This window comes from Physella acuta, unplaced genomic scaffold (assembly GCF_028476545.2).
Source record: "Physella acuta isolate Inbredline_101_S28 unplaced genomic scaffold, ASM2847654v3 ptg000085l, whole genome shotgun sequence".
In the NCBI taxonomy this organism is placed as follows: domain Eukaryota; kingdom Metazoa; phylum Mollusca; class Gastropoda; family Physidae; genus Physella; species Physella acuta.
In genome coordinates, this window is record NW_026731605.1 from 19,603 (window position 1) to 289,483 (window position 269,881).

Genomic DNA, 269,881 nt, shown 5'->3' on the forward strand with positions numbered 1-269,881 from the left:
TAATAGATTTCTTTTTTTTTATTTGAATAAACATAACAACAAACTTAGGGGTGGTATTTTGGGGGCTGGAACGGATTTCTATTAATTTCAATGGAGAAACAATGCTTTGAGATACGAACAATTTGACATACGAGCAATGTTACGGAACGAATTCAACTCGTATCTCGAGGTATCACTATCACTGTACTTTTAAAAAATAAACGAATCGACCTATGTAGGCTATATTAATTCTACATTTACCATTAAGCAATAAAGAGAAGATAGGAAGAATTTAATCAGCTCCCGAATACATTTTTATTCAATATCATGTTATCCACGACAGCTTGGAGATTTACCTTTAACAAGTAGATACTTAAGCCCAACCCTTAGATACTTAAACCCAACCCTTTCCCCATATGTAGATGGAGGTGTGTGTTTGACAAAACAATAAGCAGCGATCAGTAACAAAGTCGTCATAGTCCAGCTTTTGAAACTGAGCATGGAGATTCTTAGAGTGACGCATTGCTTATGGTTATAGGTGTGTTCGTGGTGTGTTAGTGGTATTTTATTGGCGTGTTAGTTAAGTTTGGATGGTGTGTTTTTTGCTGTGCAGGTGGTGTGTAAATGGTGTGTTAGTGGTTTGTGGATGTTGTCTTTGTGGTGTGTTAGTGGTGTGTTGGTGGTGTGTTATTTGGTGTGCTGAGTGTGTGGTGATGTTTCGTTGATGTTGTGATTGCGGTGTGTCATTGGTGTATTAATGGTGTATTAATGGTGTGTTGTTGACTTGTTAATGCTGTGTTTGTGTTAAGTTAGTTGTGAGTCATTCAAAGATCACTTACCTAAACACCAAGCATCAAGTTAGAGAATTATCGTCCCCACCCCACCCTCTCTTCCGTCTGATGGCCTAAATCCCAAGCATCAAGTTAGAGAATTATCGTCCCCACCCCACCCCCTCCCCCGTCTGATAGCATCACTCCATACTTAATGATATTTAATTGTGATATCCTCTCCAGTCACGACTAGACGAGGATTGTTTTCTCTGTAAATTTAGTGAGGCTGTAAATTAAGCCAGGCTGTAAATTAAGCGAGGTTAGTAAATTTAGCGAGGCTAGTGTGAGACCTTGACTGCGTCACCGATCAAGGCCCCCCTTTACCCATTTCACGTTATTCAATACACGCAAAACATTTAACCGTGTTTGCAGTATTTATGTGTAATTACACAAGTACACATTCATGAGGATTACGTGAGTGAAATGAAGTAGGTTCTAGTTTAAAGTGCAATAGCTATGTTAGTATAACCCCCTGCCCCCCGCCCCTTTATAGACATGGCTCTAATGTTTAAGCGAAACAACCAAAGTCTATATTCGTCCTTACCTATTGATTATTTATGCTAATAACACATTGGGGATCTCAAAGTACACACTAATAATAGTTATTATTTTTTATTTTAAAGCTTGGGGTGGGGGAGGGAGGGGCAAATGGTTGGGGTGGGGGTAGTGGGAATATCCGGATGTGACGGATGATACTCAGTTCAAACCACGTGGCGTATGGGGAACAAATTCGAATATTCTAAGAGGATAAGCGTGCAGTGTTACATATCATTAGTGTGGCTGGCTGTTCTATTTGCCTCCCACTTGTATCTGGCTGTTCAATTTTCCTCCTACTATATCAATGTTAAAAGACGAATGTAACTGCCTGTTCTTTCTCCGCCCCCCCCCCTCCCCAATAGGTTGATGGTTGTCCCTCGCTTTATTTAAATAGTGGTGAATTATTAACTATTTAAATAACATCATTTATTTTATTCTTTTTGTGCATTCAGGCAAAAAAAAAAAAATACCCACTAAATGTGCTAAGTCTTTAATTAATTTATTTAAAAAATAATTACACATCAAATGATGTCATAATTTAGGTCACATTGAATTGTCATCGGGACTTTACCTACGTCCTAGGTCTGAAAGAAAAAATCAGTTTCGTAGAAGTGGTCGAAATTTCGCTCGCGTTCTGATACATGACGGACAAAGCAATACGACTACGACTCAATTAAAAAAAGCTTGCGTACAGAGTCTTTTCAAAACAATATTATAAGTCAAAATATAATCTGAGTATAGTATGCGATTTTTAATGTCTCCAATAAAAAATTCATTTGTGTGGAAAAGTTTTAATTATAACGAATAAAATGTAATTCAAGAATGGACTTGTAAAGCATTGTATTTTATCTGATGTGGAGTTGTAGAGGATACCGATTATCAAACGTCATCAATGTTTATTATCGGATATCGTTTGAGCTGTGTGTTTCTAGTTGTTGTTTTTTTTTAAATTAAAAAAATTGTTACAAATCTGTTTTCGTGATTCAACTAAAATCACATCAAATTAGCACCAACCAACTCCCCTGGGACCAATCTTGGTTAAAGCACCCCTACCCCAACTCCCCTTCCCCCCCCCCCCCACCCTCAACGTTTTGGGATTGTATTAAATCAGCCATAAGATACCGAGACAGCAGCAATACGAACTGGTGAACGGAGGGCGAGGGGGACGTTACACAGACCAGCATCAAACACAAACGGCATTTTAAACTGCAGGAAACTGGGTGATAACAGGTGGAATTAAGCCAGAAGTGAGACACGTAACTCGTACAAGGGGAGGCGACTTTTAACTCGGTTTTTTTAGAGGTTTTATTTGTAAATGGTGGTGTTATTAAACATTGAGCAACCGCTAAGTTGTCAAAGAAATGTATTAGTAGAATATGTGCTAGGGTATGGTCATGTTTGCAATATGGGCTTAGTGTTGGTAGGGATATGGGCCATGTGGAGGTAGAGATTAGGGCCATGTGAGGGTAGAGATTAGGGCCATGTGAGGGTAGAGATTAGGGCCATGTGAGGGTAGAGATTAGAGTCATGTGAGGGTAGAGATTAGGGCCATGTGAGGGTAGAGATTAGGGCCATGTGAGGGTAGAGATTAGGGCCATGTGAGGGTAGAGATTAGGGTCATGTGAGGGTAGAGATTAGGGCCATGTGAGGGTAGAGATTAGGGCCATGTGAGGGTAGAGATTAGGGCCATGTGAGGGTAGAGATTAGGGCCATGTGAGGGTAGAGATTAGGGCCATGTGAGGGTAGAGATTAGGGCCATGTGAGGGTAGAGATATGGGCCATGTGAGGGTAGAGGGTAGAGATTAGGGCCATGTGAGGGTAGAGATTAGGGCCATGTGAGGGTAGAGATTAGGGCCATGTGAGTGTAGAGATTAGGGCCATGTGAGGGTAGAGATTAGGGCCATGTGAGGGTGGAGATTAGGGCCATGTGAGGGTAGAGATTAGGGCCATGTGAGGGTAGAGATTAGGGTCATGTGAGGGTAGAGATTAGGGCCATGTGAGGGTAGAGATTAGGGCCATGTGAGGGTAGAGATTAGGGCCATGTGAGGGTAGAGATTAGGGCCATGTGAGGGTAGAGATTAGGGTCATGTGAGGGTAGAGATTAGGGCCATGTGAGGGTAGAGATTAGGGCCATGTGAGGGTAGAGATATGGGCCATGTGAGGGTGGAGATTAGGGCCATGTGAGGGTAGAGATTAGGGCCATGTGAGGGTAGAGATTAGGGCCATGTGAGGGTAGAGATATGGGCCATGTGAGGGTGGAGATTAGGGCCATATGAGGGTAGAGATTATGGCCATGTGAGGGTAGAGATTAGGGCCATGTGAGGGTAGAGACACGTGCTGGCTGTAAACACCAACAACTCAGGTTAGCAGTTAAGTAAACATCCAAGATGGCCGATCGGCGCGTGCCACAACTCCGCCAGTAACGGATACGCTCTTATCACTCAATTATTCCAGTTGCTCTTTTAAAATAAACCATTTCAAGCATGTGGGGGTGTGGGTGGTGGTGTGGGTGGCGGGGGTGTGTCGCGTTTGTTTGTTGTTGCGTGATACCCGGCACCCCCATTGGGGCGCGACGTGTGGCACCCCTGTCTGTTATATCAGGCGGTGCCCTCCATGAGATAACCTGAAGGTATTGCATAACCAACTCACCAAGTCTAGAAAATTCTTGGTCTTACTCGCTCCCTGTAGCCCCACATTCTCAAGAGCGCTACTATTTTGTTCATTAATAGCCTTCCTAATTAGGTTAAGTATTAAAACAATTATTATTTTAAGAAAGTATTTTTTTTTCTAGTATATACGAAGTATAGAGAAAGTCTTGTAATCGTGCAAAAGAAAAAAAGTTTTTTTGCAGATCTCGACGTTTTACACCTCCCTGAGTCGGAAAAACATAGTTTTGCAATCTTGTCCATATGTCTCTGTGTGTGTGTGTGTGTGTGTGTGTCTGTGTGTGTGTAAACACGATAACTTGAGTACCGTTACAGCTAGGTTGATGAAATTTCATATATAAGTATAATATCAAAATCGTAGATCCGTATCAATTTTTGAGCGATTTCCAATAACCGAAAGTGGTACTTTTTCTACTTTGAATTTTTCAAAAGCCTATAACTTGAGTATTATTTCAGATAGATAAATGAAATTTTACTATTATGCACATTTTATTTGGCGTTTACTTGGTGTGCAATTCTTTTTTCTACGAGATTTTATTCTATTTTAGAAAGTTTAAGTATTTAAAATGGATTAAAAATCATGTCTACATCCCGAGTTCCCATCCTATGTTGTTTTATATGAGACTATTCGAGAAAGTTTAGGGGAGATCACTCCCGGTTTATTTCTTAATATTTTGCTACAAAACTAAAAATATAAGAAAACGCAATTAACTCTCTGTCACGTTGGGAGCTTTACTTCAAAAATGTGAATAGTGTAATTTACCTTGATTTAAACAGGTGTCTCAATTGAATATAACATAAATAAAGAAGTACTTTATATATATATATATATATATATATATATATATATATATATATATATATATATATATATATATATAATGTGCTCGACTGTTTGATTGAAACAGTATTGCACCAAGTTTTCATTAGTTACGTCACACAACTGAACTAATCAATGCAGTTATTTCTACCCAACTCTTACATCACAGCTGTGTTGTCACTGCGCATCTCACCTGCGATCCCCCCTCTCCCTACCCACCTGACCACGGCGGAGTCGGGTACGAAACTTACCGAAGCGCGCACGCCCCTTACGAGTGAGTACTACCTAGCGCTCACCCCCCGCCGCCGCTGATGCGCGGTCCGACAAGGGGCGAGCACCGTGCCAAAAGGGAAGCAACTGGATGTACAAATCCTCCACCTTCGGATCACCTGTTAGTGCCAGGTTTTCTCCCCCCTTCACGCAGGGCTGAGTTGGTCTGGTCCCAGTACTGTAGTTTTCTGCAGGTCGCACGGAGAGGGCCAGACTTACGGACTATCTCCGCTCAGTTTTTTTCCCCCCTCGTGAGGCGGGTTTAGCGTTGCCGCTTCGTTTTACAACGCTTACCTACGTCAGTTCGTAGTTAGCCGCTCGCACGCGATAATTCCGTGTAAATTATTTTTGTGAGTTATTATTTTATAAAATTCAGCTTGAAGTGTTTTTTTTTTGGATACGAATGACTTTTTGAATCGCTTTTTTTTTCTTTGAAACGGATTTACTTGAAAAAAGTGGATTTACTTAACAAAACATTAGATTTATTGCAATAGAAAATTGGATATATTGAACATAAATATTGGATATACTTTACATAATTAAAAAAAATTTCTCAAGATTTTAAAAAGTTATCTTTTTACAGGTAAGAGGAAATTGTCTGTTTTTGTTCAATCTACCGAAAGGTGTTATCAATTATTTTATATTCCATTTTTCTTTAAACACATAATTAAAATATAGGCCTACTCATTAATGGATTTACTTTTTAAAAAATTCTTTACATGTTTTTTTTTTTGGCGTAAACTTTAGACAGGAAATCTAATTAAACACAAATGATGTGCGTTTATTCATGAGTGATTTAAAAAAAAAAAAATTTTAAATTAAAAAAAATGCTAGATGGCCGCACTATAGAAAATCTTCAGACAATTTTAATTTTAGTTGAAGTTAGGTTGCGCGTCAAAATTTACTAGCATACGACACGTCGCCTTTTGGATTTTCTGTCTCGCCAAAATATGGTCGCTTCTAAGTGCCAAGCAAGGTTACAAAAAAAAATTCAGTCATTATGTTGGACTATGGCCCAGGTTTTTAGAACATTTCTTTGTATTTATGGGGACACTCTATTTTCTCAAATTTTTAACAATTGAAAGTTCGAAAATATTTTCCTGCCGATTTATATCTTTTCATAAAGCTATGAAAATGTTATTTTGTGCAGAACGGGTCGCCAGCAAAAAATTGTTTTTGTAAATTTTATTGACCTGATCTGGCGATAACTACTTGATAGTTGTCTACATAATAATTTGTCTACTTGACAATATGTCTACTTGACAATTCGTGTACTTGAAAATTTGTCTACTTGATAGTTGTCCACTTGACAACTTGTCTACTTGACAACTTGTCTACTTGACAATTTGTCTACTTGACAATTTGTCTACTTGATAGTTGTCTACTTGACAACTTGTCTACTTGACAATTTGTCTACTTGACAATTTGTCTACTTGACAATTTGTCTACTTGACAATTTGTCTACTTGACAACTTGTCTACTTGACAATTTGTCAACGACAATTTGTTTACTTTGAGAAATTATGCTCATTCGACAATTGATCAGGCAACTATCAAACAGAATTTAAAAACTCGGTTCTGTCTGTAATTGATGTACAGCAATAAAACTTGGCATTATCAAACAGTGACCAACCCAGGATAGAACTAGCAACCCGGGATACAACAACCAACCCATGAATTGAGATACAGAGCCAACCCGGGACTGAAACATAGCAAGCAACCCCTGGTTGTGGTGTACTCAATGATTCACTGCTCTTTTATTAAAGGAAAGTTGGAAACTCTTTCTCTTGAATAATTGATAACGGCGTTTATTTCTGTCTTGTTTGAATTTCTACCCAGGGAAAAAAATGGAATTATAATACATGAATAAATTATCGGTCATGTGATGTCACACAGTGCAAATAGAAAAACACAGATATGCTCTAAACAGGTTTTTTTTTTTTCACTATATTTTCTCTCGCATTTTTCGCATTTTAAAAGTTTGAGCACACAACCCACTTCAAAAGCTTCAAACCGTGCCGATAATCTAATCCTAATTAGTTGATGTTTCTAAATACATTCTGGACGGTTGAAAAATTTTATGTGCCCGTAAATATCAGTAACAGGCTACTGAAGTATGGGTTTTATCGTTTTTTGTGTGCCAATAGGTTCTATCGCTCATAGAATCCAGTGGAATGTAAACAAACGCACGTTCAATTACCAAAATTTGCACGTTCATAAGTGGTAATCATTAAAAAAACCGTTCACATATTGAGAGTTGCACATGAAGAAACTGACGGACGCACTTACGGAAACTTACGGTCGCACATTCAGATACCAATCAACGCACTTTTCACTCTTTTTGTCATGCCCTCAACTCCTTGACACTTTTTCTCTAGGTCTTCAGGTCAATACATCTGCTGTGTCCCCCCCCCCCACCACACACACACACACTCTCACTGTCGCGATACTCCCGATTGACTGTTGCAAACATGCATACCTAGATAATTGGCGCTGATCTCCCATGTACAAACAGGCCAGCGTTTATGGGACATCTACTACAGGTTACTGAAACAGGTGAACTCTACATCACCTGAACCATGGACCGTCAGGTTCGCAAGTGTACTTTACTTTTTACTTACCATTTAATGAGTTAAACGAATCAATTTTAGACAAAGACCGTTTTTAGTAAAAACATGTTAAAACAAGACACGACCAAGACAAGACACGACCAAGACATGACACGACCAAGACAAGACAAGACCAAGACAAGACAAGACCACAAGACAAGACCTAGACAAGACACGACCAAGACAAGACAAGACCAAGACAAGACACGACCAAGACAACAAGACACGACCAAGACAAGACACGACCAAGACAAGACAAGACACGACCAAGACAAGACACGACCTAGACAAGACACGACCAAGGCAAGACACGACCACGACAAGACACGACCAAGACAAGACACGACCAAGACAAGATACGACCAAGACAAGACCAAGACAAGATACGACCAAGACAAGACCAAGACAAGACACGACCAAGACAAGACACGACCTAGACAAGACACGACCAAGGCAAGACACGACCACGACAAGACACGACCAAGACAAGACACGACCAAGACAACAAGACACGACCAAGACAAGACACGACCAAGACAAGATACGACCAAGACAAGACCAAGACAAGACACGACCAAGACAAGATACGACCAAGAGAAGACCAAGACAAGACACGACCAAGACAAGACACGACCAAGACAAGACACGACCTAGACAAGACACGACCAAGGCAAGACACGACCACGACAAGACACGACCAAGACAAGACAAGACACGACCAAGACAAGACCAAGACAAGACACGACCAAGACAAGACACGACCAAGACAAGATACGACCAAGACAAGACCAAGACAAGACACGACCAAGACAAGACACGACCAAGACAAGACACGACCAAGACAAGACACGACCAAGACGACAAGACACGACCAAGACAAGACACAAGACGTGTAGACACCACGTCTCCACCAGTTAAAGAACAAAGCACGTACTCTGCCTATGCCCACTTGAACTAACTTGAAACGAACGCTTCAAACCCTCAGTACAGCGTATTGTCTTTTATTTAAATCTTAAAGTTTCGTTTGTCATCGTGACATGGGTCGCTATGACCAGAACGATTTAACTCCCACAAGTTCAATACTAGAACAACAACGATTTAACTCCCACAAGTTCAATACTAGAACAGCAACAATAAAAGACAAATCGTTTTACATAACCAGGACCATGTGTATATCACGGCTATTTATTTAAAAAAAAATCTTATCTAGATAACCATTCTAAATAACGACCGTTTAGTCAACGAGATAACCATTGTTAAACTACGACCGATTAGTTAACCAGATCACCATTCTAAACTACGACCGATTAGTTAACGAGATCACCATTCTAAACTACAACCCCATAATTAACGAAATCACCATTCTAAACTACGACCCCATAATTAACGAGATCACCATTCTAAACTACGAACCCATAGTTAACGAGATCACGATGTTCCATCTATGTTCGACCATGCACCATACCCTGCACCATACCGTTCCACTCTAAGACTTGTGCCAACATACTTAACTCCAATGTTTACATACTTAGCCTGTACTTTTACTTGTTACTTGTTTTGTTTTAATGTTTGATTACATCATGAACACAACATAAACACAAGGCAATTGAGACACACCGTAAACACAAGACAGTTGAGACACAAAATAAACACAAGACAGCTGAGACGCAACATAAACACAAGGCAATTGAGACACAACATAAACACAAGTCTATGTAAACACAATGAAAACACACGTTTTTTGTAAACATAGAATAAACACTATAAAAATACAAAGTAAACAAGCCCAATGAAATACCAAATAAACACAAGTCTTTCGAAACAAGAAACACACAGGTGTATTGAGACATATGGGCGCACACACACTTGACTACCGCTAACGACGGCTGTAATTCGTCGTTATTACATGTAACTATAACATCTGTAATGATGGTTGTAATTTGTTGTTACTCTTAATTATAACAACTTGATGTGTCTTTGACATGTAATTATAACTGCAGCAATAATGGCTGTAATGTTATCCGTAACTATAACGGCTGTAACGACGGTTGTCATTCGGCTGTTGTTACCTATAACTATAACAATCTGAAGTGGATCTAATCCAACAGCCCAGGCTCAGGTATGGCTGTACTAGCTCCACGGAATAAGATCAGATTCTTGTCATTACAGAAAACTTTGAGCATCCATCTCCAAAAGGGGGGGGGGGGGGGGTCTACATCACTGTGGGATTGGTGGGAAATCAGATGAGTTTGGTGGTGGGTGGTGATGGGTGGTGATGGTGGGCAGGGAGCGTTAGTTACAGTGTTGTATATCATCAGATATAGCGCTAATTATTTTGTCTTTTTTCCAAATTGGAGAAAAACAGCAACTTCTGTATGTTCTGTATCTGAGACTTTACTCATTCCTTACTCCTTCCTTCAATTCATTCTTTCATTCTCCATTCACCTCTTCCCTCCCCATCCCTCCCTTGATTCTTCATCCCTCCCTTCAATCTTCATCCCCATTCCCTGCTCCCTCTTTGCCTCCCCCTCTCACCCCTCCCTACCATCCACCCTCCTCTACACATCTTTTGATACACGTCAATACATCCACGTTCGTAACTTTACCAAAACTGTATCAAATCAAATACACAACGAATCCAATAATCTCCACTAACCTTTTAAACGTATTTACTTTTGCATTTAACTATCCATGCAAGTAATTTTCCCTCTAAAAATAGACGTAGCGAGTCTGCCATTGAGTTGCTAAGGTAGGGAATAACTCTATGATTATGTTGGTACCGATTGGTAGTTGGTGCGCATTGCATAATGAACGCATATCGCTCTGCGCTCAGAAGATGTCACATTCCTTCCCTCCCCCTCCCCCATTCCCGTACAAGCTTTGTTTTGTGTGTGTCGTCATATGTGTCGTAATCTCTCACCTGGTCTTACGTCACTAAGGCAGGTATTTCTGGCATCGTGGGGGGGGGGGGGGGAGTGGGGGGGGGGGGGGAGTGGGGGGGGGGGTAGACAGGCGTCGAGGTTAACTATATTCATATTTTAAAATATTAATCGTGATAAATGGTTGACGTGGTGCGGTGTGAAAGATACGATTCTAGAGCAGCGATACCGGGGTGAAATATACGATTCTAGCATTGCGATACCCTAGTGAAAGGTACGATCCTAGAGCAGCGATACCGGGTAAAGTATACAATTCTAGCATTGCGATACCCTAGTGATAGATACGATCCTAGAGCAGCGATACCGGGGTGAAATATACGATTCTAGCATTGCGGTACCCAAGTGAAAGATACGATCCTAGAGCAGCGATACCGGGGTGAAATATATGATTCTAGCATTGCGATACCCAAGTGAAAGATACGATCCTAGAGCGGCGATACCGGGGTGAAATATACGATTCTAGCATTGCGATACCCAAGTGAAAGATACGATCCTAGAGCAGCGATACCGGGGTGAAATATATGATTCTAGCATTGCGATACCCAAGTGAAAGATACGATCCTAGAGCAGCGATACCGTGGTGAAATATACGATTCTAGCATTGCGATACCCAAGTGAAAGATACGATCCTAGAGCAGCGATACCCCAGCGTCTAATGCGATCTTAGCGCCGCGATACCCCGACTGAAATAGTGTGGGTCTAGCCTTCAGTGTGGGCCTATTTATGACGTTAAGCTATAATTAGCCTTACATCGTATGGGATAATCTCATTAATCTCTTCGGTGGGGATGTGCATTGCAACAATGTCGTACCATCCCAAATGCTGAGACTGCAGGTATTCCTTGACGAGTTCAAAATAATCAAGTTTCGTGGTTTCTTTACACCAGTCTATAATGGCACTACACCAGTTTGTAATGCTACTACAACTACTTATAATACTACTACAACTACTTATAATGCTACTACAACTACTTATAATGCTACTACAACTACTTATAATGCTACTACAACTACTTATAATGCTACTACAACTACTTATAATGCTACTACAACTACTTATAATGCTACAACACCTGCATACAATACCACTACACCTGTCTTTACCAGTACCACACTAGTCGAGCCACCATCCGACAAAAAACACCCCCCCCACCCCCACCCCCAAACAAAAACCCACCAGCTGTAATGCAGGTAGCGAAGAAATGTCATCACCATCCCATAATTCCCATCCCAGTTTGATGGGCAACAATACGAAGTTCATTGTTTCAAGCGCTCTACGCTTCAGGCCGACTAATCTTCAGCATGTGTTTACTTTCTTCTCCTAGCAACTAGAAGGGGAGATTATCCCTCTTTCATGTACTTGTGAGGTTTTTTTTGTACTAGTGTTTTCCTTGTGTTTTTTTTTTAATTTGTTGTGTACACATGTTATTCTGTCGTACACATACACATATGATAGATACACACATGCTAAAGCATTTTGGCAATCATATACTTGCTGGCGCGTACGATGGCGCATACACACGCACATACATACATGTGGGTAATTTTGTTATTGTTGGCAAACTTTCGTTAGCTTGCAATCTCACACACACACACCCCAGGACTAACACACACTAGTTACCACGCGATCTCTCATACACAACCTAGCACATACACACACACACTCGTTATTAGGCAATCTCGTATACACACCACAGCACATACACACACACACTCGTTACTACGCGATCTCTCATACACACCACAGCACATACACACATGCGATTTCTCATACACACCCAGCACACACATATATCGATGTCCTAACACCCCCTCTGTCTACATAGACATATAAGTGCTATCACATACTTACACAAACGGGCGCTCACACACTCTCTACACATTCTCTACACACTTACACACACACCAGAACACACGACACATCAAGAACACGACAAAACATTCAAGCACACCACTATATAAAATATTTTAAACAAAACCTTGTATAAAAACTTTGATGATATATTTTAAACCCCTCGGCTAGATCTGTATAGTACGTTTGTTTAGTAACGGTACAGGAATGTATAAGTTCTGGTTCATACCTGAACACAACAGATAGATATTTAATGCGCTGATAAAATGTACTTACATGTACTGCTAAAACACTTCGAAAACGGATTTTCCCCGAATATTTTTTTTTTCGGATTTTTCCATTAACATTTAACATTTTAGATTTTTTCTCTCTAATATGTTGGTCCCATGGTTTCAAAGGGTGTTGAACGGTGTGTATTTGGTGTGTGTGTGTGGAGTGTGGGGGTGGGGGGGGGGGGCTTGTTTAATTTATGGTGAGCACAAGGCACATGGTGTTAAACGGTGGATCGTTAGCTCCAGGGGTGCACGCGTCGCCTCATTAGATATGATTTGACAGCTACGCACGTGAAATATATAATCTAGCACGTGAAGTTACCCAAAAAAAAAACCCAGTGTAAAGCTAAAACTCACACGTTTAGCGATGTATTCACAAAACTTAACTCACGCGAACGCACACAAACACGGGCGGTAACTTGATAATATTTACAACCGACCCTCCCCCACCTTCACCAGTATATACCCATCTATTTCTCCCAAATGTAATATTTTAACCTTAACTCATCGATACTAAAATGATGTATGCCTACACGATGATTGTGTTATTTTGCAGTAATTGGTACGGGTTTATATTGCCGGCATTGTTGTTTCATCGAAGGAATAGAAGAAGCTTTAGCTTTCTTTTCAGTCATTCCTTGCTTTAAAAACCTGTAATTAAGACAAAAATGTTTGTTTTTTATTTTATAAATCTGATAGAGTAGTTTCCCTTGCCCATTGAAAACGTATGGCGCCTTTGTAAAGTTCCCCCTCCATTTGTTCATCTTGTCCTGTAGTAATTGTAATCGTTTATTTATTCGGCACTCTGTCAAACTCACCCTACACGTCAACTACTCGACTATTTCATTTCAGGAGGGGGGTAATCGCCGCACTCAACCGCCAGCCCCCCTAACCCCTCCACACCCCCCTCCACCCCGCGGTATAGCACCACGTAATAATCGCCCCCGTGGACGAAGGCGTGATTGGGGAGCGGGCTGGGGGTGGGCGGGGGGAAGAAGCGATCCCTTTCGTAACGCTCCGGCAGCCAGTAATTTAGAGCACTTGTCGCCAGTTGTTTCCCCTTTAGTAATGACGCTTCAACGCGGGACGCAACTCCGTGAAGAACGGGTAAAAAAAAATAAAAAGATGATTAATCTGGGCTGGAGTTGGAGAAAGTGATGCTCATGGCTGATGCACGTCACTAAAGGCGTTACACGTTACAGGAGGGGGTGGGGTGGTTAAAAAGGGGGGGGGGGGGGCTACCCTATATTACGAGGTTTCACACCTCATTAGGGGTCGTAAACATCACTAGCATAGTTTCTTCCAGTCATCTGCCCCCCCCCCCCCCCCCAGAAGAAATTCACCCCCCCCCCCCTCATGGAACGAAATGGAATTTGTATAGAAAATATATACCTTTAACAGTAACACTGATCACTAAGGGTCCTACTCATCACTAATGAGTTGGTACGTGACTGAACGCCTTTCAGCCCATGCGTGCCCATGCGTACCGAGTTCCAATTTGATTGATTAGAGACCTTCATATCCAAGCCCTAACCCTAAACATTGACCATAACCATGGCCTTAACCCTGGGTTGTATTAGCGGCGTCTGCCTCTGTGTTCATATGGGCACGGCTATTATATAAGGTCTCAACTCAGTTGTCTTCCTAGCTGGCAAGGGACAAAATGTTATAAATATAAAATAACGTTAACATAACTCAAAGAACCATTTTCTAGGTCGCGTCAGTGTGTTTCCTTTATTTCCGTCCAGCAGGGATTCGAACCCGTCTTGGTGAAATACTAGAGCATATAAACAAGACAACATAGCACCAAAGGCTAGCAAGCGGGGTAGGCGGGGCGTGTTTTATTTTATCTCAACAGTGTGGGGTAGGTTCTTTTAGTGCGATCATCTTATATTATAATACACTCGTGGTAGAGTGTGGTTCAGTAGGTAGCCTGCATTTGTTAAGCCATAAAGGTAAAATAGAACTGAATCGGTAGATTTCAAGTGTCGAGCTCAGGTCTTTGGACGAAGTTTATGAAATAGATTTGAGTCCGCTCAGCTCTAATAAGTAATTGGCATAATATTAGGAGGAGAATTTAAAGATGGCCAACCATTTTTTTTCATGTACCTGGCTGGTTCAAGGAAGCTGTTCAACTTTATTTTACCTACTCTAACAATACATGAATTTATTTTACAATAGCTAAACACAACTTTTACAATAGTTAAACACAAATTGTTAAACACCACTTTTACAATAGTTAAACACAACTCAAATAAAGTATGCCTTGTGCTGCTTGTCTTGTAGAACTTTCGCTTATCTACTAGCCACCAATGCAAACATTACATGCATAATTTGATGACATAGACGCCTGCTGGTGCATAAATTAGCCGCAAGTCACGCGTACATATTTTTTCTTCTTATCTCGTCGTCTACACGGCACGTGGCGTTAGAGACTTAGGTAAACAAACAAACAAACAAACAAACAAACAGAATAAAAAACGTGAACAAACACACACATAAACAGAAAAATAAAATGAAACAACTTGCAAACGTGTCCGGGTGTTGGGGGAGGTGGGGGTGGTGTAGATCTGATCAGCAGTAGAGTGCTCATGGCATGCGCTATCTCTTGCTAACACCAGTCAACACTCACACACACACACACACACACGTATATATGTATGTATATATGTATGTATATAGGTTTAAAAAAAAACACACTCACACGGCCACTCACACGCTGACCTATCGCACGTGAAGCGAAACGTGCCGCCCGCACATCTAACACATCCAGGGCTGAAACTCACGTGATGTCCGTGTTTTATCACACCCAGTGTCTCCTCCTACCCAGCGTCACGTGATATCCGTGCCTTATCACGCCCACTATCGCCCCCCTACACAAACCGGACAAATAAACATTTACCTAGATAAACCCACAAAGACCTGGGGCCGACACCCCCCTCAAATAAAAAAAAAACCTCCCCCGTTATAAACGGTCCTGGTTTATCGCTTGACCCGGTCATCGATAGCTTTGATTGTTGATTGCGTGTGCTCCTGTCATGGTGGCTCGCGTCTGCGAGCTAGACCTGGCTTCCGTATGATATTACCTGAGTTATGAAGTACACAATTTTGTTGTGACTATGGTATTTCTTAAAGCGGGGGTAGAGCGCTCGACTGCTAACCCGAAAGTCTCGAGTTCGGATCTCGGTCTGGAATTAAGTCTTCAGGACGTCCCGGAGTCCACCCAGCTCTAATGGGTACCCAACTTCATAAGCCGAGGTCAAGAAACATCTGCCCCGTGGATAGTAAGTTCTGAAAACGGAACTTGAATCAATGACAGACTTTCTATCATCTTGTGCACACGTCAAAGATTTTATTGTCATATTGTAGCTTGTAGCAAACAATTTTTGTCGTACAAGTGTTATTCCACACGTCAGTTTGATCCTTGCCGAGGATTTAGTAAGAGAATAATCTCATTCTGTCTAGTTCATACAACTTACGCTGTGAAGTCAAGTCCACATATGTTAAGCCGTTGTTTCGTGGTAAAATCAAGCAAAAACTTTTTAAAATTGCTTAGGTGTCACCCTTTACGTGGTCTAGCTGGGTAGGTCAGAATCCAAGCACCTCTCATTGCGACGCCCGTCTAACCCCATGAGGTTATCATAACTAACTCCTAAAACGTGACGAAAACAGTAACAGTTTTAAAATAATACATTTGTAGTTCATTAAATAAAACTTACATTGTAGTCAGTTTATAATTTGTTAACTAAAATTTCACAAATGATTAAAAACAAATCTTCAAGGAACATGGAAATTACTCGCAGACGAGAGGCACCATGACGAATCTTTAAAAACAAGTTTCCACTTCATCATTCACTTTCTTGAATGTTTGTTTTGACTTGTACAACTGCTTTTTTTTGGCTAAATAATCAACAATAATTATTTTTTGTGTAAATGATGGTTGTAATTGTAAACACCTTTAATTAATTGATGTAGACTTAATCGTATTTTTTTAATTTTTACCCGTTAAAACGGCGGTTGGAAGGAAAGTTTTAAATATATTGAATTACATAACGCTTGAATAATATAAAAAAAAACTAATTTAGAGTTCAAATAAAAATGGATAGAACCTTTGTAGAATGTTTTTACTTCCGCTATAGAAATGTGTTAGTTTCTTGTACGGGAAAAATTAGAATTGTTTTCCCTCAAACATGATTTAAAAATCAAGTTAAAAAAACATAAATTTATGTCTTGATGAGGCACTTGAGTCTAGCCGACATGTTTATCCAATGTCAAGACACAGGTAGGGCGTTGTCCGATTGTTGTTCTTAATGAATAATCAATGGCCCACGCTAAACGCTCTAATTAAAACGTTTACTGCATAAATGTTTGTAATTCGTGCTTTATTCTATAATCCTAGTTTATGATAGCTGGGGTTGATTTGAGCGTTGGGTGGATTGTAGGGGGATGATTTAATAAGGGGGGGGGGAGTTTGTTGAACTTATGGGGGTGGGCCTTCTTGAGTGGGCTGACTTGAGTGGGCTGATGTGAAGGGGTGGGCTGACTTAAGTGGGCTGATCTGATGGGTCGGGCTGACTTTAGAGCTCACTAGCTGGTATCTAAAAGATTTTCAGCTGAGGTACTTCAGCAGTACCCCCGTGAGTGCCGCCAGACCGCTGGGTACTAGCATGTTGTGCTCTGATTCTGTAACTGAACGACACATCTTACGGTCAATGAAGCGACACACGGACTCTACGGTATGTAAACTACGGACTACGCGTTTCGTTACGGTAACGTCACACCAGCCGTTACAATACGATCCGTTACCAGCAGTGTATGTGTGTGTAGGGGGGGGGGGGTAGTCTGCTGACCGACGTCTCTTATGTTTGGCACGTACCCATGGTAGGACACGGACAATAGCTAATCAAACGCAACACTCCGTCGCTCTAGAAAACTTTTCAGTACATTTTGAGACCAACACTTTTGTTAGCACTATTGTAGCTAGAGAAAATATAAGCTTACTTTATTTAGTTTTTAAATTTAAAATCTTTCTTTTATGTAAGTATTTTTCTTGTTGTTGTTGATGAAGGGTTTTTTAAACTGCGAAAATCAAAGAAAAGAATAGGTAACCATATTAAGTTGTCGCCCAAATTTAATTCCTCATCATTCGTTAACCCGAGCCACTGTTGACTCGAAAGTCTCGAGTTTGGATCCTGGGCTTAAGTCGGTAGGACGTCCCTGAGTCCACCCAGCTCTAATGGGTACCTGACTAACGTAAGGGAAAGTAATGACAGTTGCGCAAACAGCTGACCACATTACCCCTACATAAGATAAAAATCACAGAAACAACTGAACTCTACTTCATCAGCACTATTGACCTTAAGGTCTTAAAGGGTAACTTCCATTAACCTCCCACCTACTGACCTGTGACCACTCCGACCTACCCAATGTGTAACACACAACCCCCCCCCCCCCACCCCCTAAAATACTTACGCATCAATTGTTTATCAAGCTCACTCGCCCATGAGCAAAACTCAGATAAAAAAACAACTTCTCAATTTTAAAGCCCTGCTTCTCATTATATTATTTTATTGTTAATATTTGAAGAAACAATTATTAAATATTTGAACACACAAAAACAAACAAGCGCAGATTTCTTTTGTATTCGACTTTTATTAATTTAATGTTTTTTTCGTTTTAGATACAATAAAGCCTGGTGTTTTATAAAGTCAATTCAACCAATTAGCACTCAGTTGATCAAAACCTACACGCCAACGCTCGTGTTACGGCCGACTACACACCTAGCATCAACAAACTGAACGTGTTCACACATGTAACGCCGTGTGTGTAGGTACACATGCCAGAAAGGGAAAAAAATAAAAACCATGGCGAATTTACCTGTGGTGTTGATAATAATTTCACATGTGTCTTGAAGACCGTGGCTACAACCACTTAACCATGTTTCTCTACAAGAATTAAGGATACACGATACATTCATTCAACTCTTCTGGAACATTCGACAAGATTTAACAGTAAACAGTGATACAATGTTGGAACACGGAGGGTCCAGGTCCTGTCTATATGGGATTGGAACCTGCACCATCCTGCTGGTGATGATGATGGTAGTGGTGACCTCAGGGATGATGAGTGGTGACCATGTCTACCCCTACATCACCGTGGCGAAATGCCGGATCACCTGTGTCAAAAAGGTAAGTCAGTTTTTTCTCTCGTTTTATTTCAGCTGCCGGTGGTCGATTTACAACATTTTGATAAGATGGTGAAATAGTTTTCCGAAAAATGTCAGAAATGGACATCTTGTAAAATTATAACTTTCAGTTTAATAAAACTTTTGAAAGAGCTCGCTGTCGCGGCTTCCTTTGTCTTTGACAAAAAAGAAAAAGATTATGATGATGAAAGTATTTTTTAATAACTTAATACCCCATTGTTTGCGGTAGTCCATATTTGAACACCGGTATTAGTACTATTATTTTGTACTAGATACGACACACCTTTACCAGGTACTAGATATGACACAGCTTTACCAGGTACTAGATATGACACACCTTGACCAGGTACTAGATACGACACACCTTGACCAGGTACTAGATATGACACACCTTGACCAGGTACTAGATATGACACCCCTTGACCAGGTACTAGATATGACACACCTTGACCAGGTACTAGATATGACACACCTTGACCAGGTACTAGATATGACACACCTTGACCAGGTACTAGATATGACACACCTTGACCAGGTACTAGATATGACACACCTTGACCAGGTACTAGATATGACACACCTTGACCAGGTACTAGATACGACACACCTTGACCAGGTACTAGATATGACACACCTTGACCAGGTACTAGATATGACACACCTTGACCAGGTACTAGATATGACACACCTTGACCAGGTACTAGATATGACAAACCTTGACCAGGTACTAGATATGACACACCTTGACCAGGTACTAGATATGACACACCTTGACCAGGTACTAGATATGAAACACCTTGAACAGGTACTAGATATGAAACACCTTGAACAGGTACTAGATATGACACACCTTGACCAGGTACTAGATATGACACACCTTGACCAGGTACTAGATATGACACACCTTGACCAGGTACTAGATATGACACACCTTGACCAGGTACTAGATATGACACACCTTGACCAGGTACTAGATATGACACACCTTGACCAGGTATTAGATATGACACACCTTGACCAGGTATTAGATACGACACACCGTGACCAGGTACTAGATATGACGCATACCATGACTACACGATAACTAATTAGGGTGGAGCTTGTAATGACGGTGGCCACGTGATGCGTCACACCCCACTGACGTTAGTCATGCAGAACAAAAATCTGACACTGCATCACACCTGGTTGTATAGTCTTAGAAACGCCTGCTGCGTGGATGCTAATTTGACTTTTGCAAGCCGTAGCATCGACTCTACACAGACCTATTACCTTAGTATTTTAACAAATTCATTTGAATACAATTAGTCTCGCGTGCACCCGCCCTGCAGTCTCGCGCCGCGAGATGTTGTTGGTAATATAAGAGGTCAGCATGAGGTCAACAGGTTGTAATGTCAAGGTCATAACAAAAGCGATAGCGTAACAAAATTACGTTGCTTAGGTCGAACCTATGACTGGCGTATAAGTCCTGCCCTGGTGTATAGGTCCTGCCCTGGTGTATAGGTCCTGCCCTGGTGTATAGGCCCTGCCCTGGTGTATAGGTCCTGCCCTGGTGTATAGGTCCTGCCCTGGCGTTAATTGTCCTGCCCTGGCGTATATGTCCTGCCCTGGCGTATATGTCCTGCCCTGGTGTATATGTCCTGCCCTGGTGTATATGTCCTGCCCTGGTGTATAGGTCCTGCCCTGGTGTATAGGTCCTGCCCTGATGTATAAGTCCTGCCCTGGCGTATATGTCCTGCCCTGGCGTATAAGTCCTGCCCTGGCGTATAGGTCCTGCCCTGGCGTATAGGTCCTGCCCTGGCGTATAGGTCCTGCCCTGGCGTATAGGTCCTGCCCTGGCGTATAAGTCCTGCCCTGGCGTATAAGTCCTGCCCTGGCGTATAAGTCCTGCCCTGGCGTATAAGTCCTGCCCTGGCGTATAAGTCCTGCCCTGGCGTATAAGTCCTGCCCTGGCGTATAAGTCCTGCCCTGGCGTATAAGTCCTGCCCTGGCGTATAAGTCCTGCCCTGGCGTATAAGTCCTGCCCTGGCGTATAAGTCCTGCCCTGGCGTATAAGTCCTGCCCTGGCGTATAAGTCCTGCCCTGGCGTATATGTCCTGCCCTTGTGTATAAGCCCTGTTTTACCCCATGAAATGCATTAAAACAAAAATATTGAGCTAAACCTTACTGTTGAAGTTTTCCATTAAGCTGAAGCAAGTTTTAAACACTGACGTTCATTCATTGCTGTTCTCTTGAATCATAAGCTAGCTCCAACCTTAACCCTTATCTGAATACTCAGAGTTATAATATCGTTAAACTATTTCTGTTTAACCGATTATATATGTATGCCGACTAAAACTACTTAAGTCAAACCTTAATATTGTGGCTTCCTCGTTTCCTTATTTTTTTCAAATCTCGTCTTAATCTCGCTTATTTTGCCTTCAAAAATGTGTTATAATCTATCAAATTAAATGTGATTTAAAAAATGTAACCACGTGCGTTACTTTGAAAAATATTTACATAACACAGAAATGATCCACATTTTAATTTTGTTGCTACATCTGTTTCCTTCGCATAACCCAGGCCAATCAAATGCTTAGAAAAAAACCCACGTGACTGATATTATATTTCAGCATACAACCTTCACCGTGTCCGAAAAATTAAAGACACCGACTCCTCAAAACAAATCGTTTTACCAAAAGTTATGTTCAGTCACAAGTTAAAAAAAAACATTTGAGCTACTTACAACCCACTTATAACCCTCGCATGTTAAGGAGATTACCACAAGACATCACGAGGCATTTTTTTTCTTCTTTCTTTTACACGCTCAGTTCTTCATTGGGAGTTATTGCCCTTCTTCCGATGTCGGAGGAAGATGATTTCCGCACAGCGGAGTTCCACAGTGCAGTGCTCAGACTAGATATCAACGAACTTATCCTCATTTCTCATTTGATGTTGGGAGATTATAGGGCCTGCCCGATGCTAATGTTATCTTATCATCTTCTTTGTAGTCGGCCTTATCTTATTTTTTAACGTTTTTTTTTTCCGTTTCTGTTCTGAACTTTGGTTAAACAAATTTGTTAAGCCACAGACGTGGGTGTCTATTTTAGAATATTCTAGATGTCCTTCAAATAATAAATAATCATTTTTAAAAAAAATTCCAATTCTCCTTATAGTGCCTAGAGCGTTGCTATTTTGTCGTTTTAATTAAATATCTAATTACTTATAGAGAGTTATAATAAATGGAAATCAAGTGATTTTTTTCTGATACTGCTGCAGATTAGGCATCTAAAGAGTCAAGAGTCTAGAGATCTTAAACCGACTCTCTGAACGTAATATATATATATATATATATATATATATATATATATATATATATATATATATATATATATATATATATATATATATATATATATATATTGATGTCGGTAGATGTATCAACACTACTTACAAACAGTAAATAAAAGATAGCTACCGAGGAACGCCCACTATGAACTACATAAAGTCATGGCATCGGTTACCGTCTCCTGACCTACAAAACATGACCTGACTTTGTTTACACCATTTAAATCTTGCGCATCCTGGCTTGGGGGTTTAAACCCCAGTCGAACCCCAGTTAAACCCCGGTTAGCGACGACTTAATGGTTGGAGGATAAACTCGAGACACGGCTATCTAGAAGGTTCTGTTGGCTGGGGGTGTTGGGAGAGACGCTAGGAAAATGTGGACTGGATGATAAAAATACAATTTTACAATTTGTATACGGTTTAAGATGTAACGTAACACATACATAAACGTTTTCAATTTGGCTTCAGGACTTGAAAATATATATAAAACTGTTTCCTTTATATAGAAATTATCAATGAATGATTGCTCATTCAGTTTTCCAATTTGAAGTGTAGGGTTGAAAAGTTTGATCCAAAATAATCTAGCTTTGTCTGTGTGGTATAATTTCTAGTTGAGTGTGATTCTCAGGCGTACATGGAACATGTATTCCCAAGGTTAATGTATGCGTCTATTTAGTTGGGAGTGTAGATTTTGACGTCCTTCGTTTTGTATGTACATATTCATTCTCTAAAGAGTAGACTTTTACGTCCTTCGTTTTGTATGTACATATTCATTCTCTAAAGAGTAGACTTTTACGTCCTTCGTTTTGTATGTACATATTCATTCTCTAAAACAAATATCACCCCCTCCCCAATAAAACAAAGCAACGAAGACCCCCAGACTTCTAGAATTCACGATCAAACGCTTAGCCTGTTGGGCAACAGGAGCAGTGGTTATCACATGATGTTATCTATACTGTAATGTTATCGTCGGCCGTTATCCTTACACTCATGTTATCCCTTGCCTGTTATCGGTATTGTAATGAAGATACAACAGCCACACAGAGGCCACGGGACGTTAATGAGTCTCGCGTTACCCTACTGCACCTACATTTGATAGGCCAGTCAAGGCGGGACATTTCATGTGGGCGAGATGGTCAGTTTCCGGTGGGTGCTTCAAGACTTGCTGCAGTATCATTGGGGGGGGGGGGGCGGGTACTTTGTAATATTATTGGGAGGTGGGTGGTAATTTGTAATATCGTGGGGGGGGGGGGGGGGTTATTTGTAATATCGTTGGGGGGTGGGGGGTTATTTGTAATATCATTGGGGGGGATTTGTAATATCATTGGGAGGTGAGTGGTTAATAATAGATCTAGATGGTAAAAATAATCGACTTCCGTGGTATTTTTTTAGCTATAACCTGCATTTTGTGTGTTGTTGGAGATAATAAGGTCCAGTTTGTAGGTATTTTAACTGAATGAGACTGATATTTTTTTTAGAGTATTTGAACTGAAATCATAAATTATACTTTTATACTTTAGGAAAAAGGATAATTTGGATGAATCAAAAGGTAGGGAACTTTTTAAGTTTACTTAAAAGTCGGTGTAAAATGGTCGGTGTAAAATGGTCGGTGTAAAACGGTCGGTGTAAAACGGTCGGTGTAAAATGGTCGGTGTAAAATGGTCGGTGTAAAATGGTCGGTGTAAAATGGTCGGTGTAAAATGAGGGCTGTGTTCTCTGTACAACCAAACGTCTGGCTATGGGGAGACAAATCCACATGTGTCACGGCTATGTGGAGACAATCCCTCGTGTGTCCTCATTACAATGGCGTCTTATGTGTCTTCTCAATGCTTAGCGTTATGGACGGTTAAAGAAGGGGGGTGGGGTATTCACATGCTGATAAAATTTATAAATATTTATAGGAGAAATTTAAAAAAATTAAATTTGACATTAAGTATATTTAGCAATTAGCTTACACTATAAAGCATTACAAAATGTTTTTAGAGTATATGCAGTTTTTTAAATTTAATATTCCTACATTAAATGTAGATACGATACTTTAGAAAACGGCAATCACTACATTTAAGAGGGCAGTAGGTAGGCCTATATATTGACAACCTCAACACATAAACATAATCAATTCACTTAAAAAACCTCGCGATCTTCTGATGTAGAAAATTAAAATACTAATTAATTACAATACTTAGGATATAAAGACAAATGGAATTTCTGTTAGCAATTAAAATATTTTTAGAAAGTAATTTATTTTTATTGATATCTTTAACGCTTAAAAACCCGACTTAAAAATCAATAGACGACGTACAAAACCACAGCGAACAGTAGCCTGATAGTGAGTCAAGGAGAGTTTAGTAATACATGGTAGGGAGTCCTTGCTTCTATTGGACCCCTGACCCCACTAGATGTAACAGAACCCCTGACCCCACTAAATGTAACAGAACCCCTGACCCAACTAGATGTAACAGAACCCCTGACCCCACTAGATGTAACAGAACCCCTGACTCCACTAAATGTAACAGAACCCCTGACTCCACTAGATGTAACAGAATCCCTGACCCCACTAGATGTAACAGAACCCCTGATCCCACTAGATGTAACAGAACCCCTGACCCCACTAGATGTAACAGAGGACCCCTGACCCCACTAGATGTAACAGAACCCCTGACCCCACTAGATGTAACAGAACCCATGACCCCACTAGATGTAACAGAACCCATGACCCCACTAGATGTAACAGAACCCCTGACCCCACTAGATGTAACACAATGAGAACCCCTAACCCTACTAGATAACTCACTCCTAATAGGCCTCCGACTTCCTACGCCATCTTTAGCTTCTCTAAAGTTTTTCCCTCCATGCCCGGGGGCTGGAGATTAGGGTGTCAATATTATTGCCTACCCCCAGATGCCAGGCCGAAACTCTAGCCCAACATTTACTAACACTCGCACTCGGGTTAAGCTCGGCCCAAATCGTAAAACTCACTGGCGTTTACAGTCTGCTCCCATGTGGGCTCTTATCACGGGGCCGGGGCCGGGATGCGCGCGCACTGGGGGGAGCCGCGTTATCTCGCATCTCGCGAGATTAGCGCCCCACGTGACTACTGACCCGGAAGTGCTGGAGTTTGGGGGTAGAAAAAAAACGGCCGTCTTGGTCCGCTTATCTTCTTAGCAATTAGGGTTAGGGTTTAAGTCGTCTTTTGGAGAAGTAACTCAGCGTTTAGGTTTGGGGTCAACTGAACACGCTCAATATTTAAACACTGTCTTAGTTAAGTTAGTGTTTCAACTCTACAAATGCAACCTCAATTTACACATTAATTATATAACGTTACTTTTACCAACTGTAGTTTATATGCTACATTTACCATCTGAAATTTGTATATGTATATTACATTTACCACAAAATAAACCCTTGTGTTGTATTCCATATAAAATAAACCACATCCCACCACAAAGTTGTTTTCTTATAAATTTGATTTCTTCTAATTAAAAATAAAAGCCTTGTCTTTCCATTCGCTTGTTTAGAATTTTAAAACCAAATCAAAAGGTAGTGCGACGTACAATTAAGACGATCGGACGAATAGAAAACTTAACCGATATGAGATTATTTTACCAAATGAACTATTCCCTTACAATGTCCAAAGTTGTAGGAACGATAACTCTGCTAGCTAGAGTTGTCTAATGATTGCTCAAATTTAGCTCCCGATGACAATTTGAACTAATGGTGTCCGCGGCATTGACATATGGTCGTCTCAAATTGTTGGTGTCCTGTCATTAGACAGGATCATCAATTTTTGTTTCTGTCATCCAGACTGATATCATTGACACAACGGAAGTAGACACAGTTAACATTATAGACACAGTTAACATTATAGACACAGTTAACATTATAGACACAGTTAACTTAGATAGAGTTAACATAGACACAGTTGACATTATAGACACAGTTAACTTAGATACAGTTGACATTAAAAAACACATCTGAAATAGAGTTGACTTAGGTACAATTAACTTTGATACAGTAAAAATAGATACAGTTAATATTATAAAATAGCAGAAATAGACAGTTAACATGGATATAATTAACATTGACACATTTAACATTATAAAAAACCAGCGGGAAGTCAGATTAAATATAGAACCAGCTAAAACTGTATATATATATATATATATATATATATATATATATATACATATATATATATATATATATATATATATGTATATATATATATATATATATATATATATATATATATATATATATATATATTCATGTGTGTCTGTATTCTGAAGTGTAAATCCATACGTCTACAAAGACGAAGAAATTGCTTTATTATCTTATGTAGACCGAAGCTAGAGTAAAACTTGAAAATGTCTAACGGCGTAAAATCTATTTACATGGCGTGCATGCTCCTCCCCGTAAATATTTATATCAGCCCATGAAAATATGGATGTGATAAACCGTAGTACGATGCACCTCGGCCAGGTAAACTGCTCGTACCTGCTGTTTCACGGGCCAAGTGCATGCCTTGATTAGAAGAATTGAGGGGCGGGGGTGAGGGTGGGGGTGCAGGGGGTGCGCTCATTAAATGCCCCTCGTGTGATACACGCCCGGGCCTTAAGGATCTCTCCGGCTGTGGTCGTGATTTCAAATTTCATTGGCCGTGATAGGGTTTCAAATGTATTAGCTCTAGCGGACCCTCCACGTCGCCAAGATTCTGGACACCAGTGTTTCTTCCAGACTTTTTTCTCCGGGGGGGGGGGGGGGGGGGGGAATTGAAATTTTCGGGGGAGGGGCGGGGGGAGCGGACACTGTCAAAAGTATATATTTTCTATATAAATTCCATTTCGTTCGGGGGAGCGGTAGACTTTCTTCGAGGGGGCTGAGCCCCCACCCTCCCCCGAAGAGATGCCCGGAAGAAACTCTGCTGGACACTAAGGCTAAACTTGGCTGCATAAGTTGTTTAACTTCACTTCTGTGACTTTCATCATAGGTGGGAACTTGCGAGCGAAATTTCACCAAGTTTGACCGAATTGAACTTCGACATAGATGGGTGTTCATTATTCTAAAAATATTAATAGAAAAATTGCTATGAAAACTCGGGCTACTTAAAGTTTCTCTAAATTATAAAAATACATTTATTATACAAAACGTATATTGAATCAAGCTACGAAAAAAAATCTTTAATATTAAAATAATGCACTTCTATGGACAATTATAAACCAAAAACTTTTATAAAAGCCCGTAGTGCAAACTACGTTCTGCCAACCGTTCCGCCAACCGTTCCGCCAACCGTTCCGCCAACCGTTCCGCCAACCGTTCCGCCAACCGTTCCGCCAACCGTTCCGCCAACCTTCCCGCAACCTACATCTAGGCCACTGTTTTGGACTCTTGACAACCTCAAAAATAAATTGTACAAAACGAAAATGCGGTCAGTATTTCAAAACGGCATTTGATCTTCCATAGACGACTCTACAATGCTTATCGGATACCCCTGATATCTGGGGAAACATCTCAAAGTTGTTCTATGGTATACCATCGGGTCAGAACTGATTAAAGCCCGGTCTTCCTCACTGTGCATTCCTCCGTTTCACGCCGTCTCCCGGAGCGTTCGGGAACCCACGGCGCACGGCTCCGCACCGTCGTGCACTATCGTCTTCACGGCATGTCATACATCGCACACTCTCCATCTTACAGATAAGACAGGACGCGCAGAAGTTTGGCACCGTTTTGGAAAAAGAAAAAAGTTAGCTTTGTTAGTCCCCCACCCCCCCTGGTCCATCCCCCCGGGCTTCTATGGACTTCCTGTTAGCAAACAGTCCTTAAAACAGGCTGTTTCACTATCCTGTTTTTCCTGTGCTGTCTCCCTTATGCTGTTTGTATGTAAACTACCGAGACATTACGTACAGCGTATAATTATGTTAATTTCAGCATTTCTACTTTAGTGATGTATAGAAAATGGATAGACATGGCAGCGTCTATTTAGCCACTCACAATCATTGTATACTTAAAGTATCAATAAAGTATTGTCGTGTATAAGCGCTTGGCATATCTCCAACTATGATGATTACATTAGATAAGGGTTGGATTAAAGTTTTGATGTAGCTAGGTAAAGGAGGTGTGGGGAGGGGCGGTGTGTGTGGAGGGGCAGTGTGTGCGGAGGGGGGGGGGGGGCTGTGATAAAACATCAACCATCTTCAAACATAACAGTAATTAAGCTAAAATTACCACCCTGGTGTCACCATCCTAGTGTCACCACGTGTCACCAACACACTGCCCGCAGCAATACCCCAACACCTTCGTCACCATCTCCGTTCTATTAATAGCAATTAAAAAATACCACGTGACTAAATTCAAAGATCTTTTATCCAGCGGGCTGCCGTCTAATTGTTTCGTCAATGCGTTCCGCTCCATGTTTTCACATAAGTGCGGAAGTGTCACGTGGTTCCCCTTGTAATTAGACATCCGTTTCCTGTTAATTAATCGGTCTATAAATGATGAAAGTAAGCGTACTAGATCTAGTAGCATAGCTATCTTTAGAAGGTTTTTTAAATATTAATTTGTAATAATCACACCTTTAGCATAACTCTATTGGCGTAGTAATGTTCTATAGTGGACTTGTCACACGTGTGGTAGACTTGTCAACTACCACTTGCCATTACTGCGGTGGACATGACATAAGAACTTTAGAAGGTTCCAACGAGTGACTCCTAGATCCACAAAACGTGATAAACTTTGTAGGTCCAACTGAGTGCCCCCTGCACTCCTGACTATCCCAAGAAGTGCCTCATTGCTATTGATGCTGCTTCCCCCACCCCCTTCACCCCCCCCCCACCACTAAAAACACAAGAGCCCCTTACGATCCCAAGGAGTCCCCCCACCCTGCACCTTTCCCCCACAAAACTTGAGAACCCATGACGATCCCAAAAGAGTGCCTCCCTTCCTGCTTTTGATACTGCCCTAAAACTTACACACCCCTGACGACCCCAAGGAGTGCCCCCAAACTTGAGAACCCCCCGAAGACCCCAAGGAGTGCCCCTTCCTCTCACTGCACCTCCCCCTCCCCCCCTCCCCCTCCCCCCCTCCCCCTTAAAAAAAACCATTTGAGAACCCCTGACAACCCCAAGAACTGCCCCCCCCCCCTCCGCCCCCCCCCTGCTATTGATGCGGGCTGACATGTGAGCTCCCCGGCTCACGTTTCCTGGCACACGTCGATGCCGAAAGAAGGCGTATGGGAGGTTGCCAGATCAATGCCAAAACGTTTTTCTCAATGCTTGTCGTGGGTACATTTGTCTGTAATGATCATCTTCGTCTAGCTTTTTTATCAATGGCTCTCTAAGCTAGCTGGGTTGTTGCTTCAACACTAGGGAGTGGGGATCTATAATGGAGGTGGATTTATTTTTTTTAAAGTTCGATTTTTGATTGCTACTTTGGTTTAAATATTTGTAATAGCAGGTTTTAGGGTTGGAGATGATCTCTAGAACTTGGGTTGGCGGGATGATGTGAGCACGGTTGGTTTCTGTGGTTAGAAGAACATGCATGTTTTTGTTCTACGCCCACTCGTGGTTCTGGAAGTCTTGGTTGAGGAATGATTGAAAGGAATTCAACTACATGTTGACAAGCGGAATGGCCGAATGGAATGATGCACGAACTCAAATTTTTTTTTGGTTTGGGTTCGAATCTAGTCGACTCCGACAGGAATGGATCAGTTTTACTTTAAAATATTTCACAAGTGGTATCTCAGAACTCGTGAAGATATTGGGTAGAGCTGAGACATCTCGTCCTTACATATTTGTCTTAACTTTTGGTTTCACTATCGCGGTGTCACCTGATGAAACCTTGGTAACTCACAGTCTCACTTTATTGAAATCGCATCGAATCCCTTTTTAAGCTAAAAAAATAATCTAAACTCTATATCTTCCCCATGATACCATTATTCTACTTTACTAAATCCAAAAAAAAAATCAACTTAACGGCCGGTCAGTACGATTTCGCGTCAGCCATCTTGTTTCATCGCTACCATTTTATCACGCAGGTGAGCTCTAGGACTAATTGAAGATTCCATCTAACGAGTCCGCTTCTAATTAAAACGCTCAGCCCCCAAAAAATCGCTGTTGGACCCTCGGTAAAACAAGTTAATTAAAAAAGTCTAGTGACATTTGTGCGCAATTTCCTTATGTTATCTAAAAATAGCTCTGACGTATAATGTTGGGGTGCGTTCAAGCTAGAAGAACGATCGGTTTGTAGGTGTTTATGTAATTTTAAAATTTGTGACCGAACGAGAGGATATTTTTGAAAACTTTCTTCGGCAATATTGTTCTAAATTATGACAGAAATCGATTGGTACATGTTTCAAGTCGCTAAGTGGCCTGGTTGCCGAGATATGGGCCAAAAACTGATTTTTTTCGAGGTTTTTTGGCTTTTCCGGGAAATACATGAAAGAAACCCGGAATTTTTATGGCCTATGCTCATTCTCGTAACTTGCTTAACATAATTGCTTTTGGAACTAGTCATCGATATTGCTTCGTTGAGGAGGAGATACGACTTAAAGCCCGGACACACATTCATCCATACATTCATTCATCCATCCATCCATTCCCAGAAATGACGAGTTAATAAACGCAATTCTCCAGAATGGAAATTGCGCTAAAAAGCGAATACGAAGTGAAACTCGCGTACTGTCTTCTCTTAGTTTTACTGCGTTATCTCAGCCTATTTCTGAGGTACAGTGTGTCCTTGTCTTATAGCCTTATGATCATCTCGACTTAAGAGAGAAATCAATGTTCGACGACATTTGTGATTTCTATTGAAGTGGATGACGCGAGAGTAACTTAACCTTCTCTGGCCAATCGTTGACAATCACAAGAGGTTAATGACGTGTAGTTCACTTCGTTTGAGGTTACTTACATCAAAGGCAGGTCTTTCCACTGTCTGTATGTCTGTCTGTCTGTCGGTCTAGGTATTGGCTGCTATGTCAGGATATTGACACTGGCCACGGCTCCAGTGCGTACACACACACACACACACACACACACACACACACACACACACACACACACACACATATATATATATATATATATATATATATATATATATATATATATATATATATATATATATATATATATATATATATATATATATGGTTCCATGACAAATGATCTCAGGACAAATGATCTCAGACAAAATATCTCAGACAAAATATCTCACGGACAAATGATCTCAGGACAAATGATCTCAAGGACAAATGATCTCACGGACAAAAGATACCAGGACAAAATATATCAGGACAAATGATATCATGGACAAATGATCTCAGACAAAATATCTCAGACAAAATTTCTCACAGCGATATTTTAATAGTATTTCGATGATTTTAGTTGAACTTTTTTTATTGACTGTTAATATGGTTCTGTTTACTTTTTTGCGTATAATAATTGTGAATAAAATGAATTAGTTAACCTAACAAACCATAAAAGGTGTATTAAAAAATTGTAATAGCATTTGATTTGAAAAAGTAAAAATTAAAACAAACTTTGTCTTTTAGCCTGAAAGGTATAAAACAAATAAAGTAACGGTAGCTATACAACATTAATGTTCATATCACGCGAAATATCTTTCAAAAATGTGAATGGGTCTGAAGGTTCGTAACGTTAAACTATTGTTTTTATTACATCATCAACACAAACATAAAGTGTAAGTTTCTTTTCTGGTAGGTACATCGTTATGATCACACCTCTCCAATACTATGTGATCATGTATTGTGTGAACTCTTGCTAGACATGTCCTAATTTCACATTTCCAAATGGCAAACATACATTCACCAGAAACTAATGTCCTAATATTTTTCTGCGAGGTAACGAAAGAGACCATAGCAAAGAAATCACCATTAATACTGCTTTGTTTGATGCACACTTCGACATACTTAGCTTGGCGATGACCGCTGTCTTTTAAAAAAGCATTTGTCACCTGATCACTAAGGTGTGACCGAAGCATAACAATGGACTTGAAAAGCTAGTCGTATTGTCCATGGAGTGCGGATGTCTTTCCCTTAAGGCATATCTCTGCCATCAAAGCGAGCGGCCACCTTGATACGAAGGTGTGTCTTTTTTGTTATTTCATCCTCTTTGATCTAGTTTCGTCCACCTGACGTGGTAGAATTGTCTCATGTTTGACAAGCACACCTACGCTGTCTTTCGAAATTATTTCTTTAATCTTGGTATACTATATTACTAATACTAACCTTAAAATGTTTAGTGCAATATGACAAATTTATACGGCAAACATTTCTTACAATTACTATAGAGGCCTATAAACAATGTTAAACATATTAAACAAAACGATAAGAGAGTCAATAAAAAAAATTTCAGATCAATTAAAATCATCCAATACACTATTAAAATTTAGTTGTGAGATATTTTGTCTGAGATATTTTGTCTGAGATCAATTGTCCGTGGTATCATTTGTCTTGATATATTTTGTCCTGGTATCTTTTGTCCGTGAGATCATTTGTCCTTGAAATCATTTGTCCTGAGATCATTTGTCTTGAGATCATTTGTCCTGAGATCATTTGTCTTGAGATCATTTGTCCGTGAGATATTTTGTCTGAGATATTTTGTCTGAGATCATTTGTCCTGAGATCATTTGTCCTGTCACCATATATATATATATATATATATATATATATATATATATATATATATATATATATATATATATATATATATATATATATATATAATGTCAATCAATAAATACATAATTTGAGCAGCATGTTTAAATGAGCATATTTGACGCAACGTACAACATACCTATCTATCTCAACATCTACAGTATCGCAATTTGGATCTATAAAAAGGATCAAAGTTTCCTATTCTAGTTCCCTCTTCAAGGATTACCATTTCGATATTTCACCCAGCACTCCCAATCAAGAACGATGTTCAGATTTCAGTTCAAATCTCACAGCCTTTCAGTACATACCGTGGTGAAAGGTGATAGATTTGAACGTTATTTTTTTAAACCCAAAATGTAATCTTTGCCATTGTCTGTGATTTTATGCGGATTAAGTTCCTAAATTTCAGATCAAGTTTTAATTTATTTGTTTGTTTTTTAAAGAAATTCAACGCTGTTTTAATCTGTCAAGAATCATTCAGATAATCAGGTTCTTTGAAAAGTTTATAAATGTGGAGTGGAAAGTTCTGTTAGGATTGATTATAGTATAAATTAATATGTCAGTATTGATTACAGTAGAAAGTACTATGTCAGGATTGATTACAGTAGAAAGTACTATGTCAGATGAACATGGGCGTCTACTTGACGTAATGACAGATGTTACACTTACTGCACATTCAGCCCACAATCACCACTAATGACTCACACAATCATCACTAATGACTCACACAATCACCACTAATCACTCACACAATCACCACTAATCACTCACACAATCACCACTAATCACTCACACAATCACCACTAATCACTCACACAAACCCACACAATCACACCTGCAATTACCCGCAATATAAACCATAAAATGATTGCCCCACAATCAACACCCCACAACAATTACCCTCCCAATCACCCATCCACAATCCCCCACACAATGACGAGACCAAACGCCTACCCAATCAGCCCCACAACCCCCCACAATCCCCCACACAATCACGAGACCAAGCACTACCCAATCAGCCCCACAATCCCCCACAATCAGCCCCACAATCACCCACAAACCCCCACAACCCCCCCCCCCCCACACAATCATGAGACAAAACACCTACCCAATCAATCCCACAATCCCCCACAATCGCCCACAATCCCCCACAATCGCCCACAATCCCCCACAATCCCCCACAACTCCCCACAATCCCCCACAATCCCAGTCTAATCTGACACAAGACACCTGGCCTATCGCAGCCATAAAGAAAATTGAAACATGAAATCCATTGATCGCCATCAGTACGGAGCTACCCCCTCCCCCCCCTCCCCCACACCTCATCCTAGGGTGATAACGCCTGCACATGCCGTGCGGATATTACTCGTGCCGGTTTACCGGAAGTTGTAGAACGCATGCGACAAAAAATTAGATCGCACGGATCTTAGTCCGTTACGATCAAGTTTTTTTTTATAATGAATAAAAAATTATAAAAACATTAGGTTAAGCTAATTAATCTTAGTAGGTCGCGGCATATAGGTATAATCTAACGAATTAAGAGACGGGTAGGGAAGGGGTGGGGACTGTAGGGTGTGTGGGCTGAGGGGTGAGTTAATCAATGATTAAAGATGATATGGAGGGAGCAACCATCTTTCATGAAGTCAGACAGAAACACACACACACACACACACACACACATATATATATATATATATATATATATATATATATATATATATATATATATATATATATATATATATATATATATATATATATATATATATATATACATATATATATATATATATTTATATATATATATACATATATATATATATATATATATATATATATATATATATATATATATATATATATATATATATATATATATATATATATATATATACATATATATATATATATATATATATATATATATATATATATATACATATATATATACATATATATGTCTAATGTCCTAATCCAGGTATTCCTTTGATGTAGAACTTAACATATTTCTGTATTAGCCTCCCTCTGTACTGTGCTGTACTGTAATCTTCTATCTTTTTGTCTGTGATTGAAGGACCGTGTATATATCATCCTTTAATCCCATCTACCTGAGGAGAGTGTGTCACGTACCTGTTAGTTTCATTAGTGGAACAGCCTGCTATTACCTCTGTGGATTTCCACTTCATTCTTTGCTGGGACACTGCGGTTTAGCTAGAGTTCATCTGTTATCTAGATGTAGTCTAGCTATTTGAGTAGCTGAAGTCTAGATGTGGTCTAGCTTTGGTCTAGCTGTGTTGTGTTCTAGCGGTTAGCTATTTGTGGGCTAACTGTTAGCTAGTTGTAGTCTAGATGTAAGCTAGCTGTGATTTGTTAGCTAGTTTTGGTCTAGCTGTAGTCTAGTTTTGGGGTCCTAGGACCTTTGACCACAGGTGCTTTGACCATAGGAGGTTTGACCATAGGGGGTTTGACCACAGCGGAGCTTTGACCATAGGGGCTTTGACCATAGGGGGTTTGACCACAGCGGGGCTTTGACCATAGCGGTGCTTTGACCATAGGGGGTTTGATCATAGGGGGTTTGACCATAGGGGGTTTGGCCACAGGTGTTTTCTCAGCAGAGGGTCTTTGATCATAGGTGGTCTATCAACGGGTGTTTGATCACAAGCGCTGTGTCCGGCTTTGATCATAGGTGTTTTGTCCACATAGGGTCTTTGATCTCAGGTGGTTTGTCCAATGCTGTCCATATATGGTAAGGATTTATTTTAAAAGTTGCTAAATTATATTTTAAATTTTGACATGATGTAATAATATGGTCAAACAGATGTACTGACATATTTGCGTGCTATAGCACATCTGTCATTTAGTTAACCATTTTATGTATTACATCTTTGACTATATTTTTGGTAAGTTTTGTTTCATTTTTTATCCTTTATATATGATATGTATTTTCAAGTACTTCTACATTATTTATTTGTGAAACTTGTTATATGTCGCATTATTTGTGTTTCATTTATATTTAAAATAAATCTATGAGGTCTAGCGCCAGCCTTTATGTGGAGACTAAAATATAATTCTTGGCTTTTTTAAATACATGTTAATTTCTATTAACGTACTCTCAGGAAACATGTATAAAATCGTGTTAATTGTATCACACCTATGACCAAAGCTGGATACAGCGCTTGTGATCAAACACCCGTTGATAGACCACCTGTGATCAAAGACCCTCTGCTGAGAAAACACATGTGGTCAAACCCCCTATGGTCAAACACCCTATGATCAAACCCCCTATGGTCAAAGCACCGCTATGGTCAAAGGCCCGCTGTGGTCAAACCACCTATGGTCAAAGCCCCTATGGTCAAAGCTCCGCTGTGGTCAAAGCCCCTATGGTCAAACCCCCTATGGTCAAAGCACCTGTGGTCAAAGGTCCGCGCACCAGTTTTGGTCTAGCTGTTAGCTACCTGTGATCTAACCGTTATCTATATGTGATTTTGTTAACTAGCTGTGGTCTAGCTGTTGACTAAATAGGTCACCGAATTGGCGTGTAATTTGTTTTGTTGTGAGGTGATTTAATTAACCTTTTACCTCTCCCGTCTATTGCCATCCCCTGCGCATGCGCAGGAAGTTGTAATTATAACCTCCCCTTTGTCTTTTTTTATTTGTTCTTGCTCAACAATTTATGAACTGATTGACTGCAGCTATTCAGCAGTAAATCACGTCAGACATTTCATGTGTTACTTTTTAACGTTTGAACATGGAGGTTGTCATGGAAACCTTGACGCCGTTTTATGCATGACACGACTCAGATGGTCACTCGTACTCCGGTCACTTCTCAAATTTCTGCCCACCTCATCTCAAATGTCTGTCCACCTCATCTCAAATTTCTGTCCACCTCATCTCAAATCAGTGGATAGCGAGGTCGGGTGTCACCAGGTGCGGCACTTAATGGTGTCACCCCCTCAGAGGCGTAGCGACTATTCCCAGGGACAAACTTTCAATTTTCGATTTTGCACCCCTCCCCCCTCGAACTTACGATTTGCACCCCCCCCCCCCCTCAAACTTGCGATTTGCACCCCCCCCCTCAAATTTTTATCTATATATTTTACTATTTTTTGCCTTGGTGTCACCCCCCCCCCCTAAATGGTGTCACTCGGTGCGGTCCGCACCCCCCGCCCCCCCCCCCCCTCGCTACGCCTCTGTCTCAAATTACTATCTACCTCACCTCAAAGTTCTGTCTAACTCATCTCAAAATTCTCTCTACCTCATCTCAAATTTCTTCCACCTCATGTTAATTATACTAAACATCATACGAAAGTCTTTGAAAGTCCGAAACTTAAGCCCACCCCATCCATGAACATCAACCCTACCACGACCCCCCCCCCCCCCACCCCCTCCGATCCCACCCCTGAATCCAGCACCTGCTGAATTAAGCTCTAGATACGACCACGTGATAGCTCTAAGCTCTCCCTCCATATCCATCCCGACAGTTACTGACGAAGTCATAATCAGAGAACTTTTCCTCGTGAATTACAAGCCTCGTTTATTACATCACGTGGGTGGGGCGGGAGAGGGCGGGGGTAGTACCAGATGCCAGAGATTGTTTTCCAGATACGCCATTATCCCAGATAAGCCATTATTCCAGATGAGCTATGATGATTGTATCGTCGATAAATCCGACATTAACTTCTTCTTTCTTCTCAGCGAGAATCGCTGAAACTGAGATTTATTTTTTTTACCGTTAATTTAATTTTAGTTGAGTCGTCCTTACACTTAAGCACCACGCAAGCAATTTTCTACCTGGTATATAGAGCTCATCTGAATAACGAAGTAGTTTTACCGAGCAAAAATTACTTGAAAGAAAAATTTCTATATATAAGTAAAAAGTCTCCGGAATAACGAAGTAATAATACCTTGCACAAATTAATGGAAGAAAAAGAGAAAAAATAAACCGGTAGTGATCTCCCCTAAACTTTCTCGAATATTCTTATATAAAACAACAGGGGATGGTAACTGGGGATATAGTTATGATTTTTAATCCACTTTAAATACTTAAACTTTTAAAAATAGAATAGAATCTCATAAAAAAAACATTGCGCACCAAGCAAACGCCGAATAAAAACGCGTATAATAGTGCGCAATATTATTAGTACTTTAAAAATTTACATTAGTTTTTTGAGAAATCGGAAGTAGCGTAAATTACTACTTCCAGTCAATGGAAATTACTCAAAATTTAACAGAAGGTAGAGAATTAGATCTTTTACTTACATGTGAAATTTCATTTATCTATCTGAAATAGTACTCAAGTTATAGGCTTTTAAAAAATTCAAAGTAGGAAAAGTACCACTTCCGGTTATCGGAAATCGCTCAAAAGTTGATATGGATCTACGATTTTGATAAAATACTTATATATGAAATTTCATCAACCTAGCTGTAACGGTACTCAAGTTATCGTGTTTACACACGGACAGACACACACACACACAGACACACACACACACACAGACATACGGACAAGATTGCAAAATTATGTTTTTCCGTATCAGTGAGGTGTAAAACGTCGAGATTTGTAAAAATCTCGATTTTTTTTTTTACACGATTACAATACTTTCTCTATACTACGTATATACGAGAAAGTAAAAAACATACATTTGCTTATAACCAATTCTTAAACGATGAACTATTTTCTTTTTTTTTCTTCTGTTTTTCAATTTTCCAGTATGTTCATTAATTAAACACAGCATTGGTAGGTCTTCTTTTAAAGTTAGGATAAATGAGGCTAAACAGAAGATTTGGGCTTAGGGTTTTAAGTTATCTTTCGCATTGTTGTTTTAGAGTATCAAAAAGTGTCGCCATTTTTTTTAGACTTCCTAGTATCAAACTGTGTATGCCATTTCTTCGAGACTTCCAAGTATCAAAAAGTGTCGCAATTTTTTTGAGAGTATCCATTATCAAACAGTGAATGCCATTTCATAGATTGCAATATGAAGATACTGAATCTTCCAGAACAAAAGGCGATCTATTTTAGGTCCCACGCGTACAATAAATCGTCGCGCGGACGACGCGTTGTATTGAGAACCCTCGAAGCCAACTCAACAAGAAAATCATCGTCCTGTATTGCTAGCCCAGCCAATGGAGTATCGGTACTTACACGGTAATCGATACTCAGCTTCTGTACGATATGCTGTTTTTTTTTAGGCAAATATTTGATCAGCCAGCGCGACGATACTAATCGCTGCTCCGTGCTTCAATCTGACCTGTCGATTCGTCAATTTATTTTCGAGGATTTATGGACTAGGAAGACTCGCTCAGATTAACTTGGTTGTGTATGGGCAGGGGGAGTAACTGGCGAGGTAGTATGACGGCAGGGGAAGTAACTAACAACGTAATACAACCGGAAGTTATTTTTGTTTATGAAAGTTTATGTATCAAATTTTGTATCAAATCTTGTTTTTAAAGAGTTCAACAGAATAGAGTGAACAGAAAACTGAACAAGATAGTTTTATGGAGTTAGGTGTACAACCTAAGCGATGTGTTGTGTCAGAAAATGGAGGCTCTACCTAACTTAGACACTAGATTTATTTGAAAATCAACACAAATTTAAGATACAACATAAAAAGTGTGTATGATGATCTCCTATTTGTGCTGCCAATTAATTTGACTAATTTGTTTTAAATAATTAAGTTTAAATCAAACCTTGACACGGCTAGCCCTAACTTCCGTGTGCATGTCAACCCAACCCCCTCTACCCCTCCACTGCTGCCACTTGGCGGTCCTGCAATATTTCCGTCATCACTGCGTGTCAAGACGAGCTCACGCACAAGGTCACTCTCACCCAAGGTCACTCTAATGGTTTTAAAATGCGAGTCTCTTTTCAAAGCGTTGGAGATTTAATGTTTACCATCTGAGCCGCTGCACACACCCGGTCTGTCGCCGTGTAAATCTGTCGTCGCCATGTCGATAGGTACATGTTCGCCACGGCCCTAGGTACATGTTCGCCACGGCCCTAGGTACATGTTCGCCACAGCGCTAGGTACATGTTCGCCATGGCCCTAGGTACATGTTCGCCACGGCGCTAGGTACATGTTCGCCATGGCCCTAGGTACATGTTCGCCATGGCCCTAGGTACATGTTCGCCATGGCCCTAGGTACATGTTCGCCACGGCGCTAGGTACATGTTCGCCATGGCTATAGGTACTATCACACGTTCACCATGTTCGCCACGGCCCTAGGTACATGTTCGCCACGGCGCTAGGTACATGTTCGCCATGGCTATAGGTACTATCACACGTTCACCATGTTCGCCACGGCGCTAGGTACATGTTCGCCATGGCCCTAGGTACATGTTCGCCATGGCCCTAGGTACATGTTCGCCACGGCGCTAGGTACATGTTCGCCATGGCTATAGGTACTATCACACGTTCACCATGTTCGCCACGGCCCTAGGTACATGTTCGCCACGGCGCTAGGTACATGTTCGCCATGGCTATAGGTACTATCACACGTTCACCATGTTCGCCACGGCGCTAGGTACATGTTCGCCATGGCCCTAGGTACATGTTCGCCATGGCCCTAGGTACATGTTCGCCATGGCCCTAGGTACATGTTCGCCATGGCCCTAGGTACATGTTCGCCATGGCCCTAGGTACATGTTCGCCACGGCGCTAGGTACATGTTCGCCATGGCTATAGGTACTATCACACGTTCACCATGTTCGCCACGGCCCTAGGTACATGTTCGCCACGGCGCTAGGTACATGTTCGCCATGGCTATAGGTACTATCACACGTTCACCATGTTCGCCACGGCCCTAGGTACATGTTCGCCATGGCCCTAGGTACATGTTCGCCATGGCCCTAGGTACATGTTCGCCACGGCGCTAGGTACATGTTCGCCATGGCTATAGGTACTATCACACGTTCACCATGTTCGCCACGGCCCTAGGTACATGTTCGCCATGGCTATAGGTACTATCACATGTTCACCATGTTCGCCACGGCCCTAGGTACATGTTCGCCACGGCGCTAGGTACATGTTCGCCACGGCGCTAGGTACATGTTCGCCATGGCCCTAAGGACATTTGACCAAAACAAACGTTGTTTCGGTCAAATGTCTTCGCCAGAACAAAACAAAAAACCAACAAAAAAAAAAACAACACTCTCGATATTGTTTATTGACGGAAGACCTTAGGTCGAAACTTTGCTTGGTGTATGTTAACTCATCAATCAGCTTTTCAAAAACTTTTTTTTTTTAATTATTGTTTTGAAAGATTTTGTTAAGAGACTATGTTTTATGAAAAGGCTTTCTAATGGCCAATGGGACGGAGTGGTCTAGCGGTAGAGAGCTGGACTGCTAACCCGGGTTCAAGTCAGTAGACCGTCCCTGACTCCACCCAACTCTGATGGGTACCTAACTCACGTTAGGGAAAGTAAAGGCGGCTGGGCATAGTGCTGACCACACTATCTCTTCATATACCGAGGTCACAGAAACAAGTGAACTCTACTTCACTTGCCCCATAGACCGTCAGGTTTGAAAGGGAAACTACTACTATATTTTCTAATGGCCAGATAAATGTTGTGAACGAGCCGCGCAGACGGTAGAGCCACTTACATCTGTGTAGCCCTCATTCAGCGCGTGGTAACGTCATCTGCACCACAACATCGTACCATCACCGCCAGCTCGGCTGACACAACAGCAATCACATGCTCGGGGCACATGGCGAAAGCACCGAATTGAATTATGGGTATATTTCGGAAGTGACGGGTGTGTATGGGGGGGGGGGGGTCACCACTTCTGTAGAAAAAAAACAGCTGACAACCCAATTTACACCTCGTTCATATCACGGCAATCAATTGAGGCGAGTGTGCCGGATGATGAACAAAGGGACATAGATGCTGTTGTGTTAGGGGGAGCTAATCAAACAAGGGGAAGGCAACTCCTGCAATTTTGGTCCTAATTGCGTTCAATATGGTATTAATAAATTTATTGCCATGAACAGACGCTATATCATCTAGAACAGACATCACAATAAAGCCCCTTCATCAAGAACGTCACAATAAAGCCCTTTCATCAAGAACGTCACAATAAAGCCCTTTCATCAAGAACGTCACAATAAAGCCCTTTCATCAAGAACGTCACAATAAAGCCCTTTCATCAAGAACGTCACAATAAAGCCCTTTCATCAAGAACGTCACAATAAAGCCCTTTCATCAAGAACGTCACAATAAAGCCCTTTCATTAAGAACGTCACAATAAAGCCCTTTCATCAAGAACGTCAAAATAAAGCCCTTTCATCAAGAACGTCACAATAAAGCCCTTTCATCAAGAACGTCACAATAAAGCCCCTTCATCAAGAACAGACATCACAATAAAGCCCCTTCATCAAGAACATCACAATAAAGCCCCTTCATCAAGAACAGACATCACAATAAAGCCCTTTCATCAAGAACGTCACAATAAAGCCCTTTCATCAAGAACGTCACAATAAAGCCCTTTCATCAAGAACGTCACAATAAAGCCCTTTCATCAAGAACGTCACAATAAAGCCCCTTCATCAAGAACAGACATCACAATAAAGCCCTTTCATCAAGAACGTCACAATAAAGCCCCTTCATCAAGAACAGACATCACAATAAAGCCCTTTCATCAAGAACATCACAATAAAGCCCCTTCATCAAGAACATCACAATAAAGCCCCTTTATCAAGAACAGATCACAATAAAGCCCCTTTATCAAGAACAGATCACAATAAAGCCCCTTTATCAAGAACATCACAATAAAGCCCCTTCATCAAGAACATCACAATAAAGCCCCTTTATCAAGAACAGATCACAATAAAGCCCCTTTATCAAGAACATCACAATAAAGCCCTTCCTCAAGAACAGACATCAAAACAAAGCCCTTTTAGAGACTCCATAAAGCCCTAAAACCCTTTAGTGCCCGCAACAAACGCAGCCTGCACCAACATTTGACCTCAAATATTTCAAGTTTTTCACCAGAAGAAAACAAGTGCCGTCACTCGCGTACACACGAGAGAAAAAGTCGTTAAAGGGCGATAATCACATCGGACACTAGTGACATGGGTAGATAAATGGGGAATCTTATCAGAATTAATGAGCGACCGTTTGATATAAAGGGGGTGGAGTGGGGGGAGGGGGGTGTTGAGGAAAAATAATAAACATTGGACAGAAGCGAACTGTCATTTTGTGTAACACTTGATCTGTAATTAAGACCTCATTAACCCTGGCTAACCCCTTCCCGGATTCAGATAAACCCTAGAAGCTGATTATTCTGGGACTGTATGACTATTGTATGACAGGTGGTTGCTATATTTTGTTTAAACGTTCGGCATGATTTGGGGGATTCCGAATATTTCATGCCCCCCCTTTCCAAATATCATGCACCCCTATCCACCTCACTCCGAATCCATTACTGGTCCACCCCACCCACTGCATCCACCCCATATACCCCCAACCTCCCCCCACCCACCCCCTCATTTCCAAATGCCTCATTGTTTCAACCTTAACAGTTACATTTGAACTTTTTTTTTCTTAAAAAAAAACCTAAGCGCTCGAATGTATTGAGTCTGAAACTATCTCACCATTACCTCTCCATCATCGAGGGCGCATGTCAGTCAGATCTAACCGGGATGACACGCCCGGCGTTCTGCGCATGACCGTCACTTGAAACTTTCTCCGCTTCCGTTTCCTTATGGAAAAAAAAATGTGAGTAGCGTCCATTAAAATGTTGTTGAACACCGTACGCGTCACTCACGCGAGAGTTGTAGGGTGGGGGGGGGGGGGGGGGGGGGGGGGGGGGGTGACGCAGGTCTGGCATTTGTAAAGCACGGATACCCCCGGGTCTCGGGGTGCTGCTGGTGATGTGGGGCGGGGCGGATTAAACGATGGGGTGAAGTGTGGGACGGGATGCGGAATTAGCGTAAGGCGCTCTAAACTCATATCGTAATCCGACTTAAATATCGGACATTATCACACGCTTAAAATTAAATAAAAACACAGTATAACGATCCATAGGTATTTATTGCTTGTTGCGAAACCCTAACCTAATTAAACTCTAACCTAATTATGCCCTAATTTGTCTTAATAAAAGCGAGACGATAATTAAAATTTTTAACCTTTACAAGAAAGCGAATAAAAATAAATCATAAATTTACGAATGTATAAAACTATCCTAGTGGCTCAGCTCTACTAACAAGACACGCCTGTCTTATTATCCTAACGATGCCGTCTTCTAGAACATTCCGAGCTGACCAGCACCCTCCCCGCCCCGTTTACATTTATTTAATATCTTGCTCTATCCCGTCAGCCGTTTGACACCCATTTCTCTAATTGACACGTCCACTTTCCCCCCTTCTCCTTGTCCTGGCAGCTACACCCCCCCCCCCCTCTTTTCCCACCGCCTCGTGGGTCATGTTTAGACGTCGGCTAGATCTCTGGCCCGGCCCCGGGGTTGATCTCTGACGGCCAGATACGGGCGACTGTTGTTGGCCGTCTGGGGTAAATTCTGGCACCGCCCAAGAGCAAGCCAGCACGCGTGCTTAGATTCCGTGACGGTGCCGGGACAAAACGATGACGACACAACTTCCGCCCTCCCCCCCCCCCCCCCCCCCACTCCTTCACCCATTCTCTCCTTACCAGTCAGGATTTCTTGAACCGTGTTTCTTGTTGCTTCGGCATTTTTAAACCCTTACATCAAAATCAAGAGTTTCTTTCAGGCATGTCTTCGGGAAGGAGGGGGGGGGGGGGCACCCGTCTTCCCTTAAACCAGCGCCCACCCCCCCACCCCCTCAGTTTCGTGCCCCCCCTCCCCTCGAGAAACATGCGTATAAGAAACACTGACCAGAATGACCAAGGATCATCTCTTACATCTTGTAGGAGTTCATCGGGTTAAAAAAAAAAACATTACCGGGTCAACCTTTTAAACCTCTACAAATGACCATCACTAGTTGTCCATTAAACCTATACAAATGACCATCACTAGTTGTCAATTAAACCTATACAAATGACCATCACTAGTTGTCCATTAAACCTATACAAATGACCATCACTAGTTGTCCATTAAACCTATACAAATGACCATTACTAGTTGTCAATTAAACCTATACAAATGACCATCACTAGTTGTCAATTAAATCTATACAAATGACCATCACTAGTTGTCCATTAAACCTATACAAATGACCATCACTAGTTGTCCATTAAACCTCTACAAATGACCATTACTAGTTGTCCATTAAACCTCTACAAATGACCATTACTAGCTGTCAATTAAACCTATACAAATGACCATTACTAGTTGTCCATTAAACCTCTACAAATGACCATCACTAGTTGTCCATTAAACCTCTACAAATGACCATCACTAGTTGTCCATTAAACCTATACAAATGACCATTACTAGTTGTCCATTAAACCTATACAAATGACCATCACTAGTTGTCCATTAAACCTATACAAATGACCATTACTAGCTGTCAATTAAACCTATACAAATGACCATCACTAGTTGTCAATTAAACCTATACAAATGACCATCACTAGTTGTCCATTAAACCTATACAAATGACCATCAGTAGTTGTCAATTAAACCTATACAAATGACCATCACTAGTTGTCCATTAAACCTATACAAATGACCATCACTAGTTGTCCATTAAACCTATACAAATGACCATCACTAGTTGTCCATTAAACCTATACAAATGACCATCACTAGTTGTCCATTAAACCTATACAAATGACCATCACTAGTTGTCCATTAAACCTATACAAATGACCATCACTAGTTGTCCATTAAACCTATACAAATGACCATCACTAGTTGTCCATTAAACCTATACAAATGACCATCACTAGTTGTCCATTAAACCTATACAAATGACCATCACTAGTTGTCCATTAAACCTATACAAATGACCATCACTAGTTGTCAGGGCCAACTGTTTACCAGAACTAACAAATAGCATCAACAGCCAGACCTAACTCTGAGTGATAAAGATAAGTCACCCTGGGTCAAAGGTCAGTGTTTTTTTTCCCCGCTGATTAATTTTCCAGTCGACCAGCAGAACAGACGGTGACACCACCAGGGGGTCGGACTACGCCGTCTGGGGGTCGGGCTATACCGTGACCCATCCCTCCATTGCCGGGCTGTGGCTAGTATGTTTGTGTACATAAGAATCCAAAGTGCCAGCCATTAAAAAAACGTCTGTTTTAAGTCGAAGACTCCGTTTGGCATGGTGTCTAGTTACTTGTTTGGGTGATAAGTAGGCTTACATTTGTATATATAGCAAAAGTGGGCTTACATTGGTAGAAATAGCAATAGTGGGCTTACATTGGTAGAAATAGCAATAGTGGGCTTACATTGGTAGAAATAGCAATAGTGGGCTTACATTGGTGGAAATAGCAATAGTGGGCTTACAGTGGTAGAAATAATAATAGTGGGCTTACAGTGATAGTAATAGTAATAGTGGACATACAGTGGTAGAAATAGCAAAAGTGGGCTTACATTGGTAGAAATAGCAAAAGTGGGCTTACATTGGTGTGGTGTTACGATACAGGTGTGGTGTAAGGATTCAGGGGAGTGGTGTAATGATACATGGTGTATGTAGCTGGTAAATGTGAATAGTCCCGAAAAGTTGAAGGATAAGTGAGCATGTACTAATGGATAGTGGCACTACTTCCCCATCCAGATCTCCCCTCCTCCCCCACCCCCATCAGTTAAAGACTTCCCACGCGGCGCCTCTCCGCCATAAGTTGTTTTCTCAGCCAAAGGTCAGAGTTCAAATGGCACAAGGTCTCAACTCTATTAAAGCTGAGTTGATCGTCGTGATAGTTGTTAAACACCCCTTGCCACACACACACACACACACATACATACACACACATACATACACACACACATACATACACACAGACATGCGTGCACACAGTTCCTATATATTCACAGTATATCTACCCAGATAATCCACAAGGTATCCATACCGATAACTCCACACATCAGACATTCACCACATCGACTTTAAGCCCATATAAATAATGTGTGTGTGTATTTGTAAGTTAATTCCAGATACACCTGCCCCCTCCCCCCCCCCCCCCGAGCCACTAAAACAAAGCCTCACCTGACAGTTTACAGGTGAGTGAACCTCTAGCCATACACCCCCCCCCTCCCCCCCCCCAGACGTAACCCCCTCATTAGCCACCCCGGGTTTGCTTACCTCAGTCCCTCCTGCCGAGTATTTAAGTCGATAATAAAACAAACACGTTTAGAATCCAAACAAATTGGCTATATTTAAAAAAAAATGTTTTTACTTTATTTTAGAAAGCCAAACTTAATAGGGTACACATTAGATAAGATGCTTGATTTTTAACAACTTCAGAAGTGATCAAAAGTTTAGTTTCGAATCAATTAACAATGCATCTGGCCCTTTTGAAAACCTGTCCGTGGACCAATTGTTTATCTAATTACATTCTAGGCCTAAGCTGCGTTTGGCTATAATAATTTTTAAATGCGCATGCGCACAAGGATGCCGCCCATCTTCAGGCCCAGATTTCAGAAATCAGAGCGAGGCTGCTGTTTTAAAATTAATTTTCTATTCAACTAACTGGAGATAATGTGTAATCAACTAAAGGGAGACGATATCGATTAAACGTAATGGAGACAATCTCTATTTAACAAAGTGGAGACAATCTCTATTGAACAAAATGGAGACAATCTCTATTGAACAAAGTAGAGACAATCTCTATTGAACAAAGTGGAGACAATCTCTATTGAGCAAAGTGGAGAAAATGTCTATTGAGCAAAGTGGAGACAATCTCTATTGAGCAAAGTGGAGACAATCTCTATTGAGCAAAGTGGAGAAAATCTCTATTGAGCAAAGTGGAGACAATCTCTTTGAAAATGAAACAAATAGTTTGATTTTTTTAACATCCCACCCGCCACCACCCCATTTATAGTAAAAATGTGTTAAAATAAAACTGAATACAATCTATACTAGCGCATTAACTGGTTTTATACTCAAATCTTAACTGGATTAAAATGCCCTGGCACTATTGATTTATTGATCTCTGGTATGAGGTGTCTAGTGTTGTCCAGTTTATTTGTCTAGTTTTGTCTAGTGTTTGTCTAGTTTTGTCTAGTTTATTTGTCTAGTTTTGTCTAGTTTCTTTTGTCTATTTAAACGAGTTAGTTTGAGAACTCTGAACCTGCTTATGTCTCTGTACAGATATGCTCTAGAATCACTCCGTGCTCTGACAGATACCTGTTATAAAATGAATAAGATATGTACACACACAGTGGACGATTTAACACTGTGACTTCATGTGTGTCTAGAAAATCTACGTCATCAGTTCCTTGACGTCACATTCTCCGTAAGCACGAGACCTGACGACAGGTTTCTTCATGTCTTACAGACATGACGTCACACCGATGACGAGCCGTTTCAGGAAAATCTGACGTCCTGCGGTCGACGTCGTGACGTCATACGGTTCCCATGCTTTACGACGTGACGTCAGAGATTGCTACGGTCTTGAGGTTCATGCTCAGCCTGTTTCTGTGTGCCACAGAAGACCTCACTGACATCTAACATAAGGGCATGTTTTTTCTACATCAGCCACCAGCACCAACCGCTGAAGTCTCTAAAGACATCCCGTCTCCCCCCCCCCCCCCCCCCCCACCGTGACGTCCATCAGCAGACCAGCAGACGAGGGCAGTTATTGTTCTAGCGGCGGTGGTCGAAATTGGACGGTCGATGACGGACTCGACCGCTACGGTAAAGAGGTCGCAGGGAAATGTGTTGGCCACTGCCCATCAATCACCAGGCACTGTCCATTTTTACTCCAATATTTTAATTATCGTGGGAACATGGCCCGTTTGGAACAATAGCTTGAAAAAAAAAATGAAGTCCAGTTTATTTCTGGAAAACGGATTTCCCCACAAGATTTATGTAACATGTGGGTTAAAAACATGTCAGCCTGAAGCAAAAGTTGTTTAAAAAATGTTCTGGTTATTCGAAAGCCTTCCTCACATTAAATATTGTGAGCGGTCTAAGCGGTAGAGCGCTAGGATGCTAAGCCGAAAGTCTCGAGTTCGAATCCGGGTCCAAGTCAGTAGAACAAACCTGAGTCCACCCAGCTCTAATGGGTACCAAACTCACGTTAGTGAGAGCAAAGGCGGCTGAGCAAAGTGCTGACCACACCTTTCCTTCGTATGCCCAGGTCAATAAACGTATGAACTCTACTTCATCTAGATCTAATTAGGATTCTTTACTAGGGTTATATGTTGCATCACTGTATTCTACAAACACAGGGTTCGCTAGCATAAAACCCAGGGTTCGTTAGCATAAAACCCAGGGTTCGATAGCATAAAACCCAGGGTTCGCTAGCATAAAACCCAGGGTTCGATAGCATAAAACCCAGGGTTCGCTAGCATAAAACCCAGGGTTCGCTAGCATAAAACACAGGGTCGCTAGCATAAAACCCAGGGTTCGCTAGCATAAAACACAGGGTCGCTAGCATAAAACACCAGGGTTCGCTAGCATAAAACCCAGGGTTCGCTAGCATAAAACACAGGGTCGCTAGCATAAAACACAGGGTTCGCTAGCATAAAACCCAGGGTTCGCTAGCATAAAACACAGGGTCGCTAGCATAAAACACAGGGTTCGCTAGCATAAAACCCAGGGTTCGCTAGCATAAAACCCAGGGTTCGCTAGCATAAAACCCAGGGTTCGCTAGCATAAAACCCAGGGTTCGCTAGCATAAAACCCAGGGTTCGCTAGCATAAAACCCAGGGTTCGCTAGCATAAAACCCAGGGTTCGCTAGCATAAAACCCAGGGTTGGCTGGCATAAAACCCAGGGTTGGCTAGCATAAAACCAAGGGTTCTTTGGCATAAAACCCAGGGTTCGCTAGCATAAAACCCAGGGTTCGCTAGCATAAAACCCAGGGTTCGCTAGCATAAAACACAGGGTTCGCTAGCATAAAACCCAGGGTTCGCTAGCATAAAACCCAGGGTTCGCTAGCATAAAACCCAGGGTTCGCTAGCATAAAACCCAGGGTTCGCTAGCATAAAACCCAGGGTTCGCTAGCATAAAACCCAGGGTTCGCTAGCATAAAACCCAGGGTTCGCTAGCATAAAACCCAGGGTTCGCTAGCATAAAACCCAGGGTTCGCTAGCATAAAAATAAGGGTTCGCTAGCATAAAACCCAGGGTTCGCTGGCATAAAGCACAGGGTTCGCTAGCATAAAACCCAGGGTTCGCTAGCATAAAACCCAGGGTTCGCTAGCATAAAACCCAGGGTTCGATAGCATAAAACCCAGGGTTCGATAGCATAAAACCCAGGGTTCGCTAGCATAAAACCCAGGGTTCGCTGGCATAAAGCACAGGGTTCGCTAGCATAAAACCCAGGGTTCGCTAGCATAAAACCCAGGGTTCGATAGCATAAAACCCAGGGTTCGCTAGCATAAAACCCAGGGTTCGCTAGCATAAAACCCAGGGTTCGCTAGCATAAAACCCAGGGTTCGCTAGCATAAAACCCAGGGTTCGCTAGCATAAAACCCAGGGTTCGCTAGCATAAAACCCAGGGTTCGCTAGCATAAAACCCAGGGTTCGCTAGCATAAAACCCAGGGTTCGCTAGCATAAAACCCAGGGTTCGCTAGCATAAAACCCAGGGTTCTTTGGCATAAAACCCAGGGTTCGCTAGCATAAAACCCAGGGTTCGCTAGCATAAAACCCAGGGTTCGCTAGCATAAAACCCAGGGTTGGCTAGCATAAAACCCAGGGTTCTTTGGCATAAAACCCAGGGTTCGCTAGCATAAAACCCAGGGTTCGCTAGCATAAAAATAAGGGTTCGCTAGCATAAAACCCAGGGTTGGCTGGCATAAAACCCAGGGTTCGCTAGCATAAAACCCAGGGTTCGCTAGCATAAAACCCAGGGTTCTTTGGCATAAAACCCAGGGTTCGCTAGCATAAAACCCAGGGTTCGCTAGCATAAAAACCCAGGGTTCGCTAGCATAAAACCCAGGGTTGGCTAGCATAAAACCCAGGGTTCTTTGGCATAAAACCCAGGGTTCGCTAGCATAAAACCCAGGGTTCGCTAGCATAAAAATAAGGGTTCGCTAGCATAAAACCCAGGGTTCGCTAGCATAAAACCCAGGGTTCGCTAGCATAAAACCCAGGGTTCGATAGCATAAAACCCAGGGTTCGCTAGCATAAAACCCAGGGTTCGCTAGCATAAAACCCAGGGTTGGCTAGCATAAAACCCAGGGTTCGCTAGCATAAAACCCAGGGTTCGCTAGCATAAAACCCAGGGTTCGCTAGCATAAAACCCAGGGTTCGCTAGCATAAAACCCAGGGTTCGCTAGCATAAAACCCAGGGTTCGATAGCATAAAACCCAGGGTTCGCTAGCATAAAACCCAGGGTTCGCTAGCATAAAACACAGGGTCGCTAGCATAAAACCCAGGGTTCGCTAGCATAAAACACAGGGTCGCTAGCATAAAACACCAGGGTTCGCTAGCATAAAACCCAGGGTTCGCTAGCATAAAACACAGGGTCACTAGCATAAAACACAGGGTTCGCTAGCATAAAACCCAGGGTTCGCTAGCATAAAACACAGGGTCGCTAGCATAAAACACAGGGTTCGCTAGCATAAAACCCAGGGTTCGCTAGCATAAAACACAGGGTTCGATAGCATAAAACCCAGGGTTCGATAGCATAAAACCCAGGGTTCGCTAGCATAAAACCCAGGGTTCGCTAGCATAAAACCCAGGGTTCGCTAGCATAAAACCCAGGGTTCGCTAGCATAAAACCCAGGGTTCGCTGGCATAAAACCCAGAGTTCGCTAGCATAAAACACCAGGGTTCGCTAGCATAAAACACCAGGGTTCGCTAGCACCAGGTTAAACTGAAGTTGTATGCGGATCAATCTAGATCTCGGTCTAACTAATTATACATCAATTAACTGCACATTATCATGTCCTAATGAAGGTGTTTTAAAAAAACAAAAGATTATAAATACGCCCTACGTTTCCGTCCGTATTGAAAAACGTTAAAGATAAAAAACGAAAAAAGAAAGGGAGGCGATTTGAAGATATTGAATTATGATAATGAATGGATATGTAATACTTTGGGAAAAAACGTTCAATAGATGGGAGGGAATCTTTTCAGAGCTACAGAAATATGTCGAATTAGCGGAGATAAAAGAGATGTTTGGCGATCTGAGAAAATAGATGTTTGTGTGGTTCGCTGTGATGAAAAGATGGATATTAATAGTGACCTGTTGTGTCCTGAAGAGAGATTTGATGGTGGTGGGATCAGTGTTTCTTTCAGACTTTTTTTCCGGGGGGTGGGTGGCTAAATTTTCCTGGGGGGCGGACACTTATAAAGTATATACTTTCTATATAAATTCCATTTCGTTCGGAGGAGGGGGGGGGGGGCGGTAGACTTTTGTTAGGGGGGGGGGCACCACCCATCCATAATAGGGCACCACCCAGGTATATGAGGGCACCACCCAGCTATAATAGGGCACCACCCAGCTATAACAGGGCACCACCCAGTTATAATATGGCACTACCCAGCTATAATAGGGCACCACCCAACTATAATAGGGCACCACCCAGCTATAATAGGGCACCACCAAGCTATATGAGGGCATCACCCAGCACTATGAGGGCACCGCCCAGCTATAATAGGGCACCACCCAGCTATAATAGGGCACCACCCAGCTATAATAGGGCACCACCCAGCTATAATAGGGCACCACCCAGCTATAATAGGGCACCACCCAGCTATAATAGGGCACCACCCAGCTATAATAGGGCACCACCAAGCTATATGAGGGCATCACCCAGCACTATGAGGGCACCGCCCAGCTATAATAGGGCACCACCCAGCTATAATAGGGCACCACCCAGCTATAATAGGGCACCACCCAGCTATAATAGGGCATCACCCAGTTTTATGAGGGCACCACCCAGCTATATTCCTGCAAGTGACAGATGGAACCAAATGACTCACCATTTCCTCCGACAAGATCGAACATTTCGTCCAGTTTTTTTTTTTATTCGTTCGTCGATCGAGATTTTATTTGTCTGCTATGGCGTGTCCCAATTAAGCCCTGATTGGTCTAAACCTGCCCGGATGTAATTGACATATCAAACTACCACACCCTGGGGCGAGGGCTAAAAATAAATGCTTCCAGCGTGCAAACGTCGGGTGCAGCGGCCAGTAGAAGTTTGACGGCACCTTTCTTTTTTAACGGACAGCAAATGGCAATAATCCCATGTTTTAATTATATTCCTACTACTTTAAAAAGTAGATATGATACATTGTAAACTAAAATGTTATATTTATAAAAAAAACGTTTATTTCTACTTATTATTTTGTAATAATTTTCACATTATCTAATACTTCATTTGATTTGTTTAGTTTATTTTGTTTTTATTTTCTAATTTTTCCATAGAGGGTAAAAGTTCTTAAAATGATCACGAATGCATTTAATCTCAATTCCATCTTAATTTAGATTAGACTACGCCCAAAAACAAAACCACAGAAAAACTGTATTTTTCTTCTACAGTCCTTATGTAAAAAAAAAATACAATCTGAACACGTAGGCCTACCCACTTTTTAAACAAGTCCAACGCGTCAGCTTTATGTTTAAACCTAAAAAACCTCAGAACTAAATGTGCGGAAAGTGAGAATTTTTTTTTCTCTGCCCGGCGCCTTTGTTCCAGTCTGTGTGTCTGTCATCACTCGGCACCATCGTCTCTAGCAGTCTGTATTGGTGCCTCTCTCTCTCTCTTGTCCATTAGTCTCTCGACCCCCAGCTTGTCCAGAATGGCCGTGATGACAGTCGTAACGGTTAGACGCCGGCCCTCAAAACACTGAGGTTTGTTAGATGTGTTGATAGCTGGAGTAGGTAATGAGCTTCCTACTGTAGCTGGTTGTAGTGACTATCTACAGCTTCCAGAGCTGGTCGATGTAAAATGGATACAACTACCACTGAACATTCTGTAGCTGGTTGTCATTATGACAATTCAGGATGCAGTTAGTTAATGCAATAGGGCTGGTAAGTAGGTCACCAACCAGTTCTTCGGTTCAATAAAACCTACATGAGCTATAGAACTGGTTGGTGACCTACTTATCAGCCCTATTAAAGGCTTATCGTTGCTTTATTTAGGGGCATATATTTGCTTTATTTAGGGGCAGATAGTTGCTTGATTTAGGGTCAGATAATTGCTTTATTTAGGGGAAGAATGTTGCTGCATTTATGGGCAGATAGGTGCTTTATTTAGGGAGTGATATCTGTGGTAGACAGCATAGTGTAACAAACAAGAGCAGACATCAGCAGACGTGTCTATATCTGCCGCTAGTGCATCACCTGGTCTGACCGTACACAGTGCATCACCTGGTCTGACCCTACAGGACAGTGACATCTGTCAGTCGACACCGCCTATTTTTGCCCGATCCTCACTTAGCATCTAGCACTTTGTTTGACGCTACACGAGTCTATTTTTAAATGATTTTTTGTGCCGTAAAAAAATAGACTTCTCCGAATTTTTTTTTACTTAAAAACATTGTTTCTTGTTGTGTTCTCTCTTGGACGTCCGCTGGGTTTTGTTCGGGGATGGTGTCGAGTTTTTGGGGTGTAGTTTTATTGCTCACACTCGTGTCTAGTAGCTTGCACCTGTTAGGTTGGTTGAGGGATTTTAAACCTTTTTTTTTTTTAGTTGAAAAGGCTGCAATTTTGGGTTGAATATTTTTAAAAGTAAATAATTTAAAAAAAAAAAAAGGAAAGTTGTGTCGTTGATGGTTTAATTGTTTTTCACACATCGTCCAACTTTGACCTCTAGTTGAAGGGGTGGATGGGGTATTGTAATCTGATCAAGGTCACCTCTAAAATGTTTGGTGAAGTAAATTATTTTTGTGGTGTATGGGAAGGGTTGGGGGTGGGACAGGGATGATAGATGAGGGGTGATAGGTGTTTGGTGTTGATGGTGTCGCATTGGTGTTGATGCTGGTGTTGGCTCTGTGGTGTTGGTAGTGGGTCGCTATGGGTGGGTTGCTAGGGGTGAGATGCTAAGGGTGAGGTTCTAGGGGTGAGGTTCTAGAGTTTGAGGTTCTAGGGGTGGGTTACTAGAGGTGGGTTACTAGGGGTGGGTTGCTAGGGGTGGGTTGCTAGGGGTGAGATGCTTTGAGTGAGGTTCTAGAGTTTGAGGTTCTAGGGGTGGGTTACTAGAGGTGGGTTACTAGGGGTGGGTTGCTAGGGGTGGGTTGCTAGGGGTGAGATGCTTTGAGTGAGGTTCTAGAGTTTGAGGCTCTAAGGGTGGGTTAATGATGGTTACCTACCTTATTGTCGTCTCAGGGCGAGAAAACGAGGACGAGGTGTACACTTGTTAGCGTTAATAGAACTAATTCTTCCGACCAATCGGGGCGTGCCAATCAAACGATCTAACCATTCCAACGATGCATATTTCATTATGTTTTCTTAGCTGACTAGTAAAATCGATATACGTTTTACAACTTACTTTACTCCTAGTTTATTTTAAATTATTTTTTTTTTTATTTATACTTTGCTTTTGTTACAAACATATGGTAATTGTTATTTCAATATGTTTTCAAGAATTCATTTTAGTTCACATCCGACATAACTTAAAATATTTTGCATATAAAGCTTCCGTTCATTCTCTACATAATAACATTCAATAGGTCATATTTCTATTAATTAATTAGCAACCAGTTGTCCCAAAAAGTTTAATAAAAGGCTCGAAACTTTTAACGCAAATTTTCCAGCTCTCTGACCCACTAAAACCCGCTTTTATTATCTGATGCGGTGCATGTATTACAGTCAAGTTGGTTAGATTAGATGGTGAGATGAGATGGTGAAGTGAAATGGTGAGGTGAGTTGGTGAGGTGAGATGATGCCCCTGTATCTTTGTGATGTGGTGATGGACCTGTATGTTTGTGATGATGTACCTTTGTGTGTTGCTGTCGTTTGATCAGGCGGGTCGATGGTTGTAAATATTAATGGGTCGGCTGGTGATAAAAGTGTGGGGTGGTGAATGGTGATACAAAGGTAGGGTTGAGAATGGTATTTGTGATATGACCAACTGGTGATATAATTGGACTGGTGACACATTTCTTATGACGATGACTGGTTGGTGACACATTACTTATGACAGTGGCTGGTTGGTGACACATTACTTGTGACAGTGACTTGTGACACGCTCAGAAAACCATGTTATATTTCATTCACAAGCTGCGCATGGCCCTCGCTGCTAATTAGCCTCATTACCTTAAAGAATATCCTGCGGTATTGACTAGACGGTCAGTCCTTGCCAATGTCATCGCTAGGATGAAATGAACACTGTTTAGAAGACTGTTGTCTGGACAGCAGTATTTTGTGTACAACTCAATGTATTTTGTGTACCACTCAATGTATTTTGTGTACCACTCAATGTATTTTGTGTACCACTCAATGTATTTTGTGTACCGCTCAATATATTTTGTGTACCACTCAATGTATTGTGTGTACCGCTCAATGTATTGTGTGTACCGCTCAATGTATTTTGTGTACCACTCAATGTATTTTGTATACTGCTCAATGTATTTTGTGTACCGCTCAATGTATTTTGTGTACCGCTCAATGTATTTTGTGTACCACTCAATGTATTTTGTGTACCACTCAATGTATTTTGTGTACCGCTCAATATATTTTGTGTACCACACAATGTATTTTGTGTACCGCTCAATGTATTTGTATACCGCTCAATGTATTTGTATACCACTCAATGTATTTGTATACCACTCAATGTATTTGTATACCGCTCAATGTATTTTGTGTACCACTCAATGTATTGTGTGTACCGCTCAATGTATTTTGTGTACCGCTCAATGTATTTTGTGTACCACTCAACGTATTTTGTGTACCACTCAATGTATTTTGTGTACCACTCAATGTATTTTGTGTGCCACTCAATGTATTTTGTGTACCACTCAATGTATTTTGTGTACCACTCAATGTATTTTGTGGACCACTCAATGTATTTTGTATACCACTCAATGTATTTTGTGTACCACTCAATGTATTTTGTGTACCACTCAATGTATTTTGTGTACCACTCAATGTATTTTGTGTACAACTCAATGTATTTTGTGTACCACTCAATGTATTTTGTGTACCACTCAATGTATTTTGTGTACCACTCAATGTATTTTGTGTACCGCTCAATGTATTTTGTGTACCGCTCAATGTATTTTGTGTACCGCTCAATGTATTTTGTGTACCGCTCAATGTATTTTGTGTACCGCTCAATGTATTTTGTGTACCGCTCAATGTATTTTGTGTACCGCTCAATGTATTTTGTGTACCGCTCAATGTATTTTGTGTGTACCACTCAATGTATTTTGTGTACCACTCAATGTATTTTGTGTACCACTCAATGTATTTTGTGTACCACTCAATATATTTTGTGTACCACTCAATATATTTTGTGTACCACTCAATATATTTTGTGTACCACTCAATGTTTTGTGTGTACCACTCAATGTATTTTGTGTACCACTCAATGTATTTTGTGTACCACTCAATGTATTTTGTGTACCACTCAATGTATTTTGTGTACCACTCAATGTATTTTGTGTACCACTCAATGTATTTTGTGTACCACTCAATGTATTTTGTGTACCACTCAATGTATTTTGTGTACCACTCAATGTATTTTGTGTACCACTCAATGTATTTTGTGTACAACTCAATGTATTTTGTGTACAACTCAATGTATTTTAAAATGCGCTTCATCCCTCGAGCGGGCTTCGTATTTTTTTTAACACTATTTGTATACTCGCTCACACTATTAACAGCTGAGAAAGAGAAAAAGGGGAGGGGGGAGTATGACCCTTGCGTGACTCCAACATCAAGGTAACTCCCCAGACGTGCATGCATGAAGGTCACCTCAACGTACACATGTTTTTAGTCTGTTTGCAATTAATACTTAATTAACCGGCTTACCCCAGACGTTGGAGATGTTTCTTGGTCGCATTACAGGCGCGGTGTTCACCCCCCCCCCCTTCCTTACACATGCACGACAATGTTCAATAAACTCACGCAATACTCTACCCCTCCCCCCCCCTTCCTCCACTTCTGACGCTCACATATACACAAGATGATTTATTTACGCCGTGTCGTCATACTCACGCATAGCACGCGCGCAAACTCACACGCAAGTCTAGTCTGTGTCACACACACACACACACGGACAGATACACGCACACACGGACACGCTCTCACACGTACTCACGAGCAGAAAACAATGTACTCACGTCCTACTTACACGGTCTGCCGATCACCCCAATCCATCCTAAACTCGGTCTGCGGGTCCGGTCACGTGACGGCCGTATCTCCTGGGTCCATCTCTCACCTAGTTTCGGGAGAAGTTTATAAAAATTTCATACTCACGTGCAACAAGACGCCGTCGTCTCTTGCACCCCCCCCCCCCCCCCCCCCATCCCAACACCAAACAACTGCTTCCATGCATGTAACTTTTTTTTTTTTCAATTCTTGCTGCGAAAAAAGCAAAAAAAAAAAAAAAAAAAAAAAACTCGACGAGCTATTTGACAATCTTCCCAACTGTCATTTCAAAACAAGTTTTGTTTTTATCTATTTTTTTATCCAGCATTGTTAATTTTTTTGTTATGTTTTTGTTTTGCCATTTTAAAAAGTGCTGTTTTTTTTTGCGAATTGCGAGGCGAGTCTGCCTGTCGTTACTCCCAGCAAACGTTAATGTAGACAATTGTTGTGGTTTGTCTAGCAGTCATACAAGGTTCACGTTTATAATTTATGCCACAGTTGTAGCCCCTACACACTGATAAATTTCTATTGTAAACTTTTTTTTTAAAAGCCACATTACCATGTTACTGTACACTAATCAATATTTGTTTCCTATCTATTTGCCACTTTCCACATATCCTTTGACAAAACAAAACACTGAACTAAAATCTCTTGTCATTTACCAGCATTGCTACAAATCCAATTAAACTATATGTATAAATTAACTTTATTAAACTTTCCCCGTCATCCCCTCCCTCACCAGCCTCCCGGGATCCGATCCACCGTTGTTTAACTCCCACTGGGGTGTAGGGCTATCATTGGAACCTTAAGAGGGGCGTTTAACAACAGCTTGAGTAAGGGGAACCAACTCGACGGGGGTAATGAAGGTAACCATGGTATTTTTAAAGGGAGAGCAGTCAAAAACAATAATCAAGTTGTCTCTAGATGGATGGCGATAACGACAAGGGGCGAACACAAACAGGGTAGGTAGTAGTAGATCGACTACACTAGGGTAAACACGCATTATCTCAGCTAGAAGTGAGGTAGGCGGTGTAGGGGGGGGGGGAATTTTTTTTCCTCAAGGAGTCGATATCTGTCAGCTGATTTATTTAGGATTCCGCACTTGGAGGATTTCGGTTACGTTTTGGTAAACATACGTCACGGCGCATACGTCACACACGTCACGGCGCATACGTCACACACGTCACGGCGCATACGTCACACACGTCACGGCGCATACGTCACACACGTCACGGCGCATACGTCACACACGTCAGGAAGATGAAGTCCGTACGTCATGAGCACCATATAATATATGATATGACTATGATGATATATAATATACATGTTAAAGGTGATAACAATCAAGGTGTGTGTGATACACCATACTAACATATACGTCATTTCTATTACATGACCGGTACAGCTATTGAACTTCTGCGTACATAATGTCTATAAGCTGAGACATTATTGAGGATGTACACAAAGTACATACTATTAGTACACAGCTGTACACATTAGTGTCGGCTTTAAAAAAAAACGCTCCAAGTTCACGAATTTAAATGTGTTGTAAATAATTGTGTACAGTATCGATTTATGAACTATATCAATTTATCAACAGTATCGATTTATCAACAGTATCGATTTATCAACAGTATCGATTTATCAACAGTATCGATTTATAAACAGTATCGATTTATAAACAGAATCGATTTATCATCAATATCGATTTATCAACATCGGTTTATCAACAGTATCGATTTATGAACAATATCGATTTTTTTTTTTAAAGTTTCAAAAGACAACAAAGCTTAACCACATGACATAGTAATAAAGTCTAGGCATAGATTTGGCCAATCTTATGCCGAGGTCACAGAACTCTACTTCCTCTGCTCTCTATTGACCGTCAGGGTAATTTGAGCATGATCTCACAACCAGATAAAAGAAGTGACTAGTTAGTTAACAAAAAAAAAACACCAAAAACTATTAAACTGACACTCATTTGTTTTTTAAATTTATTGACGCCAAACCCTTTCATCGCCCCCTCGTCTAATTTACCTAGGGTAAAACAAAATACTATAACTTTTACAGCCTAAGATGAAGATACGTTAAACGTTCTTAAAAACTTTTTTTTTTCTTAAAAGAAATTTCTTTGTAGAAGACACAAATAACTATAAATCATCCTTGATGGCCCCATCTTCATTGAAAAGGGAAAAGGAATCTTGTCCGGGGAAAATATTAATTTCACTCAACCCTTTTACATTTCCGATCTAGGGGAGTTATGAATGTCAAGGGGGAGAAGCGGGCGAGAAGATGTGTTGAGAAGTAAGGGAGAGCACTTGGTGTTAACGAGCACCGACATTCGGATGAACGGAGCTCGGGGGTTGCAAAGGGCGGTAAGGGAGGGAAGTAAGAAAAAAAAAATTCCGGTAGTAGGGGAGATAATCGGTCGGGCTGCAGATGTGACGCGACACCGTGTCAAACTATGGGGTGAAATGCAACAGCGTCTGCGCATGTGCAAAGGTTATTTATGACTGGTTGTTTAAAGTTTAGACAAGAGATGAAGTATGTAAGGTCATAATGGAACCGTTATAAGTCTTACTTCATTCTTTTACATTATTTTAAAGTAATCTAAACAAAAAATCATACATGAAACCGTTAGAAACGGTTTTTGTACTTCATTTTTTAAGAAATCATTTTAAATTAATCTTAAAAAAAACCTCTGTATTATTATCAGGATAATTTCCGGATAACGGAAAAACGGAGATTTTTTTTTTTAGAGAAATCACATTTAAAATTTCAATAGTACTTTTTTTTACAACAACCAAACTGAGACAGTTAAACCTCCGAATCTCTAATTCCATTTCAACGAGTTCAATTTTATTTTATATTTTTATATACAGTGTTACGCTAGCTTGGCGCATAAAACAAATCAAATTAGGGAAAGAAAACAACAGACTTTGTTAAAACGTAGGCTGAAACCACACTACTAGACAAAGGGTGGGGGGGGGGGGGTCGGCTGTAAGGGTAGGGTGGACACCAGATCTTTGAGAATAATTTAAAGTTGCCGGGTCGTCTAGAGTAGGGTGGTTCTCTTTCGTATTGAATAGTTTGTTTTTTTACCCTCGCTAAAGTTCGTTTAATGATGATTGCAACATTTTAATTTTTTAAGCGGTTTCAGTGTTAGCTCACGTACACAAATAAGAACATCACTCACTCGTTTTATGTGGCCGGCCCCCACCTCAGCATCCCCCACTCCCAGTCGCTTTTTTTCTATTTTTCAATGGCAGATAGGTACACACACAAACATACATACACACACACATACACATAACCACACTTACCTACATACAACAGACTGATGCCCCCCCCCCCCCACACACACACTCACACTCACACATACACTCACACACAAACCGCGGTTTTCTGCTAACATTAAAAAAAAACACAACCCCAGACCAACATTGAACCGTGGTGAATTGGTTAATAAAACATGGCGACGGCAGCAATGACGAGCTGTATTCCTATTGGTCACGCTAGGATGCGGCGTTAATCTTCACCATCCCATGATGCAGTGCTGATTGAACCCCCCCCCCCCCCCCCATCTCATTTCATGATGCTGTTGATTGCAACCCCCAGTCCCCCATCCATGATGCCGTTGATTGCATCCCCCATGCATTTTTCAAGTTCGAACAGCAGTTTTGTGGTCGACATTGAAGAGGGGGGGGGGGGTTGCTAAAACATGAGTATTGACACTAGCTCGTGGACGGTGGTGGGGGTGGGGGTAAGGCTGGGTCAATAGGTGTTCTACCTGGTATTCAAGTTGGTGGTGTTTGGAGGGTGTTGGGTGAGTGGACTGGTGGGCTTCTGATGGGTGTTTGGTGGGTGTGATAGTGGGTGTTATATTGGGTGTTATAGTGGGTGTTCAAATGGGTGTTGTGGTGTTAAAGGTGTTGTGTTGGGTGTTAGGATTGGTGCTCTGGTGGGTGTTTTGGTGTGTTTTGTAACAGGTATTCTAAATTGTGTTGTGCTGGGTGTTTTGCATGGTCTGATTGTGGATGTTCTGGCAAATGATCGTGTTTGAACCAATTAAAGTAATTAAAGTGATTTACTTTAATGTACACGTAGAGTCGACCATTTAATCCACTGCATCGGTCGATATTTGTCGTGGTAACATGAGCTGATTACTTTTGTCATGAGCCCCATATTACTTGATACCTTGATTACTTTTGTCATGAGCCCCATATTACTTGATACCTTGATTACTTTTGTCATGAGCCCCATATTACTTGATACCTTGATTACTTTTGTCATGAGCCCCATATTACTTGATACCTTGATTACTTTTGTCATGAGCCTTGATTACTTTTGTCATGAGCCCCATATTACTTGATACCTTGATTACTTTTGTCATGAGCCCTGATTACTTTTGTCATGAGCCCCATATTACTTGATACCTTGATTACTTTTGTCATGAGCCCAGTTTACTTGATACCTTGATTACTTTTGTCATGAGTCCCAGTTTACTTGATACCTTGATTACTTTTGTCATGAGCCCAGTTTACTTGATACCTTGATTACTTTTGTCATGAGTCCCAGTTTACTTGATACCTTGATTACTTTTGTCATGAGCCCAGTTTACTTGATACCTTGATTACTTTTGTCATGAGCCCAGTTTACTTGATACCTTGATTACTTTTGTCATGAGTCCCATATTACTTGATACCTTGATTACTTTTGTCATGAGCCCAGTTTACTTGATACCTTGATTACTTTTGTCATGAGCCCAGTTTACTTGATACCTTGATTACTTTTGTCATGAGCCCAGTTTACTTGATACCTTGATTACTTTTGTTATGAGCCCAGTTTACTTGATACCTTGATTACTTTTGTCATGAGCCCTGATTACTTTTGTCATGAGCCCTGATTACTTTTGTCATGAGCCCTGATTACTTTTGTCATGAGCCCTGATTACTTTTGTCATGTGTCCTACACTACTTGATATCGCAAATACTTTGTCATTACCTCAACACCTACAATTCTTATTCCAACAATATACACAACCTTTTGACTCACGCATTTAGTGCTATTATTAGAACGTGGTTTAACAGTACCACGGGCCTATAATGTAGGACACAATGATAACATTATTCATATAAAGCCATGTAAATACTTTTTTAAAATACATTTTTATATACCGTAAATTTAGCTAAATCAAAACCAGTAATATTATACTTTTCTAATCATATTCTTTAAAATAAAGTTCAAAGGTTTAATTATTTATAAATCAAACGGATTTCTTTTATAGAATTAGCCTAATATCGTCTATAGAACATTTTTTTTTTAAAAACCATGCACTTTTCATCCACTCCGTATTTTATGTTTTATTACCTGGCGCAATAGGTGAAAATTCGCAATTTGAAAGAGCAATAATTTCCAATCTGTTTGCGCCAGTACCCCGCGGGGTTGAGAGAAGCCACGTAGCCCGTGGGTGAGGGTATGGCCGCATCTGGCCCGACACCTGCACCGCTGGGTCCCGGGGGGGTAGACATCTGGGGCAGAGATAGGGAGATAGGGAGATAGGACGACGGCTACGAGAAATCAAACGCTTGTCAAAATTTTAACTTCTTCAGTGGGATGATTTTTGTCACATTCGGGAAACTTTGAACATTCTGATACTGCACCGTGGTGAAATAAACGAATTATTTGATCTGCCGTTTTTAGTTCAATGTTTGCTCCGATACTTAGAAAATGAACTATTTTCGTAAATTGTTGACTCTATTTTTAACACCCCCTTCGTATTCAGAAGGATACCAGATGCAAGACGATATACGCTATCAGAAATAAATCAGAATAAAAGACAGTTAAAATCTCTTTGCTTTACTCCCCCCTCCCCACACCCCCCCCCCCAATCTTGTTTTATATATATTTTTTCTTGCTATCTTATTTTCTTTTTAACACTCATATATTTTAATCGGTAATACAATGCCTTTCGCCACCTTTTACCTGTCCAATCATACATGTTACTGTCACCATTTACATGCCCAATACTGTGTCACCATTTACCTGCCTGATACTGTATCACCATTTACCTGCCCAATAAAGTATCACCATTTACCTGCCCGATACTGTGCCCACCTTTTGCCTATTCTCGCACTCATCTCTCATTAGAGTTCCGCTGAGCGAAGACCCGGACCAACTATAGTCCCAGGTGTATCACTGAAAGACAAATTGCCCAGCGATGGCCTCCAGCGTTAACATGTCTCTACAGCTCGCCCTAAAGTGGGCTCACATTAGCCGCCCTCTGTGATGGTTTAGGGTCAAGTCTGGCCCAATCATCATGCGGCGGATGACGAGAAATTCTGGGTAGTGCGTCTAACCTGCGCATCCCGGAAGCGACTTGTGAATACTCCGTGTGTTGGTAGGTCTTGACACGGATGATAGCATCACCTATTAGCAAAGTCGCTCAAGTGGATCTGCACAGTTGTGGAGGGGCAGGCATTGGATAATGGGCACTGGATGACTGGCACTGGATGACGGGCACTGGATGACTGGCACTGGATGACTGGCACTGGATGACTGGCACTGGATGACTGGCACTGGATGACGGGCACTGGATGACTGGCACTGGATGACTGGCACTGGATGACGGGCACTGGATGACTGGCACTGGATGACGCCACTGGATGGCGGGCACTGGATGACGGCACTGGATGATTGGGCACTGGATGACGGGCACTGGATGACTGGCACTGGATGACTGGCACTGGATGACGGGCACTGGATGACTGGCACTGGATGACGGGCACTGGATGACGGGCACTGGATGAGGGGCACTGGATGAGGGGCACTGGATGAGGGGCACTGGATGACGGCACTGGATGATTGGGCACTGGATGATGGGCACTGGATGATGGGCACTGGATGAGGGGCACTGGATGAGGGGCACTGGATGACGCCACTGGATGGCGGGCACTGGATGACGGCACTGGATGATTGGGCACTGGATGACGGGCACTGGATGATGGGCACTGGATGAGGGGCACTGGATGAGGGGCACTGGATGATGGGCACTGGATGACGGCACTGGATGATTGGGCACTGGATGATGGGCACTGGATGATGGGCACTGGATGACGGCACTGGATGATGGGCACTGGATGATGGGCACTGGATGATGGGCACTGGATGATGGGCACTGGATGATGGGCACTGGATAACAGGCACTGGACGACGGGCACTGGACGACGGGCACTGGATGAAAGGCACCGGATGGTGAGCAATGGATGACGGGCACTGGATGACGGGCACTGGATGGCTTAGCAATGGGATGATGGGCACTGTTGGCTTGTGAATAAAGCAATAGTTTGAACTATAATAATATCTAGCGCGCCAGATATCTCAGTAGACAGCAACAAGTGAGGCATCTTGTCCTGTACTTGTTGAAGACTAGCAAAGGCTTGTAGAAATTTTGTAATTTTCAAGTGATTGCACTTTACGGTTTTCATGGGCGGTTTTTTTAACTTTCAGACAAGCACTTTTTGAAATTTGATTGTTTGTAATAGCATGCAACTAATGCACAAACATTGTATTCAATCTTATACTTGGTTATGTAGTGGTGAGGATAGTGTGCACATATAAACCACACAAGGCTACATGCACTTTGGATGGTACCAACACCTAGATAACCTCTTTTCACTTACAATCTAGACGGACGTTTTACGCCTAATTTACGTGCACGGTGCTGGGTATTTGACATGGGCTGAGTTCACCGTACAAATGGCTCCAGTCACCGTGAGGTACTCACGCTTTAAGCACACGCACCTGCGCTTCACGCGCTAGTCTCTCGTGACACATCCATCTCGAAAGTCACCCCTCACCTGCCCCGAGTTCTGGAATTCCTCGCATCAGGCTAGCCTGACGTCTGACCTGAGTGCCAGGGGCCAGGGCGGACTGACGGGGTTCGCTCCCCTGCAGGGGGGGTGGATTTGAGAAGCTCGATGGTAAGCACTATTGGAATGGGAAAGTGTAAACATTTAGTGGGAAGTTGGGTCTAATATTATCAATATTAGTGGGATATGGGGTCTAATATCAATATTAGTGGGATACTGGGTCTAATATCATCAATGTTTAGTGGGAAATGGGGTCTTATATCAATATTTAGTGGGAAATGGGGTCTTATATCAATATTTAGTGGGAAATGGGGTCTTATATCAATATTTTGTGGGAAATGGGGTCTTGTATCAATATTTTGTGGGAAATGGGGTCTTGTATCAATATTTTGTGGGAAATGGGGTCTTATATCAATATTTAGTGGGAAATGGGGTCTTATATCAATATTTAGTGGGAAATGGGGCCTTATATCAATATTTAGCGGAAAATGGGGTCTTATATCAATATTTAGTGGAAAATGGGGTCTTATATCAATATTTAGTGGGAAATGGGGTCTAGAAAGCTACAAATGTGGGTGTAAACGCCATCATATCACATGAACATAAACATGCACGACATACACAACATACACAACTATGTATCGTTGTGAGTCACGTGATTGGCCCGTATTTCAAAGGCATGTGCTGAATTCCCTCCAGTCCGATGATTTGTGTCAAAGGTTTTCATCTTGGCTATGCTTTGATCGCCCGTATTGAACTTCTCTGTTGCCATTGTTGTTGGCGAGAGACGATCTCATAAGCTTAGACTGATACAAATGTAATGCGTGCAACCTTGATAGGAATACAGCTTTGGTGTTGAAGTGGTTATTTTATAGGTTGATATGTTTTTTCTTTGTTGTGTCGATATGGTAATGAATGTGTTAATACAGTAGTGTTGAGATGGTAGCTGTTTTAATCATGATAGGTAGCGACTGTTGAATAGTTGTTGTGTTGATACGGTTGCAAGTGTTGATGGGGTTTAGCCATCGTTGTGTTGATGGGGTTTAGCCATCGTTGTGTTGATACTGTGGCAAGTGTTGATACTGTGGCAAGTGTTGATACTGCGGCAAGTGTTGATACTGTGGCAAGTGTTGATGCGGGTAACAAGTGTTGATGTGGGTAGCCATGGCTGTGTTGATACTGTGGCAAGTGTTGATACCGTGGCAAGTGTTGATACCGTGGCAAGTGTTGATACCGTGGCAAGTGTTGATACCGTGGCAAGTGTTGATACCGTGGCAAGTGTTGATACCGTGGCAAGTGTTGATACTGTGGCAAGTGTTGATACCGTGGCAAGTGTTGATACCGTGGCAAGTGTTGATACCGTGGCAAGTGTTGATACCGTGGCAAGTGTTGATACCGTGGCAAGTGTTGATACCGTGGCAAGTGTTGATACCGTGGCAAGTGTTGATACCGTGGCAAGTGTTGATACCGTGGCAAGTGTTGATACCGTGGCAAGTGTTGATACCGTGGCAAGTGTTGATACCGTGGCAAGTGTTGATACCGTGGCAAGTGTTGATACCGTGGCAAGTGTTGATACCGTGGCAAGTGTTGATACCGTGGCAAGTGTTGATACCGTGGCAAGTGTTGATACCGTGGCAAGTGTTGATACCGTGGCAAGTGTTGATACCGTGGCAAGTGTTGATACCGTGGCAAGTGTTGATACCGTGGCAAGTGTTGATACCGTGGCAAGTGTTGATACCGTGGCAAGTGTTGATACCGTGGCAAGTGTTGATACCGTGGCAAGTGTTGATACTGTGGCAAGTGTTGATACTGTGGCAAGTGTTGATACCGTGGCAAGTGTTGATGTTGGTAACAAGTGTTGACGGGGGTAGCCATCATTGTGTTGATACTGTGGCAAGTGTTGATGCGGGTAATAAGTGTTGATTGGGGTAGCCATGGCTGTGTTGATACAGCAACGGGTATTGATACACCTGGCCCAGGTATTTTAAGAGCGGAGAATGTGTTGGATGGCGGCGTGTGGCGGGGCCTGCAGGGGAAGCAATTTGGACAATAACAAGATGTGATTCACTGTTTGGGTTGGATTAGATCTAAGTCAGCGCTCCTCAAACTTCACTGTACAATCGACCCCCCCCCCCCTCTCTTTATACTCAAGGTTGTATTTTGTATTTTTACAAACAAAATTTTTTTTAAAAATTTAAAAAAAGTTTTTCACTTTAAAAGTTCCCATATCTATGTGATTGGCGAATCACTTCAGCAAATGTTAAAACGATGCTGTTACAAGAGATCTTGAGGATCATCGAGTGACGGTACTTACTGGTATTCGTTGTTTATTTTTTGTTTCTTTTTTTTGGTGCGTGTCTGTACGTCATAAGACGTGAACAATGTGGTCACGGGGATCTTCTCGTACGGCCGCGCATCTATATTCCTAAACTGGATGTCTTTCTGGGACGGTTTTCATTTCATCACAGGGGGGGGGGGGGGGGGGGGGGAAGGGGGGGTTGGTTGAAGCTGGACTTTGTGGGGTTAGTTTGTTTGGTTTGGTTAGACAAGATGTGAATCGTGAAGGATTAGCTGTTTGCCAGGTAAACTTGGCGAACGGGAGGCCTTCGGGTGACGTAACGAGGCTATGACGGCACTTGTCTAGGTGATGGTGTCGATGACATCATGATGACATGACACTAGCTGACATATTGTGTTAATGACGTTATGAGGTTAGGTGAAGTTCGTAGCTTATAGTGAGAATTTCCTCTGGGTAACTCTAAAGTTTATACTCCCCGTATTGAATCCATGATAGACTAGGGAGTCAACACCCGCAGTGTAATGCAACTGCTAAACCGACCTCACCCCTCCCCCAAAAAAACAACGCCGTATCGGGTACGCGTGGTTCACAAATTACAAGCCATTTGACTTTGACACTCCAAACACAAATCCTTAACCAAACCTGAAAAGATTATCTTTAAAAATTTTAAATGAAACTAAACACTCCAACCCTTACAATTCCAGCAGCGAGGTTAGGTTATGACACTACACACATCTAAATTTGGAAATCATGCTGTTGTTTTGTTTACATAGCAACCTCTGGGTGTTTAGGTCTAGGAATCTCAGATGCGCGTCACCGAGTGCGTGTACTATTTTTAGGACCAATCCCACTATGTTGCCAGCTATTTTTGACCGCGGGTAAGTTGGAACATCAAACGTGGTTTCTATTAATAGCCGGTCTACCTCTAAGTGTGATTGTTCGGAATCCATCGGGATAAGTGTCACATCAGAAGATCAAAAAGGTGAAAGTAAAAAAAAAGTTTTAAATTCAGAATTTTTTTTAAAAGTTTCGCAGAAATATTCGACATGTGTTTAAAATTATCAAATGTGATGTAACCTTTAACCTTTAGTAAGTTGAACTGTTGGTTCAACCCATTGACATTTGTTTTTAAAATGGCGAGCATGAAAGATGTGTTAAATATTTTAAATTTTTAAAATGACTGGTCAAATCACGTGATATTGGTCAACCCCCCCCCCCCACACACACACACAGAAAATTCATTTTACCGGTGTCCTTTGAATTACTACCCAACTAAATTTTAATGCGAGTCCACCTAACCCTACCCGATTCCCATCAACCTTGACCTACTAATGTCAAAGGTTGAAAGTTACGAAACGATTTTTTTAAAAATCTATCACCAGTGTTTTAAACCTTAGTTCATGTATTAAAAATAACCCCCCCCCCCACCACTCCAACCCTAAAAAAATATTTCCACACACCCCAACACTAAAAGTTTTTTCCCTAAAACGTTTGTCATGTTTTTCCTTACACAACATGCATCTTAGCACCGAACGTGAGTACGTCAACGTTATACGCGTCAGTTGGTGTGTGTGTGTGTTGGAGGGGGGGGGGGGGTAGGTAAGCGCCAGGTAATCGACTTAACACCTGTTGGTCTATCCACATCACAGTTCTCGTCTGCTGAAATTTTGGTCTATCCACATCGTAGTTCTCGTCTGCTAAAATTTTGGTCTATCCACATCGTAGTTCTCGTCTGCTAAAATTTTGGTCTATCCACATCGTAGTTCTCGTCTGCTAAAATTTTGGTCTATCCACATCGTAGTTCTCGTCTGCTGAAATTTTGGTCTATCCACATCGTAGTTCTCGTCTGCTAATATTTGGGTATATCGTAATTCTCGTCTGCTAAAATTTGGGTCCATCCACATCGCAGTTGTTGTCTGCTAAAATTTTGGTCTATCCACATCGTAGTTCTCGCCTGCTAAAATTTTGGTCCATCCACATCGTAGTTCTCGTCTGCTAAAATTTTGGTCTATCGCAGTTCTCGTCTGCTAATATTTTGGTCCATCGTAGTTCTTGTCTGTTTAATTCTTCAATATAATAGTGTCAAATAGAAAAGTAAAAGTCCCCCCCCCCAATCTTCCCCTGCTCCCCCTCTCCCCATTTCTCCCGAAAAAAAAACCGACCCCCACTTCCGTGAGTAAACAAATTGTGTTGAATGATAATGGGTGGCACAGGCATTACAAAAGTTTACAGAATAACAAAGCTGGTTGAGGGGGGGGGGGGGGAAAAGATGTGAAGTTAAGAGTTGGTAGGGGGGAGGTTGAGAGGTGGTACGGGGTGAGGTTAAGAGTGGGGAGGTGAGACTGAGAGGTGGTTTCTTTGATAAAAACTAAGTCGGTGAGAAAAACATGTCGACGTTGGTTTTATTTTTTTTGTCTGTTTGGACATTTTTTTATGCACGAGGAAACTATCGTTCGTTTCAAGTCGCTGGGTGATCGGTTCTTGACTCTGACTCATGACTTTTCTTGTCATGGTTGTGACGCATGACTTGTATTGTCATGTTGATGACGCATGATTTTTCTTGCTATAACCATGGCCTGCATGGGCACTGGACGGCAAACACCACAGACTGCAAGAGAAATGGACAGATGGTCATCTAAAATGGTTTTAAATTAGTTTTAATTTGGTTATTGATTACCGTTAAGTTTTAAACTAAATCAAGGCCATTGTTTAAACAGTTGTTGATATTTTACCTCTATCATATCTAATTAATCTTAAATAAAAATGTTTATTTTTTAAAATTGTATTTATTTAGTGAAATTAATCGATTGCATTTTTCTTTAGATTTAAGAAAAAAATCAAACGGATAAGAAAACAAAAGCTTTTTTTTTCTCTAATAATATCATATGAAGTGCGAGAAATTTATCTTTTTATTTTAGCAATTAGGGTATTGTGTGCATCGTTTGAAATTGTTCTCATTAAAATAAGTTTAAAATTACAAAACACGATTATACTAATAAAAAAAAAATACCTTCGTTAGTTCTACAAAAAAAAAAAATAATCTATCTCTACAAACAAACTAAATCGCGAGACTCCTGGCCAACATTTGTACGCATGCGCATCATGGGGCAGAATTTGTGCGCATGCGCAAATCGTTGTTCAAGTTCCGCCAATTGATAGCGTCTGCTGCTTGAAGTTTTGAACATTTTTTTTTTCAAAGCAACGACCTTGACGTGTAAAGACGGGCGTGGAATGTCAGACAATTACAGGCTAATTAGTCATGGATATATTATCATATGTACAGGTGATGAGAATTTCTGGAACTCGTCGCGTATTTTACCTGCATTTTCTTTTAAACTGTCTTTGAAATATTTAAGAGATGAAAACATAAAGAAATGGAAAAAATTAGAAAAGTTTCTTTTAAATTTATTGTTTTTTTATTATGTTTTTTAATTTTAAAAAAAAGAGACTACTTATCATTTCTCTAATGCTATTTTTTAAAAAATATCTTTATTTAAACATAGGTTACTGAAGACTGCTTACACCTAGAATTACAAGAGAAAAAATATTTAAGACGTTTACTGAAATTATACCCACTTGTATGCGCACTGTAATTTATCTATAAAATGTTTTAATAAAGTTTGAGTGGCGGATATTTATATTTTAAATAAATATTTATAAGCACAAAATATGATAACAATGTAATATTTGTATCAGGGTAAAATACGTTTATAATTGCATCTACGAAAGTCTTACTTAACTACATGTACGGCTAGATGATATGAAGTGCTACTCAAGACACTATGCGGAGCGTTCTTAGCTCGGCTCTTCTGCCTCCATAGTCACTAGACAAGATTTTTTAGTGACAACAATTTCCCTGACGTCCGCCTGTATGTCCACTTGACAAGATGTTGACCAGGCTAGTTTGAATGACAACTGTTGCTTGTCATGACGCCGGTCTGTATGTACACTAGACAAGAAGTTGACCAGTCCAGTTTGAATGACAACTGTTGCTTGTCATGACGCCGACCTGTCCTAACCCGCCCCCAGACCAATTCTACGTTTACCTTACACGTGCATCTAGCACCTGGCAATGATAAGACGTGCCACATTGGCGTGCATGTTTGTCTGATTATTATGACCTACCTGGTGTGCATGCGCTGTATTAGCACTGGTCTGGTGCCGGCATGGAGGTGCTGTTTTATTTGGAGCGAATTGAGGCGAAAATTTGTTTCACCTTTTTGCTATTGACGGGTGTGTGTGTGTGTGTGTGTGTAGGTGTGGGGTGAAGCATGACTCGTGCCGGCGATGGTGTTGTTGGTTAGGATTAGACAGTTTATGGTTATGGTTGAGTTCGTCAGGACTTTTTGTGTATAGTCTTTTCGATCATGTATCATTGGTCAACATTTCGGTGGTCATGTTCTGTTGGTCAAGTTATAGGCCAATTGGTCAATCATAGATTGCCAAGTCCTGTGGATCATTTGCTCATGTCTTGATCATCCAACTTGTATTGGGTCAACTTGTCAAGACTTGTAGGTCATTAGGTCAACACTTGTAGGTCTAAATCTGTGAACTCCAGCTGGTCGAACCCTGAGCTGTGAACTATTGACAAGTCATGGTTGTACCACACCCCGCATAGACCCAGTACAGCTGGGTATTTATAGTTTTGATGTCTATTTTGGTCTCCCAAGTGAAAACAACCCCCCCCCTCCCACCCTGTCCTCAATGGTTAACTCAGCTAACCGTTCGCCGCACATCAAATAATGACGTCATTAGATCGCACCACGTCAGCTTTAAACAATAAGAGGAAGGGTGGGGACTGGGTTGTGGGAAGAGAAGGGGGGGGGGGGAGATTTACCTGCAACCAAAACTCACCTTCCTAATGGTTATATATATATATTTCTTTTTTATTCTTAAATAACACGAACCTTAACTCCGTCAAGATTCGGGACCAGACAGTGCAGTCTGGCAACCCACAGATACACACACACAAAACAGGTTTGAAATCTGGCCAATCTGATTGATCAAGACGTACATTGACACCTGATGTCGTGCCGCATGTTCTGCCCGACACGACGTGCTTCGCATGTTCCGCCCGACACGACGTGCTTATAATAAATAACACGTTAACACAACCCAAGACCCAATTAAACGTTTTTTTTTAAACCCCGAGCTCAACACGAAGCACACAGACGTAAACATGACGGAAATCAAAATATGCAAACAAACAAAAAAAAATGGCGGGATGGATCTAAGCAGGTGTGGAAGGTGAATCTCCAACATTTCAATGTCGGACTCTTGACTTTGTGGTTGTAAAAGATCTCGTTGATGATGATGTTGTGACCTCCGGTGAACGTATTTTAAATTTAACATTTTATGTAGTTGTAAAATACACATTTAAAACTTAAAACTACTGGTATGAGAGATGTGTGAGAATATGAAGCGTATGGATACAATTAAGATAAATCATTGAGTTGTACGAAACTTGATAAAATGACAGCTTTGTGTTTGGCGGTACTTCAAAATATTAACCCAGTGAGCTTATGAAAGTGGTTGTAAGCAACAAAATTATGGAATTAACTTTTTTTTCTAACGTAAACAATGGCCTTGGCTGGGTTTATAAATATTGCATTCTGCAAGACGGGAGACAGGTGTTGGTGGGATTACAGACAGGTGTTGGTGGGATTACAGACAGGTGGGTTTAACGGGTGGGGGGAGACGAATACCCGCCACAGGCGTCAGAAATATTTCTGGCGAGTATTTAGATGTAAGTGTGTAGGTGAAGCTTACCTGTAGAGGTGGGTGAAGCTTACCTGTAGAGGTGGGGGAAGCTTACCTGTAGAGGTAAAGCTTACCTGTAGAGGTAAAGGTTACCTGTAGAGGTAAAGGTTACCTGTAGAGGTAAAGGTTACCTGTAGAGGTAAAGGTTACCTGCAGAGGTAAAGGTTACCTGTAGAGGTAAAGCTTACCTGTAGAGGTAAAGCTTACCTGTAGAGGTAAAGCTTACCTGTAGATGTGGGGGAAGCTTGCGACATTTTATGTTTGCCAGTAGAAAAACTTGTGACATTTGATATTTTTACATTCCCTAGTTCCAAAACTTGTGACATTTGATATTTTTACATTCCCCAGTTCCAAAACTTGTGACATTTGATATTTTTACATTCCCTAGTTCCAAAACTTATGACATTTGATATTTTTACATTCCCCAGTTCCAAAACTTGTGACATTTGATATTTTTACATTCCCTAGTTCCAAAACTTGTGACATTTGATATTTTTACATTCCCCAGTTCCAAAACTTATGACATTTGATATTTTTACATTCCCCAGTTCCTGCCGTTAGAAAAACAAGCAGACGACAGTGCATGCCGAGACACAAAAACTTACAGAAGCTACAACATGGACTGCAGTCTGGTGAGTACAATATGTCACGTGGTTACCGTACTTCTATGGGGGGGGGGGGGCTACAACATGGACTGCAGCCTGGTGAGTAAAATATGTCACGTGGTTACCGTTATTCTATGTGTGTGTGGGGGGGGGGGGGGGGCTACAACATGGACTGCAGCATGGTGAGTACAATATGTCACGTGGTTACCGTTCTTCTATGTGTGTGTGGGGGGGGCGCTACAACATGGACTGCAGCCTGGTGAGTACAATATGTCACGTGGTTACCGTTATTCTATGTGTGTGGGGGGGGGGGGGCTACAACATGGACTGCAGCCTGGTGAGTACAATATGTCACGTGGTTACCGCTCTTCTATGTGTGTGTGTGGGGGGGGGGGGCTACAACATGGACTGCAGACTGGTGAGTACAATATGTCACGTGATTACCGTTCTTCTATGTGTGTGGGGGGGGGGGGGGCTACAACATGGACTGCAGCTTGGTGAGTACAATATGTCACGTGGTTACCGTTCTTCTATGTGTGTGTGGGGGGGGGGCTACAACATGGACTGCAGCCTGGTGAGTACAATATGTCACGTGGTTACCGTTCTTCTATGTGTGTGGGGGGGGGGGGGGCTACAACATGGACTGCAGCCTGGTGAGTACAATATGTCACGTGGTTACCGTTCTTCTATGTGTGTGGGGGGGGGGCTACAACATGGACTGCAGCCTGGTGAGTACAATATGTCACGTGGTTACCGTTATTCTATGTGTGTGGGGGGGGGGGGGCTACAACATGGACTGCAACCTGGTGAGTACAATATGTCACGTGGTTACTGTTCTTCTATGTGTGTGGGGGGGGGGGGGGGGCTACAACATGGACTGCAGCCTGGTGAGTAAAATATGTCACGTGGTTACCGTTCTTCTATGTGTGTGTGTGGGGGGGGGGGCTACAACATGGACTGCAGCCTGGTGAGTAAAATATGTCACGTGGTTACCGTTCTTCTATGTGTGTGTGTGGGGGGGGGGGCTACAACATGGACTGCAGCCTGGTGAGTAAAATATGTCACGTGGTTACCGTTCTTCTATGTGTGTGTGTGGGGGGGGGGGGCTACAACATGGACTGCAGCCTGGTGAGTACAATATGTCACGTGGTTACCGTTCTTCTATGGGGTAGGGGGGCGTAGGTTACATAAAGATGTATGAATGTTAAGTTCCCTATTACAAGTGAGCTGAGGGGTGGGTGGGTGGGGAGGGGGGGGAGGGCGATGACGTCACTATCAGCTGTAAATTAACATAAGGTTTAAAGTTAAGCTTAATCACGAGTACGCTAAATAGAGATTGTGACTCGCTGATTGTAACACTTCCGGTCATGTCTGACAATGGAAAACATTGTGTGTCTGGGGGACATAACCACACATTGTGTGTCTGGGGGACATAACCACACAACCATGGGGAAACTTTTTTTTTCATGTGTTAATGAGATAGTCGTGTTGGGGGTGGGGGAGTTGAAAAGGGGGGGGGCACATTTAGTGCTAGACGGATCAGTGAGAAGGTGGGGGGGGGGGGGAGGGGGGCACTAGAGTATTAACATGTAATGCAGGCTAATCAGAGTGGGATAGGGGAAGTTTTTAGTTGTTTAGGAGAGTTCGGGGCGTGGCAGATGGGTGTTTGTGGACCGTGGAGAGTTTGGGGCGTGGCTGAGGAGTAAGGGGCGTGACTTATGGCAGTACGGGGCGTGTCAGAGGAGTCTTTGGGGACCGTGGAGAGTTGGGGCGTCAAATGTAGGAGGAGTAAGGGGTATGGGTTTTCATGAAAATTTCGCTCATATATCAAACACTGGTGTGTTCATTAGACCGTGTCTTACTAACTCAGCTGACAGTGCTTACAAAGGTTTTAAACAAATATGCTATAAATAGAAGTAACCCTTCAGTTGTAAGGTAATGAACTACCCCATCATTACATCATATTACTGCGAGTTCATGTTTTTTTTTAAAACTTTTTTTTTTACAACCGGCTGTTTATAAATAATTGATGACGTCACTAGAAAAATCCCTGAAACGCTCCACTAAAATCACGGCCACAATTAATTTTCTTTCTCCACCTGATTGGTGCCGAATGTGGCGGGATGTAGAGAGGGGGGGGGGACGACTGCAAATCTAACCTATGGAGGAGGGTGGGAGGTGGGGGCTGCATATCTAAACGATGAGGGGGGTGGGGTTGGGGTCTGCACATCAAAACGATGATGCACATCAAACGGCCCGGGTCGAGGAGCCGCGGTGAATGAAAACAAGGTGAGCTAACCTGGCGTCATCAGGTATTGAATGGTTTCCCTAATGGGGAGGTGGCGTGTGGGCAGGGTGTTCACGTCACGGGGTCAATTATCGACTCGACAAATCTATTGCCCTCACAAACTCAATCAATGATCAGATCTATTGCCCTCACAAACTCAATCAATGATCAGACAAATCTATTGCCCTCACAAACTCAATGATCATTGATTGAGTTTGTGGGGGCAATAGATCTGATCAGACAAATCTATTGCCCTCACAAACTCAATCAATGATCAGACAAATCTATTGCCCTCATAAACTCAATCAATGATCAGACAAATCTATTGCCCTCATAAACTCAATCAATGATCAGACAAGCACTGATGAACATGTGGATTGGATGAACATGTGGATTGGATGAACATGTGGATTGGATGAACATGTGGATTGGATGAACATGTGGATTAGAAACAGGTGGACTCTACTTCACCTGCCCCGTGGGCCGTCATGTTCGAAAGGGCACTTTCCTTACCCCTGAAGTATTGTCGCAGGACCTAAGAACTGACTGCATTAACACAACAAACTTAGTTGGTATCACGTGACTTCTACAGTCTTCGGGTCACGTGGTGTCTCTAATGTGACCAGATCGTTAATCGGATGGTCTGGAGAGCAGATAACTGAGTATAGATTGTCATCGTTATCCTTGATTAGACGGAAGAGCATCGTTAACTATAAGCCAGACGGGGGTGGGGGGTGGGGGGGGGGGGGCGACTTTTTTAAAAGCATGAAGTTAATTGGACCGTGACGAGACTCCAGAAGATTGGAACCGAGGGCGGTCCCCACCACGGCATGGTCGAGTTTAATTAAGTCGGGCTGGGAGGAGAAATATTAGTCGGTGTCAATAATTGATGAGGCCCACAGATAGCTAGGGTAGGAGGGATGTGTATAGGCGAGGTAACCTTAGTCAATGCATTATTTAGAATTTAAGTAAACTAAGGCAAGATAGAGTTGTGCTTTAGGCAATGTAACGGTAGGCAAAGCGGTATTTAAAATGTAGGTGAAGTTGTGTTATATATGAAGTTCATTAAGCGAAGGAAGAGTCATGGTTTAGGAAATGTAATTGTAGGTAATTCAGGGTCGAGAATTCAGGCAAACTACGGTTAAAGGCTGAATCGTGATTTAGGCAATCTAACCGTCGGCAAGGCGGTGGAGAATGTAGGTGAAATTCTGTTTTCAAAAACACAAAATATTTAGTAATCAGCACCGCAAACTTTTCACGATACACGTTTATAACAAAACATTATCACTCGTCGGAATCCACGTTCTTGTGTTCATCGATTCTTATCTCCCCCCACCCCCCTCTCACACACGCCCCCACCCCCACCCAGCCGACATGTCTGCGTGGGACAAGAAAATAAACATCTTCAGCTGGCGATTTAAAAAAAAAACCAACACAATCAATCACAGTATTGTGTAATGATACAGTCAATTATGTTCTACACAATAACACAAAAATGATGCCCACAGCCAGAGCGCGGGCACAAATCGACAAGTCAATTAACGATTTCGCAATAGAAACCAATTGTTCGCGAATCAATTTCACTTTTAGTTAACCCCGTAATGACGACAGACAGGTTTCGTTTTTTGTTGTTGTTTTTTATTTATTTTTGGTTTCACGTTCCAACAAGCGCGTCACGATTCAAACCCAGCAAATGGGGCTGGGGTTTTGTTAAGTTTAATTACAAGTCATTTAATTTTAGAAGGTTGTTTACGGCTCTTATTGCGTCAGTGCCAGATTTTTATTTTATAAATCTCGGAATAAAAAAATGGATCAAAAAAGATACGGCGCTCTGGGGTTTAAAAGGAAGGAGAAAAATAAAAAAAACAAGCGATAGTTTTTGTTCTGTTGAAAAATATAAAATTCCCCAACTTTTTTATTCGCCTGTCCAGGTCTTCAATAACTATTAATAGAAATCACGAATCAATTAAAAAGTTGAATGACAAATGACAGGGCTCAATATTTATTCAATTGATTTTTCCTGTATGGAAGACTACCCCGGGATAAAAATAGGGGGAATATTTAATGCACGCGTACAAAAGGGTTAACAATCTCCTTGACCCAAAGCGTGATCTTTATGTATGGGGCGTTTTAATTGGTCAATATGGGCACGTGAGGATGGTATGGGGACTGGGGGGGGGGGGGGGTTAAAACATTACTGGAATATTGTTTAGAAAATGTATATCGACAAAGTATTATGAAGTAAGAGACTTGTGGTGTGGTGTATACCATAAAGACGATGAAAGTGTGTGACATCACATAACACATCTGTGACTACTATGTCATCTATACATACTTTAGTACAGAGTACACCGTAGTGTATCATCGTTTTGATAGCAATCATTGATTGTGGGAAAAATATTTTTTTTAAAAAACCACTAACAAATTGCAGAATATAGTTTAAAAATCAACTAACAACTGTAACTACCTAGACAAATGTAACTAAATCCACTTTCAAATTATGGAAGAAACCGACTCAAACTTTTGAGTTAAGGTGAAACAGTGTAAACATTATAACGCAAAAAGTTTTTTTTTTCTGTTTAAATATGTGTTTTTCAGTGTTTGACCTGTGTGTCACGATGACAATATGACATCTGTGTGAATGACATGTGTGTCGCAATGCCATAACATATGTGTGTATGACATGTGTTTCACAATGACAACATGACATCTGTATGTATAACATGTCTGTCGCACTGACAACATGACATCTCTGTGCGAATGACATGTGTGACACCATGTCATCTCTACTTGCAGTGCTGGGACGCGTGCTTTAACCTGATGTCCAGCGCCAGCCTAGTCAACTCGACATGCGACAACAGCCAGCACAAGGTAAGTCTTAGTTCCATCCTACAGCTTTATGGGTGTCATTTAGGTGTCATTTAATTGTCATTTAGGTATCATTTATTTGCCATCTATTTGTCATTTAGGTGCCATGTTGTTGCCATCGTTTTGTCATTTCTTTGTCGTTTATTAGCCATTTAGTTTCCATTTTTGTGTCATTTAAGTTTTATTTCATGTTAAACTCAAGCAACAACACAAAGTTACAACCAAATGTCTACGTTAGAAAGTACGGTAAAGCTACGGCCGAAGTTGGACAGTTGTACAACAGAAATCGATCATTCTACACTTACACGCTTCTAATTCAATGTACAACAGAGCTGAATTCTACATTCACACATTTCTACTTCAATTTACAACAGAACTGAGTTAAACATTCACACATTTCTAATTCAATGTACAACAGAGCTGAGTTATACATTCACACATTTCTAATTCAATTTACAACAAAGCTGAGTTAAACATTCACACATTTCTAATTCAATGTACATCAGAGCTGAATTATACATTCACACATTTCTAATTCAATTTATAACAGAGCTGAATTATACATTCACACATTTCTAATTCAATGTACAACACAACTGAGTTATACATTCACACATTTCTAATTCAATGTTTTCACTTGTAGGGTGTCAAAGTTGCCTGTGATTTCGTACAGAGAAAACCAAAAGGTAATTATCTGTTTTATTCAACAACAAAAAAAAAAACTTTTAAAAAATCAGAATTCTTTTAATTAAAAAATTGATGTTGAGTACAACTAATGAAGGCTAAAATACTAACTCACTGTTCAATTATTGTTTTATGATAAAGTCTTTATCAACGAAATGTCAATTATCTTCATGAATCAATGAACTGTTGGGTGACTGAATGTGCTATTCCCTGTGTCCGTGTAGCACTATATTATTGTCATTTTAACCAGTACTCGAATATGCCCTCATCAAAGCCATGTCTACCCGTACTGGAAAATCCTTCATTCAAATCGATTTCGATCAGTACTCGAATCCGCCCTCATCAAAGCCATGTCAACCAGTACTCGAATCCGCCCTCATCAAAGTGTACATTTGTCACTCAACGTCTCTATTACTTCCGACAAATGCGACGACTACAATGCCTAATAAAATGTCAGCCCGATACTGATTCCATCGGAGCCTTCGATTTCTCTGGTCAGAAATGCCTGCTGGTTAAAAAAAAAAGTTGCAATGACCGTATTGTGACTATTATAGGATGTGTTAATGGGTGGATCGATTATTTTCCAGTGTAAAAATAGATTTTGTGCCAGTGGGGTTAGCGCTGTGGTGCATCAGTCGGACGCCATCTTGTGTAGTCACGTGATTACACCGGACATCAGTCGGACGCCATCTTGTGTAGTCACGTGATTACACCGCACATCAGTCGGACGCCATCTTGTGTAGTCACGTGATTACACCGCACATCAGTCGGACGCCATCTTGTGTAGTCACGTGAGACGAGATGATTCACGTACACTAGCCGCCTACAAACACAGGAATCGTGAAACCTCACTTAATCTCACATACATTAAGACCAGCCCGAGTTTGAAATGCATTTAGAAACAAATGTAAAAAAGAAAAATTATATAAATATTGTTTGATGTTGAAATTAGCCATACCCCCCCCCCCCACATATCCCCCTCCCCCACCACCCTCTGTAACATGTAACATTGTTACACAACTGATGTTCTCTCTCTCCTATAGGCCCCAGCCTCCACGGGACTTGGAAGTTCCCTGAGAACGTCTCCGTCGTCTTGACCCAGGCTATGTTGACCATGTCATGGAAACCGCCCGTCCTGGTGTCCGGTCCGAACGAGACTGGGTCATCCGATGACGTAACCAGGCCCCGCCCACTTGTTTACGTTCTGCTGAGCCGGAACAAGAACGAGAAGGATGTCCAGTACGCCACGTTTGAGCAGGTTGGTCTCGTGTGTGGGGGTGTGGTCTATGGTGTGGTCTGTGGGGGGGGGGGATGTGGGGGATGTGGTCTATGGTGTGGTCTGTGGGGGGGGTGGGTCTGTGTGGTGGGTGTTGTCTGTGTGGATGTGGGGGATGTGGTCTATGTGTGGGTTGTGATCGGTGTTAGGTGGGTCGCTGTTGGAGTGCCTGTGGGGATCTTTTTTGGGGGGTTTCTGTGTGTTGGGGGGGGGGGGTGTCTCTACGTGTGTTTGTGTGTGTCTCTACGTGTGTTTGTGTGTGTCTCTACGTGTGTTTGTGTGTGTCTATAAGTATATGTGTGGGGTGGGTGTGTTGTAAGTGGGTGTGGTGTGAGTGTATGGAGGTTTATGTTAGAGAGTGTCTGTGTGGGGGATCCTGTGGGTGTGATCTCTGTGGTAGGTGTCTGTGTACAGTACAGTTGTCCATCGGGGTGTCTGTTCTGGGGTGTGTGTGGGGGGGGGGGGGAGTCTGTGTGGGGTTGGTCTCTTACATATTCTACTAGATTTCGGTTTAAAAATGTGTCTATCTAGAAAACCCCATCAATTGGACAATGATTTAATCTTCTCACGCAACTTTTTAACCCAGCATGTCAGGGATCACAGGTAGGGCAGAAGTCGAGAAAGTTATCGGCCTATTCACTTATCTGCCCTTATCTGCCCTTATCTGCTCAACATGAGAAATCAATCAGGCTCGAGTATTGTCTCCCATTGATAACAGCCTCTCGCAGAAAGGTCTCTGGCATTCACTGAAAGGTGTCTAAAGGGGAATAATTAAGACACGGATCGTGACGTTGCTGATACTGATGGTGGGGGAGGGGGGGGGGCATTTCTCTTGTGTCGAGATCAGGGGAGCTAATGCCCGACGTTCGTGTCAAGATCAGGGGGGTTAATACCCGAGGTTTGTGTCAACAGGCGGAGAAATATGTCCGACTTTTGACATTTATCCTCGCTGCACGTTATCATGATTAATTTCTTGATGATGTATTGGGCCACCATGTTTGGTCAGTCTAAGTTTGTGGGATCTGTCAGCACAAATTAGACGTTTTCTTCAACTGTCCCAGTTGTGCTTGTTTCTCCTGTGGTAATCCATCTTTCTTGTGCTAGTTTCTCCAACTGTCCCCAGTGGTAACCCATCTTTCCTGTGCTTGTTTCTCCAACTGTCCCCAGTGGTAACCCATCTTTCTTATGCTAGTTTCTCCAACTGTCCCCAGTGGTAACCCATCTTTCTTATGCTAGTTTCTCCAACTGTCCCCAGTGGTAACCCATCTTTCTTGTGCTAGTTTCTCCAACTGTCCCCAGTGGTAACCCATCTTTCTTGTGCTAGTTTCTCCAACTGTCCCCAGTGGTAACCCATCTTTCTTGTGCTAGTTTCTCCATCTGTCCCCAGTGGTAACCCATCTTTCCTGTTCTTGTTTCTCCAACTGTCCCCAGTGGTAACCCATCTTTCCTGTGCTAGTTTCTCCAACTGTCCCCAGTGGTAACCCATCTTTCTTGTGCTAGTTTATCCAACTGTCCCCAGTGGTAACCCATCTTTCTTGTGCTAGTTTATCCAACTGTCCCCAGTGGTAACCCATCTTTCTTATGCTAGTTTATCCAACTGTCCCCAGTGTTAACCCATCTTTCTTGTGCTAGTTTCTCCAACTGTCTCCAGTGGTAACCCATCTTTCCTGTGCTAGTTTCTCCAACTGTCCCCAGTGGTAACCCATCTTTCTTGTGCTAGTTTATCCAACTGTCCCCAGTGGTAACCCATCGTTCTTGTGCTAGTTTCTCCAACTGTCTCCAGTGGTAACCCATCTTTCTTGTGCTAATTTCTCCAACTGTCCCCAGTGGTAACCCATCTTTCTTGTGCTAGTTTCTCCAACTGTCCCCAGTGGTAACCCATCTTTCTTGTGCTAGTTTCTCCAACTGTCCCCAGTGGTAACCCATCTTTCTTGTGCTAGTTTCTCCAACTGTCTCCAGTGGTAACCCATCTTTCCTGTGCTAGTTTCTCCAACTGTCCCCAGTGGTAACCCATCTTTCTTATGCTAGTTTCTCCAACTGTCCCCAGTGGTAACCCATCTTTCTTGTGCTAGTTTCTCCAACTGTCCCCAGTGGTAACCCATCTTTCCTGTGCTAGTTTCTCCAACTGTCCCCAGTGGTAACCCATCTTTCTTGTGCTAGTTTCTCCAACTGTCCCCAGTGGTAACCCATCTTTCCTGTGCTAGTTTCTCCAACTGTCCCCAGTGGTAACCCATCTTTCTTGTGCTAGTTTCTCCAACTGTCCCCAGTGGTAACCCATCTTTCTTGTGCTAGTTTCTCCAACTGTCCCCAGTGGTAACCCATCTTTCTTGTGCTAGTTTCTCCAACTGTCTCCAGTGGTAACCCATCTTTCCTGTGCTAGTTTCTCCAACTGTCCCCAGTGGTAACCCATCTTTCTTATGCTAGTTTCTCCAACTGTCCCCAGTGGTAACCCATCTTTCTTGTGCTAGTTTCTCCAACTGTCCCCAGTGGTAACCCATCGTTCTTGTGCTAGTTTCTCCAACTGTCTCCAGTGGTAACCCATCTTTCTTGTGCTAATTTCTCCAACTGTCCCCAGTGGTAACCCATCTTTCTTGTGCTAGTTTCTCCAACTGTCCCCAGTGGTAACCCATCTTTCTTGTGCTAGTTTCTCCAACTGTCCCCAGTGGTAACCCATCTTTCTTGTGCTAGTTTCTCCAACTGTCTCCAGTGGTAACCCATCTTTCCTGTGCTAGTTTCTCCAACTGTCCCCAGTGGTAACCCATCTTTCTTATGCTAGTTTCTCCAACTGTCCCCAGTGGTAACCCATCTTTCTTGTGCTAGTTTCTCCAACTGTCCCCAGTGGTAACCCATCTTTCCTGTGCTAGTTTCTCCAACTGTCCCCAGTGGTAACCCATCTTTCTTGTGCTAGTTTCTCCAACTGTCCCCAGTGGTAACCCATCTTTCCTGTGCTAGTTTCTCCAACTGTCCCCAGTGGTAACCCATCTTTCTTGTGCTAGTTTCTCCAACTGTCCCCAGTGGTAACCCATCTTTCTTGTGCTAGTTTCTCCAACTGTCCCCAGTGGTAACCCATCTTTCTTGTGCTAGTTTCTCCAACTGTCTCCAGTGGTAACCCATCTTTCCTGTGCTAGTTTCTCCAACTGTCCCCAGTGGTAACCCATCTTTCTTATGCTAGTTTCTCCAACTGTCCCCAGTGGTAACCCATCTTTCTTGTGCTAGTTTCTCCAACTGTCCTCAGTGGTAACCCATCTTTCCTGTGCTAGTTTCTCCAACTGTCCCCAGTGGTAACCCATCTTTCCTGTGCTAGTTTCTCCAACTGTCCCCAGTGGTAACCCATCTTTCTTGTGCTAGTTTCTCCAACTGTCCCCAGTGGTAACCCATCTTTCTTGTGCTAGTTTCTCCAACTGTCTCCAGTGGTAACCCATCTTTCTTGTGCTAGTTTCTCCAACTGTCCCCAGTGGTAACCCATCTTTCTTGTGCTAGTTTCTCCAACTGTCCCCAGTGGTAACCCATCTTTCCTGTGCTTGTTTTTCCAACTGTCCCCAGTGGTAACCCATCTTTCTTGTGCTAGTTTCTCTAACTGTCCCCAATGGTAACCCATCTTTCTTGTGCTAGTTTCTCTAACTGTCCCCAATGGTAACCCATCTTTCTTGTGCTAGTTTCTCCAACTGTCTCCAGTGGTAACCTATGTTCCCTCTAAGGACCAAGAGTGTGTGTGCAAAAAATATGTTGTGTGCGCGGTGCTAAAAATGACTTGGGCAAGTTAATATGTATGTTTAGGCTTGCAATTAAGCAGAGTAATGAAGGCATGCATTTTGATAAATTAATAGAATAATGTGTAGGACTAGTGAAACTATTGCAATTAAAAGAAGATACGAATCCCATCAAAATAAAATAAAATACGCAATAGAAACTTTCAGAGTTATACTTAGACAACAGGTTATGTGGTCGACTTACTATGTTAGTGTAATGCAATCATGTTAATGTTAATACCATAACGGTAATACAAATACGACAGTTTTACATGTTAACCATATTAAAAAGCTGACTTGAAAACAAAATTAGCTAACCTTTCAGGGGCATTCATTGCAATTTCTCGCGTCTAACCTTGCCTTGCTTCCACACCTTATATGCTTTGTTTAAATCCACATCCTCTCCAGCATTTAGATATAATTTAATTCGCATTAGATTTCCCAAATGTGTGGCTTCAAGTCTATTTCGTGCTTGCACTTTAATGCTGTTCATAAGACTAAAACCTCGCTCGCAATCAGCGCTGGATGCTTGAAAAGTACAGCATATGTCAATTAACTTTGCCAGTGAGCTAAATTGTTCATCGTTTAAAGCAACTCCTGCGATTTCGGATAGTGAATTTACTGAACCTGATTTGAGTTTTTCGCTGATCTGAAATTTGAAGTCATTGTATTGCGTGATAATTGACTCTTCATTTGTTGTTTGTAACACATCTTTGTACTTTCCGCACAGTTCTTTAATCTCTTTGACGCCAAACTCAAATGCACAATTTTTTAAACCAGTATGATCAAAAGCTGACCAAAACTGAAGTTCATCTGCTGGAAACCTTACATTTAAATGATCGCAGACTGATCGTATAAACTGTATGATTTGTCTTGTGTCGATTCCTACGTTCTCATTCAAAATTTTCTTGGCTTTATCATTCCAATAAACATCTTCACTCAGGTATTGTGCTTCTAATTTGCGTATTTTAGAAATGCAAAATTGATGTGCTTCAATAGATGATAAATTACTTCGCTGCAACAACATTGATAGATTAGCTAATTCAGTTAATACATCATTAACGGTATACAGAGCAACTTGATACAGGGGATCTCTTAATGATTTCAAAATATAACCACAAACAGGATCATTGTAGTCTTGGACTTGTTCTTCACAGCATCAAGATTTCTAACAAAAGCACTGACAGCAAAGTGACGTGACAACCAAGGAACTTCGTGAATTGGTCGAAAAAAAATTACATCCATATCATGCACCTTGGCCAATTCTTCAAGTGCGCCCTTTTTAACTGAAGATCGACTAAATAAAGTGTAAACAGTGCGTAAGAGAACCTCAATATTTTTAAACAAATTAACATCTTTCCAAGCGTCAGAAAGTGCCAAGTCTTCTCGATGAGCAACACGGTGCTGTTCAACAAGATGGGGGACCTTAGCCTTCAGTAAAGCAGCTAATCCCTTCCTACGGCCTAACATAACCGATGCCCCGTCTGATGTTATCATTACCATGCGGTTCATGTCAAGTTGATGTTCAGTGTAGTACTGTGTTATGGCTGCCTCCAGAGCTGAGGCATCACATGCAGTAAGCTGAATTATCCCACCAAAAACGGTTTTGTAGAGTAAAGAATTGACTGGACGAAATTTAAAATAAAGGATTAGCATTTTATGTACAGTTATGTCAGTACTTTCATCAACTATAAGCGTGTGAAACTATGCTACTCGAAGTTCTGTCAGTATGTTCTTTACAACCACCTTGTTGATTGCTTCAACAAACTCAAAGGCGTAGTTCTTACTTCGCCAACTGTCTGGTATAGAAACATACTTCCCCATGTGGTTATGAATCAGTTGTACCGACAGCATCGAGGCGTTCATCCTAATGGCGAGAAGAACATTATCCATTAGGATTCGAACTTGATCCTCGTTTGAACGCTGGCGCTCATTTTGTTCAATTCGTTCTTCTCGCTCATTGTTAGTTTCAACCAGCAGACGTTTAAGACCAGTCCCATTTGAGCGGTTGTACACAATCGCAACATTTTCTACGTGAACACGAGACAATAAATGACGTTTACAGTAGTCAAGCTTCCATGATTCCCAGCGCTTTCCTGTGACGAATTCGTTGTCTTTGTTGGTTTTGTTACACGCACTAGCAGCACAGAACTTACACTTCAGTCCAATCTTATTCTTATCTGAATATTCATAGATGCTTCCTAATTCAACTGAAACATTCTTTGAATCGGGCGTATCGGTTATTACTACTTTAACTTTGATACATTTCAGTTTAAACGAATCTCTCGCTTTTTTTGGCTGCATTGTTTTACCGCTTGTTACACACATTTTTCTTTTCAACATTTTCAAATAGCACAGAGTAGTAAACTTTTATTCCTTATTTACCAAACCGGTTTGTGAACACTGAAACAGTTCAATCCAGGTGCACGTAATGATCCCAAGAATTGGATATATAAAGTATATAAATCCTTAAATCAAAAAGCAAAAACACATCCACCTCTAGTAGCGTAGAATTTGCATCTGACTTGGGTAAATCGTCAAAGTATCAAGGAAATGGGTGGGGTTGGGAGATGGGAGAGGGCAGTGGCAATAAAAAAAAACTTGCATGGTCAGCCAGTAGCCGCAATCCCTTTTAGGTATTAGGTGTCAGTGCTGCGGTCAGTTTTGGGGTAAACCATTAAATCAAGCAGAGGGAGTGTCACCCAGACATTTGGTCGGTACACCGCTCAGGTGAGAGGCAAGTCATAAACTAGACCTGTGCTATGACAACCGAGGTCAGAAACATTAAGTATCAGCTTGGTCCAGGCCAGTCAAACACAAAGACTGTTTGTTTAGCAAAACAGGCACTAAAAATGTCGCTTAATTCAAGCCACTGACCACAATTTTTTTTTAGTGAATCAGACTTGCCCGACGTTCTGATAATCTGTGCGCGGCATCAGAAAATGTCTGCGCGGCATATTTGTAAGTGCTGCGCGGCCGCGCAGCCGCGCAGCTTAGAGGGAACACTGGTGGTAACCCATCTTTCTTGTGTTAGTTTCTCCAACTGTCTCCAGTGGTAACCCATCTTTCTTGTGCTAGTTTCTCCAACTGTCTCCAGTGGTAACCCATCTTTCTTGTGCTAGTTTCTCCAACTGTCCCCAGTGGTAACCCATCTTTCTTGTGCTAGTTTCTCCAACTGTCCCCAGTGGTAACCCATCTTTCTTGTGCTAGTTTCTCCAACTGTCTCCAGTGGTAACCCATCTTTCTTGTGCTAGTTTCTCCAACTGTCTCCAGTGGTAACCCATCTTTCTTGTGCTAGTTTCTCCAACTGTCCCCAGTGGTAACCCATCTTTCTTGTGCTAGTTTCTCCAACTGTCTCCAGTGGTAACCCATCTTTCTTGTGCTAGTTTCTCCAACTGTCTCCAGTGGTAACCCATCTTTCCTGTGCTAGTTTCTCTGTCGTGGTAACTTAAGTTTCTTGTCCCCTAACATAGCTGAGGAGCTAAATTGAGCTTTACCTTTAAATATATATTTTTAAAAACCTCTAGACAAACCACTTTGGTGTGTATTGTTTACGTTTCACTGCTGTGTGAGCATAAAAATGCCGACTTGTAAACACAGCACTGAATCCACGCCAACTTCAGTTCATTTTTTTTTTGGTAGGGCATTTCCCAGTCAGTGTTAGAGTTGATCTGACTGGCTTGTGACCTTTGACTCGTGACCTTAGGCGCGTGCAGGGTCACGTGACTTAAATACCTGGGCTTGTTCCTGGAACCTTTTAAGACCCCTCGATGTCAGCGTCTATTGTGTGAAAACAAGGTTCTCTCCTCCTGGCCCGAGTGGAGTTGCCTCCCCTTGTGCATGTTTGAACCAGTGGAGTCAATTATTTCCCCGTCACTGTCTCGGTTGATGCAGGTGGTTCCATTCCGCTCACGCGCGCATGCTTCAGTCTAGTATGTACCTGACCCCCAGCCCCACCCCAGGTAACACCCCTCCCTCCCGCACCCCTGTACACACGGCTGTTCCATATATTACTACCAACGACGTGTTATATGTGGTGAATCCCGTTTAAACGATACAGGAAACTTGTACGCGGAAGATCTGTTTAAGACATCAGTTTCATGCGCTGAACTTGAACTCTACGTCTAATATTGTTGTAGTTTCCGTATTAAGAGTTACATTTTATCTGTTGCTCAACATAGTTCAAATTGCTTTAGATCATCAACTCATTGACTCGGCACATGTTTTCACAGAATGATCTCTCATGAAAGATGATCCCCCACAAAAACAAAACCCACCAACACACACACACACACATTATCCTATAATATCCGCCCATTTCCCATGTCCCCCTCAAGCACTGACCCCCACTTACCCCGACCCCCACTTACCCCGACCCCCACTTACCCCGACCCCCACTTACCCCGACCCCTACTTATCCAGACCCCCATTATAATGACCCCCTCTTATTGTGAACCCCACATACTCCAACCCCTACTAATCATGACCCCCCCCCTCTTACCGTGACTCCCCACCTACTCCGACCCCCACTCATCATGACCCCCACCTACTCCGACCCCCACTAACCACGACCCCCACTAACCACGACCCCCTACTCTTGCAGTTGGTGTCCACCAAGCTAATCAGCAGCAGTGACAACGTACCCCTCACGCCTGAGTTTATCCTGGAGGCGGTCAGCGAGGGCGGGGTCATTGCCAGGGTCGAGGTCACCCCGGAACCCTTGTTTGTGGCTGGTAAGTTCTGCTTGTCGTAACTACACTCAGTCCCCCTATTGAGACTAGATTTTCTTTCAGACATTCATTCCTTCGTATCACATTCTCTTTGTCTCTTGTATCACCATCTTACCTTCGAATCTTGTTTCACCACCTTCCCTATGACTTTTGTATCACCACCTTCCCTTCTATCCTTGTCACCATCTTCCCTTCAACTCTTGTATCACCACCATCCCTTCTATCCTTGTATCACCACCTTCCCTTCGACTCTTGTATCACCACCTTCCCTTCTACTCTTGTATCACCACCTTCCCTATGACTTGTATCACCACCTTCCCTTTCTACTATTGTATCACCACCTTCCCTTCGACTCTTGTATCACCGTCTTCCCTTCGACTCTTGTATCACCGTCTTCCCTTCTACTCTTGTATCACCACCTTCCCTTCTACTCTTGTATCACCACCTTCCCTATGACTTGTATCACCGTCTTCCCTTCAACTCTTGTATCACCACCTTCCCTTCGACTCTTGTATCACCATCTTCCCTTCTACTCTTGTATCACCGTCTTCCCTTCGTCTCTTGTATCACAGTCTTCCCTTCTACTCTTGTATCACCACCTTCCCTTCTATTCTTGTATCACCACCTTCCCTTCTACTCTTGTATCACCACCTTCCCTTCGACTCTTGTATCACAGTCTTCCCTTCGACTTTTGTATCACCGTCTTCCCTTCGAATCTTGTATCACCACCTTCCCTTCTACTCTTGTATCACCACCTTCCCTTCGACTCTTGTATCACAGTCTTCCCTTCGACTCTTGTATCACAGTCTTCCCTTCTACTCTTGTATCACCACCTTCCCTTCGACTCTTGTATCACAGTCTTCCCTTCGGCTCTTGTATCACCACCTTCCCTTCGACTCTTGTATCACCACCTTCCCTTCGACTCTTGTATCACAGTCTTCCCTTCGACTCTTGTATCACCGTCTTCCCTTCGACTCTTGTATCACCACCTTCCCTTCGACTCTTGTATCACCACCTTCCCTTCGACTCTTGTATCACAGTCTTCCCTTCGTCTCTTGTATCACCACCTTCCCTTCGACTCTTGTATCACAGTCTTCCCTTCGACTCTTGTATCACAGTCTTCCCTTCTACTCTTGTATCACCACCTTCCCTTCGACTCTTGTATCACAGTCTTCCCTTCGGCTCTTGTATCACCACCTTCCCTTCGACTCTTGTATCACCACCTTCCCTTCGACTCTTGTATCACAGTCTTCCCTTCGACTCTTGTATCACCGTCTTCCCTTCGACTCTTGTATCACCACCTTCCCTTCGACTCTTGTATCACCACCTTCCCTTCGACTCTTGTATCACAGTCTTCCCTTCGTCTCTTGTATCACCACCTTCCCTTCGACTCTTGTATCACAGTCTTCCCTTCGTCTCTTGTATCACCACCTTCCCTCCTACAGAGTTCGTCATGTCACCTAGCGAGGACTACGAGAACCTTCTCGCCTCAGACAGCGCCACCTGGTATGTCGAGAAAGAGAACGGCATCAACGCGTCCATGAAGCTGGACACGGAAGTGGTCACGGCCGAGGACGGCTCCTACGTGGGCATGACCGGACTGGTCACCTTTCGGGGGCCGGAGTGGCTGAACGGACACGACACCCATGCCTACGTCATGTACTGGTTCATGTTCGACTGTGACAACGCCTACGACTACGTGCCGCGGTGCAACGTGGCTAGGTTCTACAGGGGCAGCACCGTCTACGGAAAAACTGCAGACACGGTAAGTTATTTAGCACGGCTGGACTGATTACCCGAAGGTCTCGAGTTCGACCCTGAGTCCAACCCAACTATGATGGGTACCTAGCTCATGTTAGGGAAAGTATATATATATATAGTGGGTATAGTGCTGGCCACATTATCCCTTCATACGCCGAAGTAAAAAAAAAAAAAAAAGCAGGTGAACTCTACTTCACTGCCCCACAGACGGTCAGGTTTGAAAGGGAACTTAAATACGGAAAACCCTCAGAAACGGGAAAAAGATTTTTCAGTACAGTTTGCGGCAAAAACGGTAGGACCACTATGTCAGTAGATGTTCCGATACTAGTGTGGTTCAACCCTTTTTGTGCCAACCCAGCCTTGAGGTTGGAGAATATTTATCGAACTATGACGTCACCAGAACGAACTCGCACGTGTTAAACCACGTGCTAAACCACGTGATCCCATGAATAGCCTGACATTATCAGCGCGAGATCAGTGTCAGGATTTGTGTATGACAGAAGACATCTGTCCGGTGGTTCTAATTACTGACGACTGTTCTAGCTCCTCATCTTTTCTAAATCGTACTCAACTTTACACAACTTTCTTCAAACATAATTTAGTTATTCTAACTCTCAACTAAATGTAAGCGCGTTGTTAGTTTCGTTTTATGGTTTTGTTTTAATAGATTGTACACGAATCAAAGAAGTAACCAATTATTTTTAAAAAAAAAAAGATTTAAAAAAAAATTCTTTTTAAACAAAGTAATATTTTTTTAAATATTTGTTTGATATTTGAGCCTTGATATAGCTTCGTTTAAATTAGCTTCCGATTTTTTGTTTTACTTTAAAAAAGAAATAATTAAAATGTATATCACTGCTATGTCTGCGTTTCAGTGGCGTAGCGAGGTCGGGTGTCACCCGGTGCGGCACTTAATGGTGTCACCCCCCCAGAGGCGTTGCGACCCTTCCCGGGGACAAACTTTCAAGTTTTCGATTTGCACCCCTCCCCCTCGAACTTTCGATTTGCACCCCACCCTCAAGTTTTCGATTTGCACCCCCCCTCAAACTTTCGATTTGCACTCCCCCCCCCCTCAAACTTTCGATTTGCACCCCCCCCCCCCCCTCAAGTTTTTCTCTATATATTTTGCTATTTTTTGCCTTGGTGTCACCCCCCTAAATGGTGTCACCCGGTGCGGTCCGCACCCCCCGCCCCCCCCCCCCCCCCCCCTCGCTACGCTCCTGCTGCGTTAAGTTCGTGTTTAAAATGTGCTCCTGTTCTACAGATTACCTACCTGATCAAAAACCTGTACTTTAACGCCGTCTACAAGCTCATCATCGTGTACCATAACGACAGCCGCATCATCAGCGAGCTGGCCTTCAAGACGGAGCCGTGCGAGAAGCCGGACGTGATGCGCTGGACGAGGTGTATGGACAGCATCAAGGAGGACGAGAGGCCGAATGTCCTCATCAAAGGACCCGGTCCTGTCGACACGGGTATGTTATCCATGTTATCCATCAAATACGTCTTTGTTACGTGTTTAAAAACGGTATGCTTGTATACTTAAGGAATAATTTAAATGGTTAGTTTTATTTATTAAATAACTTTACTTACTGCATTAATTGTTTTAATATTAGAAATCAGAATAAAGACATTTTAAAAATTCTTTATAAAAATAAAAAAAATTAAGTAGCACAAAGCATCGTACAAATTATGCTGGATTTGTATTAGAGCTGAGTGGGGACTGCTCTAGCACAAAGCTAACAGCCAGTGGTAACGCGCCTTAAACATGCGAGTATCTATCAGGCTTTATTGGTGTTGAAGATCAATCTCCGCTATGGAATGGCTTTTTGTCAGCGTTAGTATGGCTTTTTGTCAGCGTTAGTATGGCTTTTTGTCATAAACCACCGCCATGACAAATGTTTTGTTCCTTCACACGCCACAAAACGTGAGCTAATTAATTGTAGTAAAACTAATCCGATTAACACCACTGCACACACTGTACCATGTACACACGTATCTGAAGGTACACCGTACACACGTATAATAATGGTGTAATGTTTCAGAAGACGAACCTAATTTATATCACGTAATGTTTCAGAACACGAACTTAATTTATATCACGCGATGTTTCAGAAGACGAACCTAATGTATATCACGTAATGTTTCAGAAGACGAACGGCTGTACCTTAACATCACCTCGATGACCATCGACGAGAGCAACGACCACGTCCGGGTCAACGTCACGTGGGTGCCCATCAACCAATCGGGCACGACCTACAACGTGACGACCCTGGTCCAGGGGGAGACGACCCTGGTGGTCGAGCGAGTCGTGACCCCCCAGCCCTACATCGTCCTGAGCCTCCAGCAGGACACACATTATCTTGTCAAGGTGAGTTTCCCTTTCCTCAACACAAACCGCTGAAGTAAACAGTTTCGCGTCGGGGAAAACGGTCGGGAAAGGAAAAAATTCCTCAGACGTGAAGATCAACAATGATAGAAAGAGATCAACGATATCTTTTAAAACGGCTTTTGAAAAAAAAATTAATTTAAATTGGGTTTGGAGTTCAGCTGTTAATGTAAACTATTCCATTACATTTGAACTCTTCTTTGATGATAATAGAAGCTTACATAGCTTACATCAGTGTTTGATTGGCTGCAGTGTAAGCAGACTCTAATTACTTCATTACATGTCTAATTTAATATATAACATCTATTTACATGTTTACAGAAAGTAAAAGAAATTACTAGTAATGTGCTAGCCACTTTAAAAACTCCTTCCCTGTCATCCGAACCCCCCCCCCCCCCCCACGTCAGTGGCGTAGCGAGGTCTGGTGTCACCCGGTGCGGCACTTAATGGTGTCCCGTCCCCCCCCCCCAGTGGCGTAGCGACCCTTCCCGGCGCCCGGGGACAAACTTTCAATTTTCGATTTGCACCCCCCCCTCAAACTTTTGATTTGCACCCCCCCCCCCACACCCTTGTCGGGATTTGTCAAATTTGCTCTTAAAAGACTTTTTAACACTCGAATTAAACACTTAATTAAGTGGAATTATCATTTTTCTCTATATATTTTGCTATTTTTTGCCTTGGTGACAGCCCACTAAATGGTGTCACCCGGTGCGATCCGCACGCCCCGCCCCGCTCCCTCCCCCCCCCCCCCTTCGCGACGCCACTGCCCCCCGTCATCTGAACCCCTCCCCGTCATCTAAAGCTCTCTTTCTCTCTGACGTTTGGTGGAATGCTCGTTTATGAGACGTACAATCAGTAGAATGTAGGTGGGCAGGTAATGTGGAGTCTAGAAACAGACCCGGATGTTAATTAGAGATGTAAGGTAAGACATCTGTTGGGGACATTAGTAACTGGGTGGACACGAAGTGGAAGAGGGTGTGTGGGTGGGGGGGGGGGGGGAGGAGGAGGAACTGGGTGGGCACTTTGTGAAGGATTGGGAGGGGGAGGAGTCAACTTTTAACGAAACACGTATCCCAACGTTTCTTTTAATAACGATGACAAGACCCAGGCTAGCTACCCTCAGACACTGAAGGACGAGTAGTTTGTTTGGTCGGAGATTCTGAAATGGCGGACACACTTCGTTGTTTTTTAAAACATGGTACAAGTGATAAGATGATGAACATGAACATGAATCTCCACTTTCTTGAACATCGGTCTGGCTCGGTAACTAGACGCCAATTTGATAGAGTAAGGAAGGTGTATGGGAAGTGTAAGGGAAGTGTAAGGGAAGTGTAAGGGAAGTGTAAGGGAAGTGTTAGGAAGGTTTAAAGAACCAGAGCTTATCTTAGAACATTGGAGCTGCGCGGTAACTAGATGCCAATTTTAGTGTAAACATAATGTAGGGAGCAAAGTTGAAAAACCTCGATTGTGATTCTATATTTACTTGTCGTATTGTTTTTGTATTGTTTTTATATCTGAAGTTGCAAGCAATAAGAAAAACTAATTTTAAAATTTTATTTTAGCTGGACCCCAGCCCCGCCCATTTAGCCGGACCCCAGCCCCGCCCATTTAGCCGGACCCCAGCCCCGCCCATTTAGCCGGACCCCAGCCCCGCCCATTTAGCCGGACCCCAGCCCCTACCATTTAGCCGGACCCCAGCCCCTACCATTTAGCCGGACCCCAGCCCCTACCATTTAGCCGGACGCCATTTAGCCTTACCCCAGCCCCTACCGTTTAGCCGGACGCCATTTAGCCTTACCCCAGCCCCTACCGTTTAGCCGGACCCCAGCCCCTCACCCATTTAGCCGGACGCCATTTAGCCTTACCCCAGCCCCTCACCCATTTAGCCGGACGCCATTTAGCCTTACCCCAGCCCCCCACCCATTTAGCCGGACCCAGCCCCCCCCCCCCACCCATTTAGCCGGACCCCAGCCCTGCCCTCTTCCCGTCTCCTGTACCTACCTCTCGTTACGTGAGCCCACTAGTAGCCTCACAGCGCCGATAACAAGGGCAATAACTTAAAGACTAACAAGAAAACAATGACACACAGGGGCCGATAACACTGATAATACGGGAAGAGAGAGCACCCCCACCCCCACACCCCTCCCTCCGAAAACGTTTCTTGGCAAACGTATCAGCGCCGGCCTGTCACCCCGTCTGCTCAGGTGTGCGCCATAGATCTTAAAGGCTGAATTCCTATCAGGTCGGCCAGGTTTCCGATCCCGGGGGTGACGGGCGGGTTGACGGGTGGGTGGAGATTACGCTGATACGCCCGGGGGGTGAGAAATGTGTCTTGTCGCCGGTACGGCGAGTACATCTAGTCAAATCTCAACACGGCGCGCGATGTTTTTTTTAATGTATTAATTTATAATTTCCGAAGAGGTGCATTTCGATTATATCCATCTGCATGTACTAGCCATTAGAACCGTTGATAGAAAATTTTCAAACCTTTCCATTCATGGCTGAGTTTATGGTTAATGTTACCCGCTCGTTAGCATAGAGCGGGAGCTTAGGTACACTTAAATATGATTCAACTTAAAAAACAACTTCAATTAGGGATACTTATAATTGTATTATGACAGAGCCGCTAATGAAAATAACACGTATTGGCTTATTGTTATTTTTTATAGCTTCTCAAGTCACCTTTAGATTCAGGATGATAAACAAAACGATATAATTTTTCCTTGTGGTGCCAAAGTTTGCGTCAGTGAGCAAACATCGGAGACTGGCGTGGAGAACCTTGTAGCCAGAAGAAAAACGTTGATGGTCTGATAGACTGATACACGCGGGAGGTTGAAATCCCGCTGACTTGGCGGTATTTGTTAATTGGCGATTTCAGGAGCTCGGTCTTTAGGGGGCTCGGCGCCTGAGGGCTTGTCTTTCATCTGATAGCGCAGACAATATTCTTGCTGGCTAGACGTCTTCGTTAGTCTACAAGAAAAATGTCCAATTTTACATGGCCAATATTCTTGCTGGCTAGACGTCTTCGTTAGTCTACAAGAAAAATGTCCAATTTTACATGGCCAATATTCTTGCTGGCTAGACGTCTTCGTTAGTCTACAAGAAAAATGTCCAATTTTACATGGCCAATATTTTTGCTGGCTAGACGTCTTCGTTAGTCTACAAGAAAAATGTCCAATTTTACATGGCCAATATTTTTGCTGGCTAGACGTCTTCGTTAGTCTACAAGAAAAATGTCCAATTTTACATGGCCAATATTCTTGCTGGCTAGACATCTCCGTTAGTCTACAAGAAAAATGTTCAATTTTACATGGCCAATATTCTTTCCGGCTAGACGTCTTCGTTAGTCTACAAGAAAAATGTCCAATTTTACATGGCCAATATTCTTTCCGGCTAGACGTCTTCGTTAGTCTACAAGAAAAATGTCCAATTTTACATGGCCAATATTCTTTCTGGCTAGACGTCTTCGTTAGTCTACAAGAAAAATGTCCAATTTTACATGGCCAATATTCTTGCTGGCTAGACATCTTCGTTAGTCTACAAGAAAAATGTCAAATTTTACATGGCCAATATTCTTTCTGGCTAGACGTCTTCGTTAGTCTACAAGAAAAATGTCCAATTTTACATGGCCAATATTCTTGCTGGCTAGACGTCTTCGTTAGTCTACAAGAAAAATGTCAAATTTTACATGGCCAATATTCTTTCCGGCTAGACGTCTTCGTTAGTCTACAAGAAAAATGTTCAATTTTACATGGCTAATATTCTATCCGGCTAGACGTCTTCGTTAGTCTACAAGAAAAATGTCCAATTTTACATGGCCAATATTCTTTCCGGCTAGACGTCTTCGTTAGTCTACAAGAAAAATGTCCAATTTTACATGGCCAATATTCTTTCCGGCTAGACGTCTTCGTTAGTCTACAAGAAAAATGTCCAATTTTACATGGCCAATATTCTTGCTGGCTAGACGTCTTCGTTAGTCTACAAGAAAAATGTCCAATTTTACATGGCCAATATTCTTGCTGGCTAGATGTCTTCGTTAGTCTACAAGAAAAATGTCCAATTTTACATGGCCAATATTCTTGCTGGCTAGACGTCTTCGTTAGTCTACAAGAAAAATGTCAAATTTTACATTACATGGCCGATATTCTTGCTGGCTAGACATCTTCGTTAGTCTACATTAGTCTACAAGAAGAATGTCAAATTTTACATTATAAGTAAACTTTTCAAGTTTACATTACAAGAAAACTGTCCTTTTCCGCATAGTTTTATAGCCTTTCAGGACACTTGAAAAGAAATGAAAATAACAGATGTACTCACAGTTGAATGTTTGAGTACTCACTGCTTGAGATGGTATTCAACAGCGAGTTGTTGTGTTAGCGGGTGACTCAGTTGTCAGGAAAACCGCAGGGTCCAGATGTATGACGTCAACTGTGCTGTAGCACACTGAGTGTGACGCTTACTTTGACACCAGGTATGCCGATATTTTACCGAAATATATATTCTTTTCTCTTTAGGTGGAAGCGGTTCTCAAACCTCAGCCTGGGGTAGTCCCAGAACCAAGCCACCTGGCTGGAACCCTGAAGTTTAACACGTCCGATGTCAACTTGGCCATCTATCAGGAGCCGGTGGCCTTCCGGCTGCAGAACGGTGAGTCGTCTGGTGCGGGCCTTTCTTTCTGTATTGTAGAACTACATCAGAGGTGCGTTACTTTCTTTCTGTATTGTACAACTACATCAGACACACAAGACACATCGTTATAAGAACTCTCTAGTCCAGTCCTTCTTTAGTCACCATGCATCATATTGTACAAGCCGTCCTGAATGGGTTAATGCGACATTTTTGTTTTAAACCAATTGCAACCAAATAATCCAATTTTGTTTTAATGTAGCAAAAACAGCACTTCCATCCATATTAGCCACACATATCTGACATATTCATATTGCAAGTCATAATATGCCCACATTAACCAAACATATCTGACATATAGTTAGTCATGATGATCCCAAATTAAGCGCATCCTACATATAGTTAGTCATGATGTTCCCAAATTAAGCACATCTGACATACATCTAGTTATAGTGTTCTCACAATAGTGACACATATTCAAACGAGCCTTACAAATATGGTGCAACACATTTAACCATTAGTTCATTTCACCAGAGATCTTAATTAAAACATAATTACATTACTATCAGAAAATTTTTTTTTTATAACCTTTCAACTTTCTACTCATTTTTTTTTTAAATTTATTTCTGGTTTGTGGTTTAAAATATTTTATTTTAAATCCAAAATCGTCAACCAGTCAGCTGGTAATTATGTTTAGGTAATTATGTTTAGGTAATTATGTTTAGGTAATTATGTTTTGAATTGGTCTCCCCAGTGGATGACATCCGGCAGGTCAACGGGATTATAATCGCCGTCTCGTGCGTCATCGCCGTCTTCGTGCTGGTCATCCTGGCAGCCATCTTGTACAAAAAGCGGAAGAGCCTGACCGACATCATCGTTACCAAGGCGACGGTCGCCAAAAGTAACAGCTACAAATCCAACGTGGGAGGTAAGGACATTGTGGTCAAGGTTTTACATTTTTATACTTAAAACGTTTTTATTGGTTGTTAGGGTCAACAATTTTGTTTAAATTTCACTTCCGTTGCTGGTTTCGTTTCAAAACTTGTCTCTTTACTGAGGTTTTTTTTAATGTACACATTTTTCCATTACCAATTACCCATCGTCATTAAATTTAAAAAGTTTCACCGCACTCCAGTTTTAGCGAAATTAAAATCTCGACTTTTCACATCCGGTTGGAGCTTTTAGCGCTCATAAATTATTCCCAAATTGAACCCCGTGTCGCAGACAGGCAAAACCCAAGTGACCCGCTTCAATGGGTCACGGGTTAAATTAATGATAGGAACGTGGTGAGAAACATGCTTCGAATAGACCTCTGCGGTCAAATATTTGTTTGAACATCAATTTTTGAAATGAATTAAAAAATACGATTTTTCTCGAATATTCCATAAATTGTTGAACACACCTGATTGATTTTGACGTGTTCTAATGGTTCCCGTGATTTAGCCATTTGCTGGAGACTTTTAATTACAGAAAGCGTGGGAGTTCAGCAAAATGTGGTTTCTATTGGAAAACTTAATGTATTACAGATAGAGATAAAACAAAATCTTTCAAAGCGTTATAAGCATTAGCTGGGTGTACTTCTCTGCCAATGTGGTACTACAACAAGGATGTATTTGTAGAATGACTTACTCAGAAACAGATCTAATATTGAACTACAAATATACTTAAAACTGAATTTCGTAATTGAATCTTAATGCTGAAAATGTTGTCTTTTCTAAAATCACCGCTTTAAAGCAACTTGTCACAAATATTTTCTATATGCAGCATTTTTAATACAACACATCCGAAATATTTCATCTTAATTGTCTTGTTTAAAACTTGTCAAAAATCAGTATTTTTCTGTTTATTTTGTCGAAAATGGCTTGGCCGACAATGACTGTACCGGGTAAATTTGAGTAGTGTTCCATTAAGGGCAGAGCACTCCCCCTGCCCCACTGACCACTATTGCAGGTAAATCTTACCTTTGTGTCCCACTATTGCAGGTAAATCTTACCTTTGTGTCCCACTATTGCAGGTAAATCTTACCTTTGTGTCCCACTTTTGCAGGTAAATCTTACCTTTGTGTCCCACTATTGCAGGTAAATCTTACCTTTGTGTCCCACTATTGCAGGTAAATCTTACCTTTGTGTCCCACTATTGCAGGTAAATCTTACCTTTGTGTCCCACTATTGCAGGTAAATCTTACCTTTGTGCCCCACTATTGCAGGTAAATCTTACCTTTGTGTCCCACTATTGCAGGTAAATCTTACCTTTGTGCCCCACTATTACAGGTAAATCTTACCTTTGTGTCCCACTATTACAGGTAAATCCGACTACTCCAACCAGCTGATTGTGTTCTCCGATGAGTGGGAGCTAGACCCACTCAAGCTCAAGTTCAGCACACTGCTGGGTCAGGGCGCCTTTGGTAAAGTGGTCACGGGCTACTTCGAGGATCAGAAAGTAGCCATCAAGCTGGTCAGAGGTAAGACTTTGTACTTGTTTGGTGTACACGTTTGTGTACAATGATGTTTTACCAATGTGTACAAGGTTGTTTTACCAATGTGTACAAAGTTGTTTTACAAATATGTTCAAATCTGTTGTACAAATGTATGCATGTTTTTCAAAAATCGTAAACATGGAAGTTGTAGGTAGGTCAGGTCAGGTTTGTCTGTCGTCCCTCCTGGGACATAGGCCGCTGACAAGAGCTTTCCATGCGTGTCTGTCCTGGGCTAGTCTCTCCAACTGTCCCCAGGTGTATCCAATCTTCCTTGTGTCTTCTTCCAGGTCACGTCTACAGGTCTTTCTTGGTATGCCTCTCCTCTCTTGGAAGTTGTAGTTACAGTTATATTTATAAAAGCATCATACACCTATATCATCGTGTATCACATATATTCAACTATGGCGAATTGATGCTTTCATATTAAGATAACACCCGCAGACATCATGTAGATAATGTCGTTTATATTCAATTACTTTTTAAAATTAGTTTATCGCTCAATTGAACGAAGACGTGTGATGAACTCGTCACATGCTGTGTCTGCTTGGTAACGTAAAATAAATAGTTTTATTTTTTTAAATTTGTGTTCCAACACACGACTGGTTCAGCGCTCAGCTCTGAAAGTTAACCCAGTGACGAGATAGCAACCCCCCCCCCCCCCGACCCATTGACTAGTTACCCCCCCCCACCAGTGACTAGTAACCCCCTCTCTACCCAGTGAATAGTAACCCCCCCCCTCCCTACCCAGTGACTAAAGTTAGCCCCCCTACCCAGTGACTAGTACCCCCCCCACCAGTGACTAGAGTTACCCCCCCCTACCCTTTGACTAGAGCCAAACCCCCCCCCCCATACCCCGACAGTCTGTATTTTCTATCCAAACATGATCTCGATGCACACCCCTCGCCTGTCTCACCTAGTGCTAAAATCATCAACGTACCCACCCCGCCCCGCGGGTCTTGCATAAGGGAGGAGTATTTTTTGTAGGACGATTTGTATAAGCAAATGTTGAGGAGGGGGGTTGTGTTACCACATTATTGGGGGTGGGGATGTAGAGAGGGGGTCTTTACAACCAAATGTTGGGGAGGGGGAGTTTGGATTACCAAATCATTATGGGTGGGGTGTAGGGAGGGGTCCCTTTACAACCAAATGTTGGGGAGGGGGATTTTGTGTTTCCGCACTTTTAGGGTGGGGTTGTAAAGAGGGGAGGGGGTGGACCTTTTTAACCCAAGGTAGAGAGGGTACTTGCTCACCTATTGTGTCCATGAGAGAAACAAATCTTTCATTTGACCCCCATTTTGTAGAACGATTTTGAGGATCCCTGTATTACAACCCACCCACCCCCCCCCCCTTCCTCCTTCCCTCATTATTCATAGTAGGGTGTGTAATGGGCCGTGAAACTAGAACAAAATGGTACGTTACTATCTGAGATTTGTTTTAAACTACCCAAGTGGTCTGGAGGTGGGGGAGAGTATGGTAATGGGGGGGGGGGGGGAGAGAACATGCTGCTTTCCTGTTTGTTGTAGAGAATAAGGGAGGGGACTGCTGATGAGGAGGATATCGATTGACGTGTAACGAACATTATTAATGAGCATAAAAATTGTTCATAGATTTCTGTCTTTTTTCTATCTTTACTTTTTTTGTATCCCAGTATCTTTTTTTTCATTATTTTTTCATTATTTTTTCATTATTTTTTTCATTATTTTAAAATTATTTGTTTGTGGACCAAGTGACCTTTCCATGGGTTTTGCCAGATCATTTTTCCACACAAAAAATCAGTGACTTAAAAAAATGTTCCCAAGCGATAAATGTTATTATAGTTTAATCAATCGCCACCAAAAAAATAATTTGTTGTTTATTTCTACGCTACGGATCTAACAAAACCAATGCAGACTTTTTAAAAATATATATTTGCCGATCGTAATTTCAATACGGCAATTCTACATGCAGAAGAATCTAAAAAGAATTTTTTTTAAATGGAAGTTACGATACATATCTGTCATTTTTACCCTCAGTCATCCACCGCCCCCACCCTCACCTCCACCCCCACCTCACCCTCACCTGCCCACCTCCCAAAACAGCCGTATTAGTAACCATTTCATCTGACACCACGATTTAAAATAAACATTCTATCTTGAGAGATGCTGCCTTTATTTTTTCACCATCGTTAACCCTTGTAACTCGAACTTAAAATTACTTTCCCATCATACATTTTTCAGCTAAAAATAAAACATTGCTGTCACATATTTTAACATGAATTCACACATTTGCCTAAATTCAAATTTAACCTGAATTTGAGTTTCTTGATGCAATTGTCTCCCACACATCCCAAAATGACGCCATCCCCACCCCTCTCACAACTAAAAAATCATGAGATAGAATGGCATAGACTCCGCTAGACTCCCTCCCTGACTCCTCTAGACACCCTCCCTGACTCCTCTAGACACCCTCCCTGACTCCTCCACTCTCCCTGACTCCTCTAGACTCACTCCCTGACTCCTCCAGACTCACTCCCTGACTCCTCTAGACTCACTCCCTGACTCCTCTAGACTCACTCCCTGACTCCTCTAGACTCACTCCCTGACTCCTCTAGACTCATTCCCTGACTCCTCTAGACTCACTCCCTGACTCCTCTAGACTCACTCCCTGACTCCTCTAGACTCTCTCTCCCTGACTCCTCTAGACTCTCTCTCCCTGGCTCAACTAGACTCCCACTGACTCCTCTACTCTCCCTGACTCCTCTAGACTCTCTCCCTGACTCCGTCAAATCAATATTCCCTGTCACACTCACACCGTAAATTCCTGACATTCCTAGAGCACCCCCTCCCACACCCCTAAAATCCCACCCCCTCCCACGCCCCTAAAGCCCCCCCCCCCCCCCCCACACACACACCCATGAAGATGCCTGCAGTCAGGGTCCGATCCTGCTTAAAATTTACAATGCGACTAACCGTGTGCGATCTCCGCAAGCCAAAACCACAAGTGAACCAATTACCTCATGTTGCTTTAAATTTTTAAACCAGTTAACACCGAGGCGCTATTTAAACAGTCAACCAACTAAGAGAGCACAAGTGAATTAAGTGCCTTTAGCATTGAACCGCCATTAACCCGGTCTGGATTTAAGGTCAGCGACGGAACGCTTAAAAGTGTTAGACAGGTAGGGCTGGGTAAGGTGGGGTGGGGGGGGGGGGGTGAGGGTGAGCAGTGCCAGGTGTGGCTGTAAAGTTTATCAGTGAGTGCTTCAAGTTGGCTGTTGTTTTAACCAAGTGCCTCGAGAAAACGGATCACTTGAGACCATGTCGAGTGACGTAACTGACCAAAAGGCCACGAGCTATTTCATTTCTTTCAATAGTTCTAATGGCACGAGCATGATGGTTGGGATAAACAGTGCGTGCATGTGAAACTGATTAATAAATTAGTTTTGATCATCACGTGCCATGTACATATGTGTACAACATTTGCTGGTCCTTAAAGGGTTAATGTCTTGATTAAAGTTCAGTTCCCTCAATCTACCAGCACAAAGCCCAGTCGTCTTCACGTGCCAGTCACCCATCAGATGTACCCCGGGGATGGTCTACGCCATCGGGCCTGTGATCCGAACTCGAAACTTTCGAGAACACCTTCCCATGGCGCTAACATTTTTGCCAAAATATAAAAAAAAATATATTTAAAAATCACTGTTTTGTAAGCAGTTTGAATATCGAATCGGCAAACTTTTCTCATGTAGACCTATTGTATTAACTAAAATCGTATACTGTCATGGGGCTCTAGAAACACTTTAAACTATGGTCACCCTAGAACAGGGGTCGACAACCTGCGGCTCGCGAGCCGCATGCGGCTCTTTTGATATCAAGATGCGGCTCTCCAGCTCCTTGAACAAATACTAAGAATCTTAATAACAAAATAAAATATATGAAATAAAAAAAAATGTTAGTGGCTCTTTAAAGCCAGGAAAATTTTGAAAATTGTAACTTTTGGCTCTTCCGCTTCAAAAGGTTGCCGACCCCTGCCCTAGAACAAAAGCTTTCGAGTACTTAAAGCTCCTCTTCGCTATATCGTATTAAAATATACGAATAGTTAAGATGCAGTCTTATTGTCTGAATTAGTTACAGGCTGACAATGAGTATTCTGCTCAGCGTTTCGGAAATTTCTAATTATCACCTTTTGGTTTTTTTTAAAAAAAAGTATTTGCTCTCTCCGGGAGCGTATTTTAACGCTAATCTCAACCCATGCGGGAGGTTGGCGCATGCGTCGATTCGACTTCCGACATTTATCTTTATTTGTTCGTTTCCGCTTACATCATGTTCCGAGATTCGCGCGTCTGAGGTCCCCTGCCGTCGCCGCACTAATGCAGTTAGCCGCGCTACGTCTGACGATCTGCGGCTGCGCAGAAGCGTGGCTAGCTGTCTGATGACGTCAGACTTCCTGGCGCTGGAGGTGCTGATGTCCTGCTGCACTTGGCGGCTCGTGGGGCGCACGTGACAGTGACGTGGGTATCGCACGGTCGTCTGGGGTTGGTGTTGTTGTTGTCTTAAAATGTAATCACTGGAACCGTTATTTGGAGAAAAGTCTGGTAACGCGAGACTGACTTGGAGCATACGTTGACTTATTGAGTCATTGATAGACCAAATTATTAAACATTGGCCATATTAAATATAGAGCATACATTGAGTATTGGTAGACCAAATTATAGATTGGCATTATTTAATATAAGGCATACATTGACAATTGCTAAACCAAATTAAACATTGGCCATATTAAATATAGAGCGTACATTGAGCATTGGTAGACCAAATTATACATTGGCATTATTTAATATAAGGCATACATTGACAATTGATAGACCAAATTAAACATTGGCCATATTAAATATAGAGCATACATTGAGCATTGGTAGACCAAATTATACATTGGCATTATTTAATATAAGGCATACATTGACAATTGATAGACCAAATTAAACATTGGCCATATTAAATAGAGCATAACACTGGTTTCTTTTTCTACTGATACATATAAACAAACTAATGTAAACATTTACATTATTCCGAACATGATCCCTCTCAGTGTTTCTTCCAGACTTTTTTTCTCTGGGGGCGGGGGGTGGGGAAGGGGGCACTTGAAATTTCCGGGGGGCGGACACTGTCAAAAGTATATATATTCCATGTAAATTCCATTCCGTTTGGAGGGCGGTAGACTCTCTGTGGCGGAGCCCTCCCCCCCCCCCCCTTGAATGGATGCCTGGAAGAAACATTGATCCCGCATTCGAATTACAACTTAAAGTCAGTGTGTCCTGACCTAGCCACTATCAATATATCGGGTAGTTCAAACACTCGAGCTCACACCAAACGACCAGACATGTGTACTCACCCCAACAATCACAAACCACAACAGTCTCGCTTGCTCTTAGAATACCACACGCATCTTTCATAACGCCACTCGTATAGAAAAAAATACACGTGCAGATTTATGCACATCAAGGTGAGTTAGAATTTTTTAAAACCTCATCCCCGTCTAAATGTCTGGGTACTCAGCTACCAGACGTTGGACGGGTGTCGTGAAATGTGTACTCACCTACCAGACGTTGGACGGGTGTCGTGAAATGTGTACTCACCTACCAGACGTTGGACGGGTGTCGTGAAATGTGTACTCACCTACCAGACGTTGGACGGGTGTCGTGAAATGTGTACTCACCTACCAGACGTTGGACGGGTGTCGTGAAATGTGACTCACGCTGACAGGAATGTCGGTCACGCCGAGCCCAGGGACAGGGGGGGGGGTAAAGGCCACCCATTGTTGATGTTCCCGTGGTGTTACCCACCTCTCTTTCATCTTTCTACCTCCCCCCCCCCCCCCCCCCATTTCACCACTCTCAATTTACTACTCTGTTGTTAAAAATTATATTGCACCCGTCCAATCTTATTGTTAAATTTAAAAATTATGAGACCTAAATATTTTAATATGATATATTGTGACTACTATCTTTAAATATTTTTTTTTAAAAATAACTCGACCTAATTCTGGTTCAACTTCTACTAAAAAAAATAAACCTCGGATTGTATGTACTTAGAACATCATTCACATCAATGCCCTGTCCAGTTTCATTCTTTTTGTAATGAGGTTGAGTTACAACAAAAGTTCCATTGCTCTTTCGGCCTACGGCAGGGGTCGGCAACCTTTTGAGTCGGAAGAGCCGAAAGTTACAATCTACAAAATTTCCCAGACTTTAAAGAGCCACTAACATTTGTATGTGCACTTCGGTAGTGGAAAGCATAGAACAATTGCCACGGGTCTGGCCACAGCATAGTTGTGCGGCTGGGCCTAATGCCTAATGCCCTAGGCCAGGGGTTCCCAACCTTTTTTTACTCTAGAGCACATTCTAAAATATCGGTATTTTAAATCTATTTTAAATCGACAAACTCCTTCCAGGGGCGTAGCGACCGTTCCCGTCACCCGGGGACAAAACTTTCGATTTGCACCCACCCCCCCTCAAACTTTTGATTTGCACCCCCCCCCCCCCCCCTCCAAATTTTCGATTTGCACCCACCCCCCACCCTCAAACTTTCGATTTCCATCCCCTTCAACCTTTCAATAATGCTTATGAAAAAAATTCTGTCTCTGTCGAATAGTGAGAGGCGGGCACATACGAATCGTTCGGCGGGCGCCATGGCGCCCGCTGGCACGGGGTTGTGAGCCCCTGCCCTAGGCTGTCAACTGTCCATATACACTCTACTCCACCTATTGTCGTTGTTATTTTTTTATTTTGTTTGAAGTATTTGTTCTTACAGTATAATTTTTTTTTTGGTTTCTATAATAAACCTTTATAATTATTATAGAACTAGAGAGCCGCATATTGACATCAATATTGACATGCAACTTGCGAATGGCAGGTAGCCGACCCCTGCGTGCGAGTAATTTGGTTAACACAAGAAATCTTGTAGATCTATACATTTTTTGAGAAACTAATTCTACCTGATGTGTGATTGATTAAATATAAGGAATTTACTTTATTAACGCGAAGTTATCTTACATAGTTATGAGTTTCGTAATTTAATTAAAAATATTTTTTCTATTAGTATCAATACATTTTAAAGGCAGACAAAATGTGTACATAACATTTATTAATACTTATAGAAAAGTAAACAAAATCAACAAGGATTTACATGAGTTTTATATTTCAACTGGGGTATTGGTTTATTTATTAATTTGATAACATAGTTTAAAGTTGTTTCCCTTATTTGTTTAGAACTAAAATATCGGAAGTAACAAAAAGAAACCAATATAATACAGATCTATCAAGTTACAACATTGCTGTGTTGTATAGAAGAATTAAGATTTATGTTTACGAGAAAAGAGCGAAGCATTGTAGGAAAGGTTAATTTATTTTATTATATTGAAGGTAGACCTACTTTCCTAAAATAAAGAAGCTACATATTTGAAACTATGTGATTTTTCTAACTTGTTAAACAATAGTAAACTCGCGTCATTTCTTTTAGAACTGTCCAGTTGTACAGTGAAAATGCATGTTTTTCTGGGCCTCCAAATCGTCTAACTTGCTCTTGAGATATGTGAACTTACCGCTCCACAAATGTGTGGTTTTCAAATCTAGCAATTTTATTTGAAGCGAACCAGCATTCCAAATCTCTTTTAATTTTGTGTTGAGAGAATCTACTTTGACTGTGAAGGTCAGAGTACTTGCATTTCTTTTGAATTGCTCAAATATCTCAGTGAACCCATCCTTCATTTTGTTTATAGTAATGCTGAAGTGATTCATGTTAATAGTAGTGTTGGGTTTATCATATTTTTTTTCCAGATTTTTTAAAATAAAGTAATTTACCTCTCTCCGGGTCTTCAACAAAATGAAGTATTTTTTTTTTCTCGAAACAATCATGTTCTTCAAGCAAGGCATAGGCTGGGTTTTCCTTTCCGTGCAGTTTTTTTATTTAGCTCTTTAAGTTTCTTTTGTGATCTCCCCCACGAAGTTGAATGTTGCAATTAGCAATAGACAAGTTAATAGGAAGTAAATTGAAATATGGCGTAACTAAATATTCTAATAGGATAGCGAGTGTTTATTGTTTGTTTATTATTTTATCGTTCATTACCGAGTATTGCGGAACAATATTTGTATGTGTTTTAAAAATAAAATAAAATAATTGTTAATATGTGTGCTTGGAGCTGAAGAGCCGCATCACGACATCAAAAGAGCCGCATGCGGCTCGCGAGCCGCAGGTTGCCGACCCCTGGCCTACGGTGTTCATTCATCGTAAGCCATCAATTATCTTTGAAAAGAAAATTGAATGTTAAAATCGCGCATGCGCACTAAGATCTTTTTACCTATATGCACTGGAACAGATTCTAGGTGAAACAACAGTACAAAAAATTGTAGAAGGATTTTCTCGGCGTTAGATTGGTAAAACAGGACAAGATTATCAACTGTAAATAGTAGATCTGTTTCAATGGTCAGATGTTGTGGGACCATCTGTTTCAATGGTCAGATGTTGAGGTGACCATCTGTTTCAATGGTCGGATGTTGAGTTGACCATCTGTTTCAATGGTCAGAGGTCATGTCCAGTTGACCATTTGTTTCTATAGTAGCGTAAAATTGTTTAAATATTACAACAGTTCTTAAGAACTTCTAATCTAATGACGATAAAAGATTAGCTCATTCATATTCACCAAATGAATGAAGACTTCTATAATATTTCCAACATAATAACTGAAGATTCCCCCCACCCCTGCTATTATCTATAGCCATCCACCCCCATCATCGTGTCCGTTGTCCTCTTCAACTTCTGTCGTAGGTCTGTCTCCACATCATCTGAGTCTATGTCTGTCTTTTGGTTGTTTCCTATTTGGGCGTGTGTTTGAACACCACTTTCACCCCTCCGTGATTTAACATTCTCCTCCTATTACCTAGATGTACAATACACTCTAGTCCCAACTGACCCGAGTCTCGCGTATTTTAACCATCTGATGTTTTGTTTCCTCACCAGAGGGCGCCCCGATGTCCTACAAAGAGGACCTGGTCGCCGAGATTCACCTGATGAAGAGGATCGGCAACCACCCCAACATCGTCTGTCTCATAGGCGCCTGCACCATGTCGGAACCGATCGCTTTGGTGATGGAATACGTCCCGTATGGGAATCTACAAAACTTTCTCAAGTAAGTATCTGCATGTTGAATACAGAAAGTTACAAAATATCATTAACTAATTACCTTCGTTTTAGTAACACCCAAAGTTTTCTCATATACATTTAAAAACCCTAATGATATAGGAACGTATCAAGAGTTATCTTAGCATTCAATATTGTCCCAAATAAATTTCCGTTAAGCACAATATCTCGATAATTGTATACAACAAGAATAGCCGGCCATGACAGAGCTCTCAATTACCTGCCTAGCTATGTTAAAAAAACACATTCCGTGTAAACATTCATTTGTGGTTATGTGCGGGCGGGGGATATTGCCTTGTTTTTTTTTTTTTTGTCCAAAATGTTTAGAACGTATACATTATTCCGGTTGAAATCGGCACTTACGTTAATTGTTGCTCCCCGGGCTCGCTGACATCCCTGTGCTGGGCCGAGGCTTTGAAATCTGCTCACCTCCCGCCCCATCTCCCCACACACGTCATCAGCGGTCACGCCTCAGCTGGTTTTAATGCCCATGTCAAACGACGAACAACTGTTGGCGGTTAATTTTTGTCATGTCATTAACTCGTGGAGTTCACGCATGCGCTGTTGAGTTCTGTACTGTCGAAATGACGGGCTAGATTTGTAATATTTTTTTTTAAAAATATCCCGGTAAAAGTGATTGCTACTCTCTAAACTAATTTCTTTGTTGACACAATATTGGATTCCTCTAGCTGACGACCAGATAATGTTGGTTGACTATTATGGTACAAATATCCCTTCTTCTATCTTATCAATAATCCTAATCTTGTCTATTTAATCTATTTAAACATCCCAGGCCCTCACTCTAACATTAACGGTCATTTCATCTATAAGAATATTAAAGCAAACACTATTCCTATCCGTAATGCCGAACGTATTGCTCCTAATGCCTCAAGTTTTGTCCAATATATTGCTCTTTCTAATTCCAAAGCTCCACTCCTTATTTTAAACTCCACCCCTACGCCTCCCTACCACAAATACAAGAGAGCCTTCCCCCTCCCCCACCAAGCTCCACTTCAAAGTTAACGTTTGCATTTGGAACTTAATTATTTATACATTTGGCTGCCGTCTGTTTGTCTTTATCTTTCAACATCGCGCCGTCTGTAAACTATCGGTTTAAAAATTTAATCCACACCGTTTGAAACCAAAACTTTCTTTTTCTTTGTAAACGTTTTTTTTTATCGAATAGTAATTTCTTTTTCTAAATATTTGTAATATGTAATGTGTTTTAATAATAAAAGCAAAACAAAACTGGGACTAACTAGCCTACATGTGCGTGTATACTTATCTAGGGGTGGATAATAGTTCTATTCGCCGCTTATAAATTGTAAAAAAAACAACTGTACATTCTCATTAAGCTCCGCCTTTGATGGAAGAAGAAGGGACAATGTGGATGTCCATTTCACCTTCAACAATCTCAAATAACTTATGGACGTCCATTACTTTCCAGAAAATGTCGGTTGGACGGTGACCTAATTAAACGAACTGACGGAACCTGCGAGATCACGTACACGATGATCCAAGATGGCGGCGACCTAGAAAATGGCGTCGTCACCCCAGCGGATATGTTGTCGTTTGCTAGACAAGTCTCGATGGCAATGGTAAGGTTTTTCTTGTTTTGTTTTTCTAGTCCGTCCCCACACACTCGTGACTTCTCCCCCCCCCCCCCCCACTCACTCCTCACAGATCATCCCACACCAACTCCTCACTCTTCGAAGTTACTCCTCCACAAACTCGCTATACTTCCCCACACACCTATAACTCCCCCACACTCACTCTCCCACACAATATCAATACTCACAGATCATCCAATACAAACTACTCACTTTTTTTACAGATACTCGACCACACATTTTCACACTTCCACACAAACTCTCAATACTCCGCCCGCACTCTCTCTTCTCCCCACACACCCTCTCTTCTTCTTCCACACACCCTCTCTCCTTCCCGCACACACCCTCTCTCCTTTCCCCACACCTCCCCCCCCCCTTCACACACACTTTAATTTCTTCTACACACCTTCCCCCCCCCCCCCCCCACACACAGATCCTCCTCAACACTCTCTCGCTCCCCACCTTCACAAAATATATCTTACCAACATCATTGACTAAAGCAGAACTTGATCATTAATTACCGCTAATTAACTTCCACCAACTAAACACTGTCTCCCAATACCCCAGTGTTTGATTGTATCTATGCGTGAGTAACGAAAGCGGTTTCCGCACCATCTACCAGAGCCCAACTATTCATCACCCAATATCTACAACATCTCTGCAAAAAAATAAAAGAAAGTGGGGGAAAAAAGCCTCCATACTGTCGTACTAAAAATAGATTTTAAAACCATAAAGTACAAAACACGTGTTTAATGGCGACTGTTGTGTTTTTAAAGAAATCGGGAACTTAGCACCAAACACACATTGTAAGTCGTAATTTTTTTTTATTAAGGAATTTTTTAACCTTGTCTATATACATGCGCAGATCTTCGTTCTAAAGCGTTTTCGTTTTGTTTTGTTTTTTAAACGAAGCATTAGTCACGATTCGTAGTATTTTTTGTTGTTGTTTTTTAGGATTTCTGTGAACTCGCCCGCCGAAAATGTTGTTTGTCTTTCTCGCAGTTTTCTATTTTCCGACCCCACGCTGTTCTAATGCCAAGTCAACGACACGCGCGAAAATCGCGATCAAAAAATGTATTTTTAGCCTCTTCCCAGCGCAACCTGCCAGATTTTTCCCCTATATTCATGTTACAGCCTAATGCCAGGTAGCACTCGTGTCTCGCAAGATACCCACCTCTTTCACCAGAAACATTTTTGACATGATATTGTGTTTCCGTTTCAGCCTTATAATACTACCATGCTTGATACTGATAGCAGTAAAAAAAAAATCTTTACACTGTGTGTTTTCTTATTTCGCGCACAATTTAAAAAAAATTTACGACTGTTGTTTTATTTGGTCGAGTAAAAGATGCCCACATCTTTTAATCCGATTCTCTTGTTTGACCAATCACTGCTGTGATATCAGTGACGTAGGGAATTGTGTTAATGCGTCATCAACGATGTTCGCTCCACCGTCCATACCAAATGTTTTTATAGTTTCATAAAGTTAGCATCTTAGCATACAGTTTGATCTAGAGGAGTTAACTTTATCGAGTCAGAAGCATCTTAGTATAGTAGCATTTACATAAATTTCAATCTTCTAGATCATACTTTATCGAGAGTCCGAAGCCTCTAAGCAGAGCAGCATTTACATAAAGTCTGATCTAGAGGAGTTAACTTTATTGAGTCAGAAGCATCATCTATAACATTTATATAGAGTCTGATCTAGAAGAATAAAAACAATTCCCAGAAAGAGCGGCTTGCGCAAGTTTATTTTGTGAAGGCCGCTCCCCATCCGCACGAGTCTAGCGGAGTGATTCACCAGAACTATTTTTTCTCCCAGCTGTTTCAAAAGTTGCTCTCTGAGTCGATGTACTAATACAGCGAGAAGCGGGTTAAAGGTCATGTGATAATCACATCAATGGATGATTTCTGAGTAGGACCTAGCCCTCATAACACGATATCATTTTTTTCTGATTCTATTACCCCAAAATTCTTACAACCAAATGTTTCCAAGCATGCAAGTACCATCTTAATGCAAGTCTAAAACTGGCAAATGAAAACTTCTGAGATTTTTGACTCGAAATATTTATATAGCTCACCCAAAGTGTGGTATTTCAGTGACCTAAAAGTCGTTACCAACTGTCAGAACAACCTTCAAAAACTTGGTGCTACTGACCATCTTAGCAGCGTCGCCTGACCCCCCGGGGGCGACATTGTACTCACCATTGTTGAACATGTAAACAGACGGACTGTTGAGCACATCCGGCCAAAGGTCAAACTAAGACAAAAACATACGCTGACTGCTACACTCCCACCATTATGTGACGTCATCCCAGCTAACGAGGGGCCCTCGGCAAATGGTGCTATTAATAGGAGGGTTTCTATGTTCTACATTCAGTTTTTGGCTACTTATTTTGGAAGCTCCCGAGGCAAAGAATGGTGGAGTGGGCGGTGTTTAATGTCTGGTTCATTCTACAAAAGGTTGTTCTTTTAAAATTGGAATTTTTTTTTTTTTAAATGAGATTAGCAACTCAATTTCAGATATTCTTAATTATTTGTATTTATTGCAATTTCGAAGGTAGAAATTTTATAAAGTTTATGCATTTCATGAGTTGAAACGAAATTTTAAAATTGATTTTGTGCTTAAAACGTTGTTGTTGTTTTTTATTTTTATTTTTGCTGACTACCACTCAGTTTTTGAAAAACATACGAACGCTGGAATTTTTCCGATCATGGCTTAAGAATCAATTTATAACATTTCTAACAATCCTTTCAATAATTTTTGTTGGTAAAAATCTCCGTTCATCAAATAGTAAAAAAAAATCTCCGTTCATCAAATAGTAAAAAAAATCTCCGTTCATCAAATAGTAAAAAAATCTCTGTTCATCAAATAGTAAAAAAATCTCTGTTCATCAAATAGTAAAAAAAAAACTCCGTTCATCAAATAGTAAAAAAATCTCTGTTCATCAAATAGTAAAAAAATCTCCGTTCATCAAATAGTAAAAAGTCAAAATAACACGTCTGAGGTTACCAAACTCCCGGGCTCCATCTTGCAAACGACCTGACGACCGCCTCGCCTGCAGCCTCCCCCAACACCGGCCGGGCCCATGCCCGCTTGAGTTAGCCTTTAGGCGGTGAGGATCTGATCGAGTCGTGTCCCTTTCTTCTCCGTGTCTCTAACACCACGAAAGGGAGCCAACTTCAAAGTTGCTGCTGAAAATCGCGGTTATTGTTCTTGGCGCTCGTCCCTTCGCCTCGCCATGAGCAGCTCACTCTTCGCGCCATTTAAGTCATCTGCTGAGCTGTTCGCTTACGATAAGAAAAAAAAATATATTTGAGAATGACTTTGTAAAAAGTAATGTTTAAAACATTGAACATATTCAAATATATCTAGACCCCTCTGATGTGCATTGTGTAAATATGCACCTAACATAACTATAAAATCTAAAACACAATATATTTATGTATATGCTTATATATATGTATATATATATATATATATATATATATATATATATATATATATATATATATATATATATATATATATATATATATATATATATATATATATATATATTAGTTCACAGGTCTACGTTTATTTCTGTACATTGCCAAGGCTATCTCTGGATCCGACCGGTAAATTTAAAACACCCCATCCGATTATTTAGTTTGTACCTAACCCCGCGAGAAAGGGGCAAATTACTGCTGTCTTGTTTATTTTGCTTACCGCCCTTACCGCCGTGTTTAGACAAACGCCCCGAGATTTTAAACCAAAAGAAATAAATTCAAACCCTCAATTTGCTGGCAGGGCCAGGATTAATGACAAAAAAACAACATCAGTAGCATCTTTTGTTATAATGGAAATATTTTAGCCAAGACAATAAAGTGTATTTAAAAGTTTTATTTCCTTGTTTTGAATTAAACCTTAAGAATCAGATATTTTACGGGTAACTAAAGAATTCTTAACTCCCTTTAATCAGGAACGACAATCCGAAACAATAACACGATGAAGTTTGATTTCCATGTAAATATTGTTTGACACTTGTGAGTTGACCAAGTGACCAGTTACAACATCACCACGGCTGTAGCGGAGAAAATAATAGTGAATGTTGCTACCATATACAATATATATATATATATATATATATATATATATATATATATATATATATATCCATATACAATATATATATATATATATATATATATATATATATATATATATATATATATATATATATATATCCATATACAATATATATATATATATATATGTGTGTATAAATCTAGTATTAGTAGTATGTTCTATCGTACTATATTATAAAGAATCCAAAAGCGAATAAAACATGTTTTCACCGAGTAAAAAAGCCACCACACTAATCTAAAAAAAAATTAATATGGGAAAACATAGACTAGACGTAGATAAAAACATCGCTAGATCTGCGTGGAACATTTTAAAAACTCTCTAAACCTGTGTATAACATTGTTAAAAATCTCTAAACCTGTGTAGAACATTTTGTAAAACCATGTTCTCCAGCATGTACATAAGTTTTGACTTTAAAAAAAAAAAAATATTCGTTGCGAAAAGAGCATGTTTATTCAAGGTCATCATGACCTTGATGCAAACCATGTTCCTGGTCTAGATCACACCTGCAAGCCCGGGGTTCTGGTGTCCAGAACATTCGAAAGGTGTGTTGGTTATGTCCAGAGAACCCAATAGCTGACTGCCAGCAATAGATGGTTGTGACTGTTTTATACCCGGACACTAAGATGTACAGCCCAATAAGTGTGGGATGCGCTATTGTAGTTGTATTTCAAAATAAAACTAAAGTATACAAGTATATTAGCTGGATTTTAAAATGAAACTAAAGTATACAAGTATATTAGCTGGATTTTAAAATGAAACTAAAGTATTCAAGTAAATGAGCTGGATTTTAAAATGAAATATTCAAGTTTATTAGCTGTATTTCAAAATGAAACTTCAGTATTAAAATGTTAGCTGTATTTCAAAATGAAACTTAAGTATTCAAGTATATTAGCTGGATTTTTCGACGTAGATCCTTTCACTGTAAAGTCCAACTTTTTACAACAAGATAGCACCTTTTGCTCCAGGTATAAGAACTGTTTGTTCGACTTTTTGGACAAACGCATTAACAAAACCTCCCTGGCTAGATCACCTCAACTAAAGCTAAACTTTTTCTCTTCTCTCTCTCTCATCTTATTAAACAATTTTTTTTCTTTTTGCGTGAAGGAAAGAAATTGGCTGAAGAGTTTCCTAAGTTAAAGTGTGTTTAAGGGATTGTGGGGGGGGGGGGGGGGGAGATCAAGAAGTAATCGCCTGTTATTCAACGAATTTTTTTTCCAACTTAAACTCTGCAGACGTTTTTCTTAGTTTCTTCCCCACCACCTCACTCCGCCCCCGAGTATTTCCCCAATCTTTAGAGTCTACAGAAAACCGGTTAGTCGTCCTCCTTGTATCGAATGTAATGACGCAAGTTCTTTTTTTTTCCTTTTTAATCTTTACTTTTGCGTTTGCGAAATTATTTTTTTTTTACATTATTTTGGCCAAGCGTTAAAAAAAAATCTGGAGTCAAACGTTTGGCCGTCTGATGCAGGTTTGTGTCTTGTCGCCCGGTAACAGCTTAAGGCCACGGGGTTATGGTTGAATTTATGTTCAAGAATAGAGGTAATTCAACCGTGAAATGTAGTTTTCAAACTGCAGCACTGTTCTAGTAGTTATTACGTTGCAAAAACTTTCTTTTTCGTCTATTGTTTCAATTTACTCGCAAAAAAATTTCTTCACAACAAAAGCTAACAAATTTAGGATGTCATTTTTTTTAAATATTTAAAAAAAAAACTCGTTATTTTTTTTTAAATTCTTACATCTAAACCTTGTTTTAAAACGTTGATTGCTAAAGCGAAACATGCTAATTACAAAGTTTTCTTTACAAACATATTACCAGCTTAAGATCGTTTACTACAAATTTTGTTTTAAATCTAAGGTGGGCTTACTCGACAGGAAAACTAAAAAAAAATATTTAAATGGCTTTACAAAAATCGTGCTCAGTGGGGAAGAGGGTTTGCTAGGATATTACGTATCTTTACCCGGGGGGTGGGGGGGGGTAGCTTTACACGAATACTAAGTTAGCTTTACATGAAGACTGTGTTAGCTTTACATAGGAGTAATATCTCAAGAGCATGTTGTTCTGCGTTCTACTGGTCGCCGGGGTGGTCGAGGGGTCTTCCTCGCGCCGGGGGTCAGGGGTCTTCCTCGCGCTGGTCGCCTGGGGGTCAGGGGTCTTCCTCGCGCTGGTCGCCTGGGGGTCAGGGGTCTTCCTCGCGCTGGTCGCCTGGGGGTCAGGGGTCTTCCTCGCGCTGGTCGCCTGGGGGTCAGGGGTCAAGCGTGAGTCGCATTCTTTTCTTTGGTCATACAGCTCGGACATGTGTTTGCGGCGGGGGGGAGTATAAAACCGGCACGTGCTCGAGGCGTCGTTGTTTGTGTGCTCACGTGGTCGTCTCGTGCTGCTGACACTGGCATTGTGTATGTGGTGGTGTCAGAGGTCAAGTGGTGGTGGGAGGGGAGGGGTAGAGGACGGGCTCGAAGTGGTTTGGGGGCGGGGGGGGGGAATTTTTGTGATTTGGTGAGCTTGCAATCGGTGTGTCATCTTTATTTTTCCCGCGAAAATCCGCACCCGCTGATTCTATCAGAGTTACGAGACGTTGTGACCTTCTGGGTAGAATCTCTAAAACGCCTGCTGAAAAAAACTATTGTTTTTTTTTTTGTTATATTTTTGGCCACTGAAGCGTTGCGATTTTGTGAGTCAAGTGAAGCGAGAAAGCCGTTTTATTACTCACCATTTTTATACCGCAAATATTTAGTGGGTATGTAGGACTACTTGTTGTATGGGGGGGGGGGCAAGTTGGGTGGGAAAAGATATACTTGTATGTAGTTAAAGCGGTGTATAAGGCTTCGGGCTAACACTTTATATGGGAGGCAGGGTTAACACGATACATGGGGCGTTGGGCTAACACGATACATCGGGCGTCGGGCCAACACGATACATGGGGCGTCGGGCCAACACGATACATGGGGCGTCGGACTAACACGATACATGGGGCGTTGGGCTAACACGATACATGGGGCGTCGGGCTAACACGATACATGGGGCGTTGGGCTAACACAATACATGGGGCGTCGGGCTAACACGATACAAGGGGCGTTTGGTTAACACGATACATGGGGCGTCGGGCTAACACGATACATGGGGCGTTGGGCTAACACGATACATGGGGCGTCGGGCTAACACGATACATGGGGTGTCGGGCTAACACGATACATGGGGCGTCGGGCTAACACGATACATGGGGCGTCGGGCTAACACGATACATGGGGCGTCGGGCTAACACGATACATGGGGCGTCGGGCTAACACGATACATGGGGCTTTGGGCTAACACGATACATGGGGCGTCGGACTAACACGATACATGGGGTGTTGGGCTAACACGATACACGGGGCGTTGGGTTAACACGATACATGGGGCGTCGGGCTAACATCTATTGGAAGAATCTATTAGCGCATACGTCAGAGGAAGACAGTCTGTACATACATTGGAAGAATCTATTGGCGGGTCAGGGGAGACAGACTGTACATCCATTGGAAGAATCTATTAACGCATACGTCAGGACGTTGAGATGACGAGATTATCAGCTGATTGCCGCCGTGTACAACAGGCAAGTCACGGGTCACGTGGTACATTAGCTGAAACTATTATAGCGGGATGGCTGGCTACAGATCCTGGAGTCTCGACCAAAGTAGTTTATATTTTCCATATAAAAAAATTTCTGTTACACGCTGGTGGGGGGGGGAGGAGGAGACTGTGGGGTTTGCTCTGGATAAAGCTAAATGCTATCCTGAAATCAAATGCTATCCAGCTTATGTTTGTGCGAAATCAACCCAGTATTCAGTTCAGCAGCATTTGGAATTTTCTTTTCAAATATTTTTAATGTTTTAATATTTTTCTAAACTTATATTACTTTCCTCTGCTACGTAACTCCAACATTTCAAAATCATTAATCATACTTTATAAGCATGGAAAAAAAAACTGCTTTATATTAAGCCATAAAGTAAAATGTAAGCTAAAATATTTTCTAAAAAGATGAACATTCCAAATAATACGTTAAAGAATCTTTTGAAAGAACGAACATCAAATGTTTTCAGCTAATTAAACTTTGATAAGATTTGATAGACCACGCTGATGTGTCCTTAATCAAAGATGCGATGAGGCAACCGGAAGCAGATTTAGTTTCTTTGTTTACATTGGTGACACGCTAAAAAAATGGCCGCCATGTCTCTTTGTCAAAGACTTTAAAAAAAATTTAAATCGCGAAAATTCGAAGCATACAATCACCGACGCTATTTATTTGCGTCATTGTTTTTATTACGAAATGTCTGATTCATATGTATACCTATACATACATGCGAATCTACCGATATTAGAATGATTTTAGACTAGGGAATTGTGTTATATAAAGCCTAAACATGTCTTCATATATGCATGTGGGTTGAATGAATTTATGAAAAATTTTCTAAGTTTTTATTATTTTGTTTTAAAAGTTAAACTTAATCTTAACCAAAACGAGGTTCACATGTTATTCAAAGGTCGTTACATGTGGTTTATCAGGAAACAATGATTTGATACGTTTTCCAAAAAATTGATTTTCTTAACTTCAAGAAAAATAAATATAGTTTCAAAATAAAATGTCCCAGTAGCTAACCATGGTTGTTTAAATGTATGTATCCTAACTAATTAGGCATACATTTCCGCCATACATTAGAAAAAAAATATATCAATGTCATTTTTACCCCTTTGTAGTTTTTTGTTTTTGTTTTTAACTAAATTTAGCGTCAGTCGAATTAAACTCGTGTATTTTAGTAAAAGTTACCATTTTAAACGTCAGCTAAGGTTTTTAGTGAAAGTTAACGGATTCGAAGTTTTCTATTGAAAACTTATAAAAGTCTACAATGTAAAGGTCGTTCAAGAATTGATTTAAAAAATCAGCGAAACACAAAATATGTTTAAAAAATATTTGTACAAGAAATAGAAATTGTAAAAACGTATTGGAGCTTAGTGTAACTGAGTGTGTGTGTGGTGGGGGAAGGGTTTGTGTGTGTGTGTGTGTGTGGGAAGGGTGTGTGTGTGTGTGGTTGTGTGTGTGGTGGGGGAAGGGTGTGTGTGTGTGTGTGGTGGGGGAAGGGTGTGTGTGTGTGTGTGTTTGTGTGTAACCAGAGTCGGCCTAATGAAGTATAAAAGTTCCGGGTGCCACCCGCGGCCCGGTGAAAGGTTGCGTGGAGCCGGTGCAGGTAGGTCTGGAACTCCCATCTGTTGGCTGGTACCCTGGCCCCCGCCTGTCAACACACTGACCCATCTACAACAACACGGGCTTATTGTTTCTCACGCGCCGGGTCGGGTGTCACGTGATGGGTGTCTGGAGGGTGGGTGGGGGGGTGGGGGTGCATGTCGAACTTTAATGTAGCATGAAATCTGTATTTGTCTTGGGGTCGGGCAAAAAGAAAGACGGGTGTGTGTGGGTGGGGGGGGGGGGGTCAGAATCAGAGGCCGAATAGCTTGACTTGTAACATTAGATTTTATGAACATGAAATGATAGTGCTTTACCCTCAACTAAATTTAGTAATACTTGTTTTTTCTCACCCCCGTGAGAACCAAGTTAGGATTAGAAGTTAGAGTTACCAGTAGTGCTAAGGTTAGAGGTGGTGGTTCTGTAGCGCTACTTGCAGAAATAATTACCTTGATGTTGATGATGTGTAATCACTTGCTATATATTCTTTAATATTCTATTTAATAAATGGTTATATACATTGATATACATTTGTGTGTTTAAAAAAAAATTTGTGGTTAATCGAATCAGTGTGACGCAGCTCGATATTTTTATCTCATTAGCTGGCTCTTAACGTCATTTCTCACCTATATTATTCGACATCCTGGCACAGGTAGCGAACCTGCTCATCACCCCCACCCCACGGGCAGCGGTCCCAGACCTTACACTGACGTAACACAACTACCTTCCAACACGCCGTCTGCACCAAGGTGCACCTGATCCGTGCACTTTGGTGCCCTGTACACGTCTAAGGCGTGTTAGCTGCCAAAGCGATTATTTTCATACATTTTTCGGTAAACATTTCAACCGGAAGTTGTAGTTGGGCAATTAAATCTATATCTGGCCACATATGACGTACCGATGTATACAGGTTAAAATATCTCATTTCATACGTTTTATAAAGGTGACGTCAAATAAAAAATGTTTCATGCCTAAAGTATGCTAGTTGATAACGAACCAAACGAATACATCTTGTATCAGTGGCATAAAAAATTAAGCTCCTGAAAAGTTTTTAAGGTCTTCAAATTTGCTATGAGAAAAATTGTGGAAAATATAACTGAATTCAAATAATGATGAAAAAGCCAGTTTATAATAAGATAGTCATAGACCATGTGGAAAGTTTGATACAATTGTAGACGGTGACTTCAAACAAAAATAGTAGTCTTTCTGTTTGTGTGAGTATTTGAATAAATCTTTAGAGAGCTACAAAATTCAAGTGTTTTCACAGAGAACTATTAGAAACACAAAGCATTCATCTACATCAATATGTATTTATTTTAAAAGTATATTTTTAAAGACCGAATAAAAGTAGTCAATTTTCTTTTTCTTTTTTTTTTTAAAAAGCTACGAAAAAGCAAATCAATTAATTTATCTTATCTGTTCCCAAATTGATGAGGTTTTTTTTTTATTTTTAGAACAAAAAGATTTGATAATTAGAACACGAGGAGCGGCTTCAATTTCACGTAAGGTGTAAAAAAAAACTGAAAAAAAAATAACGTGTTTATATCCACGTTTAAGAATGTTTACAGTAACATCTCTGTCACGTGACTTAGCGAAGTGGGTTGGGGGCGGGGTGGTAAACCTTTTACATAAAAAAAAACAAAGACATTTTTTTTAGTGCCGGCTAATTTTAGAAGCTCTGTAGTCCACTGAGATAAAACGAGGATTTTAAAATACGTCACATCCGCTGGGGTTGTTTTGCATGCAATGACAGCTCCCCCTCCGAGGGCTGTTTTCGGATCGTCCCCAGATACCCAGGTGTGAAGATGGTTCGGACGCGATAACCACCAGGATGCTGGCGGGAGACTGGCGGGATGCTGGCGGGATAGCCCTGCGGTTTGTGTGATACACAAATCGCATTTTATCCCTAGCACTGTTGGCTCAGGAAATGACGCAAAAACGGCGGGTGCATAGACCGAAAGATTAAATTTCTTTTTTTATCTGTTTTTTTTCTTCTAATTTTTGTGTGTCGAGTTTTCTGTTGTTGTTTTTTTTTTTTTTTAACCGCATTATGAATGGAAACCTTAATAGAAAAACAGCTGTGACGGATTGTTGTGGGTGGTTGGCAATAATTGGGTTGACAGAAACATTTACTTTGGTGTTCTTTTTAATAAACGCTTGCTTTGAAATAAAAGGAACGTCATGATTTGTAATATTTTTTGTAGGCTTTGGATCTTACTGATTCTTATCTTATTCCAGTTTCCCTATGGTGTACATGGCGGAGTTACGGTCTTGAAGTATACCACCGGAATTGTTGTCCTAACCCCACCCACCCCCCTCCACACACACACACACACACACACATACACACACACACACACTCACACACACACACACTCAGACCCTATGTCTATGCATTAAAAACTGCCTCCCCCTAGACGTCCGCTTACTTTCAACCCTGACCCGTTTAATTTTCTCTCCACTGATTAAACTTGAACCAGAGATTCCCCGTTCTGTTCTTCCAGGAGTACCTGACCGAGAAGAAATACGTCCACCGCGACCTCGCGGCCAGAAATGTGCTGCTGGACTACAACAAGGTGGTCAAGGTCTGCGACTTCGGCCTGTCCAGGGACATCTTCAACGACAACCACTACAAGAAGCTGACCAACGGCAAGCTGCCCCTCAAGTGGATGGCCATTGAGTCGCTGCGGGATCGAATCTTCACCACGCAATCGGATGTCTGGTCGTTCGGGATCTTGTTGTGGGAGATCGTTACCATGGGTACGTGTGGGTGTAGTCTGTTGTGTGTGTGTGTCGTTACCATGGGTACGTGTGGGTGTAGTCTGTTGTGTGTGTGTGTCGTTACCATGGGTACGTGTGGGTGTAGTCTGTTGTGTGTGTGGGGGTGGGGGGAGGGTTCGTTACCATGAGTACGTGTGGGGGCAGTCTATTGTGTGTGTGTGTGTGTGGGGGTCGTTACCATGGGTACGTGTGGGTGCAGTCTGCTGTGTGTGTGGGTGGGGGGGGGGGTTCGTTGTGTGTGTGTGTGTGTCTGTGTGTGTGTCTGTGTCTGTGACTATGGGTCGTTACTGTGGGTACGTCTGTTTGGTCTGTTTGTGTGTGTGAGGTTATATTGTACAGTTGATGGTACAGTGTGTTGATATAACCAATGTTCTATTGTACAGTGTGTTGATGGTACAGTGTGTTGATGTAACCAATGCTCTATCCCCCCCCCCCCCCCCCCACAGGCGCCTCACCCTACCCTAACGTGGCACTGGCTGACCTTTACTACGTCCTCTCCACGGGCTACAGAATGGACAAGCCCTCCAACTGTTCGGATGAGCTGTAAGTAGCGCTTTGATTGGTTGGTAAAGGGCACGTGCTAGCCCTTGCCTGACCTGGTATGCAAGTGTAACGGAGTGGGGGCTGTAATGGGAGATTTTAGAAACACGCTTTTCTACAATTTTATATATTGTTTGTATAAAATGACTTTATGAACGACACGTTAATTGAGTTTAAAGAACAGGTGGCTATCAATATTTACAAAATAGATTGAAATACAGTACAATAATACATATATTTTGCGACAAATTAAGCCAACAAAACAGATTCAATATTATAAAAGCATTGATAATTATTTTCTTTTGTATTCTTAGACTGGCTTTAGTATCTGATACTTTACTTGCCTAGTCCTTAACCCCTATCCTTTTATTTTGATTAAACTTTAAACTAGCCATCATGTGACCACTGACCCCATAATTTGCCTAAGCTTAAGATATGACATATTGTAACCCCTGACCCCGTATTTTAGTAAAGTAAAGTTTCCCTTTCAAACCTGACGGTCTATGGGGCAAGTGAAGTAGAGTTCACTTGTTTCTGTGACCTCGGCATATGAAGAGATAGTGTGGTCAGCACTATGCCCAGCCGCCTTTACTTTCCCTAACGTGAGTTAGTTACCCATCAGAGTTGGGTGGACTCAAGGACGGTCTACTGACTTGAACCAGGATTCGAACTCGAGACTTAGGGGTTAGCAGTCCAGCTCTCTCCGCTAGACCACTCCGTCCCATCCCCGTATTTTAGTTAAACATACCATCATTAGACCCCTGACCCTATAATTGGCCTGAGCTTGACATACCATCATTAAAACCGTGACCCTATAATTTGCCAAAGCTGGACATACCATCATTAAACCACTGACTCTATAATTTGCTAAAGCTCAAGATATACCATCATTTGACCCCTGCCCCCTTAATTTCTCCTAACCTTGACATACCACCATTTGACCCCGGCCCCCTGCCTACTCCCCAGGTACGCCATCATGCGGTCGTGCTGGGAGGACGAGCCCCTGGAGCGGCCCAACTTCACCCAGCTCCGCTTCATGCTGGAGGAGCTCCTGACCGAGGACCGGAACTACCTGGTCCTGGAGGACATCGACGTGCCCCTCACCAACAGCGACAACAGCAGCTCACCCACGCCCCCGCCCGGCTCCGACACCGATCTCTCCTCCGTGATAACAGACGGGGCGTCGGCCGGACCCCGGTTCAGCCCGCCCGACTCGCCGCCCCCCGCCGCCAACCCATCGCACCCGGTGAAGCTGATGAAGAAGGCGTCGCCTCGTAGAGACAATATGCGCATCAACGTGTGCATTCACCAGAAGTCCACGGACCGCTTGATCCGTCCTAGTGAGAGCGATTCCAGTCCGTCTTCGTGTTGATCTGCGGTCAGCTCCAGGGGGGGTCAACTCTGGCCGCTCCTGGGGGTCAGCTCTGGCCGTTCCTGGGGGGTCAGGTGGGTCCACTAGAAACACGTCAGTGCGGGAACATAAACACGTACTTTACTTGCAAATAGAGAAAACAAACGATATACGATTCTCCCGTCTTCGATTTTGTGATACCTAGTGAACTGAGTCTTCGAGATGTGGCACATTTCTCGAGTAGGGAGGAGACGCTCAAAGTGTACTAGTCTCGGGGCAATCAGAACTACCAATAGAGTCAGGATTTGACAAAAGAGTCCAGTTTTGGCACCAAAATATTGTTTTAGTAATATTAGGTTCCGAAAAACAGGTTTTAGTAAGTCAAGTTTATACAAAAAAAGGTCTGTTTTTTTGTGTAAGAGTGCCCAGTTTCAACAACTGTGTCCAGCTTTAGCAGTACCGTCGGTAAGATCCAGCAAGTGACCAGTATTTTCTGTTATCATTCTTGTCACTGTGACCAGCCTTTATGGAAGGATACCCATTCATCAACAACTGAAACCGTTCACTCACCAACAAGTCAACTGTATCACAGCAAGCCTCTCTTCTTCTGAAATCAAATTCTGGAACTGTGTGGTTCGTGGTGCCACATTCATACACAACCGGTGTGGTGACAGATTGTGTGGGGGATCACACCCTGTCGCTTATGTCGGAGTGGAGGCTAAATGGATGTTGGTAAACAAACCACAGCGTATGTGGAGCATGCCACACCATACGTGACACAGCAGAACGTGACGAGAAGAAAGCCTTGTACGACCACAGTAAATGGTGACACGTCCAGAACAAATGGTGACACGTCCAGAACAAATGGTGACACGTCCAGAACAAATGGTGACACGTCCAGAACAAATGGTGACACGTCCAGAGCAAATGGTGACACGTCCCACGTCCAGAACAAATGGTGACACGTCCAGAACAAATGGTGACACGTCCAGAACAAATGGTGACACGTCCAGAACAAATGGTGACACGTCCATAACAAATGGTGACACGTCCAGAGCAAATGGTGACACGTCCAGAGCAAATGGTGACACGTCCAGAGCAAATGGTGACACGTCCATAACAAATGGTGACACGTCCATAACAAATGGTGACACGTCCAGAACAAATGGTGACACGTCCAGAACAAATGGTGACACGCTAAAAAATGGTGACACACCTAGAACAATTTGCTGCCATTCGTGTGTGCTGGGATGCTTAGTAGTGACCATTGCAAGATGGGGGTTTTGCAATGTGAACTGCTAGCAAGCGTTCTTGTGACGGTGTAAGGGATACAACTCATGAATAATTTCTGTACCCTGGCGGTAAATTACTTCCCTTGGATGTGTACTCTGCGCCTGTTTTCAGTTAACCGGTTAATAAACTTGATCTTGTTGTACAGCGGATATTAACAAACAGGACTTCACTTACCTGTTGTTTTTTTTTTAAAAATCAATATTCTGAACGCATAATTTTTACACAATTATCTCCCTTTCGTCTAGTCAACCGTCTATTGTTTTTTGGCAAATAAACAACTTTCTGTTTATTTGTTTGAAATCCAATGGACGAATCTTACAAAAGAAATGTGTAGTATTTTAATGTGTAGTATTTTAATTAGTAACAAGGGTATTTGCAAAGTCATAATTTGTGATTTGGTTATAAAAATCTTATATTGAATGTTATAAATTATACTAACGCTCTCAACTCGTTTAAGTTTATTCCTCAAAACTTCAGATTGTTACTGATCTGTTATTTAATTTTTGTGTCGAAATGTTGTTAATGTGATTTTTTTAAAGAAGGAAACATATGCTGGAAATAAATCACTTGAGGGCATGGGTCAATGACCTGGGTGTCATTGGGCATTACCCTGGACAATTACTCTGGTGCTTGCATAGATGACATGAGATGACACAACACGACATAATAATAATAACAACATACAAAGATGACAATACTGCAGGGAAGAAGTTAGTCAACTGAAGTGCTAACTAACACTCGAGTCCACTTTCCTTATGATTTCTTGGGAAGGGACAGGTCATGACTGGTGGTACCGATTCGTTTCAAGTCTGCGCATGCGTGTATTCCAAATGTCCCGGATGATGGAGTGGATTAACTGTTGGCCATGTTATACACAGCAAGCTGGGCGTGGGCTTGTTGAAAAACATCTCGCTGGGCAGGTGCGATTAGAAGAGCAGATACCTAAAATATCATTGGACTGGGCCTACACTGGATAACCCTGGATGGGCCTACAATCATGGGACAAGCAAATGTCTACAATGGAAAGAATGGCCGTATATTTACAATCATTGGACCTACAAGGATGGGCCTACAAGCATGAGTCTACAGTGGGAAATCATGAACCTACAATCTTTGGACAAGTCTGGACCTACAATCATTGGACAAACATGGACCTGCACTGAAAACGTTCGGGCACGACACAAACAACCGAGGATTCAAAAAAGTGTTCATGTGGAATGTTTATACAAGAAATAATTTTATAATTTTTTACAAGACTAACCACCCCACCCCCTATCCACTTTTTTTTCTCCCGTGACATGTCCTGTAAATATGTACATAAAAACCTACAGTACAGTCAAACTAAATGATTTTTAAAAATTCAATGTTATGTTTCTTAGGGGGATATTCATGTTTTTATCGATTATCTCTCTCCGCCATAGTTATGGGTTCTGAAAAGAGAAGAGTAATCGATAAATATGTAAACAAAATTCAAATAAGCTGTATTATTATCCTCAATTACAATGTTTGACTAAGGAAATATAACTTTGATATGATTACATACAATCTCGTGACGTCACTACATACTTGTGACGTTATTGAGATAAAGAATATGACCTTTCTGCAACACTCGCTATGACGTCAGTGTAAGACATGACGTCAGATGTGATCATACATGTATCTCATGTAAATGCTCATGTTATAAATTGGTTCATCAAGTGCTTTATTTTATTTAAGTCCATTTGAAATCATTTTAAATTTTGTTGGCTTGTCTATTGTTTTTTTTTTAATTTAAATTATTTGTTTTTATGCCATTTAACTCATGATTTGTTGACAAAAATATTTTGAGAACGGTTTGATACAGATGTTTGTCGGATGTGTTTGGAAGGAAAGATAACTGAGAGACTTTGTTGCAATAATTATTCCGCCCACTTGTCTCCCCTTAGCGTTTATTCACTCATGAAATTAGCGATTCCCAAAAACGGAGCTGTAAATTAAACAAAAATTACATTATCAACATTTTACTCATTTCGAGATAAAGCAGCTGTTGTTTCACTAAAATTAGATTTTGTTTTTCATATTGACAAAATTCATAAATATTCTCTCAAAATTTGGAACAAAATATTGTCTGAATTAAGGAAAATAACGATTTGTACACTCCTGTTGTTATATTGTGTATACACTGTACATGTACACATATCAGTAGGGGACAGTCAGCCGTCGTGTCGGAGTCCTTTTTGTATTTAAAACAAATAGGCCTACAAGAAACTACGTTTTTGTTATTTTTTATTGTTATCGAAAAAAATTATAAAACATCTTGCACATAATATTTTGGAATTCGAGAATTTATACCATATTACAGAAAATTCTATTTACATTAATAAAATTTCATACTTTTCTTTTTTTTTTTAAATATATAAAATATTTAAAATTCATCAGTAAGCTGACTATAGTTTTTGGAACTTAATCTCAATAGACGGGCTAGAGATGAATGCGGGTAGGGTTCGTCTTTCTTGTGATACCTCTTACCTCCATACTGCTCGCTAACGTATCCAGGCGGGACTTCCGGTCAAGATGACGTATGTTAGTGGATAGGTTTTGTTACTGTCTAGTTCTCTCATCCGCCTTGAACATTGTTACACCATTTTTTTTAATTTATTAACATCAATCGTGATTTTTCTTATATTTTTAATTTTCTGAACTCAAGAAATCTCTGACTCCACCAACCTCAGTGTATCTGTTTATCAAATAGTTGTTAGAAACTTCATGTTAAATGCTTTGTGTTTTGAAATTTGAAATGTAATGGTCCCCATTGATTCACCTCACAGGTACTTTTGATATTCGAATCTCATGTACACAGTGGTCAGTTCAACTTAAGTCATCTTTATCTAAAGTAGTATGATTGTAAAACATAGTCTCACATATTAGAAGTGACACATATCACATTTGTTTACAACATACGGCGGGCCTCTCATCACAACATTGATGAAGTCATCTGTGTGATTTTTTTTTAATTAATTAAATCTTAAAGCGCTCAACATGTCGGTGTAGTGCAATTAACACATCGCCTCTAATTAAATGGCTACTGTAATTTATAATTTTTCCCCTTTTGTTTTTATATTGTGTTTTTATGTTATAGTATTGAAAATTGATGATAAATTATTAAAGATTGAAAAACAAAATATCTGTGATTTTCCTTTGTTTTCGTTGTTGTTTCGGTCGTCTAACACGTAAAGTTTTATTTTATTTACAAAATTTGTGATTCAAATTTTATGTAGCTCAGTGTGGTGGATTCAAGTTTTGTATGGTGGGGTGTGGGTGGTTCAAGTTTTATGTAGTGGAGTGTGGGTGGTTGAAGTTTTATGTGGTGGAGTGTGGGTGGTTGAAGTTTTATGTGGTGGAGTGTGGGTGGTTGAAGTTTTATGTGGTGGAGTGTGGGTGGTTGAAGTTTTATGTGGTGGAGTGTGGGTGGTTGAAGTTTTATGTGGTGGAGTGTGGGTGGTTCAAGTTTTATGTGGTGGAGTGTGGGTGGTTCAAGTTTTATGTGGTGGAGTGTGGGTGGTTCAAGTTTTATGTGGTGCAGTGCTAGAACACACAAGTGGAGCCACATTTCAGGAGAATGGTCCTGACGCTGTTCAGTCCTGAAGGACACGAGTTTGTTCACGTCACCACCAGTGACCACAGTCCATTCTTAGAACAATGACATAATTTCATGATCTCTAGTTCACGTCTAAAAAATAAATAGGCCTACTTATATTAGGTGATTAATATTTGACGTCAATTTTAGAGTGTAAACATCAGTCTTATGCTAGGGTGTGGTGAGGTATTTGTTGCATACAGCTATATTTGGAGGTGGTGTGTACATGTGACATAAAGCTGTATTTGTGTGGGTGTGGTGAGGTATTTGTGGCATACAGCTGTATTTGTGTGGGTGTGGTGAGGAACATGAGGTGGCAGACAGCTGTATTTGTGTGGGTGTGGTGAGGAACATGAGGTGGCAGACAGCTGTATTTGTGTGGGTGTGGTGAGGAACATGAGGTGGCAGACAGCTGTATTTGTGTGGGTGTGGTGAGGAACATGAGGTGGCAGACAGCTGTATTTGTGTGGGTGTGGTGAGGAACATGAGGTGGCAGACAGCTGTATTTGTGTGGGTGTGGTGAGGAACATGAGGTGGCAGACAGCTGTATTTGTGTGGGTGTGGTGAGGAACATGAGGTGGCAGACAGCTGTATTTGTGTGGGTGTGGTGAGGTATTTGTGGCATACAGCTGTATTTGTGTGGGTGTGGTGAGGTATTTGTGGCATACAGCTGTATTTGTGTGGGTGTGGTGAGGTACATGAGGTGGCATACAGCTGTATTTGTGTGGGTGTGGTGAGGTACATGATGTGGCATAAAGCTGTATTTGGTATCACATGAGGACCAGAGATGTGGTTGACCTACTCTCCCAGCTTGACAAGACGCCGACAGTTAGCGTGAGCCAGTGTGAATAGTAATGTGAGCATGAACATCTCTTCAATGCCAGTGTGAGTAGTAATGTGAGCATGAACATCTCGCTTCAATGCCAGTGTGAGTAGTAATGTGAGCATGAACATCTCTTCAATGCCAGTGTGAGTAGTAATGTGAGCATGAACATCTCGCTTCAATGCCAGTGTGAGTAGTAATGTGAGCATGAACATCTCGCTTAAATGCCAGTGTGAGTAGTAATGTGAGCATGAACATCTCTTCAATGCCAGTGTGAGTAGTAATGTGAGGATGAACATGTCGCTTCAATGCCAGAGTGAGTAGTAATGTGAGCATGAACATCTGGCTTCATTGCCAGTGTGAGTAGTAATTTGAGCATGAACATCTCTTCATTGTCAGTGTGAGTAGTAATGTGAGCATGAACATCTCTTCAATGCCAGTGTGAGTAGTAATGTGAGCATGAACATGTCGCTTCAATGCCAGAGTGAGTAGTAATGTGAGCATGAACATCTGGCTTCATTGCCAGTGTGAGTAGTAATTTGAGCATGAACATCTCTTCATTGCCAGTGTGAGTAGTAATGTGAGCATGAACATCTCTTCAATGCCAGTGTGAGTAGTAATGTGAGCATGAACATCTCTTCAATGCCAGTGTGAGTAGTAATGTGAGGATGAACATTTCGCTTGAAAGCGAGATTAACAGTATAGCAACTAAACTTCACCATCACATCAACACGACATCAAAATCATACCAACACCTTAATGAGAACTAACACACAAATAATCTTTCCTTATTCGTTTATTTTTTAATTATTTTTTTTGCCTGAGTTATTAAAAACTAAACCCTCTTAACAGCCACCACCACCAGCCCGTTCTATATGCAATACTTACAACAAATTTCCAAATGACCAGTTACCTAGCTGGGCTTGTTCACCTGACTGGCACATCAGGCTACTGACATATTGTGCCCTCAGTTGTATCAAAACTCTCAACGTCACAATATAAAGGCCAATAGTATATCCCATATCTTTATGTTTCACCATGTTTAAAACTGAATATCCCCGAATTTATTATATATATATATATATATATATATATATATATATATATATATATATATATATATATATATATATATATATATATATATATATATATATATATAATTATATCCTTTAAAACATTTAGCTCGGATTATACATTATATAGTTATTTTTAAAATGATGTCTATAGAAAAAATAATTTCAAAACAAAACTGCCAGTAAATACATTATAGGTAACAAAATAGTCTCTACTCCACAAGACTCCTCATTAAAATTTAGAAAATTAAAATTCTATCTAATTTATAGCTCTAAATGATTTATACCTTAACCTAGTTAGAACCTACTATACAGTGTAGTGAATGACATGTTAACAGAGAGCAAATATTCCTCATCTCAGAACGAGTTGTAAATGAACTTTAGGCAATTAATTACCGCTATGTGAATGCCCAGGAAGGTTACAAGGATCGTGATGTAGTAATACAGGGCCTCGATAATCCGCGGCGCCCTGAGATAATCCACCAGTCGCTTGGATGCCGAGAAGATCTCGAGCGATAATCCATAGGCGGTGACTGTGATGGTGTAGATCAAAGCCGACGGGAAGAGCCAGATTGCAATAACAGCTTCAATGATTCTGGGAATAGTTAAAGGGAGGGGGGGGGGGGGGGGGGGGCGTCAGTTTTGACAGCCATTGAACTACATGCCTCTGACACACCCATTGAACTGCAGATTACAGACACGCCCATTGACATACATGCCACAGACACGCCCATTGACATACATGCCCAGACACGCCCATTGGCCTACATACCACAGACACGACCATTGACATACATGCCACAGACACGCCCATTGACATACATGCCCATACACGCCCATTGACATAGATGCCACAGACACACCCACCAATGAATAGGGATGTCTTGGGTTCAATAGGGAAACACCCAGACCTACATGACTTTTAAAGTAGCATCACACATTAGCAGTGATTATTCGTACCTACTCCCACCAACCAAACAATGTGAAGAAAATAACGATCGTTAGTCCTACTATCATTCCAAAATTAAAACAGTGTGTGGCAGTTCAAAGAAATGATTCAGTAAAGATATTAATTAGGGACAGAAGAACGTTATCCTTGGATTGTTTACCAACCCTGGATTGATAAGGTCAACTCGTGACCTTTGACCTCTCTAGCCTCGACCCCACCAGCACCTACCTGAGGAGGGTCAAGTTTATCATCACGTCAAAGTCTAGCCTGTCCTCCAGGATGGACCGGATGACGTCAAAGGTCAAGGGCACGACCACGGCCATCCCCAGCAGGACCGGGATCATCTCGACCGTTATAAACATGGCGGCGGCTTGCTGGAACTCACGGCTACTCGATGACGTGGAACTAGACGATGGTCGAAAATTTCTAGCAGGAACTAGACTTGATGGCCGGGAACTAGACTTGATGGTCGGGAACTAGACGATGGTCGAAAACTTCTAGCAGGAACTAGACTTGATGGCCGGGAACTAGACTTGATGGCCGGGAACTAGACTTGATGTCCGGGAACTAGACTTGATGGTCGGGAACTAGACGATGGTCGAAAACTTCTAGCAGGAACTAGACTTGATGGCCGGGAACTAGACTTGATGGCCGGGAACTAGACTTGATGTCCGGGAACTAGACTTGATGGTCGGGAACTAGACGATGGTCGAAAACTTCTAGCAGGAACTAGACTTGATGGCCGGGAACTAGACTTGATGGCCGGGAACTAGACTTGATGTCCGGGAACTAGACTTGATGGTCGGGAACTAGACGATGGTCGAAAACTTCTAGGAGGAACTAGACTTGATGCCCAGGAACTAGACTTGATGACCGGGAACTAGACTTGATGGTCGGGAACTAGACTTGATGGTCGGGAACTAGACGATGGTTGAAAACTTCTAGGAGGACTAGACTTGATGACCGTGAACTAGACGATGGTTGAAAACTTCTAGGAGGAACTAGACTTGATGACCAGGAACTAGACTTGATGTCCGGGAACTAGAGTCGATGACCGGGAACTAGACTTGATGTCCGGGAACTAGACTTGATGACCGGGAACTAGACTCAATGACCGTGAACTAGACTTTATGTCCGGGAACTAGACTCGATGACCGGGAACTAGACTTGATGTCCGGGAACTAGACTGGATGTCCGGGAACTAGAACCAATTACCGGAACTAGACTCGATTACCAGGAACTAGACTTGATGACGGGGGTCTGTGTGCATCAATGCAGTCTGAAAAACAAAAGATCGAACAAATATTGTATCTAATTTGTAGACTCTTTTAATGTTAGTACACAAACTGCGTGATCGATAATATGTAAACCCAATCTTTTTGGTTTTGTTCACAAAACTTTGTCGATAATTTTTTAATAAATTATAGTCCTACTTTTTAAACCACTAGTTAAGTCATATTAATTTACTTTTTATGTGACTAAATGTAAACAAACACATTGTCCAGTTACCGAAAATACTAAAAGCATCAAGTCCGACAAAAACAAAAAAGTCGGATTTTTATGACCATATTTACTTAAATAACATCGTAGATCTACATGATTATAAAAATATTGAATAGATCTTTCGAATAATTTAGAGGTTACTCTCGTTTGGCTCCATTAAATAAAACTGACCATCACAGAATCAAAGATAAAAAGTTTTAAAACTTTTAAATTGTTTACAAACAGCGTAGATCTATGTACATACTTGAAGGATCCCTTTCTGAAATATAACGCGGGGACGGCAGAGATTTGTGTGGTTTAGTGACTTGAAGCCCAGAATGGCTGCGTCAGTCTTGACTACTCTTGACTCTACCCACACCATCTAAAGCCTAACTCCGACTAAACCAAAAGAAAAAGGATGGTTGTTTTTGTGCTAAAACGGAAGTGTGCTTACGTCATGGTCTCGCGAGATGAAGGACGACTACGTTTAAATTTGGCGGGGAAAAACTTAAAAAGTAAACTTCAAGGCCATCGTACATAAACATTCAATGCTGGGAGTGGGTCTAACTATGCCGATTTTATTTTTGTTCCTTAAATTTATTTTCTTGACTTTGTGTAACCTTGGTGGTCAGGGTTTCTTTCAGACATTTTTACCTGAGAGTTGGGGGACTTGAAACTTCAGGGTGGGGGCGGACATAATGGTTCGAGTAAATAGTTTCTATATGATCAATTCTTGTCTTTATCGTCCTGAGGTGAGGGGTGTGAGGGGGGGGGGGGGGAGGGGATGTCGGTCGACGTGCTCTGAGTGAAGACAGCCCCCCCCCCACCACTGGAGAGGTCTGAAATAAACACCGTAGGGGTGGGAGAGGTTACGTTTTGAGAGGGTTTTTTAAATTCCAATTTCTTAGCTGTGCTACATTTTAATATGTGACTTTGTCAAAGGATTTTTTTCATCTTGAGAATAAGCACTTCTTTGTGTGTGTGTTTTCTATACGTAAACATTTTTAAACGACCATGACAAACCAAACTGTCTCAAGTCAACTTTTGGTTAGATCAGCAGGGAAAGAAGGGCACGAAAGAAATCACTAGATCTAAGTGTTTATGTCATTGTGTGTATGCATAAATGGAGCGGGCATTATCTTAATTCGTGTCTGTAGTAAAATTAAAGAAAAAATGTATCTTGAAACTTGAACTGGCGGGGCAAATGGTGGAGTGGGGGCACAAAGACCCAGTCGGGTGATATTTAAATGCATGAATTTAAAGAATAAACATATCAAGGTGTCTTTAATTAAGAATGACGACACAAACAGATGTTACGGTTTCATAAGACTAATTTTTTCTTTTGAAAATCAGCCAAGTCGTTTAATCACTTGATGTTTCTTTTATTGAATTTTTTTTTTACATCTATGAAATATGGATGACAGATATACCTTAACAATGATATGTGTTGCTTTAGGCTCTGGCACTCTGGTGTTACAATAGCGATGGAATGAGTGGGAAAAAAAGAACACAGGTAAACATTCATGCACGGCTGACCTATGTCCGTGTTCGACAACTATTTGATCAACAAATCAACTGTTCACGAGACCAGGAAATCAATGTCTCCTTGCTACAAGGCCGCGTAGATAAACTTCAAGAGGAGCTCGACCATGAGCAGGCAGCCCAGGAACACGGAGACGACTGAGACGTAGTAGAAGAAGTTCTCGATGATGCGCGGCCCCTTGATGTAGTTGACCAGAGCTATGGAGACCAGGGACATCTCCACACACAGCAGGTAGGCGCCCATGCAGATGATGTAGACCAGCGCTGTGGGGAACACCATGAACGCGATCAAAATCTCCACCACCCTGGGGAAAAGTGAACAAGGTTCATGTTTACATTTTACTTGACGTCTTCATGGACAAGTGTACAAAATTAATGTTTACATTTTACTTGATGTCTTCACAGCAGAGTTTCTTCCAGGCATCTCTCCCCCGAAAAAAGTCTACGCAACCCCCCCCCCCCGAACGAAATGAAATTTATATAGAAAATATATACTTTTATCAGTGTCGGCCCACACCCCCCCCCCCCCCCGAAGAAAGTCTACCGCCCCCCCCCCCCTCCGAAAATTTCAAGTGCCCCCCCCCTGGAGAAAAAAGTCTGGAAGAAACACTGCTTCATAGAAAAGTGAACAAGGTTAATGTTTGCATTTTACTTGACGTCTTGATAGCATTATGTCAAAGTATTTTTTGTGTATAAAGGTTCAAAACTAAATTTACGGCTCGTAAGACGGTTAAAGTTATAGCTAGAAAATATGAAACATATTTGAAATGGTTAAGCTTCGATTTACCTGAGCAGATTTCGGTCGATCAAGTGGTCAAAGTCCAGTTTTTCCTCCAGCACTGATCTCACGACCTCTGACGTCAGCGGCACGACGATTACCATAGCCATGAACAGTGGAATCATTTCAATGGTGAGGTGCATCATGGCGGCTGGTCACGTGGGGCAGGGGGGGTTCAGTGATCTGATGGGCGTGCCGGGCTGGGGATTAGTAGAGAGGTGGTGCTAAGGCTTGCTGGGGATTAGTAGAGAGGTGGTTCTAAGGCTTGCTGGGGATTAGTAGAGAGGTGGTTCAAAGGCTTGCTGGGGATTAGTAGAGAGGTGGTGCTAAGGCTGCCGGGCTGGGGATTAGTAGAGAGGTGGTGCTAAGGCTTGCTGGGGATTAGTAGAGAGGTGGTGCTAAGGCTGCCGGGCTGGGGATTAGTAGAGAGGTGGTGCTAAGGTTTGCTGGGGATTAGTAGTGAGGTGGTGCTAAGGGTTGCTGGGGATTAGTAGAGAGGTGGTGCTAAGGCTTGCTGGGGATTAGTAGAGAGGTGGTGCTAAGGCTTGCTGGGGATTAGTAGATTGGTGGTGCTAAGGCTTGCTGGGGATTAGCAGAGAGGTGGTGCTAAGGCTTGCTGGGGATTAGTAGAGAGGTGGTGCTAAGGCTTGCTGGGGATTAGTAGATTGGTGGTACTAATGCTTGCTGGGGATTAGCAGAGAGGTGGTGCTAAGGCTTGCTGGGGATTAGCAGAGAGGTGGTGCTAAGGCTTGCTGGGGATTAGCAGAGAGGTGGTGCTAAGGGTTGCTGGGGATTAGTAGAGAGGTGGTGCTAAGGCTTGCTGGGGATTAGCAGAGAGGTGGTGCTAAGGCTTGCTGGGGATTAGTAGATTGGTGGTACTAAGGCTTGCTGGGGATTAGCAGAGAGGTGGTGCTAAGGCTTGCTGGGGATTAGCAGAGAGGTGGTGCTAAGGCTTGCTGGGGATTAGCAGAGAGGTGGTGCTAAGGCTTGCTGGGGATTAGTAGAGAGGTGGTGCTAAGGCTTGCTGGGGATTAGTAGAGAGGTGGTGCTAAGGCTTGCTGGGGATTAGTAGAGAGGTGGTGCTAAGGCTTGCTGGGGATTAGTAGAGAGGTGGTGCTAAGGCTTGCTGGGGATTAGTAGAGAGGTGGTGCTAAGGCTGCCGGGCTGGGGATTAGTAGAGAGGTAGTGCTAAGGCTTGCTGGGGATTAGTAGAGAGGTGGTGCTAAGGCTTGCTGGGGATTAGTAGAGAGGTGGTGCTAAGGCTTGCTGGGGATTAGTAGAGAGGAAGGTGCTAAGGCTTGCTGGGGATTAGTAGAGAGGTGGTGCTAAGGCTTGCTGGGGATTAGTAGAGAGGTGGTGCTAAGGCTTGCTGGGGATTAGTAGAGAGGTGGTGCTAAGGCTTGCTGGGGATTAGTAGAGAGGTGGTGCTAAGGCTTGCTGGGGATTAGTAGAGAGGTGGTGCTAAGGCTTGCTGGAATACATGTGTCTCAAGGACTGAGGTCTGTTCATCCGGGCGTGGTGGGTGGGTGGGTGGATGTTGGCGGTGGGGATGTCATTTTATGGTGGTGGGTGGGTGTCATTTCATGGTGGTGGGTGGGTGTCAAACTGTGAATGATAAGAGGTGTGGTGTATATGTGAGCGATATGCGTGGGTATCCACTGGAGTGGGTGGGTGGGTGACTCCCAGTCTCCATAGGAAGAAAAATTACTTCAAATAAATGATATATCTTTACCACCAGATCATATTATAAGTAGATCTAGGTCTATCTCTTTAAATTATGAAAAAACAAGCAATGGTTTATATGCCTTTGCAACATTATTTTTATATAGATATAGAATTATAATCTAGATTTAAAAAATACATTTAAAATGGTTGCTAATCTAATGCTACAAGAACTATAAATGAAACATTCGACTGAGGCTCACTTGGAATCAGTTTGAACCACTGTTGGTTGAAGAAGCTAAGATTTCAACCACTGACGTTGATCTGCCCTATTGTATAATTTTTCCTTTATTTATCGTACCAAATAGATCTAGTAAAAAATTATTCGAACTGAAAACACTACAAAAGTTAGTTTCTAACCGGAAGTTTGATGTCACTAGGTTGTATTCAAAAATTAGAAGCAAATTTTCCTGGGATTTAAAAAAACAGAATTATTTGATTCGTCATGTTGATTACACGTAGATCTAGATCTCTTTTTGTAATGGATGTTGGGTTGTTTTTTTTTTTTAATTTAGACCAAATCAAACGGAATGCTGTATTTATCTCTTTAATTGAATAAAATATTAGGAAATTGGGTCTAAAATGTGTTTATATTTGCATCACCAAATAGCCCATGCCTCAAAGCTCACCTGACAGCAAGACAAACCACAGAGATGATCAAAAGTGGAATTAAATTTAAATCGCAGAATTATACTCAGAGGCGTAGCGGGGGGGGGGGCGGGTGCGGACCGCACCGGGTGACACCATTTAGGGGGGGTGACACCAAGGCAAAAAATAGCAAAATACTTAGAGAAAAACTTGAGGGGGGTGCAAATCGAAAGTTCGAGGGGGGGGGTGCAAATCGAAAGTTCGAGGGGGGGTACGCCTCTGGGGGGGGGGGGGGGTGACACCATTAAGTGCCGCACCAGTGACACCCGACCTCGCTACGCCACTGATTATACTACAACCACATCATCACAATGTTAGATATACACGCTGGTAGTGTTAACAAGCCGTCGCTGGATATTTGATGATGTTTGTGTAATTGGTAATGATGGTGGTGGGTGTGATGGTAACCTCTGTTCAACAAACAAATCCAACATTTTACCACAAACGATAACTTATCTTTGTCAGATAGGGTACCAAAAGAAAAACAAACACCCATGTATTTGATAAAATATTTGCACAATAAATAACAATGTCAGTTTGACACTACAAATGTCAGTTAGTCACTACAGGGGTCGTCCATAAATGACGTCACACTCGTAGGGGGGAGGGGGGGGTCCGTAATTTTGTGACTGTTTGTGATGAGGGGGAGGGGGGGGGGGGTTCAGGTGGTGCTACGTCACACTTTTGCATTTTTAAAAAGCAATGTTAGAAAACGAATTTTAGACGTTATATATTCGCGTTTTAGAAAACTGTTTTAATAAATTGTAATAGGAATTGATTAAAATACTCTATTTTGACAGAGTTCAGACAAGATTTTAGAAAAATATCGATGTTTAAAAAAAAATTCAACTGAAATTTTGAGGGGGTTGTAGTTTGAAGTGTGACGTCAGTTTAGGGGGGGGGGTCTGGCTTTTTGTGACGACGGGTGACGGAGGGGGGGGGGGTAAAAATCGTCAAAAAAAGCGTGACGTCAATTATGGATGACCCCACACAACAATATCAGTTTGTCACTACAAAACAATATTTTGGTCTAAACTTACCACATTTTAAGAAGCCTGTAAAGATAGGACTATGAACAACTGACTGCGGCCTTTTTTCCCACTATCTCACACAAATTCCCAATGCTTTGATAGACTTGTAACATGCCAGACTAATATGATTGCCGTGGGTATTTCTTAATGGATGCGTTGAGTCATGTTGTGTGAGGTGTCTATATGTGTGGACCTTTTTTCAGCATGTACTAGCTATCAAAATGCGACGGTCATCATTGTTTTTTTTTATCAATATGTTTGTACTATGAAAATGTGTTTCTCATCCAAACGTTTGTAAATAGCTTGTTGTTGTTATCATGATGTGTTTGTGATATGTGGTGAGTGGTTGATGACGTGAGTTTATTACTAGCTGCTATAAGTGTTGGGTGCTGATTGACATGTGTTTGACTGACTACGTGTGATGGGTTGACTGACTACGTGCGAGGATTGACTAAGTCTTTGATAGACTAAGTGTGCTGGTTGACTGACTACATGTGCTGACTGACTACCTACGAGTGTTTGACTAAAGTTGCTGACTACGTGTATTGAGGTGGCTGACTACGTGTAATGAGGTGGCTGACTACGTGTAATGAGGTGGCTGACTACGTGTTAGACTGACTACGTGTTAGACTGACTACGTGTGCATGACTGATGTGCTGACTATGTGTTGGGTATATCACGTGAGCGGGCCGACCGACTACTTGCGAGCGAAGACGGTATCGAACAGGCAGCTGGGCGGGAACATCCGGGCCACGGTGCCAGTCAGCAGAAACAGGCCAGAGAAGACAGCGGCACCAAAGAACGAGACCACCATGTAGATCAACAGACTCTGGAGGGAGCCCTCGTTCTCGAGCAGGCTGATCCTGCGATTTATCGAGAGAATGCTGCGCGATTCTGTGATTGTAGTAGAGGGTGTATTGAAATGGATGTTCCCATTCATTCTTCCGTTAATCATGATGTCAAAGTTGATGTACCGGCACGAATCACCTGAGTTCTAGTGGTCTTATGTGTCAGATATCTAAAGTTTAATCTAACGGGGTCAAGACAGGTATTTTCTAATATGAACTAAAATGTTATATCTGTAGCGGATCAGATGCAGTAAAAGTTAAGCTACTTTTATATTAGCAACCGGAGTGTAATCTTTAAAAAAAAAAACTTTATCTGCTACTGTTAATTGCTTTGTTTTGTTTACGAAGAAAAAATAAGACGGAAGTGGTTTGCTAGCTCTTTTATTATGTAGGTTTAGGCTAATACTTGACATATTATTAAAAGCTATGGGTCTACATAGCCGGTAAAATATTAGAAAACTAATCGGTCTGTTAACACATAACAAATACAAATTCAAAAGATTAACGTTTTCTTTTTTTTTTCTTTTTAAGCTTGGAGCTAAGGTTGACTGCGTTTATTCCATTCCTCTACTTAAAGTACACAAAAAAAAATTAATAATATGAATTATTTGTTCTTTTAAAAAAAAGTTGTGGGTTTTAATTTTTTTACTCTTTTATAATGAAAACAACACAAAATGGTCGATTAAAAACTGTACATTTTTAAAAAGTTATCTTAAAAATTTAGAACAAAGACCAAAGCCCTAACAGGATTGATTTTTCTATAACGGAAAGCTAGTAGACGTGAAGACCGCCGTTACTAGCCTCGCTAGTCTGGCTCTCATCATGATGTAGAGTGGCATTCGGTAGAGATGGAGATTCGACAAGTCACCTAGGCCTTCTCACATATTTAGGTTCATTTAACGTCAATTTTCTGGCAAACAACGCCTCGATAGCTTGTTCTTGTACATCAGCACCTTGCTAGCTTGTTCGTGAAAATTAGCAAATCGCTAGCTTGTTCGTGAAAATTAGCAAGTCGCTAGCTTGTTCGTGAAAATTAGCAAGTCGCTAGCTTGTTCGTGAAAATTAGCAAGTCGCTAGCTTGTTCGTGAAAATTAGCAAGTCGCTAGCTTGTTCGTGAAAATTAGCAAGTCGCTAGCTTGTTCGTGAAAATTAGCAACCTGCTCCTGTACGCACAACTTCACCAACCAGCTCCTGTAAATCTCACCCACCTGCTCCTGTAAATCTCGACAACCTGCTCCTGTAAATCTCACCCACCTGCTGCTGTACATCACCGTGTACAAAATGCCAGCCAGGAAAACAAAAGCACCGACGTCCGTGCAAGTAGACAAAAAAGAAACGCCACTAAGCCAGTTCCTGTTCCGAGTGTTTCAAATCTTCATGGCGGTTACCCTTATTCTGATGTTCCCCATGATCTTTATGAAGCTGATCTTCCCGATTTTGGCTTTTTCCTGCTACTATTTTTACCTCTACATCCTAACCATTGTGGACGGTATCACTATGGTCATTCTATTTTTAACCACCAATCCGATCGGGTTCATCCACCTGATTGTGATAGGTTATGTCTACTTCAAACGCGTGGCGTGACGTCAAAATGTCATGTGTACACCAAGAATGTTTCCGAAGCCACGAGTATACACATGGAATCCATAATAAACATCATAACAACTTTCTGCCTTGTGTTGTAGTTGTTTGCTTTGTTGTTGATGTGTGTGTGTGTTTGTGTGCGTGTACGTGTGGTCGTAACACGTTCATTAATCAACAGTGACTTCCGCTTTAATTAACAGATGAGAAGCTCCTAACTAAAATGATTTTGTTTACCCTTAAATACCACGTGATAGACTCTGTGGCAGGCCCCTGAGTCCACTCAGCTCGAATGGGTACCTGGAAGTAGAGACGGCTTGGTACGGTGCTGACTATCCCTGCACATACTAAAATCATAGAAACACAAAAGCTATTCTTCCACTTGTTTTTTTAAATTGATTTGCTTATTTCAACTCAGCTGTAGCTGTCGCCCTATCCTTCTAAACCAGTGGTTCCCAACCTTTTTCGAGTGGCGACCCCCTTTTATAAAAATTAAGTGACCCGCGAACCCCATAGAATTAAAAAGCCGAAATTAGTATGGAAATTAATAAACACTAAAATAAGATTTTCTAGTTGACTTTTAAATTATAACTACTCTAGGTAACTGCTTAATACCATGAGTAAAATTGCATACTATTCACTAAACATTCGCGGTTAATTTTTTTTTAAGTATTTTTTTTTTTGTTAACGCCAACCTATGTCATTATCATTATCGTAATTTTGTTTTTAATCGAAAAGTCAATCAATTTTACGTATGGATATAAATGGTTAATACTACACCAAAATTGTGTCTGAAGTTTTTCATCTTACTCGGAATCATTCTGCAAATCAAAGAATTCATCTTGTAATTCATCGGGAATGCTGGCAACATCAAGGGAAGAAGAGAATGGGTAATGCGTAAATGCAGATTCTTCTTTTTTCAGCTCAGAGAAATAGCGATGCAGTTCGTTTTCAAGAGATTCAAGATGCCCAGATATTGCTTCTTTCAAAATTTTAATTATCTCACAATCAGATTCACATACCGCACCGCAGAGTTTCTCAATTTTACAATATTTCCAAGATTTATTTTCTTTACCGATTTTGCAGCTTTGATAAAAATGTCCCGAGATTATCATGGAAAGTTATAATATTCGTTCATTTTCCCTGAAGCTTCAGGTTAAGCTTATCTTGATGCTCGAACACATCTGCTAGGTATGATACTATCTCCAACCACTCTATGTCGTTTTAAGTATACCAAAAAGTCTTGTTTCCTTTGCACTTCCAAGAATAATTTGATTTCAGATTTCAATTCAAAAATACAATTTACAACATTTCGTTTGACAGCCAGCGTACTATAGTGTAGAATAGCAGAACCTCGTGATCTATAATAATGTTTTTGCTCAGTTCTTTGAAGGCTCCAGATTTTAGATAATTTACGACTTTTACTAGCAATGGACTCTTGATGTCAATTGGTTAGGGCAGTGGTTAGGGAGCTAAATCTTTTGTTTTCTGAAAGCCCGATTTTGAGCTAAACATAGATGGCGCACCATCCGTACTAACCCCAACAGCCGTTCTAACCCATTTTAATCATCCAGTTTCAAAAAAGGTATTTATTTTCTCCATGCTATCTTCACAAAAGAGCAACTCTTCTTTGCGATCATCCGCATGAATATAGACATAGACCAGCAAACACGAACTCACGTATGTTGATTTATCAACTTGAAAAGCAAACAATGGTCAAAGCTTAATTTTTAAAAAAATGTGTTATTTAACATTTACGTACATGCAGCGTTTGATGAGATTTTCTCTTTTTGTTTATTTTTCTATCGCGACTTCATTTGATGCTTGCACTAATGCTGGTGAAAACTTCCTGTTCGATCAAGTCTCTGGCGTTTGCAACTAGCTTCTAACCGACGAAAGAACTCCATATATTTTTTGGTGTTCCGAATGACTCGTCTCAAATGACGTTTTAGTTTTGAAGTTTTCATAGATTCGTGTCTGAGAACAACTTTGTACAGTGCACTTTGTTTCTTCTCTATTACATTTCCAGTGATGTTAATGAAGCCGAATTTCAAAAATTCTTCTAAATATTTATGTTTTGTTTCAAATTACTAAGGTTTAGTATACCAGTTGGCGACCCCCCAGAAAGACCTTCGAGACCCCCAGGGGGGTCGCGACCCCCAGGTTGGGAACCCGTGTTCTAAACTGTATTTGTAACGAATGCGTATAATGATATAATGTTTTGAACGGTTCGCAGACAAATCAAGAGAAAATATTTTGTCGTAGGATAAACTGTCCTGGCACACTTTGTATTGGGATATTCGCGTCATCCAGCAGTCAGTCAGACAACGTGATCCAGCAGTCAGTTTGACAACGTGATCCAGCAGTCAGTTTGACAACGTGATCCAGCAGTCCGTTTGAAAACGTGATCCAGCAGTCGGTCAGTCAGACAGCGTGATCCAGCAGTAAGTCAGACAACGTGATCCAGCAGACAACGTGATCCGGCAGTCAGTCAGACAACGTGATCCAGCAATCAGTTTGACAACGTGATCCAGCAGTCAGTCAGTCAGACAACGTGATCCAGCAGTCAGTCAGTCAGACAACGTGATCCAGCAGTCAGTCAGACAACGTGATCCAGCAGACAACGTGATCCAGCAGTCGGTCAGTCAGACAACGTGATCCAGCAGTCAGTCAGACAACGTGATCCAGCAGACAACGTGATCCAGCAGTCAGTCAGACAACGTGATCCAGCAGACAACGTGATCCAGCAGTCGGTCAGTTAGACAACGTGATCCAGCATTCAGTCAGACAACGTGATCCAGCATTCAGTCAGACAACGTGATCCAGCAGTCGGTCAGTCAGACAACGTGATCCAGCAGTCAGTTTGGCAACGTGATCCAGCAGTCGGTCAGTCAGACAACGTGATCCAGCAGTCAGCCAGACAACGTGATCCAGCAGTCAGTTTGACAACGTGATCCAACAGACAACGTGATCCAGCAGTCAGTTTGACAACGTGATCCAGCAGTCGGTCAGTCAGACAACGTGATCCAGCAGTAAGTCAGACAACGTGATCCAGCAGACAACGTGATCCAGCAGTCGGTCAGTCAGACAACGTGATCCAGCATTCAGTCAGACAACGTGATCCAGCAGTCAGTCAGACAACGTGATTCAGCAGTCAGTCAGACAACGTGATCCAGCAGTCAGTCAGACAACGTGATCCAGCAGACAACGTGATCCAGCATTCAGTTAGACAACGTGATCCAGCATTCAGTCAGACAACGTGATCCAGCAGACAACGTGATCCAGCAGTCGGTCAGTTAGACGACGTCATCCAGCATTCAGTCAGACAACGTGATCCAGCAGTCAGTCAGTCAGACAACGTGATCCAGCATTCAGTCAGACAACGTGATCCAGCAGTCAGTTTGACAACGTGATCCATCAGTTGGTCAGTCAGACAACGTGATCCAGCATTCAGTCAGACAACGTGATCCAGCAGTCAGTCAGTCAGACAACGTGATCCAGCAGTCAGTTTGACAACGTGATCCAGCAGTCGGTCAGTCAGACAACGAGATCCAGCAGTCAGTTTGACAACGTGATCCAACAGACAACGTGATCCAGCAGTCAGTCAGTCAGACAACGTGATCCGGCAGTCAGTCAGACAACGTGATCCAGCAGACAACGTGATCCAGCAGTCAGTCAGTCAGACAACGTGATCCAGCAGTCAGTCAGTCAGACAACGTGATCCGGCAGTCAGTCAGACAACGTGATCCAGCAGACAACGTGATCCAGCAGTCAGTCAGTCAGACAACGTGATCCAGCATTCAGTCAGACAACGTGATCCAGCAGTCAGTCAGACAACGTGATCCAGCAGTCAGTCAGACAACGTGATCCAGCAGTCAGTCAGACAATGTGATCCAGCGTTCAGTCAGACAACGTGATCCAGCAGTCAGTCAGACAACGTGATCCAGCAGTCGGTCAGTCAGACAACGTGATCCAGCAGTCAGTCAGACAACGTGACCCAGCAATCAGTTTGACAACGTGATCCAGCATTCAGTCAGACAATGTGATCCAGCAGTCAGTCAGACAACGTGATCCAGCAGTCAGTCAGACAACGTGATCCAGCAGACAACGTGATCCAGCAGTCAGTCAGACAACGTGATCCAGCAGACAACGTGATCCAGCAGTCAGTCAGACAACGTGATGCAGCATACAACGTGATCCAGCAGTCAGTCAGACAACGTGATCCAACAGACAACGTGATCCAGCATTCAGTCAGACAACGTGATCTAGCATTCAGTCAGACAACGTGATCCAGCAGTCAGTCAGACAACGTGATGCAGCATACAACGTGATCCAGCAGTCAGTCAGTCAGACAACGTGATATAGCAGTCAGTCAGACAACGTGATCTACTATTTGTTCAAATAACTTGATTCTGCAGTAATTCAAACAGTTCCATCCACCATGTTTTAAAAGAGTCTGTATTGATAAATCATTGCTAATGCAAAGTAAGCCTCTGTATAATAAACAAATCTATCAGGTGTATACATTTTGTGTGGTTTTGTTCCAGTAATCTAGTCAACACGTTTACGCTAGGGTTTTAAAAAAAATATTTTAATTCATCGAGACAATGGGTCACTTGGTCAAAAAATGATTCTGTGACTCGAAATAGGTTAAACAAGCGATATCTAAATAGGGAAGAAATTACCAATTAACACAGATCTTTCATAAAATGACTGAAAATTGAAGATGTCAGCTTATTGCATTTTTTTATTGCAGTCTAATTTTAATTAATTAAATATGTGCGTTTTTTGTTTGCATTATACGTTTTTATTTTATTTTCATTTAATTGTTTTCTTATTTGTATTCATGATGTGGGGTTTTTTTTAGGCGCATAAAATGTGTCTATAATTAAACTGGTGAATATTGCGCACCTATTGAATACCACTGGCACCATTTGGCACCGAACAAGACAGTCACACTCCTAACATCATGGCGCAAGGTGAAACCGTCGAGTTATAAATGTTTTTCTATCTGTTTCACAAGCTGCCGTCACGTAAGAAATCAGTCTTGAAACATCTACACCCATTCAAATTGAACTCCATTTACTTTTTCTGAAGCCGAAAAAAAAACTGTTTATAACACCAGCAGTACATCAGCACTGAAATAAATCGTTTACTGTGCCTCAAATCACATCAAAAGACATTCGAACTTTTCCACATTTTTAATTCGTCGAATTCTTCTTGTGAAGCAAAGACATGCCTTCGAGAAGGACCCCAGCGAGAGCCGCTTGCCGCCCGCCGGAGGGAGGGAGCACACTGGCAGGTCTTGTCTTGCTTGTTGTTGGCTTCCCCATCTCGGCTCTGCTCTTCCTCTTCGCAACGACCTTGTCCTTCATCGAGTTCATCTTCGGCTTCATTATCTCAGTCCTGAAGCAAACCCAGCTGTTGCTGAACGCTGTGTGCGCCCATCCCATCGGGTTGCTGGTCATGGCGCTGCTGGTCGGATTTCTCGCCTACGTGTTCATCTTCAAGTTCCTGATCGCCGGACTTAACGAAGCCGCAGCCACAGTTGAGTAGTAACACGGGAAGAGATCAATGAAGTCGTAACTGACATTCAATAAATAAGAATACAAGATCAGCAAAGATTGTGTCTGTTTGTTATTTAAATCAGTTAAGACTGTTGACTTTTTTATTGAAATATGTTTGTTTATAATTATCGTCACATGAAATTTTTATATTCGTTATGCTGTTTGAGATTCCTTATAATTTCTTTAAAACTTTTTTATCAGATTTATTTATACACTTGATATTTAATTATTTCTTATTTTGTGTTTTATTTATCAACATTTTTAATTTAAAAAATTTAAATAAGAACTTTAATACTGTTGACGGCTAATACCCCCCCCCCCCCTCCGGAAGTTTCAAGTCTGCTACCATATTGCAGGACGACAGCAAGCAACGATGGCGGACTTCCGTCTGCACCTGAAAACCGTTTGTAAGCGGTGTTTCTTTCATACTTTTTTTTCCGGAGGGGAGGGGTGCACTTAATATTTCGAGGGGAGGGGGCGGACTAAATTTTTCAGGGGGGGGGGGGGAACACTGGTAAAAGTATATTTTCCATATAAATTCCTTTCATGTTGGGGGGGGGGGGGAGGGAGCGGCAGACTTTCTTCTGGGGGCTTGACCCCCCCCCCCCCCCCCGACCGAGATGCCAGGAAGAAACTCCATACGTTGCCCTCCATTGACACATCTGCAGGACTCCCCCCTCGTATGTGTTCTTAATCAGGTTTATCTTCTTGTCGTATCAGCTTCCAGAGTGTATCTCTGTCTACACCGTGGTAGGTTTTTTCATAATCAAAGAAATGAACGTGCAGTGGTGATCTCCCCTCAAGTGACTGCTCAACTTGAAGGACATCAGTCTATCGTTTAGTTATAAGGAAGTTATTCGGGGAATTTTTTTGAGTTCTGCTTTTTACTAACTATCTAAGCCTCTACTCCATGCGTGAATAAACAAAGCGATGCTGTCATACAGAGTTCTGTGGTGGATCCCAGGACCGTTGGGTTTCGTATTATAAAACCTAACATCGGCTTTAGGTCAGTGGTTTTCGAAAGTTTGTCTCGCATTAGAGTTTAGGATTAAGTGTGGATGTAACTACATGATTATACAGGATTATAGCCATGATTCGGGGGACATTACGTGAACTCACTTTACACCTGACAAAACCCTCACAGTGGCGGATCAATGGGGTGGGGTAGGGTGGGTGGTCACATTTCTATCCCCTATAACTTTTTGAAAAAGAAACTTGAAACATTAGTAAATGATTATTGAATATAAATATTGGCTTAGTGGGTTACATACACAAGAAATGCATATATTTTTAGTTTTCTTATTTAAAAAAGGCTCTTATTTTTACTTTTTTAAATAGTAAATAGTAGTTCATAATTGTATGTTTAAAGAAAATCATGTATTTTCTCCTTTTTAGTAAATTATTCCATAAAAGCTTGTTATTAAAACATTTTTTATGCAATTCGTTTTCAATACTTCAAAATTAAATTTTTTAATACAATAAAGTTGTGTGACTAAAATCAAGTGCGCACTGAATGAACACTAAAAATGTGCGTTTATAGCGCGGTAAATAGTAAGATTTAAATTAATTCTTTAAAAATTATATTAGCATCTAATTTAGTCAAATTTTATGTCAGATTGCATTGTCATCGAGTTTTGACCCACGTGACAAGTTTAAGAGAAAATGGTCGGTTAGAAGTTGTCGAAACTTCGCTCGCCAGTTTCTATCCATGGCGAAATACGACAAAAGCACGACAACAAAAGCACGACAAAGGAAGCAGTTAAATAGAAGCTTCTAAAAACAAATTTCAAAGATATTTTTTTCTTTAATTCTTTTTTTTTAGATGATGTTTCGTTGCTTCGGCAATGCTGATATGAAATAAACTTTTAAATTATTTCTTTAGATAACATTATAGTGATTTATTTTGCGCACCATCAAGCTAAAAGCAATGCACCATTATAGTTCTTTTGAACGTCATGTTTCCTAAACAGCCTGGCGGCAAATCGCTGAAGGCATGAAGAAAACAAAACAAACATGCAGTTCTGTAGCCGCCTCGTCAACTTGATAGTCGTCTCTAGCAAATAGCATTGTGCCATCTGCGACTTCAAGGTCTAACGACCTTCACACGTAGTTGAATCTGAAGTTGAAGAAAAGGGAAGAGACTAAATTAAACTAAACTGCTTACAGTACAGCATTTAGAAATGGACTTTGCCTGACCAGAAGTAGAGGTCTAAATAGTTTGAAATGTTTTCAGGTTTGATGAGAAACATCAATGTGCCAGTATACACATTTTAACATCGCTTAGAATTGTACATGATCTCGGGCCTCGAGTAAAACATTGTATATGTAACTCTATCGCCACCGAACTGTTGCTTGCGGTTTGTGGACACACAAAAAAGGAGACAAGTTGTCCAGGAAATATTTCTTGAACTAGACGACCGAATTTTGTATTCTTGCGGTTGGAGATCAAATCACCGTAAAACGCCGGCAAGCCGGATGAAGAAGCGTAGCGTAAAGTCACAAAACCACCGCAGCAGCTGATTGAAAGAGCTGGCACGATGAGTGATGACGCCATCGTCAGCTGCATGGTCCTCCCCTCCCTCATCTTCCTCTCCCTGGCCGTGCTCCTCTTCATATCCAGCGCCCTGGAGGAGATGATGTTGCTGTGTGAGCGGACCAAATGCGGCCCCCTCCCCCGGGTGCTCATCCTGGGATTTCATTTCTTCCTCCAGCTCATTGCCTTCCCGCTGTCCGTCTTGATGGTCATCCTGTCGGTGTTGCTGCTCTCCATCTTAGCCGTCATCCAGGCCTTCATCTGGGCGCTGTTCCTGATGCTCACACACCCCGCAGGCATCATCATGATCCTCGTCATGCTTCTGGTTATAGTTTATTAAATCACTCATTCTTTGTACATCCAAACTTTAAACATACTGCAATTGTATTTATATTGGACACAAAGCACTATTAGTCTAGGAGATAATTATTATGGAACACATATTAACAGAATATTTTAGACACTTTATTTAGGCAGGAAATTTCATTTTCGAAAAATGTTTTTTTAGCTTCACATAATGTTTTATAGACGTCTTAATTAAGTTAAAACATCAGTGTCTATCAGGTGCTTTAAATTGTAAGAATGTAATTATATTAAAATGAAATTGAGCCAGTTATATCTATTAGTCCATGGGACTTGATCCCTGTATACAGCACCCTAGCTTTCCCTTCTAATATTACTAGGTTTTTTTTCTTATAAAGCCTCATCATTACACGTTATTTTTTAAAGAAAAAACACGATGAAGCGAGTTTGTTCATTATTTATTTTTATGTTCGATTAAATATTCTTCAAGGTTATAGGCTACTTAAAATCAGTTAAATTTTAACTTAAATGTTTATTTGTTTTTGTTTGTTTATCCTCATTTGGGTTTAATTCGTTTTCAAAAAAGAAATGATCATTGATATTTTTAGTCAGTAAATGGATTTAAATTCCAAATCAGGGCGCACAATTTCTAGTTGTCTATCAAGTAAATCAAAATGTTGCCGCAATAAAACACACAATGGAAAGTATAGACCAAGACTAGTAGCCTTCCATATTCTCCAAATAACGAGCACTCAAGGTTGAGAAGAAGAGGTGTTGGTAAAAATACCTTTGGGGAGTTGCTGTGTTATTCTAATTTCTTTTCAGCTTGACTTTTTTCAAGAGGGAGAGCTATATTGTTGACTAGAGTACCTGGCGCACTTTGCTCCGATCTCGGGAGAAATACCCGATATGTAGACAAACAATAAAACACTTCATCGAATGCCCAAGATGATTCAGTTACCTTAAATAATGCAGTTAAAATCCAGTTTTAATAAATTTAGATTTATTTTTGGCCGACAAAAAAAAATATTATTCGTCCGCTAATTAATTTCTTCATATTCTCGAATTGTAAAATAAGTCAATATTGGAAATTATAATTATGGTTTGAACCAAATAGAGATACCAAATAAATATATCGTTGTGGCTATAGCGGAAACGAAATAAAGTACTATAAATCAGTAAACTTCTAAACCGACAACTAGTAATGTGTAGTTATGGCTGAATTGGACGCTGTGTTTGTTTTGAAGACAACTATTTCCCTAAAAGTTGAGGGGAAAAAAATCTTTACTTCACAAGGCTGCATAATTAAATGTATGTTTCTGCATTCGAATTTGATTTTTTAAATTTTATTACTGTGTTTAAATAAAATTAAGTGTATATGTTCAGTATACCCACCAATTTTTTTTTTGTTAACATAAGTCCGTAGCATTTCGCTCTACACTTATAGCTGCAGATACTCATCCCATAGCCTCGTACAAAAGTGTGACAGAGAGAAGTGTGCATCTGGGCTTGTGTATCTTTACTGCGCCTTGTTTCCTTTTAATAATGCTCTAGCCTCGTAGACTAACGTTTGCTTCTGTTGGAATGCGGGAGCCTGGGTGAGAAAGATTGTCATAGAGACGGTCGAGATGGTGAGAATGAACTGAAAGCAGTATGCCAAGAAAAGCCGCACCACTGTCCACACCGCCACGGCCACAAATTTATCTTGTCGTTAATAGTATGATCATATAGAGACTCCACCCACATGAAGCCGAAGATTGGAATTGAAGGTTTGTCCCCAGGCGTCGGGAGGGATCGCTACGCCTCTGAATAAAACAATCCCGATTCAAAAGACTATTCTTACTAAGTAACATTTTTGATGAGGATAAATCATTATACAAGTCTAAATTACTTGGGTCCCGCAGCACATATTACACAATTAGTTAAATTAGTAGGCCTACATTCAATATTAATAAGTAAGTTTCGAGAGGACTATTGCATTGCAAGCGTCAATAAGAGGAGTGTGTAGGGGAGGCTAAAGTATAAAATTGAGATTTAGTTGTAGAAGTTATAAATAATATAAATTGATGACCCCTTGCCTACAGTTTTATCTTTTAAAAGTTTTGGTTTATATCCCTTTAAAAAAGAAAGACAACTCGATATTTTTTTATATAGAAGTAATGGTTTAAATTACGAAAATTTCAAATGAGAGGAGAGGTGAATAAATCAAAGTGTGACAAAATATTATTAAGAGTGAATGTGGCCTTTTTAAAACGATGTGGTGGATTTAAAAAATGCTAATTTTTGTCTCAAAACAAAAAGCCTCAGCTTTCTTACAAAAATAGGCTAAGTGCTAAAACCGGTAGCCTCCTTTTCTTGATTTTTCAGAACAGAACTTTTAATGGATTTAATTATCTTAGCAATTTACTATTCACTCGCTCAAAGAATTATGCTAAACTTTTATTTGTTGTGGGGTTGGGGGTTGGGAGAGAGAGAGAGAGCGAAAGAGGGAGAGACCGAGTGAGAGAGTAAATAATATTAGTATTTTGAATTACATTTTGGTATCTTTTTAAACGTGTATTATATTTTGACAATTAGATTGGTTTAGTAACTTGTAAATACCGAAATTTCATATTTTCAGGAAACAAATCAGGCTTTAGGAAAGTAGTAAAGCAGTAACAACTACAACTGAATGAATGCAGAACTGTCACAGTTTAGTAACACATGAGGTATTCATTCATATCATATTATATTATAATGCCTTATAAATCTAGATCTGATTGCATCATAACTAGATTATGAATAAACTTAGAGCTTATATTAATAACATTGTGTTAGTAGAGTGGAGTGGTAGACTAAAAAATTTAAAAAATTGGGTCAGTCACCTACTTTCAGTAACTTTCATAGTATTTCTGAAGTCATAGTCAGAGTACTTTCAAGTTTTCTTGATTGAATGAAAAGCATTACAAAATTACATGATGATATTGAAAGATAGTCTAACTAATCTAGAGTAGATAGATATTAGATAGGCCTATCTCATTTACATTTGACACAGATCTCACTCTCAGACCTAGAGTCTAGTAGAGTAGAGTACTTAAGAACGAGTGTACTATTAGTATTACTATTACTAATGTTGGGGGTCGTCCATAAATGATGTCACACTTGTAGGGGGGGGAGGGGGGGGGGTCCGTAATTTTGTGATGGTGTGTGATGAGTGGGAGGGGGTTCAGATGGTGTGACATCACTTTTTTGCATTATATAAAAGCAATGTTAGAAAACGCGTTTTAGAAAATGGTTTTAATAAATTATAGGCCTAATACTATAGGAATTGATCAAAATACTCTATGTTGACAGAGTTCTGACAATATTTTGGAAAAATATATCAATTTTTTAAGAAAAATTCAACAGCAATTTTGAGGGGGGGTTGTAGGCTGAGGTGTGACGTCATTTTAGTGGTGGTCTGGCTTTTTGTGACAAAGGGGAGGGGGGAGGTAAAAATCATCAAAAAAAGCGTGACATCATTTATGGATGAATCTTAGTAATAATGTAGCTAGACTTGTATATAGTTACTAGATTCTGTAATCTATCCGCTTAGGAACATAAAATCTGCTGAGACTAGTAATGTAAAAAAAAAGTGACTCATTTAATTTTAGTACTTATTTCATATTTTTAGGATAGTGATTTTAGTAGGATTTATTTTATGTTTTGAAAGTTACAAAAATGTTTCAAAGTTTCATCAATGTACCTGTTTTTAAACAATAGTATTAAAACTTTTAGTAATAATAAATAAAAACTAGCGATGTTTTCACCAGATGCAGCCAAGCTCGTTTACTTTAACGGCCATCTGGTTTAAGTTTTATTTTTGGTAAATTTATAGTTAGAGATTCAGGGGAAACCACTCTAACTTACGATGGCAGCTGTTTATATAGCAAATCTTGCTCAAAAAAACTGCTGTTTAAAGTTATTTTCTTGCCTATATTGATATATTTAGCCATTAATTTTGGTTTATTATTCAGTTATCTATAATATTTGACACAAATACATCACAATATACTTCTATTAAAACCTTAACAATGAGGCAACTTTTTCACACATTACTAGCCTCTGCCTTTAATACTTAATTTTTGAAAATAATCTTCTAGAAACAATGGAAAATACAAAAAGTTCTGTTTTAGCTTTTATAATTTGACTGTGTAATTACTAATATACTAGAATCTAGATCTATATATTACATAGATATAGATTTGATATCAACATTTAGACCTGCTTTCCTCTTCTACATCTCAGTGTTACTATGTTAATAATGAATTTAAGTAAGCTATAAAAAATCATAATACGAGCCGACACGCGGCATATCATACGCCACTATTTAGTTGTTTTATTTTCTACTTTTCAGTAATTCATAATTTGTGAATTCGATAGTACCAATTCTGCCACTGAAAATATTTGCTTTAAAACACTATCAGTAGGTCGTTAAGGATGATACTACCCCGACCCTCCTTTCCCCCAACCCCTACCCTACACCCCCCCCCCCCCCCCAGTGAAAGCAGCCTCCTCTTAGTTACCTCCCCTAAGTTTAAAATAGTTTCAAACTAAATTACCTGCCCCTAATAGCCATCACTAAACCCGGCTCTACTATTGTAAACATTTAGCGTGAACCACAGCTCATCAGACCATGTAGGGGTGGGGTGGTAGGGAGCATGCTTACAGCTAGGTGTTTTCTAGCGTCTCCAAGAAGAGAATTATATATATAGATTGTTTATGTCAAAAATAGACCTAGGGATTTGGTTAATTGTGGGATAACTATAATTATTTATAAATATGATATATTAATATTATGAATATAATTATTCACATTTCTTCAGCCACCTTGTATCTAACTGGAAAGTAGCAAATTTCAAGTAATTTATTGATGTTTTGGTGAAACAGACTGGCAACTGGATGACCTCAGTCCTTATAATCTAATAATGTTAATGCTGTGATTTGCAAATTTTTGCTCAGAAGCCAGATATGAATAAATGTGAATTTTTAACAGATTAAGCATTCTGTGCATGTTAGTTTTTTGTGTCTTTTGTGTGTGTGCTACAACATTATAGTTTTTGCTACTATTTTCAATTTTTTTCTTTGGCCTAGAATGAAATATGGAAACAAATAACAGCATTCAGATTTATGAATCAGAGTTGGATCTAGATGCTAAAATTGAAAGTGAATATATTAAAGATACTGTGAAAAACTGCCAACTTGATGCCAATGGAAATACCAAAGGTAAAAAATTGATGTATCTAATTGTTAAATTGAGCATTGTTAAAATAAGCCAGACACCCTGCATCTAAAAAGACGTAACACCTCAGCTTTCATAAAAACAAGAATTTCTTTCTAGAATATTTTCTGAGCTCAAACCTTGTGAATAACAAATGAATAAATTATTAAAACTTAAGTCAAAATAATAAAAATGAATTAGAACTATTGAGATTTCCCACTGTTCACTTTCTATTTGGGAAAATAAAAAAAATAAAAAAATTAACAATGGCTGCTTATGTTTCATGCCCATGTCTTTTCAGTGGCGTAGCAAGGGGGACGGGACGGGACATATGTACCCGGGCGCCGACCTTAGGGGGCGCCAAAATGGGTTGGAAAAATAAATAGAAAGGTTGAGGGGGGTGCAAATCTAAAGTTTGAGGGGGGGGGGGTGCAAATGGAAATCTCGAGGGGGGGTGCATAATCGAAAAGTTTGTCCCCGGGCGCCGGGAAGGGTCGCTACGCCTCTGTGTCTTTTGGCAGGGTTACAAGTTGCTGTTGTCTAAACATATTGTTAAAGCTATAGCCAACAGAAAATTTAGTTTTATAACACATTAAACTTAAACTTTTCAGTCGACAACATGGTCTATTTTTCTGGTGCTTGTTTTTACTTATGAAAAAACATTAATTTAATTCACATCTTCAAATTAATTTGTGAAAAAAATGTTCTCTTCTTATATATGTATTTTAATGTTTTACACTAGTTCAGATGCTCTGATGAATTGGAACTGACAAACAAAAAAGAAAAAACACAAATAATTTTACAAACATGTAAAACATAGATTGCTATAATTATGCATTTTTTTATAAGTATATCTGTCTAAAGCATTCATAATTAATAAATTTCAAATTTAAATTTGAAACCACCAGTCAGGCAAATTAAAATGTCTAATATAACTTTCAAAGTCAAAAACCAAATTCTATTTTCAGAAGAAGGATTCAAAAGCTCCACAAACACACCAGAAGATGACAGATTTGCCTTGTTTCAAAAAGCCCTAGCTCATGAAAAGGATAATGACTTAGATGCTGCTCTACAATGTTATCTACACTGTATCAAGGATCTCAAGGGGAAAAACCATTTTGCTCAGTTACCTCAGTGCCTTCACAAAGTAGGTTTCCTTAAAAGTAAAAAATCCAAGGCAATATATGTAATTGACACATTATAATTTTTTATTAATTTATTTTCAGATAGCTGAAATATACAGACAGAATGGGAACAGTATCCTTTTGTTAAATTTCTGTTTATTACACAGCTCAATCATGTATCACTTAAATACTAAACATTTTGTAATCATATATGTAATCATATCAGGATGTTGACATGCTTATTTTACTAACTGTACATTTTTGCTTGCTTGTACTCTTAAGTTTTCTGCTAACTTTGGTAGAGGTTTTACAACAAAATGCAAGCTGTATTACCATTTTAAGATAGTTGTAAAAAAATAAGCCAGTTTTATGTTTTAGAGTATTTGAAGTTCTTGTATTTTTCTTAACTTTGGTTTGTTGAAAAAGCAATCCACTACACTCGTGTTGAAAATTTTGTGAATATAACATATTTAATGAACAGCAATGAAATACAGAAAAAAATTGGTTAGTATTAAGATATTGTTGAATAACATTAGAAATTCTAGAATGGATTTTAACATTTTTATTAAATGTTTATGAAATTTGAGAATGTTTTTACCATTTTTCTGTAGATGAAATCGCTGGTGATAGTGGTGTTACTCCTCAAGATTTAAATGAGCTGAACCTAGAAGCCTTGAAAGCTGATGATTTTGAATGTCTAGCAAAACAGTACTTAGATCAAAAGCAGTAAGTGCCAATTAAAGATAATTTAATCATGGTGTGCTTTTGTAAAATAGTTTGCATTTTGCACTGTACTAACATTCATATCTACTGATGTATTTCATTGTACAACACATTTTATATAATTACAATAATTTTGAATGGCACTGCAAAATTTAAGTGATCACTATTACACTCAATTTATTTTCCTATGATAATTTAGATATACTTTAAGTATGAAACAACTATGTCTAATACATATTATTAAATATTTTTTCAGGCAAGATCTAGCTCTTCAGTTTGCTGGAAAAGTAAGTTGGTTTATAGCTTGAGTAAAGGTTGCAAGGTTTATAAATGTTTGGTCCAAATGATTTATTATCACTTTGTCATGTTAATAGACAGTAAGTTGCCTTCATTGTAATGTCAGTGACTGTTCTTCCCAAATATTAATTTTATAAATAACAAATTTACATTTTTTTAAATTAAGTTCATATCCTGTTTAAAATTTTATTACATTTTATTGAGTGTTGCAAAAAGTAGTGTCTTAGGCTTAAAAAAAAAGATTTTTAAAAGGTAAAAATAAATGTTTAGCCAACAATTAAATGAAATTAATTATTTTGTTTATTTTCATTTAAAATTTCTCAAAAGCATCTAGATGTTAATATAATATTAAATGGTATATTAATATTACTATTAAAAAATCTATTTAGAAACTAACTTTTGTTAAATGTTTTTCTACAGAGCACAAAACTAAGGCAGCAAATCTATGGCAAAAATCATGAAAAAACAAAGTCGTCATTTAACTTCTTTGCAACACTGTATGCTGATATCATGCGGAAGAAATATACTGGTAATGTTAAAAAGTTGTAACTAATACATTTTAAAACCTGTTTCTCATAGCTACTTTAATACTTATTTTAATATTCTAAATTTTGTATACTTATAAGATATAAGAAAATGATTGCATTCTATTATCCAAGACTTTTCCAGTGTTCTCCAAATTGTAGAAATGTTCTCTTAACTTGTTATAAACTGACTTGCAGGTTCCTTTAATGAACAAATGTAATTTGTTTCTTCTTATTTATCAAAGTGCACATTAAAAAAATTCTGATATTAGTGCATTATTTTTTAATTTAGTTAAGATATGACCATCATTACTTGTTCAGTGTGAGCAGTTATAATTGTCATGATTAGTAATCTGAATGAACTGTTTAAAAACTAAAATAGTATGATAGAGTGGGATAAACCCTGGAACCCTGGTTATTTAACTCTGATTTTTATGGTAAGGCTACAATTATAGGTATTATAATTATCTTTTACAAGTTTCTTTTTTTTTAAAGATTTTATTATTGATGTGGCTTTATAATTTTATAAACCCTTGTCCCTATTTCAGATACTCAAGATGTGGATTTTGAAGCAGATGCCGCAGCTTTCTCCAAATCTCCCGAAGTTATTATGTCCCCCCCTGCAGGTGGGGAGCCTGTTTCTATATTAAGGCAGAGATCAGTAGATGTCACAAAAGAAGGAAGTATGAACAATCAGTTTCTTTTATGAATTTTACAGCCTTTATTTAAATAATTAGAATTTGTAAAACCTAATTAACACTTCTACATTTTTAATTAAAATTCTAAAATAAATTTAAAAAAACCATTTTTTTAAATGTTTGGAATTGTTTACCATGTAATTTGTCTTAGTAAAACCATGACATAATTCAGAAATATTCCACTTCATTTGCTTATGAGCCTTTTTTTAAAAATTTTAAATTCTTTAATTTTTTTCTATAAGATAATGCTAGTACAATGTCTTTCTCATTGAAAGTCTTTATTTTAAACAAACTTTAATTCAAATTCAAAACAATTAGTGGTTGTATATGATAAATGTTGTTATGGTGTAGATTTGTTTATGTGAGATTGACAGTAGCTGTGCCCTAACTAATGTAGATAATGACTAGTAAAAGAAAGACATTTAAAATGGGATACGGAGTAGTTGCATGCTTAATAGAATATGTGCCTGGTGAGTATGATGCTAGAGAGCTAGTAACATACTTTGTGGTAAAGTAAAGATTTAGATCTAAAGAAACCTGGCCAAACTGTCACAATTCTGTTTAAGTTTATTGGAAAAAAATTAAAATGTTGTATGACCACTAATGTGTTGCAGAGGCGGGGGTGCGGACCACACCAAGTGACACCATTTAGGGGGGGGTAACACCAAACAAAAAATAGCAAAATATGTAGAGAAAAGTTTGAGGGGGTGGGGGTGCAAATCAAAAATTGAAAGTTTGTCCCCAGGAAGGGTCGCTACGCCTCTGGGGGATGACACCATTAAGTGCCGCACCGGGTGACACCCGACCTCGCTACCCCACTGATGTGTTGCATTACTAAAACAAATGTACACTTCCCCCTTAAGACTTTATTGGCTGTAGCATAAAAAGAATTGTCGCAAGGTTGTATAAATTTTTGTTCTTTGTTTATAATAATAAACATGAAAAAAAAATGTCTATCTTACTCTCTAAGACAGAGGAAAAAAGCAAGTACATTTTCATGAATCTGTTGAGGAGACACAGCGACACAAGGAAAAAGGTTTGTAATATTCTGATATTCATAAAGGGCAAAGACTGTTGTCTTTTTTGTTTGCTATATCAAGATATGTTTATTATTGTGATATATTCTGTTTTTACTGTAAGATATCTATTATACGACTAATTTAGAATTTACATTTTTGTCTGTAGTTGGAATTGTTGGAAACATATGTATATTAATATTGGCTGCTTCAATAATGGCCTTATTGATGGCCCTCTCATGATTGTAACTATTTTCAGTTGTTGGTTCTTTTGTTTGATTTATTTTTATATTTTATCCCCCAGTTTTTGTGATGTTTCTTTTTGTTTGAATTGTTGTCTTTTGTTTTAGATTTGTTAATTGAATTATAACTGTATCAAACTTATGCAAAAAACACTAACAAATATTTTTCATATCTTAATTTAATAGCTGTTATTCAGCTACTTAAAAAAAAAAATGAATTTTAAAATTTAAGACTTTTAAATTAGACCATAAAGTATCAAAAATTTTATTTTCAATATTTTTCATGTAAGAATGTTATTGATATTGAAGCATTTTTAATTAGGTTTCTTTAATATGAGTAACAAGCAAGTTACCAAGTGTACATCTTTTCACAGATGAACTGGCCTCCATGAAGATGACATTGATCTTGTCAGCTCTATGTATGGTCATTTTAGGCACCCTAGGTCTGTGGCTGTTCTGTTCCATCAGCAAGGGTAAATCTTGCCAGAAATTCATGTCACTGTTCAGCACTTGGTTCCAGGCACTGAAATATTACATCCGTCTATTCACTACCCCTCCAGAGGCAGATACATAACAGTTGTACACTTGAAGCTAGAAGAGAAGTTTGGGGCTACCGAGACCATTTTTTTTAGTTCCAAGCCAATAATTTATTTCTTAAAGCTGTAAAACAAAACAAAAAGTTCATTGTTTTTTTTAGAAAAATCTGTTGGATTTTAAAATCTATTTAGGTCAAAAGAAATGTTTTTACCTAGTTTTAACTTTCTGTTATTTTTGCGCTATAAGGTTTGCTCTTGTGATAACCCAGTTGTTGTACAATAATTTACCCACAAGAAATGTATGTCCATGATTTTTTTTTAGTAAAATTGATGTACTTGCTATGAAAAAAAACTTACTTTAGAAAATGTCCTTACATTTTCATAATTTAAAGTTTTTTTTCTTAGATAAAGTTGTTATTTTTTCTTGTCTAAAATAAAATACATTTTTTATTTTGACTAAAAAAGATTATAATTTTAAATTAATATTATTGTGTTGAACATTTAGTTATGATTATTTTATGACTATACTGAACAGGTTTTTAAAAAACTGGAAAAAAGATATGAGTCTTAGGCAGCTTAGGTACTAAAATAGGGGAGGGGGGATTTTTTATCAGAATTACAAGCTTAAAGAGATAAATATTTTAATAATTAGTTGCAATTAATTTTTTAAGAGATTTGTTCCTTTGTTGAATAAGTTGGTTGTTTCTAAGCAATGACAGGGTCATTCATAAATTAAGTCACACTCCTATGGTGAGGCAGAGTTCTGACTTAAGCAAAGGATTGGTCAGAAAGAATGAATTTTTTAAAAGCAATTTTGCAAATTGAATTTGGAATTTTTAATGACCTTTTTGTAAAATGCAATAAAAATTTACCAATATACTTAATGTAAACTCAGCTCAGTTAATGTTTTGGGCAAAGTCACTATTTTAAAAGACTAGTTACTGAAGTTTTGGGCCTAGATTATGCTAGTGTAGAGTCATTTTAAAGAATCTGTTATTTTATGATGAAATGGAAAGAAGTTCAAAATACTTTTAAAAGTGTGATGTTATTTATGGATATACAATCCATAAACAATAGGTAAGCAACTCCAAAGGTTCATACTTATTTTTTCAGGTATAAGAACTTATTACTGACATAATAGTACAAAAACCATCCATACATTTTTTTACCTAAATTGCTACAATTATAGGTATGATAACTAAAGACACTTTACAGTCTAAGATATTGGGTACTGTAGAAATAGTTTTCAGCTTAGTATATTTATATTTTTATTATTTGTAGCTTAAATGTTTTATAGTAGAGGACAATTTGGTTGTGATTTGTTACAAAACAAGCCAGGTGGTCAACCTCATTTTCTCAGGTACACTAAATTTTAGAATAGTGTGCAGGGTATTAAAAAATCAAGTGCAGCTTTATTTAAATTACATTTTAATTGGAATAAAAGTATGTTATGTGGGTTTTAAAAATTACACCAGGAACTCTGTTATCACTTATTTTGTTAAATTTTATTTTACTTAAAAAATTTCACATTTTTCCAGCATTTTTCTAAGCGCATTTTTTAGAAAAATGAATGGATGTTGATTGCTTTAGTGTTAATCGCAAAATTAAATGGTAATGTTTTTTATGTAAGAAATTACTTTTAACATAATTTTTTCCAGTGAATGTTGGTTATATTTTCATATATTTTTTTAAACACTTTTTAATTCAAATGTTACAAGAATTTGTCTTAAGCTGTCAATTTTTATTTAACCTTTTGTTTTATGCTAAGCAACTCACTACTTAGTTTTGGAAAAATGTCTGGTCACATTAGCATATCTTGTGTATAAAATATGTATAGTGATAGTTGAAATGTGATATCTTATAGCCTTGTGAACAATATGCAATAAAGATGGTGTCTACCAAACTTTGGGCATATTGCTTTTTGCACTACTGGTATTATTTTAATTGTTTACTTTTTAAAAATTCTTTTGCCTTTGGGTATATTTAGAAATGATTTTTTAAAAAGTTATATATAAATACAAATGTTACTGCACATTTTGTATTAGCTCAGATTCATCTATTTCTGTTGGTGTATTAATACTTATAGATTTCCTTGCTCAATAGATACATGTACTTAAAAATGTTTCCCAATAGCTCATTAACTTTCTTCTCCAATTTTCTGCTTAGTATTAACTAACTTATTTATGAACTATGACTCTCTATTGTATAAATTCACTAATATTTGTAATCGTACACCTCAAGGTTTTATAACAAATCTGTTGGCCGCTATTGTGTTTTAGCATCTGTGTAGAATCACTACATTTTTATCTGACGGATTGTATGAAATGTGTAACAATTAAAATGGTGTGTTAGAAGGCTTAGTTTGTTTAAAAAATATATGGATTCTATTCAAATGTATGTAGAAAACTTGCTTAAAAGTATTGATACAGTTAAATATCTCCTGTTCAGGCACACAAAATTTATTGGTTTAAAAATAAAATGCCAGTAAATCTACATTTTTATACCATATGTTTATTTCACCTCTATAACTGTTTGGATCAGGGATTGGGTTTACAGTTAAGGTTGACTAGGGTTAAAGTTAAGGTAAAGATATCAAATCAAGCTGGCATTTTGACAGATATTAACTTTTTTGAGAGAATTTTGTTATGCAATAGTTAATCGTTAAACAGACAGCAATCCCAATTCCTTCTTATATTTATATGTTGCACTGTATACTTTCAACTTTTAAAATTAATACAATCAGTAAAGAAAGTGTCTACTTTTAGATGTCTATAATGAAAGGGTATATTAGTAGATGTAAATGAAGAAAAAGTAGGTGTGTATTAAAAAAAAGGTCTACTCATAGACATCTATATGACATGCACCCATGTATGCTGCACATTGTGAATAATATCAATACACCACCTGCAAAAATTTATTTTTAAAACTATAATTTTTACACCTGATTTCAAGATTTTGAGTTATCTGTTCAATACATTCCAGCTTATTATCCAATTAGTGTTTGAAATGTGTTCTTTTCTCCTTTAATTATTTGCACAATGCTAACTTGCACAATAATAACTAGAGAGGGCTGCAGTTTTCTTGTTGGCTTATCTATTAGATATGTTTATCTGAAATGTAAGGATTTATATAATGTGGCACTGTAAGACATAGAATACCTTTCATGATAAAACCATGTGTTTACTGTGACATATGAAAAAGCATAATGTAAAGAATATCACTTGTTTAATACCAGTGGCTGAATGTTTTTGTTTTTGCATTTATTTCATAAATTTATTGTTTGGGTTTGGTGATATTTTAAATTTGTTTATGGTTTATATTTTATGTAATAGTCCTAGATTCCTTGAATAATGTTTACTAAGTTAAGTAGTAGTAATAGTAATAATATTAAGGCTTTTTAAAATTTAATCCTGCAACCAAAATTTCCAGCCTACAAATATCAGTTTGAAACCACTTGATAAGAACAAAACTTAAATATTTTAAATTGTTACAAAATAAGGAAAGCAAGACCTTACCATGAAAATAGTCTTTAGCTAATCAGATCATACTTTTGTATTGTGAACTAGTCATTAATAAATGTGTTCTTTTAAGAATTCAGAATTTTAAAAGTTTTTGTAATGAACTCTAGTGTATGTGAAATATGCTCAAATCTTATTATTTAGAACTGTTTTGTTGGATAGAGTTTCAAATAGATTACTGTACTAATAAAACAAGCATAAGGAAAGGCGTATGCGTACATTTGTTGAAAATAAATATTATTTAATATATACTAATTTATCTACAAATAATTATTTATTTCTTATCAATTTCAACTATTGTTTGTTTTCTACATTTTGTTTTCCATAAAGTTTTGTGATATAATTATCTAAAATATATTCCTTTCTTCTGTGCTTTGCTTACATGTTATGCCTACTACCTTATGTGCCATGTTTAAATATTTCAAACTAAATATAAGTAGTGCTTTATTCTGGCAGTTAAAATAGTAGCATATTAATGAAATAAAATGCCATTTTCAAATGAATAAAGCATTCTAACATTTCTTTTTCTTTTGATTATATTATTGGACACAAATTTGTAATCTGCTAAGTAACTTTTTTATTTTAATTGCTTTTTATTAAAATTAAATTACAGCAATCAAAATATATGAAACACTAAATAAATATAAAAGCTTGAATTTTTTTTAAATATAGCATTGTAAGTTTTTAGATTATTTATATATAAATATATATATGTGTGTGTGTGTGTGTTTTACCAATACCAATATAAAAATGAATACTGACAACTCTCTATCACAGTCAGTAATACATCTGTGTTTTTTTTTAATACACATTGATTGTCTTAGTACAGCTGTTGTAATAGCAATATTTGTTTGGGCTACAGCAGATCATATGAACTTATATGAAATGTATTGAAAAGTACTTGCTCTGTCCATAAATAATTATTTTAAATGTACCTACTTAATGGCTTATAATAACTATATTTTCAATTCAATAAATACCAAAGCAATGAAATACCAACTGTAAGTTATTTTAACCATTTCTATGAGTCTGCTGACTAGCAATAGTTAATCCTGATGGATTTTTTTTCCCTTAATCTTTAATTGTAGAAAAAGCTTCTATTATATATTAAATTACATTTAAAACAATCATGAGATATAAAATTGGTATCAGTTTAATCCAATATATATATATAGTGCAATTATCCACATGCTGTTTTTAATGGGCTTTTTATGCATCTTAAAAGTGAAAATATATTTCAATAAATCTTTCATTTTCAATTTTCACATCCTAAGTTAACGCACTTTTAAAAGCTTATACACAGACTATACCCAAGGTATCTTCCTGCATTTTTAACAATATAAGTTAAAACAGTCTTTTGTTGTGGGTATGAACTGTAAATTTGTATTGTTTTCTAACATTTAAGAAAAATTTCTAGAACACCAGTGTCACATAGTATCCTAATTATTTATTTTATTTAAAATGAATACATTTAGTGTCAAAGATTTTGAAACAATTCTATTAATTAATCTGAATGATGTTCAAATCCTAATGCTGCAATGACTCTAAATTTATATAAAAGCCTCAAATTAGAATCATTATTTATAAATTGCATTTCTTTATCTAAAGCACAGAATACAATGTATAATTACAACTGTTCTCTTTTTTATTGACAACAATGTAGAAACGATAGTCTAACAAAAATGGTAAGTTATTAAGTTGTTTTTTTTTTTTTAAAAAAAAAAACTATAAATTAACCTCCTTAAATTATTTTCAGATTTCAATCAGCTTGTCAAGCTGTTTTAACCATTAACTATTATAAAGTGGAAGTTTAGTTTTTTATTTAATATTGCATTTTTTCCCTGTACTTTTTAATATTAAAAAGAGCACAAGCATTTTTGCATCAATTGTCAATTGTGGTTATTTAAAAATTAAAGCTTTACATTTTTAGTGTTTTGTCTATTTATTTTAACACACAATATCATATCAATATTTTATATTGGAGTGTACAATGAAATGTGACAAAACACAAAGGTCTGAAAAAATGTTTAATAAGTGGCACACATATACAAATAGGAAAAGCAATTTTATTATTACCTTTGAGCCACACTAAAAAAAAAATACAACCTTCTAAAACAAACAACACAAAATACATTTTTTTATTATTGACTTTCTGTCATATTTGTGAGTTATTTATTTCTTAAAAGTTATGCCTACTGCTATATATTAAATATTAAAAATGTTTGCACATTCTATTAAACAAATAACATAAAATAATATAAAAATATGATTCAAATGCAAAAAATTATCTTTTTTTTTTGTAAAAAGGAATCATTAGAATTATACAAAATGTAAAAATGTACTCTAAAACCTGATGGGTATTTTAAACAAACTAAAACAGTGCAGCTTTCAACTTACATCACGTGATAAGTTTTTCCATTAATAAGATACTTAATTCATTAAAAAAATAATTAGTTCCCACTTGACACTTGTAATAAGGAATGTCAAAAATTTAGCAGAGAATTTTTAAAAAGGGTTTGGGCAGCCTAACTAGAAAACAGAATAGATCATTATGAGAATACAAAATATAGCTTCTGATAAAATTGTAACAGTGATCAAAGTAATATATTTTATACATTCATTAAAAATACAAGCAGAAATCAAATATGTTTTACATAAATTTAAAAGTAATCAAAATGACATGAATAAATCTTTTGCATTTACAGTAAAATAAGAATAATGTAATTTGCAAATTAATTTAAATCCAGGGTCAGTGTATACAATTAAGGATAAATTAAAACAATATATATAGCACTTTTTAACACCATAAATGTTTAAAAATAACAAATTAAAAGTAATAAAAGTAAATTTGGTGATTGTATTTTATAAGTATGTAGAACTCAGAAGTACAAAGAAATCTGAGAAAGTGAATAGTTTACATTTAACAAATATTAAGAAACTGAAACACATGTAAGTTAATGTAAGTAAAGCTTTTAACTTGTATTATATCACCAAAAAAATGTTATAAAAACAAATGAAAACTTAAGCAATTATAATGAAACTGATGGTTTCTTGAGACTAAAATAAGTAAACAATCTTTAGGCCTATATGGACAAACTGTAAAAGTATGTAATCATTTTTTATTTCACCAAATTCAGTTTGTTTTGCCAAGTTGTTTTTTTCTAAACCTAACTATTATTAGTTAAGTAGGAATAGATTTAAATCAATATATCAGTGAGCATTATCCATCCTGTATTTAAAACCAAAAATAATCAAATGTTCACAAGTTTCTAAATTCAAAGGCCTACTTTATATTAAAATTTTAAGTATGTCAGATTAGTATGATAAGCCATTTGCTTCAATGATTTGAGATTGTTTTTAAAAAAAAAATAACAGTGACCACAAAACTTGAAATGTTTTCTACTGAGTTTATATAAAAGCTTCAAATACATTACAAGATCCTGATACACTCAAAAATCTCTCACATTTCTATTTAATGAAACAGCAAATTCCTAAGTGCCTTAGTACATTTATAAAATAAAATTAGCGTTTAAGCTTCAAATTTCACATGACATAAATAAAGTGCTTGGATTGGGATCTGTATTAACATTTAGGGTTTGGCTAGTACCATAGTGATAGTAGAAAAAGAATAGCATACGCACAATACATTTTTTATTTATTTGTAAGCACATAGATATCTCATTATTTGGTAAGGTACTGAGTAGGTCTATTATATAGTTACTGCAAACTAAGCTAAAAGTAGCTAGACTCATCATCTTTTCCCTTTTTACCCAAGACACTAACTAAAAAAAACTGAAAAGTGAATCCAAAAACAACACTTCCCTCACTTGATGTTTTGAGTTATGTAATGCCTACTAAACTTTTATACTGGAGTAATAAATCTAATATTCAATTGATTCATATTTACGGCATTATAATTTAATTGAATTGAAGCATATTTCTAATGTAATACATTACATTTATTACAGGATTTGAACTACTAAATTAGTAAAATTCAAAGCACTTCCAATAATAATTCATTGAATCAATTTATTTTACTGTAGGGTAAAACACTCAAATACACTCCTTTGCTTTTCACAAGAGAATCTAGACAGATCTAGTCTAGCTAAAAAGACTACACTACAGTACAGTAACACAGTAAATGACTAACTGCACCTCCTGCACTGTAGTAGAAATCTCTAGTCTAGATGTAGTAAAAACTAAAGTTTACATGTTTTCTACTTTGTCTGCAAAGTCCTTAATTTGTTTTCCAATTTCATTGGCAAGCTCTTCTTTTGATGCTTTTGGGTGCTCTTTAACATATTTTGAAATTCTTAGAATTGTCTCTGTGCGAAGTGTTTCTAATTCTTGATTTCCACTTAATCTCTGCCATACTTCTTTGATTAGTTTTACAGTGGCGAGTTGTTCTGCCATATTTGAGTCACCAGTATGTGCCCACACCAATGTTGATATCTGCTCCATTAAGTTGAAATCGATAGACATTTTGGATGATTTTTTATTTAATATTTTTAGTTTAGTCGTCAAAAATTAATCAAAAAATTATTATTTTTTTTCTAAACTGTAGTAGGCAGATCAAGTAGATCTATAATATTAATAACGTCACGTCTAATTACACTGTAACTCAAACAACAAGATCTTCAGTACATCTAGAACTTAATCTAATCCTATTTAGGTATATTTTGAAGTAGTCGGTAGCAGAACAGACTAAAAAATAAATAGGAATCTAGGAGTGCACTGTTACTGTTAGAGATTTCCCTGAGTTTTTTTTCTTTTGTTTACTTCCGTACTAGCCTAAGTAGGTGTCATTATTTACATACTGTACGCATGCGTCGAAAAGTATGATATACAAATAGCACCTATATAAATATTTATTTCCCACCATTACGTTTTACACGGTGAACTTAGTTAATGTGAATATACGAAATGACTATAATGTTTTGCATCGATTCAAATGTTATTAACAATTTTGTATCGTAATATTGGGTTCAGTTATTTGGTTAGCAATAACACAAATAATGTCCTGTTCGAGATTTGGTATACCATACTTTGGGCTTTCCTCTTCCGGTAGAAAAGTAGGTCAAGATTAGGTTTAGGAAATCGCTAAATATCAGTGACTCGGTGCTGCTGTGTAGTATTCAGTCTTTGTATTCATTCATACTGAATTTGATAAAATAACAAAAGGTAAACCTGTTTTTCCTCAATGTTAATTCTTCCATGTATACTTTACATGTGAGTTTTTACGGAACAAATTACATTTTAATTTGTTTATAACTAGGGAACGAGAATCGAGAAAAAACTAAAAGTGTAAAAAAGTAACAAAAAAGACTAAGAAAAACCTTGTCTTCCATGACTCAGGTCTGATAGATGTGGAGGGTAAAATCTTAGTTTAGCGTCGTAAATTCCAACGTAGCTAGTAATGTGCGATGAAGGTAACTAATGAATATTTCATTCATTTGGCCATATTTATGTCATATTTTACATAATATAACAGATAATTGAATAACAAATCACAATCCAAGACCAAACCAGTCGTAAATATCCTGGAATAAACTTTAAACTACCCCGTTCGAGACAACAATGAGTAAATACAAGCAGCGGCCATGTTTTAAAAACAATAAATTGTCTATTCGCATGTCTTTTGTGTTGATTTTGTGGTTTAATATGACTGTTTTGTATTGGTTTAATATATGCCGGGGGTCGTCCATAAATGACGTCACACTCGTAGGGGGGAGGGGGGTCCGTAATTTTGTGACGTTGTGTGATGAGGGGGAGGGGGAGGGGTTCAGATGGTGCGACGTCACACTTTTGCATTTTAAAAAAGTAATGTTAGAAAACGAATTTTAGACGTTATTTTGCGTTTTAAAAAACTGTTTTAATACATTATAATAACAATTAATCAATTGTTATTATAATGTATTAAAACAGTTTTGACAGAGTTCAGACAAGATTTTGGAAAAACATAGCTGTTTAAAAACAATTCAACTGCAATTTTGAGGGGGGGGGGGGTTGTAGGCTAAGGTGTGACGTCATTTTAGGGGGGGGGGGGGGTCTGGCTTTTTGTGACAACGTGTGACGGAGGGGAGGGGGAGGTAAAAATCGTCAAAAAAGCGTGACATCATTTATGGATGACCCCCTGTATAGTAATTTTACTTTTTTTTAAAAAATATAGTTGACATGAATGACTAATAAACTTTATCAGACTTAATAGTGTGCATCCAAGACCACAACAATTGTTGGGAGGTCAAACTTTTGAACACTTTATTTGCAAATCAATATTAGATCGCTCATAAATGACGTCGCTCTTAAGATAGTAATGACAGCGTGCATTATTACAGAACAAACATATGAACATATTGTTTCAGATAGAAATTGTGATTTGTGGTGGGGAGAAGTTGAGTAGAACTCAGCGATATGATTTTGGAGACAGGTCAGGTTTTTTTTAGTGAAAACAGGGGATGGTTGTGGGAGAAAGACCAGCTGTAGAAGTATGACGCGTCATTCATTGGTGATCCATTTTCTCAGTGGGGACGATAGAACTATTAAGAAGGGTCAAGAAATGTAAAAAGCATGCTGAGTCGCATTTCTTGAACCCCACCTTTTCCCCCACTTAGCACATCGTCACCCGAGTTAACGCTCGCGCGTGATGTCATATACCGGTACCGCCGACCGTTAGGCTAATTTGATAGAAAAATACAAACAAGCACTGCCGTTTTGACGCTTATGCGACGTTTAATTTGATTACATAAGTTGGTGTTCATTAAACAGCCCCTAACACATTTATCACTCGTCCATTTAAACGTACGTGGTTATTTCTGCTGTCTTGAGACTTTCGGCCCTTTAAAAATGTATTAAGCTCTCACCGTATAGAACTAGACTACCCATATTAAGCTCCAAAAGAAGCTTGGTGAAAACAGGATGGCCGTCCGATTTTGAAGCTACTCTGCGCTTTATAAAAAGCACAATAAACGATGACACTTATATTAAAGTAAATTATAGTTCTGAATCTTGATACATTAAAAGTGATATTTGGAAATTAAAAGCCAGACAGTCAACATGATATTTCAATTTAAGTCCAAGAAAATAAATTTCCTCAAACGACGGAACATTACTAAATTTTCGCGCTGTTTAGCGAAATCGAATTTAAGTATCATCTTACAAAGCGCGATAGCCTACTGTTGCTCTAACGCGGCCCATGCTAATGGCTGTATTCCTAACGCCCCGCATTAGACGCGGCTTATTCGTCGGCAGGCATTTGGTGTCAAGCCTTTTTGACGTGGAGAATGTGTTGAGGCCGTTTTGCAAAATGTCTTAAACTATCAGGCTTGCAACATTTTTGATGAGCAAGGTATACGTATACTAATGCTTATTTATCGTTATTTTGATTGAACAAAGCATTATAGAGGTTCTCTGTCAATGATCTAGGTATTTTCCCCGTTCACCTCCTTTCATGAGACCGACACGTCATAAATTGCGGAGCCGCTTGAGTTGACGTCACAAATCTTTACTCACTCCCGTAGCAAATAATATGTGATATCATTTATGGACAACCCTATATCACTCACTTGGGTACTTGATATTGACAATTTGACAACAAAGGATAACCAAAATGTGTCCGGCAGGTGGAGACTTGCGATGGACCATAATGACAACACGCACTTAAGGGGTGGACTGGCTCATTGTTTTAGATCAGGGGTCTCCAAACTACGGCCCGCGGGCCGGATGCGGCCCGCGAGGTCCTCTCATCCGGCCCGCGGAGATCTTTTTGTCCACGGAAAAAACGTTTGTTGGTTATGGCTGAGGAGCTTTGCCCAGAAAAATCAAAGACATGCCTGGAAGAAACTGGCCCCCGAACAGAAATTTGATAGTTAATGCGGCCCTCGGACTGAAAAGTTTGGAGACCCCTGTTTTAGATGATGTTTTACTAGGGAAGCTGGTGGATAATACATTTTGTCTCTCCGTATATATATAAATGATGACAAACATTTAATGTTGTCAAAATTATGGTTAGAGATCTTAGATAAGGCAGAGTGAAGCGTAATTTTTTACATTATGACTTGTTGTCAGTAGCGTAGCGAGGGGGGGGGGGGGCGGGGGGGAGGGACATATGTCCCCGGGCGCCGACCTTAAGGGGCGCCAAAATGGGTTGGAAAAATAAATTGAAAGGCTTAGGGGGGGGGGTGCAAATTGAAAGTTTGAGGGGGTGCAAATCGAAATCTTGAGGGGGGGGGTGCAAAATCGAAAGTTTGAGGGGGGGTGCAAATCGAAATCTTGAGGGGGGTGCAAATCGAAAAGTTTGTCCCCAGGCGCCGGGAAGGGTCGCTACGCCTCTGCTTGTTGTGACATTGACAACAAAAATATGACGGAGGTTGGGGTTTAATTAAGGTAAAGAGAAGTAAAAAAATGTCATAAGTTACGGTATAATCACTAATTGATGAAAAGAAAAACCTGAAATGAAAATAGTCATTCAAACAATAAGAAAAAACTCAAACTATATAGTAATAGTAAGATCAAATAAACATTAGTTAAAAAAACGTGATTTAATACATGGATACAAGTTGCATCTCACAATGCTTCTAGAATTAATAAAGTTGTTTGTTAGGAAATTCAGTTTTTAAAGGGCAGAATTTTAAAAAAAAAAATGCTTTGTAATACGGACTATACAACAAGACAATCATATTTAAATACATTTTCATACGAATAGAAATGAAAGGGAAGCTACTCTAAATAACATTTTCTCAAGATGGCTGCTGTTTTTAATAGCAGATTTACTATCTCGAACAGGGTTGATAAAAATTAATTTCAGGATATTTAAATTGATTTAATTATAAATGGTGATCTATTATTCAATTATCTATAATATTTTATCAAAATATACGAAAATATACTTATATTTAATGACATATTCATTAGTTCACTCTCTCCCACATTACTAGTTTTGGCCGAATTTACGACGCTAAACTAAGATTTTACCGATGTGGAGTTGTAGTTAAAAACTTACAGTGACTTACACCTAGGATCTAATCTAGATTTCTAAGTGTCTCTTAAAAACTTAAGTGATCAGATACAGTTAAGGAGTGATAGTGATATTATTATCATAATTCGATATTCTTAGTATGAAACGTCCAAAGAAAGAAATATAGCTGCTAGAGTTAGAGTGGTAGTACTAGCTAGCTAGTTTAGTAGTTAGTGAATAGATAGTAGCTAGACTCTACTTATAGTGACCTAGTCATTTGAGTTGTTACTGTAATAAGTATAAAGTTATAATTCTGTTCTAGATCTACAGGTTCAATTTACAATTACAGTAAAATGTTGAACAGAATGATGAAGTAGAGTTCAGTTCATGTTTCTTGACCTCAGCATATAAAATGGGGTGTGGGGAAATTGCGAGACGCGAAAAGCGAAATGGCGAGGCGGGAAAATGCGAGAAGGGCGCGAAAACTGTCGGTCACGTGACTTTTTGTCTCGCATTTTACCACAACCCAATACTTACGCTGGGTGGTGTTGAAATGCGAAGATTTCTGCGAAAAATTTACCGCTCCCGATTTTCAGTGGTATTTGGTCCAGACTTCAAAGATGTTTCGTTTACATTGTTAAAACTTCCGATTTTTCAGTCGCTAGACATACTGATGATTTGTGAACTCCCCCCCCATCTTTTGTGTCGACTTAGAATACCACCTTGTTCGAAACCGCCGAAATACCGCTGACAATAAATCAACTTCTTTCTTTTGTGTGGAATGCCGAGGCCGCCTGATTTACCGTCTTTACCGTGCCCCAATCCGCTGCCGAAGCAAACATATTTTGTATTGTTGCATAGAAACTTTGAATTATAGCCGCCGCCAGTGTTGTGTGTGGGATGAACGGGGAGGTCAACTGTGATGCGAATGTGACATGTTATGAATGCGGATTGGAAGAAGTAGCCAAAGAAAAATGTATAAATGGGAGTCTAATGAACTTGTTTAGATGTACTATGTGTGAAAGATGGTGTCACGAGGTGTGTTTGAGTAGTGCTAGGACTGTTTCAGAAGATTTTGTTTGTAAATTTTGTTTGTAATTAAAATTACTTAATAAAAAATCAATTACACTTTTTAGAACTGTTTATACTCAAACTTTTACACTTTTTGCAAGTACAACAATCCATGAATACATGTTGCAGAATATCTCTCTTGCTGACAAGATTATACCAGTTGACAATGACACATCTCATGTTTGTATAAACATGAGCGGGCTAGATTTTTAAAATTAATGCCGACTGAGACGGGATTTTCCTCTCGCTAACGATGTTAGGATTTTTAAATAGATAGATCTAGATATAGATCTATCTATCTTCTTAGTATCTATCTATCTATATAATAAAATCTAGATAAAAAATAACAACATACAACACTCGTGTTAAAGGGTATTGCTAAATGCTTGTTTATTTTAAAACAAAAAAAAATAATTTAAATAAATAAAGATGAAAAAAGCATGAAAAAAACTTTTTTTTCGCAAAAAGTGTCTCGCATTTCCCCGCCTCGCCATTTCGCTTTTCGCGTCTCGCAATCTCCCAACACCCTATAAAATGGGATAATCAAATCTCATCAGCCTATGCCTAGCAACCTTTACTTTCCCTAATGTCTAAATAAATGTGAGTTAGGTACCTATTAGAGCAGTGTGGACTCAGGGTCGTTCCACTGACTTAATCCCAGATCGATCTTGAGACTTTTGGGTTAGCAGTTGAGCGCTGTATTTCTAGGCCACGCCATCCACAACTCTACTAAGTACTATAGGCACCTACTTGATTAACAGTTTGAGTTTAGTTTTATGTTGCAGCACTATAGGATGGCAGAGCACATAATTCTCTATCTCAAAAGTAGTGAATTTGGAATCCATTAGGTTCTTTTGACTGGGAATCTGTCCAGTTATGGAATCATGCATTTTTTATGCTTTGTGCGGTTATTAACTAAAGGTGACAGTTTTTAGCGCAATTTTCATACGGACAATTGCGATTATTAACTCGTCATTTCTGGATGGATGTGTCCCCCCAGCTTTAAGTCGTATCTCCTCCTCAACGAAGCAATATCGAGGACTAGTTCCAAAAGCAAATATGTTAAGCATGTTCCGAGGATGATTGTGGGCCAAAAAATTCCCGGAATTCCTTCCTGGATTTCCGGAAGATCCAAAAATCCTCGAAAAAATGCAGTTTTTGGCCCATATCTCGGCAACCAGACCACTTAGCGACTTGAAACATTTACCAATCGATTCCTGCCATAATTTAGAACAATATTGCAGAAGAAAGTTCTCAAAAATATCCTTTCGTTCTGTCACAAAAATTTTTAAAAAATTACATAAACACCTACAAACCGATCGTTCTCCTAGCTTGAACGCACCCCAGCATTATACGTCTTGTGTTTTGTCCCAGTGTGTGCTTTACGCTACGACAGAGCTACGGGTTATGAACATAATACACTACAGTACTATATAGCAATATATAGATCTATGGGGAAAGGGATGTGCCAAAATAATCTATTTTTCGCTGTCTTTTAGATACTGCTATAAGTTTATTTTTTACTTATTAATTCAAACGTTATTTTTGTACCCTATTAATTTATTTATAATTTATTTGAGAGTGATAGGGAGTTACAATTACAAGGTTTTGTTTCGCTAGGCCTAATCATTTTTTCACATTTTTTAAAAACAAACTTGATCACTATCTATTTTTAGATAACATAAGGAAATTGCGCTTAAATTGTCACTAGACTTTTTATTAACTTGTTTAAACCATGCAACCAGGTGTATAATAATTGTAATCAATATATTTTCATTAGCAAGTATATATATATATCACCTTGCAAGTTACCTATTCATAACTCACATTTTACCCCTATACCATACACACTTTGTATTTAACAGTTTGTCTGTTCTAAGTTTGTTGTAGCATTTTTTCCCAAATGTGTTGAAATGTGCAAAAAAAACCTGCTACAGTTTAGTACATTATTATTGTACATTATTATTATTTCTGTATCTGACTCCTGTCACAAATAAATGCTTTAGAATTCTACTAAATGTATATTTGATAGCATCTGAATGAGACTTAGCACTTTTCTATCCATCTGGTAATGTTTGCTTCATCCATATAAAGAACTATGAGTCTGATAATCAACAGAACGTAATTTTGTTTAATTGAAAATAAATTATTTTAAGGCCAAAAGTCAACTCATATACCAATTATGTTCAATTAACTAAATGGATGAAATACTATTATTTGAATACAAATTGTAGGTGGGAGAGTATATGATGGCCAACTCCTCAATTCAACCGAGGGAGGCTCATTAGCTGAGGATAGCAGCCCATACTGGAGAAAACTTTAAAATAAATAACCAGCTGTCTTGTTGTAGATTGTTCTTTGTGTGAGCAAATTCAGAAACAAAAGCAGATTAAAATATGAGTCAACAATGATAAAATTTTAACTTGTATCTTAATTATGTTGTCAGCAATTTCCTTCAATAATACAACTAAGAAGCAGGATAAGTCACGTTTTAAAAAAATAATAAAATGTTATCTCATAAGCCTTTAATCGATTTATAGTTGTAACAATTCCATTATAAATTAAATAACTGACCTCTAATACAATTGAAAATAAGTATTTTTCAATCCATTAATAACTGATATAAAAAAATTATTTAAAATACATATTTTCCCTAAAATGAGGTTCTGCAACATTGAGATGTTGTAAAAACAAGTTTTTTTTTTTAAATGTATCATTTACAAATCATTAAATCCATATAGTAAAAATCCATGCATTGTAGTATCACTATAAAAACAGTTTACCTTACAACAACAATATAGCTGCATAGAACCCTAGTACAACTTAAAACCAATCTGCCTCTATGAATACTTTAAGAAAGACTTTAAATTGTGTGTACAATGTATAATTTGGTAATGTATGTCTCTCCAGAAGTATTGTGTCCAGTTTGAATTTGCTGACATGTAAAGATGTCAGTTGATTCTTCTAATCAAGCATCAGAGGCTGTGGAGAACATTAAATATGGAGAACTTGTTGTACTTGGGTAAGATGTTGAACACTTGATTGGCTTTTTAACACGTTTTTCTTAACTCAGCTTCGCGTTTGTGGATGTGTTTGTTGTTAAAATTGACATCGAAAATTAGCCCACTTCTGATTGCTCTATAGATCTGAAATTTGGCATGCAGGCTACTTTCGCCTAACAATTTCAGATGCAATCATAAAAACTAGCAATTAGAGACCGTAATTAGCTTAATTTAATTACGCCCTAAGGACCATAAAATTGAGGACATGATTTCTAAAGATACCGACAAGACTGAAGGCCTATTGACACAGTTACTTCGGCCCCAATCGATGTGAGCGCGCTGGCCGTGATCGTATAGTGGTTAGTACTTCGCGTTGTGGCCGCGACAACCCAGGTTCGAATCCTGGTCGCTCAAGATTTTTAGTCCGTGTATTTATAAACACTTAGTCAAGTCATACTTAATCAAGTCATTGGATAAAGTAGAAAATAAACTATATAAAAAACTTTTTTTAAAAACCACGTTTTTCATGTGTAGCAACGGACTAAAAAGGAGAAAATAAAATACTTAAAAAAAACTTTTTAAAAAACCACGTTTTTCTTGTGGACTAAAAAGTAAAAAATAACTATTTACATACATTTGATGACAAAAAACGTGGGTCGGGCAGATGGGTCGGGAAATTTGATGGTGAACGTACCCACGTTTTTTTAGAGATAACATGTACTGTTCTGGTTTTAAACAAATATTTACTTTTTTTCATTCTCTCTCCTACTTTCTTATTTCTTTTTAATCTGGTTACTAGTTTAATCTCAAAGTGATCTTTTCTGTTTTAAACTAAAAATAGCTCAGCTTTCAATTTTATTTTAATCTTGAGCTTAATTCCACACTGGACAATTTTTTTTCCCAATAGCTACAATGGACATTTAATTTCTGGTGACAAAGGGAGGAGAAGGAGTAAATATGTTCTTTGGAAGAGGGAGAAAGCAAATGGAGTGAAGCCTTCCCAGAAGCACCTTGTCACTAATCCTCAGTCATCCCAGGTAAACAATGCTTGGGTTGTTGGTGTTTGAAGGTGTCCCCACTGTTTGGACAATGAATTTAATGTTGTGGCAATAGAATGGGTTTTCTCACATTGTGTTGTCTGGGCATCAGTATAAAACATTTTTTTATTAGCTCAATATTGATAAATTGAAAATTATAGGCCTAGTTTAAATTATGTGTGACTATTTTCTCTAAAAATGGTACTAAATATGAAAGTATTTGAAATAACTTAATTTTTTTTAATTTAAATAAGTTGGTAGTATGTACACAATTTTTTTTAATTGAAGATAACTGTTATATCAGTTAATAATAAAAGCTATTATCCCTGCACAATTAATAGAATTTCAATTTAACACAATAGTACTGCTGATGAATTTGTGAAATGTGTTAATTTTTAATTTTTTTTTTTTTTTTTTTTTTTTTGGTAACTTATTGTAGGCTCGCTCTTACCTCTTTTTTCTTTCCACCTTTTTTTTTCTAGGCTGTGCAAGATCAATCCAAACACTCAGTATCTTATACACTGTCTCGCAATAGAGCTATTATTGTTGAGTATCTCAGGGATGATGAGACTGATATGTTTCAGGTAGGAGCTGATTATTATAAGATATTTGTTTTAAACAGCTGATCTGTGTCAATATAATATACCTTAATATAACTCTCTGTTTTAGATTGGAAGATCAATGGAGGGTCCTATAGATTTTGTTGTTATGGACACCGTCCCAGGTCATCTTAGGACTCAAAGGGACACTGCACCACAGAGCACAATTTCTCGCTTTGCCTGTCGTATAATTGTTGATCGAGCACCTCCTTATACTGCTAGGATTTATGCAGCAGGTTTTGATTCTGGAAGGAACATATTTTTAGGGGTAATATAATAATTACTATTTTAATAAATTAATTTTGTATATATTTTTAAAATTTATTATGTACATTTTTAGTGGTTTAATTGTGTTTCTTAAATCCTCCAGGAGAAAGCTGTGAAGTGGTGCTCAGATGACAATGTGGATGGACTTACAACTAATGGTGTGTTCATAATGCAACCTCAAGGTGGCTTCACCCCCTCTGGAAAGCCTGGCCCCTGGCGAGAAGTTTCTGTTGGAGGTAGTCTATTCTCCCTGCGAGATTCACGGCCTTCGCCCCTCAAAAGTCATCAGGTGATTGATTATAACATTTATTACACAGTCATAAAAACTAGTTTATGTGAAAAAGTGCTGAGATTGTTACTTTGTGTGTTCTGCTGTTCACTTCAGTTGCAAGCAAACAATTTGATCAAGATTTAAATAGTTAAGGACTATTCTTTTGTGTGTTTGGTATCATATTCTCTTTAACTCACACCCTAAACTGTTGGGTTTTTTTTTTTAAAACAATTTTTTTTTAACTTTGCTGTTTATTTAGAAAGAAAAGTTTAGACAACCTGTTCACTATATTAAGATGCTTTTTAAACAGAATAAGCCACCAGATTAACATTTTGTAATTAAATTATCATTTATTGATTTGAACAAAGGACATTCAATACTTCTTCAAATTTTAGATGACAGAAGAAGACAATGTTTTGCGTGATGGAACTTTAATTGATCTCTGTGGGGCAACTATTGTATGGAGGTCTGCTCTAGGACTCATTTCATCACCTGTAAGTAATCCTATTCTAATTGAGATGATGCTCAATTAACTGCTTTTATAAATTCTCGGCTTTTTATTTATAACACTAATGTTATGTATTTACAGAGTGATTATGAGTTTCAACAGTTGGTTGGTAGAATCAATGCTGGTCGCCCACAGTGTCCAGTGGGGTTAAACACACTAGTCCTGCCCACAAGGGACTCTTTAAATTTGAAGGATCGACAGCCGTATGTTTATATTCCTTGTGGACATGTTCATGGTAACCATGAGTGGGGTCAAGCAGACACTAATGTCAGAAAATGTCCATTGTGTCTAAATGTAAGTATAATATTTAGTTTAGGTTTTAAAGAGCCATAACCTTTGGAGGTATTGTATAATGCATTCAAACTTATTTACCCATAGCCATCCTATATTCCCGAACAAAATTTTATGCCATACTTTCCTCTGCTACAGATCTATGTAATGTTTTTTTTTCTCTGTAGTAACCAGAGACTTGTCAATAATTAGACTGAAATTATCATCTGAAGTCAGAAATTTTAACTTTTTCTTTCCTGCCAATTTTTTTAGGTTTATTGAAATTTAAGAAAAGTTTTTAGGGCAATAAAGTCATTAAAATTAATGAAACTAATGAAAATGAATTGACCTTAATTATCAAGAAAATAATAAAGTGATTTTCTGTAGAAGAAGGAAGTAGTTTTAGTGAAAGTTATTTTGGGTATTTTAGGTTTTTTTTATTGAAAAAATAGTACTGGGTGGGGGAATGGGCTGATGTAATTCTAAATTAGATTTTGAAAATTATTAAGTTATTAAAATTCAAACAAGCATTATTTTATTGCTTTTTTTTTATATATTCTTTTAAATATTTTTATGATCGACAGCCATTTGGGGAGTTTTTAATTCAGGCAAAACAAAGGGTTGAATTACAAATTGTATTTAGTTTTATTTTGTTTGGAGATTTTGTGTGCTTTGTTTAGGGTTAAACATTAATAAAATGTATTTTTAATAAACGGTTTAATTTTTTTACAAATGTATTCCAAGTTTGTATACTACAATTTCAACTGATTTGTTGGTAGATAGATGTACCACCTTATAAATGGTGAATGTAAAATAAGTGTCTTTGCATCATCATTTGCAGGATGGAACATTTGTCAAGCTGCAGATGGGTTTTGAGTTGAGTCTGTACGTCGACTCTGAGCAACCAACATACTGTTTTTCACCCTGTGGTCACATGGTGTCAGAATGCACTGCAAAGTATGTTTTTATGCTACTGTCTCTTTCTCTTATAAAACCTTTTTACCTATAGGTAACGTACAAAATAAAATATTCAGTGGTCACAGTAAATTGCTTTGAATGACCTTAATTTATCTAATTTTAGGTTTTGGTCAAGAATTGCTGTGCCTCATGGATCCCATGGTTTCCAGACTATCTGTCCATTTTGTGCCACGCCCTTGTCTGAAACAACCCCTTATATGAAGCTTATATTCCAGGACAACACCGACCTGCCAGTAACATGAAACTTTTTTTTTTAAATGATGCCTCAGTATGCTAAACACTGTCCTTATTGTCTCATTACTTTTACTTTGACTGTGTATATTTGTGGGATAGAAAATGTGGGCTGTATCTGAGTTAAATATAAAGTGGTCCATGATGCCACAAATCTGAGACATCTAATTTAAGGACAAAGAAATTACTGTTGAAAGATATTTTTCTACTAGTTTTTTAACAACCCCCACCCCCTGGCTATGTAACCTTTTGGCTAACCCTGGATACCTGGCTAGAGTTTGACAGGATAATTGGTTAACTTAGAAATCCAGCAACATGTAGAACATGTAATGCAGCAGCGTAATGTTGATATTTATAAATTATATATTTGAATGACGTCTTGCAGTTTTTCACACATCTATATAATTCATTGCAGATCTGAAATTTCTTAATACTCTCATGACTTTTGTAGGCTTAAAGACCAAAAGTAATTTTGGTTGCCTGCTTTTAGGTAATAGCATGGGCTTGATGTCCATTTGGGTAAGCAGGCCTACCTGTTGCAAGTGTTTCTGTTACCAATGTATGACATTGTGTAATCTCATACTTTTTATTGTCACTGATCTTCCAAATAACAATGCAGTACAATTGGCTATGTAAGTGGATATATATATATATATATATATATATATATATATATATATATATATATATATATATATATATATATACATGCACACACTCTATATTGTTGATGTTCCTTAGCATTCCTGGTTCATTGTTTCCTTTGTTTGAAAGCATGTTGCTAATTTAATTAATTTTAATCTTTGCTTAAAATTATCATCAGAAGTCAATATATAGTGAACTGTGTGTGAACAAAGATTATTGTTGTGTTTAATTATGTTAATTGTGTCTGACCTTTGATCCAGCAATAGTTGTTTCAAGCAATATTGTAAGAAGTTTGTATAGGATTGATTTTTTCCTCTTTCCTTACTATTTTTTTAAACTGAATGCATGCTTTGTGAAAGTTAGAATTATAACTTTATTTTTAAACACCCTAGCTCCCTCCATGATAAATATTATCATGACATTTAATATTTTAAAATTTCAATGGAACCTGCTTTCATTTTTTGTTACTGTATTTTATCTTTAATTAATACTAATTTCCTGTTTATGTTGTTGATATCTGTTTCTGATATTTATATATCTTGAAAACATAATACATGACATGAATCAAACTGACAATGCTATGCACCGTATTTGTAGAATGTGTTTAGTGGAAATAAATTATCCCACCTAGTTTTTGTACAACAAAATTTTAAAGATAGTGGTGCGAATAGTTTTTTTTTAAATTTTAAATATATAGTTCTTAAAACCAGCAACTTAACTATTCACTTGTAATGAGCAATCTCTGGTACATTGTAGGACCTGTAGCTATTATCATTTAAACTTTTCAACTAAGTTGCAGCAATTTTATAATTTCAGCTATTAGTGACCATTGTGAAAGTTATAGCTGTAGCTACTTAGAATTACTACAATACATTTACAATAGTCATTCTTTCCATTGTTCATTTTCATGCCTTTTGTATAGTATACATATATATTATATATAATTTGCTTTTAATTTTTGGGTTTAAAAGTTTGTATTAATTTTTGAGAAATTTACAGAAAAAACTCTTAAAATACAAAACATTCTAGTTATGTTTACACAGATAACCATAAGTTGTCTTAGTCAAAGTTTTTTTTTTATTGTACAAGTTTATAATAAACCAGCCAAGTTTAGGTTTACAATAACACTGGTTGTTACATTTTTAATCAACTGTTTTATGGCATACTTTTTTGTAACTTATCAGTTCTACACAGAATATTCTTTGAAAGTTATGAACATGAAATAATAAAATACTAATATTGGCCTAATGATATTAAAACATATTTTTATAAGCAAACTATTCTGTGTGTCCCAAGAAAGTGTAATGTGTTTTTGTGTACATATACATCAGCAGTGTTTTTTTTTTTTTTACATTTTTATTTCAGTATATAACGTTTGTCTAAACATATCATATATAACTAGGTATGTTCTTTACTTATACGAAGAGCTAATTTTACTGACATGTTAATCATAAGCCATATGCAAGGAGTGAATGTTGATGCTGCTAAATGTTCAGCTTGAGTGACTCTGTAATCAATATTTAAATGCATCTATGTGTACCGTTTGATTTTCCTGGATGAAACTGTACTTTTTATTTCTGATAATGATTACCTCATATTTCACTGTGTTAAACATTGTCACCACTGTATTTTATTTAATATACTCATCATTGAAGTCATCATGCTACTGCAACAAGTAACTTAATTACTAGTCAAGTGAATCAAGTTCTTTTATTGAACTGTGGCATTTCTTACTCTTGTATTGAGACTGTTAGCTTAATATTAAAGCCAGTATTTTAAAATAATTTAAAAGATTATCTTTTATTTTAAAAGTTTTCTCTAATAGTACTTAATGTGTAACAGACTAGTTTGATAAGTCTGTTAATTAATGTTAGTTACATGCATCAAAAAGTTTTAAATGAATAAATGTAAAAAAAAATTGGTATTGTTGTTGCTAAAAGATTATTTTAACACATCAGCTGTGCCTCGGACTAGAATCATGAAAATATAGAAAAATTAAATTTTTAAAATGTAAGATTAGTAAGCTAATCTGTTTTTAGTTAATTTTTTCTTCTAACTTCTAGGTATTGTAAGTATTGTAAGATAAAAGATTTAAGTTAATTTTAATAACATACTGACACATCACATATTGACACTTCAGCATCTCATGTGTAGTTTATGATTAAAGATAACAGAAGATTGTGTTTTCTAATTCTTGTGGTAGAATCCCTAGAAATTGAAACATTTTTTCACTATGCTAGCAGATGATTGATTTATATTCAGTGTGACTGGTAGAACAATTCCTACATATTTATATATATATATATAAACATTCCAGTTTTAGCAGCCTCCTTTCTTAGTTGTTTCACTGCTTTGCTTACAAGTTTCTAGTCATTTATTTGAATATACAAGGGTGTTTGTTTCTTTTGGAGCTTTTTAGAATAAATGTATTTTGTTGCTTTAGTAATTCAAATTGTACTTTGATATCAAGTTACTATAAGATTGTCATTTTCTGTGTGGCTTTTCTTACGTTTATATTTGCCTGATTAACTAATGTATCTGAGCTGTTAGGAGATACTGGTTATTATCCGTTACTTCTGTATTTAATATTTAAGTGTAGGCTAGAATATTCTGCTCTCTATATATTATATATACAAATTTAAAGACTAAATTTAGCAGTTACTTGACTTTGGATATAATGATTTGTGCCAAATGAACTACGATAAAAACCAATCACCAATTGAGAATATTTTTTTTTCATTAACACTGATTTAAATTTAAAGTAGAAACTGGTACTGGTAGATCTATACATTTAATGACTGCTGTTGGGTACTTTTAATTATTTTACACCATCTTCTTTGTGCATTAATTGAAAATATTCTTGTGGAAATATTGAGTGAGACTACTAAAATGTTGAATTGTCTATGCCAGTAATGTCATGCTATCCTTATTTATGTCAATGCTGTGGTAACTTGCAATTTAAAAACATGGATTTATAAAAACAGCAGGTAACATATATTTAGTGCATGGTTTGTCATTTCCACACTTTCACAGATTAAATGTATTTCAGTGTTTGATAAATTATTTACAGGTGTATTGCATCACTTCCTCCCTGTCTTTAAATAAGGCTATTTCACTTTGCATGTTATTATTAGCATTGTTACAAAAAACTGTTCTTTATTTGCCCTTAAGTTAATGTGAGAATTCAAAATGTAAATAAAGTGAAGACATAAATACTAACTTTGTCAATTCTTACACTAGCAGAATTTTCACACCAATTGTAAAGTGCACACCCTACTCCAAAACTCCATTTTTCTCAAAAAAAAAAAAAAAACCAATAAATAAAACAAATATACACAATTACAACTGTTTATTAATGTTCAATACATTCTAGACATAACTTTCAAGCTCTAAAAAAAAAGCACAATAGTCCATGATATTTTTAAAACTGATCTATCTAGTGGTCATGAGGGACATCAAAAGGTGAGTCTGAAAAGAAAAAAATATTTAAAAAACAATAAATATACAAATCAGTCAAGTATATTGCTGTTGTAGGGCAATAGTAGTGCAATCTGTGGCTATATGAAAACATTTAGAAAACTACTTACGGCGTCTCTTTGCCCTGATTTCATCCCACTGTTTAACATTGGCTGGAGCATAGCCTTGAATAAACAAATAAGAGAATTAAATGTTTACAAGAAGTAAAAGCCCTAAATTAGAATGTAAAGGATTTTTACATACAGTGAACGTTAAGGCTTTTATAGACTTAATACACTCATAAAAAAAACATACTAATTCTATTGAATATCGATTCATTATTTCATTACAAAGTTCATTTTTACTTTCTCATATACTAATTGTAGAGGAAGTATTGTATTCTTGCAAAAAATATATCTAGATTTGTAAAAATCTCAACGTGTTACACCTCACTGAGTCAGAAAAACATACTTTAGCAATTTTGTCCATATGTCTGTGTGTATGTGTGAACACGATAACTTGAGTACTGTTTCAGCTAGGTTGATGAAATTTCATATATAAGTATTATATCAAACGAGCCGACCCGCTGCGTGTCATACGCCGCTATTTAGTTGTTTTATTTTCTACTTTTCAGTATGTCATAATTTGTGAATTCGACAGTACCAATGCTGCCACTGAAAATATTTGCTTTAAAACACTAACCCCCCCCCCTTCCTTTACGATTTGTAAACATTTAGCGTGAACCACAGCTCACCAGACCATGTGGGGGTGGGGTGGGGGTGGTAGTGATAGAGAGGAAGAGAGGGGACTGCAAGGCGCGTGTGCAGCTTGTTTTCTAACGTCTCCCAGAAGAGAATTATATATATAGATTTGTAGTTCTGTATCAACTTTTCACCAATTTCCGGAACTTATTCTACTTTCAATTGTTCAAAAGCCTATAAATTGAGTACTGTTTCAGATAGATAAATGAAATTTCACATGTAAGTAAAAGATCTAATTCTCTGCCTTCTGTCAAATTTTGAGTAATTTCCGTTGACCAGAAGTAGTAATTTACGCTATTTCCTATTTCTAAAATAAAAGTGAATTTATAAAGTACTAATAATATTCCGCACTATTATACACATGTTTGGCGTTCACTTGATATGCAATTCTTTTTTCTACGGCATTCTATCATATTTTTAAAAGTTTAAGTAATAAAAAATGGATTAAAAATCATGTCTTTATCCTGAGTTCCCATCCCCGTAGTGTTATATAAGAATATTCAAGAAGGTTTAGTGGAGATCACTCTCAGTTTATTAAATATGTATTTGAATGTACAGTTTTTATTACCATGGTGTTCATTAAATTTTAGGCAGTAGCAAAAATGAAAAATTTGTCCTAATACTTACTTTGTTTAGTCAAGAACATAAACAGGGGTATCAGTGCTACACATGTGTAAGTATAATAGCGTAAGCCTCTACCATGCTTCCATTGAAGCTTCCAAGGAAACTGCTGCAGCTTAGATGTGAGAGTCCATGGGTATTTGAATGGCTCACCGCCACCACGAACCTAAAAAGTAATTTTATGATAATTAAAATGGAATTTATTTTAATGCGGGACATAACTGCCCAGAAAGATGAGGCAGAGAAATGACAATGACTGTTGTAAATGATAAAAGTAAATTGTTTTTAAGCCTTATTGTTTTGTCTCAAGTTTGTATAATGCATTTAGGCACTAAAAGTAATATAGGCTAATATCTAAGCTTAGGATAGTTTGTAGTAAAGTATTTAAAACTAATAAGTTAAATAAGTAGACAGCTTAGAATGTATTGTTATGTTATCCAATTCTTTACAGTCTTGCATTAAAATTGTATTCAGGGTTCCTACACCAAAGTGAACTTGAAATTCCAGGAGAATTCCTGGAGTTTTTCAGGAGAAAAACCAAAATTCCAGGACATAATTTAACCTATTAAAAAGCAAGAAGGGAGTTTGACATTCCTTAAATAGGAAGTGGTCTTTATAAAATGCTATGTAGCATAGCATTTGTAATTTTTAAAAGTAACTGTTCCTAAACCATTTAGTTTGGTTAAAGTAGATTCAATTTTGCACCCCACCCCTCCCATTTATAAATTGTTATTCATAAAATTGCTATCTCTCCTTTCTCTCCTCCCCCCACCCTTTTTGAAAATTTGGTGGCACTTTTTACCAGTCACTATCTTGTAAATTTTTTTATCTTTGTACTACACAATTAAGGTAGAGAAAAGTTTATTTTCCTAACTTTGACTGTGTATAATTCAATACTTCAGCATAAAATGAGCATTTTGTAAACAAAATTATTATCCCTTTTCATCAGGGCGCCCCCCCCCCCCCCCCACTTATGCCAATGAGTAGTTAAATATATAAATGTGACACTTTTCTTAAACAACTACTCACTGTCCATAAATTAAGCCTGTTTATAAACCCCCCTCCCCAGCACCAGTTCTAAGGCATGTTGTCACAAATTGATCTCATAAATTTCCCACCCTCCCTTACCACAAAAGAAAAATTATACAGAGATGTAAACAGACTATTGAAAATAACAGTTCTTCATTATCCCACCCACCCACCCCCCAAAAAAATAAAATTTCACAACTTTAAAAATATTAGAAAACAATTTCAGCAATAAACTAATTTAAAATGTTAATCAATTATATGTTTGCATTTTTGTTTTCAATTCAATGATTACTGAAATAGTGTGAGTAAATTCACTTAGTAAAATAATTATAAATTAATTTAGATGTTTGCTACTGAGAAACATAGCTATATCCCAGTGTCAAGTGACTTAACCCCTCACCAATGTCATCATCCGTACTAACAATGTCAATTATAAACAAACAGAACAGCTTGTCTTGTCTTTTAAAAATAGACATGGCATTGTGATTTGAATGGGAGTCTTCAACAGTGAATAGCCTAACTGTAATTTTAACTTTTTATCATTTAATGAACAAGTAGATCAACCTGAGTAGCTTAGATTTGTCCTACTAGAAATAAACTGTATTTTGGAAATAAGGGTAAGGGGTCATCCATAAATGATGTGGGCCGCTTTTTTTGACGGTTTATACCTCCCCTCCCCACCGGCACACATCGCCACAAAAAGCCAGACCCCCCCCCCCCTAAAATGACGTCACACCTCAGCCTACAACCCCTCTCAAAATTGATGTTGATTTTTTTTTTTAAAACACCGATATTTTTCCAAAATCTTTTCAGAATGCCGTCAACATAGAGTATTTTGATCAATTCCCATTACAATTTATTAAAACAGTTTTCTAAAACGCGAAATAACCGCTAAAATTCATTTTCTAACATTGCCTTTTATGATGCAAAAGTGTGACGTCCCACCATCTGAACCCCCACCCCCTCATCACACACCGTCACAAAATTACGGACCCCACCCCCCCCCTACGAGTGTGACGTTATTTATGGACGACCCTTAATACTTGAAAAAATTTTAATATTTCAGCCAAAAATACAAGTTTTTTTTTATTGCCGGTAGCATATTTTTTGTCCTCCAGCTAGACACCATCGCGCGGGGTCAGTTCATCTAAGCTTACAGTTGGCCTGTAGTATACTGCTGATGACATCACTAGCGGGTCACACAGAGTTCACTTCATATACCCAACCAGCGGTCCTCCCTCCCCCACCCTGTCGTGGGAAAGAAACTGAGATGCGGGATGGGAGGGTGGTAGTATTACAACACGCATGTAAAAATAGAAAGTAGATCTAGAGCCTATCGGACTGTAGATTCAAATTAGCTGCGCAAAAACTAGATTTTGGCCCAGGCCTACTTGAAATTTTCAATTTTAAAAAAGTCAGGCCTATTAAACGGAAACCGCACACATAGAAAGACGTGAGAAAAAAAATTAACCAAACCCACATGTTAAAGACAGCTTTAGATCTATATTTTAAAATGTGTGCCCTGTAACGCGAAGAATTGAAATGCATAACATTTTTACTGGGGCGGTCAGATCTCATTACCTAGAAATCAAACGCGCGAAAAAAATATTCGCTAAAATTATCGATGCAAGTAAAATTCCAGGACATACTACAAAATTTCAGGAGAAATGTTAAAATTCCAGGACTTTTCTGGTTTTTTGAAATTCCAGGAGAATTCCAGAACATCCTGGAATTTCAGGAGGCCGCGGGAACCCTGATTAATACTTAGGCCTATATAGTAGATTTAAATGGGCCATTAAAACAGATTTGTTTAAAAATGTATACTTCACTTGTAGACTAGATCTCCTAACTAGGTTATCTACTATAACTTAATACTGGGAACCCTCCCCTGACAACCAGCCTGAAGCACAATTGCTCGAACACACAGTTATAGTACAGATAGTTGTCAGAAGAATAAGGCTAAAAAAGGAAAATTGATCCCACTGTGCAGCTATATAATATATATTACAATGTAATTTGAGCCCATTTTGCAGCTAATTAATAGTATTTAATTTAAGCCTATTGAAATCTATTAATAAGGTCATTGCGTTTTTCATCTTCTGCCTCCTAGAATAGCACTGGGGGGAAAGAAGCTTTTTCCAAGTAGTCACTTCGTTAATAATTTCAATATAATTTGGATTGTGTCCAAAATTCAGCACAGACAACTATGCCCTAGCCAACGCACTTTTAGCCTTTAGGCCTTTAGGGACTAGGCCCAGTGGCGTAGCGAGGTCGGGTGTCACCCGGTGCGGCACTTAATGGTGTCACCCCCCCCCCCCAGAGGCATAGAGACCCTTCCAAGGGACAAACTTTCAATTTGCACACCCCCCCTCAAACTTTCGATTTGCACCCCCCCCCCCCCCTCGAGTTTTTCTCTATATAATAGTATATATTTTGCTATTTTTTGCCTTGGTGTCACCCCCCTAAATGGTGTCACCCGGTGCGGTCCGCACCCTGCCAGTTAATCACTAGTGAGTCTAGATCTAGTTCAGTAGTTCTAGCTAGATCTAGAGTCTAGATTTTAAGTCTAATCACTCAGTCAGACATCTGCAGCAAAGAGCAGGTCATGTGTGTAAAAAAAACCTAAAAGTAGGCATTTCGATGTCCGCCATTTTGTTTAATCTGGCCACATCCGAAATTTTTCAAGCCAACTTTTGTAATTTCGGCCATTTTCCATCCAAGTGCTTAGTTATCATGAGAGAATCGATAAATTAGTGTATTCGATACGTCAAAGTGGGCTGTTTTTATATTCTATGTTTGTATGGAAAACTATTAGTTACATTTTAACATATCGATCCCAATTTTATCGAGGTATCTTAGCGAGCATGTCTCATTAAACGCAGTAACCGACCTCTTTCAATTAGTATTAATTTTAGCAAGAAAGTAAAGTATAATAAGCTAGACATTAGTTGTAATGAGCATCCTAACCATTCTCAAGAACAAAAATACCAGTTTCATAGAGTTCTTTACATTGGAACATGCTTAAAAAGCATTGGTAAATCTTGGGGGGGGTCCCGCGGACACAATTTTTTAACAGGGCAATAGGGGCCGCGAGGTTACCTATTATCGATAGAACCAAATTTCGGCATTTAAAAAAGAGATAAGTTCAGGAAACTAGATCTAGACTAGTAAATAAGTAATGCCAAACTATTTTCATGGGTGGAAATGTTGGTTTTATGGGGCTTTTTAGCTCTTTGTAACCAGATATGGCTTCTTGCGTGAAGTGAAGGGGATCTACGCAATTTTAATAATGACGGTCCATAGACCATATGCATGAAATATAAAAAATCGCACATTTGTATTACTGTTTAACACTATTCATTGAATTGGCAAGATTTTAGCTTATAGAATGTTTTTTATGGATTAAATAAAATTTAAAGCAATGGAATTAATAGTCCCATTCATTAATAATCTTCCATATTAGTCATTTTCAATTGGGTAATAATAATAGGCCTAATTAAAATTTTAAATAGTAATAAATAGGCCCTTATAAATATTAGGCCCCTTATAGAATAGATTTAGATCTATGTATTTTAATGAGTAATTGCTTATAAGAATCTAATAGAACTAATATTTATTGCATCAAGCTTAAATATATAATTATGTTGTAAAATTACTTATGGATGATGTCTAAACTTTAGTTACCCCGTTTCAGGAAAAACTGATTAAGAAAATAATTACAAAGATTAAATTGGTCATTTCTCAGATTATAGTATATTATCTTTAAAATCTAATAATAGCTAAAATATACTACTAGATCTATAGAGGCATGGAAAGTAAAATAAATGAAGTCAAAGATAAAATAGAAACATTAACACTTCACTTTAATAATGTGATCTAAAGCAACAGTAATAGATACATTTTTTTGAAGTCAAAAAGAAAACAGAAACAGTAACACTTTGAACAATGTGACTTAATTTTATAACTTAAACTAAGCAACAGTAATTTTTTTTAAACAGTAGGTTCAGATCAGCAAATAAGGCAGCTGTCTATCCTTCGGTTGCGACACATCTCATCTAGTTTCTGTAGGCTGTCTATTGATTAACCATCCTTGGCTACTTATTAAAAGTAGCCTATAACTAATGCTACTAATATTTAGATACTTCAACATAATCCTAACCATATCATATTCCAGTATGAGTATAATACACAGGTATTATTGATACAAGATTTCAGTGCCACCCCCATTAATTAGACTTTATTATATGTGATTGTCTTTTTCTCCTAGCATTTTTTTGACTTGTAAATTTCTATTCCCAACATCCTTAAGCATCTATGTGCTAAGTTTTATCTTTGTATCATCAATAGCAACATAGATATTCAGTATGAAAAGTGACTTGTGGCAATCATAGTAGAACGGCACCGCACTCCTTAATTGGGCTTTATTAAGTTAATTATTAGTTGTTTTCCTTTTAATTAAGCTGTATTTCACTTGCATATTCCTGTTGCCTGTACTCCCTAGCACCAATATGCAAAGTTTTATCAATATATCTTTATTAACAACAGAGTTGTGCAGTTTGACAATAGACTAACGTTGCTCTCTCTATAGAAACGCCATGACCCTTAATTAGTCTTAATTATTTTTGGTTTTACCTTTACTGATCTTTATTTCAATTGCATATTCCTGTTGCCTGTACTCTCTAGTATCAATATGCAAAGTTTTATCATTACATGTTAAAAAATAACAACGCTATATGAACTCAAAGAAGGACACCAAATATTTTGCAACTTTACAATAAAATATAAGCTGTTTAACATACAACTTTAAAAATTCATAAAAAAAAAACTACTGGGCCTACAGTGATAACTTTAGTGGTTTATTAAATGGCAGTTTATGGCCTTCAATATTATGTGTGTTTTATCATTCTGAGATAATTAGGCAAAATTTACCAAAATGCCTACCTAAAAGTTAGTTCTGTTATTGCTTCGGCCTATTCATATTTTTCGTTTGTTGGTTTTGAATAAAGAAAAAGAGGACATTATTGAGTTAATAATTTATATTAATTAGATATAGACCTAGATCTATGCCTATTTTATTGTTATACCGACCTTTTCAACAGGCATAGTTTTAGCGACCACCACTCTTCTTTTGCCTTTTACAAATGAAGGTCGAGTGATCTCACTAACCACCGAATAGCCAAAAACAACCAGAATGTAGCTAGACTAGCTATTCTAGATCTAGATCTACATCTAAATTACCGAAAGCAACAACAAAAAAACATTCTAGGCCTAAAACATATTTACAAAAGTGTAAGAGTTATTTAGTCCTAACTTTTTTTAAAGAATAAAGCTTGTATAAAAACCTTTACTATAGATAGATCAATACGTTAAAAATAAGAAAATATTACAAAATTAGCTTTCTTTTGTTCAGATTTTAAAAAAAAAACGCCTTTGGTGTCCGTTAAGCCACAGTCGCACTAGGCACAAACTCCTCTGCTGGTATGGTTTTTATAGTTTTTATGACATTAGTTTAGGGGGTCATCCATAAATGACGTCACACTCGTAGGGGGAGGGGGGTCCGTAATTTTGTGACGATGTGTGATGAGGGGGAGGGGGTTCAGATGTTGCGACGTCACATTTTTGCATTATAAAAAAGCGATGTTAGAAAACGAATTTTAGACGTTATTTCGCGTTTTAGATAACTGTTTTAATAAATTGTAATAGTTTAGACAAGATTTTGGAAAAATATCGATGTTTTTAAAAAAATCAACTGCAATTTTGAGGGGGGGTTGTAGGTTGAGGTGTGACGTCATTTTAGGGGGGGGGTGGCTTTTTGTGACGACGTGCGACTGAGGGGAGGGGGGGGGGAAGTAAAAATCGACAAAAAAAGCGTGACGTCATTTATGGATGACCCTTTATCTCGACCAAGACTTTCTCGTATTCTGTTTATAATACCCCCCCCCCCCGCTCAAATGTACATCACACTTCAATCTCCGCCTCCCATTTTTTTTCTTTATTAAAAATATTCAAAGCGTCACGTATGTGTGTCTTATCATCACCATTTTTTAAAATAATTGTTCAAAATTTTAGAAAATCCCGGTTAAAATTGTACTTTGATCATTTTTTAATTAAAAAAAAAAGAACTGCGCGAGTGTGACGTCACAGTAGGCTACTTACTTATCCCCCGCTCCCCCCCCCCCCAACTCATCACAAAAGCCCGACCCTTCCCCAAATGTGCGATGTTATTTAAAAATTACCAACTAAACAGAGTTCAAGTGATGTTGGGATTATGTCCTCAGTAAAATGGCCAAGTCATCTTATTTTCACCCGACTGGATTACTAGTCGCAAGCTACGACATGTGATGTTAAAAAGTAATCATTGTGGTTTTAATTGAATCAATTACTTTCATATTTACGGATCTATAAACTATCAGGAAGTTGAGTGTTCACAAACTAAAAACGATTTTCGGTAAGTAGACCCAATCTAGATCTAATTTTAATTTTGTCAACAATCAAGACAACATGAAGCAGAAAGTCTATGACGGCATTCTGGAAATTTTAAGCAGAGAACCCTCTTTCATCGAAGGTCGGAGAAATTTGGAAAAGAAATGGCCAGCTATTTTGTAAGGGCCTACAAAGGATCTAGATCTAGATCTAGATCTAGTAAATTAATTAGAAGTCTTGCTTGAGAGGTTTTTGCGAGGCTTTTCCAGTTTTCCAGCACTGCTGCTGGAGTAGTGGAGCGAGTCGGATGACGGAATCTGAGTGACTGATTGAATAGCCAGGGCTGACGGGCATATAGATCTAGATCTAGTGTCTACTCTAGTTCTAGACTAGATAAATTCTAAATAGCTTTAGTGTAATTTACTAATTTTAAGTAATTTATTTGCTGCTTCATGTTCGCCTCTGAGTTGTGAGTGTAATCAGTGTATTTTATTGAAACACATGAAAAATGTTAGGAAAACACTAGGCCTAATAATTTAATTTTTGGTAATTTAGTAGGCCTACTTCTGTCTTATTTGATTATTAAGTTTTTATGAATTTGTGTTTTAGAAAAGCGTACAAGGGAAAAAACAAATAACTTAAATGTTTTGTTGGTAAAAAAAAAACTGTAAAATTGTTTCATGTAATCTAAAATCTAACTGTTAAGTTAACACAATTTCAATGGAGGCGAGCGAGTTGACGAGATTCCTTCCATAATGTTGTTGTCATGGAATAAAAACGTGCTTTTTAGATTTAGACCGTAAAAAAAAATAAAAAATAAAAACTTAAGCCTAAAATTAATTTAGAAATTTTATATTCTTAGAATAAATGCTATAAAAGTTGCAAATCCAGAGAACTTGAAAATAATTTGTTGAGTTTAAGGCTACATTTCTATTTATTTTCATCAAGCCTAAGTTTTAACCGGATGTTTCACTTTTGTAAGACAAATATTGATTGGCTGTACAGTAACTTAGTAATCGATAACTATTTGTTTACAAAACTTTGCAGATCAAGTTTTTAAATTACAATGCAAATTTAAAACCCCATGAACTAGTTTTCTATTTTTAGCTTACAATGTGTACAATAAAATCTATGGCAGCCTATCCAATAGCAGGATGCCATGTTTATGTCGCCATTACACGTGAAAACCAAATTGTTTTTGCTTTTTTTTAAATTTTTATTTAGTTACCGAAAATATTATAAACATCAAATACATCCAATCTTAAGTAAAGTCCGAAAAAAACCAGACAGGCAGGATTTTATAACCATATTAATTGTAAATACGCTGTGCATGATTTTTTAATGAATTTATACACCTCTCAAATACCTTTGAGACTTTTCTCGCTGGTGTCCATTAAAAAATGAGAAAAAATTGTCAGTTTTTATCTGGTCATGGTCGTTTACACTAACTCTAAACATGACTAGCTCACGTTTTCTTGTAAGCAGGAGAAAAATCACTGAATGGTTGAGGGGTTTGTGTGTTCACATTGGTTTAGATATCATATGATTATATGTCATAGCCAGGGCAAATGCTCGTTGAAATTGTGGTGATGACATTTTTGGGGTCATTGTGAGTTCACATAATAAGTTTAAATAACAATGCAATACTTGAAGTCGAGGGGCACACAAGGTTTATATTTTACCAACATTCTTTTAAGTGTGAAGCAAATAGTTAAATAAAGCACATTTATAGAGGGTTCCCACGCAGCCGGGAAACAGGGAAAAAAACAGGAATTTCAAAATTTAATTTCCTGGCCTGGGGAAATCGGGAATTTTGATAAATAGCCAGGAAATATCTTTAAAAACCGGGAAATCTTGCTTCCCAGGCTTTTTTTTCCATTTGGGTGTTGCGAGATTCGAACAGGGTATCTTGCCCCATCTCGTGATCTGGCTTTGGTGCACAAAACTAGTCTCATCAGTTCTTATGGTGCCTCTTCACAGTTGATCAGGTTTCCGCCCATCATGCAAGCGTACATGGTACATCTACTGCTAGCTTAGGATTACCCAACATTGGCGTGACATAATTTTTTAAATTGGTTTTTTTTCAGGATTGGTTTAAAATTTAGTTTAGGCTACACATGATTTTTTTTTTGGCTTATTTGGACTTGCCATGTAGTCTAGAGATGGATCTAAACAACTGGAGGTGAACGTGAATGGCGAATAAATTACATTAAATTGGGGTTTTATCAAATTTTTTGTTGCTTTACTCTTTACACATTTAACACTTACTTATCTTTAATAATAAAATGAAATATTTTTAAAACATAACAAAAAGTCTCTATTATTGCTATGTCTCTATTAAACTTAACCATAAACAACTTAACTCTCAACTGCTTGCACCATGGCACATTTTCACTAGAAAGTGAGTCCCAATGCTAATAATATAATATACTAACCAACACAAACCTTTACACTTTACTCAAATGGTCAACATATTTATTGTTTAAATATCTGCTCAAAGAATAAACAAGGCTAATAAGCAGATAATCTTTTAGGATAAACTCTTCATATTAAAGAGGCTTAATTATTCTTGCTGTTTATTACAGAGAGACTGTTAGTGAGAAGACATTAAAAAGTATACAAGCTCAGTATTATGTGGTAAGTTTTTAGAAAATTAACTTTTATTTTAATCATGGGATTTTTATATTTGTGTTAGACAATATTCTATTAGAATGCTTTTAGACCAACAGAACTAATAAATATGGCATAATTTTCAATTTTTTTATTGGATGTAACACACTTATGATTTATATGTAGAGGCGTATGCGTCGATGTCACCACCATCATTACAGCAGAGAAACAAGAGAAAGATATTTCAAACTGTAAGTTTCTACAATATAAGAAATCTAAACTTGCCTACTAAGTTTATTATTATAGTACCTCAAAAAAATTATACACAATAATTGATACACAATTTGTATTTTATTTTAAATTTATATTTGCCTTTTTAAAATATTTTGGAAATCTGTTTAAATGGTACGATAAGTGTTAGGATATGAAAGTGGAATATGTATTTTAGAATGGAGAAAGTGGTGAAGACGATTTATGTGTGATGCTAAAACATTAAATTTTTGTGTAAGGTATGTTGAGTACTGTATGCAAGATAAAATTTGCTTTCAAAGAGGGAACAAGCTTTGTGGTCTTTTCTGGATTGTCAGTTTATAAGGTGGATGCTTTGAAAGTCTTCTTTCTGTTTCATAATTTTATCTATTGCTGTACAATAATACCCATAAATTCTCTAAGACCGCTATGGCAAATTATCTGAATGTGATGTCCTTGTGCTGAAACATTACAGGTTTTGTTCAATGGTAGTGGTTGAGAACTTAACTAGACTCCAGTCTATCTCAGCCATAGTTAAATTATACCATGACCAACTACAATAAGAAACACATTGAAGACAACTATTTAGATTACAGTATTGGCATTAATATATTTCTTTCAGATACAAAGAAGCTAAAGCTAATAATGAAAAAAATGTTATTATGAGGCTAGCTGCCAAGGTAAATATTCACCTTTTATTAAAACTTAATGAGTTGTAAAGTTTTCTAGAACTTTCCTGAGTCCACCCACCTCTGATGGGTACTTATTTAGGGCAAGTAGACACCGCTGGGGGCTGGGCATAGCACTGACCACACTATACCTTCTCAAATGGAATTTAAAATTGTGGATGTTAAAGTTTTATAATATGAGTAGACCAATGTTTTACATTGGTTAGAAAAACAAATAAAACTTAACTGTGAAGGTTTCTAGAACATTCCTGAGTCCACCCATCTCTGATGGGTAGCTAGTTAAAGAAAGTAAAGGTGGCTTGGCATTGTACTGACCACACTATCCCTTCATATGCTGAAGTCACAGAAATAGGTGAACTCAACTTCACATTGCCACAAGGACCGCCAGGTTTGAAAAGGGAACTTTATTTTTTTTAAAGGTTTCTAGCCTATAACTTAGTATAATAGGGAGTTGCTTGCAAAAGCACTGTTGAAGTTATTTTGTTTTCTATCTCCTTTTAAAGTATTTATTATTTTAACGCAAACTTTGAAAAGTAGTTGTTTTTGTTTTTATTGGTAACCAAGTCTGCTCTATAAAATTATATTTCACAGAATGATATTTCACCATGTCTTCTAGCTAGAATTATATTAGAAGAATATTACTGGAATGATGTTGATCATGGGAGAGAAAGAGGTGAAGGCAGAGGATCATGTAAGTTATCATTTATAAAATAGCAGTGTCAAATACTTATCTCCCAGTCAAAAATTGTAGAGTAAATAATTTTCTCTTGTTTTTTTAGTACCCCCAGGATTCATGACAGATTGTATCAGAGACATCGCTAAACTACCAAATCCTGAACTGGCCCAAGAAATATATGAGGTACTTAATATTTAAAGATTATCATTTTTAAACAGTGTAACAACTACTTAAATTTAATTGTTTCCATACATGACTATTTTTAAAATGAATTTAATTAAATTAAAAATAAATTTCAGACAACAGTGCTGGATAATTTCTATGGACCTGCAGTTGATAGCATAAAAAAGTCAGTGGCAGTTTACGATACCTAATATTGATTTTAGATGGTAAAAATACAATAGAAAAAACAAGTAGGCCTATACATTCTAAAAATTTTGGCTTGACTTATTCATCAATACCAAAAGGTGTAAAAAAAACTTTTAAACTGTGGTGTTTTTTTTTTCAATTATTTTAATTTTGCAGCAGAGACATAGAATAGTGGATGTTTTGAATTTTTAAAATTTATTATATATATATATATATATATATATATATCTGATAAATCTTTAAGGTTGCAAGTTATATTAAATAATAAATTAACCCTTTACAGTCCAGGGCATTAAAACTATTTTACTATTTTTCAATATTTAAAGATGCCCGCATATGTTAAAAAATATTCATGAAAATGGCCTGTTTATTAGCTATGAGGTTATATAGCTTAAAGGTTTACTGCTAATAATAAAACTAAAATTAATCCCTAAAAATGTAAACAAAACACTACCATTAAAATATTATTTTCCATAAAAAATCTATTTTGAATGCAAAATAAAAAATTCAACTGAATCACTTTTTTTTAGTATCACTGTATTATTTACATTATAAATAAACCTGATTAAATTGCTACATTATAAATAAAGCCTGATTAAATGGCAGAGGCATTTTAATTATTTTTAATTTCTCTAATTATACTGCTGTAATTTTGAAACAAAATTTCTTGACTTAAGAAAAATTTAGAAAATTAATTGCTAGTGATAGAAACAAGAAAACAATGTAAATAAAATTTATCCTCTTCCACCCACATCTTCAAAATCTTGTTACTACTCGTAAATAAATGTAATATACATAGCTCTAAGCACACTAGACTGTGCCACACAAAAAATTCTCTGGTGATAACATGCGCATAGGACTGTTAAGGATTTAAGGTGAACAATTAATTTATAAATCTGAAAATATGTAAACAAAGTCTCCACTGATAAACATTTATGAAACAATGTATGTAAAATACACTTATTTTAAACATTCTTCTAGAACCTGTGGTGTGGAGTATGAAATGATTCTCAAGTCTTATTGTAAAAGTGCTGGTCTTTCTTTTATTGGTAAATATTTTTTTGTCATTGAAGTACTGCTATTGAATACTTTTTTTTTAAAAAAGCAACTGTTACTCCTTACTAAATTTCAGAATGGACCTAACTACTGGTTTTCTTATTCTCTAATAAAATTATAAGTACAGTAAACTTTAAAAAAATATTAACTGAAACGTTCAATTTTGTGTTGAATAGATGAAGACCAGATGAGAGAAGACGGTTATGACAAAACACCAGACATAAAATTACAGCTCCCAATTTGTAAGTAAAATGTCAACAATGATATTTATATTAATAAATGATTTTTTAATGTTATCTGTGTAAAGTGCTTTTAAAAACATTTTTAAAGAATATAAGTAATGTTTTTATCACATAATCTCATGTTATGTTTACAGTGATAAACAATAGAGTTGTCAACTGGATTGAAAGCAAGGCATCTTTTGGTGATCCAATCAATCATCAACAATACATGATTGATCAGTTTCTACCTTACAAAAACAGGTTGGAATAAGTTTTTAAAAAATTACTTTCAATATTAAAAACCACTGTTTAAAAAATTTAACTATCAAGTATAATTACCAAAACAAATTAATAATCTAATATTATTAAGCATCATACCCATTTAAAAATGAAACAAAAGCAATAATTTCTTTGATAACAGTTTATCATCAGTAGACACAATTAGTTAATGAAATACATTTCTGTCATTAACTATACTTAAACTTATTTACTGATCAAGGGTTAACCATAAGAATACAATTACTTTTGTAAATTTACAGGTTTGGACCTGGAGCTGTTATCTATTGGTTTGGATTTGTTGATGAACTAGCAGAACTGGGAGAAAGAGGAATTCTTCTTTTAGACAAATTTCCTACTCCAGGTGAAATAACACACTTAAGGGATGCCTATAAGGAGGATGATCAACTAATTCTGAAACATCTGTCTCTAGAAGAAAACTGTAGTGTTAATGATCAGAGTGAAGACAGTGTAACAGTTGAGGACAAATTTTATAATTATGTTGATCCTATGTTCGATTCTGATGAGGATGATGATCCTTATGAAAAAACTAAGAAGGAGGTCATGACTTTAAGATTATCCCAAGGAAAAACTTCTGCGGGTCATACATTATCAGAGGACAGATAGTGTCTTTTTTTTTCAATTTAATGCTTTTTTTCTTGTTGAAAATACTAATTTATTGTATATATGAGCTTAAAAATGATGAATTGAACATGTATATGTTTTTTTGCTAATGGCTGTCAATCTTGTAAAAATAAATACAAGTTTGCATACTCTAAAAATGACTTCATTACAAGCTTTAATTTTTATTAATTATAACCTACTTGTAATAACCTTTAAAAAAACATACAAAAAGCACATAATGTTTCAAGAACAAACAATTTTCTTGTGTATGAAAAATATAAATAGGAATGACAGGTTCTCAAAAAAAAAATTTAACTTAAGTTTTTTTTTAACAAGAGTTCTGATCAATATTTTTTATGCCATTTTCACTTTGAAAATGTTAGATTACTTAAAGACAGAGGCACATTTAGGACATAATTTTGCAGACCTGAAAAGAATAATTGTTAAAAAAAGTCACAAATGTCACAGTAATAATTAATTAAAAATTAAGTTAAATAAGTTAATAAAAATTAATTACTGATGAGCAAGGGATACTGTGTGAAGGCAGAGAACAACATTAAACAACACTAAATGAAAGACAACCATGGTAAAAATCTGCTAGACAAACACATGTTTGACTATAGGGCTGGTAAGTAGGTCACCAACCAGTTCTACAGCTCAATAAAACCTGCATGAGCCATAGAACTGGTTGGTGATCTACTTACCAGCCCTATATATCACCTGGGCATACTGTAGGCAAAAAAAAGATCTATGCATTTATTATTGAAGACTTTGGGTTTAGATAGTAGTGTAATCTCATAAAGAAAAAAAATTATAAAAATTCTACTGTGAAAAAGTAACTATTTTTTGTGCAATGAACATAAATAAAAAAATATGATAGCTTTTCTCTTTTAAATACAATATCTCAATAACAGTCTTAATAAAACATGCTGGCCACTTAATTAAGCTGAAGTAATTAAAATATTGTAAAAATTATATAATTTTCTTTAGTGTAAAGTCTAAATGATGGAAACATAGAAGGCATTATAAATAAATAATGCAAAAATATGTGTAAAATTAAATTTATTAATTAATACTGATGAAAATCCAGCTTTTAATACTGTTCAGATGTTGTCAAAACTACTGAGCATGAAGCTTCATTTGATGTTGGCCCATTTCTGGTAATCAAATTTTTAGCTGAGACTTGTCTGGGGAGAAAAATTATGATCAACAAAGGTGCAAAATCATCAGGCTTATTTTTTTTTCACATTATAATTTATAAATAGTATAGTTACTTTTAGGGGATATAAGGCCAAGGTAAGTGTTTAGATCAGCAATATTAGCCAAAAAAAGCCTTCAATATGAGTTTCTGACATTTAAAAAAATAAATAATATAAGAGTCACAGAGTGTTATGCATCAGTCAAACCAAATATGTATTTATATAACTTATATAGCAGCTGTTATACAGTTATAGATCTTAAAAATAAACAACACATGCACATTTATTTCAAGTATCTGTAAAACATTTATAGTTATAGTATTAATATAGACGAGATTTTGCAGTTAATTAACACAGTTGGCTTCTCTACAGTAATACTAATACTAAAAATATTCAATGATTTAATAATTATGAATATGATACAACTACAACTTCAATCAACTTGCTATAACTTACTATGTATTTTGCCGAAATGTCTACGCTCAGTATGCTCAGTCTTCTTTGGTGGCTCAAATGTTAATCTAGGTTCTGAGATATTCTGCAATGCACAGAGTCCGAAGATATCACTTCTCATTTCTTCTTGATATCGGGGAATATGCCCTTTCTGTTTGCGAGCCCAGTCCTCCTCTTTCATTCTTTCCACAGCGCACCATGTCTCTCGCAGTTCTCCAAGTCTAGGTTGCTTGTTACATGTACACTCGCAAGTATGTTGTTTACTAGAACTAGATCTAGATTCGCTGTCACACATTTTCAATAAACTAGTCTTCTTATTTCGTCGAAAAGAATATTGTAATATAAAACTACGCAGAATTTGTCATAAAATCATAACAATGTATCAAAATCAATGATAAAGTAAGCTCTCAGTCTCAGCGCGATGATGACGCCCTTTGGTTGCTACGGGCAACTGTGTGAAAATCTGAATTACTAAAGTTTTACATCTATATTTGATTATTCAATTTTAATAAATCGGTCTACTTGTTGTACTATATATAGATTAACCGGCAATTATTATTTTTTCGTTAATAGCAGTAGATTGATCTCTAGGCTACAAGTAGTATCTAAATAAATAAATAAAATAATCCAATCCAGACAACATTACAAAATATTTTTATACTGCTAAATTTAGATGCTAACCAAAGCAAAACAGCTGATAGAAGTACAAACTAGATAACCGCCCTTTAAAATAATACTTTAGTATTAATAAAAACAATACTCATAATACTTTAATTACCAATAGATCTAAGCTTCAAAAGATTATAAATTCTTGTAACAGATGTATTTCAGAAAATTAGAGTATGAAACCAATGTAATCAATAGTCAAGATTCCAAGAGACTCATATAAATTATAAATAAATAACACCACTGGTCCTTTTCCGTTTCCACTTTTCGTTTTATTTGGCGCACTACACAAAAATGGCAGCGAAGCTTAAAAACAGTATTGTTTCTGCCTTCAAAATGCATGGGCTCACTTTACGAAGGTTTTAGATCTATATATTATTTTATTTGTCATGCAGATCTATTGTATTACAATTGCAGTTAAATGCAACCCATTTCTAAATCGATATACAGAATCTATAGTCTAACTCTACACTGACTAGACTAGGTTGTAGCATTCAAAATTAATTTTTGAGTATTTAATCTTAAAATCATATGAGTTAGTTAGAGAAAGGATTAAGAATTCCATTGGTACCAAATTTATATTTCTAGCTTCAACAGGAGAGGAGAAATAATTTTTTTCTGTTCAAAATGTATGGTCTTACTCTTAGTCTTATATAATCTCTGTAAAAAATGAAACTAGATCTAGTGGCTAGTGGGAAACAAAAATGAAAATTTTATAAAATATGTTTGCAAAAATTTTTTGAATTCTAATGATAAATTATGAATCAGGGGTGTTTCCTTTATGTAAATTTGCATTAATAATTGTGCAGGCTTGTTTCTGTTTGATGTTATGCTTTATTTTTAAAAATGTACATTTTTACTATGACTAATTAATTATATAGGAAAAAACGGGTGTGGGGAAATTGCGAGACGCGAAAAGCGAAATGGCGAGGCGGGAAAATGCGAGAAGGTAATGCGAGACATACCTGCGGAATTAAGGGTAAATAGCGAGACACTTTTTGCGAAAAAAGTTTTTTCCTTTTTTTTTCCATCTTTATTTATTTACATTTTTTTTTGTTTTAAAATAAACAAGCATTTAGCCATACCCTTTAACACGAGTATTGTATATCTAGATATCTAGATCTATCTATTTAAAAATCTTAACATCGTTGCTGTGCTACTGTCATCGCCCGCTCTTGTTAGCGAGAGGAAAATCCCGTCTCAGTCGGCATTTATTTAAAAATCTAGCCCGCTCATGTTTATACAAACGTGAGCTGTGTCGTTGTGAATTGGTATAATCTTGTCAGCAGGAGAGATATTTTGCAACATCTATTTATGGATTTTTGTACTTGCAAAAAGTGTAAAAGTATAAACAATTCTAAAAAGTGCAATTTATTTTTTTATTAAGTAATTTTAATTACAAACAAAATTTACAAACAAAATCTTCTGAAACAGTCCTCAAACACACCTCGTGACACCATCTTTCACACATAGTACACCCAACCCAGTTCATTAGACTCCCATTTATACATTTTTCTTTTGCTACTTCTTCCAATCCACATTCACAACATTTCACATTCTCATCACAGTTGACCTCCTCGTTCATCCACAAACAACACTGGCACCCATGTTCTCAACATCATCATCTGCACGCTCAACATCTGTTTTCCGTTTTTTATCATTTGTATTTTTTATCATTTCTGTAATTTTGGCAATGTCTTGCTCATTGTTGTCACCAGCAGTTGAGTTTTTTTAAAACATCGATATTTTCCCAAAATCTTGTCTAATTTCGGTCAAAGTAGAGTATTTTAATCAATTCCTATTACAATGTATTAAAACAGTTTTCTAAAACGCGAAAAAACGTCTAAAATTCTTTTTCTAACATTGCTTTTTTATAGTGTGACTTCACATCTAACCCCCCCCCCCTCCTCCCCCTCATCACACATCGTCATAACATTACAGACACCCCCCCCCCCCCTACGAGTGTGACGTCATTTATGGAAGACCCCAAATAACACCACCACCAAAACCAAAAAGTTCAGTTAAGTTCAACTTGGTTTTAAAAATATTTGAAGTAGGCCCATAGCTTACGATATAGCACGAGCAACTGATAATATCGGTGAAGTCACTTTATTTTGTTGTATCCAAATGATGTAGGCATTTCCTTGTGCTTAGATTTATATGGTAAAAAAAGCTAGAAAAAAAACCGTAGGCGGCGGCTATAATACAAAATTTCTATGCAACAATAGAAAATGTGTTTGCGGCGGCAGCGGATCCGGGCACGGTGATCTTCAAAGACGGTAAATCAGGCGGCCTCGGCGTTCCACACAAAAGACAGAAGTTGATCTATCGTCGGCGGTATTTACGTCGGTTTCGAACAAGGTGGTATTCTAAGTCGACACAAAAGATGGGGGGAGTTGACCAATCATCAGTATGTTTAGCGACGGAAAAATCGGAAGTTTTAACAATGTAAACGAAACGTCTTTGAAGTCTAGACTAAATACCACTGAAAATCGGGTGCGGTAAATTTTTCTCTGAAATCTTCGCATTTCAACACCACCCAGCGTAAGTATCGGCTTGTGGTAAAATGCGAGACAAAAAAGTCACGTGACCGACCATTTTCCCGCCTCGCCATTTCGCTTTTCGCGTCTCGCAATTTCCCCACACCCGGAAAAAACAACATGGCTGATATTACTGATAAAGGTCCAAATCTTAAAAAATTCATAAAAAATGTATTTGTAAAATTCTATCACAATTTCTTAATAAAATAAGAACCACACATGGTTTATTTAACTGATTTTGCATAGTTTTGTGTGCAGGCAAGTGTTTATATATTAAAATAAAGTTGATTTAGAGCATATATTGTTTTCAAATCAATTTTTTTATAGGCAAAAATGAAAGAAAATGAAAAGTAATTGCATTAGGCTATAGCTGAACCTCAGTAGATTTTGAAATTGTAGTTGCTTTGTGTATTGGAAATTAAAATGATATTAATTTAAAATTAATAAGAGACAGTGGTAAAAACAAAATTTGAAAAATCAGTCAAGAGCTCTGGGCAGGTTTTTGTATGAAAATTACCTCCCTTTGTTCTAATGCTACATACTAGACTAGACTTACTTTTAATACTTTACTTACTACTTAGTTTACTAGATCAAAATTAAATTAAATTAGGCCTATTAATAATTTATTAATTATTAGATCTAATTACTTATCCGCTTATCCCCCTTATTGCAAGTGTCTACCCTAACTACTGCTGACTTAGTAACTATTAACTTAAACTAAGTTATCTTCGTTTAAATTAGTTAGCCTAACTAAATTCCTAAATAATTGGCAAAATATAATTAATATATTAATATAAACTAATAAACAATCTCATTTTTAATATGCTGGTTTTTGGGCTGAGGGGTGTTTAGGTCTTAGGAGGGTAATGTATCGTTTTAGGTACGTAAAATCGCCCGCGGCTAGTAATGTACAAAAACGTTAACTCATTGTCAAGGCTTTAAATAGAGGTATATGTGTGTCAAATATTATAGATAAATGAATAATAAACCAAAATCAATAGCTAAATATATAAATATAGGCAAGAAATTATCTTTAAACAGCAGTGTTTGCGAGCAGGATTTGCTACTAGAAATCTAGTACTAGATCTAGATCTATGTAAAAAAGAGGCCATCTGTAAGTTAGAGTGGCTTCCCCTGAATCTTGAACTATAAGTTTACTATAAAAAAAATTAAACAAGATGGCTGCTATAGTAAATGAGCATGGTTGCATCTGTTGGAATCATCGCTAGTCTTCATTTATTACTGAAAAGTTTTAATTCAATTGTTTAAAAACAGGTACATAAAAGGAACAAGGGAACATTTTTGAATTTTTCAAAACATAAATCCTCCTCAAAATGTGAAATACTTATTAAAATTTAAGGAGTCACCTGTTTTTCACATTACTAGTCGCGGGCGATTTTACATACCTAAAACGATAGATTACCCTTAGGAGTTATATGATAATGAATGATTATTAATTAGGAGTACAAAGAATAAAGAGCTACTTTCACTTAAGTTTAAGTGATTAAACCACAGCTTGCAAGACAAAAAATAAAATGATTTTAAAAATGCATACAACTCCTTAATAATTACAAGAGGTTTCGATTACTAAAATTGCCCATTGAAAATCATTAGCTTTGTCCCTCTAGATTTAGTATTAAATAAAAATTTCAGCAATTTTACAATGTAGCCTACTTACAGTGTGAGCTGGATATAATACAAACCAAATGAAGTTAACTCTTCCCTTTACATTTAATAATAGACTACTAGTCTAGCACTATGGTCCACTAGGTTGTCAACCAATAGGCAAAAAGAAACATAACTTTCCTGATTTTCTTCATTGAAAATATAATATTTTTTCCCCTTAGGTTATAATACTATTCAACCTCTTTTTTCCCCAAAAATCTGCTATATCTTATTATTAACCATTCAGAGGACACATTTTGTATGAAGTCATTTGGTTCTTTTCAAATTTTTCATGTAATTTATGTAGAGACTACCAACAGATAACTATAAAGACTAAATAAATCTATTGTTTTTCAGTGAAGCTAGCAGGTATTTGGTTGAGGTTCTAGCACCTGTTGAAGCATCAGAGAAAGAACAATGGCTTGACAAAATTATCGACATTGTTCAAAAGCAGTCATGTATGTTTGCAAGCTGATATGAAAATTTTACTTTAAAATTCCTAATTTAAAATCATGTTGGATTTTCTCATATTTCTTGTATGCACAATCATTATTTAAATGACTTCCCTGAATTCTTAACTATTCCTAATATCATTAATTTATTTTTAGTGGCCTCAGCCATGGTTGGAAGAGAAGAGTGTGAATCTGCTGTTCAGGAGTGTAATGCTGAACAAGATGATGATAGGTAAAATGTACTTATATATGTCGATTTACTTGATTTCTTCAAGTAAATAATGTTGGTTATTATAAGGTCTTCTCTTCAGGGATTATGCTAACCAAATAATTTTGTTTCAGTGACTCTATTCTCAATGTGATAGATGCATTTTCTGTTCCAAGATTTACTTATGTTAAGGAAAGAAAAAAGTTTATACCGTAAGTTATTTTAATTTATTTTTTTTGTGGACATCAGTTACAGTTTACTACCACATTTAGAAAATCGTGTGTTTGTCTGTGTAGTTTATGTTTTATAGAAATTTTAATGTGAACCAAAATTTTTTAGAGATGCAAATCTGGAAAAGGCAGGGCCAAGATTACATGGAATTCCCACGGATAAAGGTGCTATGTTTAGAGATCGCTACACAGTTATACATCAGGTGATTTCTATGTTCTAAACACTTGTTTCTCTCGTGTAGAGACTTGTTTGTAAAATGGTGGTTGTGTTTGCAAAAAAAAACTTTATTCTTATTGATATTTTAATCCACAGAGAACATTGAGAAATGACCTTTTTACTCCCCCTGCCATAGGTTCAATAGAAGCTGACAGTAATAAATTTCAAGTAAGTTTCAAGTTATTATTTTTCCATGCTATATTTTAAAAACAATCTGACAATTTTGCATTTTCTCATCTTTGTTTCTATTTGATTCAGAGACATTTTTTTTCTACTATGTACTTACAATGAATTATTTTATCATAAAGCTGAAACCTGTTGAGTACTTGGTGGGCAGCACATCAAAAGTTGGAAACGTCTTGGTCCTTGGAATGCTTGTACAACTTAAAGAGGTAATGTAAAATATAAAATATAGTTTTTGCATGTTATTTCGACGGGCAGTTTTGTTTTATGAGATGGGATAATTAATTATGTATTATTATTATCAAATTTGTTTCATTTTATAAAAACATTCTCAGGGTAAATGGTATATTGAAGATCCCACTGGTCATGTACAGCTAGATTTATCTGAAGCAGTATCCTTTGTTTTGTGCTAAAAAAAATTACACATAGGTAACAATTCTGATTTACTAAAGGATTATATATTAAATTCTGGTAAATTAATACAACCTAAGGTGTTCAGTATAGAACTAGCCAGAAAAATGTCTTTAAATAGTTGTTGTGAATTAATCATTCTCAATTTTATATCACATAAATCAGCCATTATGTGGAATGGTTTGAAAGATTCTGTTGAGTTTCCCTAACACAGAATAGACTTTTCAGCCTGGTTTGTTTACTGAAAACTCCTTTGTACTGGCTGAAGGCTGGTATGAAGATGGTACTTTTTACGTTGAAGCTTTTGGCTTGCCCCCACCAGAGAAGGCTGAAACCACAAGGTGAGCTTTACTACAAGGTCTAAAAACATGTGCTTGGTCTGTATGTAGAGTGCATCTTGGAATTTTTCATTTATCTTTAACAAGATTTAAACAATATTCATTTTTTTTTACCTTGAAATTAGTACCAAGCTTAATGATCAAAGTGAATTGGTAACCTAGAAAATGTAATTTTTAAAAGTTGTTGGTTATTATAAGACTACCATACTAAATCTTTACTTTTTTGTAATACTGTGCTAGTTTTTTTTTTTTAAATTTACTGTTATGGATTCATAATAATAAATAAAAACATATTTACCAAAATGACCATAAAAAATGTAGATGAAGGGACACTAATTTTATTTAAATGTGTAACTTATTACTGAATGTGTTACAAAAAAGTCAATGCAATATTTTTATGAATTATAAATGTTTGTTTTTGGTTTGCTGCTAGATCGTATTTCGGAAACATCAACTTTTTTGGCGGCCCATCATCAATTCAAGTCAAGTCTTCTAATCGCCTTGCACAAATTGAAGCAGAGAACACCGATGCAATGTTTGTCTTACTCTCTGATGTCTGGCTTGACCATCCCAAGGTGAAAGTTGTCATTACTTTTCAGTTGACAATTTTTAAGAGGGATGGCATGGTCTGGTGGTATAGTGTATGACTATCAACTTGAAAACCTAGAGCCAAGCTCTACCTGGCACTTAAGGCATCTAAGAATGAAAACTCAAAAATAAAAAATAAAACAACTGCTGCCTTGTTCTTGGGTGAATTAAGGCTAAGAAAGCACATCTAGAAAGAAAAGCAGGCTTAAATCAGATCTATGAGCGATAGGGCACTTAATTATGTTGAATGAATAACAAAAACATTTAACTCAATGTTTGACCCCTCTAATGTTACAACTAAAGAAGAAAAAGGGGAAAACATTTTAAAGTTGAGAGCAAAAAATATTTGTTTTAAATTTTTTTTTTAACTCAAAATTATTTTATCCACAGGTGATGGAAAAGTTAAATGTTCTGTTTAAAGGCTATTCTGATTTTCCACCTACTGCATTTATTATATGTGGGAACTTCTTATCTTCACCTAAAGTCTTAAGTCATGCAAAAACATTAACAGGTAAACTATTTTATTTGTTGATATTCTTGTTTATAATGACTGAAATAAAATATGAATTTTCTATTAATTAAAGTAAATATATCAATACATTTTATTGTTTCTTGATTTTTGTTGATGAAAGTAAATTATTTTAGGTCTTTAATTAAATATTTATTTGTTCTGAGCCATATTTTTCAGTATAATTTTATAATACTCATATTATAGTTTCCTTTTCCTATTATTAGACTGTTTCAGAGATCTTGGCAATATGTTGTCCAACTATCCTAAAATAGTGAGTTCAAGTCAGCTTATTTTTGTGCCAGGTTCCAATGACCCAGGCCATTCTACCATTTTACCAAGGTATTTTTTTATGCTACAAGCTATAGATAAATTAGCCTTTGTAAAGTAACTTGCTTTAGTGGAGCTGATTTCTGATTGTGAAAAGGATAATAATTTTATGATTCTTATGCTAAAATAAGGTAATGAAACAAACAATTTGTTAATTGTTAAATAGTAAAATTACACTTACACATTTTTTTAATAGTTTGTCATTCCTTTCATATATTTTTTCAGTGATTGAAAAAATGTTGTTTGTTTGTTTTTTAGACCATCCATACCAAATTCAATCACAGAAGCATTCAGAAAGAAAGTACCCAGTGCTGTTTTTACTTCCAACCCATGTCGAATTCAGTACTGTACACAGGAAATTGTAATATTCAGAGAAGACATTGTCACTAAGTTGTGCAGAAACTGTGTCAAATTTCCAGCCGATGGCAATGTTCCTGTGCATGTATGTGTACTTCTAATTTTAAATAGTAAACCTACATTTCAATAATATTGTGTTACTACAGAATATGTTTTTAAATGCCTTTTTACAAAACGAGTGTGCAAACAATTATTGTATGACATTGCTATAAATGTTACACAATTTTTACCAGTTTTTATTTTACTTTTAACAGTTTGCAAAATCCCTGATTAGCCAAGCCCACCTTTGTCCCCTGCCCCTGCATGTATGTCCAGTGTATTGGGCTTATGACTGTAGCCTCAGGCTGTACCCTCTACCCGATGTTATTGTGACTGCAGATAAATTTGATCCTTTCACTACCAATGCTGTGTCCACCACTGTGGTCAACCCTGTAAGTTGCATCAGCAAATTTTTTGCTTGATTTTTTTACTGATTGGCATATTCTAACCTGTTATCTTGTAAAAATACCTGAGTCTCACATCACTCACTGTTTAATACGTCTATACCTCTACACATTAAATGTTATAAACATCCAGGTGAATATTTTAAACATAAATATTTAAAAGAATTATCAGCTTTTTATATCAATCTGTTAAGTGTTGTTATTAAGACTATTTATTGCTAATGTTAAAAATTAATCTTTTTGAACATTTATTTCTATAGTCACTGTAAGTTATTAAAGATGATTTGATTAATATTAAATGCTTTGAGAAAAACTGAGAGTTAAAATTAAGCTAGAAAGTCTATTTCCAGGTTATTAAGCAGTCTTGTTTACCTTATGGGAGAGTGGATTTTAAACTTGCTTTGTAAAAATTTCAAATTATGTATTTGTCACACTTATGGCCTTGATGGTCAATCTGGCAGTTAAAGTAGTTTGCCAGTTTCTGTGACGTCTGCATATGCAGTGATATTTTATGCCCAGATCCTTATTTTTCCCGAGTCAGGGAGCAATCAGAAATGGGCGGACTATGGGAATGCCTTACAGCTTTTTGGTCAGATACTAAACTTTCCAGTTAGAAGTTAAGCTCATTACCACTTGATCACATAGAAAGGGAGTTTAAAATTTAGTAGTAATAATGCCAAAGAACTTCAAATCACATTAGTGACACATAGCATTTGTATTTCTGGTTCAAGAACCAAACTTGAAACTTTCAGATTAGAAGTTGAGCCCATTACTGTACGATCACGTATTGAGGGAATAAAAACTTTGTAATGTCAAACAACTTCAAATCACATTTGTGACAAATTTTTATCTAAAACTAAAATAGCTGTGTTTATTTCTAACCTCATTACTCTATGCATGTCTCAACATTTTAGATCTGTTACATATAGCACTACACCCTTTGGCTTATTCTAATCACCTGAAAAATATTAATTATTTAAACATTTCTAATATTGAAATCTTTTTTTTCCAATCTTTAAAAAACTACATATTTTTAGCGTATGAAAAAAATTAGTTTTAATAAATTTTATATTTGAAGAAACAAAATAGCTTATAATAAAAATATTTTCTGTTTCAAATTTGTAAACAATTTGAAGCCATTTTTTGTTTTTATTTCATAATCTCAAAATCTCTGTAATTTGTGGCCTGATTTTCTTTCCCTCAGTTAGACCCAATAACCCCAGCCTGCTTGTTAGACTTAGTGTTTACAAAGGAGTTTTTTTCTCCTGGTTGTCTGCCCTGATTTGTGGGAAGAAAAATCCTAGCATTGTTTAGGGCTTCAGGTCAGGAGCAATATTTGTTTAGCTTTTCACACAGAAGTGCTGTCTTTCTGCAATGGTTCTCACAGATATAATCCATGGGACATTTTATCAAATACTATTTAGTTTTCAAGAATAACAATTCTTTGTATAACTTTTTAAATTTAGTAATTTACTAATAGATGCAATAATTATAAACAATCATGTGAGTTTAAGCAAGATAAATTAGAGAGGAAAATTTTTTTTTTAGATTTTCTTTAAAAGAATAAATAGATTATTTAGACTCAACATGGCTAAAAGATTTCTTCTTTTCATGTCTATTTAATTTTTAGTAAAATGAAAAATAATTTCTGTTCCATTTCATTGTCATTGATAGAGATTCTCTGATGCAGATATTGGTTGGGAATTGGGTTTCTCATTGCAGGCCTTTTTTAAAAAAAAAGCCTCCCTCTTTCTACAAATCCTGTCCCACTTTTTCTGTTGCTCCATAGCCAACAAAGACAAGTCAGTCAGTGCATCTGCGTGGTACTTTTAAGCCTTTTTCTCACTGGGGACAAACCAATGAACCACTGTTTCTTTTTAAAAAAATGTACATCATTTAAAAAACTTCACTCTTACTTTTATTAAAAGTACAACTTTTAAAATCATATTTGAAAGTTTAAAAATTATTATTACGCAAATATTTACATAAGGAAATTTGTTTTTAATTTATCAGCACTCTCACCACAACAGTTACGCTCAGGATCCAGAGATATTTTATAGTACAAAACACAAATTTAAAATTTCTTTCTACCACTTTTGAATGAGCTCCCGCCTCATATGACTTGCCCTTCCATAACCTCTCCAGTGACCCAGTTTGTGATTTCCTGTGTTGGCATTTGCCAAAACAAATATTTACAGCCAAGTCTTGACCCATATTCAGTTCACTTTTTTTTTTTGTTAAATGTGACTTCAATCTAATTTTAATTAAATGTAGGATAGCATAGAACATTTTCAAAATTCTTCTTAACAGGCAAAACATTTATCATAGAAAATGTTGTATTTAAAGTTCTTATGTACACATTCTTCTTTTTCTCCAACCTCTCTCTCTCCCCCCCCCCCCCCCTCAGTTCAGGTAGTTTAGTAACAAGTTTTCTTCACCTAATATTTTAAAATCTTTTAGCAATATGTTTTCTATTTCATTACATAAAACATGGATACCTTTTTCACGTCTGTGCTTATTAGTCTCATACCCGCATTTTTTTTCACCTTTGAAATTTGTCCTAATCACCAATGACGCAGTTTTGTAAACTTGGGGAAAGATGGCCAAGATGGCAGTGACGCAGTTTCGTAAACTCAAACAACAGGACGGCCAAATGTATTGACACTGTGTTTTTCCCTGTGTTGTTTTTGTTTGAAGTCTGGCATTGGTTTGACCGGGACAAATATGTACACACATGCCCGCTTGCTGGCTGTTAGGCTGCTGATTGCTGCATAAAAGTGAGGGGGACAGAGAAAAGTGTGTCATTCTCTTGTGGTCTTCTCAGTTTCACCATAGTCTGTTCAGTACTTTCTCAGATATCTTTTTGTGTAAAGAAGTAATTTACTGTGGAATATAGTAGATTAAAAGCTGCTAGGAATTTTTTCACAAGCTGTTAAAAATGCTTTTACACAATGGAGTGTGCCATCCTCATCAGCCTTATCTCAATTATATGGACCATTCCTACTACCCATACCATCAGTCTCTACCACAGTCTGTGGCGCCGTGTGATGAGTTTTATGGAATGGTCAGGACACCGTCAATTCCCTCCATACCCAATCACCATGCAGCCATGTACCGAGGCTATGACTCCTCGCCATCTCAGAGTTTTGCCTGCCCTTGTCCACCACAGCCACAACAACAATCGTTTCTTCATCAAATTTTGACTGGACAAGGCTATAGGAACAATGCGTTTGGACTCCATAATGGTGCACACTTACAAGCGTCAAACTACCAACAATATTCTTCATCATCCCCTTCAAGTTGCTGTTTTGGGAATTCTGTCAGGCCCTCTGGATTTTCATCGATACAACAAGAAAGTTCTTAAACTGTGTTTGATGTTTGATAAACTCTAGTAGGTTATTCTCATTTTTTCTTGTGTGTAAAGTTTGATAGTAATTGCCGTTTAATACTGCAATGCTTCAGTATATTATTATAATAGCTCAGTATTTACTTATTGTGTAAATTACTGAAAAGTATTTGAAGAAAAGCTTTGCACTTTTACTTTTTAAGTGTATTTTATCAGTTGATTTTCAGGTTTGATTATATTGGCATACTTCCTTCTTAATTTTTATTGTTGAATGGGATTCCCTCCAACACAATTGAGTGTATGTGTCAACTGTTTTATGCGCCATTTAAGTTTCTTTGTTAAATTATGAATTCATATTTTAATATGGATATTGCAGTCATGCAGCCTTTACATGAGTTTCACAGATTTGTAGTTGTTAGTGCACCTAAGATGGGTTTGCGTGGTGTAATGTTAAAGTATACAACTGCTAACCTGATAGTCTTGAGTTTGAATCTGATGGTGTTGGCATTATTTCCTTTATTTTGACATGAAGTTTTAATATTTTCATAAATAAATAAATCTTTCCATTATCATATGCATATATCAAATGAGCCTAAACAACTGATAAATAATATTTTTAAGAATATCAACTAGTATGAGTTTTTACTAAGTAATTTGACTTTTAAAACTTAGATGTTACTGTTAATCTGTTTGGGTTAAAGTTCAATAGCAAAATGTTGCAACTGTCAAATACCAGACCATTGCTCTCAAGCTGGAGACATTTCTAGAACATCAAAATATTTTTTCTAAATACAGTATTTTATCATCTACAGGGATCTTTTCTTAGGACTGACTTCAGCTTTAAAGTCTATTACCCTGTGTCAAAGCAAGTCCAAGACAGTCAAGTCCTTGATGAGGTGGACAGAACTCTCAACAATTCCACCATCATTCAGTCTGCAGAAGTCAACTTATCCCAATCTGCTGAAGAGGATTCACTTAATTTTACTGCATCTGAGCCTATGGATTAACATTGTTTTAAATGTTGATTACTTTTTTAATGAAATATCATATATGATTCACACAGATACAGGCAAAGTAAATAGAATTGAATCATTTTAAAAGCTGTGTTTATGTATCAAGATCAAATCTTGTCACACATAGATATGAATGTTAGTCTTGATTATTTTTTTTAACTCTGTTTCACTTAAGTATTTATGAAGATTGGAATTTAGCTGTGTAAATATGTATATAACTAATAACAGTTTGAAAGATGATTGTGGTGTGAACGCTCATGTAATTGACTAATTAAATTATAACAAAATCATTATGGAGTTTGTGAAGTTAGTATATAGCCAGCTATTTACAGATAAGTTACAAATAGTTTTAGTTATTTGTAACCCTAGTCAGCTCTTCTTGATTCCTTGTGTTGGTTAAAGAAGTGGCTACATCCAGTTAGTGCAAAAAAAGGCAACAATAAATTAGTTGAAGAGCAGTATAGTTTTGGGCTTATTCAAAACAAAGCATGTAGGCTATCATTTCATATAACCAGTTTTTAAAAGACAAAAACTTAGTTTATATTTATAAAAGGTGAGTAAACTAGAAACTAGCTGAACCATTGTACATAGATCTTATTTAAGAATTTAGTTCAATACATGTGCAACTACAGCACAATAAATTGTCAGGCAATTTTCTAAATACCAGTGCTAAACCCCACTTTTGTGTCAGGTCGTGTTAAGCTATTCTTAGATACTAAATAATTTGAATTTGTTTATCTGTTAACTAATTAGGCACTATATTTCCTGGATTTTAGTTGCCAGTAGGTTTGTTCACACTACCAACTAGATGTACACCAGGGTGCTGTATGAAAACCTTGAGTGTAGGGTGATCATTATATGCGTAGAACACCTTTGGTTTCATAAAAGTAATTAGTAGCCCACTGTATCCCAAGTTGAGAGTACTCTTTGAATGAATGTAGTAGGCGCCATAGTGCTCATGGTAGAGACCCAGGATATTCCAGATGTTAGATAAGAAAAATAGCTTATTTTAAATGGGTTGGATAAAACAATTTGATGCAGATAAATTAAGAGTGTTAACAAATATCCACAGTTATAAACATGGAAAGCAATCAAAGAAATTGGTTACTAAATAATAAATATAAAACAGACAAATGGGTTGGTTTAAAATAATACATTTAACAAAAATGCATAGCACTTTAATCATACAAAAATTATGAAAGAATAATTGTAATGAGTAACTAAAATTTGTTGTACAACTTAGCTATTAATTTTAAAATAATAGACTACAATCTAGACCTGTAAAGTTACCTGGTTTTGTGAATTTGGTCCATGAAGGGAAAAGTCAGTGCCCATGAACAAGTCTGGAAACCAAACTTTACAACACTATCCCCAAGTTAAAATAATATAATAGACTATACAAAACAATAACAGTGTGTAAAGTAAACTAATGTCAATATATTATTTAATTATCAATATAGATAGAAAGGACTGACATTTTCCAAATATTTTTAAATACATATATTACATATTTGTGGATGAAGTAATTATTTACAAAAATAATACTCTAGCAAAATTGACATTAAAACTTAATGACTATGTTCTTCAAAATGAACCATCTTACTTGATAAACTGATATATCCCATGTGAATTTTAAATATACTACTATTTAGTTATGAAATTAGAGTAACAAGTTTTATTATTTCACCCCATTTACAAGTACAGGCATGATATAAAGTTCTTGGAAAACAAATCTATAATACATTATTTTCAGCATTTTCCCCACATCAAATGTGTCTTTTTAGTTCTCTACAACTGTACAAGTGTTTTCAACATCAACCACATTAGTGCCTACAGTGAGAAATCTCTCTTCTGAACCACTAAACATGACTCTCCCCACCCCACAAAATAATTTTTCTTAACCTCATTCATTACCACAGATATTAACAGAGAGCCTTTGAGAGACAATCCATTCAACGTATCCTGGAAATTAAAATTGAAGAATTGAATCCCGAAATAAGGAGAGTGCTAAATGATACTGTGTGCGAAATTACAAAATAAGGGCAAGAGGGAGGCAATGGCTGGGTCATGCATAGCGAATGTCTTAAAAAGATCCAGAAGATGGCACTGAGGTGGACTCTGAATTAAAAAAAAATAACACCACTGGAAACATGGAAGAAATTGTGCTAACCACAAGCAAAACTTGGCATTACGTTTATACTGAGGTGGCTAACCCATGACTGGCAGGCATGACAAGCTATAAGGATTAAGTAAGTTGATAGAGTGGGAGAATCAGATCTCTTACAAAAGAGGTTGTTAACATTGTCAGTCTCACTGCTTCTTTAGTCTCCTAGAATGAACCTAATTATCATGTCTGCTGTTAAATCAGTAAGTGATTTGTTGCAATATAGTATAAATCCAGGTGGTATGATCTCGTAAATTAATAGTGCCAATATTGAAACTTAAAATGTGCAATCAGAAATTTTAAGTGGGCAATAACAAATACTACAACCTTTAAGAAAAGGTTAAATTTGTTTTAGTGTTACTTAGCTAAGAGATGTATTAAGCCCTAATGGATTAACTTCAGAATGCACCCAACATCTCTTTTCCTTACCAAAGCTGGGTATGTTTAAGCTTGTTTCAACATTTAAAAAAAAATCTTTTTCTACAACATAGTCATGTCATTCAGATATAACATCACAGCTAAAAGCATGAGGTAGTTTAAGTCTGGATAATAAGTTGAATGTAAGTTTGTTTTCTCTGTTGACTTTATTATTGTCTTTGCTCTTCTGATAGATTTCTACCAATACCTTTTTCTCTTCCTGACAGCTAGAAACCAACTGAAATTAAAGATAATCATGGCATGTATATGAATGTATAATCATTTAAAAGAGAAAAATAATGAAGCAATAAAATTAAATACTTAAGTCAAGAGAAAACAACTACTTTATAATCTGTTATATAAAAATATCTACAATACATTATATCTGGGTAGTTTTAGTAAATATTCCTCTATGTAAAAATATTCATCAATTTTTTTTTATATTTATGGATTGTGCTTGAATTATATAATTAGTCCTGTGATGGGCTAGTTATAGCATTTTTATTGTTGTGTATAGGATGAAACTTGTGCAACAGTGTGGTCAAATGGTAGAGCATTTAGCTGCTAGCACAAAGTTCGAATCTTAGTTCAGACTTGTGACTAGGATATCCCTGAGTCCACCCACTTTGCTTACTTTGGGAAAAGTAAAGGTGACTAGGCGTAGTGCTGACAACACTATGATAGTCTATCCCTTTATATGCCAAGGTCAAGAAATTGTGAGATTTACTTTTTTAATTATAGGGTGAAGCTTGGTGGTCATAGAGAGCTATGTAATTTAAATTGCTGATTTATTTAATATCAAAATGAAAATGAGATATTTTTGCATTGGCATTAGAAATCACAATCACGAAAGTTTAAAAGAAATCACTCCATTATAAGTGGGTCAAAATTGAGGTACAAGATTTTATTCCAAACCCACAAATACCAAAGTGAACTAAATAACACTTATATTTAATTGTATCAATCTATTGACAGTAAAGAAAAATACTTTGGCTGTTGCATCCAAATTCTCTAAACACTCTTCAAGTGGTGTCACATGACTTTGAAGTTTCGATGTTAATTTTGAATTACTCTTTACACAGACCTTGCTCTGAGGAAAAAAGTATTGTTAAAATACATTCCAAGATAAGTATAATTTATTGCCTATTCAAAAATAAATAGGAAAATCCATGTATATCACTTTTTATATTGAAACTGTTGGTCATACTTTTTTCTCTCTATTTTAAACAACAAAACACTATTTAAAAAAAATATCAAATATAATTATAAGAAAAAAACATACATAATATTGTATTACGTTACAGGATATCTCTCTGGCTTTGTTCCGACATTTGTGGGGTTGACGTTTTCTTACTTTGGCAATTTTGATGATGGCATTATCAAGTGCAGGGACTAACACATTTTCAATAAGATTTTTCTTTCTCTGCCCAGATGATTCATTGAGTTCTGTAACATTCAAGAACAGTTTGTAACATAAAAAACCATTGTATTTGATTAGGCTTAACGGTTGTTGTTTTTTTTAAATTATGAAAACCCATAATGTGCAATCTGTTTATAACAGAAAACAAAGAATGGACTGGACAGCAACTGCAAGTCCCACAGAAACAACTGCAAGTTATCTTTACTTTACTTAATAATTGGATACTGTCAGTAACTTTCATTTTTTAATACATAACATATAAGACCAATTTTATATTATCGCAAATCATATCAGTTATCAACATAATGGTGACAATCAACTATGAATATTTTTTTTATTAGGCTATCCATACTACTAGTACTATTTATTTTTATGAAATGGACTTGATCTAGATCTAGATCTAATTTTTTTTAAAACACTGCACAGTTGAGAATGTTGTTAATGTTATGTGGCAATATTTTTCAAGATTTTACCTCATGCTTTGTTTTGTTATAATTTGCAAGTAAATTAGTGATTAGAAGAAGTAGAACTACTGAACTAGGTAGAATTCTTTATTCTACATTTCTAGTCTAGATCTATTTGAGACGTCTAGATTCTATTTTTGGAACATTTAGTTTAGCTCATTAGCTGAGTTAGCTTTTGATTTTGATGATTACAGCTCTATTCAGCTACAACTTCATCTCCCAACTACCGAGAGTGCAACTGAACTCAACTCAGATTTCACTTTTTATTTCACTGCCTTTTTTAAAGTGAAAGAAACTTTAAGATTAAGAAAGAAAGAAAGCAAAGAATAAGAAAAAAAAGAAAGATCATCGTTAAAAATAGTTAAAATTCAGAGTTCTAGATCTAAATTCTGGAAGTTGAAACACAAACAGGCTTGGGGGACTGGACACATACTAACACCAAAATTAAGAGAGGAGACTCATTTTTAGCGGTTGTAACAGCTTGATAGACACAGAAATGTAAAAAAAAAAAACATAAAAAAAAAAACAAAGCAACTGGTCCTAAAGTTTATTTTACTAAAAATTATTTTTACCTTCTGCCATTTTGAATTATCCGCCCATTTACTTTTTCCGGTCTTTAATTTTAATTTTGGCTAGATTGAGTAAAAAAATGGAACAATTTAACGAATTTAAAGATATCCATAGGTAGTAACGCTGCGTTTACACTTTTAGCATAAATACTATAGACCAGTGGCGTAGCGAGGTCGGGTGTCACCCGGTGCGGCACTTAATGGTGTCACGCCCCGGAGGCGTAGCGATCCTTCCCGGGAACAAACTTTCAAATTTTCGATTTGCACCCCCCCTCAAACTTTCGATTTGCACCCCCCCCCCTCAAACTTTCGATGTGCATCCCCTCCACCCTTGTCGGGATTTGTCAAATTTGCTCTTAAAAGACTTTTTAACACTCGAATTAATCACTTAAATAAGTGGAAATATTTTTTTTCTCTATATATTTTGCTATTTTTTGCCTTGGTGTCACCCCCCCCCTAAATGGTGTCACCCGGTGCGGTCCGCACCCCCCCCCCCCCCCGTTGAAATGCCGTGTATTGTTTTAGAAAATTGCCGGGGTCAGTTCCCCCCCCCCCCCCCCACTCTCCCTTGTAAAAATTTGCCGCTTTTTTTTTTAGTCGGACGGTATTCAGTTACATCTCTGATACATTTATTCACCCATTAAGCTTTTGTTTTTTAACACGAGAACTGCCGGTTTAATTCATAAATTTTAGAATCTATATTATGAAGTATTTAACATTTTAATTTGTTTTTAGATGTAAGAATCTTGTTGTAAAATTCAACATGTAGGCCTACTACGTCCACATTGACCCGACCCCCCCCCCCTCCCTCCCTCCGTCCACATAAGTCGATTTTTTTCGACCCCCCCCCCTCGTGAGGTCGTCATAAATGGATGACCCATTAGAACTTTGCTTCGCTCCCGTTTAGAATTTTTTTTTTCGAAAATCCTGTACTTTTTAAATCAAGAAAATAATTAAAAACCTAAGTTTTATGTCGTAATGCTTATTTAACAACCTGGTGCAGTTTTTGTATTTTTATAGTTGGACCACACTTCCTTAATAAACATAGGTATTTACTTTCTTTTTTTTCTAATTGTATCGACTACTGGTTTATTATTTCAAACATTGTTAAGTATAATACTTGGACTATCATTTACCTACAGTAATTAATACAATTTATTACTTTAAAATGCATTTAAAAATTATTTTTTCTCTAAAACCACGGAAAGTAAAAAGTTTGAAAAAAGCAAACAGTTTTGTTATTTATCGGTATCGATATTGTAGATTCTACATTTAATGTCGGTTCCAAAAATAAAAAACACAGAACAGTGTGCTGAGCAGAAAGTGGACTAATCCTTATTATTTCCACAGTCATGTTTTCGAGTATTTAACTTAAAATTTCATTTTGCCATAATCTAGCTAAATATTCCCTAATTAATTATTCATTATTAGAGAACACATGATAATAAAAAGCCATGCTAAAGTAAAATATGTGCATTCATTATCATAAAAAACAAATCAAATCGAGCAACAGAGATAATGAGAAGAAAAATGAAAAAAAAAACATGCCTGATCTTGACTAACTTTACTAACTTAGTTACTAGATCTAGAATATTCTAGAAGATCTAGAATCTAGATCTAATCTAGAGTATTCTAGAGATAGATCTAATTCTAATAGTTAGATCTAGTTAGTAGTTAACTAGTATGAGTTATAGTTAGGGCCTAGGCTATTTATATAGATCTATATTATATAATATATTAATATTTAGTTTAGGCTAATTATTTGATGTTCCTGACTCCCCGAAATTTTTAATTAAATTACTAAAAAATTAGTTAGGCTACAATTTCATCTAATTAGGCCTACTAATAGTAATTACAATTACATCTAAACACTAACATGACTAAACTTAACAAAAAAATGTACACTGATTCTAGCTGGAAGAAGAAGATGCGCATGGTGTCTAGTTTTTTACAAAATAGCATTACAGTGATGATTTACATGGTTTTGTTGTTATCTCGATCTAAATGTTTGTTATTTGGGGCTATGTGTTGTCTTTATGGGACTTAAATAGTAGATTTTAACAGGCTATTAAAATATACGAGCTGACCCGCTGCGTATCACACACCGCTATTTAGTTTTATTTTCTATTTTTCAGTCATTCATAATTTGTGAATGCGACAGTACCAATGCTGTCACTGAAAATATTTGCTTTAAATCACTAAAACCCTCCTCTCCCCCCCCCCCCCCCCCCCTGAAAGCAGCCTCCTCTTAGTTACCTCCCCTAAGTTTAAATTAGTTTCAAACTAAATTATCTGCCCCTAATAGGGGTCACTAAACCCGGCTCTACAATTGTAAACATTTAGCGTGAACCACAGCTCACCAGACCATGTGGGGGTGGTTGCGATATGCCTAGAGAGGAAGAGAGGGGACGGCTAGGCGCGCTTACAACTTGGTGTTTTCTAACGTCTCCAAGAAGAAAATTATATTAAAATATATTATGTTAAGAAAAAGATTTTATACTTTACCTGCAGACTAAATTGATCTAGATCTCTATTCTATATAACTTGGTGTTGAATCCCAAATGATCTGCACGAAGTGCAACTGCTCGACCACACAGTCCTGTGTACAGTTAACTTTGTCAGAAAAATAAGGGTAATTAGAGCTCATCGTGCAGCTATTAAGGGTAATTTCTAAATTTGAGCCCTTTGCACAGCTATTAAGGTCATTGTGTTTTGCATGTTCTGCCGGCTAGTCTAGAAACTAGGGGGTAGAAAATACTTCCAAGTAGTCACTTTGAAAAATTTAAAGTCCAGAATGGTAACTGTTTGACTAAATTTCTACTAATTTTTGTGCCTGAAATGATTCTGATTAATTCAGTTTTTTTAAAAACTTGGTAACTCATTTATGGCCTGTAACTTCTAAAGAAATGTTGACAAATTGGAATATTTTCCCCAGTTATCATAGATTAATATCTATATATATAATTCTCTTCTGGGAGCCGTTAGAAAACAAGCTGCAAGCGCCTCCTTGCAGTCCCCTCTCTTTCTCTCTATCACTACCACCCCCACCCCACCCCCACATTGTCTGGTGAGCTGTTGTCACGCTAAATGTTTACAAATCGTAGAGCCGTAGAGCCGGGTTTTTATTAGGGGCAGATCATTTAGTTCGATTTTAAACTTAGAGGAGGTAACTAAGAAATAACTCAGAGAAGGCTGCTTTCACGGGGGGGGGGGGGGGGGGTGTAGGGTTAGGGGAAAGGGGGGGGGGGGGTTAGTGTTTTAAAGCAAATATTTTCAGTGGCAGCATTGGTACTGTCGAATTCACAAATTATGAATTACTAAAAAGTAGAAAATAAAACAACTAAATAGCGGCGTATGATACGCTGCGGGTCGGCTCGTATAATTATATTCTGCTTTGGTTTATAAAATACAAATTGGTTTTATCATCATATCTTAAATAGAATCTCTGGTATGCAAGACTATAAAGCCAATCACTGTCTGAGACTTAGGATGCAACTTTGCAGAGTTGTGCTAGAGAATCAATGTAGGCCATAGACATGCAAGTAAAATAATAATTAGAAGAAAGATAATTTGAATTCTCTAAACAGTTGCTAATTTCTCAGGCAATGACAAATATTAAATTTACTCTATTGACTCATTTGCTTTTAAATATATCATTAAACTATAGAGCAGATTAAAGTATGTTTGATAAACTATTAAAAAAAAAAATCTAGTGTTTGAAGGATTCTTTATATTACTGTATATTCTCATCATATTTTCCCGTTTCTGCCCAAGACACATGGTTCAGATGTTTCAATTACCTCGGCAGATGAAGGAAAAGTCAGCAGTATCACCGGGTGTACGGTCTTGCTTTTCCTAATGGGAATAAGGTACCATCAGCGTTAGGTGGACTCAGAGACGTCCTTCTCTCTAACTCGAGATGCTTGGGTTAACAGTCATAAGCTCTACCAACCGTCAATGCCGTCCCTTCTCTTACTACAGTTCTACTGCAAACTCAGTAACCATAAATATGAGAGTTATCAATGATTTTTCTTAACTTTTCAGATAAATGTCAGTTCACTCATTTTTTCAACTGATAAAATGTCATCCAAAAATGTGCCATCAGTTGGAAGTCAGTCTCAAAATGAACAAAAAAAATCTTCTGAAATGGGGAAAAAGTCACAATGTGACATGTGTAAACTTTCCTACTCCTCTGAAAAAGTAAGTCTTCTTAATACATTCATAAAATAAATACTGATGTTTTTTTTTTGGTTTATTAAAAAAATATTCTCTAAAAAGCTGGAGCCACAATAGCACACATTTAGTTTCATAGTACAGATAAAAGACAACATGTCTCATATTAATAAGGCATTTTATATGAATTCTTTGATCTCCAGTAAAATACAATGTCTTTTCAGGAACTGTTGGAACACAACTTATCCCTTATGCACCACACAAAGATGGAAGATCGAGAGATGTTAGTATTCTATTTATAGTTTTTTAATAGTGTTTATATTTTTATCTAAAACCAATGCAAAAATCTGTTGCTGACTTATAAAAAGCAGAAAGTATTCAGTGTTTTTTTGTTGTTGCTAAAACCTTTTATGCTTACTGTAAAAGTAATACTTGTGTATGTTGCCATTTAAATTTTTTTCAAGCATTACTAGAATTTCCTGTAAAAAATGTATAGTTTATATACCTTAAAAATTACTTTTTAATTTCAGATGAGATTTTTAAAACATGCATAAATATAGCAGTTTGAATAGTATATATGAAGTTTATTCACATCCAAATTTATGACTTATACAACATATGACTTTATACAACATAGAAAAAAACAATTGTTAAAAGTTGAATGCTAACAAATACTATCAAGGTAATAATGCCAGATCTGTATTTTAATGTAACTGCTTTAGGGATCCTGTGCACAGCTGCAGCCTATGTAATGTAACCTGCCATGATATGGCACAATATAGAGCTCACATTGGAACCACCAGGCACCAGAGGAATCTCTCCATCTTACGAGGAGAAGCTAGTGATGAGGAAATGATTGAAAGAGGGTTGGTTTCAGCTTTTGTTTTACAATAATAGTGTGTAGTTTTTTGTGTGTCAAAGTTCTTGATTATCAGTACTAATCAAACCAGTAGGGGCAACTCAAGGGTCCATTACTCAAATTAGGCAATGTAAATTAATTGTAAAGGTGTCTGGATGTAGCCATGCCCACACTATTCCTTATTAAGCCAAGATTTCACTTAATGGTTATTTTCTTACCTGATACACATATTAAACTAATACCTTGAGACAACTTAGTGAAGTTCGATACTTGTCAATTTTTTTGTTTTAATAAAACAAAAATTTAAACACCTACTGACACTAAGAAGCTTTTTTACTATTTATTGGTAGAAGAGTACTGCTGATATTTTTTATCCAGCTATTAACAATTTTATAAACGGATTTCACTATTTCTCTTTCTGTAGTGAGAGCTCTCTGCTTGGACCCTACGGAACTGGATCAGACAGCAACTTTGGGAACAACAAGGGATTCTTTAATGGCACAACAAAAAAACCACCTAACTTTAGGTTTGGCACACCCTCTTATCAGTTTGATGCACCTAACTTTCGTAATCAAAATTGGAATACACAACCGGAAACAAGATTCAATGGGCAAGTCTCTAGCACATATCAAAAAACTAGAATGGCAAGGGAGAGGAGGCCCTACAATGACAACGTGTGGCGCAGTGATACTTTTTCCCTTCCCAGTGACAGGATCAGGTTTGGTGACAAGCAGCAGGACTCAGAAAAATCATATGATCAGCCTAGATTTGAGCCGTGGGGTTCAGGAGCATACGGTGCAAACTACTGGGGAAATGGAGATAATTTAGCATACGCTAACAGAAATATTAGAGGCAAAGCAAAACAAAATCCTGGAAGATATTCCTCTAAATATAATCAAAACTTTTCTTATTCTGACATGGACTTCACATGTGACGCCAATGTTCCTGATTGGGATGAGCATTCTTTTATCCAACAGGAGAAGTTTTTGGCTGGAATGGAGGACTCGCATCCAGTCAACAGGTGGGGGGGACCCAGTTCTTCAAATGAGCTGGTAGACACTTATCAAGTTAACAGAAGTAGACCCAGTTCTTCAACTCAACTGGAGGACACTTATCAAGTTAACAGAAGTAGACCCAGTTCTTCTACTGAACTGGACGACAATTATCATTTTAGGAGATGGGGACCTGGTTCTTCAACTGAAACAGAGGATACTTATCGAGTGGACAGACAGGGATCCACTTCTTCAAAACAGAATTTTCATAAAGCTGGTAGTGGAAATAGAAGTAATTCTGTTGATTCCACTGAGAGAGATAGAAAAAGACCTCGGAAAGCGTTTGAATTTCGAGAAATCTCCACCAAATCGCCTAGGTCTGAGGATCATTCACAACAGAATAGTACTCCAGTAAAAGAGAAGTCAAAGTTAACACCGACTACAAAAAGTAACATGCATGAGACAGATGGTAACCTTTTCCGTCTGCCTCTGCAGCCACCCCCTGAAAAGTCTAACCGTGGGAATTCTATCGATGATACAAGCGACAACATACTCGAACGAGCTGAGCGCCTCTGTAAACAGTTGAGAGAGAAAAGGGAAGCTTCAGGTACACAGCACAAATCTTTGCTGAAAAATCAAAACAAGGAATTGTTGAACCAGAAGATAAATGCAATTAGTCAGAAAAAGAAAACATACTTGAAAGGTCACATCACTGAATCAAAGGAGATCTCAGTAGAGGAGAACTATGATTCAGGTATCAGTTTGAATTCTGGTCGAAATAAAAAGAAGGATGCTGCCAATTATGGGATAAGGAAATCTCCTTTTTTGTCGTTAAAGAAGTCAGCCGAGTCAAAACTGGACGAGATACGGAAAAATATAGAAAAAAATGTGTTGTTGGATACAGAAGAGCTATTGGGTTCAAAGAAAAAAGTTGTCTCCCCTTCCACAACAAGTCAACATAGCCGGTTGCTGGGTGAAGATGTAGTGGAAAGTCTGAGAGCTGAGAATGCCAATAAATCAACAACTAAACCCCCAGTTAGAGCACTGTCAAAAGACAGTCTGCAGAAAATGGTCAACGCCCCAAGGTCAAGGTAAGGAATTTTTATTACATTACTAGAAGTAGACATGGTTCCCAACTCATAACTGGACCCATATGATTACTCAGGTTTTAATGAGTACCTGGCTTAATTTGGAAGTGGTAATTGGTCATTGTGTAGTGTTAGTTTTCCTAAGTTTTCTTTATTGCTATAAAGTTAAAAAAAAAAATTTCACCTTGACAAAGTATGCTCTTCTTGCTTAGGGATGAGAGGCTGAAGCTGGCAAAGATGCTGCACTCTAGAGAGGAACACAAGGACCCGCCCAGCAAAAGGACCAACCTACAGCTGGAAGGTCTCTATGACCACACCTCCTCCAACATGAGTGATGTCAGCCTGGAGCTGGGCAACAAATGTGACACTCCCACCATCAAGCTGGAGGACTTGTCTGAAGGCGTCCGCCAGCAGATCCTGGCGCTGATTGGTGGGGATATCATGGGCAACTTGAGCAGTAATTCTTCTGAAACTCCCAGGAAAGAACTTTCAAAGAAATCTGCAGTTGGTACGAAGCTTAAAGAAAAAAAGAAGAAAAAATTAGCGAAAACCTCCCAGGAAAAATTAACCAGCGCAGAAACCCTTGTAAATAAAAATCAGATGTCTAAGAAGAAAAAAGCAGAGGCGAATTCAAAAGCATACAGGAGAGCTTACGATACATCTAGTTATAAAAGCTTGAAGACGCAACCTGAATTGGATAATACTGCGACACCTGCAGTAACATCAAGTAAGATTCTTCCCCCCCAACAACAGAAATCAGCAGTGACATCAAGTGACCACCATCGCCCACACCAGCATGTCATTACTGTAGATCCTGACTCAGGAAGTGATCTGGAAATTGTCTCCGGCACCTCAGATCTGGAACCTGCGCAGACAAAAGTCTCCTCCCCATCAAACCAGCCTAGAAGCACCCCTCCCAAACAATTAGCAGGGGGTGATGATATCTTGAGCCCACCCGGTGGGAACAGTCCAAGGAAGTCACCGTCCCCTGTGTCTCAGACGCAACTGAACAGTTTCAATGTAATGCACAGGTTCCCCACCATCATGGGGGCTAAGCATGCAGATAACATTCCACAGCCGTCCACTGTTGAACCTGACCCCGTGGGTCAAAGGTCAACGGTATTTTCCTCACCAGAAACCGCCCGGATTCCAGAAACCAGTATTTCAGACCCTGCTGGCACAACACATGCAGAAACCCTTGCCTCCCTTCGTCTGTCCCTACCCCCTAGCAGGTGGCTGGCCGATGAAGTCAACCGGAGAAGCACTGCTGGTGATTCTTCGTTGGACCAGGCGACCTCTTCACCTCCCAATAAATTCACATCAACTCTTGATGTGCATGATGTGGAGATTACCTCAGACAAGGAGGAGAAAAGCCAGGAGGATTTTCTTGCTAAAAGTCAACCTCTCTGTCAGGACAACTTTGGGTCTACAGTAGAACCTTCAAAAGCCAGAGGTTTGTTTACTACAACCTTTTCACTTACCATAATTATTTCTATATAATCAGCCTCCTAAATAAAATATCAAATTAGTGGCAAATTTGTTTGATAAGAAGATCAACAAACAGCTCCCTAAAAAATTTATTAGTTGTTCCGCTGCTAAAAGTAGCTGTGATATATTTATTCTAACTCATCCTCATGGCTTGAATTTTGATCATATTTATAAGCATCATAATCATTATAATCTGTTGATCTAATGCCATAGTTTAGTTTAGTCTTGTATTGTGGTGTGAGGCTATATAATTGGCATATAGCTACCCATATTCACCGAATAATTTTGTCTTGTAAACTGGTGTGGTCTATGTTTGTCATAAAGCTACCCATATTCACCAAATGATTTTGTCTTGTAAACTAGTGTAACTTTGTATACATTGCTCCAGCAGCTCAAGAGACCAATGTGTCAGAGGCCCCAAGACAAGATTTGTCAGAGTTGCTGACCTTGTCTGAGAGGGAGGGGGACATCAAGCAGGAGATGATGAGCATGGAGCTGAGGCTGACTAGACTGCATCGTCTGCTGGAGCAGGCTGTAGTGCAGATCAACAAGTGCACAGAGAGAAGGAATCAGGTCGGTTACAATAACTGCAGCTTATTGTCTAGTAATTGTTTAGGATTACCCAAGTTCAAACTGCAAAAAGTTTTAGCTTTCATTCAGTAATAATCAATTTTTTTTTAAATACATTTTTAAAAATATTTGTTTAGTTTTAAAGTTGACATTAATAAGTGACATATTAGATACAAATTTTGAGACAACATAGCCTTAAACTTGCAAGCAAAAATGCAAGGGACAAATAACACTAAAGAAAGTGTGACAGAAATAATTTGGGACTTTTATTTTTACAATTCACCCACTCTTCAATGCATAATTAAAAATCAGGCATCTGTCTAAAATTATGTTTCCTTTATATGTGCCAAAGTTCTGTACACATTTAGATAAGTAGTACTGGTAGATTTTTAACTGATCTAAGTTGAAATTTTCAATTAAAATTATTTCTCTAAATTTCTTTCAGCTCTTGGAGGAAGAACAAGAACTGTCTAACCGGAGAATCTCATTGTTGAGAGGTAGGAATTGTTCAATATGGAAAAACGTTATTACAATGAATTCAGCCTGTGTAAAATAAGTATTCAGAATGTATAATTAACAATTTGCCTTGTGGTTAGTTGGTTGAATCCTGGCTTGTAGATAGAAAGCTAAACAGATTTTTAAAAATTGTGTATCTAACTTACTAACATTTTTGAAGACTGAGCTATTACATGGTTTTGACATGTTAGGAAAACACATTGGTTTCAGGATTAGCTTGTCTTGTTTTATTGTTATTGTAAATAAAAACACTGCAGAATAAGATTATTATTTCTTACACTATCCGTAAAACCTGTTTTTAGCTGGTATGTTAAACTTTCACCACAGATGCAGCTAAACAACATGGCAGATCTGACAAGCCAGACACAACCAGTTCCTCAGGGTTGTCATCTAATGGGGCACCACCTGCCCTGTTAACCACTGCCAAAACACCTGCGTCAGAGGCACCTGACATCTCACCTAACACATCACTGTCGCGAGCTGATTGGCTGGCCAAGTTCTCCTCCTATCTCCCCCCTGAGCCGCAGTTGAAAAACACCAACACGCCTGGGGTTAGAATCTTTTCTCTCCCTGCTACCAAAACCAGCCAAGATAACACCAGGCGTGTGATAGTGATAGAAAGTGATGCCCCCAAGTCGCCCGGTAAATCCACTGTAAAGAAGCGCAGTGTGTCAGAGGGTACCCCTGAGACCACGCCCACCAGCGATATGCAAATGGCCGCAATACGGAGTAAAATACGCATCGGGTCTTTTGAAAGTGATTCCCCCACAGCCCCCACCCCAGTGATAGCCAGCAGCCTGTTCTCTGCCCCGATCATGTACCTAGGCAGCTTCAGGAGCTCTCACACACCAGTATGTATGGCTTTTTTTAACATTTGAAATAGCACACACCAGTATGTATGGCTTTTTTAAACATTTGAAATAGCACACACCAGTATGTATGGCTTTTTTAAACATTTGAAATAGCACACACCAGTATGTATGGCTTTTTTAAACATTTGAAATAGCACACACCAGTATGTATGGCTTTTTTAAACATTTGAAATAGCACACACCAGTATGTATGGCTTTTTTAAAGATTTGAAATAGCACACACCAGTATGTATGGCTTTTTTTAACATTTGAAATAGCACACACCAGTATGTATGGCTTTTTTAAACATTTGAAATAGCACACACCAGTATGTATGGCTTTTTTAAACATTTGAAATAGCACACACCAGTATGTATGGCTTTTTTAAACATTTGAAATAGCACACACCAGTATGTATGGCTTTTTTAAAGATTTGAAATAGCACACACCAGTATGTATGGCTTTTTTTAACATTTGAAATAGCACACACCAGTATGTATGGCTTTTTTAAACATTTGAAATAGCACACACCAGTATGTATGGCTTTTTTAAACATTTGAAATAGCACACACCAGTATGTATGGCTTTTTTAAAGATTTGAAATAGCACACACCAGTATGTATGGCTTTTTTAAACATTTGAAATAGCACACACCAGTATGTATGGCTTTTTTAAACATTTGAAATAGCACACACCAGTATGTATGGCTTTTTTAAAGATTTGAAATAGCACACACCAGTATGTATGGCTTTTTTAAACATTTGAAATAGCACACACCAGTATGTATGGCTTTTTTAAAGATTTGAAATAGCACACACCAGTATGTATGGCTTTTTTAAACATTTGAAATAGCACACACCAGTATGTATGGCTTTTTTAAAGATTTGAAATAGCACACACCAGTATGTATGGCTTTTTTAAACATTTGAAATAGCACACACCAGTATGTATGGCTTTTTTAAAGATTTGAAATAGCACACACCAGTATGTATGGCTTTTTTAAACATTTGAAATAGCACACACCAGTATGTATGGCTTTTTTAAACATTTGAAATAGCACACACCAGTATGTATGGCTTTTTTTAACATTTGAAATAGCACACACCAGTATGTATGGCTTTTTTAAACATTTGAAATAGCACACACCAGTATGTATGGCTTTTTTTAACATTTGAAATAGCACACACCAGTATGTATGGCTTTTTTAAAGATTTGAAATAGCACACACCAGTATGTATGGCTTTTTTAAACATTTGAAATAGCACACACCAGTATGTATGGCTTTTTTAAACATTTGAAATAGCACACACCAGTATGTATGGCTTTTTTAAACATTTGAAATACCTTCAAATAAAGCTAACAATACTACTATTTATACTTGGATCTTTTAGAGTTTTATTGAAGTAAACAGGTGGTTAGTCAGTGAGCTATATATGTATTACTAAAAAGGTACCCTTGCAAATTAGGGTCCACTGGGCAGGGGCATTAGTTCACCTGTTTCAGTGATCTTCGTATAAGAAGGGATCGTGTGGTCAGCACTATTCCCAGCCACCTTTACTTTCCCTAACATGAGTCAGCTTTTGACTTCGAACACAGGATCTGAAGATTTTTGGGTTAGCAGTCAAAGACTCTACCATTTAACCATGATGTCACATACATGTAGAAATAGACCAGCTTAGTCTACTGTCCCAAAGGGCATAAATATATGTAAAAGTTTTGTATGATTCAGGTGTTATTGTACTATATAACTCATATCAAAAGTACATGTATACAACTTTGTACTTATATTTATAGGGGAGTAAGTTTTTCTATTGTCTATTATTGATGTTTAAAATTTTAAAAATCATCTTTAATGAGATTCATGATTTAAAGAATATTCTTGTATAAAGTGAACTTTGACCCTAATACTAATACAAGTGTAATGTCTTTAGATGAACCTCAAAGCCCCTGTGATCATGTTGAATGGCAACAATCCTCCATCTTTATTTAACAACCCACACCCTCATTTTGAGCTGTCTAGTGATAGTGGAGCTGAGTCATCACAGGCCGCCACATATGAAGGTACGTTGTTTATTTGCCATATTTGTCTTAACATATGAAGGTCCTTGGTTTATGTAACATATTGTCACAACTTTTACTAAAATCAAATCAAATAATTAACAAATGTTTTATAATTTAAAAAACTTCTGAACTCATCTTGAATTTTTTTTTTTACTTTACTGATCCTTGTTGTTGTCCTAGCTTTGATTCCATCAACTGTTTTACTTTCCTTGTTTAGATACCATGGCACAGTCCAGCTTGCCTCACGCCACTGACCATCAACCCTTTTACTTTCCTTGTTTAGATACCTTGGCACAGTCCAGCTTGCCTCACGCCACTGACCATCAACCCTTTTACTTTCCTTGTTCAGATACCTTGGCACAGTCCAGATCCTCAAAACCTCCCATCTCAGCAAGCAGCCTACCTCACGCCACTGAAGATTCTGACATCGGCAGTGTGGCCAGCAGCATTGCTAGTGGCAGCTCCTTAGGGGAGAAGATCACTCGCTACTGCAGGACAACACCGTTTGCCTCCCTTGACACAGGCGCCCACGAGCTTTCAACCATCATGTCAGACAGCAATGAGATGAGAAGTTTTGAGGCCTACAGGCAGACAGAGATTGCTGCTGAAAAGGACTGGGACGGCCTCATAAAGCCATGCTCAGTTTCACTAGAGAGAATTGATAAGTTACTGGGGAAAGACACAGGTAACAGCTTTAGTCAAATGTTCTGTTAAATTGTATGTTTTAGAAGTAATTAATTTTAAATTTACCCTATGTTTTGTATTAAAAATTAATCAGCTTTAAACTATTGAATGAAAACTTTTCATTTTAATTGATGTAGTATAATTTTTAAATTTAGGTTTAACTTAGTTTAGTTTTATGTTTATGCTTAAATCTGCTTTGACAGTTCTGGAATGAAAGTTTGTCAAAATATTCCCAAATCTTATATAAACATGATTTAGCATATTTATCCCAGTAGTGGCCCTAGAGAATGAGAATTGGTTATCTGGGTTGCAGGAATCTATGGCAAACTGGACAAGCAAGCTGTAGTCTCTGCTGAAGCTCTGCATGTGTTGGAGAGGAACTGCAGCACCGACCTCGGCCTCAGGGGGAAGAAGAAGAAAAGGAAGACCAGACAAGAGAGGGAGACAAGTGGGTTGAGGCATCAACGCAGGCACTGGCTCAACCCTGCCTCCTCCTCTTCTTCAGATGAGGGGGAGGCAGAGGTCCATGCCAGGCAGGACATGGATGAAGCCATGATAGTGTTGAGTGATGAGGGGGGTGAGCAGGTCAAGAATGCCATGAGTGAGCCGGTCAAGCTGAAGGTGCCAGACAGTGTCAAGGATGAGAGACTGACACCTGAGAAGAGTGCCTTAAAGGCTGAGGTGATGTCTCCCAGCAAGCAGTACGATGTTGTCATTGCCGAGTGTGACTCATCTACCCATCAGGGATTGGTGGATACTGAAGGGTAAGTTTGTTTGAACTTTTTTCATTGTAAATACTTAGAGTAAGCTTGTTAAAGCAAATTTCATTTGGTCAAAATCTTTTTCCTTTGTAGAAAATCTTGGTTAATTTTTTAAATTGTTTATTGTAATAATAATAAACTTAAACTAAGCATTCAATGAACAATAAAAAAAGAATTTCATTTGTTCTTTTATAGTTTTCTGTTGTTTTATTATTCACTTTAGTTCCTTTTTTCCTTTTCAAGCATAGCACAAAGATTAAAAGTCCTAAAAGAAATCAAAGAAAGCTTTGACAGAATTAGAACTTACGACAGAACTGTTGGGTACCCTGGGTCTGATGTTAAAACAGCACCCAGCCTTCCAGACAAGTCTGTGGTCAAATCACCAAACACAGTTGTCCCAGAACTGGTTGAAAGTTCTGAAACGGAGGAGCACCATGAAGGGAGAAGGTTGCCTTCTGGGATCAAACCTGGGTCCAGCTCTGAGCCAACCACACAGGTCAACAGAGAAGAAATACCCGAGCGAGACACAGCTGCCACACCAGGTGGTAAACCATTGGAAGCAGGTGCCGCCACAAAGACCAGCTGTTTCCAGTCTGGCCGTGGGCCTGTTGTTGAGCTGCAGGTGCTGCATGACCTGCTGTATGTGGCCTTCTGTAACAGTGGCATCTCTGTGTATCAGCTGAGTGGACCTAACAAGGTAAGCTCCCTTCTTGAATTAGCTCTATTAAATATACCACTGTAGGCTTACTCTTAGAGGGTCTATGGGTCATCCAGAAAATTCTCACAGAAATACTTAATCTTTAAAATAGAACTTTCTTTTATGGTTCTTATATTATTAAAACTTAAGCAGTTTGTATTCAAGACTTTTAGGTAGTGTCCATACCCTAACCATGGCTCTAGCTTGACCATAATTCTGAATAACTTGACCAGCTTTACCAGAAAAAAAAGTTGTGCTGTATTGTTTGCCAAAATTGTTATTAGAACCATTTTAATTGAAGAAAGTGAGGACTGAATGTGGCTTGATTGTTGGCTCTGTCACTATATTTGAAGAAAATCCACAAAAGTAAACAGGATGTAAGTTTAAATTTCTAGATGAAATGTTTAAACATTGTTCATGTGGAAGAAACACTGATGTATGCTCTTGTCCAGGAACCAGTTGCCAAGTTCCCTGCCCAGTTTCTGCAGTGCATGTCTGTCTATGAGCTGCAAGACAAAGTAATCATTGCATCAGGGACAGGGGTATATCTTGCCTTCTGTGACCCGGTGAGTACTTGACATTTAGTTACTTAAAAACTCTTCTGAACTTTTGAGTACTTGACATTTAGTTACTGCTCTTAAAAACTTCTGAACTTTTGAATACTTAACATTTAGTTACTGCACTTAAAAACCTCTTCTGAACTTTTGAGTACTTGACATTTAGTTACTGCACTTAAAAACTTCTGAACTTTTGAATACTTAACATTTAGTTACTGCACTTAAAAACTTCTGAACTTTTGAATACTTAACAATTAGTTACTGCACTTAAAAACCATTTCTGAACTTTTGAGTACTTGACATTTAGTTACCGCATTTAAAAACCTCCTCTGAACCTTAAAGTTAATATAATATGTCCTATGTATCTAATTGAAACATTTTAGATTTTTAAAATATAAATGAGTAAACTTCTCACATGCTTTACGTGAACAAACTAGATTTTTCTATACAATAAATATTTAATTATGACTATCTTAAATCATAAATTTAAACACTAATTGACCCACTTACTAGAGGTGGTGGATTTTTAACATTGATATGACATGCTTGTCTTAAATGTCTGATAAAACTTTTTTTTTAAAAATTGGCAGAAAAAGCTTTTTAACAGTTTGGACAATGTGACAAGAATTGACCTGGGCACAATGGTCAAGTGTCTTTTGATGGTGACACCATTGATGTATGCAGGCCTAGAGACTGGGGAGATTTGTATAGTAGACTCCAAGGTGAGGGTTGTCCTACAGAAATTTGTTTAGCTCACCAAGTTTTTTATCTATGTAATATAATGTGAGACATTCTATTATAGATCATCTTACTAGACATTCTAAAATATATCAACTAACTAGACATTCTAAAATATATCAACTAACTAGACATACTAAAATAGATCAACTAACTAGACATACTAAAATAGATCAACTAACTAGACATTCTAAAATATACCAACTAACTAGACAAACTAAAATAGATCAACTAACTAGACATTTTAAAATAGATCAACTAACTAGACATTCTAAAATACATCGACTAACTAGACATTGATAAAATAACAATAAAATATCTCTCAGATATTAAGCACATACCTTAGACTAACTATAACAATAAATTTTATGCTAGATGTTCAGCACATACCTTAGACTAACTATAACAATAAATTTTATGCTAGATGTTAAGCACATACCTTAGACTAACTATAACAATAAATTTTATGCTAGATGTTCAGCACATACCTTAGACTAACTATAACAATAAATTTTATGCTAAATGTTCAGCACATACCTTAGACTAACTATAACAATAAATTTTATGCTAGATGTTCAGCACATACCTTAGACTAACTATAACAATAAATTTTATGCTAAATGTTCAGCACATACCTTAGACTAACTATAACAATAAATTTTATACTAGATGTTCAGCACATACCTTAGACTAACTATAGCAATAAATTTTATACTAGATGTTCAGCACATACCTTAGACTAACTATAACAATAAATTTTATACTAGATGTTCAGCACATACCTTAGACTAACTATAGCAATAAATTTTATACTAGATGTTCAGCACATACCTTAGACTAACTATAACAATAAATTTTATACTAGATGTTCAGCACATACCTTAGACTAACTATAGCAATAAATTTTATGCTAGATGTTCAGCACATACCTTAGACTAACTATAGCAATAAATTTTATGCTAGATGTTCAGCACATACCTTAGCATAACCCTGCCGTTTCCTCTGTTTGATCAGACCATGGAAAAGAAGGAAAGGTTTATCTGCTCTGACCGTCCAGTCCACTGTCTGGCCCTGGCCCAGGAAGGCTCCTCCAAAATTATTTGTGTCTCCTCACAAGATGGCACAATCCTTGTCATCAACGCTAACACTTATCTGCCCTTAAGGATTCTCACTGGGCATATGAAGACAGCATTTACATTACAGGTAGTTTAGTTTTCCCTCACCTCTTCAGATCAACATTTCAATTTTATACAAATGATCTGGTAAAATAGTTTAAAGGAAGTTGATTTTCAATGCCATTATCTTTTTTATAATACTAAATGCCTTGGATTAGAACCACTAAAGCTTAATGTATTGAAAAACCTTTTCTTAGTACATTCTGTAAGTTTCTGACTTCTTAGCTTTTAGGACCTATATGAAAAATAGATAACTTCATTTTTATGCTATTTGAAATTGTTCGTTTTTATCAGAAGATGAAAATTTTAATCAAATTATTTTTTTGATTTTTTTTTTTTAGGTTGAAGGTCATCTTGTGTTTAGTGGTTCTGGAGACAGCACAGTTTTTATCCACAATCTACACGTAAGGAAAAACTGATAGTTCAATTAAAACAGCAACAACTTGTTACTTGCTTTCTGGTATAATTAAGTTTATGCAAGTGTTACCAGAGATACTTTGATTATAGTTGGAAAATTGTTTAGAAATGATAGAATTACATAGGAAAAAAAATATTAAAAAATTGTGTGTGCTTGATTTCAGACAGGTACAATAGAACATGTGTTCAGGGATAACAAAGGTCTTGTGAAAAGTGTTTTCTACAGCCAGGGGTATCTGTACACAGGTGGGATGGACAAGTTGGTCAGGTGCTACAATACTAAGGTGAGTAGACTAACTTTGTGCACCAGGCTAGTTGTTAGTTCATTCATTGAGTTGGTCAGGTGCTACAATACTAAGGCGAGTGGACTATCTGGCAACTTTGTGCACCAGGCTAGTTGTTAGTTCATTCATTGAGTTGGTCAGGTGCTACAATACTAAGGCGAGTGGACTATCTGGCAACTTTGTGCACCAGGCTAGTTGTTAGTTCATTCATTGAGTTGGTCAGGTGCTACAATACTAAGGTGAGTGGACCGTCTGGCAACTTTGTTCCCAGGCTAGTTGTTAGTTCATTCATTGAGTTGGTCAGGTGCTACAATACAAAGTGAGTGGACCGTCTGGCAACTTTGTTCCCAGGCTAGTTGTTAGTTCTTTCATTGAGTTGGTCAGGTGCTACAATACTAAGGTGAGTGGACTATCTGGTAAATTTGTGCACCAGGCTAGTTGTTAGTTCATTCATTGAGTTGGTCAGGTGCTACAATACTAAGGTGAGTGGACTATCTGGCAACTTTGTGCACCAGGCTAGTTGTTAGTTCATTCACTGAGTTGAATTTTAAAGTGTATGTTTAATTTTTTAATCTTATAACAATAATATTTCAATAATCTAATGTTTCAATTTTTCCTGTACTAGACTAGAGAATTAGTTCGAGTGTATTATGGAGCAGAGAGAGGGATCATCACAAAGATTCTGGTTCATGACAAAAAGGTAAACATAGACACTCCATCCTTTTTTTTACTCCCCCAACTTTATCTTTACATTACCCCTAGCAAGAATGGTGAGAATAGCTTAGGATTTATTTAGATTCACAGTAAGTAAATATAATGAGGCTAGCTTAGGATTTATTAAAGATTCCTAGTTAGCATGAATGGTGAGACTAGCTTAGGATTTATTAAAGATTCCTAGTTAGCATGAATGGTGAGACTAGCTTACAGTTTCATCCTCCCTCAGCTCATCACAGGAAACATCTCAGGAGATGTGGATAAAGTCGACCTAGACTTTGAAGCTGAATACTTGTGTCGTGTAAGTTTTGTTAATTAGAACCTGATTATTTGTGTAGTGTAAGTTCTGTTAATTAGAATTTTTTTTTATTGATTGCCAGTTAAATCAGATACAAATGTGATAGGCTACATCATGAAGTAATAAGTTCTCTAACCTTTGAACTCTCTCAACCATTACAGAAACAAGGCTGCAAACTGAACTTTGGCAATCGCTCTCACCTCTTCTGGCACATTCTGAATGACCACAACATAACAGATCTGACCAAAGAACGTCCACCTACACAGGGTCAAAGCTGAGGTTACTCTAGCTAGTTTTAAAAAATTTAAAGGTAGAAATTTGCTTGTAAGACCAGTGTTTCACTTGAACTAATTATAAAAACATTTTGTGTTCATTTTACCAACTGCTGTCCCAGATTTTATTATTGTTCTTAAAGTTGTTTTTATTTTAAAAAGTAAGTTGTATGTTGGTAAAAAATCAACAAAACAATGTTCCATCCTGCCCAGGTTTCTGTATACTTTAGTGTTACCACAGGTTTCTGTAGTAGATTAACTGGTCTCCACCTGTATTTCAAATATGTTATTGTGTTGGAGACATATTACTGATTTTACGACGTATGGTGTATTTTATATTTTACTTCCGTGTCAAAGCGTTTGACAAATTTTATATCAGACTAGAATACCCGTCATCCGTTGGATAACTGTGGGCTTCGGGGGTCATCCATCAAAAAACATCACGTCTGTCACTCAAGAGGCATAGCGACCCTTCCCGGCGCCCGGGGACAAACTTTTCGATTTGAACCCCCCCCCCCCCCCCCAAGATTTCGATTTTCAACCCCCCCCCCCCCCCCCCACCCCCTTCAAACTGTTGATGTGCACCCCCCCCCCCCCCCCATTCAAACTTTCCATTTGAACCCCCCTCAACCTTTCAATTTATTTTTCCAAACCATTTTAGCGCCCCAACATATGTCCCCCCCCCCTTCCCCCCCCCGCCTCCCCTCCCCCCCCCCTCGCTACGCTACTGCAGTGTCACTTATCGTCACAAAAACAGACCCCACATTCAAAAATATGTTTTTTATCTTTTAAAAACACCGAAAACACCGATTTCGGACTATCCCTTCATATACTGACGTCACAAGTGACCTACTCAACTCTACTTCACCTGCCCAGTGTCCCGCCAAGTCTCAGACAACAAAAACTATTCCAGCCGAGCATGTCTCTGACCACACTATCCCTTAATTTGCTTAGGACAAAGAAACAGATGAACCCTACTTCACCTGCCCTGTGCCCCGCGAGGTCCTGATAGTCAACCTTATCATTCACATATAGGGCTTAAGAAAAAATAATTGAAAACGTAAAAAAAAAAAAAAGTTCTATTAATGTTTATGACACTGACTTTAAAATTTAGCCTTCATTCTCCAAAGCAAATTTTAAAATGCTTTTCTGGCATATCTAGCCCTGGCCACCTATACAATGTTTAAATAATGTGAACACCCGCCATTTTGTTCGTGGTAAACATGGCCTAAAAATGATCGGCAGACATGCGTCCGGTCCGTACGCCATATTGTTGTTAGCAGCCGACCACACCTCCAAGCTAGTGAGTAATCCTACTTTATCTAGATATAGAACGTAGATAACAAAAAAAGCCCATGTATTCTCGAATTAGATGATCATTGAAGCTAAACAAAGATTTATATAAAATAATTAAGGCCCGAAATAGATTCTAGATGTAGAATTTACATTAATCTAGATCTAGAATTTACATTGAGTCTAGTGACCTAGATCTAGATCTAGGCCCTAGGCTAGATTCTAGATTCATAACTTTCCTTCGACAGCAGATCTTTAGATCTAGAGAAATTTATTGTAAAACTAAATGAAAAAGACAGTTGAAAATTGATATAAGTGTTGGAACGTAATAAATACAGCAAACGGACGTATTGTTAAAGTTAAAGCCGACAGAAAATTAGCTTTAGAACGCGTTAAACATTGGAATGGGAACACAATCTTCTTCGATAGGCCGCCATTATCGATGTAAAAAAATAAACACATCATGTGACGTCACTGTTTCCGTCGAGTCTAGTGGCTTTTCAAATCTTTTTTAAAAAAATGGGTTAATCTGCATATGAATAAATCAATTAATTAATTAACGTCTTTAAATAAATTTGTGATCAACAGTCTGTCTGCATTAAAAAATTATTCTCTACCTGCATACCATTTTACAGCTTTCCAGATAGAGTCGAACATATCACAATTTTCGATCAGGCAAACAAATAAATATTCAAACATGTAAACAAAGTTGACTTTTAGTAGTATATAGATAGATGACACATATTGTACACCATATACCCAGAAAATCTGCAGCTCCACAGTAGTTTAATCAAAGTATGATGTAACAATATTTATGGTGTATTTTATTTTGTAATTATTGTAAACACAAAGTTGAGTTATTAAATTGTTTTTATATTTTTTTAATTACAATAAATTCATTGTAAAAAAAATATATTTTGTACGCAGTGATTTCTAAATCTAACAGTCTTGTTTCCGACATGCAATTTAAAAGAATTGACTTAATATAGGAAAATATAATTATTTAATTTTAAAACTTACTACTGCGATCTTGAGTTAAGCTTTAAAATAAGTAAGATTGGGGGGGGGGGGGGGGGGAATAGAAAGGGTTGTAATGTTTATTCTAAGAATTAAAAAAAAGCAACTACAGTTAACTTTGAAAATTTTCTTTTCTTGTTTCAATTATATCTGATAATTTCAAACATTTTTCAAGTTTATTCAATCCAAAACATTGAACACAACAAAGGTTAGAGTGCTAAAGATATTGATGAGGATCTGCTTGAAGTTTGAAATATTTTCCTCTATCGTCTGCCTACTACTGGCTAACCACTGTTGCCAGCCGCTGTGTAGGGACAGTGGTCATTGCCTGTCTGCTCAGGATGTTCTTTTCTCACGACCAGAGATTTCAGCGCTGAAGGAATGAGACAAAAGCTGTTAAACCCATCAAGGTGGCTGTGAATGAGGTTTGAACTTCCTGCACAAGACACTGAAACCTACTTGTCACATAAACTTGACACAATGTAAGCCTGCTAACCCAAAAGTGTCGAGTTCAAATCCGGGTTGGAGTCAGTTAAACGTCCCGAGTTCACCCAGCTCTGATGGGTACCTAACTCATGTTGGGGAAAGTAAAGGCGGCTGGGCCAAGTGCTGACCACACCTTCCATTCATATGCCAAGGTCAAGAAACATGAGAACTCTACTTCATCTGCCCAATCGATCGCTAGGTCTAAAGAGGATTCTATTTTTTTTTTAAGCTACCAGCCAAAAAACCTACCTGACCCTATCACACAAACCTACCTGACCCTATCATAAACCTACCTGACCCTATCATAAAACTACCTGGCCCTATCTTAAACCTACTTGCCACATAAACCTAGCTGACCCTATCATAAACCTACCTGACCCTACCATAAACCTAAACCTACCTGCCACTGCCGTTTGGAAGCCAGCGTTATAATCACAGGCCACCTCGTTGTTGACGTAGTTGGAGCGGTCATCTGTGTACTCGTCCGACTGACCAGGCCCGCCCACCAGAGCGCCGTACAGGATGTGGACGTTCGGCTCCTTGCTGGACATGACGAATGGGCCGCACGGAGCCGGGATGTTGGGACAGGAGCTGGACACAGTGGTTAAATTAGATGTTAAATCAGGTGATCAATAGAGGTAACAAATTATTTCAACAAAAGTTGAAGACATGAAATAGAACAACAATATCGACAAACACACCAGAAAGTTACAGTCACGATGTTTTAGGACAATTATAGCACATGTGTTATGTAGGACAATACGTCTAGCACACAAAGGACAACACGTCTATTACACTGTGTGACAAATGCATCTAGCACACGCTAGTACAGCTTGTGTGCTACACATTGAATGTTACCTCGATCTGTGATGAGGACTTTTAGGAAAATGGCTGCCGTGTCCAATGAGATAGCTGAAGCCCGTATCGCCCAGAGCGTAGTGGATTTGACACATGGCCCAGCGCCTGTACTCAGTGGCGTGTAGTCCGGCGTCAGCCGCCACTAGCGCCGCCATTGCCATGTTCGCTGGAAATTGGGAATTTGTTGGTCTACAATTAGTTTTAATAATATAGCATTTGTTTGTTAGTGTTGTATTTTTTGTTTTGACAAAAAAATTGTCCGCTAATAAAATTGAGTTTAAATGAAATTAAGAATGCAGAGTTTCTTAAAGAACGAAATGAAAATACCCAAAGGACGATACCCAAACAGTAAAGAGTATGAATCACAACAGTCCAATGCTTAGCGATACTTATGTAGACAAAACATCCGAGCAATACTTACAGGAGTACCTGAGCGAGCCCCACTGCAGTCTGTAGGCCAAGCCTTTTGGTGTGTAGGGTATGGAGCCGCCAGGGAACCAGAATCTGAAGGAGTCCTCCACGGCCTTTTTGTAAATGTCTTTCTTTGTCAGCTTGTAGAGGAGAACCTACAAGGGAACCGTGGACAGTCGTTAGACGATCAATAGATGAAAACCATTAGGGTATTACACGTTTGAAACGTATCGGGGATAGTGCACAAATATTAATTGCACAAAAAGATTGGGAGCTTTGTAATTTGTTATATTCTGTAGATGGTTGTATCAAGCCATGCTTTACAATAGTCTTTAACACCAGCAGACCTCTCTGACGATAATCTCTAACTCCACCATACCTGGTTTACAATAATCTCTAACCCCACCAAACCTGGTTTACGATAATCTCTAACCCCACCAGACCTGGTTTAGCCTCTAACCCCACCAGACCTGGTTTACAATAATCTCTAACCCCACCAGACCTGGTTTAGCCTCTAACACCACCAGACCTGGTTTAGCCTCTAACCCCACCAGACCTGGTTTAGCCTCTAACCCCACCAGACCTGGTTTAGCCTCTAACACCACCAGACCTGGTTTACAATAATCTCTAACCCCACCAGACCTGGTTTACGAAAATCTCTAACCCCACCAAACCTGGTTTACGATAATCTCTAACCCCACCAGACCTGGTTTAGCCTCTAACCCCACCAGACCTGGTTTACAATAATCTCTAACCCCACCAGACCTGGTTTAGCCTCTAACACCACCAGACCTGGTTTAGCCTCTAACCCCACCAGACCTGGTTTAGCCTCTAACCCCACCAGACCTGGTTTAGCCTCTAACACCACCAGACCTGGTTTACAATAATCTCTAACCCCACCAGACCTGGTTTAGCCTCTAACCCCACCAGACCTGGTTTAGCCCCTAACCCCACCAGACCTCATGGTTTAGCCTCTAACACCACCAGACCTGGTTTAGCCTCTAACCCCACCAGACCTGGTTTAGCCTCTAACCCCACCAGACCTGGTTTAGCCTCTAACACCACCAGACCTGGTTTAGCCTCTAACACCACCAGACCTGGTTTAGCCTCTAACCCCACCAGACCTGGTTTAGCCTCTAACACCACCAGACATGGCTGACTAACACCACCAGACCTGGTTTAGCCTCTAACCCCACCAGACCTGGTTTAGCCTCTAACACCACCAGACATGGCTGACTAACACCACCAGACCTGGGTTAGCCTCTAACCCCACCAGACCTGGTTTAGCCTCTAACCCCACCAGACCTGGTTTAGCCTCTAACCCCACCAGACCTGGTTTACAATAATCTCTAACCCCACCAGACCTGGTTTAGCCTCTAACACCACCAGACCTGGTTTAGCCTCTAACCCCACCAGACCTGGTTTAGCCTCTAACCCCACCAGACCTGGTTTAGCCTCTAACACCACCAGACCTGGTTTACAATAATCTCTAACCCCACCAGACCTGGTTTAGCCTCTAACCCCACCAGACCTGGTTTAGCCCCTAACCCCACCAGACCTCATGGTTTAGCCTCTAACCCCACCAGACCTGGTTTAGCCTCTAACCCCACCAGACCTGGTTTAGCCTCTAACACCACCAGACCTGGTTTAGCCTCTAACCCCACCAGATCTGGTTTAGCCTCTAACCCCACCAGACCTGGTTTAGCCTCTAACCCCACCAGACCTGGTTTAGCCTCTAACCCCACCAGATCTGGTTTAGCCTCTAACCCCACCAGATCTGGTTTAGCCCCTAACCCCACCAGACCTGGTTTAGCCTCTAACACCACCAGACCTGGTTTAGCCTCTAACCCCACCAGACCTGGTTTAGCCTCTAACCCCACCAGACCTGGTTTAGCCTCTAACACCACCAGACCTGGTTTAGCCTCTAACACCACCAGACCTGGTTTAGCCTCTAACCCCACCAGACCTGGTTTAGCCTCTAACACCACCAGACATGGCTGACTAACACCACCAGACCTGGTTTAGCCTCTAACCCCACCAGACCTGGTTTAGCCTCTAACACCACCAGACATGGCTGACTAACACCACCAGACCTGGGTTAGCCTCTAACCCCACCAGACCTGGTTTAGCCTCTAACCCCACCAGACATGGTTTAGCCTCTAACACCACCAGACCTGGTTTAGCCTCTAACCCCACCAGACCTGGTTTAGCCTCTAACCACACCAGACCTGGTTTAGCCTCTAACCCCACCAGACCTGGTTTAGCCTCTAACCCCACCAGACCTGGTTTAGCCTCTAACACCACCAGACCTGGTTTAGCCTCTAACCACACCAGACCTGGTTAACGATGGTCTTGTCATCCCACGACATCCCCCAGGCCGGCTCAGGGTCGAAGTATCTCTCGGCCACGTCCAGGTACTTGCTGTCGTTGGTCACCTGGTACAGCCACAGGGATCCCCAGCACAGCTCGTCACTGATGTTGTAGGACCTGTCGACATAGGACATTTGGTTAACTAGGACCTGTGAACATGGAACATTTGGGTAACTAGGACCTGTGAACATGGAACATTTGAGTAACTGGGACCTGTCGACATAGAACATATGGGTAACTAGGACCTGTCGACATAGAACATTTTTAGTAGGGACCTGTAGACATAGGACATTTGGTTAACTGGGACCTGTGAACATGGAACATTTGGGTAACTGGGACCTGTCGACATAGAACATTTTTAGTAGGGACCTGTCGACATAGAACATTTTTAGTAGGGACCTGTCGACATAGAACATTTTTAGTAGGGACCTGTAGACATAGGACATTTGGTTAACTGGGACCTGTCAACAGAACATTTGAGTAACTGGGACCTGTCGACATAGAACATTTGGTTAACTGGGACCTGTGGACATAGAACATTTGGTTAACTGGGACCTGTCGACATAGAACATTTGGTTAACTGGGACCTGTGGACATAGAACATTTGGTTAACTGGGACCTGTGGACATAGAACATTTGGTTAACTGGGACCTGTCGACATAGAACATTTGGTTAACTGGGACCTGTGGACATAGAACATTTGGTTAACTGGGAATTGTCGACATAGAACATTTGGTTAACTAGGACCTGTGGACATAGAACATTTGGTTAACTGGGACCTGTCGACATAGAACATTTGGTTAACTAGGACCTGTGGACATAGAACATTTGGTTAACTGGGAATTGTCGACATAGAACATTTGGGTAACTAGGACCTGTCGACATAGAACATTTGGTTAACTGGGACCTGTCGACATAGAACATTTGGTTAACTAGGACCTGTGGACATAGAACATTTGGGTAACTGGGACCTGTCGACATAGAACATTTGGGTAACTAGGACCTGTCAATATAACGTCTGAAGTTGAAGAGTCATCAAGTCTAAATAAAGGTTTGAGTCAACGAGTCTGAGGGTACGAGTCAGCAATTCTAACGCTGTGAGTCAGCAAGTCTGTAGTTGACAGTCAAAAAATATGACGCCGAAAGTCATGATGTCTAAATATCGAGTCAGAAAGCCTGAATATCGAGTCAGGAAGTCTGACGCTGCGAGTCATCAACCCTGACGCTGCGAGTCAGCAAGTCTGACGCTGCGAGTCATCAACTCTGACGCTGCGAGTCATCAAGTCTGACGCTGTGAGTCAGCCGTAGCATGACTCACCTGTAGTAAGCGGCGGCCGCCTGCACCGAGTCACTGTAGATGCCCCTGTTGGTGTTGGCGAAGTCCCACAGCTGTTTGGCGTGCTGGAGTAGAGTGGCCGAGTAGGCGGGGTCTGTGGTGGGATTGTTGGGATATTAGGATAAACTGTGGTAGTTGGGATTAGGATAATCTGTAGTCGTTGGGATATTAGGATAATATGTGGTCGTTGGGAGTTAAGGATAATCTGTGGTCGTTGGGATTAGGATAATCTGTGGTCGTTGGGATATTAGGATAATCTGTGGTCGTTGGGATATTAGGATAATCTGTGGAGGGGGTCGTTGGGATATTAGGATAATCTGTGGTCGTTGGGATATTAGGATAATCTGTGGAGGGAGTCGTTGGGATATTAGGATAACATGTGAAGGAGTAGTTAGGACATTAAGATAATCTGTAGAGGGGCCGTTGGGATATTAGGATAATCTGTGGAAGGTTCGTTGGGATATTAGGATAATCTGTGGTGGGGTCGTTGGGATATTAGGATAATTCGTGGAGGGGTCGTTGGGATATAAGGATAATCTGTGTAATTCTTGTTAGGAGAGTAGGAAAATCTATGATGTGCTGGTTGTGATATTAGAATAATTTGTGATGTGCTCGGTAGGATATTAGGATAATTTGTATATGGATCGTTCGAATATTCTGGTTATCTATAGACATTGACAACTTGGATATTAGGATCGTTGTTTGTAGACACTAATGTTTGGGATATTGGGATGATTAGTACAGGGATAGTTGGGATAGTAGGATTGTCTGTAGACAGAGACAGTTTACATGTAGATAACCTTTGGTCTGGAAGGCCAGGGATCCTGTTGCAAACGCTGCCGCTGTTTCCATAGCAACGTCAGTCCCTGGCTTGGAGGCTGTGATCTTGTAGGCGGGGCGGGCCATGGTCATCAACTCGGGTGGTCCCCAGTAGCTGTGGTCAGCACCGCCGTCTCCCACCTTATCAGGTGAACGAGGGGTGAGTCATAGAGGGTTACGTGAATGTTTTTAAATAACTCTTTATATTGGCTCTATAAGGGATGAGATACATTTTCTCTAGGATGGCTAAAAGGCCTACGGTGAATAGTGAATTAATAAGATCGTAGCGGGCGTCCATAAATTATGTCAAACGTCTTGTTGTTTCAGGCGGAGTCGGATTTTCGTGACGATGGGGGAGTGGGGGGGGGGGGGGGGGGGGGGGTTAAGAAAAGGTGAGGTCATACCATTTTAAAATGTAAATAGCAGCTGTTTTAGTTTAAAGGGAAAAAATCTACTAGAAAATTTGCGACATCATTAATGGACGGCATTTCATTGTAGTTGCCCTTTAACCCTATGATGTTGTCACTGAGCAACTTTGGGCGTGGCTGCTAACATGTAAGCTACACCAGAAATGATTTACCTGTGGTTTACCCTATACATTGTTTACCTGTGGTGTACACATACACATTGTTTACCTATTGTTTACCCCATATATTGTTAACCTGTTGTTTACCCCATATATTGTTTACCTGTGGTTTACCCCAGATATTGTTTATCTGTGGTTTACCCCAGATATTGTTAACCTGTTGTTTACCCCAGATATTGTTTACCTGTGGTGTACACATACACATTGTTTACCTATTGTTTACCCCATATATTGTTTACCTGCGGTTTACCCCAGATATTGTTTACCTGCAGTTACCCCAGATATTGTTTACTTATTGTTTACCCCATATATTATTTACCCGTGGTGTACACCTACACATTGTTTACCTATTGTTTACCTCAGATATTGTTTACCTGTACGTAAAGCTCGTCCGGCTTGGTGTGACACTTCAGCAGATAATCCAGCGGCCACTTGATACAGTCCAGCAGATAATCCGCTTGACCAGCCGCCTCGTAGGCGTCCTTGTACATCAGGTAACCCCAGGCCAGAATGGTGCTAGAGTAGGCCATGGGGAAGTTGAACTTGACGTGGTCTCCAGCTGGGGAGATAAATGTTTTATTTGATTGGTGCTAGAGTAGGCCATGGGGAAGTTGAACTTGACGTGGTCTCCAGCTGGGGAGATAAATGTTTTATTTGATTGGTGCTAGAGTAGGCCATGGGGAAGTTGAACTTGACGTGGTCTCCAGCTGGGGAGATAGATAAATGTTTTATTTGATTGGTGCTAGAGTAGGCCATGGGGAAGTTGAACTTGACGTGGTCTCCAGCTGGGGAGATAAATGTTTTATTTGATTGGTGCTAGAGTAGGCCATGGGGAAGTTGAACTTGACGTGGTCTCCAGCTGGGGAGATAAATGTTTTATTTGATTGGTGCTAGAGTAGGCCATGGGGAAGTTGAACTTGACGTGGTCTCCAGCTGGGGAGATAAATGTTTTATTTGATTGGTGCTAGAGTAGGCCATGGGGAAGTTGAACTTGACGTGGTCTCCAGCTGGGGAGATAAATGTTTTATTTGATTGGTGCTAGAGTAGGCCATGGGGAAGTTGAACTTGACGTGGTCTCCAGCTGGGGAGATAAATGTTTTATTTGATTGGTGCTAGAGTAGGCCATGGGGAAGTTGAACTTGACGTGGTCTCCAGCTGGGGAGATAAATGTTTTATTTGATTGGTGCTAGAGTAGGCCATGGGGAAGTTGAACTTGACGTGGTCTCCAGCTGGGGAGATAGATAAATGTTTTATTTGATTGGTGCTAGAGTAGGCCATGGGGAAGTTGAACTTGACGTGGTCTCCAGCTGGGGAGATAAATGTTTTATTTGATTGGTGCTAGAGTAGGCCATGGGGAAGTTGAACTTGACGTGGTCTCCAGCTGGGAGATAAACAAATGTTTTATTTGATTACACTGATGTATTAACCAGATCGTCTCAAATGTAAGCTTGTCAAGTCCAGAATGCTTGCTGTCTCAACATTGAAATGGTTAATGCACGCCATCTACACACACGCATATCATCTGACCATACGCATACACACGCCACCTCACCGTCACACACCAATCATACCAATCAAAACCTCGGCATCAAACACCATTATAGCATCATACCACCCAAATCATCGCCTTTTCACCATCACATACAATCTGTAACTTCCTTCATCCCACCCCATCCCACCATCACATATCGTCTCACCATCCCACCCCATCCCACCATCCCACACCATCTCACCATCACATACCATCCCACCATCCCACACCATCCCACACATAACCCATCATCCCACACCATCCCACCATCTCACTATCACTTACCATCATACCATCCCACCATCACACACCATCTCACCATCACTTACCATCATACCATCTCACCATCCCACCATCCTACCATCACTTACCATCATACCATCCGCCTGTCAGATCCTCCCCAGCATCCCCCTTGTCCCCCAGAGCGGAGTCGCCCCTGTACGGGATCCGGTTACTTGCCGGCAGTTTACCGGATCGCTGGGTTTCAAAGAACATGATGGACTTCATGAGAACGTCGTTGTAGTTGTATTTCGTCGTGTCCGCTATAAACACAAAATTTAAAAGTCCACTATGAAAAACATTTGCATTTCGAGTTGTCTTTTACAAACGTAGATATATTTTGCTTCAGATAAAACAAACTTTTCAATCTTATTTTAAATCGCCATAATGTTTCTAGACATAACACTAACTTTCATTTACACCTTGATGAATAGTGACCAATTTTAGGCCGGAGTTCAACAGATGTAACTTTCTAATGAGCGTTGACAGGTGTTAGAACACTTCATAAATTTTAACTTGACAAGCAATGAAGGAAAGCAAAATGTTATTGTACGGTGTGTTGAGCGATAGAGCACACAAGTGCTAACCGGAAAGTCTCCTGTTCGGTTCCCGGCCTGGAGTCCGTAAGCCCACATTGAGTATACCCAGCTGTGCTGAGTACCATTTTCCTGGTTAAAGTAACGTCCAGCTGGATATACGAGCTGAACACATTGTCCCTTCATGAAGAGATATACATGTGAACTCTACTCCACCTGCGCTATTGACGGAAGGGTAGCTACACTTTTACACAACCAGTACGACATGACGTCAAGTACAGGGTGATTAGATCCCACAAGCACGTCACAGACTGGACAGAGTGAGGTAACTACAAGACAAGCACGTCATACAAATGACAGAGTGACGTCACGAGATCCTACTTGTAGGCGCTGGGTCCACCACCCACTTGTCCCTCCCCATGTTGATCAACACGGCTTGACCCGTGGGGGCCGGAGACCCGCCTTCATAGTTGCCAAAAAACCTTTAAAATAATTTAAGCACGTTAGTAGAGGCATTATTAAAAGTTAAGGTAGTTTCGGATTGAACAGAAAAGTACATTGTAAAATTACGTTTCCTTAAATTAAAAGTATAACAATAATTATAAATAGATAACATGTTTTAATAAGCAAATGTAAAAACTCTGTCTTTGTAGGTGGTGGTGTGGGTGGGATGGGTGACGATGTCCTACCCGAGATCCACCAAGAGCTATACACTAAAAGCACCAAGAGAAAGCTATTATAAAAATTACACAAGTGCGATCGTTTTCTAGCTTTTGAGTGACCTACATTTACCCCCCACCCCCCCCCCCCCCCCCCCTCCCCCACACACACACAGATGCACCATTCTGCCAAATATCATTTGGTTCGTGGTTGAGGCTTTAGGAACTATATTTCTAGACTGTAAAACCTACTTTAGATTGAGCTACGAACTAGACTGTAAAACCTACTTTAGATTGATGTAAGCTCTGCTAGGGGGGGGGGATACCTAATATCTACCCTTCTAGGCTTATCTAACTAACTACTGTCCGGTCAGTGCAAGTCCGGTAACCCAGACTGGTTAATAACCTAACCTTAGTCTAAATTAAAAACAAAAAAACTTTTAACAATTTAATAAAATTTATTTAACAAAATATGGAACCAAAGTTATTATAAAAAAACTAGAATCTAGATCTAGACAAAATAATTGGACCACCATGCACTCCCAGATTCGCAACAAATAAAATAATACAAAATAATCCATTCACCCGCTCACATTGAGCCAGGAACTAGACTGTAAAACCTACTTTAGATTGAGCCAGGAACTAGACTGTAAACCTACTTTAGATTGAGCTGACTTCCGGCGTGGAAGTAGCCATCTTGACCCTTGTCCACCACGACCCAGTTGAGACCATCAGGAGAGGTGTAGATGGCGTCACCGATAAAAATCTGGAACAAAAAATGTTTGGACGCTGTAGCACAGTGTCATTGAGCAGATACTCAAAGGACTCTATTTTGAGCAGCTGACCATTGTTTAATTTTCTGACACAAACAGAGATTTCCATTTCAGTGAAGGACTAAAAGAAGATACCCAACAGTACCAAGCCTATGAGGTATCAAACGAGAGTTTCTTTCAGGCATCTCTTGAAATTACAAAAAATATAATTTATATCTAAAATATATATGCTTAAACCAGTGTACGCCCTCTCCTCCCCCCTCGAAAGTGCCACCCTCCATGTAGAAAAATGTCTAGCAGAAACACTGTATCAAACAGATTCATCAAGAGCCACCAAACATGTATGATTAGCGTTTTGTTTAACCTTCTTAAAGGTAGGTGTAATGTACTCGCAAAGGGCATCGAAAGAAGGCTAGAGTATTGTAAAAGAATAGAAAAGCACGCATGTACTGACGTCCATTTTGGTAACTTGCTTGCTGTATGAGATGTTGATCATCCAGCCGGCCAGGTCCTCGTTGACGAGAAAATCAAATTCTCCATCAAATCTGTTGCCCCAGTCTGAGTTGATCTTCAGCGTCGATGTGACGCCGTCTCCAGTCATAGGTGGCACTGAAAGCATGATACGGTTATCACGTGATTGTCTTGGTATAATGAACAGATTGTATTCATTTGAAAGGAAAGTAGATAACGATCTTTGAGTAAAGTGAGTTAGGGCCGACATCAAGAAAGATTGAAAACACAACTTGTATTTAATCATAAAAATTACAAACAAGCAAAAAAATAGCCATATAATACATTTAAACCAATTTAAAAAAAATTGTAGTATGGTGTTGCGCTGGGGGCTATCAACACCCCCCCCCCCCTCCATATAGTTAATGATATCACTCAGATAGTGATAACGAAGTTCTTTAAAAAGTAGTGATAAAAAATGCTAAATATATTTTCTAATTTAGACGATATCGGTACATTTTAGTAACTTTTAAAAGAGGGGAGGTGATGGTGGAGGGGGAAGATGATTTTGTGGTAACGACCAATGAGAATGAGTAGGGCGGGGGTGCTCAATTCTTTATGGCGACCACAAAACCAAATAGAAATAACTTAGTTCACGAAGAAGTCTTTATGTTTGTTGTTGAACTTACAAGGTTTAGCTGTTGTAGGGGCTGGTGTTGGTGCTGGGGTTTCACCTGGTGAGGCTGTGAACAGACAGATACAGGTTGTTAAACACACACAAAAACGTATGCTGTGGTTACTCAACGATTACATGGATCCACACATAATATACAACAATGAACTAAACATGCACAATTAAGTAGATACATTTTTAAAATTATTAATGCGCTCTCAGTGCGTTATACAATACATGTTTTTCCCCTGAAATACAAAAACACACAGGCATATACACGCACACTCACACGCACACACTCATGCACATACAAAACACACACACTTTATGGAATGACTTGAACCTGTGAATGCTGGAGTGATGACGGATAACACCCCCCCCCCATACACACACAACTACACACACACACGCTATATTTACTTGAAGCTGTGGGGGCTGCAGTGATGCCTGTACCACCGTCTGGGAGTCCCTCTATGGAGGCCGTCGCTGTGGGGACGATGTCACCATCGCCTGAAAGTAGACACGTGACTCTAGGAATTATATGGCTACGGGAGTCATGTGACGACAGACTAGTTGACACATGACACCAGTTGACCGGTCTATTCGCCGTGGTCTAGAAAGTGTCGCACAACCTATAACCAACATAAGTAACTAACATGGGTCACCAACATGGGTCACCAACATGGGTCACCAACATGGGTCACCAACATGGGTCACCAACATGGGTCACCAACATGGGTCACCAACATAGAACACCAACATGGGTCACTAACATGGGTCACCAACAAAGGTAAACAGCATGTGTCACCAACATGTGTAACCAACATGGGTCACCAACATGGGTCACCAACATGGGTCACCAACATGGGTCACCAACATGGGTCACCAACATGGGTCACCAACATGGGTCACCAACATGGGTCACCAACATGGGTCACCAACATGGGTCACCAACATGGGTCACCAACATGGGTCACCAACATGGGTCACCAACATGGGTCACCAACATGGGTCACCAACATGGGTCACCAATATGGGTCACCACCATGGGTCACCAACATGGATCTCCAACATAGGTCACCAATTGACAACTGTACTCACCGTGACCTAGAAACTGAATACACAGCCTGTCACCGACGTGCTCATCCTTGTTCCAGTCCTTGTTGTGTAGCTTGTAAACTTTATGATCAGCTGATGTGTCGATGATGTCAGCCGTCCAAACCTGCAGTAACAGAGATTTGATTTACTGGCCGTCCAAACATACAGTAACAGATTTGACCTACTGGCCGTCCAAACCTGCAGTATTAGAGATTTGACCTACTGGCCTTTTAAACATGCAGTAACAGAGATTTGATTTACTGGCCGTCCAAACCTGCAGTATTAGAGATTTGATTTAATGGCCGTCCAAACCTGCAGTAACAGATTTGATTTAATGGCCGTCCAAACCTGCAGTAACAGAGATTTGATTTAATGGCCGTCCAAACCTGCAGTAACAGAGATTTGATTTACTAACAGTCCAAACCTGCAGTAACAGAGATTTGATTTACTAACAGTCCAAACCTGCAGTAACAGAGATTTGATTTACTAACAGTCCAAACCTGCAGTAACAGAGATTTGATTTACTAACAGTCCAAACCTGCAGTAACAGAGATTTGATTTAATGACCTTCCAAACCTGCAGTAACAGAGATTTGATTTAATGACCTTCCAAACCTGCAGTAACAGAGATTTGATTTAATGACCGTCCAAACCTGCAGTAACAGAGATTTGATTTAATGACCGTCCAAACCTGCAGTAACAGAGATTTGATTTACTAACAGTCCAAACCTGCAGTAACAGAGATTTGATTTAATGACCGTCCAAACCTGCAGTAACAGAGATTTGATTTAATGACCTTCCAAACCTGCAGTAACAGAGATTTGATTTACTAACAGTCCAAACCTGCAGTAACAGAGATTTGATTTAATGACCTTCCAAACCTGCAGTAACAGAGATTTGATTTAATGGCCGTCCAAACCTGCAGTAACAGAGATTTGATTTAATGACCGTCCAAACCTGCAGTAACAGATTTGATTTAATGGCCGTCCAAACCTGCAGTAACAGATTTGATTTAATGGCCGTCCAAACCTGCAGTAACAGATTTGATTTAATGGCCGTCAAAACCTGCAGCTTAAAACATAGCTTAAAATTTTGTTTGAATATTAGCTGAACGGGAGTCTTTCTTTTATTAGCTATTTTTTTATGGATTTAAAAAAAACATATTGGCAGTTGTAGTAGTATAGCGCCAGACATCAGCCGTACTTTTTGGGTAAAGGGCATCCAATTCATCAAATATAATTTTTATGTTTAATTATGGGTTCCACGTCAAGTCGGCTCCAAGCCGTGAAAACCCTAGTTACGCCACTGTACGGTAGCTTATGGGGTTTTTAAAGCTTGTGGTGGTTTGAAAACTTTTACCTATTATTGTAGAAATTACCTCCCATGTCATTCTATTTCATTCGCAAGTTGGGATAGAATTATCGGCCCTTTTGTCATCCCATTACTGTCGTGGATGTCAAACTCTCGATGCCATTTCTTAATCGTCTTTGTTGCCACACAATTTCAACTCTTGCTTTTACATAATTATCACCCTTGAAGTCGTAATTACCGCCCCTGCCTACCTCCAGAGAGTTGATCACTTGGTCAAAGGTCAAGGTCACCGTCCAGGAGTGCAGCTCAACCGTGATGTCGAAACAGGCGTCGCCTTGGAAACCACCGTTCCAGTGGTTGGTGATGGTGACGCCCACGTCTGCCCAGAGGGGCGGGAAGCACACGGCCAACACATAGACAAACGTCCACATACTGGGGGGGGGGGGGGGGGATAAATCAATCCTTGCTAAATTATCATGTTTTAAAATTTAGACATGGCATGTTTTCATTTTGTTATAAATTTTCTTAAATATCCCATAACTTCTTGACTGTAAACAAAAAATGTTTAAAGCGAGGTCAGTCAGTCACGTTAGGAAGTCTTGATGATATATTTATCTCAGTAAATTTTATATAAGGTGTAACAAGTTACTTAAGTTGCTGTTGTAGCTAGTTGCGCTAATGATAAGACTTATTAAGGTTACCTACGTGTAACTAATGTTCTATCAAATGCAGACACAAAGATTTTTTCTAAGTATAATAGGTCAGACTCGGTCAGATAGCCATTAGTTTTATCTCTAAATAAATAAATTAAAAAAATTTGAGATTTTTTTCCAAATCACTCACATACTCGTTATTGTTTTCAGTGTTTCAGCTTCCTATCTTGCAATATATATATATATATATATATATATATATATATATATATATATATATATATATATATATATATATATATATATATATATATATATATATATATATATATATAAAGATGTGTGGATAAACATTCAATTACTTCACTTAACTCATTTAGCTGAATCAAGTACCGACTATGGGAGGTTTTATTTTTAAGTAAAAGGTACACACGTTTGATCTTCACCACTGAATAGTATTAGTTGAATACGTATTTTACTAACGATAACACTATATTATGGAAAGATAATAGCTAAAAAATAAATAAACTAAATTTTTGATAAACAGCAGAACCTAACCATACATACATTAACCACACACTGACCACACACGTACCACACACTGACTATACACTTCCCACACACTGCCCACACACACACACCACACATTAACCACATACTGACCACACACACCACACATTAACCACACACTGACCACACACGTACCACACACTGACTATACACTTCCCACACACTGCCCACACACACACACCACACATTAACCACATACTGACCACACACACCACACATTAACCACACACTGACCACACACGTACCACACACTGACTATACACTTCCCACACACTGCCCACACACACACACCACACATTAACCACACACTGACCACACACGTACCACACACTGACTATACACTTCCCACACACTGCCCACATACACACCACACATTAACCACATACTGACCACACACACCACACATTAACCACATACTGACCACACTTACCACACATTAACCACACATTAACCACACACTGACCACACATTAACCACACACTGACCACACTGACCACACACACCACACATTAACCACACATTAACCACACACTGACCACACATTAACCACACACTGACCACACACACCACACATTAACCACACATTAATCACACACTGACCACACATTAACCACACACTGACCACACACACCACACATTAACCACACATTAACCACACACTGACCACACATTAACCACATACTGACCACACACACCACACATTAACCACACACTGACCACACACGTACCACACACTGACTATACACTTCCCACACACTGCCCACACACACACACACCACACATTAACCACATACTGACCACACACACCACACATTAACCACATACTGACCACACACGTACCACACACTGACTATACACTTCCCACACACTGCCCACACACACACACCACACATTAACCACATACTGACCACACACACCACACATTAACCACATACTGACCACACACGTACCACACACTGACTATACACTTCCCACACACTGCCCACATACACACCACACATTAACCACATACTGACCACACACACCACACATTAACCACATACTGACCACACTTACCACACATTAACCACACATTAACCACACACTGACCACACATTAACCACACACTGACCACACACACCACACATTAACCACACATTAACCACACACTGACCACACATTAACCACACACTGACCACACACACCACACATTAACCACACATTAATCACACACTGACCACACATTAACCACACACTGACCACACACACCACACATTAACCACACATTAACCACACACTGACCACACATTAACCACATACTGACCACACACACCACACATTAACCACACATTAACCACACACTGACCACACACTTCCCACACACTGACCACCCACTACCCCAGATACCGACCTGTTAATAGAAACTCAGCCGGCAGCAGTTGTTGACAAAACGGAATGATCTCACTAGTTTTGTAACAAGTTCCTGGTACTTCTTTTAAACAACTTTTATCTAACTCAAATCACGTAAAAATTCAACACTGTATCTGTTTGATCGTACTTGTTTTTTAAGTTCTGATGTCCTTACGTAGTGCAGAGTGGAGAAGCTTCAAGTTCTTTGACGCAGTTTATACTAACATCACTTTTTTCTTCTGAACAACATTGGCTAAGGGCAGTTACTGTGTTAGATAACAAGGGTTAATAACTGCACGTCACAGACTGGACAGAGTGACGTAACTACAAGACACGTCACACTACATAAATGGATATGTATGAAGTCCACAACTATTTCGAATTTTAGAATTAATAAGTTTTAAAAAGGAAAAGCATTCATATATTTTTTTTCAAGGATTTTCCCCATTATAACCCCAAAACGCAAGCAAAGTATTACACATATTTTCGTTTACGAAATCGCTTGCTTTCCAAAGAGGTGCTAGTTTTTACAAGCTTTTATTTAGTTCGCAACGTCTGTTTGTTTATTTGTTTGCTTGTTTGTTTGTTTGTGGCAAATCTTGTAACTCAATTTTGACCCACTTCTAATGCAGCGATTTTGTTCAAACTTTCCAGGCAAGTTCCACTTCGATGATAATACATGTCTGTCTAATTTATAGTTTATTTTGATGGTTGATTAGTCATTAAAAATTAATCAAGCGGTTTCGAAACTAAGGGGAGATAATAAAGTAAAAAAAAACAACAACACAACAACAACAAAAAACTATAGATTACTATATTCAATAACAGAAGGGGAGCTAAATAGCTAGAAGCTATCGTCCGACCCGTCTGGTGAGCTGTAGTTCACGCCGAATGTTTACAATAGTAGAGCAGGTCGATCAAGTGAATGCTAATAGGGGCAGATAATAGAGTTTTTAAACTATTTGAAACTAATGGGAAGTGACAAGATCTGCGTCATCGGTTTGCTGTCACCTGTAAACTATTATCACGGACGGCTGCTTTCAATGGGGGAGGGGGTGTGAAATCGTCTTTTAAGAGCTACTGGTAGTGTTTTAAAGCAAACGAGCTGACACGCGACGTATTGTACGCCGCTATTTAATTGCTTTATTTTCTATTTTTCAGTAATTCATAATTTTGCTTTAAAACACTATCAATAAAAAGATCAAGCAGAGCTTGGTATTACCTCCCCTTAGTTTCAAATCGTTTAAAAAAACTAAATTATCTGGGGTGGTAGCGATATGATCTGTTGAGCATGCATGGAGAGCGAGAGAGAGAGAGAGAGAGGGGGGGGGGGGGGGGCTCGGCGTGCGTCTACTTCCCGCATGGTCCCTCCATGAAGAGAATTATGTATAAAGCAAATATTTTTAGTCACAGCATTGGTTGTATCGAATTAATAAATTATGAATTACTAATTTGCTCTCTTTCATAAAAGCTTTGGTCGCTTATGAAATCTTTTACATATTTTAGCAACCAAAGCTTTTATGAAAAAAAGCAAATTAGTTTTATTATCTTATTTTCAATGCATTTAAAAGCTTGCTTTTATTTTAAAAAATTAATTTGTTTTATATTAGGGTTCGTCCAAAAATGACGTCACACTCCGGAGAGGTTGGAGGAGAATTTCAGAAAGTGTGACGATACGCGTATGCATTAATTTTAGAAACCGAATTTAAACCGTCGATTCACTTTGTTAATTTAACACATTTCAATAAAAATCAATTTAGGCCAACTGAACGTTGACTATGCCCAGTAAATATTTTAGAAAAAAAGGCTGCATTTTAAAAAAAATTAAGTTTTGAGAGTTGAGTTAGGCAGAGGGAGGGGCGATGAAGTAAAAAAATTCTCGTTTAGGCCTGTCGAACCAATGGGCAGATGAAGTAGAGCTCATCTGTCATCACCTCGGCACGACATTTAGATAAATCTTCCACTAAGTATTTTCAAAAAGTGTTGTAAGGCTGTTAAAAATACGAGAAAAATAAATGGTGTAGTTTTCGTAAATATTTAGATAGTGTTTAAATTTCTTAAGTTAAACATTTTATCACAAAGAAATGTACGCAAACAATTTAAGCGAGATTACCTCGTCTAAACTACAATATGAAATAATTGCATGTTCATTTCCCTTTGACCGTAAATTTATTACAATATTATTAAAACTGAAATTCAAAGTTAAACATTACAAAGGAATTTAACCGTAAATGTTCAATTATTTCTCTTCATTAGTTAAACAACGGTCAGGCTTTTTTTTTCTACACAATAGCTTGTAACGCCTACTTTACACACAATCCCTTGAGAAAATTGTAATGTACATTTCTTATCTGTAATGATAGGTAATATTTCTAGTAGTTTATGTGTTCCTAGTTTTGTTTAAAATGTTAGCCTATCTGAATGTATCATAATTTTTGCAAGCTTTTATTTAACTTGCATACTCTGTCTAACGGACCAATCTCTTTCAAACTAGACATGTGGGTCAAGATCCGATGATAATGCAATGTGACATCCAATTTCACTTAATTGGGTGCTTAATTAATTTTTTAGGGTCGGTGTTGTCAGGTCGGTAAAGGTCATGATTGATAAACGGAAAAGTACCGAGTTCGAAACCCCAGGCAGATGATGCTCGACAGCGACCAATCTAAGAGAGAAAAGTCCAAAATGAAACAACTGATGCTAACCCGGCGTATGACCCTCCAGTAAAGGTCACCGGCCAGGTCGCATTAGTTCCTAGATGGACTTTATCGGCCACGGGTTCGTGACCGGCGAGCCACCTAGATGGGGGCATGCGGCTGTGGTCAGGTATGGAGAGGGGTGGGCGCTGCCATGCGACACTTTGTCTTAGACACACTACACAAACCTGTGGTATCCCAACGACCTCAAAGGGTTTAGGGATTTATTATTATTATTATTATTATTAATATTATTATTATTGTTATTCATATTATTATAATTATTAATATTATTCATATTCATATTCATATTCATATTCATATTCATATTCATATTCATATTCATATTCATATTCATATTCATATTATTATTATTATTATTATTATTATTATTATTAATAATAATAATAATAATAATAATAATAATAATATTATTATGTTATTCATATTATTATAATTATTAATATTATTCATATTATTCATATTATTCATATTATTCATATTATTCATATTATTCATATTATTCATATTATTCATATTATTCATATTATTCATATTATTCATATTATTCATATTATTCATATTATTCATATTATTCATATTATTCATATTATTCATATTATTCATATTATTCATATTATTCATATTATTCATATTATTATTCATATTATTCATATTATTCATATTATTATTATTATTATTATTATCCTCAAACAACGACTCTCCTTCACTACTCACATATCCGTCTCTAAACACCAACTAGCTCACACTGACCACTGCACATCCCCACACATCTTGCCTCCTACAACCAACACCCATAAATCAGCCCCCCCCCCCACGCGACCAAGTGGTTCGAGCCTGGCGTTCTAGCCTACCTGTCGGCAGAACCTTAGCGAGGGTGGGGGGGGGGGGTTACATATGTCCCCGTATGCCGACCCGAGGGGGCGCCAAATTGGGTTTGAAAAAAAAAATAAAAGCTCATTTTAGCTGCAGTTTTGCATTTATAAATATAAAAAATATAGGGGGGGGGGGGCGCCTAATTGAAAGTTTGTTCCGGGGGGGGGGGGCGCTACGCCTCTGTCTGTCGGACACACCCACCCAGCACCAGACTTTCTGAATCCCTTGTTGCCAATTAGTTCACGCTTCCAAGCGTCAAGACTTCCACCGTCTCACTCCGGTAATGGTCCAGTCACTGGTCTACACACACACGCATACACGCGCGTGCACACGCACGCACACACACATATACACACAATTCCCTTAAAAAAACACGCTATATACGAATATATTTTTTTCAAAATTTTTCCTAATTCCTAATGCTCAGATGTTTATCATTGAATTAGTCATTGAAATTAATTAACATTACTCAAAAACTAGAAAGAACAAAACAAAACCATGTCTATATAAACATTTATAATAAGATTTTAAATGCACAAACAAAAAAACAGACTTTCATTATTCCGATATAATTCGAAAAAAAGTATTATTTTGTTTGTAAAAATCGACCCAGAAGCAATTAGTGCGAAGTTGTTAAAAAAAATTAGTAAAATTTTAAGAACGATATTTATTTATTGCTGATAATACGAACATTCTAAGAAAATAGTCTCAATGCTATGCTGCGTCAAGTAGTATGAGGTGGTGTGTAGGGTGGTAGTGTTGCATGATAGTTTTATGATGGTGTGTAGGGTGGTAGTGTTGCATGATAGTTGTCTGGTGGTGTGCGCTGGCGGATGTAAGGTGTGGTTGGTTTGATGTGGTGAGTGTGATGTAATGGGTGTGATGTAATGGGTATACTGTCATAGTGGTGAGTTTGGGCGGGGGGGGGGGGGGTATGAGATGGTGGGTATTTAATATTCATGTCCATATTTTTATAAGGGCTAGGGCTCGCTCAGCCATGAATGGAGAGAGCACAATATAAAAAAATAAACCGAGAGTGATCTCCCCTAAACTTTCTCGAATATTTTTATATAAAACTACAGGGGATGGGAACTCGGGCTATAGACATGATTTTTAATCCATTTTAAATACTTAAAGTTTTAAAAATAGAATAAAATCTCGTAGACAAATTAATTGCACACCAAGTGAACGCGAAATAAAAAAGCGCATAATAGTGCGCAATATTATTATTACTTTTAAAATTTACATTAGTTTTTTGAGAAATCGGAAGTAGCGTAAATTACTACTTCCTGTCAACGGAAATTACTCAAAATTTAACAGAAGGTAGAGAATTAGATCTTTTACTTACATGTGAAATTTCATTTATCTATCTGAAATAGTACTCAAGTTATAGGCTTTTGAAAAATTCAAAGTAGAAAAAGTACCACTTCCGGTTGTCGGAAATCGCTCAAAAGTTGATACGGATCTACGATTTTGATAAAATACTTATATATGAAATTTCATCAACCTAGCTGTAACGGTACTCAAGTTATCGTGTTTACACACGGACAGACAGACAGACAGACAGACACACACACACACACAGACATACGGACAAGATTGCAAAATTATGTTTTTCCGTATCAGTGAGGTGTAAAACGTCGAGATTTGTAAAAATCTCGATTTTTTTTTTTTGCACGATTACAATACTTTCTCTATACTACGTATATACGAGAAAGTAAAAACATGTTTTAAAAAGCAAACTTTCTTTATTTTAAGCACCTCTAAAAATGCTATCGATAAATTATAGCTTAGCTTCTGTTGTAATAAATACAGTAGCAAAATAAAATCAGCCTTGGTCGTGTATACCAACAACAACATTACAATAAGTTTTTATAAATTTTCAAAAAGTTACCAAAAGCCAAACAGCTACCGTAAAAAATGTAAGTAAAACTCCAGTCCATGTTTTGAAGGGGTACCATCCATGGTCAATTTGAGAACCGTCCAGGTGGTGCGGGTGCTGTAAGTTGTGCAGCAATTGTTGCAGAAGTTCACGGTAGTTCCCGCACATGACGGAAATATTGTCCTTGTTTTGACGCGGATTATCGGAGATTCCCAATATCCTCGAAGAGTTTCTTTCATCACAAGTCTCACGGTACCGCATTAAAATTTGATCCAAGAGGAAAACTGAGAAATATATCTCTTCTAGAAGGTTTTTATCACCAAACATTTTACACATTTCCAACAGAATCAGTAGATGTTGCTGGAAGATCGAATAAAAAGTCACTCACAAAATATGGGTTCACTCGTAAAAAAACAACAACTGATTATGTAAGCACTTTAATCCAGAGGCCCTGTCTAGGACGAGGGTGCATTAGCCGTCTATCGTACTTGCCGCGCATGCGCGGATTGGTCGAAATCTCTGGAACTCAAGCAGCTGAAGAAAAAGAAGAGATAAACAATAACAAACCAATATACCTAGGCTACGCCAGGAAATATAAATCTAAATAAATATTGATAACAAATAGTTAACTAGTTTTTATATTTATAGACCTACTTTTTAATTTGTTGTGCTCTTTCAAACATTTTTTCTTCTTCTTCTTTAAAAAACGTCTTCATTTAAATTTAATTGTGAGGTGTCAACGGGTAAATTGCTTTCTACCAGATTTTTATCGAAACCATGAGTTCAAACAAGAAAGTATCAGTAAACAGAAAAGTTCAACCAGTTTCGCGGTTTTGTCTGTCTCGCGCAAGTTGCCGCTTCGTCTGCACCGCTACGCCAGGCGCGAAAACATGTTCAGACAAGTCGTCCGAATACAGTGGTCAGCTGTTAGGTCAAGTGTGACGTAGAGGTCTATTTTTAAAACAGGCTAAGAAGCGACGGTGTTTTTGTGCAGGTGCGTGCTGCTTAGAGAGGGGGTGGGACGGCCAAATCGCATCGGTGATTTGCATTTTAAAATTTAAAAAGTATTTCGATTCGGATAATATCAAATGCGCTTATTACTAATCAGTACACATTTTAGTAGAATTTATTTTTATAGTAAAATTAAACGACAAGCTTAAGTTTTTGACAAAAATATACGATTTTTAAATTTAATCAGATGGAACGATTTCATAGAAATGAGGCAAGCATTTGAGATTAAAAAAAAGAATTAATGTTTTGCACAATTTTTAAATCACCCACCAGTTAGAGGAGTAAGAAATCTACGGGGACCCGTAGGCATTAAAAGACTGGGGGGGGGGGGGGGGGGTTCTTACCCCAGGGGCGTACGCGGGTTTTTGAGGTAGGTAAAAAGACACGTCCAGATGAGAAACATAGAAAAAGAAACTTACATGTATAAGATTGAAAGGAAGAGAGATAGATAGGGGAGGGGGGGGTGAGAAAATTGTATAGAAACAGAGAAAAATGGGTTTGAGTTGTAGAATAAGGAAAGCTTGTTAGTACAACTTTAAAGTAGATTGAGCTTGGCAACAATAATTTGTTAGACCCCCCCTCCCTCTGCCTATTAAACTAAGTATGTGACGTCATTTCTAGACGACCTTTACCTTAACGGCAGATGTGTTCAGAGAGCGTAACGGGAAGGGAAAAAAAAAACAATTTTTAACCTCCCTCCAGCAGGCTATTCTAGTAGAGGTTTCAGGTAAATGTTCGAGTCAAATTTAGGACAAATCTTGGGCTAGGGTTAGGGTAGCAACATTAGAAACAACGAGCCGACCCGCTGCGTATCATACGCCGCTATTTAGTTTTTTTTTTTCTACTTTTCAGTAATTTATAATTTGTGAATTCGACAGTACCAATGCTGCCACTGAAAATATTTGCTTAAAAACACTAAACCCCCCCCCCCCCCCCCACGTGAAAGCAGCCTCCTCTTAGTTACCTCCTCTAAGTTTAAAATCGTTTCAAACTAAATTATCTGCCCCTAATAGCCGTCACCAAACCCGTCTCTATGATTGTAAAATGTAAACAGCGTGACCACAGCTCACCAGACAATGTGGGGGTGGGGTGGGGGTGGTAGTGATAGTGATAGAGAGAAAGAGAGGGGACTGCATGGAGGCGCTTGCAGCTTGTTTTCTAACTGATCCCAGAAGAGAATTATATATATAGATAGTCACCACCTTTCGGTCCTGCATGAGATCACGTCAGCTAAGACCCAAGTTACAAGCAAACGAACGTGTGAAGTGGTGGGGTGCAGGGGTGCTAACAACTAGAACATATTTCTGGAAATGAACGCCTAGCAACGTAACACTAACTTTGCTGCAACAAGCCTTATACATGGGTGACAGGGGAGGGGGGGGGGGGAGTTAGGGGGGATACGGTGTTCAGTTGTCGTGTGTTGGCGCTCAGAAACCGAAACAAAAAATTTGGTGGAAAGAGACGCATATGCTGTGGGTTGTTTTTTTAAATAGATTTTTTTGCTTAAGCGATGAGGTTTGAGAAGGGGGGGGGGGGGGGGCGGAACGTGTCGTCTAGTCAGGAGGTCGTGGCCCATTCTAGGTTTACCTGGTCTCGTGGAATGAATCCGATGTCAAGGTGACCTCTTACAAGCAAGGATATGCTTAAGCACTTTTAAGTTTCAAGTTTTATTTGATTGTTCATTTAATTATTTTTCAAAGCGTTAATGAAACATCTAATAATGCAACATTTTAAAGTCGCAATATATTGTCACATGAGTTTGATCTACACTTACACTTAAAACAAATGAGTTGTGTAGTAGTGGGTGACATTCAGATTGT

The 269,881-nt window shown here is 38.6% G+C and overlaps 12 protein-coding genes and 1 long non-coding RNA gene across 27 annotated transcripts; 7 read left to right on the forward strand and 6 right to left on the reverse strand.

The window, feature by feature from the left end:
• The first annotated feature begins 5,272 nt into the window (after window positions 1-5,272).
• Window positions 5,273-127,976, forward strand: LOC131958500 (fibroblast growth factor receptor 4). 2 transcript variants are annotated; one of them, XM_059323586.1, is made up of 18 exons: window positions 5,273-5,685; window positions 18,453-18,960; window positions 74,802-74,885; window positions 79,942-80,016; window positions 80,657-80,699; window positions 81,741-81,955; window positions 90,326-90,455; window positions 91,898-92,217; window positions 93,478-93,688; window positions 94,364-94,584; window positions 99,117-99,249; window positions 99,983-100,156; window positions 101,531-101,689; window positions 110,695-110,863; window positions 112,322-112,472; window positions 124,334-124,589; window positions 125,057-125,153; window positions 126,117-127,976. In XM_059323586.1, the coding sequence occupies exons 2-18, from the start codon at window positions 18,799-18,801 to the stop codon at window positions 126,520-126,522; spliced, it is 3,006 nt and encodes a 1,001-aa protein (XP_059179569.1). In that variant the 5' UTR covers window positions 5,273-5,685; window positions 18,453-18,798; the 3' UTR covers window positions 126,523-127,976. The 2 variants fall into 2 exon arrangements, with proteins under 2 accessions (XP_059179569.1, XP_059179578.1); XM_059323595.1 differs by lacking the exons at window positions 5,273-5,685; window positions 18,453-18,960; window positions 74,802-74,885 and adding an exon at window positions 75,971-75,986.
• Window positions 7,777-8,364, forward strand: LOC131958515 (uncharacterized). The gene has a single exon (XM_059323603.1). The coding sequence runs from the start codon at window positions 7,777-7,779 to the stop codon at window positions 8,362-8,364; it is 588 nt and encodes a 195-aa protein (XP_059179586.1).
• A 5,392-nt stretch (window positions 127,977-133,368) lies between the features above and the next one.
• LOC131958298 (uncharacterized) lies at window positions 133,369-136,167 on the reverse strand. The gene is made up of 3 exons (XR_009389218.1): window positions 136,006-136,167; window positions 134,487-135,537; window positions 133,369-133,904 (listed from the first exon to the last, which is right to left on the reverse strand). It is a non-coding gene; the product is annotated as an uncharacterized LOC131958298 (long non-coding RNA).
• A 981-nt stretch (window positions 136,168-137,148) lies between these two features.
• On the reverse strand, window positions 137,149-141,824 carry LOC131958302 (uncharacterized). 2 transcript variants are annotated; one of them, XM_059323272.1, is made up of 3 exons: window positions 141,471-141,824; window positions 138,070-138,260; window positions 137,149-137,587 (listed from the first exon to the last, which is right to left on the reverse strand). In XM_059323272.1, the coding sequence occupies exons 2-3, from the start codon at window positions 138,204-138,206 to the stop codon at window positions 137,350-137,352; spliced, it is 375 nt and encodes a 124-aa protein (XP_059179255.1). In that variant the 5' UTR covers window positions 138,207-138,260; window positions 141,471-141,824; the 3' UTR covers window positions 137,149-137,349. The 2 variants fall into 2 exon arrangements, with proteins under 2 accessions (XP_059179255.1, XP_059179248.1); XM_059323265.1 differs by lacking the exon at window positions 141,471-141,824 and adding an exon at window positions 139,986-140,151.
• A 13,059-nt stretch (window positions 141,825-154,883) lies between these two features.
• LOC131958272 (uncharacterized) lies at window positions 154,884-166,869 on the forward strand. The gene is made up of 11 exons (XM_059323209.1): window positions 154,884-155,001; window positions 157,406-157,537; window positions 158,501-158,679; window positions 158,759-158,789; window positions 159,074-159,160; window positions 159,268-159,382; window positions 159,636-159,666; window positions 160,097-160,205; window positions 160,749-160,883; window positions 161,869-161,934; window positions 162,531-166,869. The coding sequence occupies exons 2-11, from the start codon at window positions 157,414-157,416 to the stop codon at window positions 162,728-162,730; spliced, it is 1,077 nt and encodes a 358-aa protein (XP_059179192.1). The 5' UTR covers window positions 154,884-155,001; window positions 157,406-157,413; the 3' UTR covers window positions 162,731-166,869.
• A 4,412-nt stretch (window positions 166,870-171,281) lies between these two features.
• Window positions 171,282-187,257, forward strand: LOC131958279 (protein pellino). Its single transcript, XM_059323222.1, has 10 exons — window positions 171,282-171,391; window positions 179,145-179,256; window positions 180,144-180,273; window positions 180,756-180,857; window positions 180,943-181,140; window positions 181,243-181,428; window positions 181,806-181,904; window positions 182,000-182,212; window positions 183,030-183,145; window positions 183,270-187,257. The coding sequence occupies exons 2-10, from the start codon at window positions 179,183-179,185 to the stop codon at window positions 183,406-183,408; spliced, it is 1,257 nt and encodes a 418-aa protein (XP_059179205.1). The 5' UTR covers window positions 171,282-171,391; window positions 179,145-179,182; the 3' UTR covers window positions 183,409-187,257.
• Window positions 187,258-187,376: 119 nt separating this feature from the next.
• On the reverse strand, window positions 187,377-195,131 carry LOC131958288 (uncharacterized). Its single transcript, XM_059323231.1, has 4 exons — window positions 194,998-195,131; window positions 188,887-189,046; window positions 187,630-187,683; window positions 187,377-187,510 (listed from the first exon to the last, which is right to left on the reverse strand). The coding sequence occupies exons 1-4, from the start codon at window positions 195,010-195,012 to the stop codon at window positions 187,479-187,481; spliced, it is 261 nt and encodes an 86-aa protein (XP_059179214.1). The 5' UTR covers window positions 195,013-195,131; the 3' UTR covers window positions 187,377-187,478.
• A 1,253-nt stretch (window positions 195,132-196,384) lies between these two features.
• LOC131958373 (CDAN1-interacting nuclease 1) lies at window positions 196,385-203,249 on the forward strand. Its single transcript, XM_059323387.1, has 11 exons — window positions 196,385-196,511; window positions 198,918-198,969; window positions 199,129-199,193; window positions 199,814-199,871; window positions 200,472-200,571; window positions 200,660-200,739; window positions 200,856-200,905; window positions 201,907-201,974; window positions 202,158-202,223; window positions 202,358-202,463; window positions 202,742-203,249. Exons 1-11 carry the CDS (start codon window positions 196,411-196,413, stop codon window positions 203,103-203,105), a joined length of 1,110 nt encoding a protein of 369 aa, XP_059179370.1. The 5' UTR covers window positions 196,385-196,410; the 3' UTR covers window positions 203,106-203,249.
• Window positions 203,250-204,151: 902 nt separating this feature from the next.
• Window positions 204,152-205,390, reverse strand: LOC131958381 (uncharacterized). The gene is made up of 2 exons (XM_059323398.1): window positions 204,758-205,390; window positions 204,152-204,289 (listed from the first exon to the last, which is right to left on the reverse strand). Exons 1-2 carry the CDS (start codon window positions 205,047-205,049, stop codon window positions 204,267-204,269), a joined length of 315 nt encoding a protein of 104 aa, XP_059179381.1. The 5' UTR covers window positions 205,050-205,390; the 3' UTR covers window positions 204,152-204,266.
• Window positions 205,391-205,429: 39 nt separating this feature from the next.
• On the forward strand, window positions 205,430-218,524 carry LOC131958393 (DNA polymerase epsilon subunit 2). 4 transcript variants are annotated; one of them, XM_059323422.1, is made up of 15 exons: window positions 205,430-205,457; window positions 209,983-210,083; window positions 210,234-210,309; window positions 210,420-210,497; window positions 210,625-210,718; window positions 210,829-210,900; window positions 211,041-211,124; window positions 211,251-211,307; window positions 211,546-211,667; window positions 212,098-212,239; window positions 212,643-212,763; window positions 212,988-213,102; window positions 213,349-213,532; window positions 213,702-213,878; window positions 218,032-218,524. In XM_059323422.1, exons 3-15 carry the CDS (start codon window positions 210,245-210,247, stop codon window positions 218,332-218,334), a joined length of 1,614 nt encoding a protein of 537 aa, XP_059179405.1. In that variant the 5' UTR covers window positions 205,430-205,457; window positions 209,983-210,083; window positions 210,234-210,244; the 3' UTR covers window positions 218,335-218,524. The 4 variants fall into 4 exon arrangements, with proteins under 4 accessions (XP_059179405.1, XP_059179389.1, XP_059179397.1 ...); XM_059323406.1 differs by lacking the exon at window positions 205,430-205,457 and adding an exon at window positions 205,499-205,779; XM_059323414.1 differs by lacking the exon at window positions 205,430-205,457 and adding an exon at window positions 205,504-205,779 and having other exon boundaries at window positions 218,049-218,524.
• Window positions 218,525-219,387: 863 nt separating this feature from the next.
• LOC131958264 (uncharacterized) lies at window positions 219,388-224,263 on the reverse strand. The gene is made up of 5 exons (XM_059323195.1): window positions 224,245-224,263; window positions 223,287-223,346; window positions 222,113-222,276; window positions 221,819-221,920; window positions 219,388-221,068 (listed from the first exon to the last, which is right to left on the reverse strand). Exons 2-5 carry the CDS (start codon window positions 223,294-223,296, stop codon window positions 220,910-220,912), a joined length of 435 nt encoding a protein of 144 aa, XP_059179178.1. The 5' UTR covers window positions 223,297-223,346; window positions 224,245-224,263; the 3' UTR covers window positions 219,388-220,909.
• Window positions 224,264-224,570: 307 nt separating this feature from the next.
• Window positions 224,571-242,985, forward strand: LOC131958417 (microtubule-associated protein futsch). Of its 10 annotated transcripts, none has more exons than XM_059323516.1 (23): window positions 224,576-224,645; window positions 226,724-226,806; window positions 227,058-227,152; window positions 227,328-227,483; window positions 227,681-227,739; window positions 228,179-228,322; window positions 228,740-230,398; window positions 230,608-231,848; window positions 232,272-232,456; window positions 232,899-232,950; window positions 233,297-233,820; window positions 235,752-235,881; window positions 236,231-236,566; window positions 236,879-237,329; window positions 237,570-238,023; window positions 238,476-238,589; window positions 239,171-239,302; window positions 240,333-240,521; window positions 240,835-240,897; window positions 241,075-241,194; window positions 241,820-241,894; window positions 242,138-242,209; window positions 242,368-242,985. In XM_059323516.1, exons 4-23 carry the CDS (start codon window positions 227,364-227,366, stop codon window positions 242,482-242,484), a joined length of 6,237 nt encoding a protein of 2,078 aa, XP_059179499.1. In that variant the 5' UTR covers window positions 224,576-224,645; window positions 226,724-226,806; window positions 227,058-227,152; window positions 227,328-227,363; the 3' UTR covers window positions 242,485-242,985. The 10 variants fall into 10 exon arrangements, with proteins under 10 accessions (XP_059179486.1, XP_059179499.1, XP_059179424.1 ...); XM_059323509.1 differs by lacking the exon at window positions 224,576-224,645 and adding an exon at window positions 225,873-225,946; XM_059323441.1 differs by lacking the exon at window positions 227,058-227,152 and having other exon boundaries at window positions 226,724-226,825.
• A 1,651-nt stretch (window positions 242,986-244,636) lies between these two features.
• Window positions 244,637-261,712, reverse strand: LOC131958480 (endoglucanase 4-like). Its single transcript, XM_059323552.1, has 17 exons — window positions 261,577-261,712; window positions 259,215-259,395; window positions 257,657-257,777; window positions 256,976-257,065; window positions 256,572-256,625; window positions 255,887-256,041; window positions 255,319-255,425; window positions 254,382-254,482; window positions 253,557-253,727; window positions 252,029-252,213; window positions 251,050-251,209; window positions 250,232-250,343; window positions 248,880-249,030; window positions 246,554-246,698; window positions 246,133-246,298; window positions 245,675-245,865; window positions 244,637-245,161 (listed from the first exon to the last, which is right to left on the reverse strand). Exons 2-17 carry the CDS (start codon window positions 259,392-259,394, stop codon window positions 245,073-245,075), a joined length of 2,178 nt encoding a protein of 725 aa, XP_059179535.1. The 5' UTR covers window position 259,395; window positions 261,577-261,712; the 3' UTR covers window positions 244,637-245,072.
• Between the last annotated feature and the right edge of the window lie 8,169 nt (window positions 261,713-269,881).

Excerpts from the sequence above, each read along its gene's own strand:
- LOC131958515 (XM_059323603.1), top strand. The coding sequence starts at position 7,777 with ATGTTAAAACAAGACACGACCAAGACAAGACACGACCAAGACATGACA.
- LOC131958500 (XM_059323586.1), top strand. The coding sequence starts at position 18,799 with ATGTTGGAACACGGAGGGTCCAGGTCCTGTCTATATGGGATTGGAACC. Across the intron at positions 93,689-94,363 it reads ACCCGGTCCTGTCGACACGG|AAGACGAACGGCTGTACCTT; the intron begins GTATGTTATCCA and ends GTAATGTTTCAG. Across the intron at positions 94,585-99,116 it reads ACACACATTATCTTGTCAAG|GTGGAAGCGGTTCTCAAACC; the intron begins GTGAGTTTCCCT and ends TTTTCTCTTTAG.
- LOC131958302 (XM_059323272.1), bottom strand. The coding sequence starts at position 138,206 with ATGATGCACCTCACCATTGAAATGATTCCACTGTTCATGGCTATGGTA. Across the intron at positions 137,588-138,069 it reads ATCGACCGAAATCTGCTCAG|GGTGGTGGAGATTTTGATCG; the intron begins GTAAATCGAAGC and ends ACTTTTCCCCAG.
- LOC131958272 (XM_059323209.1), top strand. The coding sequence starts at position 157,414 with ATGGAAACAAATAACAGCATTCAGATTTATGAATCAGAGTTGGATCTA. Across the intron at positions 157,538-158,500 it reads TGCCAATGGAAATACCAAAG|AAGAAGGATTCAAAAGCTCC; the intron begins GTAAAAAATTGA and ends TTCTATTTTCAG. Across the intron at positions 160,884-161,868 it reads AGATGTCACAAAAGAAGGAA|ACAGAGGAAAAAAGCAAGTA; the intron begins GTATGAACAATC and ends TTACTCTCTAAG.
- LOC131958279 (XM_059323222.1), top strand. The coding sequence starts at position 179,183 with ATGTCAGTTGATTCTTCTAATCAAGCATCAGAGGCTGTGGAGAACATT. Across the intron at positions 180,858-180,942 it reads ATGAGACTGATATGTTTCAG|ATTGGAAGATCAATGGAGGG; the intron begins GTAGGAGCTGAT and ends TCTCTGTTTTAG. Across the intron at positions 181,905-181,999 it reads TAGGACTCATTTCATCACCT|AGTGATTATGAGTTTCAACA; the intron begins GTAAGTAATCCT and ends ATGTATTTACAG.
- LOC131958288 (XM_059323231.1), bottom strand. Across the intron at positions 187,684-188,886 it reads TATGTTCTTGACTAAACAAA|GCTATGCTCCAGCCAATGTT; the intron begins GTAAGTATTAGG and ends TGTTTATTCAAG. Across the intron at positions 187,511-187,629 it reads AATCAGGGCAAAGAGACGCC|ACTCACCTTTTGATGTCCCT; the intron begins GTAAGTAGTTTT and ends TTTTCTTTTCAG.
- LOC131958373 (XM_059323387.1), top strand. The coding sequence starts at position 196,411 with ATGAAGCAGAAAGTCTATGACGGCATTCTGGAAATTTTAAGCAGAGAA. Across the intron at positions 200,740-200,855 it reads TGGCCCAAGAAATATATGAG|ACAACAGTGCTGGATAATTT; the intron begins GTACTTAATATT and ends AATAAATTTCAG. Across the intron at positions 201,975-202,157 it reads TGCTGGTCTTTCTTTTATTG|ATGAAGACCAGATGAGAGAA; the intron begins GTAAATATTTTT and ends TGTGTTGAATAG.
- LOC131958381 (XM_059323398.1), bottom strand. The coding sequence starts at position 205,049 with ATGTGTGACAGCGAATCTAGATCTAGTTCTAGTAAACAACATACTTGC. Across the intron at positions 204,290-204,757 it reads ACATTTCGGCAAAATACATA|ACAAGTCTCAGCTAAAAATT; the intron begins GTAAGTTATAGC and ends TTTTCTCCCCAG.
- LOC131958393 (XM_059323406.1), top strand. The coding sequence starts at position 205,715 with ATGGCAGCGAAGCTTAAAAACAGTATTGTTTCTGCCTTCAAAATGCAT. Across the intron at positions 205,780-209,982 it reads CATGGGCTCACTTTACGAAG|TGAAGCTAGCAGGTATTTGG; the intron begins GTTTTAGATCTA and ends ATTGTTTTTCAG. Across the intron at positions 211,668-212,097 it reads GAGAAGGCTGAAACCACAAG|ATCGTATTTCGGAAACATCA; the intron begins GTGAGCTTTACT and ends GTTTGCTGCTAG.
- LOC131958264 (XM_059323195.1), bottom strand. Across the intron at positions 221,921-222,112 it reads GTAACGTAATACAATATTAT|AGCAAGGTCTGTGTAAAGAG; the intron begins GTATGTTTTTTT and ends TTTTTTCCTCAG. Across the intron at positions 221,069-221,818 it reads ATTTGGATGCAACAGCCAAA|TTGGTTTCTAGCTGTCAGGA; the intron begins GTATTTTTCTTT and ends CTTTAATTTCAG.
- LOC131958417 (XM_059323441.1), top strand. Across the intron at positions 227,484-227,680 it reads TTTCCTACTCCTCTGAAAAA|GAACTGTTGGAACACAACTT; the intron begins GTAAGTCTTCTT and ends ATGTCTTTTCAG. Across the intron at positions 240,522-240,834 it reads AGACAGCATTTACATTACAG|GTTGAAGGTCATCTTGTGTT; the intron begins GTAGTTTAGTTT and ends TTTTTTTTTTAG.
- LOC131958480 (XM_059323552.1), bottom strand. The coding sequence starts at position 259,394 with ATGTGGACGTTTGTCTATGTGTTGGCCGTGTGCTTCCCGCCCCTCTGG. Across the intron at positions 257,778-259,214 it reads AAGTGATCAACTCTCTGGAG|GTTTGGACGGCTGACATCAT; the intron begins GTAGGCAGGGGC and ends CTGTTACTGCAG. Across the intron at positions 246,699-248,879 it reads ACAAGACCATCGTTAACCAG|GTTCTCCTCTACAAGCTGAC; the intron begins GTCTGGTGTGGT and ends GTTCCCTTGTAG.